This window comes from Bos javanicus, chromosome 15 (genome assembly GCF_032452875.1).
Source record: "Bos javanicus breed banteng chromosome 15, ARS-OSU_banteng_1.0, whole genome shotgun sequence".
Classification (NCBI taxonomy): domain Eukaryota; kingdom Metazoa; phylum Chordata; class Mammalia; order Artiodactyla; family Bovidae; genus Bos; species Bos javanicus.
In genome coordinates this window covers 46,247,573-46,529,852 of record NC_083882.1, presented here as the reverse complement: position 1 = coordinate 46,529,852, position 282,280 = coordinate 46,247,573, and the positions used below count along the sequence as shown (strand labels likewise).

Genomic DNA, 282,280 nt, shown 5'->3' with positions numbered 1-282,280 from the left:
GTCCCGTTCTCCGCATCCCCTCTCTGAGTCCCAGTCTCCTTCTCGTCCTGCTCTTCCATCTTCTTTCCCGCCCCCTATTCCGCCACCGTCCCCTCTTCTCCCTCACTGTTCTATTCTCCTCCCCTGCGAACCCTTTTCTCCCCGTTCCCCTCTCCCTTCTTCCCATCGTCTTCTTCTCGTTCCATCTCTCCGTTCTTTCCTCTCCAGACCCTTATCCTCCATCCCTTCTCCTGGATCCTCTCGCCTCACCTCTTCTCCGCACCAGTTCTCCCCATGTCCTTTGCCTGCCCTTCTCCTTTCCTGTCTCCCCACCTTTCCCCCCAACCGCTTCTCCTTCTCCCTTTCTCCGTGTTTCATCCCCACATCCCCTTACCTCCCAATTTCCTCTGTCATCTCTCTTTCCCCATCCTCTTCTTCCTAGTGAATCTCTCCATTCTCTCCGATCACTTCTGTTTATCCCATGCTCTTTATTCCTTTCCCCCTTTTCGTCGCCTACTTCTCCCTTCCTCGCTTCCTCTTTTATCCCAAAGTTGAGGCTCCAGATGGAAGGGACTGGAACGAAAAGATTTAGGGTGGGTGTTCTCACTCAGGGTATATACTTCTCAGAAAAGGAAAGCGAGATGGAAACTGGGCAGGGAGGTGGGAAGGGTCTTGAGGGGCCAACTGGGAGAGAAAATGAAAATAAGTCCATCAGATGGAGGTGTACAGTGTTATAAGAACTAGAAGAGTTTTGATCCCTCTTCTCTGTCTTTCCTTATGACTGAGTGTAGGCTGTTAGTCTAAAGGTATTCTGGACTTGAGACTTGTGCAAGTGGTATAAAGAAATCAGGAACTTCTGGAAAGAGAGATCAGTTTCGATGAAAGCAGAAGGGAGTGTGATTTTTTTCAAGAGCAATGAAGAAGACGCTGGAATCCTTGATAGCACCCAGGTTTCTGGCTTGGACAGCTGGGTTTGGTGGTGACATTCACTGCGTTGGACGAAAGGAGGAAGAGTACCTTGCAGAAGGCTGATTTAGGAAGATGATGACTTTTGATTTGGGCTGCTGACTTTGAAGTGCCTGTTGGCTAGGTGGGTCTGCAGCTTAGAACAGCGGTCTGGGATGGACATAAATATTTGGGAATCATCTGCAAATACCATATAAGCTTGAATATAGGGTGAGGTTTTTGCTGTTTTGTTTTTCCAAAATCATACCAAAGGAAAGAGGGAGTAACCTTATACTTGAGTCCTTACAAAGTCTCTCATATTACAGGGTTTGCTCTCATTTACTTTATTTTGAACAACAAACCACTGGATAGGGCAGTATGGTATGGTGACTAAGCTTGTGGACTCTGGAGCCAGACTGCCTGACTTGGGGTCCAGACCCTGCCATTTACAAGCTGTGTGGCTTTTAGAAATTCACTTAACCTGTCTTTGACTCAGTTTTCTCATCTACAAAGCAGGACTTAGGGTTAAATTATTTAATATATGTAAATATACTTGGCACATAGTAAGTGGTCCATAAACGCTATCTATTTTTACTGTTCGACCAAGAACAGTAACCTGAAATGTCCTCAATAATGGATGCCTGTATAGGTCACTTGCCACAGAATCGATAGTCCCAGCTTTGATAACTATTCCTGGTAATACAGCCTTACAACTGCATGTGTTGGGTGTTTCTAAGGATGTTTTATAAACAGTGCTTTAAAAAGCAATACTGTAGTATTTGTGAGGGATTCTAGACTGCTGGAAATGTTCTCTTTCTTGGCCTGATTGATGCTATATGGATGTTTTACTCTGTGACTATTCATTAAGCCAAACACTTATGGCTTAGATGATTTTCTATATGAATATTATACTTCAGTAAAAAAAAAAAATCTAAAAGGTTATTTTTAAAAGGCAAAAAAATTAAGTGGTTTTTAGAGGTCATGAATATACTCTTGCAGGATGCAAGCCAAACACTAACTGTCTTAGTGTGATGCAAATGGGACCTGTAACTTGGGATAAAGTTTCCAATGACTGCATTACATGTGGATTCAAATTGTGCTGTGTCCTCGCCCAAATTCTGCCCTCGGACTGAAGAGAAGGTCATCTGTTTTGGAAAATAGATAAGATGGCTGAAAAAGTGACCCTAATAATGAGGAAGATACTGCTTTGGCTAATTCATGTTAAAAGATGCATTAAATTATTTATTGAACTAGGAATATGGAAAGAAAGCCATATTTATGAATCAATGTATTATTCATAAATATTTATATTTCATGATGATCCTGTGCTGTGCTCAGTTTCTCAGTTGTGTCTGATTCTTTGTGACCCCATGGACTGTAGCCTGCCAGGTTCCTCTGCCCATGCAATTTTCCAGGCAAGAATACTGGAATGGGGTGCCATTTCTTACTCCAGGAGATCTTCCTTACCCAGGGATTGAACCTGCATCTCTTGTGTCTCCTGCATTGGCAGTATTCTGTACCATTAGCATCACCTGGGAAGCCCTTTGTGATGATATATGAGTTTAAATAATAAAGTCCATTAACTGATAGAAGTAGAATTTTGGCTGTTTCAGCCTCATCCATGAAGGTACATGTTTTCAGTTTGGTCAAAAAGCTTTCTGGGTTTTCTCACTGGGAAAATGAGAAATCATCTTAGGTTTGGGTTGACTTATAGGGGAAATGTGGTAAATGAAGCTAAGGGAGTGAGTAAGATTTCCCAGGGACAGAATGTACATTGGGAAGAGAAGGTGGCCTGAGACAGACCCTAAGAAGTTCTAAGGGTCTGTCTTTAAGTGTTGAGGAGAAGAATCACAGTCATCAAAGGAGAGTGAGAAGAAGTGGCCAGAGAAGGAGAAGAAAAGGAAGATGCAGTGCCAATGAAGCCAAGTGAAAGGCTGTGAAAGGAGTCACGAGGCAAGGAGTGCTGATCAGGGTTGATTGACACAGAGGAGGCCAGGGAGGCAAGGACTGAAAAGCATCCATTGGATTGGGCCAGAGGGACAGCACTGGTGACCTTGGGGACAACAGTGTAGGGGAGCGGTAAGGGTGGAAACTAGTCAGCACTCAGGAAAGGAGCTGGGTAAGGGATGAGGAACTGCAGACATGCTGTGCAGCCTGTTCTTTCAAAAGGCTAGACTACAGGGAGGAGCGAGATCTATTGCAGGGGCAAGGGACAGGTGTTTTAGGGGACCGGAGAGTTTTTCAAATAAGAGAACCTAAATTTGCTTACCTCTCTTTATTGAAGATACATATTAATGGCCACTATGTGCCAGCTTTATGCTTAGGATACATTGTTAGGATATGACTAAGGAGCATTCAAAAGCTGTGAAGACAGATCTGTACATTGGCACTGCGTAGTATAATGATAGAGGAAAGCATGGGATTGCAGGCATAGTTCAGCTCAGTTCAGTCGCTTAGCTGTGTCCGATTCTTTGTGCCCCATGGACTGCAACGTGCCAGGCCTCCCTGTCCATCACCAACTCCTGGAGATTACTCAAACTCATGTCCATTGAGGCAGTGATGCCATCCAACCATCTTATCCTCTGTCGTCCCCTTCTCCTCTCGCCTTCAATCTTTCCCAGCATCAGGGTCTTTTCAAATGAGTCAGCTCTTCGTATCAGGTGGCCAAAGTATTGGAGTTTCAGCTTCAGCATCAGTCCTTACAATGAAGACCCAGGACTGATCTCCTTTAGGATGGACTGGTTGGATCTCCTTTCAGTCCAAGGAACTCTCAAGAGTCTTCTCCAACACCAAAGTTCAAAAGCATCAATTCTTTGGTGCTTAGCTTTCTTCATAGTCCAACTCTCACATCCATACATGACTACTGGAAAAACCATTGCCTTGACTAGATGGACCTTTGTTGGCAAAGCCTGGCTTGTAGTGAGGATCTAAACTAAGTTAGTAGGATTAGAAAAGAAGAGTGAGAAATGAGAGAAGTTTTAGAGACTACAATTCTTTTTTAAAATTTTTAACCTTTTATTTTGTATAAAGATATACATATGTATAAAATATACACATATATAAAATCAGTATAGTCGATTAACAATGTTGTGATAGTTTCAGGTGAGCAACGAAGGGCCTCAGCTATACATATACGTGTATACATACTCCCCAAAACCCTCCTCCCATCCAAGCTGCCACATAACATTGAGCAGAGTTCCATGTGCTGTACAATAGGTCCTTGTTGTTTATTCATTTTAAATATAGTAGTGTACATGACTATCTCAGACTCCCTAACTGTTCCTTCCCCCTGTCAACCATAAATTAGCTTTCTAAGTCTGTGAGAAAATCTTTATTTACTTATTTGGCTGCACCCAGCCTTAGTTGTGGCGCCCAGGATCTTTGTTGCAGCATGTGGGATGTAGTTCTCTGACTAGGGGTCAAACCCAGGCACCCTGCATTGGGAGCTCGGAGTCTCAGCCACTTGACCACTAGTGAAGTCCCTAGGGACTACATTCTTGACGGCTAACTAGAAGTGAGGAGTGCTGGTGTAGGAAGAGTGTAAGATGACTTACATCTTCCTGGTCTGTACATTAGTGATGTTACTCACTATGTTTGGGAAGAAAAGGATGAGCATGTTTGAGAGGAGAGAGATATGATAATGAATTTGGTTTTGGACATGATGACTTTAATATGTATGTGAGATATCCCAATGAAGATGTGTAGGAGGTGGTTGAGTATAAAATTTGGAACTCAGGTAAGCTGAGGAAAGATATTTTGGAGACACCAGTCTGTCAGTCTATAGAGGTTAAGTGGAACCATGAGAATGGATGTGGTCACCTGCAGAGAATATATAGTGAAAGAGTGCCTGGGCAGCATTAGGGTGGATAACAAAAGAAGAGCCATGAAGGGGATTGGGAAGAAGTGGCCAACAGGATAAGAACTAAGCAAGAGAGTAGTTTCCAATGTGCTATCATAAAAGCCAAGGAAGGAAACAGCTTCTAGAATGAGAGTTGTCATCAGAGAAAAATTACCACACTTAGATGAGGTCTCACAGGTCTCCGTTAGACTTTGAAATTAAGATGTAGCTGATGATCTTAATGATTCAAAGACAGAGGAAGAACGAAGCCAGAGGCATCACACCTCCTGATTTCAAACTGTATTACACAGCTGTAATCAAAACAGTATATCTGCATAAAAGCAGACATATAGATCAATGGAACACGATAGACAACCCAGAAGTAAACTCATACATCTAATTAATTTCATGTGGAAACAACCTAAGTTTTCATTGATGGGCAAATTAATAAATAATATTCATTCATGCTGAATATGGGCTTCTTTGGTAGCTCAGCTGGTCAAGAATCCGCCTGCAATGTAGGAGACCCTGGTTCAATTCTTGGATAGGAAAGATCCCCTGGAGAAGAGATAGGCTACCCACTCCAGTATTCTTGGGTTTCCCTGGTGGCTCAGATGGTAAAGAATCTGACTGTAAGGCAAGAGACCTGGGTTTGATTCTTGGGTTGGAAAGATCTCCTGGAGGAGAGCATGGGAACCCATCCAGTATTCTTGCCTGGAGAATCCCCATGGAGAATCGCCATGTTGCCTGGTGTGCAACAGCCTATGGGGTCGCAAAGAGTCAGACAGGACTGAACAACTAAGCACAGTATATGCTTACTATAAGAAAGAATATAAAGATTCCTTCCATAATAAAGAAGGAATGCTAGTGAGACAGCAGGATAAAGAACTACTACTACTCAGTGAGTGAAGCAGGGAATGAACGACAAAGGATAGTAACATGAGGCTGAGAGGAGGAATGGGGAAAAGAAGGACTGAGGAACTGTTGCTGGGAAGTAAGCAGCAGGATCACATTTAACACCGCAGGTAAGAAGCTAATGGAGGGGCAATGGCTAGTGGAGAAAGGGCCCAAAGAAGAGAGGCAGGTGTGAGGAATTAACCATGGTTACTGGAAGGAACTGGTTTTTAACCTTGAGAGGTACTTCTTCCTTCAAGACTAAACGGGAAGATGGGTGAGGATGCAGATGAGTGCAGGTATGAGGTTATGATGGCAGTAGGGGTGGAGGGTTGACATGGGAATTTCAGGCCATTGTACCTGGTGATCCCATTCTCTCTGGAGAGGAGTTGGTGTTTGTGAAAAATGGAACATGAGGGAGGCAGAATGTTAGGGATTTTGAGGAAAGTGTTAAAGGAGGGGAGACACTGTTATGAGGATGATGGCTGTTGGCCTTATAGGCTCAAAGGACCATGGAGTTGAAGATGCTAGCAAGAGAACAAAAGATACAAGCACAGCTACACTTAAGTCTCTGATGAAGAAGAGAGGTCATTTCATGACAACACTGAGGAGGGTAGAGGTTTGAATAACAAAATGGTACGATTCTCAAGGACTGGGAGGAGGTATGAAGTGCTTGTGTGTGTTTGGGCCTTTGGAAGCTCCGAGAATGGAGACAACTTCCCTCTCCATAGACGTGTGGAAGAATGTGAAGAAATGTTGTACTTAAACAAAGCCAGCTCTCTTAGAGGAAGTGGAGGCACAGAGGTATATAATGGGGCTGAGAATTTTGGGGTTTCAGAACGGAAAAGTTGGGAGAAGAGCCCAAGATAGAAAGGACTAACTCTGGGAAGCAGTGAAAGGGTAAATTAACCAGGGGCAAGGAAGGACAGATGAGTGTGAGGAAGACCACATGGGAAAGGAAAGGTGACCCCAAAGGCCTGCCTTGTAAACGATGATCCTGAATGACAGGATGGGAGACTATCAATTCTTGCTGGCTCTATTAATCATTTGTTTCTTCTTAGTGAGGGGCGAGGCACTGGGTAGCATCAGTGTTTAGTTGTAGACTGCTCTGAGACTAAGCCCCTGCTCAAATGCTCATGAGAAAGCCACAATTATTAGTGCTCTTCAGTAGAGCCCAGCCCTGGAGAAAGTGAGCAAGAGTATTAAAAAATGGCCGGAGTCCAGCACTGCTTGAGTTGGGCTCTTCCAAGAGTAAGTATGTTTTTCAGGCTCTGAAGGATTTCAGTTCCCTGTAGAGACTCTAGGGAAGAAAAAGGGAGACTCTTGATTCTCTCCCACAGAGCAGGAGCCAGAGAAGGCAGAACCAGATGGAATCTAGAACACAGGTGGAGGGATTAAATGTGGAGAAGAAGAAGGACTCCTGTCCTCTGGGATAGGAAGTAAGGAGAGCCAGTTCTCTAAATTTCAGTTCACAGAGTGATCAATTTGCTGAAATTCATCAATTTTGCCAATTTACCAAAATTTTGTTTAATTATGTGTAAAGTTTACAACCATTTGCATGGCTGTATGGATTTTAACTAGTTTTGAAGATTACAAATTGTCAGTTGGCTAATCTGAAGTGTAGTTTAGCTCAGTTTTAGTTTTAATTTATTTGCAGCTGTTTCACTGAAGTCATTTTTGCCAGGGCTGGCCTGGCAAAAGTTCAGTGTAGTCTAAAGTTTTCCTTAGTTTGAATCCACCACTTTTGAGAATGAGAATTTCTTGTGTATTTTGTTCTGTAACTATTGTAAAATGACTCAAATGTCAAATATAAACAATCTTTTTTTGGGGGGGGGGGAGTTTCTGTTTTTCAACATTTTCAAACTAATAATTTGTTTTTTTTTTTAATACTTTTTTGTACATTTATAATTTTAATAGGTATATAGATATGGGCTGAAATATGGCCATATAATATTTCCTTCAGTTCAGTTCAGTTCAGTCACTCAGTTGTGTCCAACTCTTTGCGACCCCATGAATCACAGCACGCCAGGCCTCCCTGTCCATCACCAACTCCCGGAGTTCACTCAGATTCATGTCCATCGAGTCAGTGATGCCATCCAGCCATCTCATCCTCTGTCATCCCCTTCTCCTCCTGCCCCCAATCCCTCCTAGCATCAGAGTCTTTTCCAATGAGTCACCTCTTCGAGTGAGGTGGCCAAAGTACTGGAGTTTCAGCTTTAGCATCATTCCTTCCAAAGAAATCCCAGGGCTGATCTCCTTCAGAATGGACTGGTTGGATCTCCTTGCAGTCCAAGGGACTCTCAAGAGTCTTCTCCAACACCACAGTTCAAAAGCATCAATTCTTCGGTGCTCAGCTTTCTTCACAGTCCAACTCTCACATCCATACATGACCATTGGAAAAACCATAGCCTTGACTAGATGGACCTTTGTTGGCAAAGTAATGTCTCTGCTTTTGAATATGCTATCTAGGTTGGTCATAACTTTTCTTCCAAGGAGTAAGCGTCTTTTAATTTCATGGCTGCAATCACCATCTACCATGATTTGGGGGCCCCCCAAAATAAAATATGCCACTGTTTCCACTGTTTCCACATCTATTTGCCATGAAGTGATGGGACCAGATGCCATGATCTCCATTTTCTGAATGTTGAGTTTTAAGCCAACTTTTTCACTCTCCTCTTTCACCTTCATCAAGAGGCTTTTTAGTTCCTCTTCACTTTATGCTATGCTATGCTAAGTCACTTCAGTCGTGTCTGACTCTGTGTGACCCCATAGACGGCAGCCCACCAGGCTCCCCTGTTCCTGGGATTCTCCAGGCAAGAACACTGGAGTGGGTTGCCATTTCCTTCTCCAATGCATGAAAGTGAAAAGGGAAAGTGAAGTCACTCAGTCGTGTCCGACTCTTAGCGACCCCATGGATTGCAGCCTAACAGGCTCCTCCATCCATGGGATTTTCCAGGCAAAGAGTACTGGAGTGGGGTGCCATTGCCTTCTCCCCTCTTCACTTTACTTATTGGTAAATGGTATTAATAATTACTACAGTGATAAAATTAATTATATAAATTTATTAGCTCAAGATAATTATTCTAGGATCTCATGATGACCATTAATAAATGGGCCTCCTGCCATAGTGACACTGAAGAAACATTTGTAGAATTTCTGCTGGTCCCATTTTTGTCACTATAGGAAGACTGTACTTTAGGAATATCTCTGCTGATCCTTATCCTTGATTATGTAGTTGCTACTAACTTCTAAATAAAGTTTTTACTCTGATTTTATTTTTTATTTAAGTAACAGTTTTATTGGGACGCAATTTCATAAAGTTTGTCCTTTTAAAGTGTACAGTTTGTAGTCGCTTTTAGTATATTCAGAGTTGTGTATCCATCAACCACAAATTCCAGAATGTTTTGTTCCAAAAGAAACCCCATATCCACTAGCAATCACTCCCCATTTCCTTCTCCCTTCAGCCCCTGGCAATGAATAATTACTTTCTGTTGCTGGAGATTTGCTTTTTGGATATTTCATTTAAATGGAATCATATAGTAAGTAGCTTTTGTGTCTGGCTTCTTTCACTTAGCTTATTTTTGAAGTTCATATGTGTTGTAGCATGCATCAGTATTTCATTCTCTTTTATGGCAGAATAGTATTCCATCCTATTAATATATCACATTCTGATTATTCATTCATTAGTTGATGGACATTTGGATTTTTTGCCCTTTTGGCTGTTATGAGTAATGCTGTTGTGAACATCTGCATACAAGTTTTTGTGCAGACACACTCTTTCAGTTCCCTTCTGGTATAATATATTGTTAACTGCATATTGTAAACTATGTTTACCATTTTGAGGAAATATTTGAGGAAATGGGCCAAATTTTTCTATAGCAACTTCAACATTTTACCTTTCTTCCAGGAATGTATGCCTGCTCCAATATATCTGCATCCTTGCCAACACACTTATTGTTCATCTTTTGTATTGTAATCATCTTAGTGGGTATGAAGTGGTATCTCAAAGGTTTTGATTTGCACTTCCCTAGTGACTAATGTACAGGAACATCCTAATGACTAATGTACAGACATGCGCTGCATCATAGAAAAGCAAGAGAGTTCCAGAAAAACATCTACTTCTGCTTCATTGATTATGCCAAAGTGTTTGACTGTGTAGATCACAATAAACTGTGGAAAACTCTGAAAGAGATGGGAATACCAGACCACCTTACCTGCCTCCTGAGAAATCTGTATGCAGGTCAGGAAGCAACAGTTAGAACTGGACATGGAACAACAAACTTGGGAAAGGAGTGTGTCAAGGCTGTATACTGTCACCCTGATTATTTAACTTCTATGCAGAGTACATCATGAGAAACGCTGGGCTGGAAGAAGCACAAGCTTGAATCAAGATTGCTGGGAGAAATATCAACAACCTCAGATACGCAAATGACACCACCCTTATGGCAGAAAGTGAAGAGGAACTGAAGACCCCCTTGATGAAAGTGAAAGAGGAGAGTGGAAAAGTTGGCAAATAGATGGGGAAACAATGGAAACAGTGAAAGACTTTATTTTTCTGGGCTCCAAAATCACTGCAGATGGTGACTGTGGCCATGAAATTAAAAGACACTTGCTCCTTGGAAGAAAAATTATGACCAACCTAGAAAGTGAAAGTGAAGTCACTCAGTTGTGTCTGACTCTTTGCAACCCCATGGACTATAGCCTACCAGGTTCCTCCGTCCATGGGATTTTCCAGGCAAGAATACTGGAGCGGGCTGCCATGTCCTTCTCCAGAGCAAGACCAAGTAGCTGAACACGGGAATCTGTAAGTACTTTTGTCTGGCCAAGATGCTGGGGGTAGGACAGGGGCAGGTGACTCTGCTCCATGCTGTCCGGATGTCCCAAATCTCCCACCGGCCTGGCTCCCCTGCCAGAGGAGAAGGGTTCCCTTGCTGCCCGTGTGGGTTCAGGGAAGCTCTGCTGGCTGGCAAGCCAGAGCAGTGTTTCTGGTCTTCTGACACCTTGGGTGAGATTCTGCACATGACCTTGACTAGATGCCAGTGCTTCCTCTCACTAGGGAGCAGGAGCCCCTGAGATAGGGCCTGAGTGCAGGGCTGACATATGGAGTGGTCCTGATGTTAACTCTATGGCCGTTCTGGCTCCATCCTATGTATCCATCCTCTGGGCTTATGCAGGGAAAAGGCTTAGAAAAGGCTGGAATGCTTTTTTAGCTGGAGAGGATGGGATGGATGGAACAGAAGGGGGCTGGACAGAGTAGTAGACCAACCTAGACAGCATATTAAAAAGCAGAGACATTACTTTGCCAACAAAGGTCTGTCTAGTCAAAGCTATGGTTTTTCCAGTAGTCATGTATGGATGTGAGAGTTGGACTATAAAGAAAGCTGAGTTCCAAAGAATTGATGCTTTTGAACTGTGGTGTTGGAGAAGACTCATGAGAGTCCCTTGGGCTGCAAGGAGATCAAACCAGTCATTCCTAAAGGAAATCAATCCTGAATATTCATTGGAAGGACTGATGCTAAAGCTGAAACTCCAATACTAACTGACTCATTGGAAAAGTCCCTGATGCTGGGAAAGATTGAAGCAGGAGGAGGAGGGGATGACAGAGGGTGAGATGGTTGGATGGCATCACTGACTCAATGGACATTAGTTTGAGCAAGCTCTGGGAGTTGGTGATGGACAGAGAAGCCTGGTGTGCTGCAGTCCACGGGGTCACAAAGAGTTGGATACAACTGAGTGCTGAACTGAACTGAATGACTAATGATGTTCAGCCTCTTTTAATATGTTTATTGGCCATTGAATATTTTCTTCTCTGATTTATTTCAGGATTTTTTATGTCTTTGATTTCCTGTGGTTTGAATATTCTGTAGTTTAAATATTCTGCAGTCTTGTACACCTAGTTTTTTCAGTGTCCATTTTGATGTTTTCTGAACCTTCTGGATATGTGGTTTGGTGTCATCCATTAATTTCAGAGAATTCTCAAGGATTATTACTTCAAATATTTCTTCTGTTTCTCTTTTTCCGTATTCCCATTACATATATTGTTATTGTCCCACAGTTCTTGTCTTCCACAGTTCACAGTTCTTGGATATTCTGTTCCTTAAATAATTATCTAATTTTCCTTTTTAAAAAACTTTAATTGAATGAGTCTTTAAATTCTGTAGTGCTTTACAGTTTTCAGTTTCACACATGATTTCATATAATCACATTATATAACCCTTTTGTTCCCCACCCCTATGTTGCCCCTTCTCCCTCTTATTTTCCTTTTCTTGTTTGTGTTTTTGGCATCCTATCTAAGACATCATCATCTAATCCAAGGTCAAGATTTACTATTTTTAAAAAGCTTTATAATTTTAGCTTTTACATTTAGGTCTACAATCCATTTGAATTAATTTTTGTATGTGGGTGAGGTAGTGGCAACTTTTTACATGTAGATAGCTAGTTCTATCATTATTTGTTGAAAAGACTTGTTTTGGATTTTCTTGTCATCCTTGTTAAGAGAAAATTGACTATAAATGTGAGGGTTTATTTCTGGCCTCTCAATTCTAGTCTCATCTACACGTCTATCCTTATGCCAGTACCACATAGTCTTGCTTACTTTGTATAAGTTTTAAAATGAAGAAGTATGAGTCCTCCCATTTTGTTCTTTTTCAAGAATATTTTGTATGGCTGTTCTGAGTCCCTTGAATTTCCATATGAATTTTAGTATCTCTGCAAATAAAAAAGGCAGCATAACTTTCATAGGGATGGTGTTGAATCTCTAAATCAATTTGGGGAGGATATGCATCTTAACAATATTAAGTCTTTGCATCCATGAACATGTGTTTTCTTTACATTATTTAGGCATTTTACATTTTATCTCAATAATCTTTTGTAGTTTTCAGTGTGTAAACTTTTGTTAAATTTATCCCTAAGCATTTTATTCTTTTTGCTATTATTATTTGTTTTATAATGAAATTGTTTTATTTTTTGGATTGCTCCTTGCTAGTGTGTAGAAATACAATTGGTTTTTATTTACTGATTGATTTCAGAATGGTTAACTGTCCTTGTATTTCTACAGTAAAACTGACTTGGTTCTGGTTTATAATTCTTTATGTTGTTGGATACAGTTTGCTAGTATTCTGTTGAAAGAGTTCGCATCTATGTTCATAAGGGATATTGATATTTTCTTGCAATGTCTTTTTCTGGATTTAGTTCATGGTACTAATGGCTTCACAGAATGAGTTAGAAAGTGCTATTTTTAACTTTTTTTTAATTCCTAGATTTTTTTTTTTTTTATCAGCTTGATCAAATAAGCATTGCTTATTTGTTTTGGGTATTTGAATCCTAAGTTTCTGATGTGAGTATCACACACAATAGTGACATTCAATACAATTTGATTGAAATGTGGTACACAATAGATCTAAAGAGACGACTTTGGTAAAACTAAACTAAGTCAACCTGAAATTAATTGAAAACTAAAAAGAAGAAAAAAAAAAGTGAACCTACAAAGTTATTAAACCTTTCCATGCAACACAATTTCCATAAATTTTATAAACTATTGATAGAAACAAATTTTTGGTGACTTGGTAACTTTATCAGATTAGATTTTGGTGCTCAAAACCAATTTTTAAACTTGATTAACTTTGGAAAACTTGATGAATTGAGCCTTTGGGAGCTTGGTCAATGGGTGACCTGTCTTCAGTAAATAGATTTTCAGCTAATTGCCTAATTCCTGGATGTAGATAAAGATCAGGAGGGTAGAGAATTGAGAAGACCATGCTTATAGCCTCTCTCTCTCTTTTTTTTTTTTTTTTTGAGAAGTAGGAGGTGAGGTTAAGTGCTTATAACAAGACATGAAGGCCTGGTAAACAGAACAGGCTGGAGAGATGGGCTTCAGGAGGAGAGAACAATAAAGAACTATGGAGCCAGCACCTTGAATGGACCATCCCAGGTTGGGATGGTAAGACTCTATGCCTAAGACTTGAATGAATGTGTGAATGATCAGAAGCTGTCTTCTCCAACCTTCATCCGCAATTGGCTTGTGCAATGAATGGCCCAGTCAGTTATAAAAAAAGATGGATGTGGAGAAGTGGTTCTTAGTATTATAAAACCCCTTCAGAGTTTGGACTATCCTGTACTTGCTCCTATCTCTGCTAGCTCCATGTTTTCTCAGTCATGTTTGGAATTCCTGGTATTTTGTCTGTCCTCTCTAGCCCATCCTGATAAATCTGATCCATTTTGTGACTAGCTCTGGGCTACACACTGCATGCTTTCTCCTCAAAGGCAGACATGTTCAACGTGCAGGCTTGCCAACTGACCTCCTGTGCACTGGGCCAGCAGGTGCTTTAGGCATCCACTAGCAGTTAAGGCCGAGAACATCAGGAGGAGGTGGTACAACCCATGTTTTGAGTTCTCAAGAAAAGAGGCTTTACATAAAGGTGGTGGAAGCCAGAGTAGGGAATGAGAAAGATCTCCTCCAGCCCCTTTGCCCTCAACAAAAGATTTTACACTTTTCCCTTAAATTCGTCTAAATCCTTAAGTGTCTATCTCCATAACTAAGGCCTGGCAAAAGTACCCATTATAAAATTGTCTTAGTCTATTTGGGCTATTATTACAAAAATACCACAAACTGGGTTATTTATAAACAATAGGAATTTATTTCTCACCGTTTTGAAGGATGGGAAATCCAAGATCAAGGTACTGGCATGGCTGAATTCTAGTGAGGACCCTTGTCCAGGTTCATAGCCAGCATCTTCTCACTGCGCCCTCTTTATAAGAACAATATTCCCATTTGTGAGGCTTCTGCCCTCAGGATCTAAGCACCTTCCAAAGGCTCCACCTCCCAATATCATCCAATTGGGCTTAGGAGTTCTTTCTTAAAATTTTTTTTACTTATTTGCACTGGTCTTAGTTGTGACATTCAGGGCCTTCGATCTTCATGCAGGATCTTTAGTTGGGACATCTTTTTTGTTGTGGCATGAGGGCTCTTAGTTGCAGCATGTGAGATCTAGTTCCCTGACCAGTGATCAAACCTGAGCCCCCCTACACTGGGAATGTGGAATCTTAGCCACTGGACCACCAGGGAAGTCCCTGAGCATTAAGATTTCAACATATGAATTTCGGGGGTGGGGCACACAAATATTCAAGCCGTAGCAAAAAATGAATTCACTACTCTTCAGAATTTACTGTTTAAATCTCCTTTACCCTCAAGTTGCTGCTGTATCTCTGTTCTATCTCCCCCTACCCCTTTTCGTAAGTCTTTACTGAATGTTACAATACTGCGTGTTTTATGTTTTGGTTTTTGACTGTAAGGCATGTGGGATCTTAGCTCTATGACTAGGGATTGAAACTGCACTCCCCTCCCACCCGCCCCTGGCACTGGAAGGCAGTCTTAACCATGGGACTGCCAGGGAAGTCCCTGTCCTCCCTTTTCACTGTCACTACACTTTTGTAGTTGTTTTTATGGTTTCTGCTTTTGCCCCTCTCAAGAGACTGCTCCATTAGCGGTAACAGTGAATATCCTAATTTTCAAGCCAGATGGCCAAAGATACTCATTATAATAACTACTATTTGGAGCCTGGCCAACATCAGGTTCCAAGAATACACAAATCATCTAGTGTCTGTCCCCAGAAGCTCAGAATCGGAAGATGCTTCTGACCCCACGTCCCTTGGATTTTGAGACACCAGTGTTCTAGCTGTAGTTCTTTTCACCCTCCTCAGAGGGCTTCTTTTTCTCTGTCTGGCCTTTGAATGTTGACTCTATCCTTTTCCTTTTACTCTATATTTTTTGTCTGGGAAATCTCATCCAGTCCAGTTGCTTCAGTTTCCACATATGTGTGTGATTCTCACATGTGTTTTGCTATCTTATATATTCTCTCAATTCCAGAACAACTCTTCACAAGGCAGCTCTGTAACATGAATATGTTTACAGCAAAGCTCATCTCAGATCTGCTTCTCCTCTGCTGTCTTCATTCTCTGTGAATGGAATTATTTCACTCAACTGTCCAAGCAGGAATGTGGTATTGTGCTTGACTCTTAACTTCTTACTCTACCTCATGAAGCACACGTGATATCTAGTCTATTCTGTGTCCTTTATACCTGTTTGATCTGTTGGCTTCTCTCCATTCCCTCTGCTTCTGTCCTAGTCTAATCTTCCCTCAACTCCCCTTGGATTCTTTAACTAGCCTCTTATTCGATTTCCTTGCTTCAAGTCTTGTCCCCTAACCCATCTTCCGGTCTGATGCAAGAATGATCGTTCTGAATTGTAAATCTGATCGCTTTTCTCTTCATTTAAAAATCCTTCAGTGGCTTCCCCTAGTCTTCAGGATAAAATCCAAGCACTTTATCATGTCTTACAGGGCCCTTTGTAACCTGATCTTGCCTGGCTTTCTCGCTTCATTTCCTCCACTTCATCCTCAAAACTAAATCCCAGATGTACCAAATTACTTACTTGGAATTTCTCAACCACTCCATTCTGTTTCATAATTCAGCACACTTCTACCTGCAGATCTTGCTGCCTGGAGTGCCCTCCCAGGGGACCTTGCTACCCAACGCTTGATGAATGCCTACTCATTCAAGATTCAGCCCTAGCATTGTTTCCTCTGAAAAGTTCCTTACTGATCTCCTCCTTTCTTAGTACTCCAGTATGCCTTGTGCACACCACTTTATTAGCTATCCATCTTACTATCTTGTGCTTATTCATGATTGGTCCCTCCAAATGGCCTGTTGGGCCCTGGAGGAGTCATCCCTGTATTCTCTATACTAGCACTGTGCTTTGCATGAAGAAGGACTATGTTTGCTAAATTCATTTGGTAATTAATTTTTGAGTCTCTCCTATGTACAAGGAAGACACTGTACTGGGTACTGTGATGAATTTTGCAGGTTCTCTTTCCTCTCTGAAAGGCAATTTCTCAGTCTCCTTCATATTCTGTATCCTGTCTGTCCCCTAATGTCTGACCTCAGTCTCCTTTCCCTCTACATATATACCCTGAGTCATCCCATCCATTTCCTTAGCTTTAACTGCCAAGAACTCTCAAATCTCTTTTCCCAGGGAAGAACTCTTTCCTAAAAACTCCACATGCTCCCAGGCATCTCAAACTCAGCACATACAAAACTGAACTATTTTTCTTTTCCTTTGTTCCATGTGAGATAAAAGGAAAAGGTTAATTGTGTAGGAAACCTTCTGAGACCAGTTTTAAGAAAAGCAGTTAGCAATTAAGTCTGGACAATGGGATTGAGTTTTCAGTTACATCTCTAGGTACAGCTTTCACATGTTCATCTTCTTGAAGTGAAAAGCAGTAAAACTGCTTTGGCTTTTCATGCTGGGCCACACAGTGGTGTGCCAAAGTATACGTGAAGCCACAGTGTAAACAAAGTTCATCTTCCTACAGCATGAATTTTGATAGAATTTGTTATGTGTGTGTTCAATGTACAATACTTAACTTGTAAGAACTAAAACCATTATTTTTATATTAAACATATACATTGTGGAACAGAATGCAAAATGTCACAAAAGTTGAAACTCCTTTCCTCAAAATAAAAACACAGACCATTTAGGAATCAAACCTAGATCTCCCACATTGCAGGCAGATTCTTTACCATCTGAGCCACCAGGGAAACCCTTTTTATTATTAGGACAGCTTAAATTTAACTACCGAATTCATGTCTCTGAGTCAGAGCTACAATATGCCCCCACATTTAAGGGCACAGAGGAAAACTTCATGGGTACGGACATTATCCAGTAGTGAACAATGGGGAATCAGCATCGCAGGAAGTTCATTTTCAGATGAAGTAAGAGGAAACTGGGGAAGGGAGGAGTTAGGAAACTTAAAATGCAGAACTTGGCTGAAGAACTTAGTACAATATGTTGACTCAGTTGAGACATTTATAGATGCCTATTTTTCCCATGTTCTCTACTGGGTGGCCCAAGAGTTGATTAGGCATCTCCCCTATCCTCTAGGAATTCATCAGCTAGTGATGGGTGTTGAACAATGTAACTGTGCCATTGCTAAAATGAAGGGTGTACTGTGAGAAACTGGACCACTGGAAAAGTCACTAACTTAGCTTGCGGAATTCAGTGAATACTTCTTAGAGGAGGCAACAGATCAGCTTCTGGCTACATCTTGGAAAATGTACAGGTATTTTCTGTCTGTAGGTAGGTTAGAAATATTTCAGGAAATTGAAATATGAAATGTGTGGGAAATCAGTTAGACACAAGTTTACATTCTTGATTGTCATTATGAACACCTAAGTCCCTGGAGTGGAAGGAGCCCGTTTCTTCAGCTTTGGTATATTCAGCAGTGTAGTTCAGAGCTGAGCCACAGAGCTGATTATGACAAAGATAACATGTAGTGACCCCTCCTCATCTTAAAAACATATATTGAATTCAGGTTCAATTGTAGGAACAGAGTTATCCAGAAGGGTGAATCCCAGTTCCTGGCTTTGGGTGCTCAGTTGAGTGAAGGAGTCAATCAAGCAGACAGGCAACTATAGTAGTGTGAGAATGCTTTGACAGCCATACCTCAGGACTCTTACTGCACTCAAGAATGGACCTATTCCCATATGGAAGGCGATGTGAAGTTGGCCTCAAAAAACTGACTTTGAGTAGAGATTTGAATGACATGTAGGAGGTAACCTGAAAGAGGGCAAGCACTACACTAGAGGCACCATCATGCAGAAAGGTATGATACATTTGGAGAATAACAAGTTAACTATAGGATTAAGGTAGGAGACAAGTCTGAGAGGTGACTGAGGCCAGGTCATAGAAGGCCTTTGTGCCAGGATACAAGCTTGGATTTTAACCAGGAAAGCTAATACTGAATCACTATAATGCTGGCTTAGATCAGGTTTTTCAGAGCTAGGTTGTAAAACATTACTGAGTTGTAAAATCAACTTGGTGAGTTGGGACCCTCATTTTAAAAAAGTAAACTAGAAGAGAGTAGACAATATCAATGCACATGATGTTTATAAATAACATTTTGTGATGCTTTTGTTTCAACAATATATATATATACATATATATATATGTATATATATATACATACACACACATCAATATTGTGTTCTGACGTAAATGTATTTTGATCTATGGGTCATAGTAAAAAAAATTTGGAGAAACACTAAAGATTCAACACTACAAAACAATATATCAGATTACTTTTGGTAGCAATTCATAGAAAAAACTCAGGCACAAATGGGAATAATCACTAAAGATTCTCATTATAAAGTATCTTTTAGTTGTTCTGACCTACCATTCTCAGTATCATCTTCAGCCTTGAGCCAGTTGCCTGTTTATCAGAATATGTGATCTTAGTCTTACAGAGCCTGGATTCTCACTGCCTCAAATTATTTAAGACCTCTCTATCTCTGAACCCATCAATAGCGAGGGGGTGGATGTACCACTGACTGCCTTTAGACTAATCTGGGGCATTTGTTTGGGAATCAACCCACTGCAAGGAACTGTAATGCAATGTGGTAAATTCAGTGCATTATGAAAACACTGTAGTGGCACCTAGGGTCACTAAGAAGATGGTCAGAGCAGTCACCCAAGAGATACCAAAAGTGTGTACAAGTCAGGTAGGTAAAAGGGAGCGAGTTCTCTGGGTGGTAGATGAACAAAATGTACTAAGGAAAGCCATGCACAGGGAAGTGCTAAGTGTGTCCGACTCTTTGTGATCCTATGGACGGCAGCCCGCCAGGCTCCTCTGTCCATGGGGATTCTCCAGGCAAGAATACTGGAGTGGGTTGCCATGCCCTTCTTCAGGGAATCTTCCTGACCCAGGGATCCAACCTGTGTCTCTTATGTCTCCTGCACTGGCAGGCAGGTTCTTTACCACTAGCACCACCTGGGAAGCCCATGTATAGGGAAACCTCCAAGACTCTGGAACATAAAATTAGAGACAAGAGAAGTTGGAGCAATGAGCAGATGCCTACTCACTGAGGAGAATCACAGTAAGGAATATGGACTCCTTCCCTATTGGAAAAAAAGAGCAGAGAATTAAGACAGCATATCCCTATCACTATGGCTGCAGTGTAGAGGGAAGTAAATCAGGGGGCTGTGGGAGTAATCCAGGATACAGAGGTCTTGGATTTTAGACTAGGGAGGCGTGTTTACAGATTTGAGATATGGAAATAAATTTCACATGACGTGCTAATTTTACTGCAGAAAATGAGTGTGACATTAAGTCTCTGACTTTTGTAGTAGTTTCCTTTGGATACTGAGCTTACACTGCCATTGATCTATTGAGACTAAATTTGTTACGTTTTGAGGAGAATGGGCATACCTTGTGAAGTTGGAGCCTGAACAGAGAATCTTTACAAGTAGGAGGGAATTTTTAGTATATATAGGCCTCTCTTGGGAGTTTAGAATTTATTAAATAGGTGCTAGCGTGGATTTGGGGGCATATTCCACCTATTTAGGTGAAGACTTGCCATTTATAGGCCTGATTAGTGAAATTGCCGGAGACGGCAATGGCACCCCACCCCAGTACTCTTGCCTAGAAAATCCCATGGACGGAGGAGCTTGGTGGGCTGCACTGCATGGGGTCACTAAGAGTCAGACACGACTGAGTGACATCACTTTCACTTTTCACTTTCATGTATTGGAGAAGGAAATGGCAACCCATTCCAGTATTCTTGCCTGGAGAATCCCAGGGACAGAGGAGCCTAGTGGGCTGCTGTCTATGGGGTTGCACAGAGTCAGACACGACTGAAGTGACTTAGCAGCAGTGAAACTGCTACACTGTTATTTCCCTGGTGTTATCCCAGTGTTTATGTTCAGTCCAGTCCAACTCTGCAACCTGGTGGACTGCAGCCCATCAGACTGTCCATGGAATTTTCCAGGCAAGAATACTGGAGAGGGTTACCATGTCCTACTCCAGAGGACTTTACCAACCCAGGGATTGAACTCGTCTCTTGCATTGGCAGGGGAGTTCTTTACCACTGCACAATCCCTGAGCCTTTAGTAAATGCTTTAGGATTCACATACTCTATCTACTATACAGACTAAAACATTAAAGGGGATGCAGTGTCTCTTGAGACCACTGTGGCACTGGACATGGCCCATCAGGCTGTGAGCTCCTTGATGGCAAAGGTTGTTTCTTCTCAATTCTATATCCTAGTATATAGCCCAGGGCCCGACATATGGCCAACACTTGTTAACTAGTATATCCCTAGTGCGTAAAATGATGCTGGGTACTAGCAGATGCTGAATAAAACACTTGGGGAACTACTGAAAGCCCCAAAGGAAGGTATATTTCTGGGGCCTAAGAGGAAAAGATACAAAAGTCCAGTCATAACCCACCTGTTACCAATACTTAAAGATGTGGTTTTAATTTTAAGGAAAGTGCTTTTTCTAGGAGTCAAGGCTGACTCCAAGATATCTGGCTAAGGGAAATGAGTTAGTGCCAAAAAAGACAGAAAGGGGACAAATTCTTTTGGAGAAGCATTCAGAGTTCAATGTTTAGTCAATAAATGTTCTAAGTGTCTACTATATGTTACTCAAAATATAATGTCAGAAAGAGCTTTTTTGTAATAGTGAAGACCAACTGGAGTACAGTAAAAGAGATGAGACCTGTGTTGGGAGCAGATCAGTTTCTCAGACTTGGGCAGGTGTCCTGAAACAGGACCAGAGTAGCTGTCACCAAGGCTAGTATCTGTCTGCTAGACTGGTGAGCCCTCCACCCGCAACCTTATTATCTCAAACAGTGTATGGGTTTGGTGGGCCAAATACCCTCTGAAGGTCTGCCCTAAGATAAAAATCTCTTTTTCCCACTGTACTAGCAATCTGGGATCTGCTAGGCCCTATCCCGTATTCATGCAGGGATGACAGCTCTAAGACTTCCCATGACTATCACCAAGTGAAGCCTCTGAGTGTGAGGGATGGGCAGGCTGGCTGGGCCCAGTCTGGCTTCACAGTTCCTAGTGCACATAAAGGAACTTCCTACTTCTCACATCCCCTGACCATTCTGAAGCCGGATTTCCCTCTTCCGAGTTCCCAGAGAGGCCCAGATTTGACAACAATGAAAACTTCCAGGAAATTCCCACGGATTTAACTTCCTAATCTTTCTTCCACTTCTAGCCTCTCCTTCACCCCTCCATTCCCACCCCAAAAGGAAGGAGCTTATCCTGCAGTCAACATCCTCTGCTAAATGCTTCCACTCTCCTGGCCAGGTTGATGGTCCTCTCCTCTGAAGTCCATTCAGGATTTGAGGGGAGCACTTGAGGGTAACATGTGATCCTGTCCAGAAACAGAGGAATGGAACCTTGAAGGTTCCTAGGGTACCAGATTATTACAGAAAGTTCACTTCTAGATGTTCACCCTCCTACCCTTGTCAGGAAGTAATCTTTAAGAAATCCCAGGGGCTCAGTCTCTATGCTAGATAACAAAACTCAATCACCTATGGGGGCTAGTTTGGAATTACAGAATACATCCCCCATATAATCAGGCATGAAGAAAAACAAAACTGTGTTAATTCAACACAACCCAGATTAAGAGCCAGAAACATGCCATGAATTTACTATCTCAGTTCTCATTCTCCAGAAATCCAAAGGGGGGAAAACAATCAGTTTACATACATACAATGAATTTTTACCTATTGTGCAAAGAAAAGGGTATCTGGCTCTCAGAAAGTTCTGGGCTCCAGACTCCAATCAGACAGTCCATTTTACAACTCAAGCTCCAGTTCTTAGAGCTTAATAGAGCTCCCAAGGCCTGTGATCATGGGCACTGATGGGGGCCACATGCCCTTTGGCTTCAGTTAAACTTCTGGTGTTTGAGCTGGGTGGGAGCTGCGGGTGCTTGCTTCCTGGTCCTGCCGCAGCCCCCGAAGCAGCTGGTTTAGGAGTGTAAGGTCGCTGTCTCTGCGTGGCAGGGGCAGGGGTGGGAGACAGTTCCCTTTGTACTCAATCACTGCCATTTTGGCCCGATCCTGCTGATTCCGATTTGGGATCTGCAGCATTCTCGTGTAGCCCCCATTCTGACCTTGGTACCGAGGGGCCAGTACTTGAAACAGCTTTGGGATCAAGTCTTTCTCCTAGAGGGGGAGAGTTTTCCAGGAGACAGCAGAGTCAGGCACCATCATTGAGACATTAACTTTCAGCATCCCCAAAGGTAGGGTCCAAACACACACCCCCCTACATCCCTTCCCTCACCCTCTGACGTGGTATTATAAAGTGATCAATTACAGACAATTGTGTAGACTGAGATTCACGTTGAACTCAACGTAGGACATATATCTCTAACTTAGTTCACATTTGTCCGTAAGTGCCTACCTTAATTCTGCCCAGTTCCCTTTCCTCTAACAACTCCCTTCCACTTAGGGACCAAAGGATAAGATCTGGGAAGTGGACAGGATGCACTCACCGTGAGCCAGAAGTCCGCCATGCGCATGGCTCGTTCGTTGGTGTCTCCCAGCTTCCCGTAGTCAATAAGCTGTGAGGACACAACATCACTGACCAAAATCCGAGCAAGAAAGGAGGCGTCAATCTTAATCCTCTAATGCCAAACTACAACCTATTCATTCCAGACACTAGCAAAGCATGTCGCTAATTCAGGGTACCTCTAACCACGCAGTCCTAATCAGGTCTCCATTTGAGGGGCCACAGGAGTAGGTTCAGCTCACGGTAAGAAGGAAAGAGACTTCCGGCACTGTTTACCAGGGCGGTCCCAATTCTTCCCCAACTCCAGCCGGATCCCGCCCCCTCAGGCCAGACCTAGGAGAGGAACAAGAGGGTCACGCCCCTTACCTTCTCGGCGTAGCCCCTCAGCTCGTCCACGCGTGCCCATGACGCCTCGATGCGTTCGTGTCGCACCAGTCCCGTAAGCAAGTTCTGCAACAGGTGAATGCGGGACTCCGGACCAAGGCCTAGGCGGCGGTATACGCGGCCGTGGGAGATCGCGGCGGCGAACGACAACCGCATGTTCCCAGCTTCTCCCCGCCCCTGTGAGGCCGGAACTGGAAACTCAGAGACGCGGCCGAGAGGCGGAGCTTAGAGGACTCACGCGCCCTACGTAGCTGCGTGGTGGACGTGTTTGCGCATGTGTATCGGAGCCTGCCTCGTTGGCAGCCTTGGGGAGGGCGGGGACGGGGCGTTGACCTCGTCTGGAGGAGGAGAGACGGGCGGAGTTTGGTCTAGCGAGCGCTGCTGCTTTGCCCGGGAACCAGGCGCCCCCTAGTGTGGAGTGAGCAGGCTGACGGTTTCTCTGGTGCTGCAACAGTGGTCATAGGACCCCGCGCTGGGAAGCTCTGCCAGGAGCTGGTTGGGAGAGTGAGTACCTAAGGGGAAAGTGCCTGGCGGTGTTCCAGTCTTCAGGCCGGCGGACCTGCTCTTTCTGAGGCGCGGGGCATGTGACACGCTTAGCGTGTCATTTTGAAAAGAAAATTGTTTTCAGTAGTAATGGCGAAATGAATGAATAACAATAATAGGAAAGAAACGGAGATGGTGAAAATTTTCTTTCCTTGAAGTTGTTGACTGGAAAAAAAAAAGCACAACGTGAAAGTTGAGAGTTGTTTTATCTAGCAGACAAAACTGAGGACTTGATCCCACGATACAGTAGCTAAGGTAACTTCTAGAGGCTATGGTGGCAGAGGGGGTTGTAGAAGGGGTTTAGGGTGGGTGGGGGGCAGAAAATATAAGAGATTTTGCAGGGAAGACAGGGTAGTTGGAGCATCAAAAGATTACTCTTAAAGAAAGCCAGATATCTCAAGGAATTTAGTGCTTTTCTATGTATGAGAAGATATAAGAGTCTAGGCTCACTGAGATCATTGTTTTGATATGCACCTCAGCTATTGGGGGCTAGTGTCCTGTTTTTTCATCCGGTCTCCTCAGGTTGCTCTATTCATTCAGTGAGTGGCTGCAGTGTCTGATGATTCACTGAGGAGGGTTATGTTTCTGTCCTGATTTTACTTGGGGTTGACTGTGGTGGAGAGGAGGTGCCTGTAGCGGCTGATGACTGCAACATAGTTTGTTTACTGATGTGGCAGGGGACATTTTTAATTCTCAAAGCACATAGAACCATCCTAGTTCAAGAAAAATCACTGTGCTTAAAGGAAAAGCAATGATTTAATATTTTTAAATTACATCACTGTGTTTTTTATTTTAAAAGGGGAAAACATACATATGCATTTATGTGTTAAAGAAATGAACAATAACATTATAGTTTCTGGTTTTAAGCCTTTGTGTCAGCTGATTTGCCATGAGAGATCAGTCGCTCAGTCGTGTCCGACTCTTTGCGGCCCTGTGAATCACAGCTCGCCAGGTCTCCGTGTCCATCACCAACTCCTGGAGTTCACTCAGACTCATGTCCATCGAGTCAGTGATGCCATCCAGCCATCTCATCCTCTGTCGTCCCCTTCTCCTCTTGCCCCCAATCCCTCCCAGCATCAGAGTCTTTTCCAATGAGTCAGCTCTTCGCATGAAGTGGCCAAAGTACTGGAGTTTCAGCTTTAGCATCATTCCTTCCAAAGAAATCCCAGGCCTGATCTCCTTTGCCATGACTTAGTGAAAATTGTTCCTTGTTGAGAAGGCAGTGGCAACCCACTCCATACTCTTGCCTGGAAAATCCCATGGTCGGAGGAGAAGGAAATGGCAACCCACTCCAGTATTCTTGCCTGGAGAATCCCAGGGACGGGAGAGCCTGGTAGGCTGCTGTCTGTGGGGTTGCACAGAGCTGGACATGACTGAAGCAACTTAGCAGCATGTACTCAGATGTGTCCCCCCACAAAAAATATATGCTAAGTCCTATCCCACTCCCATACCTCCTGTATCTCCTTCAGCCAGTACCTCAGGGTGTGACTTTCTTTGAAAATAGAGTCCTTGCAGATGTAATTGGTTAAGATGAGGTCATACTGCACTAGTTCAGTTCAGTTCAGTTGCTCAGTTCAATCGTGTCTCACTCTTTGCGACCCCATGGACTGCAGCTGGACTAGGGTGGATGCCTAATCCAAAATGGCTGGTGTCCTTATAAAAAGAACACTTGTGAAGAGACAGAGACACACAAGGGCAATGCCATGTCACCAGGAAGGCAGAGATCAGAGTTGTCTAATGCAAGACAAGGCTTTCTGGCAAACATGAGAAACTTAAGAGCAAGTGAAACTGTCAAGTGTCCTTTTGGGAGGCTCTGAAGAGTTGTGGTCCTTTATGTCTCAGTGCAGAAAGAATTCAGCGAGAGGCAAAGTGATAGATAAGAACTGATTTATTAGAATAGGACGCTTGTGAGACTTACAAGCAGGCAGACGAGAGGTTGCTGCACCCCAAGAACTTACTGGGCTACAGTTTTATAATCAAAAAGTGAGGAGGAGGAGAAGAAGACTTCTTCGTAATTCTTGAGTAGAGGTCATGCTTCCATCACTTGTTCCTCCTCCAGGCTGGGCAGGGGAGTTTTCTTGTCCCTACGTGGTCAAGCTAGGTCCACAAATTATTGTTTTTTATGTGTGCACAGAGCATGTCCTAACTTACTGAGTTCATTGGTCAGGATGTGGGGCTCATGCTACCATTGTTTTCTTGTTTGGGGCATGTCTCTTGCTTCTGTTACATGGTTTTGTTGCTAAGCAAGCCTGCTTGGTTTTGTGGTTAAGCAAACCTGCTTTCTTGAGTAATCATTAACTTACAGGGGTCTCCCATATATTTTTCTACTTGCAATCCTTTAGTGGGGTTAACTATTTAATCACCTCCTTCTTTCCTTTACTCTGTCCCTGTCACAAGATGTGGAACAGATTCTTCCCTAGATCCTTCAGAGAATGCTTGACCTAGCTGACAAGTTGATTTTGGACTTCTGAACTATAAGATAGTAAATTTCTGCCCAGTTTGTGACATTTTGTTACGGAAGCCCTAGACACATACCCGTGTTTGTTAGAAAGCATATTTATATTTGTCATTCTGTTTTCCTCTTAGATAACCAGAGAACACTTCTTGTTAATTTTAGTTTTGAAAAATTTCCTTAGTCTGAAGCAACAATTATGCAAATAAGAAAAGTCTTAAACATATGGATATGTTGGCAGAAAATTATACAAACCACAGTTCACAATAAATTTCAGAAATTGCAGTATTCTCTGTGTCTCATTTATTTGGGATTAATTTTTGCAGCTTTCAGTTATCTCCGCATTTCAGTATAACATCATCATCAGAAAATTCATCCTAAATTTCTACTGGTAAAAGTTGGTTAGATTTTCTTTGCAAAATTCAGGGAAATTGAATATTGACACGTGTTATTTGATCCATTGCTTTAAAAAAGAAATATCCACATGGTGAAAATGTACAGCATCAAACATTGTCTTTATTCATTTAGGTTAGTGCAAATGTAAATGTAATTGTGGTTTTGGATCACAAATTTTAAATCATTATAACTAAGCTCAAACACATCTTTATTAATTAAAATATGAACCAATACAATCAACACGTTTTTGCCAATGAGGCATAAGTTTGTTTATTCCTGTAGTGTAAAAATCTGTGCTTCGAGATTGGTCAAACTGCTGGAAAGCATTTTCTGCCTCCTGCTGGTTGTGGAAGCGTTTTTCCTCCAAACAGTTTTCGAGATGGTTGAAGAAGTGATAGTTGGTTGACGAGAGGTCAGGTGAATATGATGGATGAGGCAAAACATCACAGTCCAATTCATTCAACTTCTGAAGCATTGGTTGTGCAACATGTGGTCAGGTGTTGTCGTGGAGAAGAATTGGGCTCTTTCTGTTGACCAATGCCAGCTGCATGCATTGCAGTTTTTGGTGCAACTCATCTATTTCCTGGAAGGACTGATGCTGAAGCTCCAATACTTTGGCCACCTGATGCAAAGAGCCAATTCATTAGAAAAGACCCTGGTGTCGGGAAAGATTGATGGCAAGAGGAGAAGGGGACGACAGAGGACGAGATGGTTGGATGGCATCACTGACTCTATGGACATGAATTTACGCAAGCTCTGGGAGATGGTGAAGGACAGGGAAACCTGGCGTGTTGCAGTCCATGGGGTCTCAAAGAGTCAAACATGACTGAGCAACTGAACAACAAATCAATTTGCTGAGCATACTTCTCAGATGTAATGGTTTCACTGGGATTCAGAAAGCTGTAGTGGATTAGACTGACAGTAGACCACCAAACAGTGACCATGGCCTTTCCTTGGTACAAGTTTGGCTCTGGGAAGTGCTTTGGACTTCTTCTTGGTCCAAGTACTGAGCTGGTCATTGTCAGTTGTCATATAAAATCCATTTTTCATCGCATATCACAATCTGATTGAGAAATGGTTTGTTGTTATTGCATAGAATAAGAGAAGATGACACTTCAAAACATCGATTTTTTTACTTTCCAGTTAGCTCATGAGGCACCCACTTATCGACTTTTTTCACCTTTCCAATTTGCTTCAAATGCCAAATGACTGTAGAATGGTCAACTTGAGTTCTTCGGCAACTTCTTGTGTAGTTGTAAGAAGACCAGCTTTGATGATGGCTCTCAATTGGTCGTTGTCAGCCGCTGATGACTGGGCCATACACTCCTCATCTTCCATGCTTTCATCTCCGTTGCAAAACTTCTTAAACCACCACTGCTCTGTACATTAGTTAGCAGTTACTGGGCCAAATGTGTTGTTAATGTTGCGAGTTGTCTCCTCTGCTTTATGACCCATTTTGAATTCGAATAAGAAAATCAATCGTATTTGCTTTTTGTCTAAAATCTTTTCTGTAGTCTAAAATAAATATAAAATAGACAGCAAGTAATGTCATTAGCAAAAAACCATAAAGCAAGAAGTGCACATTAAAATGATACCTAACATAACCATATATATTTAAGAATGTATTCCAGTATCAAATGGTAAAGTTCAACAATGCAAACCCACAGTTATTTTTGCACCAACTTAATATTTTTTGGCTGTATGAGACTGTCATCTCATCTGTTCTGGCAGTACTCATGTTTTGATTCTTTTTGTCTATGTCACTTTCCTTACATTTTGTTGGTGCATAGTTAATGGCTTTCTATACAATTTTGTGGACTGATGTTCAAGGAACAGTTTTAAACCTTGGTGTCTATTCTGGCTGTTTGCAGATACTTTTGTGTCTGATTGACCTCATTTGAAACTTCATCTCAAAACAAAAAATAACTCAGGAGAGAAAAATCTTATATGAGTAGGGTTATTTTATTTTTATTTTTTTTTAATTTTATTTTATTTTTAAACTTTACAATATTGTATTAGTTTTGCCATATATCGAAATGAATCCACCACAGGTATACCTGTGTTCCCCATCCTGAACCCTCCTCCCTCCTTCCTCCCCATACCCTCCCTCTGGGTCGTCCCAGTGCACCAGCCCCAAGCATCCAGTATCGTGCATCAAACCTGGACTGGTGACTCGTTTCATACATGATATTATACATGTTTCACTGCTATTCTCCCAAATCTCCCCACCCTCTCCCTCTCCCACAGAGTCCATAAGACTGATCTATACATCAGTGTCTCTTTTGCTGTCTCGTACACAGGGTTATTGTTACCATCTTTCTAAATTCCATATATATGCGTTAGTATACTGTATTGGTGTTTTTCTTTCTGGCTTACTTCACTCTGTATAATAGATTCCAGTTTCATCCATCTCATTAGAACTGATTCAAATGTATTCTTTTTAATGGCTGAGTAATACTCCATTGTGTATATGTACCACAGCTTTCTTATCCATTCATCTGCTGATGGGCATCTAGGTTGCTTCCATGTCCTGGCTATTATAAACAGTGCTGTGATGAACATTGGTGTACACGTGTCTCTTTCCCTTCTGGTTTCCTCAGTGTGTATGCCCAGCAGTGGGATTGCTGGATCATAAGGCAGTTCTATTTCCAGTTTTTTAAGGAATCTCCACACTGTTCTCCATAGTGGCTGTACTAGTTTGCATTCCCACCAACAGTGTAAGAGAGTTCCCTTTTCTCCACACCCTCACCAGCATTTATTGCTTGTAGACTTATGGATTGCAGCCATTCTGGCTGGCGTGAAATGGTACCTCATAGTGGTTTTGATTTGCATTTTTCTGATAATGAGTGATGGGTTATTTTAAATATATAGTTTTAGAAGCAGGGCTATGTTCTACCACAAGGATGGGAGGCACAAAATGTGCCTGATGTGAACTTGAAAGTTTACAAATTGTTATGAGTTTATCAGTACTGTGAAAAGTAATATATATGGCCTAATCTGACTATGTAACTGATAATTTTTCAAATTATTTTGTGGAATAAAATGTTTTAGTGGATTAGTTTGTAAAAAGTGATAGTTTGAAGTTTACATGTGTTTTATTATAATATGATATCAATTGTAATCGTATCATGCAAAATGCTGGGCTGGATGAATCACAAGCTGGAATCAAGATTTCTGGGAGAAATGTCAACAACCTCAGGTATACAGATGATACCACTCTAATGACAGAAAGTGAAGAGGAACCAAAGAGCCTCTTGATGAGGGTGAAAATGGAGAGTGAAAAAGCTGGATTGAAATTCAACATTAAAAAAGCTAAGATCATGGCATCTGATCCCATCACCTCATGGCAGAGAGATGGGAAAAAAGTGGAAGCAGTGACATATTTTATTTTCTTGGACTCCAAAATCACTGCAGATGGTTACTACAGCTGTGAAATTAAAAGACGCTTGCTCTTTGGAAAGAAAGCTATGACACAGCTAGATAGCATGCTAAAAGGCAGAGACATCACTTTGCTGACAAAGGTCAGGATAGTCAAAGCTGTGGTTTTTCCAGTAGTCATGAATGGATGTGAGAGTTGGACTGTAAAGAAAGCTGAGCGCTGAAGAATTGATGCTTTTGAACTGTGGTGTTGGAGAAGACACTTGAGGGTCCTTGGACTACAAGGAGATCCAACCAGTCCATCCTAAAGGATATCAGTCCTGAATATTCATTGGAATGATTGTTGCTGAAGCTCCAGTACTTTGGCCACTTGATGCAAAGAGCTGACTCATTGGAAAAGACCCTGATGCTGGGGAAGATTGAAGGCAAAAGGAAAAGCGGGTGTCAAAGGATGAGATGGTTAGACAGCACCACCAACTCAATAGACTTGAGTTTGAGCAAACTCAAAACTTTGAGCCAAACTCACATTTTTGGCTATGAGAGTCTGTCCTCTCTTGTTTGTTCTCCCAGAAGTATTCATGCTTTGATTCTTTTTGTGTATGTCAGTTTCCTTACATTTTGTTGGTGCATCAGTAATGGCTTTCTTTACAATTTTGTGGATTGATGTTCAAGGAACAATTTTAAATCTTGGTGTCTTACTGGTGTTCAAGGAATATTCTGGCTGTTTGCAGATACTTTTGTGTCTGATTGATCTCATTTGAAACTTCATCTCAAAGCAAAAGATAACTCAGGAAAGAAAAATCTTACATGACTAGGGTTATTTTAAATTTATAGTTTTAGAAGCAGAGCTATGTTCTACCACAAGGATTGGAGGCACAAAATGTGCCTAATGTGTGCTCTGGGAGATAGTTGAGGACAGAGGAGCCTGGGTGCTGCAATGCATGGGGTTGCAAAGAGTAGGACATGACTTAGCAATTGAACAACAACAACGATCCATTGTTTAGCACTTAGAGAAACAAAAGATTTTTCTTTGAGAGTTATTGTATCACTAACATTGTTTAGCATAGTCATGCAATGTGATGAAAATCAGATTAACTTTCTTTCAGTTTTATTACTATTTTAAAATTCTTTACAGACAATTCACCTTCTTATGCTTACACTGGGCCAGGCTATGTCTACCTCCCAACCCTTGCTACTCACTGTCTGAGAGATTTTAAGAATAGAATTGCTCTGGTGTCAGAAGCCTCTACTCTGAATGACTGCATCCTCTTCTGCTGATGCCTTCATGAAGCAATGTCCTGCAGCCTGTACAGGGATCAAGTGTTCAATAGGGAATTTAGTGATGATGGTGAAAAGGAATTGTCGATTGGATTCCAAGCCAACTTTTGATTCTATCCCTAGAATCCTGAATGTTGTGAAGTATCATAGGGACTACCTCCTTCTGGATTTTCTTTTTCCTCTTAGGTCAGGGTCTTCACACCTTTCTGGATCAGTCCAGCGTTCTAGGAAGGATTGGACAAAGACAGAGCTCGTCTCTGTTGTCAGATGGAATTGTGATCGTATTGGGCTTAGTGAAAATGAGTTTCCCAAATTTGAATCATTGAAATATTGAAGAATATAATTAATCAAACCATCCCAAATGAAAACAAGAAATCTTGTAAGCAGTTGAATTTAGGAAAATAAATCACAAATCTATATGCAACTAAAGTTGAAGTGGTCCAGGGCTAGAGAGGGACATGGAGTTTGGATAGAAATCAGCATAACCCTCTGTGGTGACACTTCCCTCTGGAAATGATGACTATTGATAATTCCAGCTTGGCTTATTCTCCTCACGTGTGTTCTTTCCCCTCTCTACTTCATTTCCTTGTATTATTTGTGAGATGAACTGCCTGCTGATGAAATTATAAGGTCCTTTAAGGTCAGAGAAGGACTGTGATTCATGTATCCTATCTCCTCTCCCTGCCTACCTCCAACCTAGTTCTGTGCTGCTCTCAATAACCCCCTGCAAAGTCTTTCAATAAAAGTTTGTAAAAAAGAAAACTTGGATTTTTGTTTCTTTGTGTCCCTTGATGATTTCACTTTTACTTATATCAATTGTTTATCTTCCACTTTCTCTTTCATCTGATAAATATTTGCTGAGAATTTACTATATGGCTAGGTACATTGCTTGTTAGCTACCTTTCATTATAGTTCAGTCGCTCAGTCGTGTCCGACTCTTTGCAATCCCATAGACTTCAGCATGCAAGGCTTCCCTGTCCATCACCAACTCTGGAGCCTACTCAAACTCATGTCCATTGAGTCGGTGATGCCATCCAACCATCTTATCCTCTGTCGTCCCCTTCTCCTCCCACCTTCAATCTTTCCTAGCATCAGGGTCTTTTCCAATGAGTTGGTTCTTCGCACCAGGTGGCCAAAGTATTGGAGTTTCAGCTTCAGCATCAGTCCTTCCAATGAATTTTCAGGACTGATTTCCTTTAGGATTGACTGGTTTGATCTCCCTGCAGTCCAAGGGACTCTCAAGAGTCTTCTCCAACATCACAGTTTGAAAGCATCAATTCTTTAGCACTGAGCTTTCTTTATAGTCCAACTCTCATTTCATCACACTTCAACACCAAACATCTCACTAATTGTACCTCTCACAGTACATCCCTTTCTCTGTGATCTTTTGCTATTGAGTTTAAATTATTAAAAAGTTTTCTCTAGCACATTTCTTCTTATGAATCTGAACTCACACATGACACTGACTGTATGTAGTATTTGCAGTGTATCTGACTTGCTTTTGCTTTGGGTCTGTCTCTTACCATAGCTGACATATTTCTTCATCGCTGGGAGTTGGAACTTTCATTTAGCCCATGGAATTCTCTAGGCCAGAATACAGAGTGGATATTTCCCTTCTCCAGGGGATCTTCCCAACCCAGAGGTTGAACCTAGGTCTCCTGCATAGTAGGTGGATTCTTTACCACCTGACCTACAAGGGAAGCCCAAGAATACTGGAGTGGGTAGCCTATCCCTTCTCCAGGAGATCTTCCTGACCCAGGAATCAAACCAGGGTCTCCGGCATTGCAGTGGGATTCTTTACCAACTGAGATGTGAGAGAAGCTCACCCTTTTATTCCCTGCCCACTGTCTTAGAAACCCTAAAGCCATTTAAAAGTTGGACAGTAGACCCATCAGAGTAGATAATAGCTATAAACTTCATCCATTTGAAAGAAACCTTGCTGATTATCCAGCCTACCTGTTCTTAACCTTTTTTGTGCCTTTTGACCAAGACTGATGAATTCTGTTCTTCTGAAAAATAGTTTTATAATGTAAAATGAATTTAAAAATATTATAAAGGAACCAATTATTAATATATTGAAACACCTCATAATATTTATAAAACTCTCCAAATTGCTTTACAACCCATTTTGAATTCGAGTAAAAAAATTGCTAGAATTTGCTTTTTGTCTTATAGTCTAAAATAAATATAAAATACACAATAATATCATTAGCAACATAACATAAAATGAGAAATGAGCTTTAAAATGATGTGCAATATAACCACATTTATTTAAGAATGTATTCCAATATCTAAAAACAGCAAAGTTGAGCAATGCAAAACCACAATTATTAATAGCTTCTCTTTCTTTACTGATTTCATTTATTTTATCTCTCTTTTTCTTCCTTGATGTGTTTTGCTAGAAGTTTATCAATTTTATCTCATCAAAGAACTAGCTTAGTTTCATTGATCTTTTCACTTGTTTTTCAGTCTCTTTTTCAATTATTTTTTCTCCAAGCTTATTATTTTTCTTTTATGAGCTTCAGGTTTTGTTTGTACTTTTTATTCTCATTCCTCTAGGTATAAGGTTAGTTTGTTTATTTGAGACTTTTTTGTTTCTTTGTTTTCTTTAGGTAGGCCTATATTACTATGTACCTCCCTGTTAGAGCTTCGTTTGTTCTACCTCATAGGTTTTGGAGCATTGTGTTTTCATTTTCAGTTGTCTTGAGATTGGTTTTTAAATTTTATCTTTGATTTCCTCAAGGAACCATTTGTTGTTTAGTAGCATATTGTTTAGACCACAAGTTTATGGTTTTTCTAGTTTTTTTTTTAAGTTATATTCTTGTTTTATCCTGTTGTGGTCAGACAAGATAGTTGATATAATTTTAGTTTTCTTATATATACTAAGACTTGTTTTATGGAGTTGCATATGATTTATTGTTGAGAATGTTCCTTGGGCACTTGAATATGTATTCTGTTTTATTTGAATGATATTTTTTGTGTATCTAATAAGTCAACCTGATCAAATGCATTGTTTAAGGCCCATATTTCTTTATTGATTTTCTGCCTGTATCATCTGTTCAGGGATGTAAGTGGGCTTTTAAATTCCTGTAAGTGAAAAGTGAAAGTGAAGTCACTCAGTCGTGTCCGACTGTTAGCGACCCCATGGACTACAGCCCACCAGGCCCTCCGTCCATGGGATTTTCCAGGCAAGAGTACTGGAGTTGGGTGCCATCGCCTTCTCTGTTAACAGTGGCTAGGCATATTATATTTACTTGGAGCTGGTATACTTGGTGACAGCCTTAGTGCCCTCGGACACTGCGTGCTTAAATTCCTGTACTTTTATTGTATTACTGTTCATTTCTCCCTTTATGCCTGTTAATATTTGCTTTATGTGCTTAGGGGGCACCTCTATAGGGTGAATTGATAGTTACAAGTTTGGAAATAATAGCTGAATCCATAAGAAATCAATTGACATTCAAATTTCAATTTTATGTACTTTTTTTTTGGTAGAGAAGTCATTATGCAACACATATATCTGATAAAGTGCCTACATGGAAAGAACTATAAAATCACCACAAAATGAATATGGATGAGAGACTTGAGCAGGCACTTTATAAAAGTGAATATTCAGATAGTCACAAGGAATGAAGGAAGTCCCATCTCAGTAGTAATCAGGGAAATGCAAACTATAGTGAGTTACTAGTACTACATAGTTCAGAGTGACTAAAATTTAAAAGAGTGATAATAGTGTTAATAAACATGAGAAGCAATGGAAACACTCATATATTGCTGCTGCTACGCCACTTCAGTCGTGTCCGACTCTGTGTGACCCCATAGATGGCAGCCCACCAGGCTCCCCTGTCCCTGGGATTCTCCAGGCGAGAACAGTGGAGTGGGTTGCCATTTCCTTCTCTAATGCATGAAAGTGAAAAGTGAAAGTGAAGTTGCTCAGTCGTGTCTGACCCTCATTGACCCCATGGACTGCAGCCTTCCAGGCTCCAGGTTATAAATTTGTACAGCTACTTTATTTTATTTTCTTTTTTTCCCTTTTTTTTTGATTATGTGTTGTTTTTATTTTTTATTATTATTATTATTTTTTACTTTACAGTATTATATTGGTTTTGCCATAGATCAATATAGAACAGTCTTTTGTACAGCTACTTTAAAAATTGACTGTTATTCTCTCCTAAAGTTGAAGAGACATCTAGATATGTAGATAAACTATGACCCAGAAATTATTCTCCTGGTATATACCTAATGGAAATGTGTGAGTAAACGCTACAAAAGACATGTGCAAGAATTCTTAGAGCAGCAGTATTTAAATAAACACAAGCTGAAGAAAATTCAAGTGTTTGTCAGTAGTATAATGGATAAATGAATTGTGATATATAGTGGAATATTATACAATGATGAAAAACCCAACTGTAGTTCCATTTAGTAACAGATAAATTTCCCAAACACTATTGAGTGAATGGAAGTCAGACATGAAACAATTACACTGAATCATTCAATTTGCCTGTTCAAAAACAGAACTCATCTATGGTGTTGAACCTCTGGAATAGAGAGAGGGTATAGTTACTGGAAGAGGACATGTGAGGGAGGTGATTCTAGGAGGTTGGTGATGTTCTGTAACTTTTCCTCCATGGTGGTTAAATTGATGTGTGTGTTATGGAATAATTCCATGAGCTATACATGTGTAATTTGTGTTGTTGGTTTTTTTTTTTTTTGGTAGTATAACTCTTGTATTCAGTTAAAAATAGGTTTAAAAAAATTACAGGTTTTATAGCCTCCTGACTCTCCAAGAGTTATTTCTCTTTCATTCTATGAGTCGGTGTGATATAATGAATAAAGGAACTCCCCCCCCCCCCGCAAAAAAAAAGATATCTATTTTCTAATCCCCAGAAGCTGTGAATATATTGCTTTACATGGCAAAAAGAACTTTTCAGATGTGACTAAAGATATTTAGTCACAAGATTGGGAGATTATTATGGGGGTTGTGACGAATGTAATCAGAAGGGTCCTTATGAGAGGGAGGTGTTGGAGGTCAGAGATAGAGTGATGTTGCATGCGGACAACTTGACTGGTCACTGACAGCTTTGAAGATGGATGGAGATTGTGAGCCTAGGAAGGAGGGCAGCCTCTAGAAGCTGGAAAAGGCAAGAGAGCAGACTTTGCTTTAGAGCCTCCAAAAGGAATGCAGCTTTGCCAATAATTTGTGTTTAGCCCCATAAGACCTAATTTTGGACATATCACCTCTAGAACTATAAGAGAATTAACCTGTTGTTTTAAGTCACCAAATCCGTGGTAATTTGTTACAGTAGCAATAGGAAACTAATAGTGGTAGTTCATGGGCGGTGTACTCTGACAGGTACAATGTCAGAGTACACTGTCCATAATAGGTGTTCTGCAATTGTGCTGAATGTATGATCAAGCTTCAAAAGTGTCATTCCTCAGTATGGTAAAGGGATTTTTGAAATAAATAAGGATGTTGAGAATTCAACCAGTATGATGTGATGTGACCAGGCAGTTTGTACCAGTCTCTTTCCCTCTAATCTTCAAACTTCCATAAACATGAAAGGCTTAGAGTCTGGAGGTGGAGGAAAAGAGCATAGGGTTTGTAGTTATCAGGCACAACAAAATTGGAGATGAGGATGCAGATGAAGATGGTATGATTAGGACTTTCCCTTGTCTGTAAAAGGCTTTGGTATCAAGAGGGTGGTTACAATATTTTACAAAAGAAATAAGACGGAGGTAATAATTCTCTTGATATCCCAAATGGACTTAGTTGTTGTAGTTCAACCACTCAGTCTGTCCCACTCTTTGCAATCCCATGGACTGCAGCACGTCAGACTTCCCTGTCCTTCACCATCTCCCAGAGCTTGGTCAAACTCATGTCCATTGAGTTGATGATGCCATCCAACCATCTTGTCCTCTGCTGTCCCATTCTCCTCCTGCCAACAGTCTTTCCCAGGATCACAGTCTTTTCCAATGAGTCCATTCTTCGCATCAGGTGGCCAAAGAATTGGAGCTTCAACATCAGTCCTTCCAGTGAATATTCAGGATTGATTTCCTTTAGGATCGACTGGTTGGATCTCCTTGCAGTCCTAGGGACTCTCAAGAGTCTTCTCCAACACCACAGTTCGAAAGCATCAATTCTTCAGCACTCAGCTTTCTTTATCATCCAACTCTCACATCCGTACATGACTATTGGAAAAACCATAGTTGTGACTATAGGACCTTTGTTGGGAAAGTAGTGTCTCTGCTTTTTAATATGCTGTTTAGGTTTGTCATAACTTTTCTTCCAAGGAGCAAGCATCTTTTAATTTCTTGGCTGCAGTCACCATACACAGTGATTTTGGAGCTCAAGAAAAAAAGTCTGTCACCATTTCCATTGTTTCCTCATCTATTTGCCATGAAGTGGTGGGACTGAATGCCATGATCTTCGTTTTTTGAATGTTGAATTTTAAGCCAGCTTTTTCATTCCTCTTTTACCTTCATCAAGAGGCTCTTTAGTTCCTCTTCACTTTATGCCATAAGGGTGGTGTCATCTCCTTTTCTGATGTTATTGATATTTCTCCCTTGAATCTTGATACCAGCTTGTGCTTCATACAGCCCAGCATTTTGCATGATGTACCATGCATATAAGTTAAATAAGCAGGGTGACCATATACAGCTTTGACCTACTCCTTCCCAATTTTGAACCAGTCCATTGCTTCATGTCCCGTTCTAACTGTTGCTTCTTGACCTGCCTACAGGTTTCTCAGGAGGCAGGTAAGGTGGTCTGGTATTCCCATCTCTTGAAGTATTTTCCACAGTTTGTTGTGATCCACAGATTTAAAGGCTTTAGCATAGTCAATGAAGCAGAAGTAGATATTTTTCTGGAATTCCCTTGCTTTTTCTATGATCTAGCGGGTGTTGGCAATTTTATCTCTGGTTCCTCTGGCTTTTCTAAATCCATCTTGAACATCTGGAAGTTGTCAGTTCATGTACTGTTGAAGCTGAGCGTGGAGAATTTTGAGCATTTCTTTGCTAGCAAGGGAGATGAGTTCTATTGTGCGGTAGTTTGAGCATTCTTTGGCATTGCCTTTCTTTGGGATTGGAATGAAAACTGACCTTTTCCAGTCCTGTGGCCACTGCTGAGTTTTCCACATTTGCTGGCACATTGAGTGCAGCATTTTAACTGCATCATCTTTTAGGGTTTGAAATAGTTCAGCTGAAATTCAGTCACCTCCACTAGCTGTGTTCTAAGGTCTACTTGACTTAGCACTCCAGGATGCATTCTAGGTGAGTGATCACACCATCGTGGTTATCTGGGTCATTAAGATCTTTTATGTCTAGTACTTCTGTGTATTCTTGCCACCTCTTCTTAATATCTTCTGCTTCTGTTAGGTCTATACCATTTCTGTCCTTTATTGTGCCCATCTTTGCATGAAATGTTCCCTTGGTATCTCTAATTTTCTTAAAGAGATCTCTAGTCTTTCCCATTCTATTGTTTTCCTCTATTTCTTTGCACTGATCACTTAGGAAGCCTTTCTCATCTCTCCTTGCTATTCTTTGGAACTCTGCATTCAGATGGATGTATCTTTCCATTTGTTCTTTGTCTGTAGCTGCTCTTCTTTTCTCAGCTATTTGTAAGGCCTCCTCAGGCAACAGTTTTACCTTTTTGCATTTCTTTTTCTTGAGGATGGTCTTGATCCCTGCCTCCTGTACAGTGTTACAAACCTCCATCCATACTTCTTCAGGCACTCTGTCTATCAGATCTAATCCCTTGCATCTATTTGTCACTTCCACTGTATAATCGTAAGGGATTTGATTTAGGTCATGCCTGAATTGCTTAGTGGTCTTCCCTGCTTTCTTCAATTTAAGTCTAGTTATAATTTCTACGGAGAAGGCAATGGCACCCCACTCCAGTACTCTTGCCTGGAAAATCCCATGGACGGAGGATCCTGGTGGGCTGTAGTCCATGGGGTCGCTAAGAGTTGGACACAACTGAGCGACTTCACTTTCACTTTTCACTTTCATGCATTGGAGAAGGAAATAGCAACCCACTCCAGTGTTCTTGCCTGGAGAATCCCAGGGACGGGGGACCCTGGGGGGCTGCCATCTATGGGGTTGCACAGAGTCAGACATGACTGAAGCGACTTAGCAGCAGCAGCAGCATAATTACTAAGATCTGTTCCCAACCATAGAACACTTCTGACACTAAAAATGTGGGTTTTCCCTACCAAACAGTTCTCTAATTCTGTGCAGATACCAACTGGGTGTCCTACAATTTAATTCAATTCTGACACTAACTACCTGGAGTTGGTTCAGACCTCCCTTGTTAAGGGCTCAGCCCCACCAGACTGCCCTCCTACTTCAGATAGCAATTGCAAATTTTGGGTACCTAGTTTTCCACAAGTTGTCTGACTTGTCTTAAAATTTGGGATTCCCATGACCCTCTTTTCTAGTTTGATAATTTGCTATGACAGCACGTGGAAATCAGGGACTTTTCTTATTTATAGCTAAATATATATGGGAGATATATATTTATATATCCTTATAAAGGATGTTGCTGCCGCTGCTGCTAAGTCGCTTCAGTCGTGTCCAACTCTGTGCGACCCCATGGACTGCAGCCTACCAGGCTTCTCCATCCATGGGATTTTCTAGGCAAAAGTACTGGAGTGGGGTGCCATTGCCTTCTCTGATAAAGGATGTTAGAAAATATATAAATGAAGAACCTGATTAAGAGGCAAATAATATGAGGTACGAAGTGTCCTGAATACAAGGGCTTCTGTGACTGTGGAGGTTGGGGTACACCACCTTTCTGCGTGTGAGGGTGTTCACCACTCTAGAAGCTCTGCAAACCCTTTCCTTTTCAGTTTTATGGAGGTCCCATGACATAAGCATGATTAAATCATTGGCAACTCTGGATTAACTCAGTCTCTATCCTCCTGGAGGTGTGAGGGGATTTGGAGCTGAAAGTTCCAACCCTCTAATCACATGGTTTCTTTGGCAAGCAACCTCCATCCTGAAATTATCTAGGGGGCTCATACAGAGTCACCTTATTAACATAAACTCAAGTATTCTCGACAGGGATTTTTTAGGAGTAACAAAAGAGGCTCCTCTCATCCCTGTAACTCACGAAGTTCCAAGAATTCTAGGAGCTCTGCTCCAGGAACCTGGACAAAGACTTGATGTATCTTTATTATTATATCACAATATTGTACTAGTTAATAATGAGAAGTAATTGAAAACATCTCCTGGAAGCAGCCCCTTCCTTTTCCAGAAGAGACTCATCTGTGTTGCCAGTTTATTTCTCCTCTTGCCCCTCTTCCTCATTTTTCTTCATCTGTGTGTAACCTGTTCATTGAATGAGCAGGACTCAGTGGTGTATAATTGGAATATTCCTTTATTTATCTCTACTCTCTGCTTGCCACCATGTTATTTTGGTTCTCCCCTCCCCCATTCCTGGTAATATTCTTGGGAAATTTCTAGTCACTTTTGGTATTAGAATATCTAAAGTCTTAGGCATTAAAAAGTTTAGTCCTATCTACTATCGAAACTTCCATCTCTCATTAAATCCTAAGCTGGCTCCTTGACCACCTTTCACCACCTCCATCAAGTTCAGGCCTGATTTACAATTCCTGTTTTTTTTTCTCATTTCTTTACTTCCTTTCCTCCTCCTATTCTCATTATTTGGTTTGAGGGATGAGAGCTGAAGGGTAGCTGGTGCTATTTGTGGTTTTTCTTTTAGTTGTTGAATATACAATAGGGGCTTATTGTGGTTGTGCTTTTGTGGAGTCTTCAGAATGCGCCCATACACTTAATGACCTGATAGTGTAAGCTACCAGCACAACACATTGATGGATTTGTGGATAACGACCCATCCTAGCATCCTGGGATGAATCCTACTTGATCACTGTATATGAGCCTTTTAATGTATTTTTGAATTTGGTTTGCTAATATTTTTTTTTTTGAGAATTTTTGCTTCTGTGTTCATTAGAAGCTTCTGTGTTCAGAAAAACACATTTTGCTTCTGTGTTCATTCACTGCCCTAATGTCTTCAACTGTTTGCTGACCTGTTTTGCTGACATCCCAGGGTAACCTGTTTGACTTTCCCCTCATTCCTGCTTCTGGCAGTATATTTCCAGTTGTCTCTGCTAAAGTGGGCAGTGGGAGGGGTGGGGCGTGGGAGGGGTCAGGGGTGGGCGGGGTGAGAAAACTGTTGGGCAGAGGACCCCATCTGTATCCCATGGACCTTGGAGAAATTCAGCATCTTGTTCAGGAGTCGAGGACACTAGTGACCATGAGCAGGCAGCCCCAGCCTCCATGTTAACTACCATTATTGCCGTTTCTGAAGGTTGCTCAAACTCAGTGATGCTATCTAAACATCTCATCCTCTGCTGTCCTCTTCTCCTTTTGCCTTCAATCTTGATATCTCCTCCAAATTAAAAGACATATAAGTCTATCTTAAATCCCTATGGATTTCAGGATGACAGAAATATTTAGTCTGTAACAGTCCATAATACATTTCATTTACTTAGAGACCTAAGTGAAAATCTTCTTAGTGCAAATTTCCATCTTTTTTAAAGCATGTGCTGGTGCTCAGTCATGTCCAACTCTTTGCAGCCTCATGGACTGTGGCCCAACAGTCTCCTCTGTCTATGGAATTTTCCAGGCAAGAATACTGGAGTGGGTTGCCATTTCCTTCTCCAGGGGATCTTCCCAGCCTAGGGGTTGAACTTCACCATCTCTTTTATCTCCTGCATCGGCGAGTGAGTTCTTCACCATTGGTGCCACCTGAGAAGCAACTCACATTGTATTTGTGTTATTTATCTTGTCCTAGAATCCATCAGTCTCCTAGCCCCATTCCTGCAGGACTTGTCCTCTCTTGCTTAAATTACTCTGGAAATTCCCTACGTCTATTGATGTGGTGACCCCTAATTCCTTTGTTTCCATGATCCACATTTTCAGTGACTCTGAGAGACTGTACTGATCATGTGAACCTTACCTCCAGTGACCTTACAACTCTGGCCATCTCTAATCCCTGTGACCTACACTGGGCCCAGCATCTCCCACTTTTCATGACTATAGGATTCTCATCCCTATGAACTCTGTCACTCTACTCCAGTGTTCCTAATATCTCTCTTACTGACCTTAGCCCATTGACACTTTGATCCTGACCCCACCTTGATGGCACTTTATTCTCCACGACTATCACAGAAAACCATATTCATATGTTTCCATCTACCCTCATTCCCAACTTATGTCTAGCCATTTTGTAGGGAACTCTTGACACTGTCTCTGAATTGCATTTAGTAATCACTCTACTTAAATGCCTGAGGAATTGATAAAAAATTATTTGTTTATACACAAGAATTTTGCCTGAAAATCAGAGTTAATTATAATACTTCTTAGTTAAAAGTTTTAATGGACTTATTGAACAAATATGAAAAGCATTGAACAAATGTTAACATTGCACGGTTATCAAGGATGCAGTGATGTCAGAGACAGGTGCTATATTGTGCGTGGGTTCTGTTTTTATCACTATTTCAACTTTATTCTATTTGGAGGCTCCTCCAACTCTCAGTGAGACTATTAAAGAACAAAAGGAAAATCCATCTATTCAAACAACTGCTTTCTATACAGCTTTTCTGTTTCATGATTTCTTCTGGAGACATGGTCACTTGACCTGAAACTGAAGAGTATGCTTGGGGCACAGAGATACCAGAGTGAGTGCTCCTATCACCCCACTCTGAAGATCCAAGTCCTTTGATTGTTCTTCTTTGCACTGTATGTTTTCATACAGACTGTGGAGGGGTAGAGAGTGTACCCTTAAATAGAAGCCAATGAATGGCTCTATGTCAGACATGAGTAACTTTTTCCTTTGCATCAGGAGTCCTTCAGATCATCAGCTTTGAGAACCTAGCATAAGTCATTGTTTCAGAAGGTATAGGTTTGCAGAATGGAGATTTCCTCCCTTCTCAGGTCCTTGGTTGGCTTCAGCATGTTCTCCGTTTTTATTTCTGATCATGACTCTATGGCTCAAATAGTGTGAAAAGACACAAAGGTGCTTGATTGGAGATAAGCATTTTCTAACATTTTAATATTCAGAAACATTTCTTATTGAATTATCACTATGGTTTAGTCACTAAGATGTGTCTGACTCTTGTGACCCCATGGACTGTAGCTAGCCAGGCTCCGCTGCCTATGGGATTCTCCAGGCAAGAATACTGGAGTGGGTTGCTATTTTCTTCTCCAGGGAGTCTTCCTGACCCTGGAATCGAACCCAGGTCTCCTGCATTGCAGGCAGACTCTTTACCGATTGAGCTATGAGGGAAGCCCCGATCTGGTCCACAGCCTTAATTAAAATGGCCCTTTTTCCCTGGTCATAAATCTTGTTCCATAAACGGGTCCTTCTCAGACTTGTACAGAGCTCTAGGCTCTGAATACCTAAACTCCAGTGAATTTTTTCTTTACCTTAAAAAAAAAAACATGCACAGGCAAGTGCCAAAGTGCCCAGGAAGAAGAGAAAAATGGTTAAATTACAAAAAGTTATTTAACTTCTATTTTTCATATTTGTTTAATATTGTTTCCTGAATTGATGCAGGCTCTATCTTGGCCAAGTTTCTGTTTTTTTTTTTTTTTTTTAATTCCTATAATAAAATAGCTCTAAATGGCATTATATTTGAGAATTGGAAATCTTGAATTTCCTATGATTGTTTTTGCATTCAAGCATTAATAACTCTTCCTCACAATTTCATAGAGTGAAAAAAAATACACTTAGAAATGAAAAGAATTTGTAACTTCCAGTGAATAACTGTATGTTGATAAAATATTCATATAGTTATTCTATAGATTTTGTAGCAGTCTGCAATGATTTTAATTTCCCTCTATAAAAATGAATTTCTTAAAGCTTTATATGTTACGTATTTAAAAATAAAAACATTCAGAATAATATAAAATATGCAGTTATATTAAATGGACTATTCAATTTTATCATGTACTCATATGTATCAGTTATCTGTTTTTAAAGAAGAAGGAATTGAGGCAAAGAAAATGTTCTTACTCCAGAAATCTTCAACTCTTGCTATGATTGATTTAGTTTTAGATGTTTCATTTGAAAAAAAAAATTGATATGAGGAAGGTTTTCATTTTGAGTGGCTGGTATTTTAGGCTTGTTCTGGTAATGTGCCTTCTTGGTTTAGATACTGGAACTCTTATCTGGTCATTGAGTATTAATTTTTTTTCAAGTCATCAAGCACATCCTGCTTTGTGATTTTGTTCCAGGCATCAGGAATTTCACCTTTATTGATAAATCTTTTGTGATGTTTTTCTTCTAGCTTTGATCTGAAGTGACAGACAAACCATTTCCAGTATGGCTGGGTGGATGTGTCTGGGGTGATGCTCCATGTGGCATATTCCCCTCCTGCTTGTCGATAGGTCTTATATGGGATCCTCCTGCCATCATTCAAAACAAAATCACAGTCACTTGCTACCAGACTAGTACAGTGTTCAATGACAAAATGGTCTGTTTGATACCACCCCCATCCACTGAGAGCCTTTGGACGGTGGAAGGGAACACTGTGGTCTCCTTCATGGGTAGGGATTGTGTTTGTACAAATTGCTTTACAGAAGGGACACTGTTTCCAGCAGCCACAGAGATGTTCAAAGAGCATTTTCTGGATTTCAGGAATCATTTCTTCTACAAGTCTAGACAAACAGTTCTGTTCTTCACTGTTCATTGCAGAATCCAAAGCTTTACTCATGGCCTCTTTGATAAACTCGATATCTTTTATCTCCTGGTGTTCAATGCTTATCAGGTCTTTTCGTGGGAAGATCAAGGTACTCCCCAGGTGATCACAGAACAAATCTAACCACCCAGACACTGTGCTGCTTTTATCTTTAGCTATTGCTGTAGATGCATGTATAGCTGAGAGGATGGCAATCTTGATGTCATCTAAACTCATTTGTAGAAAAGTCTTTATTTTTTCACTTTCTGTGTCAGACAAATATCTTTTAACATGGTTTTCAATGTAATTCTTAAAAAATGATTCTGGATTATGAAGGTACTGGCAGTAGTTATCAAAATTTTCCTCTTCTGCCAGAGAGATGAGAATGTGTTTCTCCAGGTTAGCTCTGTTTTCATTGAATGCCCGGCAGGTGGTTCGAATGTCCCCAGCAATTTTGAGGGCCATGTTTTTCCTTATGGTGCTGGAGACAGCAGGTGTGAGTTTCTTCCACAGAAAATCAACAAACGTTTTAATTGAAGTTGCTCCTTGACAAGAGATCTTAAAGCTCATGAAGAAATCATCTTTCTTGCATTGCAGATAGTGTACAGGATCATTTGCCCTCTTGAATGCCTTGTGCATCTCCTTAAACTTCACTGAAGCTCTTTGGAATAAACACAATGATAAGTCTATTTCATATTTTTTTGTAAATGTGTATCTTTTCTGAGTGGGTGCAGACTTCACCTCCTCTTCTATTATTCTCAGGATTTCATGGAAATAAGTTAGATTGTAATCATGCTTTTGCTGAGATATTTTGTTAACAGTTTCATTAACTTTTGAAATAAGGTCGTCAGTAGTCGTATTTATGGAGTGTATATCCTGGTTCTCTATTGTCATTGTAGAGAGTTCCCCAGATTTCCTGTTCATCTTAACATGGTTATCATAGTTGATTTCAAACTTTTCTCCAGAATAGTTCTTCAGTATGCTTACTATGTCTTTTTCCTTTTTGAAATATTCCAAAAGGATGTTTTCAGAATCCACTTTAATTTCAGGGTCTGTGGCTGGAGGGAGACTTGAGGACACATCATAGACCCATTTTTTCCAAACTGAGTTGAATTTCTCATGGAGCTCTTCCTCGCTCAATTCGGTGCCATTTAGTGATAAAGCCAAATTACGGCTCTTTTCCAATAATTCCTTTTCATAACCTGACTTTTTGTTATCCAGTTTTTCTTGATTTTTTTTTAAACTAATAAGTTCTTTGGCTTTTCTTTGGCCATCTAAAATTAGTTCCTCTTTAAGGGTTATTAGTTTATTTTCAAAATTTCTTTTCCACTGAACCAGCACTTCACTATCTGGGTCTTCATAAAAATATTTTTCAAGTTTTTGCTTGATGGCTTCATATATCTCTCTAACAGGAGCCTCCAGGGTATCTGTTTTGAGTGTCTGGATTTTTCCATTCTGAATCTGGTTGATCAGCTGGTCCTGTAATCTCTGCACATGACTCCTCAGCTCCCATGTCCAGGAGTTATACATGGTTTCCAGTTTGCTCATGGCCATGACTTCTTGAGTGTTCCTGAAACTGAAAATAAAGTTCTCATTCAGTAGGGCTCTCCACAGATCTTGAACTCGGAATTTTACATCTGATATCTTCATGATGCTTCCCCTCGATTCCTGTTGGGCAGTCACAAGAATTCTGCTTTTTAGTTCCTGAACATTGTGGCTGTAGTGAGGATTGGGTGGGGCCATTGGGGGATTGCCATCCCAGAGGTGAGCAAAGTAGTAGACGTGGGTATTGACATCAAACTTAATGACATCACTAAAGCAGCTTACATTGGAGCACTGCTCTTCCTCAGCTGCTATTGCTGCCATTTTGTCCAATGTCTGCTTTAGCCGCCTTCTTCCTTCCATATTTTGGTCTTTAGCTGTAACTTCCCCCACATTCTGATGGACAAAGAAGCAAGTGGGAGAGATTTTTACTTGTTTCATCCTCAGAAAAGCTTGGACAACTATTTGTAGAATATCTTGCATTTCTGATGGATTTTCCCCCAAAATATTGATCAAAGTCAAGTTTCCAATTCCAATGACAAAGGTTGCCAACTCATTGTCATGATTCTGGGACTTGTTGCTGAGTTCTGGGGCTCGAAGTCCCTCTGTGTCCACAACAAGCACAAAGTCAAAGCCAAGTTCAGCTGCGAATGTCTCCTCCACTTTCAGAAGCTGCATGTAGGCCCCCCGGGTACACCTCCCAGCACTGACAGTGAACTGCAGCCCAAAAAGGGCATTCAGCAGGGTGGACTTCCCTGAACTCTGCAGGCCAAGGACAGAGAGAACAAAGAGCCGCTTGTTTCCAAGTTTCTCAGAGAGCTTGTCAAAAACAGCTGCCACCCACCTCAGGGGCACATATGAAACATCCCCATCTAGCAGCTCAATGGGAACACCAGATATCATCAGATCTGCAGCAATGTGGGGAAGGGAGAGAAATAGGGTATCTTTCATGGGTGAAGCTTCTTCCAGAGCTTCGTAGATCTGGCTAGCTTCTCTGAGAATGTGCTCAGTTCCCAAGGTACAGTCATTAATCTCTCTGGAAATAGCTTCTATGTCATTTTGCCAGTCTTTCAGAGAGCTACTCTTTGGGGCCTCTTGGTTTTCTTTTTGAACCAATGCCTTTTTCTTCTCATTTAGATTTTCCAAGTGTCCTGCAGTCAGGTTGTCCAAAGCTACATTCAGCCATTGGAGGAAGTAGAGTTTGGTGTGAGTTTCTGAATGATTTTGGAGAATTTCAAGGACAGAACGCATTAAAGCATTGAGAGGAAAGGCTTTTCTGAACTGTTCATGTCTTAACATTTGTTTTTCTGTCTCAGTCTCACTTTTGTGTTGTTCAATGCTGCGATTCCCCTTTTCTCTCAGATGATAGAGTTCTTTGTCCTTTTTACACCAAAGTTGCCACAGTTTTCCCTGAAGAGGTAGTAAGTTTTCCTTGACCTGAGGTATTTCCATTTCTCTCAATAGGGTAATTATAGCCTCTGCCTTTTCTTTGGCTTCCTTGCAATGTCTCTGGTTTGCATCAATAAGCATTCCTTGCTTGTGAGCAACCTGGGCACAGTTTTCCAAGCTGAGTGCAGTGTTAGAGAGCTCCAGCAAACGTCTGATTGTAGTTGTGAGCTCCCCTATTAATTCTGCCTCATTTCTGTTCCTGATCCCAATTCTCACTCTTGGGCCAGAGTCATTGACTGTGATTTTCCCTTTATCATCAAGCAAGAAGATTAAAGGTTTTGATGACTGACACATGTCACGGACTATTTTTTGGTTTCCTTTATTATCCTCAGAAGTTGACATGAGGACCACAATTATGGAAGAGACCTCCTGCAAAAAGGCCAGTTGCTTCTCATATTCCTTTGCGTCTCCATGAAGATTGGTAAAGGTCAAGCAGTTGTCAAATCTATCCTGCTCTTCCACCCCAGGACAGAACCAGGCGACTTCCACCACTCCTCCCATCAAGAGATAGTCTCTGCTGCTGCCTTTGCAGTGTCGGTGAAAAAAGACATCATGTTTGCGTTCACTGAGAAGACAGTTCATGATCTGAGATTTGGAGGCAGAGAAGCCAGTTCCAGCTCTAATAAAGGACACAATGGGGGCAGAAACACGACACATCTGTTGATTCGTGTAATTGTCCTTCTCCCCTTTTATTGATTTCCCTACTTGCTGCCAGCTCCTTCGAATTTGACTGAGAGACCAGAGAGAGAATTCAATTTGAGCATTGCAAGGATTAGGTATGAGAAGGGGGAGGGCAAACTGACAAATGGAAAGTTTGTCCAAAATATGTTGTCTGGCAAAATCATCTGCACAGTGAAGAATTGCCATCTGAATGTCCATAGGGTGAACATAGGGTCTGGCATTAGTGGCTGCTGAAGGCTCAGTAGGATGAGCACTTTCTTCAGGTAGATCTTCATATGGATCAAAAGCCTCCTTTTCTTGATTTGAGGTGCTTGAATAGACTTGGTTCTCTGTGTATTCTTCATGTTTGATGATCAGGTATCTCAGCCCATAATCCAGCATCAATAGCTTCTGTAGGAAATAGAAGGGAAGTTCTCTTTCAGAGCAGGGCTGGGTGTTGTACACAGAAGTCTTGTGGATTAGTTGGAAGTTAGCTCTGCTCATTTTTCTTGGGTAGTAATGTTCTAGGCCTAGACGCTGGAGTAAATCTTGGAAGGCTCCATTTTCTATGACTTCCTCCTTTTTCTTTTCATTATCATGTGGTTCATGGGGCTCTTTCTTTTCATGGAAGACACTTTGCAATTCTTTTATCACCTCCTCCACTTGCAATGAAGAGACAGCAGCCTCATATTTCCCATCAATGAGCAGTCTTAAGTCTTTTTCTAGGTTTTCCCAATCATGATCTCTGCGATTGGTGAGGACATATACAACTTCTTTAGTCAAAGATCGTCCCATGTATTGTTTGATCAATGCCAAGTGTTGTGTTTTCTCCTCTGGAGAAATAGCTTTGATACCTACTGTTGCTGTCAGACCTGTGAGCACCAGAAATGCCTGAGCCCTGTAGTTGCAAATATTTTTGAGCTCTTGGTATTTATTTTGCGCAGTTTGCATTTTATCCAATAGGAAGTCTAACTCATCATGCCCCAGGGGATACTGAAATTTATTGTCACCCACATGATATCCTGCACCAGATGCTATCAAAAGTAGCAAGATGCGTGTGTCTGGCTTCCCCATTTCTTGGAGGTTTTTCAAGAAGGAGCCAAGAGACAAGCTGACCTTGTAAGTCAGCTTTCTTTGAGCTTCCTCCACCAACTTTGTGGATCCAGAGTTTGCCATTACTTCCCTAAGGTCATTCTTTTTTTTTTTTTAATATTTCAATTAACTCGGAAAATTGGGTGATATGGACATTGTCTTCCTTTGGTTCTGACTGAAATATCCATTGCATAATGGAATGAGCCTGAGGAAAGTTTTTTACTTTATGGATGTGAGGATCCAAAAGACTGCTCACCTGAGATTTAATATACTTCGTTCCACAATTGGAAGATTTTTTGCAAAAGTTGACAGTGTTTACCAGAGATTTCTTCAGACCCAAGTTTTTGAGACGTGTATTAGTCCAAATGGTATTACTTTCAGTTTTTTGACTCAATCTTTGCATGCAATTTCTCAGCCTTCCAGGCTGTTCTTCAAGATTAAAAACTTTGCAGGATTTCACATCCTCTAGGACAATCCTAGCCTCCTTCTTAATATTCAGTAATTCTTCTCTCTCCTGGATCTGGGCAGTGAGTTCAGTCAGATCAGTATAGCTGTCTTTCAGGCAGTTAGCTACTTTAAAAGGATCCTTAAAATCACTTCTGTGGCCAGAGAGGACAATGTCCCAAACAGGTACCAGCTGAAGTCCACGGTCAATGACACACCAGGTTTGATTATTGGCAACTAGACCTTCTTTCCAGTCAGAAAGGCCATTTGCTTCTGGTGGGCCACCTGTCTGAGCCACAGATAATTTGACTTTGGTATGGAGATTTTGGAAGCTTGTTCTCTGAGAGGCTTTTTTCAAATGACAGTCTGACATATCCAGACCTGTACCAATGTTCACTCCAAAGCCACTGGAACTGCCCCTTATGTAACTATCCAGGGCCTCTGCTGCTTGCTGTTTCACTTCTGCCAGCTGCTCTTTTTGGAAACCCTCTGAAATGGCTTTCCACCAGTAGATTCCTCCCAGGTGCAGAGGGCCCTGGTTAGCATGAGAACCAAACCTCTGGAAGAAGGCTTCAACCCTATGCCTCAGCAAGCGTAGTTTGTCTGGGTCTTCTGACTTACCCAAAAGGTCTTCAATGCATTTTAATTCCTGGAGAGCAGCATTGGAAAGTTGGAGCTGGTCAATGGGAAAGTGGAAGGAGGCCAGTGGGATATAGCTGAACTTGGTTGAGCAGAAATAAGAGTGTGTAGAATGTGACTGTTGTATTTTCTTGGATTCTGAATGCATGCTATGATCCATACCAGCTTCCAGGCTAATTCCCCAACCTCCACCCTTTGCTAAGGCAGTTACACTGAAGCCCAGCTTCTCTACAGTCTGAGTGAACATGGATTCTTCTTGAGAAGATGTAAATTCCTTCATTTCTGTCCATGTACCCTGAGTAGGGCCAAGGAGTACAAACTCCGTGGGGATGCAGAGTAGCTCCTCTTTCTTCCCTATAAGACACCTTTGGTCACTGGTTTTGTAAATTCCCTGTAGGGCTAGTCCTCCAGAAGCATGTCTCACCAGTTCTCTATCTGAAAGATTTTTCCTGTGAGAAAGTGCCCCCTTCATGACCTTGAGTTGTCTCTGCATATCTTCCATGACTTCTCCTGGGGGGTTTTCAGGTGATGGCCAGAATTCTTTGGGGATCTCCATTGTTTGCCTCAGCACTGCTTCCTTTTTCCTCACTGCCTCTTCCTGTTGTTGCCTCTGTTCTGCCAGCATTTCTCTTTGTTCCTGCAGTGCCTGTTCTGCCTCCATCTTCCTTTTCTTTAATGATTCCACCCAAGACTCCTGTAACTCTGAAAGAGTATTTGAGCATGACAGGTTAAGCAGTTTCTCCAGGGCCCTTTTCTCCCAGGAATGTTGCACCTGGCATTTCAGTTTCTGGAGGTCTTTTTCTTCTAGTGTTGTAAGGCATGGGCAGAAGTCACACCCAGGTGTTCCTGCAGCTTTGACAACTAGTATTCAACTGCCAGTCCTACTTCTCTGAGCATCTCTTGGAGATCTTGCCTATTTTTGCCTCTAAACAGGGGTTCATTGGGCCTAGACTCTGCTGTGTCCATGGCTATGGGAAGAAAAGACACTCAGTTAGCCTGTTGCATGTTAATATGCAGAATTCTGTGACTAATTTGCAGAAATCAGTTGCTTTTCTATACACTAATAATGAATTATCAGAAAAAAATTTCAGGGAACAGTCCCATTTATGATCATACTGAAAAGAATAAAATACCAGGGAATAAACTTAACCAAGAAGGTGAAAGACCTATATTCTGAAAACTATAAACACTGATAAAAGAATTTGAAAATGATAAAAAGGAATGGAAAGATATCCTGTGTTCCTTGATTAGAAGGGTTAATGTTGTTAAAAATGTCCATACTATCCAAAGCAATCTATAGATTTAATACAGTCACTATCAGAATACCCAGGATACTTTCACAAAAGTAGGACAAATTAATTCTAAAAATTGTTTTGGAACCACAGAAGACTCAATTGCAAGCTGACTGGAGGAAAAAAATAGCTGGATGTGTCACGTTCCCTATGCAGACTATACTACAAAGCTACATTAATAAAAAGAGCATGACATTGACATAAAAGCAAACATATAGATCAATGGAATAGAATAGAGAGCCCAGAAATAAACCTACACACTTATGGTCAATAATCTATGACAAAAGAGGTGAGAAAACAATGGAAAAAAATTCCAATAAATGATGCTGGGAAAATTGGATAGCTACATTAAAAGAATATTAGGAAAAAGTAGGCAAAGAATAAATAGATGTTTCTCCAAAGAAGACATACAGATGACCAACAGGCACATGAAAAGTCACTCAACGTTGTTAATTGTCAGGGAAATGCAAATCAAAATGATAATGAGGTATCACCTCAAGCCAATCATAATGGCCATCATATATTCTACAGATAATAAATGCTAGAGAGGGTGTAGAAAAAGGGAACCCTTGTATACTGTTGCTGAGAATTTAAGTTGGTTTAGCCACTATGGAAAAGATTATAGTTTCCTCAAAAGTGAAAAATAGGATCACAATATTACCCAGCAATTCCAGTCCTGGATATATATGCAAAGGAAGTGAAGACAGGATATTGAAGAGATATATGCACCTCCATGTTTACTGAAACATTATTAACAATAGCCAAGATATGGAAACAGCCTAAGTGTCAGCCCATGGCTTAATGGATAAAGCATATGTGATACAGCATGCACAGACACAGACACACAGTGGAATATTATACAGTCACAAGAAAGAGGGAAGTCCTGCCATTTGTGTGTGACAACATGGATGGACCTTGAGTGCATTACGCTAAATGAGATAAGTCAGACCAAGAAAGAGAAATTCTGTATCATATCACTTACATGTGGAATCTAAAAAAGCCAAACTTGTAAAACCAGAGTAGTATGGTGGTTACCAGGATTGGAAGGTGTAGGAATTAGGGAGATACTGTTTAAAGGTACAAATGTGCCATCAGTAGATAAATAAGTCCTAGACATCTAGGCTTCCCTGGTGGCTCAGATGGTAAAGAATCCGCCTGCAATGCAGGAGACCTGGGTTTGATCCCTAGGTTGGGAAGATCTCCTGGAAGAGGGCATGGCAACCCACTCCAGCATTTTTGCCTGGAGAATCCTTATGGACACAGGAGCCTGGCGGGCTACAGTCCATGGGGTTGCAAAGAGTTGGATACAACTGAGCGACTAAGCAGAGCACATAGCACACATAGTGATTATAAATAATGGTATGCTATGCTATGCTAAGTCACTTCAGTTGTGTCCGACTCTGTGTGACCCCATAAACGGCAGCCCACCAGGCTCCCCTGTCCCTGGAATTCTCCAGGCAAGAACACTGGAGTGGGTTGCCATTTCCTTCTCCAATGCATGAAAGTGAAAAGTGAAAGTGAAGTCGCTCAGTTGTGTCCAACTCTTAGCGACCCCATGGACTGCAGCCTACCAGGCTCCTCAGTCCATGGGATTTTCCAGGCAAGAATACTAGAGTGGGGTGCCATTGCCTTCCCCAATTATAAACAATATACTGTATTATAAACGATAAAGTTGCCAAGGGACTTAATCTTATTTGTTCTCACCACAATAAAGAAATGCTACTGTGATGAGATAGAGGTGTTAGCTAACTCTATCTTGGTCCTTTGGTGATATAAAAATGTATCGTATCAGAACATTGTATACCTTAGACTTATGCAAGGTTATATGTTAATTTATCTCAATAAATAAAATGCACTTCTTAGCTGATTTATACTTGTCACCCTCTTCTCACTCTTCCTCTGACACTAGTTAATACCATTATATATATCTATTTTATATTATAAACTATATATGTATAATCAAATTCTCTTTATCTACTGATTCCATCTTAATGTGTGTATGTAGAACCAAATACTCTTATATGCAGTGTTGTCTCAATGTTATGTTTTTAACCACCTTGTCTTTGACACATTATATGAGATGAGATTTCACACATTTCAACTTCACACATAATTCAGGTTTCCTCTCTTATTGTATTTCCTGTCCTACTGAATGTCACTATTATAATCCTATGCATCCTCTTCCTCCTAATGTGAATGTAGTTTCATGTCCTTTCAAATTATCCTTTTCAATCTCTCCTAAATCTCAATTCTTTTTAATCCCCTACCACCTCTCCCTTAGATTTTTCCTTCATTTTTGTCTTTACTGAATCACTCTAATTGTCATGTCATCTTACAGTCATTTTGATTTTGTGCTTTCCATCTTCACCAATGTCACTAAAATTTGAATCTAAATTTAATGGCAGACTCAGTAATTCAAAAAACAGCTTTTTTGGGCTTCTCTGGTGGACAGTGGTTAGGAATCCACCTTGCAATGTAGGGAACACTGGTTTGATCCCTGGTCCAGGAAGATCCCACATGCCACAGAGCAACTAAGCCTGTGACCACAACACCTGCGCCTGTGCTTAGAGCCCATGTGCTGCAACTACTAAAACCCATGTGCCCTACGGGCTGTGCTCCACAATAAAAGAAGCCATAACAATGAGAAGCCCTGGGTATATATGCAAAGGAAGTGAAGACAGGATGTGGATGAGATATATGCAGTGTGCATATGCACACTGCAACTAGAGTAGCCCCCACTTACTGCAAATAGAGAAAGCCTGCACACAGCAATAAGGACCCAGTGCAGCCAAAACATAATTAGAAGAGAGAACAACTTTTCCAACTGAGTTATCTAAAATATCTAAATTTTTAAGACAAATTCTTTGAAGTCTCAAGGAATTAACTTATATGCAGAGTACATCATGAGAAATGCTGGACTGGAAGAAACACAAGCTGGAATCAAGATTGCCGGGAGAAATGTCAATAACCTCAGATATGCAGATGACACCACCCTTATGGCAGAAAGTGAAGAAGAACTAAAAAGCCTCTTGATGAAGGTGAAAGAGGAGAATGAAAAAATTGGCTTAAAACTCAACATTCAGAAAATGAAGATCATGGCATCTGGTCCCATCACTTCATGGGAAATAGATGGGGAAACAGTGTCAGACTTTATTTTGGGGGGCTCCAAAATTACTGCAGATGGTGGCTGCAGCCTTGAAATTAAAAGATGCTTACTCCTTGGAAGGAAAGTTATGACCAACCTAGATAGCATATTGAAAAGCAGAGACATTACTTTGCCAACAAAGATTCGTCTAGTCAAGGCTATGGTTTTTCCAGTGGTCATGTATGGATGTGAGAGTTGGACTGTGAAGAAGGCTGAACGCCGAAGAATTGATGCTTTTGAACTGTGGTGTTGGAGAAGACTCTTGAGAGTCCCTTGGACTGCAAGGAGATCCAACCAGTCCATTCTGAAGGAGATCAGCCCTGGGATTTCTTTGGAAGGACTGATGCTAAAGCTGAAACTCCAGTATTTTGGCTACCTCATGGGAAGAGTTGACTCATTGGAAAAGACTCTGATGCTGGGAGGGATTGGGGGCAAGAGGAAAAGGGGATGAGAGAGGATGAGATGGCTGGATGGCATCACTGACTCGATGGACGTGAGTCTGAGTGAACTCTGGGAGTTGGTGATGGACAGGGAGGCCTGGCATGCTGTGATTCATGGGGTCGCAGAGTCAGACACGACTGAGCAACTGAACTGAACTGAACTGAATAGTAAGTGATGTTGAGCATGTTTTCATGTGTTTATTAGCCATGTGTATGTCTTCTTTGCAGAAATGTCATTTTAGGTCTTTTGCCCACTTTTTGATATGATTGTTCATTTTTCTGGTATTGAGCTACATGAGCTGCTTGTATATTTTGGAGACTAATTCTTTGTAGGTTTTTTCATTTGGTATTACTTTCTCCCATTCTGAGGACTGTCTAAGGTAAGTGGATTTTATCTTCAAATAATAATTAGAGACAGCAATGACCTCAACAGCACTGATGGAAGCCAGAAGGCAGTAGGATGGAAGGTTAAACCTACTGAAAGAAAACATCTGATAAAGTAGGATTCTATACAGAGTTTAAAATATCCTTAAAGAATTATGGTGAAAGAAAAACATAATTGAAAACAGCACAGTAACAAAATTTGCTACCTAGAAATGCACATTGAAGGAACTACTAAGGCATGTTTTTTCAGGAGAAGGAAAATATCACCAATGAATAGTCAGAGATGCAGGAAAAGATGGTGAGGAACAAAGGAATAAATATATGGGAAAATCTAAATAAATGCATAAAACAGTGGGGTTTAAAATACATGATGGCAATTGCATTTAGGCTGGAGTCTGCAACCAAATGGATTGAAAAGACCCTCAGTTCCTTGGGGTATTTGAGAGGAAGGTCAAAGATTCTATTGATTTTTTAGAATATATGTTGCAATTTCTAGAACAATGTCAAATATAAGAGTCAAGAATATATAACTGTAAAACTAACACAGGAAAATAAAATAAGAAACATTTTATTGTACAACTTACCAAATTTGTGGGCTACAGTGAAAGGGCGTGCTTAGAGGGAAATTTACATTGAATGCATACATAACAAAAGAATAGTTATATGAAAACAATAATCTAAGTTTCCATCTGAGGAAATGAAGAGAAAATTGAATCCAAATAAGCAAGAGAAAAGAAATAAGAACTAAAAAACCAATAAAATTGAAAACAGGAAATCAATAGAAAAAAAATCAGTAAAAGTACAACATGATTCTTTGGAAATACCAACAAAACTAATAATTCAGACTGTGAAAAGAGGGAAGACAAATTACTAATATCAGAAGTAAAATATGGGTTATGGATATGAATTCTGTAGACTTTGAGGGATGAAAAAAAGAGTACTATGAAAAACTGTTTGCTCTTTTTTTTTTTTCTTTTAGAAGACAGGAGGCCTTTTATTTATTTATTTATTTTTACATTTTAATTATTATATCTTTTTTCTTTTTTTTTAAATTTAATTTAATTTTATTTTTTTTGTTTGTTTTTTTTTTACATTTTTATCCAATTTATTTTTTTTAATTTTATTTTAATTTTTAAACTTTACACAATTGTATTAGTTTTGCCAAACATCAAAATGAATCCATCACATTATTTTTAAACTTTACAATATTGTATTAATTTTGCCAAATATCAAAATGAATCTGCCACAGGTATACCTGTGTTCCCCATCTTGAACCCTCCTCCCTCCTCCCTCCCCATACCCTCCCTCTGAGTCGTCCCAGTGCACCATCCCCAAGCATCCAGTATCGTGCATCGAACCTGGACTGGCGACTTGTTTCATACATGATATTATACATGTTTCACTGCTATTCTCCCAAATGTCCCCACCCTCTCCCTCTCCCACAGAGTCCATAAGACTGATCTATACATCAGTGTCTCTTTTGCTGTCTCATACACAGGGTTATTGTTACCATCTTTCTAAGTTCCATATATATGCGTTAGTATACTGTATTGGTGTTTTTCTTTCTGGCTTACTTCACTCTGTATAATAGGTTCCAGTTTCATCCATCTCATTAGAACTGATTCAAATGTATTCTTTTTAATGGCTGAGTAATACTCCATTGTGTATATGTACCACAGCTTTCTTATCCATTCATCTGCTGATGGGCATCTAGGTTGCTTCCATGTCCTGGCTATTATAAACAGTGCTGCGATGAACATTGGGGTACACGTGTCTCTTTCCCTTCTGGTTTCCTCAGTGTGTATGCCCAGCAGTGAGATTGCTAGATCATAAGGCAGTTCTATTTCCAGTTTTTTAAGGAATCTCCACACTGTTCTCCATAGTGGCTGTACTAGTTTGCATTCCCACCAACAGTGTAAGAGAGTTCCCTTTTCTCCACACCCTCGCCAGCATTTATTGCTTGTAGACTTATGGATTGCAGCCATTCTGACTGGTGTGAAATGGTACCTCATAGCGGTTTTGATTTGCATTTCTCTGATAATGAGTGATGTTGAGCATCTTTTCATGTGTTTGTTAGCCATCTGTATGTCTTCTTTGGAGAAATGTCTATTTAGTTCTTTGGCCCATTTTTTGATTGGGTCATTTATTTTTCTGGAGTTGAGCTGTAGGAGTTGCTTGTATATTTTTGAGATTAGGGTCATAGGGGTCCCAGAAGAAGAAGACAAAAAGAAAGACCATGAGAAAATACTTGAGGAGATAATAGTTGAAAACTTCCCTAAAATGGGGAAGGAAATAATCACCCAAGTCCAAGAAACCCAGAGAGTCCCAAACAGGATAAACCCAAGGCGAAACACCCCAAGACACATATTAATCAAATTAACAAAGATCAAACACAAAGAACAAATATTAAAAGCAGCAAGGGAAAAACAACAAATAACACACAAGGGAATTCCCATAAGGATAACAGCTGATCTTTCAATAGAAACTCTTCAAGCCAGGAAGGAATGGCAAGACATAAAGTGATGAAAGAAAATAACCTACAGCCCAGATTATTGTACCCAGCAAGGATCTCATTCAAATATGAAGGAGAAATCAAAAGCTTTTCAGACAAGCAAAAGCTGAGAGAATTCAGCACCACCAAACCAGCTCTCCAACAAATACTAAAGGATATTCTCTAGACAGGAAACACAAAAACGGTGTATAAACTCAAACCCAAAACAATAAAGTAAATGGCAACGGGATCATACTTATCAGTAATTACCTTAAATGTAAATGGGTTGAATGCCCCAACCAAAAGACAAAGACTGGCTGAATGGATACAAAAACAAGACCCCTACATATGTTGTCTACAAGAGACCCACCTCAAAACAGGGGACACATACAGACTGAAAGTGAAGGGCTGGAAAAAGATTTTCCATGCAAATAGGGACCAAAAGAAAGCAGGAGTAGCAATACTTATATCAGATAAAATAGACTTTAAAACAAAGGCTGTGAAAAGAGACAAAGATGGTCACTACATAATGATCAAAGGATCAATCCAAGAAGAAGATATAACAATTATAAATATATATGCACCCAACACGGGAGCGCCGCAATATGTAAGACAAATGCTAACAAGTATGAAAGGAGAAATTAACAATAACACAATAATAGTGGGAGACTTTAATACCCCACTCACACCTATGGATAGATCAACTAAACAGAAAATTAACAAGGAAACACAAACGTTAAACGATACAATAGACCAGTTAGACCTAATTGATATCTATAGGACATTTCATCCCAAAACAATGAATTTCACCTTTTTCTCAAGCGCACATGGAACCTTCTCCAGGATAGATCACATCCTGGGCCATAAGTCTAGCCTTGGTAAATTAAAAAAAATAGAAATCATTCCAAGCATCTTTACTGTTTGCTCTTTCGTTTGATAGCCTGGATAAAAGGTATCAATTCCTTGGTAGACCAACTATTAAGCTTACATGAGAGGAAATAAATAATCTAAATAGGCCTGTGTCTGTTAAAAAAATTGAATCAATATTTAACAACCATCCAAAACAGAAATCACTAGTCCCAGTGGAATTCACTGGTGAATTCTACCAAGCATTTAGGGAAGAAACTACCAAATATCTACAATCTCTTTCAGAGGACAGAAGCAGAAGAAGTACTTCCTAATTTAGTTCATGAGGTCAGTGTTACCCTGATACCAAAACCATTTAAGGACATTATAAGAAAGAAAACTGAAAACCTATATCTCTTATGAAAAAAAATTAACAAATTAAATCTAATAATGTAAAAAGGAGTTATATACCACAACCATGTGGGATTTACCTCAGGTAAGCAAAGTGAATTCAACGTTCAGAATCAATTCATGTAATATACTACAATGAACTGAAAAGAAAAACCACATGGAGAGAACCCATTTGACAAAATCCAATACTTATTCATTATTAAAACTTCCAGCAAGCTAAGAATAGAGGGGAACTTACTGAACTAGATAAAAGACATTAACAAAAGCCCTACTATTAACATTACACTTAATGCTAAGAACCTAGAAACTGTCCTCTTAAAGAAAAATAGGTTAAGGATATCCCGTCTCATCTCTCCTATCACACATTCTATTGGAAGAGTTAGTTAATAAGATAAGGAAATAAAAATATACTGATTTGGGAAGAAATAAATAGAACATGTCTTTGTTTGTAGATGACAGTATGTAAAAAATGCCAAAGAATCAACAAAATATCTCCTGGAACTGATTACTGAATACAACAAGGTAGTAGAATATAAGGGTTAGAATACAAAACTATTGTTTTTTAATATGCTAGCAATAAGCCATTGGAATTTGAGGTTAAAAACACAATACCATTTAAACTAGTACCCTTGCATAATAAATACTTAGATATAAACCTAATAAAATATATGCAAGATCTATATAAGGAAAACTACAAAACTCTAATGAAAGAAATAAAGGAATATCTATATAAATGGAGAGGTATTTATGTTTAATATTGTTAAGGCATCAGTTCTTCCCAACGTAATTTATAGAGACAGTGTCTTCTTCAGCACCACAATTTGAAAGCATCAGTTCTTCAGCACTGAGCTTTCTTTATGGTCCAAGTCTCACATCTGTACATAACTGCTAGAAAACCTATAGGTTTGACTATATGGACCTGTGTTGACAAAGTGATGTCTCTGCTTTTTAATATGCCATCTAGGTTATTATTACTGTTTAGAAAAAAAAAAAAGAATTGATCTATAAAGCTGTGAAAGACAAAGAAGACTCTTAAATCACATTGCTGTGTGAAAGAGAATAGTCTGATAATGCTACATACTTTATTATTCCAACTATATGAAATAGTTGAAGTCAAAACTATGGAGACTATAAAATAGATCAGTGGTTGCCAGGGGTTGTAGAGAGAAAAAAAAATTGGTGCCTGTAGGCTTGCTTAATGCAGGGTTGCCACAAGACTTCAGTTTGTAAAAAACAGAATATCCACAAAGCACAATAAAATGAGATATGACTGTATACCTATTCAGTTCAGTTCAGTCGCTCTGTGTCCGACTCTTTGTGACCCCATGGACTGCAGCACACCAGGCCTGCCGGTCCATCACCAACTCTCAGAGTTTACCCACTCATGTCCCTTGAGTTGGTGATGCCATGCAACCATCTCATCCTCTGTCGTCCCCTTCTCCTCCCGCCTTCAACCTTTCCCAGCATCAGGGTCTTTTCCAATGAGTCAGTTCTTTGCTTCAGGTGGCCAAAGTATTGGAGTTTCAGCTTCAACATCAGTCCTTCCAACAAACACTCAGGACTGATCTCTTTTAGGATGGACTGGTTGGATCTCCTTGCAGTCCAAGGGACTCTCAAGAGTCTTCTCCAACACGCAGTTCAGAAGCATCAATTTTTTGGTGCTCAGCTTTCTTTATAATCCAACTCTCACATCCATACATGACTACTGGAAAAACCATAGCTTTGATAGATGTACCTTTGTTGGCAAAGTAATGTCTCTGCTTTTTAATGTGGTGTTTGCTGCTGCTGCTGCTGCTAAATCACTTCAGTCGTGTCCTACTCTGTGTGACCCCATAGACAGCAGCCCACCAGTCTCCCCCATCCCTGGGATTCTTCAGGCAAGAACAGTGGAGTCGGTTAATATGGTGTTTAGGTTGGTCATAACTTTCCTTCCAAGGAGTAAGCGTCTTTTAATTTCATGGCTGCAGTCACCATCTGCAGTGATTTTGGAGCCCCCCAAAATAAAGTCTGCCACTGTTTCCCCATCTATTTGCCATGAAGTCATGGGACCAGATGCTGTGATCTTCGTTTTCTGAATGCTGGCTTAAAAGCCAACTTTTTCACTCTCCTCTTTCACTTTCATCAAGAGGCTCTTTAGTTCTTCTTCACTTTCTGCCATAAGGGTGGTGTCATCTGCTTTTCTGAGGTTATTGATATTTCTCCCGGCAATCTTGATTCCAGTTTGTGCTTCATCCAGCCTGGCATTTTGCATGACGTACTTTGCATATAAGTTAAATAAGCAGGGTGACAGTATACATCCTTGACATACTCCTTTCCCGATTTGGAACCAGTCTGTTGTTCCATGTCCGGTTCTAACTGTTGCTTCTTGACCTGCATACAGATTTCTCAGGAGGCAGATAAGGTGGTCTGGTATTCCCATCTCTTTAAGTATTTTCCAAAGTTTTTCCAATTCACACAAAGGCTTTAGTGTAGTCAACGAAGCAGAAGTAGCTATTTTTCTGGAATTTTCTTGCATTTTCTATGATCCAAAGGATGTAGACAATTTGATCTCTGGTTCCTTTGCCTTTTCTGAATCTAACTTGAACATCTGAAAGTTCACGGTTCATGTAGTATAGAATCCTGGGTTGGAGAGTTTTGAGCATTACTTTGCTAGCGTGTGAATTGAGTGCAATTGTGCAGTCCTTTGAATATTCTTTACCATTTCCCTTCTTTGGGATTGGAATTAAAACTGACCTTTTCCAGTCCTGTGGCCACTGCTGAGTTTTCCAAATTTCCTGGCATATTGGGTGAAGTACTTTCACAGCATCATCTTTTAGGATTTGTAATAGCTTAACTGGAATTCCATCACTTCCTTTAGCTTTGTTCATAGTGATGAACAAAGGTCCACTTGACTTTGTATACCAAGATGTCTGGCTCTATGGTTATCTGGGTCATGAAGATCTTTTTTGTATAATTCTTCTGTGTATTCTTACCACCTCTTCTTAATATCTTCTGCTTCTGTTAGGTCCATACCATTTCTTTCCTTTATTTTGCCCATCTTTACATGAAATGTTCCCTTGGTATCTTTAATTTTCTTAAAGAGATCTCTAGTCTTTCCCATTCTATTGTTTTCCTCTATTTCTTTGTATTGATCACTGAGGAAGGCTTTCTTATCTCTCCTTGCTATTTGGAACTCTACATTCCCATGGGTATATCTTTCCTTTTTTCCTTTGCTTTCAGCTTCTTTTCTTTCCTCAGCTATTTGTAAGGCCTCCTCAGAAAGCCATTTTGCATTTCTTTTTCTTGGGGGTGGTCTTGATCACTGTCTCCTGTACAGTGTCACGAACATCTGTCCATAGTTCTTCAGACACTCTATCAGATCTAATCCCTTGAATCTATTTGTCACTTCCACTATATAATCATAAGGGATTTGATTTAGGTCATACCTGAATGGTCTAGTGGTTTTCCCTACTTTCTTCAATTTAAATCTGAATTTGGCAATAAGGAGTTCATGATCTGAGCCACAGTCAGCTCTGGGTCTTGTTTTGCTGACTGTATAGAGCCCTCCATCTTTGGCTGCAAAGAATATAATCAACCTGATATCGTTATTGACCATCTGGTGATGTTCATGTGTAGTCTTCTCTTTTATTGTTGGAAGAGGGTGTGTGCTATGACCAGTGCTTATTCTTGGAAAAACACTGTTAGTCTTTGGCCTGCTTCATTTTATACTCCAAGGCCAAATTTGCCTGTTACTCCAGATGTTTCTTTACTTCCTACTTTTGCATTCCAGTCCCCTAAAGTGAAAAGGACATCTTTTTTGGGTGTTAGTTCTAGAAGGTCTTGTGGGTCATCATAGAACTGTTCAATTTCAGCTTCTTCAGCATTACTGGTGGGGGCATAGACTTGGATTACTGTTATATCGAATGGTTTGCCTTGGAAGTAAACAGATCATTCTGGTTTTTTTTTCCCCTAAGTACTGCATTTTTGAGTCTTGTTGACTATGAGGGCTACTCCATTTCTTCTATGGGAATCTTGCCCACAGTAGTAGATGCAATGGTCATCTGAATTAAATATGCACATTCCAGTCCATTTTAGTTCACTGATTCCTAAAATGTTGATGTTCACTCTTGCCATCTCCTGGTTGACCACTTCCATTTTGCCTTGATTCATGGACCTGACATTCCAGGTTCCTATGCAATATTGCTGTTTACAGCATCGGACTTTACTTCCGTCACCAGTCACATCCACAACTGGGCTTTGTTTTTGCTTTGGCTCTGTCTCTTCATTCTTTCTGTAGTTATTTTTTCATTCTTCTCCAGTAGCCTATTGGGCAACTACCGACCTGGGGAGTTCATCTTTCAGTGTCATACCTTTTGCCTTTTCATACTGTTCATGGGGTTCTCAAAGCAAGAATACTGAAGTGGTTTGCCATTCCCTTCTCCAGAGAATGCATAAGGTTTATCCACCATCTTTGAGCTTTGTTCTCTCATTTATCCTTATTTCATTCGTTGCATGTCCTTATCCCCTGATTGTTTCATATTAGCCCCCAGACATGCTCAGGCATTCCTATTCTAGATAAATACAGGTTGGTGTTTGTCTCCTCTTTAAGTTCTCAGCCTGTTTATTCCTTTCACTATAATATTTCCAAAAACTTGAAACATTATCTTAGTATGACTATATGTGCTGTGCTGTGCTTAGTTGCTCAGTCGTGTCTGACTCTTTACAACCCCATGGACTATAGTCCCCCAGTGTCCTCTGTTCATGGAATTCTCTAGGCAGTTCTACAGTAGGTAATTATTTCCTTCTCCAGGGGATCTTCCCAACCCAGGGGTCAAATCTGGGTTTCCTACACTGCAGGCGGATTCTTTACTCTCTGAGTCATCAAATATGAATGTGCTTAGTTGCTCCTGACTCTTTGTGACCCCATGGACTGTAGCCCACCAGGCTCCTTTGTCCATGGGGATTCTCTAGGCAAGAATACTGGAGGAGGGTTGCCCTGCCCTCCTCCAAAGGATCTTCCCAACCGAGGGATTGAACCCAAGTCTCCCACACTGTAGGCGGATTCTTTATCATCTGAGCCACCAGGGAAGCCCTCAAATATGAATATATTATGGCTAAATAAGCTAATGAACATTCTGTTTACTATTTTTCGTAAGTTTAGGTTGTGCCATATGACTTTTAATACCACAATCCTGTCCTTCAGTCTCTGATTGCTAAGTTAAATAACATATTTTTGTACTCTGTCTTCATCTTACTGATTGTTAAGACCAATGAAACTGTTTTCTTCTTTCTTGTGTTTATCTAAGCTAGTTTAATACAAAAATAAACCAAGGTTGTGCTGTGCTGTGCTTAGTCACTCAGTCGTGTTCAACTCTTTGTGACCCCGTGGACTGTAGCCTGTCAGACTCCTGTCCATGGGGATTCTCCAGGCAAAGAATACTGGAGTGGATTGCCATGCCCTCCTCCAGGGGATCTTCCCAACCCAGGGATTGAACCCTGGTCTCCCACATTGCAGGCAGATTCTTTACCATCTGAACCACCAGGGAAGCCCAAACCAAGGATGCCCCACATTTATTTCAGTGTTTACAAATACTGGTCATTTGCCAGTAATGTTCTAGGTTCTATAGATTGCTCACTGAAGAAGACAGAGACGTCCTTGCTCACCCAGGGTGAGGAGACAGATAATTCATACATAAATTGATATAATAAATAATAATATTATAATATTATTATAATGTTATAATAAATATAATATTATTATAAGAAGAGGACTACTGATTATAAAGTGGATTATCTTGTGTGTGTCTGTGTGTGAGTGCCCCTGGGTGGAACATCACACATATAAGCCATATTCATCACCCAGCTGTCAAAGTGAGCCCCTCCTTTGCTTCTACCCACTGCTGTGGAAATGCTTTCAGTTTTATTTCTCTTTCTCTCATTTTCCAGAAACAATAGTTTTTCTTCTTTTTTTTAAATTTAGCAATGTCTTGGCAAGGATAGAAAACTTTTCCACATAAGGAAATATTGTCATGTACTATAGACTCTGTCTCAACTTCATTCTTGCAACAGAAGTTTAGTTTAGAAATAAACATTTCAGTACTGTTTTTATATCCTATGACCCTAGTTATAACCATAATGTTTAAAATAATAACACAGCCTATGAAATTTTGGTTCATACATTTTCCTCTACAAAGGCTTGATTTAGAATATTACCTGACATTTATCTTATGATACTGCAATATTTTATTACTTTGCATGCTGAAAGGGGCCTAAAATCTTCAGCAGTTCTGATAACTGAGAGCTAGAGCGGGTAAGGGTCTATGTTGTGAGAAACTCTCATTGAGATTAGAAGTGTGGTATGTGTAGGGGACAAGAATAAGTGATAAAATGGTTAGAAAAGCATACAAGAGTATTTTCAGGGAGGAATAAAATCTCAGTCATAGGCCTTCAATTCTTACTGATTTGGGAAACTTTTCTTATAGATTCCCTCTTAGTGCCCTCTCAGAAACCTCTGTAAACATCTGTTATGCCTTCAGTGACCATATTTCATGGTATCCTGGAACCAGCCTGTACTGTCTCATGAGAAAATTGTTAAATGTTCAGGATTTTGTAAGACAGCTATTAAGCACAACCATTATGAAAAGTAAATTACATGGGAGCACATCTGCAAATATGAAGGGATAAGTAACTCCAGGGGTCCATCCTTCTACTGAAACAATAAATGAGGAAAAAACATCAGAATCTACTCTGTTGAAAATCTGGAAAACAATTAAAGGTTTATGTGTGCTAATCAAGAAAAAGGTCTACAAGCAATAAATGCTGGAGAGGGTGTGGAGAAAAGGGAATCCTCTTACACTGTTGGTGGGAATGCAAACTAGTACAGCCACTATGGAGAACAGTGTGAAGATTCCTTAAAAAACTAGAAATAGAACTCCCTTATGACCCAGAAATCCCACTGCTGGGCATACACACCGAGGAAACCAGAATTGAAAGAGACACGTGTACCTCAGTGTTCATCACAGCACTGTTTACAATAGCCAAGACATGGAAGCAACCTAGATGTCCATCAGCAGATGAATGGATAAGAAAGCTGGGGTACATATACACAATGGAGTATAACTCAGCCATTAAAAAGAATACATTTGAATCAGCTCTAATCAGGTGGATGAAACTGGAGCCTATTATACAGAGTGAAGTAAGCCAGAAAGAAAAACACCAATACAGTATACTAACGCATATATATGGAATTTAGAAAGATGGTAATGATAACCCGGTATGCGAGACAGCAAAAGAGACACAGAAGTATAAAACAGTCTTTTGGACTCTGTGGGAGAGGGAGAGGGTGGGATGAGTTGGGAGAATGACATTGAAACATGTATAATATCATATAAGAAATGAATCGCCAGTCCAGGTTTGATGCAGGATATAGGAAGCTTGGGGCTGGTGTACTGGGATGACCCAGAGGGATGGTACGGGGAGGGAGGTGGGAGGGGGAATCAGGATGGGGAACATGTGTACACCCATGGAGGATTCATATGATGTATGGCAAAACCAATACAATATTGTAAAGTAATTAGCCTCCAATTAAAATAAATAAATTTAAATTAAAAAAAAAAGGGAGGGGAGTGTTGTGGCATTTTTACTTGCCTTTGGGCCACCTTCCTCCCTTGCTTGAGAGAGTCATGAAGTTATAGGCCACGTTCCCATTCTGAGACCTTTGTCCCTGCTTTCAAAGGGAAAGGAGCAGACCCTGATCTCAAAGATTGTGTTTGTCTAATTGGAGCCCTCTGGGGATTATCTGAAAGACTGAAGAAAGGCAGTTGGTTTTTGTTTTGGGCAGCACACAGCTCCATCAGAATGCAGCCAAATGGAGGGCATTCCTTGCAGACAAGAAAGGTAAATAGACAACCCCTCCTCTCTGGGGGAAGATGTTAAGGTTGAGGTAAACAATAGACATGCTGAAAACTTGGCAAGAAAGACTGAGAAGAGACATTTTGTGGGGAAGTGGAACAGTAAAAAGTTCCCTGTGTAGGATTTATACCTCTAATGATCTTTAGGTTCAAGAGAAGCAGAAACTAAAGGCTAAGGCAGAATTGTAAAGGCCCTGGTTAATTTTTGAAGGATTTAGAAAAGGCAGAAGAAGCAGAAATCAAATTGCCAAGATCTGTTGGATCATGAAAAAGCAAGAGAATTCCAGAAAAATAGCTACTTCTGCTTCACTGACTACACTAAATCCTTTGTGTGAATTGCAACAAACTATGGAAAACTCTTAAAGAGAGGGGAATACCAGATAATCTTACCTGTCTCCTGAGAAACTTGTATGCAAGTCAAGAAGCAACAGTTAGAACTGGTCATGGGACAATGGACTGGTTCCAGATTGGGAAAGGAGTATGTCAAGGCTGTATATTGTCACCTTGCTTATTTAATGTATATGCAGAGTACATCATGCCACATGCCAGGCTGGATGAAGCACAAGCTGGAATCAAGATAGGCACAATAAAGGACATAAATGGTATGGACCTAACAAAAGCAGAAGATATTAAGAAGAGGTGTCAAGAATACACAGAAGAACTATGCAAAAAAGATCATCACGGCCCAGATAATCAACGATGGTGTGATCACTTACCTAGAGCCAGATAACCTGGAATGCAAAGTTAAGTGGGCCTTAGGAAGCATCACTATGAACAAAGTGGAGGTGATGGAATTCCAGTTGAGCTATTTGAAATCATAAAAGATGATGCTATGAAAGTGCTGCATTCAATATGCCAGCAAATTTGGAAAACTCAGCAGCGGCCATAGGACTGGAAAAGGTCAGTTTTCATTCCAATCCCAAAGAAAGGTAATGTCAAAGAATGGATGTGAGAGTTGGACCATAAAGAAGGATGAACTCCAAAGAATTGATGCTTTTGAACTGTGGTGTTGGAGAAGACTCTTGAGAGTGCCTTGGACTGTAAGGAGATCCAACCAGTCCATCCTAAAGGAAATCAGGCCTGAACATTCATTAGAAGGACTGATACTGAAGCTGAAGCTCCAATACTTGGGCCACCTGATGCGAAGAGCCGACTCATTAGAAAAGACCCTGATTCTGGGAAGGATTGAAGGCAGAAGGAGAAGGGGACAACAGAGGATGAGATGGTTGGATGGCATCACCAACTCAATGGACATGAGTTTGAGCAAGCTCTGGGAGATGGTGAAGGACAGGAAAGCCTGGTGTCCTGCCGTCCATGGGGTCGCAAAGAGTTGGACATGACTGAGTGACTGAACAACAAAGCATTCAAGGCATGCTAAACACTGAGCCAGTATGCAAAGAGGTGTTTTTTTTTTCTTGCTGTTGTTGCTTTGGGTATGTTTTTTCTTGCTGTTGTTGCTTTGGGTATGTTTTTGTTTTTTCCAGGGAAAAAAAACTTAAAACAATGCATAAACTTACCATAAGATAAAGGACACATTCCTAAGAGCACATACCACTAATATTTTTAGAGGAAAAGGTAGAAAAGTGCTAGACATATAACCAAAACCCACAGGAACCAACCAAAGCAAGCCCTGAGCACGAGAAAGTTTATGATTTCAAGAGTTATCTTATTATAAAATACAAAACGTTCAGCTTTCCACAAAAAATTTAAAAAACTTGCAAAGAAACAAGAACATATAACCCATTCATAGAAAAATTAATAGAAACTATGAGGAATCAAGTCATAGAAGTTACTCAGCAAGGCCTTTAATTCAAGTGGCTTAAATATGCTTAAAATAGTAAAGGAAATCATGCACAAAAATTGTATAACTCCAGGGGAATGATATTCCTGAAAGAGTGTACACCTCTAAAGAGATGCAGGTTATAAAAAGGGACCAAACTAATTCTAGGTTAAAAATTACAATACCGGAAATGAATTCACTAAGAATTTCAACATCAGATTTGAGCAGTCAGAGTTGAAAATCAGAGAACTTGAAAAGAAGTCATTTAAAAATTATCCAGTCATATCCCTAAAGACAAGGGAATGAACAAAAATGAAGAGAGCCTATGAGATCTGTGAGACACTATCAACAATAGAACATCAAATAATGGAAGTTTCATAAGGAGAGAACAGAGAGAAAGGGATGCAAAAGAATTTTGAAGAAACTATGACCAGCAAGTCATACTTTGATTAAATACATGAATCTACACATTCAAGAAGCTCAATGAACTTTAGGAAGGAAAAACACAAGAGATCCACCCTGAGACATGTTCTAATAAAACTTTTAAAAGTCAGAGACAAAGGAGGAACCTTGAAGCAGCAGAAGAGAACTGAATGTCCTCTTTAAGGGAGACTCATTAAGAAAAAGACTGGACATCTTAGCAGAAAACATGGAGGCCAGAAGGCAGTGCGATGACATATTTAAAGCACCTAAAGAAAGAAAAAGCCCATAACTCTATACCTGGCAAAACTATCATTCAAAAATAAAGGAGACGGTAAGACATTCCCAGATTAACAAATGCTGAGGGGATTCATCACTAGTAGATGTGTCCTGTTTGTTCAGTCGCTGAGTTGTGTCCCAGTCTTTGTGACCCTGTGGACTGTGGCCTGTCAGGCTTCCGTGTCCTTCACTATTTCCTGGAGTTTGCTCAAATGCATGTTCATTGAGTTGGTAATGCTGGATGTGTCCTATAGGAAATGCTAAAAAGAGACCTTCAGGTGGAAATGGAAGGACACTAGACAGTAAACTTGAAGCCACAGGAAGAAATAACACAGGGAAAGGAATACATAAGCCAGTGTTAGTGTATTTTCCATTTGTGACTCCTTTTCCTTTCCCAGTTTGATCAAAAAGACAAATCATAAAATGGGAATGATAAGCCTATGTTAAATGGGCACACAAAGTAGAAAGATGTAATTTGTGACACAGTAACATAAAGGGGGGAGGGATGGAGAAATGTAGGAACAGAATTTTTACATACCTATGGAAGTTAATATGATATTTCAAAATAGATATTTACATGTTTGTGAGGTTGATTGTAAGCTCCAGCACAACCAATGATATAATAACTTTTAAATATACAGAAAAATAAATTAGAAAGGAATCAAAATCATACACTACAAAAATGCCAAACACAAAAGAAGGCAGTTAATGGTGACATTGAGGAACAAACAAGATATGAAACATATGAAAGACAAAGCAAAATTGCAGAAATAAATGTTTCATTATCAGTAATAATAAGTGGATTAAACTCTTCTATTAGAAGGTAAATATTCTCAAAATGGATTAAAAAGCAAAATGCTATACATGCTATCTAGAAAAGACTCATTTTATATCCAAAACAAATAGGTCAAAAGTAAAAGAAAGGAAAAGGACATTCCAGGCAAATAGTTACTAAAAGAGAACTGAGATATCAGTGCTATGATCAGATAAAATAGACTCAGCTGAAAATTGTTACAAGCGGCAAGGAGGAACACTAAATATTGATTAAAATGTGAACCTATGAGGAAGATATAAACCTAGGAACCTAACAACAGAACTCTAAAACATAGGAAGCAAAAATTGAGAAGTGAAAGCAGAAATATACAGTTCTAAAATAATAGTTGGAGATTTCAATGCTGTACTTTCCATATGGATAAACAGTTAGAATATCAGTAGCAAATAGAGGAGTTGAACAATACTCTAAACCAGCTATATCTGACAGACATAAACAGACACTCTCTCCAACATCAGCTTAGTAGTGTTTCTGCTGAACAGGTTTTCTCAAGAGCTTTGTGGATCTTCTGTAAATGTCAGTGGGATTCACTCCTCTAGGCAAAAACCACATTTATAGCTCTTTTCCAGACAAACCCTTCTAAGCCTTGCCCTCCTGATGAAATAGTAGGAAACAATACCCTTAAGCTTCCTAGAGGACTTCTAGTTTGGTTGATATCTGTAAGGCAAACCCTTATCCTCTTTTTTGGGGAGGGTGTGTTTAAAATAATTTTTATTATTATTTTTAATTGGAGGATAATTGCTTTACAGTATTGTGTTGGTTTCTGCCATACATGAACATGAATCAGCCAAGTATACATATGTCTCCTCCCTCTTGAACCTCCCTCCAACTTACCATCCCACCCTTCTAGGTTGTCACAGAGCACTGGGTTGAGCTCTATGCATCATATAGCAAATTCCCACTGGCTATCTATTTTACATATGGTAATGTGTGTTTCCATGTTACTCTCTGAATGCATCTCAACCTTTCCTTCCCCTACTGTGTCCACAGATCTGTTCTCTGTGTCTGTGTTTCCATTCAGTTCAGTACAGTTTCTCAGATGTGTCTGACTCTGCAACCCCATGGACTGCAACACGCCAGGCCTCCCTGTCCATCACCAACTCCCGGAGCTTACTCAAACTCATGTCAATTGAGTTGGTGATGCCACCCAACCATCTCATCCTCTGTCATCCCCTTCTCCTTCCACCTTCAATCTTTCCCAGCATCAAGGTCTTTCCCAATGAATCAGTTCTTCGCATCAGGTGGCCAAAGTATTGGAGTTTCAGCTTCAGCATCAGTCCTTCTAATGAATATTCAGGACTGATTTCCTTTAGGATGGACTGGCTGGATCTCCTTGCAGTCCAAGGGACTTTCAAGAGTCTTCTCTAACACCACAGCTCAAAACATCAAGTCTTCAGTGCTCAGCTTTCTTGATAATCCAACTCTCACATCTATACATGACTACTGGAAAAACCATAGCTATGACTAGATGGACCTTTGTTGTCAAAGTAATGTCTCTGCTTTTTAATATGCTGTCTAGGTTGGTCATGACTTTTCTTCCAAGGAATAAGCGTCTTTTTATTTCATGGCTGCAGTCACCATCTGCAGTGATTTTGGAGCCCCCCAAATAAAAGTCTGTCACTGTTTCCTCATATATTTTCTATGAAGTGATAAGACCAGATGCCGTGATGTTAGCTTTCTGAATGTTGAGTTTTAAACCAACTTTTTCACTCTCCTCAACTTTTTCACTTTCCTCAAGATGCTCTTTAGTTCTTCTTCGCTTTCTGCCATAAGGGTGGTGTCATATGCATATCTGAGATTATGATATTTCTCCCAGCAGTCTTGATTCCAGCTTGTGCTTCATCCAGCCTGGCATTTTGCATGATGTACTCTGCATATAAGTTAAATAAGCAGGGTGACAGTATACAGCCTTAATGTATTCCTTTGCCGATTTTGAACCAGTTTATTGTCAATGTCCGGTTCTAACTGTTGCTTCCTGACCTGCATACAGGTTTCTCAGGAGGCAGGTCAGGTAGTCTGGTAGTCCCATCTCTTTCAGAATTTTCCAGTTTGTTGTCATCCACACAGTCAAAGGCTTTGGCATAGTCCATAAAGCAGAAGTAGATGTTTTTCTGGAACTCTCTTGCTGTTATTAATGATCCATCGGCTGTTGGCAATTTGATCTCTGGTCCCTCTGCCTTTTCTAAAACCAACTTGAACATCTGGAAGTTGACAGTTCATGTATTGTTGAAGCCTAGCTTGGAGAATTTTGAGCATTACTTTGGTAGCATGTGAGATGAGTGCAATTGTGTGGTAGTTTGGGCATTCTTTGGCACTACCTTTCTTTGGGATTGGGATGAACACTGACCTTTTCCAGTCCTGTGGCCACTGCAGAGTTTTCCAGATTTGCTGGCCTATTGAATGCAGCACTTTCACAGCATCATCTTTTAGGATTGTTTCCATTGCTGCCCTGTAAATAGGTTCATCAATACTATCTTTCTAGATTCCATATATATATGTGTTAATACACCATATTTGTTTTTATCTTTCTGACTTACTTCACTCTGTATAATAGGCTCTAAGTTCATCCACCTCATTAGAACTGACTCAAATGTATTCTTTTTTATGGCTGAGTAATATTCTGTTGTACATATATACCACAGCTTCTCTATCCATTTGTCTGTAAATTCCTCAGTCCAGTATTTGACGTATACTAAGAGCTCAATAAATGTAACACCTCCTATCTTTAGATTTTTCTAAAGTCTCTGATGGAACCACAGTCTCAGTGCCCAGAGGGATGTGGGACTCAATGAGGTAAATTCCACTGCAGGGGTGGAGGATCTAAAGGAGTTTGCCACCACCTAGCCAAAGGAGAATCAGATACTCTTACTTATAAGTGCATGCTTCACAGTTTAGGAAAATCTGGAGAAAGGAACTGTTAGTGGAGACTTGAAGACCTAAACCAGAGAACTTGGAAGGAATACATATGCAGATTAGGTTTCAGGGAATTTTTCAGTGTATCAGGGTATAGTATAGAAAGGAATTAAGAGAGAAGCATAGCCCAGGGAGTGTATGCCATCCAAACAAGTAAGATGTCTATTATATGGAGATACATATAACCTTCAAGATATCCTTTTAGTTGACCAAAGGGACTTGGAGTTTAGGTGGTTTAGGATTATAACTGAGCAATAGCTCTGTACATGGAATTCATTTGGTGCCTATACCTATTCCAGGCGGTAGAGGCAAATTTTAAGAGATGATATTCAGTTAAGATTGGCCTGTGAACTAAAGTAACCTGAAAAGTGGCAAGTGTAACAGGGAAAACATCATGAAAAGAGACAAAGGCTGTTTGAATGGGATGAATAAATTCCAAGGACTGGAGCATCTTATGGGACCAAGAATTGAAATGTACGAAAAAGAGAAGCTCCCCAAGGTAGAAGCAGGTTCCAATTTCTAGGAGACCATGAAAACTGAAAGTAGAATGTCAGACCCACCACTCCAGGGAGAATAAATATAGGGTTTAACGGTAATATGTCAAGTCCAATAAAGATTGGGAACCTTACATACATAGGAGAATGAAAGGAAAGATCAAGTCTTAAGGGTCTAAATTAAGGCCAAGGTTTGTTTTTTGTTTGTTTGTTTGATTTTTACTTTAACTAGAAACTACATACCATAACTGCAGTCAGTAATGCCTATCCTGTAGGTTTTCTTTCAGAAGTGACTTCCCATCTCCTGAAGCTTCTGCCATGAGATAATAGGAAATAGCAATTTGGAAATTTCCAATTTCCAATTAGGAGATAATAGGAAATAGCAATATGGAAATTGCTGCAACATGGAAAATAACTTTCAACATTTTGGTATAGACTGAAAGTTAATGGAGATGCTGTTTGTCTTTTCTGCTAATGTTTTAGCAATTCTCTTATTTTCTTGTTGTCTCAAAATGGGGAGATGCTTTCCTTTAGGAGATGTGGGAGATTGTAACCTGAAGAAGGCCTCTTCAGCATTTGAAATCTTTGACCTCCATATAGATTCAGTTCAGTTCAGTTCAGTTCAGTCACTCAGTTGTGTCTGACTCTTTGTGACCCCATGAATTGCAGCACACCAGGCCTCCCTGTCCATCACTAACTCCAGGAGTTTGTAACCAGGATATGGAAACAACCTAAATGTCCATCAACAGAGCAACGGATAAAGAAGATGTGGTACATATATACAATGGAATATTGCTCAGTCATAAAAAGGAACGAAATTGGGTCATTTGTAGAGATGTGGATGGACCTAGAGACTTTTATACAGAGTGAATTAAGTCAAAAAAAGAAAATCAAGTATCATATATTAATGTATATATGTGGAATTTGAAAGAATTGCCATAGATGATTTATTTATAAAGCAGAAATAGTGACACAGATGTAGAGAACAAATACATAGATAGGTATCAAGAGGGAAAGGAGGATGGGATGAATGGGAAGTTGGGACTGGCATATACATACTATGTATAAAATAGGTAACAAATGAGAGCCTACTGTATAGCTCAGGAAACTGTACTCAGTGCTCTGTGGTAACCTAAATGGGAAGGAAATCCAAAGAAGAGAGGATATATGTATTTGTATAGCTGACTCACTTTCCTGTACAGTAGCAACTAATACAATATTATGAAGCAACTATACTTCAATAAAAACTTTAAAAATTCCAATTAGCTCAATACTGGATGAGGTGGTATAGGTGAGGATACTGTGTGTGTGTGTGTGTGTGTGTGTGTGGTGGTAATGATAGTGAAAATGTACCAAGGTGGTAAAAATTTATTTTTGAATGTGACAGATAAGAATGAAAGTTAGTAATGACATAAAAGGGTGATTCCTTTCTCTCTCTGTGTGTGCATGCTCAGTCAGGTCCAACATTTGTGACCACATGGAATGTAGTCCCCCAGGCTTCTCTGTCCATCATCCTAACTAATGAAATAATAAAATGAAATAAAGAAATCTCAGTTGGTATCACAAAAGTAGACAAGAAAAAAATTCAAAGGAAGAAATTATGGGTACATACAAATAAGTGACAGGAATAAGTCAAGTTTTTCATCCTTATGTATATGGCAGTAGAACTGTGTGTGAACACACATCAAGACATATCCACCAGAATGTTCATAGCACCACTATGAATAAAAGTAAAAAATTGGAAAGAATCCTGATGTCCTTTCACAGTCACATGGTAAATAAAAGGTGATATATTCATACAATAATAAAAACAATATCATGGTGAACACAACAATATGGGTAAAATCTCACAATTTTAAATTTTGAAACAAGCCAAATACAAAAGAATACAAATAATATGATTCCATATACAGAAAGATAAATATCTGCCAAAATGAATTTATAATATCACAAGTCTGAGTACTGACTAGTGCAAAGTGTTAGGAAGTAGAGAGATTAATGATAAGTAGCTAAGAGTATGAGAGATTGTTCTGGAATATGGGCAGTGTTCTAATACTCCATCTGGGCATGCTTATGTGGTCAATTTGGGATACTTCATTAAACTGTAGATACTGGTAGACTCTAATCTCATGGCATGATCTTCTCTATGGTTTGAGAAGTCATTGGTCAGTATAGGAAGGATCAAAGAGACCAGGAGCAAAGACCAAAGCAGTCTTTGTTCCATCCCAGGAGGACTGTAAAGTTAGTCTGTGTTGTTCCTAATCAGGGTAAAGTCACAGGCACATGTTTTATGGTTATTGGGCTCAAATCTTTCATAGTCACATAAAAAGAAAGCTGATAATCTCAGACCTTATATGGAAAACCCACTGAGAATCTGTTTGTTTATTTCCTGAGCTAAAAAGCCTGAACATGGTCCGTCTGAGACAGATTTGAGGGTACAGTTGGACAGAACTAGAGAAAGACTTATAGTTCTTTAGGGTAAAAGTCAGGCCACTGGGAAATGGTGATTTTCAGAGACTATCAGGTAAATTTAGGGTTATTATTAAACGACTTGTCCCCTGTAAAAAAGGAGAGCCTAATCTTTGTTTAATTTCCCGTTGTCTAAGAAAAACCCAGATAAAGTTGTGTGGACATCTATGTGACAGAAAAATAACATCAGGTAACTTGTATTCAGAGATCTTCTCTGACATCCCCTAACTCAATGTTTATTTTTGACTCTTTTGTCCTAAGTAAATTGCACATGTATATGTGGTTTGGTTATGTATGTAAAAAAGAAAGAGGTCATTGCATTGTCTCATTTTAAGACTTACATACAGCCACCAAGAACAAGATGGTATTGATGACAGATATAAGTCCATGGAAATGGAAGAGTACAGAGGATCTAGAAATACACTCATACATATATGCTACACCGATTTGCAAAGAGGAGTGGAAAATCTATTTAACAAATGGTGCTGGGACAATTGGATATCCATGTGGAAAAAAGCTGATCATTGACCCTGCTTTATACCACACCCAAAATACCTCATCACACCACACCCAAAATAACTCAAAATAGACCAAAACTTAAATGTAAAAATTAACCTATTAAACTTCTGGATGAAAGAAGAGTGAAAAATATTAATATTCATGGCCTTGCAGTGGGCAAAACTTTCTTCAGTTCAGTTCAGTCGCTCAGTCGTGTCTGACTTTTTGCAACCCCATGAATCGCAGCACGCCAGGCCTCCCTGTCCATCACCAACTCCCAGAGTTCACTCAAACTCACGTCCATGGAGTTGGTGATGCCATCCAGCCATCTCATCCTCTGTCGTCCCCTTTTCCTCCTGCCCCCAATCCCTCCCAGCATCAGAGTCTTTTCCAATGAGTCAACTCTTCGCATGAGGTGGCTAAAGTATTGGAGTTTCAGCTTTAGCATCAATTCTTCCAAAGAACACCCAGGGTTGATCTCCTTTAGAATGGACTGGTTGGATCTCCTTGTAGTCCAAGGGACTCTCAAGAGTCTTCTCCAACACCACAGTTCAAAAGCATCAATTCTTCGGCGCTCAGCTTTCTTCACAGTCCAACTCTCACATCCATTCATGACCACAGGAAAAACCATAGCCTTGACTATGTTGGCAAAGTAATGTCTCTGCTTTTCAATATGCTATCATGAGCCATAAAAAACTGATCAATTAGACAATCAAAATGAAAAATTTGGCTCTCTGAAAATTACATTAGGACAATTAAAGTTCAAAATAAGAATGGAAGAAAATATTTTCAATGAATATATCTGACAAAAAACTGATATCCAAATTATATAAAGACTCTTACAGTTCAATAACATGTAAGAGAATGTAGTAAGAACAGGGCAAAGTGTTTGAATAGCTGATTTCATAAAAGAAGGTATTGAGTGGTCAGTAAGTGCATGAAAAGATGGTCAATGTCATTAGTCATTAGGGAAATTCAAATTAAAACTTCAATGAGAAAACAGAACAAACTCATTAGAAAGACTAAAATTAAGAAGACTGACAATATCAAGTGTCAGAGAGGATGTAGAGCAGCTAGACCATGGCTCACTATTGGTAGTAACCATTTGAGAAACTTGTTAGGCATTTGTGAAACATGCACACACCATACGACACAGACATTTCACTTCTAGATATCTATCCAAGAGAATTAAAAATTTTTGTCCACACAATGATTCATGTATAGATGTTCATAGTAGATTTTTGCATAATAGCTAAAGACTGGAAATACTCAAAATATCCATAAATATATAGATACTGGGTTGGCCAAAAAGTTCTTTTGGGTTTTTGTGTAACATCCCCTGAATGAACTTTCTGGCCAATCCAATAGTTAAACAAAATATGCTATACAATGAAATACTGCTTAATAATAGAAATGGATAACTACTCATACAAGCAACAACATGGTTGAATTTAAAATTTATTATGCTGTGTGAAAGAAGGCATCAATGAAGGAATACTTATTATATTATTCCATTTATATAAAGTGCAAACTAATTTATAGTAACCCAAAGCACATCTGGTTGCCTGGGACTGGAGCAGAGAGAGGAATAGACTGCAGAGGGGCACTGTAAATTTTGGGGGATCATGAAAATATTTTATGTCTTGATCATGGGAATGGTTTCAAGGGTTTAGTGGTTTCAGCTTGTCAAAATTCATCAATATGTGTACCTTAAATGGATGCATTTTTTTGTGCATAGGTTATTTCTCAATAAAATTGACGTAAAAATAAGAAAATAATTTTAAACTAGGATAGAGTAAGTCACATGATTCCATCTTCTGTGGGACCTTTCAAATGCAAAAACATAGGGCCCATTTATGCGGGAGTGTATGCTTACACTTAGACATGACTTCCTTGAGACCATTTTATTCCCATATTCTAATTTGCTTTTAGCCTAGTGAGGCTTCTGGGAGCATTCTAAAACCACATAGCAAGAGAAGATCTTTTCCCTTTCCTTGGTTTTTGCATTTTTGTCTTCATGTACCTAGTGATTAGTAGCAAATGCCTTAGGTACAGTTGAAACATGAGGCATTGTCTTGAGGACAGAAAGAAACTGAACTTGGACCTGAACCAGGAGCAGCCAAATGTTTAGAGGATGTTTTGGGATAACTGAGGAGACTGAAGAAAAAAAGTTGAATCCCTGGGGGCCCAAGGGAATGTGAAACCAGCATGGGAACAGCCTAGGACAGAGTTGTACTTCTTACCAGCAGGTGAGACCCTTGAGGTGGAATATACGTGTATCCCAGCTTGCACCCAGTAACTTGTTTAAACCTCTCTCTGCCTTTTGTTTTCTCAACGCATCCATTCTATTGCCATCTTCCCAGTGTCTCAGGACCCCAAAAAGTCTAGTTTGATTCTTCTTCATTCTCTTCACTTCCTACAATCAAATGACTCATCTTCATAATTTTACATATAATTTACACTTACTGGTCTAGTCCTAAGTGCCAGTCACTTTGGGGCTAGAGAGATAAATTCGAAAAAGGCCGAGTAGGTCCTTTGAACCGATAGTCCAGAAGCATTGAGAGGGGTCTATGAATGCAGGAAAGATTACATCAAAGAGAGCATTAGTTGAGGCTCCTCTCACATTTGGTGACGTCTCTTTCCATTTCTACAGAGTGTAGAAGCTATGTGGTCAGACCTTCCTCATCTTTAAAGATTGTCACCTTCAAATTAAGAGTTTATTATCCATTCTTGTGTTCTTCCCTCTGGTCCCTAAGGAAGAGGCATCCCTAACCTCTTTCCAGGGAGAAGGCATTGGCACCCCACTCCAGTACTGTTGCCTGGAAAATCCCATGGATGGAAGAGCCTAGTAGGCTGCAGTCCATGGGGTTGCTAAGAGTCGGACACGACTGAGCGACTTCACTTTCACTTTCCACTTTCATGCATTGGAGAAGGAAATGGCAACCCACTCCAGTGTTCCTGCCAGGAGAATCCCATGGACAGAGAAGCCTGGTAGGCTGCAATCCATGGGGGTGGCACAGAGTCGGACACGACTGAAGTGACTTAGCAGCAGCAGCAGCAGCAACCTCTTTGCAATACTAACTCTGTTCTCTAAATCCTGCTGCTACTCACCTCCCGTTGGGCTTTTTTTTTTTTTTTTTCCTCTTTATCTTGGGTCTAAAATATCTTGAGTATTTTACTTTGTGGTTGCTTCACTTTGGATAAGAAAACACACATCTTCCCATTTTATATAGAGTGGATCTTGCCTCCTCCGTAAGCTTTTCTTTATATTTCTTTTATTGCCAGATTTCTCAAAAAGGAATTTCAAATTTAGCACTTCTGGCTCAGTAAATGTTTGTTGATGAAATAAATTGCTGAATGCATCCTATCCACTTATTATTATTTAGTTTCACTTCTGCCCTCACGTTTTTCTAGAAAAAGTTCTCTAGAAGCCTGATATTCACATTCTAATTATCCAGTCCAGGGAGCCTTTCCAGCTTTCTGTCCTGTTAAATCTGGGAGCTTCTCTTTCTTGACCAGCTCTCCTCCCTTGTACCCATCATGATACTGTGCCTTTGAGTGAATGAGATCATACAAGTACTGCTGATTGGAAGTTTGGTAAAGATTTTTTAAACATCAGCATTTACTTCACACATATTTATTGAGGGCTTGCAGCATGCTGGGAAATTCTTTAGGTACTGTGTGTTGACCAATGAATAAAGCAGGTTAGCTCCCCGCCTCTAGTGTTTACCTCTACTGAGGGAGGCAGACCATAAGCTTCAAAATATTTGAAGGAAAATAATTTCAGGTTAAGTGTTAGCAAAGAAGCAATCAAACGATTGGATGGAGAGTAACCTGAGACTGCTTTTGATCATGTAGTTAGAGAATATGTGTTCAAGGACTCTGCTGCTAATCGTGAGCTGCTTTAGGCTCTTTATGCAATGCCTAGCCTTTTCCAGTTTCTATCAAATATCATGATCCACCAGTGACACCACTGGGTATTTATCTAAAGGAAAAGAAAATACTAATTTGAAAAGATCCTCCCCTTCCCTGACCATGTTCATTCCAGCATTATTTATAATAACCAAAGTTGAAAGCAACATAAATGTCCATTGATGGATGGGTGGATAAAGAAAGTGTGGTACATTTCTAATGGAATATTATTCAGCAAAAAAAAAAAAAAAAAGAAGAAGAAGAAATCCTGCCATTTGTGACAACAAGGTTTGACCTTGAGGGCATTATGTTAAGTAAAATGTCAGATAAAGATAAATACCATATGATCTCACTTACATATGGAATCTAAAACAAAACATAACATAACCAAAAACGAGCTAAATGATACAGAGAACAGATGGGTGGTTGCCAGAGGGTGGGGGAGAAGGACGGAAAATGGGTGAAGGAGGTACAAAGGCTGAAATTTCCAGTTATAAAAGGAATGTGTCCTGGGAATGTTATGTGCAGCATGATGACTATAGTTGATAATACACAATTGTGATTTGAAAGTTGCTAAGAAGACCTTAGCATTTTTCATCATAAGGAAAATAAAGTATAACCGTGTGGTGATGGTTGTTTACTAGGCTTGCTGTGGGTTATCATTTGGCAATATATACACATATGGAATCATGTCACACAGTTTAACTAATATTATATGTGAATTATATTCAATAAAAAAGAAAAAAGTAACAAAATGTTAGCTTGCCTCTTAAACTCTACCTCCTACTGTAGATTTTACTATTTCTGTAGGTCCTCTTTGGACTTGGATTTATGGTGTTGGATGGCTTATCCAGTTAGAAACTTATTTTGAATTCCTAACTCTGGCCTTTTGCGGGTATTATTCCATTTTGATGGGCAAATGGTGATGTGGGCACCTTTTATTTCTTGGAAGCCATTTTTTCCTATTTTTTCACCTAAACTATGTCCCTCTTAGTAACCTACTAAGTGCTGGGCATTAGTTTGCGCTATTTGACTGCTCTGTATAATAAGCTCTCGAATCTGTATCTCTGTCCTTGTATGGCCCACCTTTCACAGTGCATCCTGAAACTCATAGGTAAGTCATTAACTTGTTTACAAAACTCTAAAAATCCTTATTGGTTTATGGTATAATCAAATTACTTGGCCCTAGCATTCAATCCCCCTCATAATCTGGCAACAATCAACCCAGTCCCCCCTTTTTTTCTTTGAAGTGAAGTGAAGTGAAGTCGCTCAGTTGTGTCTGACTCTTTGTGACTCCATGGACTGTAGCCTACCAGGCTCCTCTGTCCATGGGATTATCCAGGCAAGAATACTGGAGTGGGTTGCCATTTCCTTCTCCAGATCTTCCCGACCCAGGGACTGAAAACAGGCTCCAGCATTGTAGGCAGACACTTTACCATCTGAGCCTTCTGTTATGATATTACTTCTCTCTTATGGTTTGGTTTCCTGGTGGCAAGGCAGGTGGCATCTTAGCTCCCCCACTGGGGATCAAACCTCAAAAAGCAAAGTCTTAACCACTGGACTGCCAGGGAAGTCCCAACCCAATTCTTTTTACAACCACTCTCTTTCCTTTTCTGAACTTCTAGTTCAGTTTCTTCCCTTAAAAGCTGTACTCTGTCATCTTTCCTCAATCTCATAGTTTTTTTAACCCTGTATGTTGAGGTGGAGCAGAATATGCCATCTCCAAATCTGCCACTTTGACATGTGGATTGTTCTGAGCAGAAGGCAATTAAGACCCAGGAGACTCAGGAAAAGCTTTTTTACCTCTCCTTGAACTGCCTAAAAGAATGATATAGAGGGCCTGTACCCGAAAGTCTTGGAGAAGGAAATGGCAACCCATTTCAGTATTCTTGCCTGGAGAACTCCATGGACAGAGGAGCCTGGTGGGCTACAGTCTGTGGGGTAGCAAAGAGTTGGAGTGACTGAGTGACTAACACTGTACCAGAAAGAGCTATTACCAGACACAGCTTTTTTATCAGAAAGACATCTCCATGGCATCACAAACATTTGCTTACCAATCATTTGCTCTTCCCATCTTCTGAATTGTCTCCCTCCTCTTTGAAGCCCCAGATCCCTACTGCCTTCTCCTTAGCTTGAGATGGTATATATGCCTCAGTTGCCAGACCATCTTTGAGTCTTGGTGGGGATTCTGTAAGTATGTAATTAAACTTAACTTTGTCCTGTTAATCTGTTTGATATCAATTCAAATATTAGATCAGCAAAATATTATATTAGATGAGCATTTCCCAGGACACTATACTCCTAACCCAATTCTCCTTATTTGTGAAGCCTTCCTTTATTCTTCCAGGTCCAGTTAGTTCCCCTCTTCTCTGTATTTACAATAGCACCTCTTACTTACATGAGTCATAATAAACTTTTCATGAGTCCTTTGCTCTTGGAAAGCAGTGATGGTTAAAAGAACTCCATGCAACCTTTTGTGCTCTGAGAATTAAATTACTGCAAAGAGCCACCTTTTTGCATATGACTTAGGTAAGACTCGTTGGTGTGTTCCCCTATTACTTATAAGGAGGCCAGACACAGAGCCCCTTTTTAAAAATAAACTGCTTTTCTCTCTCTCTTTCTTTATTGCTATACAGTAGATCTTTCTTGGTACTTATTTTAAATATACCATCAGACAAAGACCCTTTAAATTCCATTCTTTGCCTCATGAAGCTTTCACTGAGCTGTTTGTCCCCTTGATCAGTTGGAGTGTTTGAAACTAAACATTAACTAAACTTCTCTTCTTTTTAGCCCCCTTCATGTTGACCCATCCTCTTTCTGATCCAGCCTACAAACCCTCCTTAATGATCCCTCCTAAGAATAAAAATATTTCCTTTTATACACACCCTCTACTCTGTGTTCTTTCTAGCCTGTTGACCCTTCCCTACAAAAGAAAATTCCTTTCTGCCTGTCCTTTGAGATGCTTGCAGTTCTGTTTGAATTGTTTTCTCTATTACAATAGTCTCTTTCCCTTTATTGCAATAATCCTTTCAAATGAAGTCTCTTTTTATGTCAGTGTAGATTTATTTTTATTTGACGATAGAAGTCACCAAATTCTTTGTCTCTTTTGATAATGTACTCCCTTTCCCTCAGATTTGGAGCTGTTTATTGGAACAATGAGAATGTTAGATTCATATTTGTGTTCTCATCATGCCTTAATCTGCCTTGATCTCTGACTGCCCCTATTCCCGTTTCCATCAATTTCTGTTTTTATTTTAGTCTCTGAGTATGTTGTTGTATCTCTCTGTCTACCCATTACTCTCCTTTTCCTTCACTTACCTGTCTCCTGGAGGCCAAGCTCCTGTCTTCAGTTTGCTCCAGAGAGATGAGTGAGAAAGCAGAGCAGGTTCCTTTCCTGAGTCTGGCAGTTTGCTTATTGAAATCTCCAGCCTAGACCTCAGCTCCTTCTGTGGTAAAAGGGCAAGCAGGAAGTGAAAAACTGGTTTCACTTTTGTGTTTTTTCCCCATCTTTTAAAAGATCAGCTGATTTTAAGGAATCCTACTCATTTATTTATTTATTCTTTCATTCATTTGTTTATAATTGTGATTTATATTTATTTATATAATTGTGATTAGATAATTGTGATTTGTAATTGTGTTTACACTGTGATTCCTGGGTGTTAACGTTATTGCAAATGGAAGAGTAATGTGTGTGTGCATGTTTCTTTATGGTGGCCTGGGGTGAGCACCAGATAAAGAACATGGGAGAAGCAGGATAGGGAAAGAATTTCAGAAAAGAGACAAGGGCACGTTAGAATGTCTTCCTCAGGGAACTTGCTTTAACTGCTTTACTGTTCTCGCTGTGTGATTGATTCGAAAATTAACAAAGTTTCAAAAGTGTATTAGCTGATGTGGATGATTCAACACTAACATGAGCTAAATTCTTAAAAGCATACTGTGTTTTTATAGTGAGAAAGAGAATTTTACTGTTCTCTAATTTTGTATTAGAGCTTTTGTAGTAGTTTAGTTGCTAAGTCGTGTCTGACTTTTGCAACCCCATGGACTGTAGCCTGCCAGTCTCCTCTGTCCATGGGATTCTCTAGGACAGAATACTGGAGTGGGTTGCCATTTCCTTCTCCAGGGCATCTTCCCAACCAAGGAACTGAACCCAGGTCTCCTGCATTGCAGATGGATTCTTTGACTGAGCTACAAGGGAAGCAGAGCTTTTGAGTAATGTTAAAAATCTGTTTTCCCTTACACATCTCATGTAAAGCATTTTGTTTCATTAATTATTATCTTACCCCATGATTTAATTCATTATAATTTTGCTTGTAAACAGTACTGCCTGCTCTGTTGTTCCTCTGTTTCAAGCTGTGTATGTCTGCACGTCTTCTTGGAGGAGAACCTCATGCTCAGTTTTCCCAGGACCTCTAGGAATGCTACCCACGTCATCTCATATTTCCCCTTTCCACTCCCAGTGCACCTGTCCGTCTCCCCTACACGGGCCTGTACTGAGCTGTCTGTGCTGCTCTCAGAGCACTGATTCCACCTGCGATGCTCCCGTCACAGTGTGCTGCTCTATAACTGCTGCTTGTCTCCCTCATTTCTCCCATCCGCCAACCTCAAACATCCCACCTCCCTTTGTTCCTCCCAGTTGTGAAGGATCTGTCTTATTCAGCTTTGTATCCCATGCATAGTGCATGAACCATAGAGATGAGCAGAATGTCATGATTGAATAAGAAAATGATTGGTCTGTCTGAGCCTGTTTCTTCAGTTTTATGTGAGAATATTAACAGCTATTTCAGTGAGTGACGTGAGACATGAGGAAGTTATAAGAAGGGCTTGAATGGTACCCTTCCAATAAGACTTCCCTTTTCCTACTTTTAGAATAGGAATGGAAGTGTTTTCTAGTAGGCCAGAGTTTAAATGTCAGGCATTAGTTTGAGTCCAGGATCCAGCAGTTCCTAGCTATATTTGCTTATGTGTGTGGAGAGGGTGACCTAAGTAATGAGGAGCAGTTGAGGAGTGGAATGAATTTGTTTCAGTAATACCATCCACTCGCAGAATATTAATGAGGATAAAATGAGGTAGGTTAATCTCACCCAGTGCTTGGCCTGAAGTAGACGTTCACGTATGAATTCTTTTCCCCAGCACACAATTTGTTGATGATCAAATCTGTCAGAACAAGAACTATCAAGGGACGTGTGTTTAGCGGCGGGGTTCCCTCCACTGCTCAATCTGCACCTCTGAGTGTTTCTGTGTACGTGCGTGTCCTTGCGTCCTTGTGCTGGGCTTTGTGTCAGTGCCGGTGTCTTCTCTATTGCTATGCTTTGGTCTAGAGATCATAGAGTCTGATGCACCTCAGATTCTCTCACAGAGTGAGTAAACTTTCTGTACATGGTAAGATTTCAGTAAATGTATAAATTAGTGGACTAAAAGCAATCCCTTAGAATAAAATCGGATTTGAAACCAAGTTTATTTCACCACACATTTACCTCCCATTACTCCATGTCAACGCCCAATACAGGAAACAGACTTTCGCTTTCTTTTTCACTTTTCTCTCAATTCCAGGAAATGTTTGTTTTTAACATGAACTTTGGTTCAATGACTAGTGAGTGTTTTTTGAAAGATGTTTTCTCTGGGCTTTTTTGTTTCTTTTTTTATTGCCAGATTTTAACTTAAGTTCTCTTTGAAAAATTATAGCCTTATTTTGAATAAACTGAGGAAAAAGGAAATCACCCAGTCCTCCACAGTGATACTAGAGAGAGCCGAGCACCCAGGGCTGGAACTAGGGTGAGGCAAGAGAAGAGTTTAGGGTGTAAGGGAAATTTTTGTAAATTTTGTAGTCTGGGTGCCTCACTTGCTTCACCCTAATTTCAGCCTTCTTTTAGCTTCAACTAAAAATCCTGGCATGAACCAATCCATGTCTAACCCCTTGATTACAGAGAAAAGGGCAGCTGAGATCACTGGGTCTCTCTTGTCTGACATTTCCCCCTGATTCTTTCCTTCTAACTGGCTCTTTGACTAAGAGAATATGTCTGTTAAGGGACTCTGTTGGCCTCTTCTGAAATCAGGTGGGTGATACTTGAGAACAAAAAAAGGGGTGGTGGTATTTTTCTTTTTCCCCTTTTATTTCTTTTGGCTAGTCAAATAATTAAAATGACATAAGACATTCACAGTAGAAAATAAGTTTAATATATATGTTTGGAGAATTAACATAGGCATGAGAAATTTGAAAGATAGTAAGGCAAGGTGAGGTACATTTATAAATCATATTGGACTAAGGAGAAAGAGGTAGGAGTCTGGGACTTCAAAGGGAAGTAAAGTAATTCACAGGAAAACATAGAGATTTAATGTTTGTTAAACAAATGTTCGCTGGTCAATCTAGAGAGAATAGGACACAGAGAGGACTCCGATCAAACTGGCCTTGCTAAGTTCCTCCGTGTTTAGCACACCTAGTTCATAGTATACTATAGTTATGTATAGTGTTGTATAGTTCTCTTTAGTGGTATCTCCCTCCTGGAACAGGCTCTATATTCTGTTCTCTTAGGCAGTTAGGTAGAAGTTCAAAGTTTCTTTCTGAGTCTTTTGGAACTTCCTTACCTTCAGGTTGAAATAATCTACACACCCAAGTGGCACATGTTGGGTCACCTACACTGTATCCCATCAAAAGAGAGGAAGAAGAGGAGGATAAAAAGCAGACAACCTAGGTGTTTTAGAAAAAAAACAACAACAGTTTTCCTTTGTTTCAACACCACATGTGTGTGGGGCTTTCCCCACAACAAGCAATTCTGCAGCACTAGCTGGTGTCCTACATTTAACTTGATTCTGACACTATGTATCTTTCTGAATGTACTGTCAGGTCCCACAGGTTAAGGGCTCAGTCCCAGAAGACTGCCACTGGCTTCACATGTCAAATTCAGGCAGTAGATCTTCAGATTACCCTCAACTTCTGTATGACTTGGCTATAAATCAGAAGTTCCCGAAAGCTGCCTCTTCAGGTTTGATGTACTTGCTAGAGCAACTTCTAAAACTCACGGAAGACTTATGTTTACTAGTTGAGTAAAGAATGTGATAAAGGATACAGATGAACAGACAGATAAAGAGATACATAGGTTGAGGTCTGGTGGGTTCTGTCCCAGTGGAGTAGGGGGTCCATCCCTCTCTTGGTATATGTGGATATGTTCACAAAACTGAAAGCTCTTCAAACCTCATGCTATTGGGATTTTATGTAGGCTTTCTCACATAGGATTAATCTATTTTTAAGTTAATTTCCAGCCCCTCTCTGGAAAATGGGAAGTGGAGGCCTGAAAATATGAAACTTCTAATCATGGCTTTGTCTTTCTGGTGACCATCTCCCATCCAGGGGCACAACTACAGTTGCCTCATTAGAACAAAAGTTCTACCATTCTTACTACTTAGGAATTTATAAGCATTTCAAGAACCTGTTTTATGAACTGGGACAAAGATTACTTATATACTTCTTGTTATAAATAAATAACAATATTACAGAGGGAAAGACACAGAGGCATCAGATCCTGCCTTCAGTGGACTTCTCCCCCTACCTCTCAGGGCAGTGGCCAGCTGCAACCAGTAGGGCTTTGCTAGCCCTAGGTAGAGGTAGAAAGGCAGAGTGTATTCTTCTTTGAACCCTGAGATTTTCCTGCTTCTGCTGTCTGACCCTACTTCCAGTCTACTCCCTTTAGGAAACATGAATTTCTAAGCAAATATTTAGGTGGCATTATCCTTGCAGATGACAGGGATGTAAAAATTTGGACAGATTTGTCAAGTTTAGGAATGGCTATCAGTACTAGTCTTCTTAAAGGTATGTATTTTCATGGAAAGTGGACCCAAACTCCATTGTTGTTACTTTCTAACTATGCAAACTTTCAGTTCAGTTGAGTTGCTCAGTCGTGTCTGACTCTTTGCGACCCCATGAACCTCAGGGAGGCCTGGTGTGCTCCATCACCAACTCCCAGAGTTCACTCAAACTCACGTCCATCAAGTCGGTGATGCCATCCAGCCATCTCATTCTCTGTTGTCCCCTTTTTCTCCTGTCCCCAATCCCTCCCAGCATCAGGGACTTTGCCAATGAGTCAACGCTTCACATGAGGTTGCCAAAGTATTGGAGTTTCAACTTTAGCATCATTCCTTCCAAAGAACACCCAGGACTGATCTCCTTTAGAATGGACTGGTTGGATCTCCTTGCAGTCCAAGGGACTCTCAAGAGTCTTCTCCATCACCACAGTTCAAAAGCATCAAGTCTTTGGTGCTCAGCTTTCTTCACAGTCCAACTGTCAAATCCATACACGACTACTGGAAAAGCCATAGCCTTGACTAGACGGACTTTTGTTGGCAAAGTAATGTCTCTGGTTTTTAATATGCTACCCAGGTTGGTCATAACTTTCCTTCCAAGAAGTTTGGTGACACATTTAATCTTTCTCAGTTTTCCAGTAACTAAGTTGGACCCTATAGGGCTTTCCCCAAACCAAACTGCCCACCCTCCCATGTGCTCCATCTGCCTCTTTGTAGAAAAGCTTTAGTCTCCCAGGTCACTCCTGAGTCACAAAAGGCTGGCTCAAGACTTGATTTAAAGACTGTGAATTTGTAGTAACAAAAAATAGCAGCTGGGCCAGGAGAACTGGTAACAATTTAAACAACAGATCAGCCATATAGCAGTCACAGGACCTTTAGTTTCTTTTTGAAGTACATAGATAATGGTGTCTGATACAACTTCCTGAGTTGTTTTGCAAATACTAGAAAACCTCCACCAGATGTAAGAGTTAACTGCATTATGACTATGAGAACATGGCCCCCAGACTTATTGGAGTCTGAGGATTGATGGTATTAACCCCTATGACACCAACTTGTTATATCACCATCAACCAGAGAATTATACACAAGCTTATCACATACCTGTAATTTTCTCACTCACTTTGCCTTAAAAAAAAAAAAAAGAAAAAAAAGGAAGACTTTTCTGAAATCTACTGGGGAATCTGGACCTTTTGAGCCCATATGACTCCTTGTATGTCTCTGTAATAAATGCAGCATGTTTTGTAGCTCAGCTGGTGAAGAATCCACCTGCAGTGTGGGATACCCCGGTTTGATACCTGAGTAGGGAAGATTCCCCAGGAGAAGGGATAGGCTACCCACTCCAGTATTCTTTGGCTTCCCTGGTGGCTCATCTAGTAAAGAATCAGCCTGCATGTGGGAGACCTGGGTTCGATCCTTGGGTTGGGAAGATCCCTTGGAGAAATGAACAGCCATGTACTCCAGTATTTTGGCCTAGAGAATTCCATGGACCATATAGTCCATGGGTACAGTCTGCAAAGAGTTGGATAGGACTGAGTGACTTTCACTTTCACTTTCCTTCACCAAACCTTGGTGTCAGTAGATTGGCATTACATGTGCTAATGGACGCAAGTTTATAAAAGTTCAGTAACATTTCTTCTTGTGACTTTTCATTGTGTTGATGAAATGAGAATTCCAGGGCTTAACCTGAGATAGGGGCTCAGAATATTAGTTCTTTCCATCTCTTCTTCCCATTTAAGTTCTGCTTAAAGGAATCTCTGGTGTAAACTCTATCTCAGTCCCAGACGGGGATACTGAAACCGATTATGCAAAACTGAAAGTGTCTCAGACAGTAAAGAATCCACTTGCAGTGCAGGAGTCCTGGGTTCGATCCCTGGGTCAGGAAGATCCCTGGAGAAGGGAATGGCTACCTACTCCAGTATTCTTGCCTGAAGAATTCCATGGACAAAGGAGCCTGGCAGGCTACAGGCCATGGGGTTGCAAAGAGCTGGACATGACTGAGCGACTAACTTTGACTTTCACACACTGTGAAACAGAAGATGGAATTCAAGGACGCTTCCATCACCAAGCCAAGTGGAGAACTTAGTATGCCTTTCTTGACATTATGATAGGTTTTATAATTGATGATATTGAATACATTAGAATCCAAGGTAAATATCCATCAATATGAGTCTAGAAGAGCAAATGTAGAAAATTTACAGTTGTTGGGGATATAGGGTGGCCTCCATTTCAGAAGAACCTGAGGGATTTTCAGAATAGCCAGGAAGAATGCAAAGGGAAATTAAGTCAGAAGCTTAATTTGGAGTGTCCACCATGGAAGTGGTAAGAATGAACTTAGGGAAGAGCTCCCAGTAATATGGGAGCAGTCGTGGATTTTGCTGGCTCTGAAAGGGATTTGGTTGCATTCTGGTACCACTCATGAATATTGAAAACTTTAGAAGAGATTACTAATTACTAAAGGTATCCCTCAGGTTTGGGGTCAGATATGAGGGGGAAGCAGATCCAGGATTTCTGCTAATTTGGTCAAATAGAGACTTAGAGTTGACGTAATTTGGGACACCATTTTAGGGGAATATTTTTGAACCCTCAATCAGATTATCATAGACATGTTGGGAGGTCTGAGATATTAATTCAATTCAACAAATCTTATTGGTTCTACTGTCAAAATATATGCTGGATTAGGCCACAGGCCATGGGTAGCACTAAGCACTACCCTAATACAGGCTGTTATCATCTCTTTCCTGAGTTGTTGCAATAGTCTTCTAACTTACTCCCGAGTTGTCATTGTCATTGTACTTTACCTCATTTTCTCTGTCTATTCACACAGTATGAACATTTTAATAAGAGAATGACCCTTTTAAATAAAAAGTAAGATGTCACTCCTCTCCTTAGAAATCTCCAAGAGCTTTCCATCTCTCTCTTAACAAAAATAGCAAGTCCTACAATGTCCCACAAGGCCTTATATCAGTTTCCTTTGTCACCACTCTCCCTTGTTTTTTTTTTTTTTTTGTGTTACAACTATACTGGCTTCCTTGTTAGACCTTACCTGCTTCCATCTTTGGAGTCTTTGCTCTTGCTCTGTCTGAAAAAAATTTTTGTTTCCATCACTTTCTTCAGAATTATGCTCACATTTCACTGTACCTGGAAAAATATTTCCTGATGACCCTATATTAAATAGCAGTCTTGTATGCCCAGCACTCATTACTTTATTTATTTTGCTATATTTTTTTCTTAGCATTTGTCATCATCTAACATATGATTTATGACCTAAATCAGATCCCTTACAAGTATACAGTGGAAGTGACAAATAGATTCAAAGGATTAGATCTGATAGAGTGCCTGAGAACTATGGACAGAGGTTTGTGACATTGTACAGAAGGCAGTGATCAAGACCATCCCCAAGAAAGAGAAATGTAAAAAGGCAAAATGGTTATCTGAGAAGGCCTTACAAATAGCTGAAAAAAGAAGAGAAGCCAAAGGTAAAGGAGAAAAGGAAAGATATACCCATCTGAATGCAGAGTTCCAAAGAATAGCAAGGAGAGATGAGAAAGCTTCCTAAGTGATCAATGCAAAGAAATAGAGGAAAACAATAGAATGGGAGAGACTAGAGATCTCTTTGGAGAAGGCAATGGCACCTCACTCCAGTACTCTTGCCTGGAAAATCCATGGACAGAGGAGCCTAGTAGGCTGCAGTCCATGGGGTCACTAAGAGTCGGACATGACTGAGCGACTTTATTTTCACTTTTTACTTTCATGCATTGGAGAAGGAAATGGCAACCCACTGCAGTATTCTTGCCTGGAGAATCCCAGGGACGGGGGAGCCTGGTGGGCTGCCGTCTATGGGGTTGCACAGAGTCGGACATGACTTATGTGAATTAGCAGCAGCAGCAGAGATCTCTTCAAGACAATTAGAGATACCAAGGGAAAACATTATGCAAAGATGGGCACAATAAAGGACAGAAACAGTATGGACCAAACAAGCTGAAGATATTAAGAAGAGGTGGCAAGAATAACCCAGAAGAACCATACAAAAAAGATCTTCATGACCCTGATAAACCATGATGTTGTGATCACTCACCTAGAGTCAGACACTTGGAGTATGAAGTCAGGTAGGCCTTAGGAAGCATCACTACAAACACAACTACTGGAGGTGATGAAATTCCAATTGAGCTATTTCAAATCCTAAAAGATGATGGTGTGAAAGTGCTGCACTCAATGTGCCAGCAAATTTGGAAAACTCAGCAGTGGCCATAGGACTGGAAAAAGTCAGTTTTCATTTCAATCCCAAAGAAAGGCAATGCCAAAGAATGTTCAAACTACTGCACAATTGCACTGTATCTCACACACTAGCAAAGTAATGCTCAAAATTCTCCAAGCCAGGCTTCAACAGTATGTGAACCAAGAAATTCCAGATGTTCAAGCTGGATTTAGAAAAGGCAGAGGAACCAGAGATCAAATTGCCAACATCTGTTGGATCATCAAAAAAGCAAGAGAGTTCCAGAAAAATATCTACTTCTGCTTTATTGATTATGCCAAAGCTTTGACTGTGTAGATCACAACAAACTGTGGAAAATTATTTAAGTGATAGGAATACTAGACTACCTTACCTGCCTCCTGAGAAGTCTGTATGCAGGTCAAGAAGCATCAGCTAGAACCAGACGTGGAACAACAAACTGTTTCCAAACTGCAAAAGTAGTATCTATCTCAAGGCTGTATATTGTAACCCTGCTTATTTAACTTCTATGCAGAGTACATCATGTGAAATGCTAGCCTGGATGAAGCACAAGCTGGAATCAAGATTGCCAGGAGAAGAAATATCAATAACCTCAGATATGCAGATGACACCACCTTTATGGCAGAAAACAAAGAGGAACTAAAGTGCCCCTTGATGAAAGTGAAAGAGGTGAGTGAAAAAGTTGGCTTAAAACTCAACATTCAAAAAACTAAATCATGGCATCCGGTCCCATCACTTCATGACAAATAGATGGGGAAAAATGGAAACAGTGGCTGACTTTATTTTCTTTCCTCCAAAATCACTGCAGATGGTGACTCAGCCACAACATTAAAAGATGCTTACTCCTTGGAAGAAAACTTATGACCAAACCAACAGCACATTAAAAATCAGAGACATTACTTTGCCAACAAAAGTTCATCTAGTCTAAAGTATGGTTTTTCCAGTAGTCATGTGTGGATGTGAGAGTTGGACTCAAGCTCAGCCTAAGAAAGCTGAGTACTGAAGAATTGATGCTTTTGAACTGTGCTGTTGGCGAAGACTCTTGAGAGTCCCTTGGACTGCAGGGAGATCAAACCAGTCAATCCTAAAGGAAATCAGTCCTGAATATTCATTGGAAGGACTGATGCTGAAGCTGAAGCTTCAATACTTTGGCCACCTGATGTGAAGAACTGACTCCTAGGAAAAGACCCTGCTGCTGGGAAAGATTGAAAACAGGAGGAAAAGGGGACGACAGGATGAGATGGTTGGATGGCATCACTGACTTGATTGACATGGATTTGAGCAAGGTCTGGGAGTTGGTGCTGGATGGACAGGGAAGCCTGGCATGCTGCCGTCCATGGGGTCACAAAGAGTCAGACACGACTGAGCAACTGAACTGAACTGAACATTCTATTTATATCCTTGTTTATTTATTGTCTCTTTCCATTAGAAAATTTATAAAAACGTTTATAAAAAAACTTTCTTTAACTCTTGCTCACTACCTTTTATAATAGTAGCTAGAACACAGAATGTGCCTCAATGATTATTGACCATATGTAATAGTCATCGTTTAACAAAATTGGATCACATTGTACACAGCTATTTGTACCTTGCTATGTTTATTTAATGTGTTCATATTTTTCTAATAGATGTACAAGGATTGTCTCATTTTTCTTAATTTCTGTATTAAATCCTATTGAAGACATAGATTGTTTTCCTGCTTAGCATCTTCAAAATAATGGACTTTTAAACCATTTTCACATTTTTTTTAATGTACGTTTCTATGACCAGTACTTTTCCATAGTTAGCTTGTATATGTTTATATATTTACTTAGAATAAATTCCTACAAGTGAAATTGCTAGGGCATGTCCTTTATTAAGGCTTTTGATACACATCATGAAATTGCCTTCCAGTGTACTACTTTATATTTCTATTAGCAGTACAGGTGCTGGTTAAAAGTGACATGATTGTTCATTTTAATGTTTGTTAAGTTTTAATTTTATTCAGTTTAAAATTATCTTGATATTAATGATATTTAAGATTTATTTATATATTTATGATTTTTATTTCAGTTTCTTGGATATGCATTTTAAATTATCATTTTCCTTTTGATGTGTTTATTTTTTCATGTTTACTTATTTTAAATAAACTTTATACATTAAAGATGGCAAATTTTTGTCTTTATTATATATTGCAGTTATTTTTTTCTTTTTGTTGTATCTTTAAATGTAATTGTTTTTGTTTTGCTTTATTTTTGCTATGTTGATCAGTCACTCAGTCGTGTCCAACTCTTTGTGACCCCATGGACTGCAGCACGTCAGGCCTCCCTGTCCTTCACCATCTACCAGAGCCTGCTCAAACTCATGTCCATTTTTGCTATATAAAAATTTTAAAGTTTAAATGAAAGTGTTAGTCGCTTAGTTGTGTCCAACTCTTTGGGACCCTATGGACTGTAGCCTGCCAGGCTCCTCTGTCCATTGAATTCTCCAGGCAAGAATACTGCAGTGGGTAGCCTTCCCTTCTCCAGGGGATCTTCCTGACCCAGGAAATGAACCCAGGTCTCCTGTATTGCAGGCAGACTCTTTACCATCTGAGCCACCAGGGAAGCAGATAAAAGTTTTAAATTGATATGAAGTCAGATCTGTTAATATTTTCCTTAATATTGCCTGCTTTTGGTTTATTAAAAGGTCTTTCTCACTGAAATAGGGTAAGTTACTCAAAATATTTGTCACTTCTATGGGGATTTTTGTACATTTGGATTTTTATTTTATGTAAAGTATGTGTAATTATCCAACAGATATTTTCCTAAATGATATGCTGTGTTTTTCTAGTCACATTTGTCAAACCCACTCCATTCTGTGTTTTATCCCTGGATCAGAAAGAATCCATCAGCAATAAAAGGAGACCCAGGTTTTATTCCTGAGTTGGGAAGATCCCCTGGAGAAGAAAATGGCAACCCACTCCAGTATTCTTGCCTGGGAAATCCCATGGACAGAGGAGCCTGGAGGGCTGGTTAATGGGGTTACAAAGAGTCGGACACAACTGAGCAACTAACACTTTCACTTTACAGTACCCTTGGGAGTGTTAAAAACAAAACTCAACTGAGTGAATTTTAAAGATCTCTTTGGCTTTATTCAATGAATCATGTACTAGTCAGAGTCCAATCTAGTAGACAGAAGGGATCTCTGAAGAGCTATACAGTGAAGTAATTTCATAGACAGAGGGGAAAAGGAACAAGGAAGCTGAACTAGGCAAAAAGCAGATCGGTTACTAAAAGCTTAATTTCCTTATAGGGAATGGGTAGAATTTATCAGGCAGATTACCTAATCCATGCTGATCAGGATATTCCTGATTGCGTGGTGTTAAGACTATTTTTTGGGAAAGCCAAAACTATAATCATCTCAGTTTGCTGTATAGGATTAGCATGAATAATTCAATTTAGGGCCTGTTGTCTTTTTTTTTTTTTTTCTAATGGAAATCAGTCCTGAATATTCATTGAAAGGACTGATGTTGAAGCTGAAACTCCAATACTTAGGCCACCTGATGCAAAGAACTGACTCATTTGAAAAGACCAGGATTCCAGGAAAGATTGAAAGCAGGACAAGAAGGGGATGAGAGAGGATGAGATGGTTGGATGGCATCACTGACTCAATGGACATGAGTTTGAGTAAGCTCTGGGAGTTGGTGATGGACAGGGAAGCCTGCAGTCCATGGGGTCACAACGAGTCGGACACGACTGAGTGATTGACCTGAACTAAACTGATCTGTCTTGTTTTTAACAGAGCCTGTGACAATCTTCCTGCTTCTTGAAAACACCACAGACTTTCAAGACAGAGCACTTTTCTAGTTTCCCTCCTTTGCAAACCTGGATGCACTTCCCCTCTGTTGGCTTTGCAGGCTCTTCAAAACTTATACAGACATGCATATGATAATTCATTATGGCACTGTTGTACAATGTTCCTCATCTACATTGTTCTCTCATTCTACATGACCCCTTGGCTTCACTGGTCAGTTCAGTTCAGTTCAGTCGCTCAGTTGTGTCTCACTCTTTGTGACCCTATGAACCGCAGAATACCAGGCCTCCCTGTCCATCACCAACTCCTGGAGTCCACCCAAACCCATGTCCATTGAGTTGGTGATGCCATCCAACCATCTTATACTCTCTCGTCCCCTTCTCCTCCTGCCCTCAATCTTTCCCAGCATCAGGGTCTTTTCAAATGAGTCAGCTCTTCATATCAGGTGACCAAAGTATTGGAGTTTCAGCTTCAAAATCAGTCCTACCAATGAACACCCAGGACTGATCTCCTTTAGGATGGACTGGTTGGATCTCCTTGCAGTCCAAGGGACTCTCAAGGGTCTTCTCCAACACCACAGTTCAAAAGCCTCAATTCTTTGGCTCTCAGCTTTCTTTATAGTCTAACTCTCACATCCATACCCAACCACTGGAAAAACCATAGCCTTGACTAGACGGACCTTTGTTGGCAAAGTAATGTCTCTGCTTTTGAATATGCTGTCTAGGTTGGTCATAACTTTCCTTCCTAGGAGTAAGCATCTTTTAATTTCGTGGCTGCAATCACCATCTGCAGTGATTTTGGAGCCCAGAAAAATAAAGTCAGCCACTGTTTCCACTGTTTCCCCATCTATTTTCCATGAAGTGTTGGGACAGGATGCCATGATCTTCGTTTTCTGAATGTTGAGCTTTAAGCCAATTTCTTCACTCACCTCTTTCACTTTCATCAAGAGGCTCTTTACTTCTTCTTCACTTTCTCCCATCAGGGTGGTATCATCTGCATATCTGAGGTTATTGATATTTCTCCTGGAAATCTTGATTCCAGCTTGTGCTTCCTCCAGCCCAGAGTTTCTCATGATGTACTCTGCATATAAGGTAAATAAGCAAGGTGACAATATACAGCCTTGACATACTCCTTTTCCTATTTGGAACCAGTCTGTTGTTCCATGTCCAGTTCTAACTGTTGCTTCCTGACCTGCATACACGTTTCTCAAGAGGCAGATCAGGTGGTCTGGTATTCCCATCTCTTTCAGAATTTTCCACAGTTTATTGTGATCCACACAGTCAAAGGCTTTGGCATAGTCAATAAAGCAGAAATAGATGTTTTTCTGGAACTCTCTTGCTTTTTCCATGATCCAGCAGATGTGGCAATTTGATCTCTGGTTCCTTTGCCTTTTCTAAAACCAGCTTGACTATCTGGATGTTCATGGTTCACGTATTGCTGAAGCCTGGCTTGGAGAATTTTGAGCATTACTTTACTAGCATGTGAGATGAGTGCAATTGTGTGGTAGTTTGAGCATTCTTTGGCATTGCCTTTCTTTGGGATTGGAATGAAAACTGACCTTTTCCAGTCCTGTGGCCACTGCTGAGTTTTCCAAACTTTCTGGCATATTGAATGCAGCACTTTCACAGCATCATCTTTCAGGATTTGAAATAGCTCAACTGGAATTCCATCACCTCCATTAGCTTTGTTCGTAGTGATGCTTCCTAAGGCCCACTTGACTTCACATTCCAGGATGTCTGGCTTTAGGTGAATGATAACACCATGGTGATTATCTTGGTCGTGAAGATCTTTTTTGTACAGTTCCTCTGTGTATTCTTGCCACCTCTTCTTAATATCTTCTGCTTCTGTTAGGTCCCTACCATTTCTGTCCTTCATCGAGCCCATCTTTTCTAGGTTCCTACCATTTCTGTCCTTCGTTGAGTCCATCTTTCCATGACCACTAGACCATGGGGGCAGGAGGAAAAGGGGATGACAGAGGATGAGATGGCTGGATGGCATCAGCCACTCAATGGATGTGTGTTTGAGTAATCTCTGGGAGTTGGTGATGGACATGAGACCTGGCGTGCTGCAATTCATGGGGTCACAAGAAGTCGGACATGACTGAGCAACTGAACTGAACTGAACTGAAGGCTAGTGTAAGTGAAAGTGTTAGTTGCTCAGTTGTGTCTGACTCTTTCTAATCCCATTAACTAGCCCGCCAGGCTCTTCTGTTCATGGGATTTCCCAGGCAAGAATACTGGACTGGGTCTGTATACGGCTTTAAGCTTTGTCTTCAGGACTTTCCTGGTGGTCCAGTGGTTAAGAATCTGCCTGATAGTGCAGGGTACATGGATTTGATCCCTGGTCTGAAAAGATGCCGCATGCCTCAGGACAACTACACCCACATGCACAACTGAGCCCACGTAGTGCAACTGCTGAAAATCATGTGCCTAGAGCTTATGCTCTGCAAGAGAAACCACTGCAATGAGAAGCTCAGGCACCAAAAGGAAAAGTAGCTTCCACTTGCCACAACTAGAGAAAGATAAAGCCCTTACATAGCAATTAAGACTCAGCACAGCCAAAAATTAAAAACAACAAAACAAAACTAAAAACTTTGGCTTCTTTCCTTAAATCAGTATATGGGCTTAGTGTATCTACTAATGGCCTTAATGTATTGGGGGCACCATAATTTCTGGAGTTTATCTTGTCATTGTTCAGTCACTAAGTCATGTCTGACTCTTTGCAACCCCATGGGCTACAGCATGCCAGGCTTTCCTGTCCTTCATCATCTCCCAGAGTTTGGTCAAACTCATGTCCACTGAGTCAGTGATGACTGAGATGACAGAGGATCATCTCATCCTCTGTCACTGTCTTCTCCTCCTGCCCTCAGTCTTTTCCAGCATCAGGGTCTTTTCCAGTGAGTCGGCTCTTTACACCAGGTTGCCAAAGTATTGGAGCTTCAGTTTCAACATCCAGCTCTAAATGACTGTTCATAACAGAGATGGATGATTGGAAATTCCTGAGTTCAGTGGATCTTTCCTTCACTGAACAGGATTGTCCTCTCTCTTTAGAAAGTTCTCTTTGATGATATTCCATCATTGTCAGGAATATAGGAGAAATTTAAACAGGAATTGAAAGTCACATAGGATAGCACAGATTCGTGGCTGAATGCTAAAAAGTTTATCTCAAATGACTGCTTTATGTTTATACTGATTATTTGAGAAATATGTACACACAGAGACTTGGGGAAAAATACAAATACAAGAAGAGGAAACCAGATCAAGAACAGACTAATGTAAGTTGAACTATGGTCTGATGTAGAAAACAGCTGAATCTGTGTCCTGGGTGTGGAATTAACACAATCAGGAAAATATCCAAAAAGCGACCTATTCAATAGTATGATTTGGAGACATGTTTGAAATAAGAGGATGTCTTTGAATGTCTTTGAATGTGTTGAGAAATAGCCACTTTAAATTGTTATAAATATCATTTCTATACCTTGGGAAGTATACATTATTGAAATGATAAATATGATAAACGTTTATTAGTTAGAAACAGTGTTCTTGCAGACTAGATCATGGAGACTAGGAGTGGTCAGGTGATCTGGGAGTGGTCAGGTTTACCAAGTATGTCAGGAAAATCTTTCTGCCCTCCTGCCTTCAATGCTTTCACCTGTGTAGGTGAAGGCAATGGCACCCCACTCCAGTACTCTTGCCTGGAGAATCCCATGGACGGAGGAGCCTGGTAGGCTTCAGTTCAAGGGGTCGCGAAGAGTCGGACACGACTGAGCGACTTCAGTTTAACTTTTCACTTTCATGCATTGGAGAAGGAAATGGCAACCCACTCCAGTGTTCTTGCCTGGAGAATCCCAGGGATGGTGGTGCCTGGTGGACTGCCGTCTATGGGGTCGCACAGAATCGGACACGACTGAAGCGACTTAGCAGCAGCAGCAGCAGGTGGAGAAGGAGCCCCAGAACTCTGTGTTTATCTTGGAAAGATCCCTTTACTTCTCAGTATATCCCCAAACTCACAACTTTGCTGTCAGTATCTGCCTTGAGCCTTGATGGTTAAGCCCAGTTTAATGGGTTGAATTGTGTCCCCTAAAAGATATGTTAATAAATTTTCACTCCCTGTTGCTCAGAATATGACCTTATTTGGAAATAGGGTGATTCCAGATGTAATTAGGTGAGGTGTGGTCATCTCTGAGCAGGGGGGCCCTTAATCCAATATAACCGGTATCCTTGTAAGAAGAGGAGAAAGAGACCCACAGTGGGAAATACCACGTGATGATGCAGGCAGAGACTGAGTTGCTGTAACTGCAAGTTCAGGAATGCCAAAATTTGTCAACAAATCACCAAAAAAATTGAAGAGGCAAATGAAGATTCTTTTTTTTTTTAAATTTTTTAAAATTTTATTTTTAAACTTTACATAATTGTATTAGTTTTGCCAAATATCAAAATGAATCCGCCACAGGTATACATGTGTTCCCCATCCTGAACCTTCCTCCCTCCTCCATCCCCATACCATCCCTCTGGGTTGTCCCAGTGCACTAGCCCCAAGCATCCACTATCGTGCATCGAACCTGGTGAAGATTCTTCTTTACAGGTTTCAGAAGAAGGATGGCTCTCCTAACACCTTGATTTTGAACTTCTAGCCTCCAAGAACTTGAGGCAATGAATTTCTGTTATTTTAAGCAAAAGAGTATGTGGTACCTTGTTAATGAAACCCTAGGCAACTAATGTGCACAGTATATCCTTACACCCTTTATCTTTATTTGTGCTTGTTACAAGAAATCCATGACATACAGTATAGCACATACCTCTGCATGTTAATTCTCATACAGTTTAAACAGCCTTCATTTGACTGTATCGTATGTCCTTCACTCAGAGGTTAAAGCGTCTGCCTCTAGTGCGGGAGACCTGGGTTCGATCCCTGGGTCGGGAAGATCCCCTGGAGAAGGAAATGGCAACCCACTCCAGTATTCTTGCCTGGAGATTCCCATGGACGGAGGAGCCTGGTGGGCTACAGTCCACGGGGTTGCAAAGAGTCGGACACGACCGAGCGACTTAACTTTTAACTTTATGTCCTTCAAATCCTTTTCTTGTGTCCTGTGGAACATGAGGTCAGACAGCAAAATGAAACAAGGCTTTCTTGAAAAGTCAAAGCTTCCTGTACTAACATCTCAAACACATCTGCTGCATTCCCTTCTAAGGAATTTTAAACTTGCTGTTAGCTTTGTTCAGAATGCTTTTTCCTCAGATAACTGAATTACTCCCTCTTTCAATTCCTTTAGGCCTTTAATTCAAAATAACTTTGTTAGAAAGACCTTTTATTTTTTGTTAAGATAGTTTTGTTGATTTATTTGTTTTTGGCTGTGCTGGGTCTTTGTTGCTGTGTGGGCTTTTTCTCTAGCTGCAGCAAACAGGGGCTACTCTCCAGTTGCAGTGCACAGGTTTCTCATTGACGTGGCTTCTCTTGCTGCAGAGCACTGGCTCTAGGGCGCTTGGGCTTCAGTAATTGCAGCTCCTTTGCTCTAGGGCACTGACTCAGTAGTTGTGGTGCATGGGCTTAGTTGCTCTAGGCATGTGGGATCTTCCCATGTGTCCTGCGCTGGCCTTCTTATCTATCACTAAGCCACCAGGGAAGCCCTGGAAAGGCCTTTCTAATCACTTTATGTGAAGTTGACATCCTATGTTTGCTATTCCCCTTTCTACTACCCTTCCCTGATACGTTTTTTTAATGTATAGCTGATTTACAATATCATATTAGTTTCAGGTGTGCAATATAGTGATTCAATATCTTTATAGGTTATTTAAACTTATTATAAAATAGTAGCCATTTCCCCCTGTGCTGTATGGAGTATCCATTTTGCTTATTTATTTTATACATAGTAGTTTGTATCTCTTAATCCCTTACCCTTTTCATCCCTGATGTTTTTTTACCTTATATTTTTCACCATAAAATATGATTTCACTATGAAATATAACTTGTAATTTATTTATTCTGCTTGGAAGGAAAATTCAATAAGGTATAAAATTGATATAAACACCTAATAATAATGTAAATGGATTGTTAAATGGTCCTGAAACAAATAGACAGCAAGACATTTCTCTAGCAAGTATGGGTTAACTCATGATCAGCAAAGAACTACAACCTGGGGGCTGCCAACTTGGCAAGCCACATGCAAGTCCCCACTCACACAGCAAGGGAAGGAGAATGCTTGTATAGAAGGAAGAAGGACATTGCAAAGGTCACAGTGAAAAAAGGAATCCATGGCTTTTCATGTCTGAGTCCTGACAGGAACAGGAGTATTTCTTCTTCCTGTTGGACTCTGCTACTGTCCCAGAGTGTTTGTGAGCTTCCTCTCTGGTCTGTTGACTCTATTTAATTAAGGTTTCTATTTATTATTTTTTTACATTCCCCCACCCCTTATTATCAGGATTTTTCTCAGGAAGCATTGCTGATCAAGAGTTGGGTTTTCTGAATTCGGTGTTCTTTTGGTCCATCAGTGCCAGGAAGGACCTCTCTTCCTGTAAGTGTAGCGTGAACATAGTATCTCACGTTGGAGGGAAGGTGCAGATTGGACACCTGTTGGAGTCACATTTGAGTAACGAGGGGTAGGATGGAGAATGTTCAGGAACTTTTTATCTGAAGTCCATATGTTATCAAGATCATGGACATTGGGGGTCATCTGAAGCTTTATATCATCATCAAAGTTTTATGTCACAAAACTTGATGTGACAAACTCCCAACAAACCTTATCTGGATATCTTGGGAAAACTGTCTCATCCAATGTCTCCTGCTTCAGTTCTGGGGAATTTTTACTATCAGGTCACCAGAGGATGTGCAGTCTGGTCAGGATTTGGTGCTTTCTTTAGATATGTTATGTGAATCCAGAGTCTGTCTATTCCTTGGAGTTTGCTGGCACAAGTGTTGGTTAGCAGTGCCTGAAACAGGCCTTTCCACCTAGGTTGAGGAGACCTCTGCTGGAGGTATCTTTCCAGTAGTGAAATCTCCAGGTTGCAAGCTGTCATGCTTAAGGTCTTCATCTCTTGAAAGTGCACTGTGAAACGATTGATCTACCAAAATATGGTTACTTTTAATAGAAATAATTAGGTCTTTGCAGTATTAGAATCTCTCTCCTTTTATCAGTTTTGAGTCAAAAGAAGCAGGACCCAAGTGCACTGAACATCCTATCACTATCTGAAAATGTGAGAGCTTCTAAGTTCCGAAAAAGGTGGATCCAAGATATAGAAGAACTAATGGCAATAATATTTGCCAATGCGTTTGGAGACCCTGTACAAATTTTGCAAATTAAACCTTAAGAATCCTGTTAGTATGTTTGACTAAACCAGAGGCATGAGGGTGGTAAGCACAGTGGATGTATTGTAAAACCAGCATAGCTGTTGAAGTATCTGGCCAGTAAAATGGATTTCTTGATCATTATTGAGATTGAGAGGAGTTTTATAGGTATGGATTATCTTCTCCAGAGGACTTTGGCCACAGAACAGGCCTCTTGCAATGGGAGGCTTCAGTTCAGTGTGAAACCATACAGATCATGATTAACATATATTTATATTTATTAGATAGATGAAATTTTATGAAACATATTGGCCAGATTCCAAAGGCCAGTTTAAATTGTTAAGAAACAGTACAAACAGGCTTGTTTCTGTTGTGCTTTGGACAAGTGGAACAAGTGAGGTAAGCACTCTTTGCAACCTTGTTAATGCTTTCCCACCAATATTGATTCATTAAGGCTATCTTTGTGTCAGCAGACCAACAGTGTCTCCAACAGTGTTGAGGCATAGGAATTTAGGGTCTCCAGGAGGACTGGTGATACTGAGACAAACTTGGGTCTGCTTGTTCATGCACAGTAAAGTCAATATGCTGACCTCTAACTGTGGTGAAGAGAAGTGCAGCATTTATTGCAAGGTCAAGCATGGAGTATGGGCTGCTAATGCTGAAAAGACCAGAACTCCCTGGTGGATTTGATGGAAGTGTTTTTAAAGACACTTTCTCATATGAGTGAGAGGGTTGTAGGGTGCCTGATCAACTTGTGCACATTCTGATTGGTTGGTGGTGAGGTATATAATTGAGAGTCAATATTATTAACCTTAGTGCCAACAGTTCTGGGGTCTGTGTGCTTGTGGTCAGCATGCAGTTAACTTCTTCTATCTGATGGGGCTTTCAATATCTGCAAGACAGCTCAAGGATATGGCTCAGAATATTAGATGTACCCTTTGAGAGGAACTGAAGTCCTTCAATTTGTTGTATGACTAAACTATTATTATTTTGTCTTACTTAACTGTTTCCCTTTGTTTCTGTATTTTCTCACTTCTCTGATTAAATTTGCTCTTTTGAACTTGGGCGAGGCCTAGGAGGCTAAAATTTTTCTATAAACAAGAGTCAGAGGTCATGGCAGGCGCCTGCTCAGTTACACTAAGTTGTTATTTCGTCCTAAGTGGAACTTCCTCTTGTTATCTAGTCAACAGTTGTTGAATTTCCATCTTCTTTTTCCTTTTCTGAGACCAATTGCTAGGCTTCTTTATCTCTAAATGATAATTTAGAGAAATATCCCTTTGGACTATGACATAGATTTAACTGTTACTTTTCCTTTTCAAGGCAGCATTCTTTGTGGAAATGTTAACAAGATGATTTCTCTTAGCTTCCATAGAGTCAAGTTTAGAATGACTCAATATTAATAAAAGGTAAAATAGCCAGTAAAGGTATTACATCCAAGAATTCTAGACCATTGTGACTACTTTAAATCTCATTTCTGCTAGGAGTAAGGATGCCACTTTGCTTCCACAACATTCAAAAGATATGTCTATTATAAATATAAATGTTGGCAGATTTGTCCTTGGCTAAAGGATAAGCCCATGTAAAAGCATATGATTTAGCCTTTTGGGCTGAAAGAACACAGATAAAAATTCTACCTCAACAATATCAAAAGGTATGCAACAGCATATCCAGCATAATTAACAACCATCAGTGAACCATAAGTTGTCATGGTTACCCAGAGGAATTTCCTATAGGTCATCACAAGGAGTTAGGAGATGATCCGTTAGCCTTAAGCCATTGTGAGAGTTTTTTTGGTGATATAGGGGAGAAGAACAGCAAGATTAAGGTTATTAAAAAATAAAAGAGTTATGTGAGGAGCAATTAACAAAAGGACTTTGCAAGAGGTGAGACTGCTGGCAGAAATGTTGAGTTCAGTGAGAATTCAGGAGAGTTTCCACTGCATGAGGTACAGTAATTAAAGAGATTCCCACAGTAATTTTCTTGGTGGCCTCAACTAAAAGAGTAGAAATAGTAATGGCTCTAAGGCAAAAGGGTTATTCGCATGCCACAGGGTCCAATTGTTGACTATATTCTATGGGTCATTGGTGAGCCCCATGTTTTGGGTGAGTATCTCAAGGGCATTCCACCCTTTTCATACACAAAAAGAAAAAAAAGAATCTGATAATTAGAATGCTCATTCTAATGACAGGTGGGTTTCTCAAACTCTCCTGCAAGGTCTTAAAATATGTGTCATCTGATTTTTCCCATAAAATTGGGTCAGAATTGTTACTGTTGAGTAAAACATACAAAGGTTTGGCCAGAAGAAAGAAATTTGAAATCCTGTTCTGTCAATAGCCAACTAGCCTGAGAAAACCTCACAGATAGTTTTTAGCTTCGGGTCTGGGGAAACTTTAGGATACCATGAAGTTTATCTAGGTATGGCCCTTCTTCTGATATCAGAAGCCCTAGATGTAAACCCTGGGTTTGGGAGAACTATAATTTTTCATTGGTGACCTTATATCCCTTCAAAGCTAAAAGCTGTAGGAGGTAAGTTCCGTTCAGTTCAGTTCAGTTCAGTCGCTCAGTCATGTCTGACTCTTTGCGACCCCATGAACTGCAGCACGCCAGGCCTCCCTGTCCATCACCAACTCCCGGACTTCACTCAGACTCATGTCCATCGAGTCAGTGATGCCATCCAGCCACCTCATCCTCTGTCATCCCCTTCTCCTCCTGCCCCCAATCCCTCCCAGCATCAGAGTCTTTTCCAATGAGTCAACTCTTCGCATGAGGTGGCCAAAGTACTGGAGTTTCAGCTTTAGCATCATTTTTGTGAGGAGGCATCAGAAGGAGGGCAGAGTAGCAGCAAATAATCCACTTATTGCAACAAAATGGAACCTCTAAGGAACTTTATATCATCTAGATCAGTCTTCAGAATTTGTGAGAAATAAGAAGGACTCATATACATACTCCAGGAGTTGGTGATGGACAGGGAGGCCTGGCGTGCTGCGATTCATGGGGTCGCAAAGAGTCGGACACGACTGAGAGACTGATCTGATCTGATCTGATCTGATATACATACTCCAAGTATGTAACCTTGAGGCAGTACTGTCAAGGTGAATTCTTTTTTTTCCAAGTGAAGGCCAAAAGGTATTGACCAGCTTCATCAACTGTATTATTAAAGAATGCACTATATAAATCAGTTACAGTGAAGAATGTGCTTCTCATGGGGATGGATGTTAGTGATGTATGAAGACCAGAATGAGACAGGAAGGAGACAGAGGCACAACCTTTAAAAGAATGATATAGCCCTTGAAGACACGACATATACTAGTTAGAACCAGCTAGGATGAATGGACTTCCACTAGACCTTGAACCTCGTTATGCATTCATTGTAGTTTATCAGCATGCTAAATGACACAGCTGCTATGACCGTTCTGAGGCCAACTGGAAAAGGTAAAAAAGTAGGCAGTGGTCCAACTCCTGAAATTCCTAGGCTTTTCCCCAAAATAGTTGGAATAATCATCCCCCTCACTAGCCTGTTAAATTATCCAACCTATGTTTTGGGGCCTTTCATCTTCTGGGATGGCCCCACTCTGCCTATGGAGTGTGTTTTTCCCATGGCCTCCTGCCTTCTTGAGTTGGCCCAAAATCTGTTTATGCAGTATGTTTATCTCCCTGAATAAGCCTTCTTTCACTTTACTATGGCTCACTCTTGAATTCCTTCCAGCGTAAAGCCAGGGACAAATACTTGGCAGCTGTGCCAGGAAATTGTCTGAATCCTGGGACGTGACCATCCTCTTGTGCCCCATTTTCTTTTCTGCAACAAGAGGAACTAAGAGGAAAAGGGTGTGGTGGATCTCTTGAAGGGCCTAAACAGAAGAAAATAGGTTTAGAGACAGGAAGGAACCTCTTGAAGTTAATTAGAGATCCCATTATATGAACTGTTAGTATTCCAAGGCAGGGAGTGCTTTACAGTAGTGGAACTCAGCATGGAGACATTGCTCCAGTGTCATTTAGAACTGGAAAGGATTCATCCCCAATTTGGAGAAATGTTTCTCCGAGCCGATTAAGAGAGGGTATTTGGAGGAGTCCTTGATTTCCTATCATTGAGAATTGGGTGGATGTTGGAAAAACATGTATTTCTGCTTTATTGACTATGCCAAAGCCTTTGACTGTGGCATAGTCACAATAAACTGTGGAAAATTCTGAAAGAGATGGGAATACCAGACCACCTGACCTGCCTCTTGAGAAACCTGTATGCGGGTCAGGAAGCAACAGTTAGAACTGGACATGGAACAACAGACTGGTTCCAAATAGGAAAAGGAGTACGTCAAGGCTGTATATTGTCACCCTGATTATTTACCTTATATGCAGAGTACATCATGAGAAACGCTGGGCTGGAGGAAGCACAAGCTGGAATCAAGATTGCCGGGAGAAACATCAATAACCTCAGATATGCAGATGACACCACCCTTATGGCAGAAAGTGAAGAAGAACTAAAGAGCCTCTTGATGAAAGTTAAAGAGGAGAGTGAAAAAGTTGGCTTAAAGCTCAACTTTCAGAAAACGAAGATCATGGCATCTGGTCCCATCACTTCATGGGAAATAGATGGGGAAACAGTGGAAACAGTGAGAGACTTTATTTTTGGGGGGGGGGGGGGTCAAAATCACTGCAGATGGTGATTGCAGCCAAGAAATTAAAAGACACTTACTCCTTGGAAGGAAAGTTATGACCAACCTAGATAGCATATTCAAAAGCAGAGACATTACTTTGCCAACAAAGGTCCATCTAGTTAAGGCTATGGTTTTTCCAGTAGTCATGTATGGATGTGAAAGTTGGATTATAAAGAAAGCTGAGCGCTGAAGAATTGATGCTTTTGAACTGTGGTGTTGAAGAAGACTCTTGAGAGTTCCTTGGACTGCAAGGAGATCCAACCAGTCCATTCTAAAGGAGATCAGTCCTGGGTGTTCATTGGAAGGAGTGATGTTGAAGCTGAAACTCCAATACTTTGGCCACCTGATGCGAAGAACTGAATCATTTGAAAAGACCTTGATGCTGGGAAAGATTGAGGGCAGGAGGAGAAGGGGTCGACAGAGGATGAGATGGTAGGATGGCATCACTGACTCAATTGACATGAGTTTTGGGTAGGCTCCGGGAGTTGGTGATGGACAGGGAGGCCTGGCGTGCTGCAGCTCTAGGGATCGCAAAGAGTCGAGCAAAACTGAGTGACTGAACTGAACTGAACTGGAAATACTAGTTAGAGGGCAAAAGGTGCCTAAAGTGCTTAAATTTGTAACTCTTTTCCAGTGCCTTGGCTCTTTGCAATAGTAGAAACCAGAAAGGTTCTGGTTTCCTTTAGCAGGATTCATTTGCTAGAGTTGACGATTAAGAATTTTGGTGATCTTCTTTTTAGGTGATTCAGGCACAGTGCAGGAGGGCTTGTTTGCCAGATTAACTAAATCTGGACTATACATAGTTTTCAATTCCATTACATTCTGTTTGTTTTGTTTTCATTAGAAGTGAAAGATCTTGGTTTAGCCCATTAAAAGCACAGAGTTGTTAATAAAAGTTACCCAGGTGGATTTAACATCTGAAAGAAAATCAGAATTTTCTTTAAAAGTAGTCTGAAGTCGATTAGATTAGTCATGAACAGGTTTGTTAGATTTTGTTTGCAAGCCTGAGTTTTGTTCCAATTTATAGATTTTGGAAAAGCCCCAGGAAATTGCTTGATGAAGTTACCTAGTGATTACCCAAACTTGACCATATAATCAGTTGGTGGACTGGTTTCTAGATATAATTCTAGAGATATTTCAGGATTTTCCCAGTTAGTGGTTTTCATCCAATACTGGATCTGGTCTTACTGACAAGCATATGAGTCTGCTGGTATAAGTTGATATATTTGAATGTCTATATTAAACTCATTTGGTCAATGCAAATAAGTGAGAATCTTTGGTTACTTTGAGAAAATCTTTGACTATTTGGACTTCCCTGGTGGGTCAGACAGTAAAGCATCTGCCTGAAGTGTGGGAGACCAGGGTTCAATCCCTGGGTCAGGAAGATCCTCTGGAGAAGGAGATGGCAGCCCACTCCAGTACTCTTGCCTGGAAAATCCCATGGACGGAGGAGCCTGGTAGGCTGCAGTCCATGGGGTCTCAAAGAGTTGGACATGACTCAGCGACTAAACTAAACTGTGGCATGTAGTTCAGCTTTAGTCCAGGAATACAAGAAGTTAAATGTTTAGCCTCTGGATACCCAGAGAATGTTTAATTTTAAAGGGTCAGACAAGTGCAGAGGAAAAGGAAGTGGAAGAATTTCAGAGAAAAAAGGAAGTTGCTAGGAGAATTAGAATGGGGGAAGACAGGGTATAGAGGATACATAGGCAGAATAGAAGGGACAGAGGAAGATGGCACAAGAGGCAGAGGCTGACCAGGAGGAGCCACGGTAGAGATATAAATGGTGCTGGAGGCAGAGACTGAGACAAAGAAGCCAAAGAGAAAGAGCCTGAGGATTCAAGAACTATTTTATGTTCCTTTATTCACTTGTTTGCCTCAGTTAATCTTAAAACCTGATAACATTGGGAAACCTTAACGTTTGGGAAAATCAAAATAGGCATTCCTTTCAGCTCTGGAAATTTTAAAGCTATTGTAATCTAGTTAAACTTAAAAAAAAAATTTGGATTTCAAAAGTTCCCTATGATGGCATAGATATTCTAAACTGTCTTTGGTCAGGTTGGTCCATTTAGCTAGAAATACACCTGGTGGCTCAGATGGTAAAGCGTCTGTCTACAATGCGGGAGACCTGGGTTTGAGCCCTGGGTTGGGAAGATCTCCTGGAGAAGGAAATGGCAATCCACTCCAGTACTATTGCCTGGAAAATCCCATGGACAGAGGAGCCTGGTAGGCTACAGTCTATGGGGTCGCAAAGAGTCGGACATGACTGAGCGACTTCACTCTCTCACTGTCACACATGAAGTAGGACTTTTAACATAAAATCAGTCAGAGTCCCTATAGGGGGGAACACATAGAAAATATTTAGATGAGTGGATCCTATTCCTCAGAGGTTTTTCTCTAGAAAAAAAAAGCAATTTTCAAACAATTCAAAGGGCTTATAGCGCAAACAACTTAATTCAAACAGCTTGCAATTCAGCCTGCAAGATAATTCCAGCCAGTTTTAAGGAAGCAGTTAGGTCCTGGAGGGGTGGAGCCATTTCAGCCAGTTTCCAGAGAACAGCCCCTAATCCAGGCCAATGTCTGACAAACAGGCACAGCTTTAGTGAAGCAGCCCCTGTTCCTGAAGAAATGGGCCCATGGCTTTTCGGTCAGCTTCAGTTGAAACTGTCTAATCTCAAATCAGAACACAGTACCGAATGAGTACTTGTATAGTGAATAAAGCCTTAACCAGAAAGGTTAAACCTTAACATAAATCCCAAATGCAAAGAGAGCTTCAAGTGCAAAGAGGGCATGAGCTTATGCGCAGGAGAAAGAAATACCTTTAAACTCCAGGGTTAGCGGGAAAAGCAGTGAGCATATGGGCTCAAGTGTGGTTATGGCACCTGTTTACTCAGTATCCCCACAGCCTTCAGGGAGTCTTCTCTAGTTCTTATATGGGTCACCAAAATGTGGATCTAAAATAAATTGACTGCCAGATGTTTCTCCAGCAAAGATGGGCTTATTCACAGTGAGCTGAGAACTGCAATTTGAGATCTGCAACCATGGCAAGCCATGTGCATGTCCCCACACAGCAACGGAAGGAGAATGCTTTCACAGAGGGAAGAAAGACGCTGGGAGAGCTACAGCAAACAGAGTCCACGGCTTTTCATTGTACAAGTCCTTGTCAGGAGTGAGAATTGATTAGCTTGTTGAACTGTTATCATCTTAAGACATAAGAGTGTCCCCTTCTGGTCTGTTTAATTGAGGTTTCTATTTATTATTTTGTTAGATAAGTAATGATTTCTGGTATTAGAAAGAATTTTCTAGAAAATAGTGCTTACAAAATGATTTCATACGTTTTGTTTTCCTGATATGGTTAGATTAGATAAGTGAAAATGGATATGTATAGACAAATAACTTGTTTTAATTAAAGAATTGACTCTCTTATGTTTAGTGGGAGGTGGTAGAAATGTGGTATTAATGATGGTGTGGCTAGAAGGTAGCTGGTAGATGAAACCAATTATTATTGACTGATGGACAGATGTTGATTTGGATGCAGATATTTGATTACTTACCATATTATTTTGTCCTTGATATCACCCTCCATACTGTTTCTGCTGCTGCTGCTGCTGCTGCTAAGTCACTTCAGTTGTGTCCGACTCTGTGCAGCCCTATGGACAGCAGCCCACTAGGCTCCTCTGTCCACGGGATTCTCTAGGCAAGAATACTGGAGTGGTTGCCATTTCCTTCTCCACCATACTGTTTCTACTTATATGTAAATATAATAAAGATGGATGTTAACATATTTGGTAGATGTCATAAGTCTAGGACAGCAAAAGACTTGGATCACAAAGTAAAACCTAAAGTAGAAATTTCTTTACTGTAATGATGAGTGATGGTCAAAATTATAAATTTAGTCATAGGTTATTACAATCTCAATTATACATCATAAAATCAACTTTTATGGTATGGTAGCATCTGTTTGTCAATGTCTAGAGATTTATAAGAACTATAAAATAGACATTGGTCCTTAGTAGTAAATATGGGGAGAGAGAAGGGCTTCAGAATGTATTTTATAGGTAAAAGAAGAACATAGAAAGGATGATAAAAAATGACTAAGAAATTAATCAACAAAGAGTAAGTCCCATTGTAGGAAAGTGTTTCAGATTAGGTGCTGGTGATCAGGATTTGTTGTGAGAGAGCCAGATTTAGAGCAGCTCTCAGTATTACTTGTGGAGTTTGAGGGCACTGGTGATTTTTATTCTTACTTCTTTTAAAAATCTGATATCATCTACTCTACCAAGTGCCAATGCTGAAAAATGGAGACACTACATCCCAAAATGGTGAGGCTGAGGGAGTTTGTTTTAGAAGAGAATGCAATGCCTGGAGGCTATAGAAATAGTGAACTTAAGCAATTGGCAGTACTGATGGCAGAGCAATAAAGGTGGGTAAAGTGCAGTTACTTAGTCATTAGACACATATTTGGGGACGAGAAAGAAAGATTCCAAATGAGTTTTAAATATATGTATCAGAAATGTGGGAGTGAAAAGACTATGTATTTTTTAAAAAGAATTATTGAGCTTTTATTATTTATCAGATACAAAAATAAATTTATGAACAAAGCAGACTTCTTTCTGCTTTTATGAAGATTATTCTAATGGAAAAAACTGCAAAAAAACAAAACAAAACAAAAACACACACATGGAGGCTAAACAATATGCTACTACAGAAAACTTGATATACCTTTAGCCAGATTCATCAAGAAAAAAAAGCAAGAGACCCCAAATCAGTCAAATCACAAAAGAAAAGTAGACATTACCACCAACACCACAGAAATACTAAGGACTAGAAGAGACCACTATGAGCAACTGTATGCCAATAAAAAGTACAACCTAGAAGCAATGGGCATATTCTTTGAAAGATACAATCTCCCAAGACTGAATCAGAAAGAAATTTAAAAAATATGAACATACCAATTATCAGTATTAAAGTTGAATCAGTAATTTAAAACCTCCCAACACACAGAAGTCCAGGACCATGTGACTTCACAGGTGAATTCTATCAAACATTTAGAGAATAGTTAACACCTATCTTTCTGAAACTACTCCAAAAAATTGCAGAGGAATGAACACGTTTGAACCTATTCTATGAGGCTACCATCACCCTATACCAAAACTAGACAAAAGTATTGCAAAAGAATAAAATTACAGGCCAATTACACTGTTGACCATAGGAGCCAAAATCCTCAGCAAAATACTAGCAAACCAATTCTAGCAATCCATTAAAAGGATCATACACCATGATCAAGTGGGATTTATCCTAGGGCTTTCAATATCCACAAATCAATCAGTGTGATATACCACATTAACAAATTGAAGAATACAAATCATATGATCATCTCAGTAGATGCAGAAAAAGCTTTTGATAAAATTCAAGATCCATTTATATAGAAATTCTCCAGAAAGTAGGCATAGAGGGCACATATTTCGACATAAAAAAGGCCATCTATGACAAACACACAGCTAGCATCATATTCAATGGTGAAAAGCTGAAAGCATTTCCTCTAAGATCTGGAACAAGACAAGGATGCCCACTCTCATCATTTTTATTCAACATTTTTTTGTTAAGAGCTAGTCATAACAGAGAAGAAAAAGGAAAGGAATCCAAATTGGAAAAACAGAAGTAAAACTGTCCCTGTTTGCAAATGACATGACACTGTACATAGAAAATCCTAAAGATGCTAGCAGAAAGCTACTAGAGGTCATCAATGATTTCTGTAAATTTTCAGGATACAAAATTAATACACAGATTTCTCCTGTGTTTGTATACACTAACAACAAATATCATAAAGAGAAATTAAGGAAATAATCCCATTTACCATTACACCAAAAATAATAAAACATCTAGGAATAAACCTACCAGGACTTCCCTGGTTGCTTAGATGGTAAAGAATCTGCCCACAATGTGCGAGACCCAGGTTCGTTCCCTGGGTCAGGAATAGCCCCTGGAGTAGGAAATGGCAGCCCCCTCCAGTATGCTTTTCTAGAGAATTTTGTGGACAGAGGAGCCTGGCAGGCTGCAGTCCATAGTGTCACAAAGAGTCAGACACGAGTGAGCAACTAATACACACACAAACCTACCTAAGAAGGAAAAAGACCTGTACTCCAGAAACTATAAGATTCTAATGAAAGAAATCAAGGTTAACATGAACAGATGGAAGGATATACTGTGTTCGTAGACTGGAAGAATAAATATTGTCTAAATGACTATACTACCCAAGACAATCTACAGATTCAATGCAATACCTATCAAATTACCAATGGCATTTTTTAAAACTGGAACTAGAACAAAAAAAATTTTTTTTAATTTGATATAGAGACACAAAAGACTCTGAATAGCCAAAATAATCTTTAGAAAGCAAAATGGAGCTGGAGGAATTAGACTCCTTGATTTCAGACTATTCTATAAAACTATAGTAATCAAAACAGTATTATATTGGCACAAAAACAGACACAGACCAATGTTCTGTGTATAGACCAATGTACAGAATGGAAAGCCCAGAAATAAACCCATACACTTATGGTCAATTAGTCTATGACAAGGGAGGGAAGACAATGGAGAAAAGACAGTCTTTTCAATAAGTGGTGCTGGGGAAACTGGACAACTACATGTACAAGAATGAAATTAGAACATTCTCTAACAGTATACACAAAAATAAACTCACAGTGAGTTAAAGAACTGAATGTAAGAATGTATACTGAAAACTAGAGTAAAACATAGGCAGAACACTCTCTAACATAAATTGCAGCAATATTTTTTGGCTCCATCTCCTAACGTTATGGAAATAAAAAGAAACAAGTGGGACCTAATTAAACTTAAAAGCTTTTGCACAGAAAAGGAAACAATAAACAAAACAAAAAGACAACCTACAGGATGGAATAAAATATTTGTGAACAATGCAACTGGTAAGGGATTAATTTCCAAATTACAGAAACAGCTCAGACAACTTAATATCTATGCTATGCTATGCTAAGTCACTTCAGTCGTGTCCAACTCTGTGCGACCCCATAGACGGCAGCCCACCAGGCTCCCCAGTCCCTGGGATTCTCCAGACAAGAACACTGGAGTGGGTTGCCATTTCCTCCTCCAGTGCATGAAAGTGAAAAGTGAAAGTGAAGTCACTCAGTCGTGTCCCACTCCTAGCAACCCCATGGACTGCAGCCTAACAGGCTCCTCCATCCATGGGATTTTCCAGGCAAGAGTACTGGAGTGGGGTGCCATTGCCTTCTCCGAACTTAATATCTAAAGAACAAATAATCCAATCAAAACATGGGCAGAAGACCTAAATAGACCTTTCTCCAAAAATGATATGTAAGTGGCCAATAGGCACAGGTGAAAATGTTCAACATTACTAATTATTAGAGAAAAACAATTAGTAAATGCAGGAAAGGATGTGGGGGAAAAGGAACTCTCCTACACTGTTAGTGTGAATGTAAATTGGTGCAGCCACTATGCAAAACAGTATGAAGGTTCCTTAAAAAAAGTAAAAATAGAGTTACCATATGATCCAGCAATTCTACTCGTGGATATATATCTGGAGAAAATGCTAATTTGAGAAGATACATGTATCTCATTGTTCATAGCAGCACTATTTACAATAGCCAAATCTTGGAAGCCACCTAAATGTCCATCAGCAGATGAGTGGATAAAGATGTGTATGTAAACACAATGGAATACTACTTAACCATAAAATAGAATGAAATAATGCCATTTACAGCAACACGGATGGACCTAGAGATCATAATAAGTGAAGTTGGTCAAAAAGAGAAAGATGAATACCATATATCACTTATATGTGGAATCTAAAATATGACACAAAAGAACCTACCTACAACACAGAAACAGACTCACAGACATAGAGCAGAGACTTGTGGTTGACAAAGTGAGGGGAATGCTTGGGAGTTTGGGATTAGCAGATGCAAGCTATTAATATATAGAATAGATAAACAAAGGGACCTTACTGCATAGCACAGGGAACCATATTCAGTATCTTGTAATGAGCCACATATACGATGGAATATTACTCAGCCATTAAAAAGAATGAAATAATGTCATTTCTAGCATCATAGATGCACCTGAGATTATCATGCTAAGTGTAGTAAGTCAGACAGAAAAAGACAAATATCATATGATACCATTTATATGTGAAATCTAAAAAAAATCAAAACTGAGACTAATGAACTTATTTACAAAACAGAAACAGCCTTACAGATTTAAAGAACAAACTTACAGTTACCAGGGGAAAATGGTGGATGGAAGGGATAGATTGGGAGTTTGGTACTGACATGTACACACTGCTATTTTTAAAATAGTTAGCCAACAAGGACCTACTGTGTAGCACAGGGAACTCTGCTAAATATTCTATAATAACCTTAATGGAAAAATAATTTGAAAAAGAATAGGTACATGTATTATGTATAACTGAATCACTTTGCTGTGTACCTGAAATGAAGACAAAATTGCTAATCAGCTATACTCCAATATAAAATAAAAATTTTAAAAACGCAAAAAGGCAAATAATATAAAAAGTATATATATATATATATATATATATATATATATATATATATATCTGAATCACTTTGCTACCCACCTGAAACCAACACAACATTGTAAATCAACTATACTTCAATAAAAAGATAAATTTAAAAAAAGCAGTTGGTAATATATTGGGTGGAATGCATGAGTCAAAATAAAGGAATCATTTACAAGGTTTGGGGGCTAATCTCGGCATAAAATAATGGTCTTTGGACTAGGGCATGAGAAATGGAAATGGGAGTAATGGATATATTAAAGGATATTTAGGAGGGAAAATAATCAGACTTGATAATATTTGGATATTGGGGATGGGATGAAAAAGAGGGAGTCAGGAGTCCACCAGACTAGGTGATATTCACTGAGCTACCTACTGACCTCCACACCCATAGCTACTAAACAGCTACACTTGGATGTCTCTCAAATACCTGAAATGCACCACATCCAAAACAAGACCCCAGTCCAAGCCTGTTCCTCCTTCTGTTCCTGACACCCTGCACTATCATTATGTCTGTTTCTACAGGCTTAGCTCTTTTGGCCTCCCACTTTCTCCTCTAAACACCAGCCATACTTTAAGATTTTTATGTTTGCCATGCTCTTTCACCTTTGAAAGTTTTACCTGTTCATTCTATCTGATTCTGTTTTAATTCTTCTTCTAACTTTTCCTACTATTTATTTACAAGTTTGGATGACATCTTCTCCAAAAAGACTTTCCTGATTCTCTAAAATGTCAATTAGCTGGTCCTAATTTGTGTGCTGATAGGCCTCTGAACTTCTCCCCAATAGGGCTCTGATTACCTTAAATGATAATTACTTCTTTGTTAATCTGTCTCTGTCAGTCATTCCATGACTTCAACTTACCTCTGGAAACCTGAACTGAGTGATGACATGAGGTAACCTTTCAAGCTATGTTATTTCCAGTGCTCTTACCTGGGACTGGAACAGGTGGTAGAGGTTTGACGAAATGGTCTCCTTTGGAGACAACAGGGCAGAACTGCCAGAGATATTAAAGCCTGGCATGGGTTCAACCCATTATTTAACACTCTTATTTCTTCACCTTTTTCACCATGCCCAGTGGTGTTCTAAGAACTAGCACCAAATGAAATAGTTAGATTCCATGCTCTAGGAGTTTAAAGTCTCAAAGTGAAATGAGATGCTGACACAGAACCCTGTAGAACGTAACAGTTAACGCAAGAAAATTGCAGGTTTAAGGAAGATCAGAGATGAAGAGATGGGAGGGAGAGTGAGAGAGACAGAGAGTGAGGATGGGAGAAGAGAAGGAGGAAAAGATGAGGGAGACGAGGAGGAGGGAGAGGAGAGGCAGAGAGGTGTGGGGGAGGAGGGAGGGAAGGACGTTTGGATGGTGACTAAGAAAAGCTTCACAAAATGTAGTCTTGAAGATTTGCCCCAAGCAGAGTTAGTTGGTTAGTTGCTACTTTATCTACTCTGGCAGCCTATATAATTTCCCATTTATGAATGCATTCAACAAATATTTTTCAGTATCAACAATATGTGTTAAATTATTCTTTGTGCTAGAGATACAGCAATGGGTAGGATGGACTACCCAGAATCCATACCATTTCTTATCATACTGTAAAGATAATTTAGAAATGGTAAAGTATTTCATATATTTAAAAAATACTATAATAAAGTGTACACTATATGTATTTAAGAAATTTAACAATTTGCTGTTTCTTTTATGGATTTTTATAGAAATAAGCATTACAGATACTATAATAATCCTTTTGTATAACCTCAGAGTTCCTTTCATCTTTTCTTAATATCCTTTGTTATGAAGTTTGTATGTGTCTTTTCTGTCCAAGTTTATATAATTTTCTTACATACTTAGTTGCATTACTTTTATGTTTCAAAATCTACACACTATATCCATACTTCTGCAGCTTGCCTTTGGAACATTATTGAGATTTTTCTGTGTTTATATACACAGATCTAATTTATGCATTTTTCAGGAAATTGAAATATGAAATGTGTGGGAAATCAGAGTTAGACACAAGTTTACAGTCTTGATTTTTATTATGAACACCTAAGTTCCTGGAGAGGAAGGAGCCTGTTTCTTCAGCTTTGTTATCTTCAGCAGTGTAGCTCAGCACTGTCCCTGCATACAGTACCACATTTATGGTTTTGTAAAGCTAAGCCAGAGAGCTGACTATGACAAAGACAACATGTAGCTGACGACTCCTCATTTAAAAAACATATACTGAATTCAGGTTCAACTGTAGGAACAGAGTTATCCAGAAGGGTGAATCCCAGTTCCTGGCTTTGGGTGCTCAGTTGAGTGAAGGAGTCAGTCAAGCAGACAGGCAACTATAGTAGTGTGAGAATGCTTTGACAGCCATACCTCAGGACTCTTACTGTACCCAAGAATGGACCTATTCCCATATGGAAGGTGATGTGAAGTTGGCCTCAAAAAACTGACTTTGAGATTTGAATGACACGTAGGAGGTAACCTGAAAGAGGGCAAGCACTACACTAGAGGCACCATCATGCAGAAAGGTATGATAAATTTGGAGAATAACAAGTTAACTATAGGATTAAGGTAGGAGACAAGTCTGAGAGGTGACTGAGGCCAGGTCATAGAAGGCCTTTGTGCCAGGATACAAGCTTGGATTTTATCCAGCAAAGCTAATGCTGAATCACTATAATGCTGGCTTAGATCAGATTAGGTTGTAAAACATTACTGAGTTGTAAAATCAACTTGCTGAGTTGGGATCCTCATTTAAAAAAGTAAACTAGAAGAAAGTAGACAATATCAGTGGACATGATATTTATAAATAATGTTTTGTGATGCTTTTGTTTCAACTGTATATATATATACACATCAATATTGTATTCTGATGTAAATGTATTTTGATCTGTGGGTCACAGTAAAAAAAAAAATTGGAGAAACACTAAAGATTCAACACTATAAAACAATATATCAGATTACTTTTGGTAGCAATTCATAGAAAAAATTCAGGCACAAATGGGAATAATCACTAAAGATTCTTATTATATAGTATCTTTTAGTTGTTCTGACCTACATTCTCAGTATCATCTTCAGCCTTGAGCCAGTTCCCTGTATCAGAATAATATGTGATCTTAGTCTTACAGAACCTGGATTCTCACTGCCTCAAATTATTTAAGACCTCTCTATCTCTGAACCCATCAATAGCCAATAGAGTGGAAGTACCATGACTGCTTTTAGACTAATCTGGGGCGTTTGTTTGGGAATCAACCCACTGCAAGGAACTGTAACGCAATGTGGTAAATTCAGTGCATTATGGAAATACCATAGTGGCACCTAGGGTCACTAAGTAATAAACTTAAGTTTGGAGATGGTCAGAGCAGTCACCCAAGAGATGCCAAAAGTGTGTGTACAAGTCAGGTAGGTAAAAGCCAGCGAGTTCTCTGGGTGGTAGATGAACAAAATGTTCTAAGGAAAGCCATGCACAGGGAAGTGCTAAGTGTGTCCGACTCTTTGTGATCCTATGGATGGTAGCCCGCCAGGCTCCTCTGTCCATGAAGATTCTCCAGGCAAGAATATGGGAGTTGGTTGCCATGCCCTCCTCCAGGGAATCTTCCCAACCCGGTGTCTCTTATGTCTTATTGGCAGGCAGGTTCTTTATTTACCACTAGCGCCACCTGGGAAACCCATGTATAGGGAAACGGTCAAAATAAGGCCTTCCACGACTCTGGAACATAAAATTAGAGACAAGAGAAGAAGTTGGAGCAATGAGCAGATGCCTACTCACTGAGGAGAGTCACAGTAAGGAAGCTGGACTCCTTCCCTATTGGAAAAGAAGAGCAGAGAATTAAGAGAGCAGATTCCTATCACTATGGCTGCAGCGTGCAGGGAAGTACATTAGGAACTACTGAATAATCCAGAATAGAGAGGTCTTGGATTTCAGACTAGGGAGGCATGTTTACAGATTTGAGAAACACTATGGAAATAAATTTCACATGATGTGCTAATTTTACTGCAGAAAATCAGTGTAACGTAACAGTCTCTGACTTGTAGTAGTTTCCTTTGGATACTGGGCTTACACTGCCATTGATCTACTGAGACTAAACTTGTTACATTTTAAGAATGGGCATAACTTGTGAAGCTGGAGCCTGAACAGAGAAACTTTGCAAGTAGGAGGGAATTTTTAGTATATATGGGCCTCTCTTGGGAGTTTGGAATTTATTAAATAGGTGCCAGGATGGATTTGGGGGCATATTCCATCTATTTAGGTGAAGACTTACCATTTCTAGGCCTGATTAGTGAAACTGCTATACTCTTATTTCCCTGGTGTTATCCCAGTGTTTATGTTCAGTCCAGTCCAACTCTGCAACCTGGTGGACTGCAGCCCATGAGACTCTCTGTCCATGGAATTTTCCAGGCAAGAATACTGGAGAGGGTTACCATTTCCTACTCCAGAGGACTTTACCAACCCAGGGACTGAACTCGTCTCTTGCATTGGCAGGGGAGTTCTTTACCACTGCACCAATCCCTGAGCCTTTAGTAAATGCTTTGGGATTCACATACTCTATCTATTATATAGGCTAAAACATTAAAGGGGAAGCAGTGTCTCTTGAGACCACTGTGGCACTGGACATGGCCCATCAGGCTGTGAGCTCCTTGATGGCAAAGGTCGTTTCTTCTCAATTCTATAGCCTAATGTGTAGCCCAGGGCCTGATATATGGCCAACACTTGTTAACTAGTATATCTCTAGTGCCTAAAATGATGCTAGCAGATGCTAAATAAAACACTTGGGGAACTACTGAAAGTCCCACTGGAAGGTATATTTCTGAGGCCTAAGAGGAAAAGATAGGAGTTCAGTCATAACCCACCTGTTACCAATACTTAAAGATGTGGTTTTAATTGTAAGGAAAGTGCTTTTTCTAGGAGTCAAGGCTGACTTCAAGATATCTGGCTAAGGGGAATGAGTTAGTGCCAAAAAGACAGAAAGGGGACAAATTTGTTTGGAGGAGCATTCAGAGTTAAATGTTAGTCAATAAATGTTCTAAGTGTTTACTATATGTCACTCATAATATCAGAAAGAGCTTTCTTGTAATAGTGTAGAAGACCAACTGGAGTAGAGTTAAAGAGATGAGACCTGTGTTGGGAGCAGATCAGTTTCTCAGACTTGGGCAGGTGTCCTGAAACAGGACCAGAGTAGCTGTCACCAAGGCTAGTATCTGTCTGCTAGACTGGTGAGCCCTCCACCCGCAACCTTATTATCTCAAACAGTGTATGGGTTTGGTGGGCCAAATACCCTCTGAAGGTCTGCCCTAAGATAAAAATCTCTTTTTCCCACTGTACTAGCAATCTGGGATCTGCTAGGCCCTATCCCGTGTTCATGCAGGGATGATAGCTCTAAGACTTCCCATGACTATCACCAAGTGAAGCCTCTGAGTGTGAGGGATGGGCAGCCTGGCTGGGCCCAGTCTGGCTTCACAGTTCCTAGTGCACATAAAGGAACTTCCTACTTCTCACATCCCCTGACCATTCTGAAGCCGGATTTCCCTCTTCCGAGTTCCCAGAGAGGCCCAGATTTGACAACAATGAAAACTTCCAGGAAATTCCCACGGATTTAACTTCCTAATCTTTCTTCCACTTCTACCCTCTCCTTCACCCCTCCATTCCCACCCCAAAAAGAAGGAGCTTATCCTGCAGTCAACATCCTCTGCTAAATGCTTCCACTCTCCTGGCCAGGTTGATGGTCCTCTCCTCTGAAGTCCATTCAGGGTTTGAGGGGAGCACTTGAGGGTAACATGTGATCCTGTCCAGAAACAGAGGAATGGAACCTTGAAGGTTCCTAGGGTACCAGATTATTACAGAAAGTTCACTTCTAGATGTTCATCCTCCTACCCTTGTCAGGAAGTAATCTTTAAGAAATCCCAGGGGCTCAGTCTCTATGCTAGATAACAAAACTCAATCACCTATGGGGGCTAGTTTGGAATTACAGAATACATGCCCCATATAATCAGTCATGAAGAAAAACCAAACTGTGTTAATTCAACACAACCCAGATTAAGAGCCGGAAACATGCCATGAATTTACTACCTCATACAGACCGATGTTCTCATTCTCCAGAAATCCAAAGGGGGGAAAACAATCAGTTTACATACATACAATGGATTTTTACCTATTGTGCAAAGAAAAGGGTATCTGGCTCTCAGAAAGTTCTGGGCTCCAGACTCCAATCAGACAGTCCATTTTACAACTCAAGCTCCAGTTCTAAGAGCTTAATAGAGCTCCCAAGGCCTGTGATCATGGGCACTGATGGGGGCCACATGCCCTTTGGCTTCAGTTAAACCTCTGGTGTTTGAGCTGGGTGGGAGCTGCGGGTGCTTGCTTCCTGGTTCTGCCCAGCCCCTGAAGCAGCTGGTTTAGGAGTGTAAGGTTGCTGTCTCTTCGTGCAATGGGCAGGAGACAGTTCACTTTGTACTCAATCACTGCCATTTTGGCCCGATCCTGCTGATTCGGATTTGGGATCTGCAGCATTCTCGTGTAACCGCCATTCTGACCTTGGTACCGAGGGGCCAGTACTTGAAACAGCTTTGGGATCAAGTCTTTCTCCTAGAGGGGGAGAGTTTTCCAGGAGAGAGCAGAGTCAGGCACCATCACTGAGACATTAACTTTCAGCATCCCCAAAGGTAGGGTCCAAACACACACCCTCCCACATCCCTTCCCTCACCCTCTGACGTGGTATTATAAAGTGATCAATTACAGACAATTGCGTAGACTGAGATTCACGTTGAACTCAACGTAGGACATACATCACATTTGTCCGTAAGTGCCTGCCTTAATTCTGCCCGGTTCCCTTTCCTCTAACAACTCCGTTCCACTTAGGGACCAAAGGATAAGATCTGGGAAGTGGACAGGATGCACTCACCGTGAGCCAGAAGTCCGCCATACGCATTGCTCGTTCGTTGGTGTCTCCCAGCTTCCCACAGTCGATGAGCTGTGAGGACACAACATCACTGACCAAAATCCGAGCAAGAAAGGAGGCGTCAATCTTAATCCTCTAATGCCAAACTGCAACGTATTCATTCCATACGCTAGCAAAGCATGTCACTAATTCAGGCTACCTCTAACCACGCAGTCCTAATCAGGTCTCCATTTGAGGGGCCACAAGAGTAGGTTCAGCTCACGGTAAGAAGGAAAGAGACTTCCGGCACTGTTTACCAGGGCGGTCCCAATTCTTCCCCAACTCCAGTCGGATCCCGCCCCCTCAGGCCAGACCTAGGAGAGGAACAAGAGGGTCACGCCCCTTACCTTCTCGGTGTAGCACCTCAGCTAGTCCACGCGTGCCCATGACGCCTCGATGCGTTCATGTCGCACCAGTCCCGTAAGCAAGTTCTGCAACAGGTGAATGCGGGACCCAGGACCTAGGCCTAGGCGGCGGTATACGCGGCAGTGGGAGATCGCGGGGGCGAACGACAGCCACATGTTACCGGCTGCTCCCCGCCCCTGTGAGGCCGGAACTGGAAATTCAGAGACGCGGCCGAGAAGCGGAGCTTAGAGGACTCACGCGCCTTACGTAGCTGCGTGGTGGACGTGTTTGCGCATGTGTATCGGAGCCTGCCTCGTTGGCAGCCTTGGGGAGGGCGGGGACGGGACCTCGTCCGGAGGAGGAGAGACGGGCGGAGTTTGGTCTAGCGAGCGCTCCAGGTTTGCCTGGGAACCAGGCGCCCCCTAGTGTGGAGTGAGCAGGCTGACGGTTTCTCTGTTGCTGCGACAGTCGTCATATGACCCCGCGCTTGAAGCTCCGCCCGGAGCTGGCTGGTAGAGTGAGTACCTGAAGAGGAAAGTGCCTGGCGGTGTTCCAGTCCTTCAGGCCGTCGGACCTGCTCTTTCTGGGCGGGCGGGGGGGGGGGGGGGGGGGGGGGGGTGGGGGGGGGGGGTGGGGGGGGGGGTGCGTCTGACACGCTGAGCGTGTCATTTTGAAAAGAAAATTATTTTCAGTAGTAATGGCCAAATGAATGGAATAGCAATGATAGGAAAGAAATAGAGGTGGTGAAAATTTTCTTTCCTTGAAGTTGTTGACTGGAAAAGAAAAAGCACAATGTAAAAGTTGAGAGTTGTGTCTAGCAGACAAAACTGAGGACTTGATCCCACGACACAGTAGCTAAGATAACTCCGAGAGGCTATGGTGGCAGAGGGGGTTGTAGAAGGGGTTTGGAGTGGGTGGGGGGCAGAAAATAGAAGAGATTTTGCAGGGAGGACAGGGTAGTTGGAGCATCAATAGATTACTCTTAAAGAAAGCCAGATATCTCAAGGGATTTAGTGCTTTTCTATGTATGAGAAGATGCAAGAGTCTAGGCTCACTGAGTTCATTGTTTTGAAATGCACCCCAGCTATTTGGGGCTGCTGCTAAGTCACTTCAGTCGTTTCCGACTCTGTGTAATCCCATAGACGGCAGCCCACCAGGCTCCCCCATTCCTGGGATTCTCCAGGCAAGAACACTGAAATGGGTTGCCATTGCCTTCTCCAATGCATGAAAGTGAAAAGTGAAAGTGAAGTCGCTTAGTCGTGCTCGTGCAGGACTCTTAGCAACCCCATGGACTGCAGCCTACCAGGCTCCTCCGTCCATGGGATTTTCCAGGCAAGAGGACTGGAGTGGAGTGCCATTGCCTTCTCTTTCATTTGGGGATAGTATGAGTCAACTCCTCTCACATGCTAGCAAAGTAATGCTCAAAATTCTCGAAGCCAGGCTTCAGCAATATGTGAACCATGAACTTTGTGATGTTCAAGCTGGTTTTAGAAAAGGCAGAGGAACCAGAGATCAAATTGCCAACATCCGCTGGATCATGGAAAAAGCAAGAGAGTTCCAGAAAAACATCTATTTCTGTTTTATTGACTATGCCAAAGCGTTTGATTGTGTGATCACAATAAACTGTGGAAAATTCTGAAAGAGATGGGACTACCAGACCACCTGACCTGCTTCTTGAGAAATGTGTATGCAGGTCAGGAAGCAACAGTTAGAACTGGACATGGAACAACAGACTGGTTCCAAATAGGAAAAGGAGTACGTCAAGGCTGTATACTGTCACCCTGCTTATTTAACTTCTATGCAGAGTACATCATGAGAAATGCTGGACTGGAAGAAACACAAGCTGGAATCAAGATTGCCAGGAGAAATATCAATAACCTCAGATATGCAGATGACACCACCCTTATGGCAGAAAGTGAAGAGGAACTCAAAAGCCTCTTGATGAAAGTGAAAGTGGAGAGTGAAAAAGTTGGCTTAAAGCTCAACATTCAGAAAATGAATGGCATCCAGTCCGATCACTTCATGGGAAATAGATGGGGAAACAGTGGAAACAGTGTCACACTTTATTTTTCTGGGCTCCAAAGTCACTGCAGATGGTGACTGCAGCCATGAAATTAAAAGACGCTTACTCCTTGGAAGAAAAGTTATGACCAACCTAGATAGCATGTTCAAAAGCAGAGACATTACTTTGCCAACAAAGGTTGGTCTAGTCAAGGCTTTGGTTTTTCCGGTGGTCATGTATGGATGTGAGAGTTGGACTGTGAAGAAGGCTGAGCACCGAAGAATTGATGCTTTTGAACTGTGGTGTTGGAGAAGAGTCTTGAGAGTCCCTTGGACTGCAAGGAGATCCAACCAGTCCATTCTGAAGGAGATCAGCTCTGGGATTTCTTTGAAAGGAATGATGCTAAAGCTGAAACTCCAATACTTTGGCCACCTCATGCGAAGAGTTGACTCATTGGAAAAGACTCTGATGCTGGGAGGGACTGGGGGCAAGAGGAGAAGAGGACGACAGAGGATGAGATGGTTGGATGGCATCACTGACTCAATAGACATGAGTCTGGGTGAACTCCGGGAGTAGGTGATGGACAGGGAGGCCTGGCGTGCTGCGATTCATGAGGTCGCAAAGAGTCGGACATGACTGAGCGACTGATCTGATCTGATCTGATGAGTGAACTTGGGGAGTTGGTGATGGACAGGGAGGCCTGGTGTGCTGCAATTCATGGGGTCTCAAAGAGTCAGACACGACTGAGCGACTGAACTGACTGACTGACTGATCCTGTTTTCTCATCCCGAGTCTCCTCAGGTTGCTCCATTCAGTGAGTGGCTGCAGTGTCTGATGATTCACTGCGGAGGGTTATGTTTCTGTCCTGAGTTTCCTTGGGATTTACTGTGATGGAGAGGAGGTGCCTGCCCTGGCTGATGGCTGCAACATCGTTTGTTTACTGATGTGGCAGGCGACATTTTTAATTCACAAAGTGCATATAACCATCCTAGTTGAAGAAAAAGTACTGTGCTCAAAGAAAAAGTAATGATTTAATATTTTAAAAATCAGTTCAGTTCAGTTCACTTGTTTAGTGGTGTTCTTTGCGACCCCATGGACCACAGCACACCAGGCTTCCCTGTCCGTCACCAACTACCAGAGTTTACCCAAATTCATGTCCATCGAGTCGGTGATGCCATCCAACCATCTCATCCTCTGTGGTCCCCTTCTCCTTCTGCCCTCAATCTTTCCCAGCATCAGGGTCTTTTCAAATTAGTCAGCTCTTTGCATCATTTTTTTTTTTAATTACATCACTGTGTTTTTTATTTTAAAGGGGAAAACATACATATGCATTTATGTGTTAAAGAAATGAACAATAACATAATTTCTGGTTTTGAGCATTTGTGTCAGCTGATTTGCAATGACTTAGTCAAAATTGTTCCTTGTTATGTATTCAGATGTATCCCCCCGCAAAAAAATATATGCTAAGTTCTACCCACCCCCACACCTCTGTATCTCCTTCACCCAATACCTCAGGATGTGACTTTCTTTGGAAATAGAGTCCTTGCAGATGTAATTGGTTAAGATGAGGTCATACTGGTCTAGTTCACTTCAGTTGCTCAGTTCAGTCATGTCTCACTCTTTGCAACCGCATGGACTGCAGCTGGACTAGGATGGATGCCTAATCAAAAATGGCTGGTGTCCTTATAAAAAGAACACTTGTGAAGAGACAGAGACATACAAGGACAATGCCATGTCACCAGGAAGGCAGAGATCAGAGTTGTCTAATGCAAGACAAGGCTTTCTGGCAAACATGAGAAACTTAAGAGCAAGTGAAACTGTCAAGTGTCCTTTTGGGAGGCTCTGAAGAGTTGTGGTCCTTTATGTCTCAGTGCAGAAAGAATTCAGCGAGAGGCAAAGTGATAGATAAGAACTGATTTATTAGAATAGGACGCTTGTGAGACTTACAGGCAGGCAGACGAGAGGTTGCTGCACCCTAAGAACTTACTGGGCTACAGTTTTATAATCAAACAGTGAGGAGGAGGAGAAAAAGACTTCTTCATCATTCTTGAGTAGAGGTCATGCTTCCATCATTTGTTTCTCCTCCAGGCTGGGCAGGGGAGTTTTCTTGTCCCTACGTGGTCAAGCTAGGTTCACAAATTATTGTTTTTTATGTGTGCACAGAGCATGTCCTAACTTACTGAGTTCATTGGTCAGGATGTGGGGCTCATGCTACCATTGTTTTCTTGTTTGGGGCATGTCTCTTGCTTCTGTTCATGGTTTTGTTGCTAAGCAAGCCTGCTTGGTTTTGTGGTTAAGCAAACCTGCTTTCTTGAATAATCATTAACTTACAGGGGTCTCCCATATATTTTTCTATTTGCAATCCCCTAGTGGGATTAACTATTTAATCATCTACTTCTCTCCTTTACTCTGTCCCTGTCACAAGATGTGGAACAGATTCTTCCCTAGATCCTTCAGAGAATGCTTGGCTTAGCGGGCAAGTTGATTTTGGACTTCTGAACTATAAGATAGTAAATTTCTGCCCAGTTTGTGACATTTTTGTTACAGAAGCCCTAGATACATATTCATGTTTGTTAGAAAGCATGTTTATATTTGTCATTCTGTTTTCCTCTTAGATAAACAGAGAACACTTCTTGTTAATTTTAGTTTTGAAAAATTTCCGTAGTCTGAAGCAACAATTATGCAAATAGGAAAAGTCTTTTTTTTTAGGAAAAGTCTTAAAGATATGGATATGTTGGCAGAAAATTATACAAACCACAGTTCACAATAAATTCCAGAAATTGCAATATTCTCTCTGTCTCATTTATTTGGGATTACTTCTTACAGCTTTCAAGTATCTCCACATTTTACTATAATATCATCATCAGAAAATTCATCCTAAATTTCTACTGGTAAAAATTGGGTAGATTTTCTTCTTTGCAAAATTCAGGGAAATTGAATATTGACACTAGTGTTATTTGATCCATTGCTTTAAAAAAGGAATATCCACATGGTGAAAATGTACAGCATCAAACATTGTCCTTATTTGTATAGGTTGGTGCAAATGTAAATGTAATAGTGGTTTCGGATCACAAATTTTAAATCATTGTTCAGTTCAGTTCAGTCGCTCAGTTGTGTCTGACTCTTGGTGACCCTATGAATCACAGCGTGCCAGGCCTCAATGTCCATCACCAACTCCTGGAGTTCACTGAGACTCACGTCCATCGAGTCAGTAATGCCATCCAGCCATCTCATCCTCTGTCGTCCCCTTCTCCTCCTGCCCCCAATCCCTCCCAGCATCAGAGTCTTTTCCAATGAGTCAACTCTTTGCATGAGGTGGCCAAAGTACTGGAGTTTCAGCGTCAGCATCATTCCCTCCAAAGAAATCCCAGGGCTGATCTCCTTAAGAATGGACTGGTTGGATCTCCTTGCAGTCCTAGAGACTCTCAAGAGTCTTCTCCAACACCACAGTTCAAAAGCATCAATTCTTTGGTGCTCAGCCTTCTTCACAGTCCAACTCTCACATCCATACATGACCACAGGAAAAACCATAGCCTTGACTAGACGGACCTTTGTTGGCAAAGTAATGTCTCTGCTTTTGAATATGCTATCTATGTTGGTCATAACTTTCCTTCCAAGGAGTAAGCATCTTTTAATTTCATGGCTGCAGTCACCATCTGCAGTGATTTTGGAGCCCAGAAAAATGAAGTCTGACACTGTTTCCACTGTTTCCACTGTTTCCCCATCTATTTCCCATGAAGTGATGGGACCGGATGCCATGATCTTCATTTTCTGAATGTTGAGCTTTAAGCCAACTTTTTCACTCTCCACTTTCACTTTCATCAAGAGGCTTTTGAGTTCCTCTTCACTTTCTGCCATAAGGGTGGTGTCATCTGCATATCTGAGGTTATTGAGATTTCTCCCGGCAATCTTGATTCCAGCTGTGTTTCTTCCAGTCCAGCGTTTCTCATGATGTACTCTGCATAGAAGTTAAATAAGCAGGGTGACAATATACAGCCTTGATGTACTCCTTTTCCTATTTGGAACCAGTCTGTTGTTCCATGTCCAGTTCTAACTGTTGCTTCCTGACCTGCATACAGATTTCTCAAGAGGCAGGTCAGGTGGTCTGGTATTCCCATCTCTTTCAGAAGGCTGAACCACATCTTTATTAATCAAAATATGAACCAATTCTTATGAATCTGAACTCACACATGTCACTGACTGTAGTATTTGCAGTGTATCTGACTTGCTTTTGCTTTGGGTCTGTCTCTTGCCCTAGCTGACATATGTCTTCATCACTGGGAGTTGGAACTTTCTTTTATAGTCCATGGAATTCTCTAGGCCAGAATACTGGAGTTGGTAGCCTTTCCCTTCTCCAGGGGATCTTCCCAACCCAGAGATTTAACCCAGGTCTCCCACATAGCATGTGGATTCTTTACCAACTGAGCCACAAGGGAAGCCCACTACAGGACTGGGTAGCCTATCCCTTCTCCATGGGATCTTCCCGACCCAGGAATCAAACCAGGGTCTCCTGCATTGCAGAAGGCTTCTTTACTAACTGAGCTGTCAGGGAAGCTCATCCTTTTATTCCCTACCCACTATCTTAGAAACCCTTAAGCCAGATAAAAGTTGGACAGTAGACCCATTGGAGGAGATAATAGCTATAAACTTCATCCATTTGAAAGAAACCTTGCTGATTATCCAGCCCACGTATTCTTAACATTTTCTGTGCCTTTTGACCAAGACTGATGAATTCTGTTCTTCTGAAAAATAGTTTTATAATGTAAAATGAATTAAAAAATAGTATAAAGGAACCAATTATTAATATATTGAAACACCTCAAAATATTTATAAAACTCTCCAAATTGCTTTACAACCCATTTTGAATTCGAATAAGAAAATTGCTAGAATTTACTTTTTGTCTAATATAATTTCCATAGTCTAAAATAAATACACAGAAAGTAATGTCATTAGCAAAATAACATAAAGTAAGAAATGTGCTTTAAAATGATGTGCAATATAACCACATTTATTTAAGAGTGTATTCCAGTATCTAAAAACAGTAAAGTTGAGCAATACAAAACCACGTTTATTAGTAGCTTCTCTTTCTTTACTGATTTCATTTATTTTGTCTCTCTTTTTCTTCCTTGATGTGTTTCACTAGAGGTTTATCAATTTTATCTCATCAAAGAACTGGCTTAGTTTCATTGAACTTTTCACTTATTTTGCAGTATCTAATTCAATTATTTCTTCTCCAAGCTTATTATTTTTCTTATACGAACTTCAGGTTTTGTTTGTACTTTTTATTCTCATTCCTCTAGGGATAAGGTTAGTTTGTTTACTTGAGACTTTTTTGTTTGTTTGTTTTCTTTAGGTAGGTCTATATTACTATATACCTCCCTGTTAGAGCTTCTTTTGTTCTGCCTCATAGGTTTTGGAGCATTGTGTTTTCATTTTCAATTGTCTTGAGGTTGTTTTTTAGATTTTATCTTTGATTTCTTCAAGAAACCATTTGTTGTTAGTAGCATGTTGTTTAGATCACAAGTTTATGGTTTTTCTAGTTTTCTTTGGTTATATTCTTGTTTTATCCTGTTGTGGTCAGACAAGATACTTGATATAATTTTAGTTTTCTTAAATATACTAAGACTTGTTTTTTGGAGTTGCATATGATTTATTGTTGAGAATGTTCCTTGGGCACTTGAAAAGAATATGTATTGTGTTTTATTTGAATGAAATATTTTTTGTGTATCTAATAAGTCAACCTGATCAAGTGCATTGTTTAAGGCCCATATTTCTTTATTAATTTTCTGCCTGGATCATCTGTCCAGCAATGTAAGTGAGCTTTTATATACCTGTTAATTTTTGCTTTATGTGCTTAGGGGGCACCTGTATTGGGTAAATTGATAGTTACAAGTTTGGAAATAAGAGCTGGGTCCATAAGAAATCAATTGACATTCAAATTTCAATTTTATGTACTTTTTTTTTTTTTTTTGGTAGAGAAGTCTTTATGCAACACGTATATCTGATAAAGTGCCTACATGCAGAATATGGAAAGAACTATAAAATAACCACGAAATGAATATGGATGACAGACTTGAGCAGGCAATTTATAAAAGTGAATATTCAAATAGTCACAAGGAGTAAAGGATGTCCAATCTCAGTAGTAATCAGGGAAATGTAAACTACAGTGAGTTATTAGTACTACATAGTCCAGAGTGGCTAAAATTTAAAAGAGTGATAATAGTGTTAATAAACATGAGAAACAGCTGAAACACTCATATATTGCTAGTAATGTTATAAATTGGTACAGCTACTTTAAAAATTGGCTGGTATTCTCTCCTAAAGTTGAAGAGATATCTAGGTATGTAGATAAACTATGACCCCAAAATTATTCACCTGGTATATACCTAATGGAAATGTGTGAATAAATGCAACAAAAGACATGTGTAAGAATTCTTAAAGTGAAAGTAAAGTCACTCAGTCATGTCCGACTTTTTGCGACCCTGTGGACTGTAGCCCACCAGGCTCCTCCGTCCATGGGATTCTCCAGGTAAGAGTACTGGAGTGGGTTGCCATTTCCTTCTCCAAGGGGTCTTCTGGACCCAGGGATCAAACCCAGGCCTCCTGCATTGCAGGCAGAGGCTTTAACCTCTGAGCCAACAGGGCAATAATTCTTAGAGCAGCAGTATTTAAATAAACATGAACTGAAGAAAATTCAAATGTTTTTCAGTAGTATAATGGATAAATGAATTGTGATATATAATGGAATAGTATACAATGATGAAAAACCCAACTGTAGCTCCATTTAGTAACAGATAAATTTCCTGAACATTGTTGAGTGAGTGGAAGTCAGACACAAAACAATTACACCGGATCATTCAGTTTGCCTGTTCAAAAACAGAACTCATCTATGGTGTTGAACCTCTGGATTAGAGAGGGTATAGTTGTTAGAAGAGGACATGTTGTGAGCGAGATGATTCTAGGAAGTTGGTGATGTTCTGTAAGTTTTCCTCCATAGTGTTTAAATTGATGTGTTTGTTATGGAATAATTCCATGAGCTGTACACGTGTAATTTGTGTTGTTTTTTGTTTCTTTTGGTAGTATAACTCTTGTATTTCAGTTAAAAATAGGTTTAAAAAAATCACAGGTTTTATAGCCTCCTGACTCTCCAAGAGTTATTTCTCTTTCATTCTATGAGTAGGTGTGATATAATGAATAAAGGACTACCCCCCCAAAAGATATCTATTTTCAAATCCCCAGGACCTGTGAATATATTGCTTTGCATGGCAAAAAGAATTTTTCAGATGTGACTAAGATATTGAGATTGAGAGATTATTATGGGTTATCCAGTTGTGACGAATGTTATCAGAAGGGTCCTTATGAGAGGAAGGTGTGGGAGTCAGAGGTAGAGTGATGTTGCATGGGGGCAACTTGACTGGTCACTGACAGCTTTGAAGATGGAAGGAGATTGTGAGCTTAGGAAGGAGGGCAGCCTATAGATGCTGGAAAAGGCAAGAAAACAGACTTTCCTTTAGAGCCTCCAAAAGGAATGCAGCTTTGCCAATAATTTGTGTTTAGCCCCATAAGACCCAATTTTGGACATATCACCTCTAGAACTATAAGAGAATTAACCTGTTGTTTTAAGTCACCAAATCTGTGGTAATTTGTTACAGTAGCAATAGGAAACTAATAGTGGTAGTTCATGGGCGGTGTACTCTGACAGGTACAATGTCAGAGTACACTGTCCATAATAGGTGTTCTGCAATTGTGCTGAATGTATGATCAAGCTTCAAAAGTGTCATTCCTCAGTATGGTAAAGGGATTTTTGAAATAAATAAGGATGTTGAGAATTCAAGACCAGTATGATGTGTTGTGACCAGGCAGTTTCTACCAGTCTGTTTCCCTTTAATCTTCAGACTTCCTTAAACGTGAAAGGCTTAGAGTCTAGAGGTGAAGGAAAAGAGCACAGGGTTTGTAGCTATCAGGCACAACAAAATTGGAGATGAGGATGCAGATGAAGATGGCATGATTAGCACTTTCCCTTAGTCTGTGAAAGTCTTTCATTGTCAAGAGGGAGATTAGAATATTTTACAAAAGAAATGTATAAAGAAATAAGATGGAGGTTATAATGCTCTTGACATCCCAAATGGATTTTGTTGTTGTAGTTCAACCACTCAGTTGTGTCCGACTCTGCAATCTCATGGACTGCAGCACATCAGACTTCCCTGTCCTTCACCATCTCCCAGAGCTTGCTAAAACTCATGTCTATTGAGTCGATGATGCCATCCAACCATCTTGTCCTCTGTCGTTGCCTTCTTCTCCTGCCGTCAGTCTTTCCCAGCATCATGGTCTTTTCCAATGAGTCTGTTCTTCTCAATAGGTGGTCAAAGAATTGGAGCTTCAGCATCAGTCCTTCCAATGAATGTTGAGAATTGATTTCCTTCAGGGGTGGCGGCTTAAAGTGCCAGGCTGCGATGGTGCAGAAGTGGCTGAGGGGAGCTACCCCACATCCAAGGCCAGGGGCGGCGGCCAAGAGGAGCTACTTCACGTCCAAGGAGTGGTGGCTGCATGGGCGCAGGAGAGCCGAGAGGAGCTACTCCATGTTCAAGGTCAGGAGGGGCGGCGGTGAGGCAATACCCCTTGTCCAAGGTAAGGAGTAGCGGCTGCGCTTTGCTCGAGCAGCTGTAAAGAGATACCACACGTCCAAGGTAAGAGAAACCCAAGTAAGACGGTAGGTGTTGCAAGAGGGCATCAGAGGGCAGACACACTGAAACCATACTCACAGAAAACTAGTCAATCTAATCACACAGACCACAGCCTTGTCTGACTCAATGAAACTAAGCCATGCCCTGTGGGGCCACCCAAGACGGGCGGGTCATGGTGGAGAGATCTGACAGAATGTGGTCCACTGGAGAAGGGAATGGCAAACCACTTCAGTATTCTTGCCTTGAGAACCCCATGAACAGTATGAAAAGGCAAAATGATAGGATACTGAAAGAGGAACTCCCCAGGTCAGTAGGTACCCAATATGCTACTGGAGATCAGTGGAGAAATAACTCCAGAAAGAATGAAGGCATGGAACAAAGCAAAAACAATACCCAGTTGTGGATGTGACTGGTGATAGAAGCAAAGTCCGATGCTGTGAAGAGCGATATTGCACAGGAACCTGGAATGTTAGGTCCATGAATCAAGGCAAGTTGGAAGTGGTCAAACAGGAGATGGCAAGAGTGAATGTCGACATTCTGGGAATCAGTGAACTAAAATGGACTCGAATGGGTGAATTTAATTCAGATGACCATTATATCTACTACTGTGGGCAGGAATCCCTTAGAAGAAATGGAGTAGCCATCATGGTCAACAAAAGAGTCCGAAATGAAAAAAAAAAAAGAGTCCGAAATGCCGTACTTGGATGCAATCTCAAAAACAACAGAATGATCTCTGTTCGTTTCCAAGGCAAACCATTCAATATCACAGCAATCCAAGTCTATGCCCCAACCAGTGACTCTGAAGAAGCTGAAGTTGAACAGTTCTATGAAGACCTACAAGACCTTTTAGAACTAACACCTCAAAAAGATGTCCTTTTCATTATAGGGGACTGGAATGCAAAAATAGGAAGTCAAAAAACACCTGGGGTAACAGGCAAATTTGGCCTTGGAATACAGAATGAAGAAGAGCAGAGGCTAATAGAGTTTTGCCAAGAAAATGCACTGGTCATAGCAAACACCCTCTTCCAACAACACAAGAGAGGACTCTACATATGGAAATCACCAGATGGTCAACACCGGAATCAGATTGATTATATTCTTTGCAGCCAAAGATGGAGAAGCTCTATACAGTCAGCAAAAAAACAAGACTGGGAGCTGACTATGGCTCAGATCATGAACTCCTTATTGCCAAATTCAGACTTATATTGAAGAAAGTGGGGAAAAACACTAGATCATTCAGATGTGATCAAAATCAAATCCCTTATGATTATCAGTGAAAGTGAGAAATAGATTTAAGGACTAGGTCTGATAGAGTGCCTGATGAACTATGGATGGAGGTTCGTGACATTATACAGGAGACAGGGATCAAGACCATCCTCATGGAAAAGAAATGCAAAAGAGCAAAATGGCTGAGGAGGCCTTACAAATAGCTGTGAAAAGAAGAGAAGCAAAAAGCAATGGATAAAAGGAAAGATATAAGCATATGAATGCAGAGTTCCAAAGAATAGCAAGAAGAGATAAGAAAGCCTTCCTTAGCAATCAATACAAAGAAATAGAGGAAAACAACAGAATGGGAAAGACTAGAGATCCCTTCAAGAAAATTAGAGATACCAAGGGAACATTTCATGCAAAGATGGGCTTTATAAAGGACAGAAATGGTATGGACCTAACAGAAGCAGAAGATATTAAGAAGAGGTGGCAAGAATACCCAGAAGAACTGTACAAAAAATATCTTCATGACCCGTATAATCACGATGGTGAGATCACTTAGCTACAGTCAGACATCCTGGAATGTGAAGTCAAGTGGGCCTTAGAAAGCATCACTACAAACAAAGCTAATGGAGGTGATGGAATTCCAGTGGAGCTATTTCAAATCCTGAAAGATGATGCTGTGAAAGTGCTGCACTCAATATGCCAGCAAATTTGGAAAACTCAGCAGTGGCCACAGGATTGGAAAAGGTCTGTTTTCATTCCAATCCCAAAGAAAGGCAATGCCAAAGAATGCTCAAACTACCGCACAGTTGCACTCATATCACATGCTAGTAAAATAATCTCAAAATTCTCCAAGCCAGGCTTCAGCAATATGTGAACCGTGAACTTCCTAATGTTCAAGCTGGTTTTAGAAAAGGCAGAGGAACCAGAGATCAAATTGCCAACATCCGCTGGATCATGGCAAAAGCAAGAGAGTTCCAGAAAAAACATCTATTTCTGCTTTATTGACTATGCCAAAACCTTTGATTGTGTGGATCACAATAAACTGTGGAAAATTCTGAAAGAGATGGGAGTACCAGCCCACCTGACCTGCCTGTTGAGAAACCTATATGCAGGTCAGGAAGCAACAGTTAGAATTGGACATGGAACAACAGAATGGTTCCAAATAGGAAAAGGAGTACGTCAAGGCTGTATATTGTCACCCTGCTTATTTAAGTTCTATGCAGAGTACATCATGAGAAACGCTGGGCTGGAAGAAGCACAAGCTGGAATCAAGATTGCCGGGAGAAATCTCAATAACCTCAGATATGCAGATGACACCACCCTTATGGCAGAAAGTGAAGAGGAACTCAAAAGCCTCTTGATGAAAGTGAAAGTGGACAGTGAAAGAGTTGGCTTAAAGCTCAACATTCAGAAAATGAAGATCATGGCATCGGTCCCATCACTTCATGGGAAATAGATGGGGAAACAATGGAAACAGTGTCAGACTTTATTTTGGGGGGCTCCAAAATCACTGCAGATGGTGACTGCAGCCATGAAATTAAAAGACGCTTCCTCCTTGGAAGGAAAGTTTTGACCAACCTAGATAGCATATTCAAAAGCAGAACATTACTTTGCCAACAAAGGTCTGTCTAGTCAAGGCTACAGTTTTTCAGTAGTCATGTATGGATGTGAGAGTTGGACTGTGAAGAAAGCTGAGCGCCGAAGAATTTATGCTTTTGAACTGTGGTGTTGGAAAAGACTCTTGACACTCCCTTGGATTGCCAGGAGGTCCAACCAGTCCATTCTAAAGATCAGTCCTGGGATTTCTTTGGAAGGACTGATGCTGACGCTGAAACTCCAGTACTTTGGCCACCTCATGCGAAGAGTTGACTCATTGGAAAAGACTCTGATGCTGGGAGGGATTGAGGGCAGGAGGTGAAGGGGACAACAGAGGATGAGATGGCTGGATGACATCACTGACTCGATGGACATGAGTTTGAGTGAACTCCCAGAGTTGGTGATGACCAGGGAGGCGTGGTGTGCTGCAGTTCATGGGGTCGCAAAGAATTGGACACGACTGAGTGAATGAACTGAACTGAACTGAGGATTGACTGGTTTGATCTCCTTGCAGTGCAAGGGACTCTCAAGTGTATTCTCCAACACCACAGTTCAAAAGCATCAATTCTTCAGTGCTCAGCCTTCTTTATGGTTCAGGTCTCACATCCATAAATACTGGGCTTCCCTGGTGGTTCAGAGGTTAAAGCGTCTGCCTGCAATGCGAGAGACCTGGGTTCATTCCCTGGGTAAGGAATACCCCCTGGAGAAGGAAATGCCAACCCATTCAAGTACTCTTGCCTGGATAATCCCATGGACAGAGAAGCCTGGTGGGCTACAGTCCACGGAATGGCAAAGAGTCAGACACGACTCAACGACTTCACTTTCACTTCTTCACTTTCTCACATCCATTTATGTCTACTGGAAAAAGAGTAGCTTTGACTATAGGACCTTTGTTGCCAAAGTAGTGTCTTTGCTTTATTTTATGCTGTTTAGGTTTGTCATAACTTTTCTTCCAAGGAGCCAGCATGTTTTAATTTCATGGCTGCAGTCACCATCCACAGTGATTTCGGAGCCCAGGAAAATAAAGTCTGTCCCTGTTTCCATTGTTTCCACATCTATTTGCCATGAAGTGCTGGGGCCAAATGCCATGATCTTCCTTTTTTTGAATGTTGAGTTTTAAGCCAACTTTTTCACTCTCCTCTTTCACTTTCATCAAGAGGCTTTTGAGTTCCTCTTCACTTTCTGCCATGAGGGTGGTGTCATCTGCTTCTCTGAGGTTATTGATATTGCTCCCAGCAATCTTGATTCCAGCTTGTGCTTCATCCAGCCCAGCATTTTGCATGATATACCCTGCATATAAATGAAATAAGCAGGGTGACAATATACAGCCTTGACATACTCCTTTCCCAATTTTGAACAAGTCCATTGTTCCATGTCCCGTTCTAACTGTTGCTTCCTGACCTGCATATAGGTTTCTTGGGAGGCAGGTCAGGTGGTTTGTTTTTCCCACCTCTTTCAGAATTTTCCACAGTTTGTTGTGATCCACAGAGTTAAAGCTTTTAGCATAGTCGATGAAGAAGAAGTAGATGTTTTTCTAGAATCCCCTTACTTTTTCTATGATCCAGCAGATGTTGGCAATTTGGTCTATGGTTCCTCTGTCTTTTCTATCCATCTTGAACATCTGGGAGTTGTTGGTTCATGTACTGTTGAAGCCTAGCTTGGAGAATTTTGAGCATTTCTTTGCTAGCAAGGGAGATGAGTCCTATTGTGCAGTTAGTTTGAGCATTCTTTGGCATTGCCTTTCTTTGTGATTGGAATGAAAACTGACCTTTTCCAGTCCTGTGGCCACTGCTGAGTTTTCCACATTTGCTGGCACAATGAGTGCAGCACTTTAACAGCATCATCTTTTAGGGTTTGAAATAGCTCAGCTGAAATTCCATCACCTCTGCTAGCTTTGTTCTAAGGTCTACTTGACTTAGCACTCCAGGATGTCTGGTTCTAAGTGCGTGATCACACCATTGTGGTTATCTGGGTCATTAAGATCTCTTATGTCTAGTACTTCTGTGTATTTTTGCCACCTCTTCTTAATATCTTCTGCTTCTGTTAGGTCTATACCCTTTCTGTCCTTTGTTGTGCCCATCTTTGCACGAAATGTTCCCTTGGTGTCTCTAATTTTCTTAAAGAGATCTCTAGTTTTTCCCATTCTATTGTTTTCCTCTATTTTTTGCACTGATAACTTAGGAAGGCTTTCTCATCTCTTCCTGCTATTCTCTGGAACTCTGCATTCAAATGGATGTATCTTTCTTTTTCTCCTTTGCCTTTACCTGCTGTTCTTTTCTCAGCTATTTGAAAGGCCTCCTCAGATAACCGTTTTGCTTTTTTGCATTTCTTTTTCTTGGGGCTGTTCTTGATCACTGTCTTGTGTACAATGTCAGAAACCTCCATCCATAGTTCTTGAGGCACTGTATTTATCAGATCTAATCCCTTGAATCTATTTGCCACTTCCACTGTATAATTGTAAGGGGTTTGATTTAGGTCTTACCTGAATTGCTTAGTGGTTTTCCTTACTTTCTTCAATGTAAGTCTAGTTATAATTACTAAGATTTATTCCCAACCATAGAACAGTTCTGACACTAAAAATGCGGGTTTTCCCTACCAAACAGTTCTCTAACTAGGTGCAGATACCAACTGGGTGTCCTACAATTTAATTCAGTTCTGACATTAATTACCTGGAGTTAGTTCAGACGTCACTGGTTAAGGGCTCAGCCCCACAAGACTGCCCTCCCACTTCAGATAGCAATTGCAAATATTGGGTCCCTAGTTACCCACAATTTATCTGACTTGTCTTAAAATTTGGGATTCCCATGATCCTCTCTTCTAGTTTGATAATTTGCTATGACAACACATGGAAATCAGGGACTTTTCTTATTTACAGCTAAGTATATAATATTGAGAGTCCCTTGGCCTGCAAGGAGATCCAACCAGTCCATTCTCAAGGAGATCTGTCCTGGGTGCTCTTTGGAAGGACTGATGCTGAAGCGGAAACTCCAATACTTTGGCCACCTCATGAGAAGAGTTGACTCATTGGAAAAGACTCTGATGCTGGGAGGGATTGAGGGCAGGAGGAGAAGGAGATGATAGAGGATGAGATGGCTGGATGGCATCACTGACTTGATGGACATGAGTTTGGGTGAACTCCGGGAGTTGGTGATGGACAGGGAGGCCTGGAATGCTGCAATTCATGGGGTCACAAAAAATTGGACATGACTGAGCAACTGAACTGAATTGATCTGATGTATAGGATATATAGTTATGTATCCTTATAAAGGATGTTAGAAAATATATAAATGAAGAAGCTGATTAAGAGGCAAATAATATGAGGTATGGAGGTGTCCTAAATACAAGGGCTTCTGTGACTGTGGAGGTTGTGGTATACCATCTTTCTGCATGTGGGTGTGTGCACCACCCTACAAGCTCTCCAAACCCTTTACGGTTTTATGGAGGTCCCATGACATAAACATAATTAAATCATTGGCAATTCTGGATTAACTCAGTCTATCCTATTTACCTCCTGGAGGTGTGAGGGGATTTGGAGCTGAAAGTTCCAACCCTCTAATCACATGGTTTCTTTGGCAAGCAAAGTCCATCCTGAAACTGTCCAGGAGGCTCATGCAGAGTCAGCTCATTAACAAAAACTCAAGTATTCTTGACGGGGACTTTTTAGAAGTAACAAAAGAGGCTCCTCTCATCCCTATAACTCATGAAGTTCCAAGAATTCTGGGAGCTCTGCTCCAGCAACCTGGACAAAAACTGGATATATCTATTATTATCAGTATTGTACTAGTTAATAATGAGAAGTAATTGAAAACATCTCCTGGAAGCAGCCCCTTCCTTTTCCAGAAGAGACTCATCTGTGTTGCCAGTTTATTTCTCCTCTTGCCCCTCTTCCTCATTTTTCCTCATCTGTGTGTAACCTGTTCATTGAATGAGTAGGACTCAGTGGTGTATAATTGGAATATTCCTTTATTTATCTCTGCCTTTGCTTGCCACCATGTTATTTTGGTTCTCCCCTCCCCCATTCCTGGTAATATTCTTGGAAAAGTGACTTTTGTAGTCACTTTTGATATTAGAATATCTAAAGTCTTAGGCATTAAAAAGTTTAAGTCCTATCTACTATCAAAACTTCCATCTCTCATTAAATCCTAAGCTGGCTCTTTGACCACCTTTCACCACCTCCATCAAGTTCAGGCCTGATTTACAATTTCATAGAATAGGAGGGAGTAAACTGAACTGAAGTGTGTCATGGCCTGTTTTCTTTTTCTCATTTCTTTACTTCCTTTCCTCCTCCTACTCTCATTTGGTTTGAGGGATGAGAGCTGAAGTGTAGCTGTGTTGCTATCTGTGATTTTTCTTTTAGTTGTTGAATATACAATAGCTGCTTTTGTGGAGTCTTCAGAATGCCCCCATATACTTAATGACCTGATAGTGTGCTGTTTGCTGACCTGTTTTGCTGACATCCCAGGATAACCTGTTTGACTTTCCCCTCATTCCTGCTTCTGGCAGTATATTTCCAGTTGTCTCTGCTGAAGTGGGTGGTGGGAGGGGTGGGGTGTGGGAGGGGGTTGTGTGGGTAGGGTGTGGGAGGAGTGGAGGGTCTGGGTGGGCAGGGTGTGGGAGGGGTGGAGGGTGTGTGTGGGGGGTGAGGGGGTTGTGGGAGGGGTGGGCAGGGTGGGGTGTGGGAGGGGTGAGGAGATTCTGTTGGGCAGAGGATCCAATCTGTATCCCATGGACCTTGAAGAAATTCAGCATCTTATTCAGGAGTAGAGGACACTAGTGGTCATGAGCAGGTAGCCCCAGCCTCCATGTTAACTACCATTATTGCTGTTTCCGGGAGGTTGCTCAAACTCAGTGATGCTATCTAACCATCTCATCCTCTGCTGTCCTCTTCTCCTTTTGCCTTCAATCTTGATATCTCCTCCAAATGAAAAGATATATAAGTCTGTCTTACATTTGTATGGATTTAGGGATGACAGAAATAATTAGTCTGTAATAGTCAATAATTCACTTCATTCACTTAGAGACCTAGGTGAAAATCTTAGTGCAAATTTCCATCTTTTTAAAAGCATGTGCTGTTGCTCAGTCATGTCCAACTTTTTGCAGCCTCATGGACTGTGGCCCATCAGGCTCCTCTGTCTATGGAATTTTTCAGGTAAGAATACTGGAGTGGGTTGCCATTTCCTTCTCCAGGGTATCTTCCCAACCGATGGATTGAACTTGGCCGTCTCTTTTATCTCCTGCATTGGTAAGTGAATTCTTCACCATTGGTGCCACCTGAGAAGCAACTCATCGTATTTTTGTTCTCAATCTTGTCCTAGAATCCATCACTCTCCTAGCCCCATTCCTGCAGGATTTGTCCTCTCTTGCTTAAATCACTCTGGAAATTCCCTACGTCTATTGACGTGGTGACCCCCAATACCTTTGTTTCCGTGATCCACATTTTCAGTGACTCTGAGAGACTTCCTACTGATCATGTGAACCTTACCTCCAGTGACCTTACAACGCTGGCCATCTCTTATCCCTGTGACCTACACTGGGCCCAGGATCTCCTGCTTTTCATGACTATATGATTCTCATCCCTATGAACTCTATCACCCTACTCCAGTGTTCCTAAGATCTTCGTCACTGACCTCAACTCATTGACACTTTGATCCTGACCCCACCTTGATGGCACTTTACTCTCCACTGCTGCTGCTGCTGCTACGTTGCTTCAGTTGTGTCCGACTCTGTCCGACCCCATAGACGGCAGCCCACCAGGCTCCCCCATCCCTGGGATTCTCCAGGCAAGAACACTGGAGTGGGTTGCCATTTCCTTCTCCAAGGCATGAAAGTGAAAAGTGAAAGTGAAGTCGCTCAGTCGTGTCTGACTCTTAGTGACCCCATGGACTGCAGCCTGCCAGGCTCCTCCATCCATGGGATTTTCCAGGCAAGAGTACTGGAGTGGGGTGCCATTACCTTCTCTGTTACTCTCCACTACTATCATAGAAAACCACATTCATATGTTTCCATCTACCCTCGGTCCCAACTTACGTCTAGCCATTTGTTAGGGAACTCTTAACACCGTCTCTGAATTACATTTAGTAATCACTCTCCTTAAATGCCTGAGGAACTGATAAAAAATTATTTGTTTATACACAAGAATTTTGCCTGAAAATCAAAGTTAATTATAATGCTTCATAGTTAAAAGTTTTAATGGACTTATTGAACAAATATGAAAAGCATTGAACAAATGTTAACATTGCACAGTTATAAAGGATGCAGTGATGTCAGAGACAGGTGCTATATTGTGCATGGGTTCTGTTTTTATCACTATTTCCACGTTATTCTATTTGGAGGCTCCTCCAACTCTCAGTCGGAGAAGGCAATGGCACCCCACTCCAGTACTCTTGCCTGGAAAATCCTATGGATGGAGGAGCCTGGTGGGCTACAGTCCATGGGGTCTCAAAGAGTCGGACATGACTAAGCGACATCACTTTCACTTTTCACTTTCATGCATTGGAGAAGGAAATGGCAACCCACTCCAGTGTTCTTGCCTGGAGAAGCCCAGGGACGGGGAGCCTGGTGGGCTGTCATCTCTGGGGTCACACAGAGTCGGACATGACTGAAGTGACTTAGCAGCAGCAGCAGCAGCAGCAAGGCAAGGTGAGGTATATTTATAAATCACACTGGACTAAGGAGAAAGAGGTAGGAGTCTGGGACTTCAAAGGGAAGTAAAGTAATTCACAGGAAAACATAGAGATTTAATGTTTGTTAAACAAATGTTCGCTGGTCAATCTAGAGAGAATAGGATACAGAGAGGACTGCGATCAAACTGGCCTTGCTAAGTTCCTCCCTGTTTAGCACACCTAGTTCATAGTTTACTAGAGTTACATATAGTGTTGTATAGTTATCTTTAGTGGTATCTCCCTCCTGGAACAGGCTCTATATTCTGTTCTCTTAGGCAGTTAGGTAGAAGTTCAAAGTTTCTTTCTGAGTCTTTTGGAACTTCTTTACCTTCAGGTTGAAATAATCTACACACCCAAGTGACACATGTTGGGTCACCTGCACTGTATCCCATCAAAAGAGAGGAAGAAAAAAATCAGACAACCTCTGTATTTTAGAAAAAAAAAAAACAAAACAGTTTTCCTTTGTTTCAACACCAGATGTGTGTGGAGCTTTCCCTACAACAAGCAGGTCTGGAGAACTATCATCCGCTGGGTCATGGAAAAAGCAAGAGAGTTCCAGAAAACATCTATTTCTGCTTTATTGACTACGCCAAAGCCTTTGACTGTGTGGATCACAATAAACTGTGGAAAATTCTGAAAGAGATGGGAATACCAGACCACCTGATCTGCCTCTTGAGAAATTTGTATGCAGATCAGGAAGCAACAGTTAGAACTGGACATGGAACAACAGACTGGTTCCAAATAGGAAAAAGAGTACGTCAAGGCTGTATATTGTCACCCTGCTTGTTTAACTTATATGCAGAGTACATCATGAGAAACGCTGGACTGGAAGAAACACAAGCTGGAATCAAGATTGCCGGGAGAAATCTCAATAACCTCAGATATGCAGATGACACCACCCTGATGGCAGAAAGTGAAGAGGAACTCAAAAGCCCCTTGATGAAGTGAAAGTGGAGAGTGAAAAAGTTGGCTTAAAGCTCAACATTCAGAAAACGAAGATCATGGCATCCAGTCCCATCACGTCATGGGAAATAGATGGGGGAACAGTGGAAACAGTGTCACACTTTATTTTTCTGGGCTCCAAAATCACTGCAGATGGTGACTGCAGCCATGAAATTAAAAGACACTTACTCCTTGGAAGGAAAGTTATGACCAACCTAGATAGCATACTCAAAAGCAGAGACATTACTTTGCCAACAAAGGTTCATCTTGTCAAGGCTCTGGTTTTTCCTGTGGTCATGTATGGATGTGAGAGTTGGACTGTGAAGAAGGCTGAGCGATGAACAATTGATGCTTTTGAACTGTGGTGTTGGAGAAGACTCTTGAGAGTCCCTTGGACTGCAAGGAGATCCAACCAGTCCATTTTGAAGGAGATCAGCCCTGGGATTTCTTTGGAGGGAATGATGCTGACGCTGAAACTCCAGTACTTTGGCCACCTCATGTGAAGAGTTGACTCATTGGAAAAGACTCTGATGCTGGGAGGGATTGGGGGCAGGAGGAGAAGGGGACAGCAGAGGATGAGATGGCTGGATGGCATCACTGCCTCGATGGATGTGAGTCTGAGTGAACTCTGGGAGTTGGTGATGGACAGGGAGGCCTGGAGTGCTGCGATTCATGGGGTTGCAAAGAGTCGGACACGACTGAGCGACTGAACTGAACCGAACTGAGCCAGTGTCTTACAATTTAACTTGATTCTGACACTATGTACCTTTCTGAATATACTGTCAGGTTCCACACTTTAAGGGCTCAGTCCCAGGAGACTGCCACTGTCTTCACATGTCAATTTCAGGCAGTAGATCCCCAGATTACCCTCAATTTATGTATGATGCTGCTGCTCCTGCTGCTGCTAGGTCGCTTCAGTCGTGTCTGACTCTGTGTGACCCCAGAGACGGCAGCCACCAGGCTTCCCAGTCCCTGGGATTCTCCAGGCAAGAACACTGGAGTGGGTTGCCATTTCCTTCTCCAATGCATGAAACTGAAAAGTGAAAGTGAAGTCACTCAGTCATGTCTGACTCCTAGTGACCCCATGGACTGCAGCCTACCAGGCTCCTGTGTCCAAGGGATTTTCCAGGCAAGAGTGTTGGAGTGGGGTGCCATTGCCTTCTCCGAACTTCTGTATGACTTGGCTATAAACCAAAAGTCCCCAAAAGCTGCCTCTTCAGGTTTGGTGTACTTGCTAGAGCATCTTCTAAAACTCAGGGAAGACTTATGTTTACTAGTTGAGTAAAGAATGTGATAAAGGATATAGATGAACAGACAGATGAAGAGATACATAAGTTGAGGTCTGGTGGGTTCTGTCCCTGTGGAGTAGGGGTCCATCCCTCTCTTGGTATATGTGGATGTGTTCACCAAACTGAAAGCCCTTCAAATCCCATGCTATTGGGATTTTATGTAGGCTTTCTCATATAGGATTCATCTATCTTTAAGTTAATTTCCAGCCCCTCTCTGGAGAATGGGAAGTGGAGGCCTGAAAATATGAAACTTCTAATCATGGCTTTGTCTTTCTGGTGACCATCTCCCATCCAGGGGCACAACCAGAGTTGCCTCATTGAAACAAAAGTGCTTCTACCATTCTTACTACTTAGGAATTTATAAGCATTTCAAGAACCTGTTTTGTGAACTGGGACAAAGATTACTTATATATTTCTCATTATAAATAACAATATTACAGAGGGAAAGACACAGAGGCATCAGATCCTGCCTTCAGTGGACTTCTCCCCCTACCTCTCAGGGCAGGGCCCAGCTGCAACCAGTAGGGCTTTGCTAGCCCTAGGTAGAGGTAGAAAGGAAGAGCATCTTCTTCTGTGAACCCTGAGACTTTATTGCTTCTGCTGTCTGACCCTACTTCCAGTCTACTCCCTTTAGAAAACATGAATTTCTAAGCAAATATTTAGGTGGCATTATCCTTGCAGATGACAGGGATATAAAAATTTGGGCTGATTTGTCAAGTTTAGGGATGGCTGCAGTCCATGGGGTCGCTAAGAGTCAGACACGACTGAGCAACTTCACTTTCACTTTCCACTTTCATGCATTGGAGAAGGAAATGGCAACCCACTCCAGTGTTCTTGCCTGGAGAATCCCATGGATGGAGAAGCCTGGTAGGCTGCAGTCCATGGGGTCGCATAGAGTTCGACACGACTAAAGCGACTTAGCAGCAGCATCAGTACTAGTCTCCTTAAAGGTATGTATTTACTTGGAAAGTGGACCTGAACTCCATTGTTGTTACTTTCTAATTATGCAAACTTTAGTCACACATTTAATCTTTCTCAGTTTTTCAGTAACTAAGTTGGACCCTATAGGGCTTTCCCAAAACCAAACTGCCCACCCTCCCATGTGCTCCATCTGCCTCTTTGTAGAAAAGCTTTAGTCTCCCAGGTCTCTCCTGAATCACAAAAGGCTGGCTCAAGACTTAATTTAAAGACTGTGAATTTGTAGTAACAAAAAATAGCAGCTGGGCCAGGGGAACTGGTAACAATTTAAACAACAGATCAGCCACATAGCAGTCACAGGATCTTTAGTTTCTTCCTGAAGTACATAGATAATGGTGTCTGATACAACTTCTTGAGTTGTTTTGTAAATACTATAAAGCCTCCACCAGATGCAAGAAGTTAACTGCATCATGACTATAAGAACATGGCCCCCAGACTGATTAGAGTCTGAGGATTGATGGTATTCACCCCTATAACACCAACTTGTTATTTAACCATCAGCCAATCAGAGAATTATGCACTAGCTGATCCCACACCTGTGATTCTCTTCCTCACTTTGCCTTTAAAAAAAGGGGGGGAGGGGCCTTTTCTGAAATCTTCTGGGGAATCTGGACCTTTTGAGCCCATATGACTCCTTGTATGGCTCGCTAATAAATGCAGCATGTTTCGTAGCTCAGCTGGTGAAGAATCAGCCTGCAGTGTGGGAGACCCAGGTTTGATTCCTAGGTAGGGAAGATGACCAGGAGAAGGGATAGACTACCCAATCCAGTATTCTTGGGCCTCCCTGGTGGCTCATCTAGTAAAGAATCAGCCTGCAATGTGGGAGACCTGGGTTCGATCCCTGGGTTGGGAAGATCCCCTGGAGAAGTAAACAGCTATCCACTCCAGTATTCTGGCCTAGAAAATTCCATGGACTGTATAGTCCATGGGTATAGTCTGCAAAGAGTCAGCAAGGACTTTCCCTTTCACTTTCCTTCACCAAAACTTGGTGTCAGTAGATTGGCTTTTCATGTGCTAATGGACTCAAGTTTGTAAACGTTCAGTAACATTTCTTCTTGCGACTTTTCATGTTGATGAAATGAGAATTTCAGGGCTTAACCTGAGGTAGGGGCTCAAAATATTAGTTCTTTCCATCTCTTCTTCCCATTTAAGTTCTGCTTAAAGGAATTTCCAGTGTAAACTGCATCTCAGTTTCAGATGGGGATATTGAAACTGATTGTGCAAAACTGATGATGTCTCAGACAGTGAAGAATCCACTTGCAGTGCAGGAGTCCTGGGTTCGATCCTTGGTTCAGGACGATCCCTGGAGAAGGGAATGGCTACCTATTCCAGTATTCTTGCCTAGAAAATTCCATGGATAAAGGAGCCTGGTAGGCTACAATCCATAGGGTTGCAAAGAGCTGGACATGACTGAGTGACTAACTTTCATTTTCACACTGTGTGAAACAGAAGATGGAATTCAAGGATGCTTCCATCACCAAGCCAAGTGGAGAACATACTATGCCTTTCTAGACATTAGGATAGGTTTTATAATTGGTGATATTGAATACTTTAGAATCCAGGGTAAATATCTGTCAATATGAATCTAGAAGAGCAAATGTAGTAAATTTACAGTGGTTGGGATATAGAGTGGCCCCCATTTCAGAAGAACCTGAGGGATTTTCAGAATAGCCAGGAAGCATGCAAAGGGAAATTAAGTCAGAAGCTTAATTTAGAGTGTCCACCATGGAAGTGGTAAGAATGAACTTAGGGAAGAGCTCCCAGTAATATGGGAGCAGTTGTGGATTTTGCTGGCTCTGAAAGGGATTTGGTTGCATTCTGGTACCACTCATGAATATTGAAAACTTTAGAAGAGATTACTAATTACTAAAGGTATCCCTCGGGTTTGGGGTCAGATATGAGAGGGAAGCAGATCCAGGATTTTTGCTAATTTGGTCAAATAGAGACTTAGAGTTGACGTAATTTGGGACAGCATTTTAGGGGAATATTTTTGAACCCTCAATCTGATTATCGCAGACATGTTAGAATATATGCTTTATTGAACCCTAAAACATGTGCTGCTTCAGTTCGTCCAGGATCTAGTAGTTACTACCTATATTTAGGTGTGGGGGGCTACCTAAGTAAGAAACAGTCCAGTGGTGGAATGATTTTCCAGCAGCACTAGCTACCTCACATAACATTAATGAGGATAAATGAGAAAGGTCAGTCCCACCCAGTGCTTGACCTGAAGCAGGTATTCAACTATGAATTGTTTTCTCCCCCAGCACGTAATTTGTTTGAAGGTCAAAAGTGTCCAAACAAGAGATTTCAAATAGAGTGTCTTCAGCTGCAGTGTTCCTTCAGTGTTTACTTTGAACCTGAGTATTTCTATATGAGTGGAGGTTTTTTTTTTTTTTTTTTTTTTGTATCAGTGCCTGTGTCTTCTCTATTGCTCTGCTGTGGAGAGATCATAGAGTCTTTGTCTGATGTACCTTAGGTTCTCACAACGTGAGCACATTTTCTATATGTGATAAGATTTCAGGAAACGATAAATTAACTAGGGGGTAAAGCAGTCCCATGAACTCAAAATCAGATTCACAAACAAGTTTATTTCACCGCATAGCTGCTGCTTTTTCTCAGGTCCACTCCCAATGCTGAGAACAGACTTTTGGTTTCATTTCTCAGTCTCATGTCAAAGTCCCAGAAAGGTTTTTTTTTTTTTTTTTCTGGCCCGCCCCCAAATCCACAAATTCTCGCGAGATGCCGATGGGCCACAGGCTCCAGCTGGGGCGGGCCGTCGACCGGGAAGCACCGCCCCTGAATGCTTATGTTGGTGGGAGGGGCCCCAGAAATGTTTTTAACATAAATGTTTGTTAAGTGATTAGTAAAGGATTTGAGGAGCCCTGTGTCAGGAATGAGAATGAATATACATTTCTTATTATAAATCACAATATCACACCAGGGAAAGACACAGAGGCATCAGACCCCTCCTTCAGTGGCCTTCTCTCCCTCTCAGGGCAGTGCCCAGCTGCAAACAGTAGGGCTTTGCTTGCTGGAGGAGGTAGAAAGGAAGAGCATCCTCTTCTTCTCCTGTAAACCCTGAATTTTTCCTATTTCTACTGTCTGATCATACCTCCATCCTACTCACTTCAGAAAACATGGAGTTCTGAGGAAATTATCAGGTGGCATTATGCTTGCATATGACAGGGACTTGAAAATTTGGGGTTATTTGTCCGGTTAAGAGATAGCTATTATCATTAGTCCCCACTCTTTTCTCACTACTTTCTAACTCTGTAATCTTGGATTTCATCTTTCAGTTTTTCTCTCCTCTTACCACTTTAAATTGGGTTAATCAAATGAGATAATTTCAGTGCTTTACCTGAAGTAGTGATTCAAAAATTTAATTCTTTCCATCCCTTCTTCCCATTTAAATCTTGCTTAAAGCACCCTCCAGTGTAAATTCCATCTCAGCCTCCTGTGGGGATGTAAAACAGAAGATGGAATTCAAGGAAGCTTCCTCCACCAAGCCAAGGGGAAAACCTCTTATAGATTTCCAGACATCGTGCTGTGCTGTGCTGAGTTGTGTCCAACTCTGCTACCCCATGAACTGTAGCCCACCAGGCTCCTCTGTCCATGGGGATTCTCCAAGCAAGAATACTGGAGTGGGTTGCCATTTCCTTCTCCAAGGGATCTTCCCAACCCAGTGATCGAACCCAGGTCTCCCACATTGCCTGCAGATTCTTTACCATCTGATCCACCAGGGAAGCCTATAATTTCCTATAATAGTTGGTATTGAGCACTCTAGGATCCAGGATAAATACTCACCAATACGGATCTGGACGTGTCACTGTAGAGAACTTGCAGTGAATGGGGATTTAGGATGGCCCCCATTGTAGAGGATCCTGAGGAGTTTTCAGAATGGCTGGGTAAAGGACAAAGGGCAACTGAGTCAGAAGACTAACTCAAAGAGTAGCCACCAGGGTAGTGGTAGGGATGGACTTAGGGGAGCGCTTCCAGTAATATGGCAGCAACTGTGGACTTTGCTGACTCTGCAGGGGTTCACTTACATTCTGGTAACGCCAGTGAATATTGAGAGCATTAAAGAGATTGTTAATCACTACAGGTACTCCTGGGGCTTGGGGTCATATTTGAGGGCGAAACAGACCCAAGATTTTGTTAGTTTAGTCAAATAGAGATTTGGATTTGATGTGATTTGAGATACAATTTTAGGGGATCATTTTTGAACCTGGTTGATTGTTTACATATCCAATTCAAGCAATTATTCGATCTACCATGAAATGTATTCTGGGAGAGATCAAGATGGCAGAGTAGAAGGATGTGGAGCTCACTGTTCCCAATGAACACATCAGAAATTCATCTACATGTGGAATAATTCTCACTAAAACATAACGTGAAACTGGCTGAAGGAATCTTATATAATCAAGGCTCTTAGAAAGATCTCATGTTATCACGTAGGTTGGGAAGAAAAGTGATTGGGTTGGGACCTGTGCCCTTAGAATGGAACTCAGAGGAAAAGGGAGAGCCCACAGGTGGGCATCCACTCTGGGTCATGAGGAGGTTGAGTCACAGACTTGCCATCCTAGTCTTGAGGTCCTATGCATAGGGGACAAGCCCCATTGGCTGATTGGAGAACTTTGAAGAACAGATAAAAAGGCTCCAGAAACCTCAGTTCCACTCATGAACAATTCCTTTCTCAGGGTGGAGAGACATCTGCCCTAGCAGCTGCCTCAGCATACTCCTCAGCCCCAGTTGGAGTGAACACCCTGGCCCCGGTGCATTTTACTTCACAGAGTGGCACCGAACCTAGGGCTCCCAGGACCAGGGAAAATACTCAGCCTTGCAATGCAGAGGCCATCCATTCCCAGGGCAGAGCACCAGTGGGTGGGCGTCAGCCATTGCTGGCCCTTACTCAGGCAGTGCCCCACAAGGAGCCCAGACTTCTGATTGCAGTGCAGCTGCCAGGATGCTCATGACTGTCTCACTGTGCATCCCAGTTCCAACGAAGCAAACGCTCCATCCACTTACTCCACAGTTTACACACGGTGTTAGATCTTGGGTAGCTATGACAGGGGAAAATGTAACTATGGGCTGTATCTGCATGGATACACAGATGCCTACAAAGGCAGAGCATAAGACCTCAGTAGGTGCATAAACCCCACTTACTTCCTCATTCCCTTCCTTTGTGGCAAAGGTTCTGGAACAGGGAGAAAGAAAACATAACTTTAAGGGGACAGAGCAAACACAAGACTGGCCCTAAAGTCTTCCACATCAGCAAGTTGGGATCAGACCCCACCACTGAGTACAGAGAAGTCCCACAATCAGAGAGGAAGTTCTTATAGTCTGCAGAAAGACTGCAGGCTGTAGCTCCACCATATCTAGTCCCACCTCTATCAAGGTGATAGCTGCCAGTTACACGCTGAGGAAAGGCAGCTGATGTCCATGTCAAATTCAGGTTCTCACCAAAGGCACTGGACACATTAATATGTATAGATGTTCTTCCACAAAAGAATACCCCTTCAGGACCACAGTAACTATTTCACCTAAATTGACAGAAGCAGAGAATGTTAAACAAAAATAAAAATGCAGAAGAACTACTCTCAAATGAAAGAGGAAGAGACAACTCCAGGAAAACAAAAACAAAAACAAAAACAAAATGAATAAACAATTTACCAGATAAAGATTTCAGAAATTGGTAATAAAAATGTTAACTGAATAAGGGAAGATGATTGATCTAAATAGTGATCATTTCAATAAGGAACTAAATTATATAAAAAGACCCAATCAAAAATAGATAATTCAATATCTGAGGTTAAAAAAAAAACACTAGAAGGAATGAATAGCAGACTAAGTGGTTCAGAAGAACACATATATGATCTGGAAGATAGAGTAGTGGAAATCACCTAATCAGAAGAGCAGAAAAAAATTCAAATTAAGAAAAAATGTTAGAAATCTATGAAATCTCTGGGAAACCATTAAATGTGCCAACATTCACATTATAGATGTTTCAGAAGAAGAAAGAGAGAGAAGAAAATGGAAAGTGTATGTGAAGAAATTATGCCTGAAAACAACCCAAACCTGAAAAAGAAAACAGATTTTCAGGTATAGGAAGCACAGAGGGTCCCAAACAAGATAAACCCAAACAGACCCACACCAAGATACATCATAATTATAATGGCAGTAGTTAAAGAGAATTCTAAAGGCAGCAAGAGAAAAAGTTATATACAAGGGAACCTCTCTAAAGCTACCATCTGATTTCTTTTTTTTTTAATTTTATTTTATTTTTAAACTTTACATAATTGTATTAGTTTTGCCAAATATCAAAATGAATCTGCCACAGGTATACATGTGTTCCCCATCCTGAACCCTCCTCCCTCCTCCCTCCCCATACCATCCCTCTGGGTTGTCCCAGTGCACCAGCCCCAAGCATCCAGTATTGTGCATCGAACCTGGACTGGCATCTCGTTTCATACATGATATTTTACATGTTTCAATGCCATTCTCCCAAATCTTCCCACCCTCTCCCTCTCCCACAGAGTCCATAAGACTGTTCTATACATCAGTGTCTCTTTTGCTGTCTCGTACACAGGGTTATTGTTACCATCTTTCTAAATTCCATATATATGCGTTAGTATACTGTATTGGTGTTTTTCCTTCTGGCTTACTTCACTCTGTATAATAGGCTCCAGTTTCATCCACCTCATTAGAACTGATTCAAATGTATTCTTTTTAATGGCTGAGTAATACTCCATTGTGTATATGTACCACAGCTTTCTTATCCATTCATCTGCTGATGGACATCTAGGTTGCTTCCATGTCCTGGCTATTATAAACAGTGCTGCGATGAACATTGGGGTACACGTGTCTCTTTCCCTTCTGGTTTCCTCAGTGTGTATGCCCAGCAGTGGGATTGCTGGATCATAAGGCAGTTCTATTTCCAGTTTTTTAAGGAATCTCCACACTGTTCTCCATAGTGGCTGTACTAGTTTGCATTCCCACCAACAGTGTAAGAGGGTTGCCTTTTCTCCACACCCTCTCCAGCATTTATTAGTTGTAGACTTTTGGATTGCAGCCATTCTGACTGGTGTGAAATGGTACCTCACAGTCGTTTTGATTTGCATTTCTCTGATAATAAGTGATGTTGAGCATACCATCTGATTTCTGTGCAGAAACTTTGCAGGCCAGAAGCAAATGGCATAATATATTCAAAGTGGTGTAAGGGAAAACCCTGCAACCCAGGGTACTCTATCCAGTAAGACTGTCATTTAGAATAGAAGGAGAGTTAAAGAACTTAGACAAGCAAAACTAATTCCACAATAATAGACCTACCCTGAAACAAATGCTGAAGGGTCTTCTCTCAATGGGAAAGAAGTAAGAGTCATAGGAAAAGAAAAACCCCAACAGGAAAGACAACTATATAGTAAGGATTGAAGATCACTTCAACAAGCAGGTACACAGATTAAAAAACAAAAAATTGGCCAAGTAGTGTTCCATTTTATATAGGTACCACACCTTCTGCAGTAAGTTCAAAAGAGAAAAGCAAGTATAGTAACACACATATACATGTAATTTAGGAAAACTCTCCTGATGGACCTATTTGCAGGATAGAAATAAAGATGCAGATGTAGAGAATGGACTTGTGGACACATTCGGGGAAGGACAGGGAGAGATAAATTAAGAGAGTAGCACTGATACATGTACATCACCATGTGTAAAACAGAAGCTGCTGTATAACACAGGAAGCTCAACCCAGTGCTCTCTGATGACATAGAGGCGTGGGATGTGATTAAATGACAAAATGAATTTTACAAACTCAGTGCCATCAACGGCCAAAGCAATATGTCTGGCTTTTTTCTAAGGAAAAAAGTAAAATCTGTCATAACAAAACCTCGGAATTCTTCAAAAGGCATTATGCTTACCAGTTATCCATTGTGGTCATATTTACACAAGGGAAAAAATATATATAAAATAAAATTTTAGGGAATATAAATAACTTTAGGAAACTCTCCAATATTATGGGCTTCCCTGGTGGCTCAGATTGTAAAGGATTTGTCTGCAATGCAGGAGATGTGGGTGGGAGCCACAGGAAAAAATATATATGTAAAATAAATTCTTAGGGAATATAAAGTCTTTTAGGAAACTCTCCAGTATTATTAGGTTGGTGCAACATAATTGTGGTTTCAGATTGTGAATTTTAAAGCATTGTAACTAGGCTCAAACATCTTTATTAATCAAAATAGGACCCATTATAATCAACACATTTTTCCCAATGGAAAATAAGTTTATTTATTCCTGTGGCATAAAACTGCGTGCTTCGAGTTTTGAAAAACTCTTGGAAAGATTTTTCTGTCTCTTCTGGTTGTGGAAGTCTTTTCTCTGCAACCAGTTGTTGAGATGCTTGAAGAAGTGGCAGTCAGTTGGCAAGAGTTCAGGTGAATACTGGGCTTCCTAGCTGGCGCAGTGCTAAAGAATCTGCCTGCCAACACAAGAGACGCAGGTTCAATTCCTGGGTTGGGAAGATCCCCTGGAGTAGGAAATGGCAACTCACTTCAGTATTTTTGCATGGAAAATCATAAGGACAGCCCACTGGTGGGCTACAGTCCATGGGGTTACAAAGAGTTGAACATGACTGAGCACATATGGAGGATGAGGCAAAACTTTGTAGTCCAATTCATTCACCAGTTGAAGTGTTGGCTGTGCGACATGCGGTTGGGCATTGTCTGGAGAAGAACTGGGCCCTTTCTATTGGCCAATGCTGGCTGCAGGCATTGAGGTTTTCAGTTTTCGGTGCATCTCATCAATTTGCTGAGCATACTTCTCGGATTTACTAATGGTTTCGCTAGGATTCAGAAAGCTGTCAGGGATCAGACCAGCAGCAGACCACCAAACAGTGACCATGACCTTTTTTTTTGTGCAGGTTTGGCTTTGGGAAGTGCTTTGGAGCTTCTTCTCAGTCTGACCACTGAGCTGGTCATCACTGGTTGTTGTATAAAATCCACTTTTCATTGCACATCAAAATCTGAGAAATGGTTTGTTGTTATTGCTTAGAATAAGAGAAGCTGACACTTCACAACAATGATTTTTTAAGATTTTGGTCAGCTTACGAGGCACCCACTTATTGAGCTTTTTCACCTTTCCAATTTGCTTCAATTGCCAGTCAACCATAGAATGGTCGATATTGAGTTCTTTAGCAACTTCTTGCATAGTTGTAAGAGGATCAGCTTTGATGATAGCTCTCAGTTGGTCATTGTCAACTTCCAATGGCCAGCCACTACTCTCCTCACCTTCAAGGCTCTTGTCTCCTTTGGAAAACTTTTTGAAATACTGCTGCACTATACATTTGTTAGCAGTTCCTGGGCCAAATGTGTTAATGTTGCAAGTTGTCTCTGCTGCTTTACAACCCATTTTGAATTTGAACAAGAAAATTGCTAGAATTTGCTTTTTGTCTAATATAATTTCCATAGTCTACAATAAATATAAAATACATAGAAAGTAAGGTCATTAGCAAAATAACAGAAAGTGAGAAATGAGCTTTAAAATGATGTACAATATAACCACATTTATTTAAGAATGTATTCCAATATCTAAAAACAGCAAAGTTGAGCAATGCAAAACCACAATTATTAATAGCTTCTCTTTCTTTATTGATTTCATTTATTTTGTCTCTCTTTTTCCTCTTTGATGTGTTTCGCTAGAGATTTTTCAATTTTGTCTCATCAAAGAACTAGCTTAGTTTCATTGATCTTTTCACTTGTTTTTCAGTCTCTATTTCAATTATTTCTTCTCCAAGCCTATTATTTTTCTTTTATGATCTTCAGGTTTTGTTTGTACTTTTTATTCTCATTCCTCTAGGGATAAGGTTAGTTTGTTTATTTGAGACTTTTTTGTTTGTTTGTCTTCTGTATGTAGGCCTATATTACTATGCACCTCCCTGTTAGAGCTTCTTTTGTTCTGCCTCATAGGTTTTGGAGCATTGTGTTTTCATTTTCAGTTGTCTTGAGATTGGTTTTTAAATTTTATCTTTGATTTCTTCAAGGAACCATTTGTTGTTTAGTAGCATATTGTTTAGACCACAAGTTTATGGTTTTTCTAGTTTTCTTTTGTTATATTCTTATTTTATCCTGTTGTGGTCAGAGAAGATACTTGATATCATTTTAGTTTTCTTAATTATACTAAGACTTGTTTTTTGGAGTTGCATATGATTTATTGTTGAAAATGTTCCTTGGGCACTTGAAAAGAATATGTATTGTGTTTTATTTGAATGAAATATTTTTTTGTGTATCTAATAAGTCAACCTGATCAAATGCATTGTTTAAGGCCCATATTTCTTTATTGATTTTCTGCCTGGATCATCTGGCCAAGGATGTAAGTGGGCTTTTAAATTCCTGTACTTTTATTGTATTACTGTTCATTTCTCCCTTTATGCCTGTTAATATTTGCTTCATGTACATAGGGGGCACCTGTATTGGGTGAATTGATAGTTACAAGTTTGGAAATAAGAGCTGGGTCCATAAGAAATCAATTGACATTCAAATTTCAATTTTATGTACTTTTTTTGGTAGAGAAGTCATTATGCAACACATATATCTGATAAAGTGCCTACATGCAGAATATGGAAAGAACTATAAAATCACCATGAAATGAATATGGATGAAAGACTTGAGCAGGAAGTTTATAAAAATGAATATTCAAATAGTCACAAGGAATGAAGTCCAGTCTCAGCACTAATCAGGGGAATGCAAACTATGGTGAGTTATTAGTACTACATAGTCCAGAGTGGCTAAAATTTAAAAGAGCGATAATAGTGTTAATAAACATGAGAAGCAATAGAAACACTCATATATTGCTAGTAATGTTATAAATTTGTACAGCTACTTTAAAAATTGGCTGGTATTCTCTCCTAAAGTTGAAGAGATATCCAGGTATGTAGATAAACTATGACCCCAAAATTATTCTCCTGGTATATACCTAATGGAAATGGGTGAGTAAATGCAACAAAAGACATGTGCAAGAATTCTTAGAGCAGCAGTATTTAAATAAACACAAGCTGAAGAAAATTCAAATGTTTGCAGTAGTATAATGGATAAATGAATTGTGATATATAATGGAATATTATATAATGACAAAAAACCCAACTGTAGCTCCATTTAGTAACAGATAAATTTCCCCAAAATTGTTGAGTGAATGGAAATCAGACACAAAACAATTACACTGAATCATTCAATTTGCCTGTTCAAAAACAGAGCTCATCTATGGTGTTGAACCTCTGGATTAGAGAGGGTATAGTTATTAGAAGAGGACATGTTGTGAGGGAGGTGATTCTAGGAGGCTGGTATGTTCTGTAACTTTTCCTCCATGGTGGTGAAATTGATGGGTTTGTTATGGAATAATTCCATGAACTGTACACGTGTAATTTGTGTTGTTGTTGTTGTGTTTTTTCTTTTGGTAGTATAACTCTTGTATTTCAGTTAAAAATAGGTTTAAAAAAATCACGTCTTTTATAGCCTCCTGACTCTCCAAGAGTTATTTCTCTTTCATTCTATGAGTAGGTGTGATATAATGAATAAAGGACCCCCCCCCCAAAAAAAATCCATTTTCTAATCCCCAGAACCTGTGAATATATGGCTTTACATGGCAAAAAGAATTTTTCAGATGTGACTAAGATATTGAGATTGGGAGACTATTATGGGTTATCCAGTTGTGACAAATGTAATCAGAAGGGTCCTTATGAGAGGGAGGTGTGGGAGTCAGAGGTAGAGTGATGTTACATGGGGACAACTTGACTGGTCACTGACAGCTTTGAAAATGGAAGGAGATTGTGAACCTAGGAAGGAGGGCAGCCTCCAGATGCTGGAAAAGGCAAGAAAACAGACTTTCCTTTAGAGCCTCCAAAAGGAATGCAGCTTTGCCAATAATTTGTGTTTAGCCCCATAAGACCCAATTTTGGACATATCACCTCTAGAACTATAAGAGAATTAACCTGTTGTTTTAAGTCACCAAATCCATGGTAATCTGTTACAGTAGCAATAGGAAACTAATAGTGGTAGTTCATGGGCGGTGTACTCTGACAGGTACAATGTCAGAGTACACTGTCCATAATAGGTGTTCTGCAATTGTGCTGAATGTATGATCAAGCTTCAAAAGTGTCATTCCTCAGTATGGTAAGGGGATTTTTGAAATAAATAAGGATGTTGAGAATTCAAGACCAGTATGATGTGTTGTGACCAGGCAGTTTCTACCAGTCTGTTTCCCTCTAATCTTCAGACTTCCTTAAACGTGAAAGGCTTAGAGTCTAGAGGTGAAGGAAAAGAGCACAGGGTTTGTAGCTATCAGGCACAACAAAATTGGAGATGAGGATGCAGATGAAGATGGCATGATTAGCACTTTCCCTTAGTCTGTGAAAGTCTTTCATTGTCAAGAGGGAGATTAGAATATTTTACAAAAGAAATGTGCAAAGAAATAAGATGGAGGTAATAATGCTCTTGACATCCCAAATGGATTTTGTTGTTGTAGTTCAACCACTCAGTTGTGTCCGACTCTGCAATCTCATGGACTGCAGCACACCAGACTTCGCTGTCCTTCACCATCTCCCAGAGCTTGCTCAAACTCATGTCCATTGAGTTGATGATGCCATCCAGCCATCTTGTCCTCTGTCGTTGCCTTCTCCTCCTGCCATCAATCTTTCCCAGAATCATGGTCTTTTCCAATGAGTCCATTCTTCATAACAGGTGGCCAAAGAATGGAGCTTCAGCATCAGTCCTTCCAATGAATATTGAGGATTGATTTCCTTTAGGATTGACTGGTTTGATCTCCTTGCAGTCTAAGGGACTCTCAAGAGTCTTCTCCAACACCACAGTCAAAAGCATCAATTCTTCGGCGCTTAGCCTTCTTTATGGTTCAGCATTTACATTCATAAAACTAGGCTTCCCTGGTGGCTCAGAGGGTAAAGCGTCTGACTGCAATGCGGGAGACCTGGGTTTGATCCCAGGGTCAGGAAGACCCCATGGAGAAGGAAATGGCAACCCACTCCAGTACTCTTGCCTGGAAAATCCCATGGACAGAGAAGCCTGGTGAGCTACAGTCCGTGGGATCACAAAGAGTCCGACACGACTGAGCAACTTCATTTTCTCAAACCATAGCTTTGACTACAGGATCTTTGTTGCCAAAGTAGTGTCTCTGCCTTTTTTTTTTTTTATGCTGATTAGGTTTGTCATAACTTTTCTTCCAAGCAGCCAGCATGTTTTAATTTCATGTAGTCACCATCCACAGTGATTTCGGAGCCCAGGAAAATAAAGTCTGTCACCGTTTCCATTGTTTCCACATCTATTTGCCATGAAGTGCTGGGGCCAAATGCCATGATCTTCCTTTTTTTGAATGTTGAGTTTTAAGCCAACTTGTTCACTCTCCTCTTTCACTTTCATCAAGAGCATCTTTAGTTCCTCTTCACTTTCTGCCATGAAGGTGGTGTCATCTGCTTTTCTGAGGTTATTGATATTGCTCCCAGCAATCTTGATTCCAGCTTGTGCTTCATCCAGCCCAGCATATCACATGATGTACTCTGCATAAAAGTTAAATAAGCAGGGTGACAGTATACAGCCTTGCCATAATCCTTTCCCAATTTTGAACCAGTCCATTGTTCCATGTCCTGTTCTAACTGTTCCTTCCTGACCTGCATACAGGTTTCTCAGGAGGCAGGTAAGGTGGTTTGGTTTTCCCATCTCTTTAAGAATTTTCCACAGTTTGTTGTGATCCACAAAGTTAAAGACTTTAACATAGTCAATGAAGCAGAAGTAAACGTTTTTCTTGAATTCCCTTGCTTTTTCTATGATCCAGCGGATGTTGGCAATGTGATCTCTGGTTCCTCTGTCTTTTCTAAATCCTTCTTGAACATCTGGAAGTTGTTGGTTCACATACTGTTGAAGCCTAACTTGGAGAATTTTGAGTATTTCTTTGCTAGTGAAGGAGATGAGTCCTATTGTGCAGTAGTTGGAGCATTCTTTGGTATTGCTTTTCTTTGGGATTGGAGTGAAAACTGACCTTTTCCAGTCCTGTGGCCACTGCTGAGTTTTCAACGTTTGCTGGCACAATGAGTGCAGCAATTTAACAACATCATCTTTTAGGGTTTGAAATAGCTCAGCTGAAATTAGTCACCTCCACTAGCTTTGTTCTAAGGTCTACTTGACTTAGCACCCCAGGATGTCTGGTTCTAGGTGTGTGATCACACCATCATGGTTATCTGGGTCATGAGGATCTTTTAAGTATAGTACTTCTGGGTATTCTTGCTACCTCTTCTTAATATCTTCTGCTTCTGTTAGGTCTATACAATTTCTGTCCTTTATTGTGCCCATCTTGGCATGAAATATTCCCTTGGTGTCTCTAGTTTTCTTAAAGAGATCTCTAGTCTTTCCCATTCTATTGTTTTCCTCTATTTCTTTGCACTGATCACTTAGGAAGGCTTTCTCATCTCTCCTTGCTATTCTTTGGAACTCTGCCTTCAGAGGGATGTATCTTTCCTTTTCTCCTTTGCCTTTAGCTGCTCTTCTTTTCTCAGCTATTTGAAAGGCCTCCTTAGATGACCATTTTGCTTTTTTGCATTTCTTTTTCTTGGCTCTGATCTTGATCACTGCCTCCTGTACAATGTTACAAACCTCCATCCATAGTTCTTGAGGCACTCTGTGTATCAAATCTAATCCCTTGAATCTATTTGTCACTTCACTGTAAAATTGTAAGGAATTGGTTTAGGTCATACCTGAATTGCTTAGTGATTTTCCCTACTTTCTTCAATGTAAGTCTAGTTATAATTACTAAGATCTATTCAAAACCATAGAACACTTCTGACACTAAAAATGTGGGTTTTCCCTACCAAACAGTTCTCTAACTCTGTGCAGATACCAACTGGGTGTCCTACAATTTGATTCAGTTCTGACACTAACTACCTGGAGTTAGTTCAGACGTCACTGGTTAAGGGCTCAGCCCCACAAGACTGCCCTCCCACTTCAGATAGCAATTGCAAATATTGGGTCCCTAGTTACCCACAATTTATGTGACTTGTCTTAAAACTTGGGATCCCCATGACACACTCTTCTAGTCTGAAAATTTGCTGTGACTGCACATGGAAATCAAGAACTTTTCTTATTTACAGCTAAATATATATAGGATATATAGTTATGTATCCTTATAAAGGATGTTAGAAAATATATACATGAAGAACCTGATTAAGAGGCAAATAATATGAGGTGTGGAAGTGTCCTGAACACAAGGCTTCTGTGACTGTGGAGGTTGGGGTACACCACCTTTCTGCATGTGGGGATGTTCACCACCCTAGAAGCTCTGCAAACCCTTTCCCTTATGGTTTTATGGGGGTCCTATGACATAAGCATGATTAAATCATCGGCAACTCCAGATTATCTCAGTCTCTATCCAGTTTTCCTCCTGGAGGTGTGAGGGGATTTGGAGCTGAAAGTTCCAATCCTCTTATCACATGGTTTCTTTGGAAGGTAACCTCCATCCTGAAACTATCTAGGGGGCTCATACAGAGTCACCTTATTAACATAAACTCAAGTATTCTTGACAAGGACTTTTTAGGAGTAACAAAAGAGGCTCCTCTCATCCATGTAACTCACGAAGTTCCAAGAATTCTAGGAGCTCTTCTCCAGAAACCTGGACAAAGACTGCATATATCTTTATTATTATATCACAATATTGTACTAGTTAATAGTGAGAAGTAATTGAAAACATCTCCTGGAAGCAGTCCCTTCCTTTTCCAGGAGAGACTCATCTGTGTTGCCAGTTTATTTCTCCTCTTGCCCCTCTTCCTCATTTTTCTTCATCTGTGTGTAAACTGTTCATTGAATGAGCTGGACTCAGTGGTGTATAATTGGAATATTCCTTTATTTATCTCTGCCCTTGCTTGCCACCATATTATTTTTGTTCTCCCCACCCCCATTCCTGGTAATATTCCTGGGAAAGTGATTTTTCTAGTCACTTTTGGTATTAGAATATCTAAAATCTTAGGCATCAAAAAGTTTAGTCCTATCTACTATCAAAACTTTCATCTCTCATTAAATCCTAAGCTGGCTCCTTGACCACATTTCACCACCTCCATCAAGTTCAGGCCTGATGTACAATTTCATAGAACTGGAGGGAGTGTGTCATGACCTGTTTTCTTTTTCTCATTTCTTTACTTTCTTTCCTCCTCCTACTCTCATTATTTGGTTTGAGGGATGAGAGCTGAAGGGTAGCTGGTGCTATTTGTGATTTGTCTTTTCGTTGTTGAATATACAATAGGGGCTTGTTGTGGTTATGCTTTTGTGGAGTCTTCAGAATGCCCCCATACACTTAATGATCTGATAGTGTACTGTTTGCTGACCTGTTTTGCTGACATCCCAGGGTAAGCTCTTTGACTTTCCCCTCATTCCTGCTTCTGGCAGTATATTTCCAGTTGTCTCTGCTGAAGTGGGTGGTGGGAGGGGTGGGGCGTGGGAGGGGTGAGGAAACTCTGTTGGGCAGAGGATCCAATCTGTATCCCATGGACCTTGGGGAAATTTAGCGTCTTATTCAGGAGTAGAGGACACTAGTGATCATGAGCAGATAGCCCCAGCCTCCATGTTAACTACTGTTACTGCTGTTTCCTGGAGGTTGCTCAAACTCAGTGATGTATCTAAACATCTCATCCTCTGCTGCCTTCTTCTCCTTTTGCCTTCAATGTTGATACTTCCTCCAAATGAAAAGACATATAAGTCTGTCTTAAATCCCTATGGATTTAGGGATGACAGAAATAATTAGTCCGTAATAGTCTGTAGTACACTTCATTCACTTAGAGACCTAAGTGAAAATCTTCTTAGTGCAAATTTCCCTCTTTTTTAAAGCACGTGCTGGTGCTCAGTCCTGCCCAACTCTTTGCGGCCTCATTGACTGTGGCCCATCGGGCTCCTCTGTGTATGGAATTTTCCAGGCAAGAATACTGAAATGGGTTGCCATTTCCTTCTCCAGGGGATCTTTTCGACACTGAAATCAAGCCCGGGTCTCCTGCATTGCAGGTAGACTATTTACTGACTGAGCTACAAGGGAAGCCCCTACCTGTCCCACAGCCTTGATTAAAATGGCCATTTTTCCCTGGTCATAAATCTTGTTCCATAAACGGATCTGTCTCAGATTTGTACAGAGCTCTAGGCTTTGAATACCTAAACTCCTGTGAATTTTTTCTTTACCTTTTTGTAGAAAACATGCACAGGCAAGGGCCAAAGTGCCCAGGAAGAAGAGAAAAATGGTTAAATTACAAAAAGTTATTTAACTTCTATTTTTCATATTTGTTTAATATTGTTTCCTGAATTGATGCAGGCTCTATCCTGGCCAAGTTTCTGATTTTTTATTTTTTATTCCTGTAATAAAATAGCTCTAAATGGCATTATATTTGAGAATTGGATATCTTGAATTTCCTATGAATGTTTTTGCAGTCAAGCATTAAAAACTCTTCCTCACAATTTCATAGTGAAAAAAATACACTTAGAAATGAAAAGAATTTGTAACTTCCAGTGAATAACCGTATATTGATAAAAATATTCATATACTTATTCTATAGATTTTGTAGCAGCCTGCAATGATTTTAATTTCCCTCTGTGAAAATGACTTTCTTGAAGCTTTATATAACATTCAGTTCAGTTCAGTTCAGTCGCTCAGTCGTGTCCGACTCTTTGTGACCCCATGAATTGCAGCACGCCAGGCCTCTCTGTCCATCACCAACTCCTGGAGTTCACTCAAATTCATATCCATCAAGTCGGTGATGCCATCTAGCCATCTCATCCTCTGTGGTCCCCTTCTCCTCCTGCCCCCAATCCCTCCCAGCATCAGAGTCTTTTCCAATGAGTCAACTCTTCACATGAGGTGGCCAAGGTATTGGAGTTTCAGCTTTAGCATCATTCCTTCCAAAGAACACCAACATTACATATTTTAAAATAAAAACATTCAGAATAATAATATAAAATATGCAGTTGGTATATTAAATGGACTTTATTTGATTTCATCATGTACTCATATATATGTTATCTGTTTTTAAAGAAGAAGGAATTGAGGCAAAGAAAAATAAGGTTCTTACTCAAGAAATCTTTAACTTTTGTTATGATTGATTTAGTTTTAGATGTTTCATTTGAAAAAAAATTGATACAAGGATGGTTTCATTCTGAGTGGGTGGTATTTTAGGCTTGTTCTGGTAATGTGCCTTTTTTGTTTAGATACTGGAACTCTTATCTGGTCATTGAGTATTAATTTTTTTTCAAGTCATCAAGCACATCCTGCTTTGTGATTTTGTTCCAGGCATCAGGAATTTCACCTTTATTGATAAATCTTTTGTGATGTTTTTCTTCTAGCTTTGATCTGAAGTGACAGACAAACCATTTCCAGTATGGCTGGGTGGATGTGTCTGGGGTGATGCTCCATGTGGCATATTCCCCTCCTGCTTGTCGATAGGTCTTATATGGGATCCTCCTGCCATCATTCAAAACAAAATCACAGTCACTTGCTACCAGACTAGTACAGTGTTCAATGACAAAATGGTCTGTTTGATACCACCCCCATCCACTGAGAGCCTTTGGACGGTGGAAGGGAACACTGTGGTCTCCTTCATGGGTAGGGATTGTGTTTGTACAAATTGCTTTACAGAAGGGACACTGTTTCCAGCAGCCACAGAGATGTTCAAAGAGCATTTTCTGGATTTCAGGAATGATTTCTTCTACAAGTTTAGACAAACAGTTCTGTTCTACCTTCTTCATTTCAGGATCCAAAGCTTTACTCATGGCCTCTTTGATAAACTCAATATCTTTTATCTCCTGGTGTTCAATGCTTATCAAGTCTTTTCGTGGAAAAGTCAAGGTACTCCCCAGGTGATCACAGAACAAATCTAACCACCCAGACACTGTGCTGCTTTTATCTTTAGCTATTGCTGTAGATGCATGTATAGCTGAGAGGGTGGCATTTTTGATGTCATGTAAACTCATTTGTAGAAAAGTCTTTATTTTTTTACTTCCTGTGTCAGACAAATATCTTTTAACATGGTTTTCAATGTAATTCTTAAAAAATGATTCTGGATTATGAAGGTACTGGCAGTAGTTATCAAAATTTTCCTCTTCTGCCAGAGAGATGAGAATGTGTTTCTCCAGGTTAGCTCTGTTTTCATTGAATGCCCGGCAGGTGGTTCGAATGTCCCCAGCAATTTTGAGGGCCGTGTTTTTCCTTATGGTGCTGGAGACAGCAGGTGTGAGTTTCTTCCACAGAAAATCAACAAATGTTTTAATTGAAGTTGCTCCTTGACAAGAGATCTTAAAGCTCATGAAGAAATCATCTTTCTTGCTTTGCAGATAGTGTACAGGATCATTTGCCCTCTTGAATGCCTTGTGCATCTCCTTAAACTTCACTGAAGCTCTTTGGAATAAACACAATGATAAGTCTATTTCATATTTTTTTGTAAATGTGTATCTTTTCTGAGTGGGTGCAGACTTCATCTTCTCATGTATTATTCTCAGGATTTCATGGAAATAAGTTAGATTGTAATCATGCTTTTGCTGAGATATTTTGTTAACAGTTTCATTAACTTTTGAAATAATGCAGTCAGTAGTCATATTTATGGAGTGTATATCCTGGGTCTCTATTGTCATTGTAGTGAGTCCCCAAAAATTCCTGTTCATCTTAACATGTTTGTCATAGTTGATTTCAAACTTTTCTCCAGAATAGTTCTTCAGTATGCTTACTATGTCTTTTTCCTTTTTGAAATAATCCAAAAGGATATTTTCATAATCCACTTCAATTTCAGGCTCTACAGCTAGAGGGAGACTTGAGGACACATCATAGACCCATTTTTCCCAAAGTGGGTTGAATTCCTCATGGAGCTCTTCCTCACTCAATTCGGTGCCACTCAGCGATAAAGCCAACTTCCGGCTTTTTTCCAATAATTCCTTTTCATAACCTGACTTTTTGTTACCCGGTTTTTCCTGATTTTTTTTAAAACTAATCAGTTCTTTGGCTTTTCTCTGGCCATCTAAAATTAGTGCCTGTTTAAGGGTTATTAGTTTATTTTCAAAATTTCCTTTCCACTGAACCAGCACTTCACTATCTGGGTCTTCATTAAAATATTTTTCAAGTTTTTGCTTGATGGCTTCATATATCTCTGTAACTGGAGCCTCCAGGGTATATGTTTCAAGTGTCTGGATTTTTCCGTTCTGAATCTGGCTAATCAGCTCGTCCTGTAATCTCTGCACATCACTCCTCAGCTCCCATGTCCAGGAGTTATACATGGTTTCCAGTTTGCTCATGACCATGACTTCTTGAGTGTTCCTGAAACTGAAAATAAAGTTCTCATTCCGTAGGGCTCTCCACAAATCTTGAACTCGGGATTTTACATCTGATATCTTCATGATGCTTCCCCTAGATTCCTGTTGGGCAGTCACAAGAATTCTACTTTTTAGTTCCTGAACATTGTGGCTGTAGCGAGGATTGGGAGGGGCCATTGGGGGATTGCCATCCCAGAGGTGAGCAAAGTAGTAGATGTGGGTATTGACGTCAAACTTAATCACATCACTAAAGCAGGTTACATTGGAGCACTGCTCTTCTGCAGCTGCTATTGCTGCTAGTTCATCCAATCTCTCCTCAAGCTGCCTTCTTCCTTCCATAGTTTGGTCTTTAGCTGTAACTTCCCTCACATTCTGATGGACAAAGAGGCAACTGGGAGAGATTTTCACTTGTTTCATTCTCAGAAAAGCTTGGATAACTATTTGTCGAATATCTTGCATTTCTGATGGATTTCCCCCCATAATATTGATCAGAGTCAAGTTTCCAAGTCCGATGACAAAGGTTGCCAACTCATTGTCATGATTCTGGGACTTGTTGCTGAGTTCTGGGGCTCGAAGTCCCTCTGTGTCCACAACAAGCACAAAGTCAAAGCCAAGTTCAGCTGTGAATGTCTCCTCCACTTTCAGAAGCTGCATGTAGGCCCCCCGGGTACACCTCCCGGCACTGAGTGTGAACTGCAGCCCAAAAAGGGCATTCAGCAGGGTGGACTTCCCTGAACTCTGCAGGCCAAGGACAGAGAGAACAAAGAGCCGCTTGTTTCCAAGTTTCTCAGAGAGCTTGTCAAAAACAGCTGCCACCCACTTCAGGGGCACATATGAAACATCCCCATCCATTAGCTCAATGGGAACACCAGATATCATCAGATCTGCAGCAATGTGGGGAAGGGAGAGAAATAGGGTATCTTTCATGGGTGAAGCTTCTTCCAGAGCTTCATAGATCTGGCCAGCTTCTCTGAGAATGTGCTCAATTCCCAAGGTACAGTCATTAATCTCTCTGGAAATAGCTTCTATCTCATTTTGCCAGTCTTTCAGAGAGCTACTCTTTGGGGCCTCTTGCTTTTCTTTTTGAACCAATGCCTTTTTCTTCTCATTTAGATTTTCCAAGTGTCTTGCAGTCAGGTTGTCCAAAGCTACATTCAGCCATTGGAGGAAGTAAAGTTTGGTGTGAGTTTCTGAATGATTTTGGAGAATTTCAAGGACAGAACACATTAAAGCATTGAGAGGAAAGGCTTTTCTCAACTGTTCAAGTCTTATCATTTGTTTTTCTGTCTCAGTCTCACTTTTGTGTTGTTCAATGCTGCGATTCCCCTTTTCTCTCAGATGATAGAGTTCTTTGTCCTTTTTACACCAAAGTTGCCACAGTTTTCCCTGAAGAGGTAGTAAGTTTTCCTTGACCTGAGATATTTCCATTTCTCTCAATAGGGTCATAAGAGCCTCTGCCTTTTCTTTGGCTTCCTTGCAATCTCTCTGGTCTTCATCAATAAGCATTCCTTGCTTGCGAGCAACTTGGGCACAGTTCTCCAAGCTGAGTGCAGTGTTAGAGAGCTCCAGCAAACGTCTGATTGTAGTTGTGAGCTCCCCTATTAGTTCTGCCTCATTTCTGTTCCTGATCCCAATTCTCACTCTTGGGCCAGAGTCATTGACTGTGATTTTCCCTTTATCATCAAGCAAGAAGATTAAAGGTTTTGATGACTGACACATGTCACGGACTATTTTTCGGTTTCCTTTATTGTCATCAGAAGTTGACATGAGGACCACAATTATGGAAGAGACTTCCTTCAAAAAGGCGAGTTGCTTCTCATATTCCTTTGCTTCTCCGTGAAGATTCGTAAAGGTCAAGCAGTTGTCAAATCTGTCCTGCTCTTCCCCCCCAGGACAGAACCAGGCGACTTCCACCACTCCTCCCATCAAGAGACAGTCTCTGCTGCTGCCGTTGCAGTGTCGGTGAAAAAAGACATCATGTTTGCGTTCACTGAGAAGACAGTTCATGATCTGTGATTTGGAAGCAGAGAAGCCAGTTCCAACTCTAATAAAGGACACAATGGGGGCAGAAACACGACACATCTGTTGATTCGTGTAATTGTCCTTCTCCTCTTTTATTGATTTCCCTACTTGCTGCCAGCTCCTTCGAATTTGTCTGAGAGACCAAAGAGAGAATTCAATTTGAGCATTGCAAGGATTAGGTATGAGAAGGGGGAGGGCAAACTGACAAATGGAAAGTTTGTCCAAAATATATTGTCTGGCAAAATCATCTGCACAGTGAAGAATTGCCATCTGAACATCCATAGGGTGAACATAGGGTCTGGCATTAGTGGCTGCTGAAGGCTCAGTAGGATGAGCACTTTCTTCAGGTAGATCTTCATATGGATCAAAAGCCTCCTTTTCTTGATTTGAGGTGCTTGAATAGACTTGGTTCTCTGTGTAGTCTTCATGTTTGATGATCAGGTATCTCAGCCCATAATCCAGCATCAATAGCTTCTGTAGGAAATAGAAGGGAAGTTCTCTTTCAGAGCAGGGCTGGGTGTTGTACACAGAAGTCTTGTGGATCAGTTGGAAGTTAGCTCTGCTCATTTTTCTTGGGTAGTAGTGTTCTAGGCCTAGACGCTGGAGTAAATCTTGGAAGGCTCCATTTTCTATGACTTCCTTCTTTTTCTTTTCATTATCATGTGGTTCGTAGGGCTCTTTCTTTTCATGGAAGACACTTTGCAATTCTTTTATCACCTCCTCCACTTGCAATGAAGAGACAGCATCCTCATATTTCCCATCAATGAGCAGTCTCAAGTCTTTGTCTAGGTTTTGCCAATCATGATCTCCATGGTTGGTGAGGACATGTACAACTTCTTTAGTCAAAGATTGTCCCATGTGATGTTTGATCAATGCCAAGCGTTGTGTTTTCTCCTCCTGAGAAACAGCTTTGATACCCGCTGTTGCTGTCAGACCTGTGAGCACCAGGAATGCCTGAGCCCTGTAGTTGCAAATATTTTTGAGCTCTTGGTATTTATTTGGTGCAGTTTGCGTTTTCTCCAATAGGAAGTCTAACTCATCATGCCCCAGGAGATACTGAAATATATTGTCAACCACATGATATCCTGCACCAGATGCTATCAAAAGTAGCAAAATGTGTGTGTCTGGCTTCCCTGTTTCTCGGAGGTATTTCAAGAAACAACCTAGAGACAAGCTGACCTCATAAGTCAGCTTCCTTTGAGCTTCCTCTACTAACTCTGTAGATTCAGAGTTCGCCTTTACTTCCCTAAGACCCTTCTGTGCTTTTTTAAATATTTCAATTAACTCAGAAAATTGCGTGATCTGGACATTGTCTTCCTTTGGTTCTGACTGAAATATCCACTCCATAATGGAATGAGCCTGAGGAAAGTTTGTTACTATATAGATGTGAGGATCCAAAAGATGGCTCAACTGGAATTTAATAAATGTAGTTCCATAAATGGAAGATTTTTTGCAAAAGTTTACCATGTTTACTAGAAAATTCTGCAGACCCCTGTCTTTTAGGCATATATTAGTCCAAGTGGTATAACTTCCAGTTTTTTGACTCAATCTTTGCATGAAATTTATCAGCCTTTTAAGCTGTTCTTCAGGATCAAAAACTTTCCAGGATTTCACATCCTCTAGGAAAATCCTAGCCTCCTTCTCAATGCTCAGTAATTCTCTCTCCTGGATCTGGGCAGTGAGTTCATTCAGAACAGTATAGTGGGCTTTCAGGCAGTTAGCTAATTTATGAGGATCCTTAAAATCACTTCTGTGGCTAGACAGAACAATGTCCCAAACAGGTACCAGCTGAAGACCACGGTCAATGACACACCAGGTTTGATTATTGGCAACTAGACCAGCTTTCCAGTCAAAAAAGCCATTTGCTTCTGGTGGGCCACCTGTCTGGGCCACAGATAACTGAACTTCGGTTTGGAGATTTTGGAAGGTTGTTTTCTGAGAGGCTTTTTTCAGATGTGAGTCTGACATATCCAGACCTGTACCAATGTTCACTCCAAAGCCACTGTAACCGCCCTTTATGTAAATATTCAGGGCCTCTGCTGCTTGCTGTTTCACTTCTGCCAGCTGCTCTTTTTGGAAACCCTCTGAAATGGCTTTCCACCAGTAGATTCCTCCCAGGTGCAGAGGGCCCTGGTTAGCATGAGACCCATACCTCTGGAAGAAGGCTTCAGTCCTATGCCTCAGCAAGCATAGTTCGTCTGAGTCTTCTGACTGACTCAGAAGGTTTTCAATGTATTTTAATTCCTCGAGAGCAGCATTGGAAAGTTGGAGCTGGTCAACCGGAAAGTAGAAGGAGGCCAGTGGGATATAGATGAACTTGATTGAGCAGAAATAAGAGTGTGTAGAATGTGACTGTTGTGTTTTCTTGGATTCTGAATGCATGCTCTGATCCATACCAGCTTTCAGGCTAATTCCCCAACCTCCACACTTTGCTAAGGCTGATACACTGAAGCCCAGCTTCTCTACAATCTGAGTGAACTTGGATTCTTCTTGAGAAGATGTAAATTCCTTCATTTCCATCCGTGTACCCTGCTCAGGGCCACGGAGTACAAAGTCCTTGGGGACACAGAGTAGCTCCTCTTTCTTCTTTATAAGAGACCTTTGGTCACTGGTTTTGTAAATTCCCTCTAGGGCTAGTCCTCCAGATGCATGTCTCACCAGTTCTCTATCTGTGAGACTTTTCCTGTGAGACAGTTCCCCCTTTATGTTGAGTTGTCTCTCCGTGTCTTCCATGACTTCTCTTAGGGCTTTTCAGGAACTGGACAAAACTCTTTCGGGATCTCCATTGTCTGCCTCAGCTCCACTTCCTTTTTCCTTTCTGCCTCATCTTGTCACTGCCTTCCTTCTGAAAGCATCTCTCTTAATTTCTTCAGTGTCCATTCTGCCTTCTGCCTTTTCTTTACTGATTCCACATGAGGCTCCTATAACTCTGAAAGAGTATTTGAGTATGACTGGTTAAGCAGTTTCTCCAGGGCCCTTTTCTCCCAGGAATGTGGCACCTGGCATTTCAGTTTCTGGAGGTCTTTTTCTTCTAGGTGTTGTAAGGCATGGGTAGAAGTCACATCCAGGTGTTCCTGCAGCTTTGACAACTAGTATTTAACTGCCAGTCCTACTTCCCTGAGCAACTTTTGGAGATCTTGCCCATTTTTGCCTCTGAGTAGGGGTTCATTGGGCATAGACTGTGCTACGTACATGGCTGTGTGAAGATAAGACACTCAGTTAGCCTGTGGCATGTTAATATGCAGAATTCTGTGCTTAATTTGCAGAAACCTGTTGCTTTTTACACTAATAAAATTCATACACTAATAATGAACTATCAGAAAAAGAAATTCAGGGAACAATCCCATTTATGATCAGACTAAAAAGGATAAAATACCAGGGAATAAACTTAACCAAGAAGGTGAAAGACCTATACTCTGAAGGAATTTGAAAATGATAAAAAGGAATGGAAAGACATCCTGTGTTCCTTAATTAGAAGGATTAATGTTGTTTAAAATGTCCATACTATCCAAAGCAATCTATAGATTTAATGCAATCACTATCAAAATACCCAGGACACTTTCACAAAAGTACAACAAAATGATTCTAAAAAATTTTTGGAACCACAAAAGACTTAATTGCCAAAACTGACTGGAGACAAAAAATAGCTGGATGTATCACATTCCCTATTCAGACTATACTATAAAGCTATGTTAATCAAAACAGCATGATATTGGCATAAAAGCAAACACAGATCAATGGAACAGAATAGAGAGCTCAGAAATAAACCAACACACTAATGGTCAATAATCTATGACAAACCAGGTTTGAAAACAATGGGAAAAAGATAATTCCAATAAGTGGTGTTGGAAAAACTGGATAGCTACATTAAAAGAATATTAGGAAAAAATAGACAAAGAATAAATGGATGTTTCTCCAAAGAAGACATACAGATGACCAACAGGCACATGAAAAGTAACTCAACATTGTTAATGTTAGGGAAATGCAAATTAAAACAATAATGAGGTATTACCTCAAACCAATCATAATGGCCATCATCATATAGTCTACAAATAATAAATGCTAGGAGGGTGTGGAAAAAAGGGAACCCTTGTGTACTGTTGGCTGAAAATTTAAGTTGGTTTAGCCACTATGGAAAGGGTTGTAGAGTTTCCTCAAAAATGAAAAGTAGGATCACAATATTACTCAGCAATTCCACTCCTGGGTATATATGCAAAGGATGTGAAGACAGGATATTGAAGAGATATATATACCCCCATGTTTTCTGCATCATTATTCACAATAGCCAATATATGGAAACAGCCTAAGTGTCAGTCTATGGCTTAATGGATAAACGATATGTGATACAGCATGCACACGTATGCACAGGTAGACACAGAATGGAATTTTATATAGTCATGAGAAAGAGGGAAATCATGCCATTTGTGCATGACAACACAGATGGACCTTGAGTGCATTAAGCTAAGTGAGATAAGTCAGACCAAGAAAGAGAAATTCTGTTAATATCATTTACATGTGGAATCTAAAAAAGCCAAAGTTGTAACAACAGAGTAGTATGGTGGTTACCAGGGTTGGAAGGTGTAGGAATTGGGGAGATACTGTTTAAAGGTACAAATGTGCCATCAGTAGATAAATAAGTCCTAGACATCTAGGCTTACCTGGTGGCTCAGATGGTAAAGAATCCACCCGCAATGCAGGAGGACCTGGGTTTGATCCCTAGGTTGGGAAGATCCGCTGGTATTTTCCCAGATAGGGAGAATCCTCGTGGACATAGGAGCCTGGTGGGCTACAGTCCATGGTGTCACAAAGAGTCAAACATGCCTGAGTGACTAAGCACAGCGCATAGCACACATAGTGATTATAAAGAATATACTGTATTATAAACGTCAAAGTTGCCAAGGGACTTTATCTTAATTGTTCTCACCACAATAAAGAAATGATACTGTGATGTGATAGAGGTGTTAGCTAACTCTATTTGGTCATATGGCAATATAAAAATGTATCATATCAGCACCTTGTATACCTTAGACTTATGCAAGGTATGTTAATTATATCTCAATAAATAAAATGTACTTCTTAGCTGGTTTATACTTGTCACCCTCTTCTCACTCTTCATCTGACACTAGTTAACATTATTATATTATATATATATGTTATATTGTAAGCTATATATATGTATAGTCAAATTCTCTTTATCTACTGATGCCATCTTAATGTGTGTATGTAGAACCAAATACTCTCATATTCAATGTTTTCTCATTATATTTTTAACCCCACTATCTTTGAGACATATTATATGAGATGAGATTTCACGTTTCAACTTCACACATAATTCAGGTTTCCTCTCTTATTGTATTTCCTGTCCTACTGAATGTCACTGTTATAATCCTACACATCCTCCTTCCTCCTAATGTGAATGTAGTTTCATGTCCTTTCAAATTATCCTTTTCAATCACTCCTAAATCTCAATTCTTTTTTTTTTTTCATAGTTTCCTTTGTTGTGCAGAAGCCTTTAATTTTAATTAGGTCCCATTTGTTTATTTTTGCTTTTGTTTTCAATATTTTGGGAGGTGGGTCATAAAGGATCCTGCTGTGATTTATGTCGGAGAGTGTTTTGCCTATGTTCTCCTCTAGGAGTTTTATAGTTTCTGGTCTTATGTTTAGATCTTTAATCCATTTTGAGTTTATTTTTGTGTATGGTGTTAGAAAGTGTTCTAGTTTCATTCTTTTACAAGTGGTTGACCAGTTTTCCCAGCACCATTTGTTAAAGAGATTGTCTCTTCTCCATTGTATATTCTTGCCTCCTTTGTCAAAGATAAGGTGTCCATAAGTGTGTGGATTTATTTCTGGGCTTTCTATTTTGTTCCATTGATCTATATTTCTGTCTTTGTGCCAGTACCATACTGTCTTGATGACTGTGGCTTTGTAGTAGGGCCTGAAGTCAGGCAGGTTGATTCCTCCAGTTCCATTCTTCTTTCTCAAGATGGCTGTGGCTATTTGAAGTTGTTTGTATTTCCATACAAATTGTGAAATTATTTTTTCTAGCTCTGTGAAAAATAATGTTGGTAGCTTGATAGGGATTGCATTGAATTTATAGGTTGCTTTGGGTAGTATACTCATTTTCACTACATTGATTCTTCCGATCCATGAACACGGTATATTTCTCCATCTATTAGTGTCCTCTTTGATTTCTTTCACCAGTGTTTTATAGTTTTCTTTTTTTTTATGGTGTATGATCTTTTTAATGTGTTGTTGGATTCTGATTGCTAGAATTTTGTTAAGGATTTTTGCATCTATGTTCATCAGTGATATTGGCCTGTAGTTTTCTTTTTTTGTGGGATCTTTGTCAGGTTTTGGTATTAGGGTGATGGTGGCCTCATAGAATGAGTTTGGAAGTTTACCTTCCTCTGCAATTTTTTGGACGAGTTTGAGCAGGATAGGTGTTAGCTGTTCTCTAAATTTTTTGGTAGAATTCAGCTGTGAAGCCGTCTGGACCTGGGCTTTTGTTTGCTGGAAGATTCTTGATTACAGTTTCAATTTCCGTGCTTGTGATGGGTCTGTTAAGATTTTCTATTTCTTCCTGGTCCAGTTTTGGGAAGTTGTACTTTTCTAAGAATTTGTCCATTTCTTCCAAGTTGTCCATTTTATTGGCATATAATTGTTGATAGTAGTCTCTTATGATCCTTTGTATTTCTGTGTTGTCTGTTGTGATCTCTCCATTTTCATTTCTAATTTTATTGATTTGATTTTTCTCCCTTTGTTTCTTGATGAGTCTGGCTAATGGTTTGTCAATTTTATTTATCCTTTCAAAGAACCAGCTTTTGGTTTTGTTGATTTTTGCTATGGTCTCTTTTGTTTCTTTTGCATTTATTTCTGCTCTAATTTTTAAGATTTCTTTCCTTCTACTAACCCTGGGGTTCTTAATTTCTTCCTTTTCTAGTTGCTTTAGGTGTAGAGTTAGGTTATTTATTTGACTTTTTTCTTGTTTCTTGAGGTGTGCCTGTATTGCTATGAACTTTCCCCTTAGGACTGCTTTTACCGTGTCCCACAGGTTTTGGGTTGTTATGTTTTCATTTTCATTCGTTTCTATGCAAATTTTGATTTCTTTTTTGATTTCTTCTGTGATTTGTTGGTTATTCAGTAGCGTGTTGTTCAGCCTCCATATGTTGGAATTTTTAATAGTTTTTCTCCTGTAATTGAGATCTAATCTTACTGCATTGTGGTCAGAAAAGATGCTTGGAATGATTTCTATTTTTTTGAATTTACTAAGACTAGCTTTATGGCCCAGGATGTGATCTATCCTGGAGAAGGTTCCACGTGCGCTTGAGAAAAAGGTGAAATTCATTGTTTTGGGATGAAATGTCCTATAGCTATCAATTAGGTCTAACTGGTCTATTGTATCATTTAAAGTTTGTGTTTCCTTGTTAATTTTCTGTTTAGTTGATCTATCCATAGGTGTGAGTGGGGTATTAAAGTCTCCCACTATTATTGTGTTATTGTTAATTTCTCCTTTCATACTTGTTAGCATTTGTCTTACATACTGCGGTGCTCCCATGTTGGGTGCATATATATTTATAATTGTTATATCTTCTTCTTGGATTGATCCTTTGATCACTATGTAGTGACCTTCTTTGTCTCTTTTCACAGCCTTTGTTTTAAAGTCTAATTTATCTGATACGAGTATTGTGACTCCTGCTTTCTTTTGGTCCCTATTTGCATGGAAAATCTTTTTCCAGCCCTTCACTTTCAGTCTGTATGTGTCCCCTGTTTTGAGGTGGGTCTCTTGTAGACAACATATGTAGGGGTCTTGTTTTTGTATCCATTCAGCCAGTCTTTGTCTTTTGGTTGGGGCATTCAACCCATTTACGTTTAAGGTAATTACTGATAAGTATGATCCCGTTGCCATTTACTTTATTGTTTTGGGTTCGAGTTTATACACCATTTTTGTGTTTCCTGTCTAGAGAATATCCTTTAGTATTTGTTGGAGAGCTGGTTTGGTGGTGCAGAATTCTCTCAGCTTTTGCTTGTCTGAAAAGCTTTTGATTTCTCCTTCATACTTAAATGAGATCCTTGCTGGGTACAATAATCTGGGCTGTAGGTTATTTTCTTTCATCATTTTAAGTATGTCTTGCCATTCCCTCCTGGCTTGAAGAGTTTCTATTGAAAGATCAGCTGTTATCCTTATGGGAATTCCCTTGTGTGTTATTTGTTGTTTTTCCCTTGCTGCTTTTAATATTTGTTCTTTGTGTTTGATCTTTGTTAATTTGATTAATATGTGTCTTGGGGTGTTTCTCCTTGGGTTTATCCTGTTTGGGACTCTCTGGGTTTCTTGGACTTGGGTGATTATTTCCTTCCCCATTTTAGGGAAGTTTTCAACTATTATCTCCTCAAGTATTTTCTCATGGTCTTTCCTTTTGTCTTCTTCTTCTGGAACCCCTATGATTCGAATGTTGTAGCGTTTAATATTGTCCTGGAGGTCTCTGAGATTGTCCTCATTTCTTTTAATTCGTTTTTCTTTTATCCTCTCTGATTCATTTATTTCTACCATTCTATCTTCTAATTCACTAATCCTATCTTCTACCTCTGTTTTTCTACTATTTGTTGCCTCCAGAGTGTTTTTAATTTCATTTATTGCATTATTCATTATATATTGACTCTTTTTTATTTCTTCTAGGTCCTTGTTAAACCTTTCTTGCATCTTCTCAATCCTTGTCTCCAGGCTATTTATCTGTGATTCCATTTTAATTTCAAGATTTTGGATCAATTTCACTATCATTATTTGGATTTCTTTATCAGGTAGATTCCCTATCTCTTCCTCTTTTGTTTGGTTTGGTGGGCATTTATCCTGTTCCTTTATCTGCTGGGTATTCCTCTGTCTCTTCATGTTGTTTAAATTGCTGAGTTTGGGAGTCCTTTCTGTATTCTGGCAGTTTGTGGAGTTCTCTTTATTGTGGCGTTTCCTCGCTGTGTGTGGGTTTGTACAGGTGGCTTGTCAAGGTTTCCTGGTTAGGGAAGCTTGTGTTGGTGTTCTGGTGGGTGGAGCTGTGTTTCTTCTCTTTGTTCAGTTGCCCTGTGGGGAGGGAGGGAGGGATGCTGCAAACAAATGACACTGGCGTGCGCCCGCAGTGCCTCAGCCACACTGGGTCTGCCCCCGCTCACGGCGCGTGTAGCCTCCCTGCCCACACTGCTCGGGCTCTAGGTTGTTCCGCCGGGAACAATCCGAGGCTGGCCCTGGGTTGCATGCACCTCCCAGGTCCAAGCCGCTCAGGTTCAGGCACTCAGGTAGTCCTCAGAGGCGCAGACTCAGTTGGGCCTGCGTTTTGTGCTCTTCCCAGGTCCGAGCAGCTCAGGTGATGAGGTGTTTGGCGAGCGCCAATGCTGCGACTTATTGCCTCCCCGCCACTCGGTTATCTGGGTGTAAAACCGGCGCACCTTCTCAGGCAGATGTTGACCGTCCAGACCCCCAATAAATTTTAGTTAGCAAAGAAGCCAGTTTTATAGATAATGTCTCTCTGGGGCTGCGATTGCCCCCCTCCAGCTCTGGCTGCCTGTCACTGGAGGGGGAAGGTCCGCAGCCGGCTATCTCTGTTCAGTTCTTTGCTCCGTGCGCGGGCTGGCGGTGTCCTAGGTTAGGGCCGGCTTTTCGCATGGTAGATATCCCACAGTCTGGTTTGCTAGCCCAAATTATTTCGCTCAGATAGTGCTCAGGGTATTCAGGCCAGACTCCCACTCTCAGCGATGCAGCCCGCGCCGCCCCTCCCTGCCCAGCCTCCGCTTGCTAATGGCGGATGCAGGCGTCTGCGCTGCTTCTCCGCTGGGGGAGTTACTGTAGGGCTCGCAATCTGCGAGTTTTAATTGTTTATTTATTTTTTCTCCCTGTTATGTTACCCTCTGTGCTTCCAAAGCTCGGCAATTCTTTTTAATCCCCTACCAGCTCTGCCTTAGATTTTTCCTTCATTTTTTCTTTATTGGATCACTATAGTTGTCATCTCATCTTACAGTCATTTTGATTTTGTGCTTTTCATCTTCCCCAGTTTCACTAAAATTTGAATCTAAATTTAATGGCAGACTCAGTAATTAAAAAAACAACTTTTCTGGGCTTTTCTGGTGGACAGTGGTTAGAAATCCGCCTTGCAATGCAGGGAACACTGGTTCAATCCCTGGTCCAGGAAGATCCCATATGCCACAGAGCAACTAAGATCGAGCACCACAACATCTGTGCCTGTGCTTAGAGCCCACAAGCCACAACTACTGAGCCCATGTGCTGCAACTACTAAAACCCATGTGCCCTACGGGCTGTGCTCCACAATAAAAGAAGCCACCACAATGAGAAGGCCTGAGTATATATCAAAGGAAGTGAAGACAGGATATGGATGAGATATATGCAGTGTGCATATGCGCACTGCAACTAGAGTAGCCCCCACTTACTGCAACTAGAGAAAGCCTGCGCACAGCAGTAAGGACCCAGTGCAGCCAAAACATAAATTAATTAAAAAAGAGAACTTTTCCAACTGAGTTATCTAAAATATCTAGATAAAATTTTTAAACAAATTCTTTGAATTCTCCAGGAATTTAGTAGATAGTGAAATAATATCTGATGGAAGAGGTAAATAAATTTGAAGCAAGTGAAACTTTTGCATTACAAATTAAAGACAACATTCAGGATACCTTGGCATACACCTAGGAAGACAAATAAAAGAAATTCATAATCAAACATATCATAATGAAACTGCAGAAAATACAACAGGAAAAGCAAAGTATTTAGAGAAAAGCAGATTTTAAAAAATTAATTTAATTGGAGAATAATTACTTTACATATTGTAATGGCTTCCCATACATCAACATGAATCAACCACAGGTATACAGGTGTCCCCCGCAATCCTGAACCCCCCTCCCACCTTCCTCCCCACCCTGTCCTGGGTTGTCCCAGAGCACCTACTTTGGATGCTCTGCTTCATGCATTGAACTTGCACTGGTCGTTTGATTTACATATGATAATATACATGTTTCAGTGGTATTCTCTGAAATTACCCCATTCTTGCCTTCTCCTACTGAGTTCAAAAGTCTGTTTTTTACATCTATGTCTCTCTTGTTTTCCTGCATGTAGGATAGTCAGTACCATCTTTCTAAATTCCCTATATATGTGTTATACAGTATTTATCTTTCTCTTTCTGACTTCCTTCACTCTGTATAAGTTCCAAGTCCATCCACCTCATTAGAACTGACTCACATGCATTCCTTTTTAATAATTGAGTAATATTTCATTGTGTATATGTACTACAACTTCCTTATCCATTCATCTGTCAATGGACATCTAGGTTGCTTCCATGTCCCAGCTATTGTAAATGTCCCAGCTATTGCTGCACTGAACTCTGTTGTACATATGTCTCTTTTAATTCTGGTTTGCTTGGAGTGTTTGTCCAGCAGTGGGATTACTGAGTGGTATGGCCGTTCTATTCCAAGTTTTTTAGGAATCTCCACACTGTTCTCCATAGTGGCTGTACTAGTTTGCATTCCTACCAACAGTGTAAGAGCATTCCCTTTTCTTCACACCTTCTCCAGCATTTAGTTATAGACTTGGTGATGGCCATTCTGACCAATGTGAGATGATACCTCACTGTGGTTTTGATTTGCCTTTATCTAATAATAAGTGATATTGAGCATCTTTTCATGTGTTTATTAGCCATGTGTATGTCTTCTTTGGAGAAATGTCTTTTTACGTCTTTTGCCCACTTTTTGATTGGATTGTTCATTTTTCTGGTATTGAGCTACATGAGCTGCTTGTATATTTTGGAGACTAATTCTTTGTCAGTTTTTTCATTTGCTATTACCTTCTTCCATTCTGAGGACTGTCTGAGGTAAGTGGATTTTATCTTCAAATAATAATTAGAGAGAATGATGACCTCAACAGCACTGATGGAAACCAGAAGGCAGTAGGATGGAGGGTTAAACCTATGGAAAGAAAATAGCTGATAAAGTAGGATTCTATAGAGTTGAAAATATTCTTAAAGAATTATGGTGGAAGAAAAACATTGAAAACAGCACAGTAACAGAATTTGTTACCTGGAAATGCACTTTGAAGGAACTACTAAGGCGTGTTTTATCAGGAGAAGGAAAATATCACCAATGATCAGTGAGAGATGCAGGAAAAGATGGTGAGCAACAAAGGAATAAATATATGGAAAAATCTAAATAAATGCATAAAACAGTGGGGTTTAAAATATGTGATAACAAATGCATTTAGGCTGGCGTTTTTGCCAAATAGATTTAAAGGACCCTCAGTTCCTTGGGGTATTTGAGAGGAAGGTCAAATATTCTGTTGATTTTGTAGAGTGTATGTTGCAATTTCTAGAACAATCTCAAATATAAGAGTCAAGAATATATAACTGTCAAACTAACACAGGATAATAAAATAAGAAACATTTCATTATACAACTTATCAAAATATGTGGGCTATAGTGAAAGCTGTGCTTAGAGGGAAATTTACATTGAATGCATACATAACAAAAGAATAATTATATGAAAACAATAATCTAAGTCTCCATCTGAGGAAATGGAATCAAATTCCATTTGATTCCAGCCAAATCAGCAAGAGAAAAGAAATAAGAACTAAAAAGCCAATAAAATTTAAAACAGGAAATCAATAGAAAAAAATCAGTAAAAGTATAACATGATTCTTTGGAAATACCAACAAAACTAATAACTCAGACTGTGAAAAAAGGGAAGACACAAATTACTAATATCAGAAATAAAATAGAGGTTATGGATATGAATTCTGTGATATCCATATTCTATGGATATGAATTCATTGAGGATGAAAAAAAGAGTACTATGAAAAACTGTTTGCTCTCACATTTGATAGCCTAGATAAAATGTATCAATTCCTTGGAAGACAATAAACTATTATAGCTTATGTGAGAGGAAAGAAATACTCTGAATAGGGCTGTTTCTATTTAAAAAATTGAATCAATAATTAACAACCATCCAAAACAGAAAGCACCAGTCCCAGTGGGATCACTGGTGAATTCTACCAAATATTTAAGGAAGAAACTGTACCAAATATCTACAATCTCTTTCAGAGGACAGAAGCAGAAGGAATACTTCCTAATTTAGTTCATGAGGTCAGTGTTACCCTAATACCAAAACTAGTTAAGGACATTACAAGAAAGAAAACTAAAAACCTATATCTCTTATGAAAAAAATTAACAAAATAAATCTAATAATGTAAAAAGGAGTTATATACCACAACCATGTAGGATTTACCTCAGGTAAGCAAAGTAGATTCAACATTCAGAGTCAGTTCATGTAGTATACTACAATGAACTAAGAAGAAAAGCCACATGGAGAGAACCCATTTGACAAAATCCAATACTTACTGATTATTAAAATTTCCAGCAAGCTAAGAATAGAGGGGAACTTACTAAACTTGATAAAAGACATTAAAAAACCCCTACAGTTAACATTACACTTAATGGTAAGAACCTAGAAGCTTTCCTCTTAAAGAAAAATAGGTTAAGGGTATCCCCTCTCATCCCTCCTCTCACACATCCTATTGGAAGAGTTAGTTAATAAGATAAGGAAATAAAAATATACTGATTGGGAAGAAATAAATAAAACATGTCTTTGTTTGTAGATGACACTATGTTAAAAATGCTAAAGAATCAACAAAAAGTCTCCTGGAACTGATAAGTGAATACAGCAAGGTTGTAACATATAAGGGTTAGCATACAAAAACTATTGTTCTTTTAATATGCTAGCAATAAGCCATTGGAATTTGAGATTAAAAATGCAATACCATTTAAACTAGCACCCTCACAAAATATATACTTATATATAAATCTGATAATATATGTGCAAGATCTATATAAGGAAAACTACAAAACTCTGATGAAAGAAATCAAGGAATATCTACATAAATGGAGAGATATTTCATGTCTAATATTGTTAAGGCATGAGTTCTTCCCAACTTAATTTATAGAGACAATGTCTTCTCCAGCACCACAATATGAAAGCATCGGTTCTTCACCATTCAGCTTTTTTAATGGTCCAACTCTCACATCTATTCATAACTACTAGAAAACTTATAGCTTTGACTATATGGGCCTGTGTTGACCAAGTGATGTCTCTGCTTTCTCTAGGTTATTATTACTGTTTAGCAAAAAAAGAAAGAAAGAAAGAAAGAAAGAATTGAGCTATAAAGCTATGAAAGACCCAGAAGAATCTTAAATCACATTGCTGTGTGAAAAAGACCAGTCAGATAATGCTACATACTTTATGATTCCAACTATATGAAATAGTGGAAGTCAAAACTATGGAGACTGTAAAAAAGATCAATGGTTGCCAGGAGTTTTGGAGAGAAAAAAAAAAAAAATTGGTGCCAATAGACTTGCTTAATGCAAGGTTGCCCCCAAACTTCAATCTGGGAAAAACACAATATCCATAAAGCACAATAAAATGAGATATGCCTGTGTACCTATTAGAATGGCTAAAATTCAGATCACTAACAGCACTGATTGCTAACAAAGGTGTGGTGTGAAAGCTTATTCATTGCTTCTGGGAATGCAAATGGCATAGCTATTTTGAGAGATTGTTTCATTCTTACACAGCTAAACATTTTTTTCCCATATGACTAGCAATCATGCTCCTTGGTATCTATACCTAAATTATGCCTCACAAAAACTAGTACAAAGATATCTATAGAAACTTTATAATTTCAAAAACTTGGAGACAACCAAGACATCCTTCAGTAGGTGAGTGGATAAATAAACTGTGATACTTCTAGACAATGAAATATTATTCAATTCTAAAAAAAAAATGAAAAGAATGAAATGAAATGAGAAGCAGTCTTTTGGACTCTGTGGGAGAGGGAGAAGGTGGGATGATTTTGAGAGAATGGCCTTAAAACATGTATAATATCATATGTGAAATGAATCACCAGTCCAGATTTGATGCATGATACAAGATGCTTGGGGCTGGTGCACTGGGATGACCCAGAGGGATGGTACAGGGAGGAAGGTGGGAGGGGGGTTCAGGATGGGGAACACATGTACACTCTTGGCGGATTCATGTTGATGTATGGCAAAACCAATACAATGTTGTAAAGTAATTAGCCTCCAATTAAAATAAATAAATTTATATTAAAAATAACAAAAAAATATGAGAAGACACGGAGGAAATGTAAATGTCTATTGCTAAATGTAAAAAGCCAGATCAAAAAGGCCGTGATTCCAATTGTAATATATTCTGGAAAAAACAAAATTATAGTGAAAGTGTGAAGATGAGTGGTTACAAGTAAAGGATGAGAAGGAGGAGCACAGGGGATTTTGGGGGCAATGAATCTATTCTGTTTATTTAAAAGTTTGTTACACTTCATTAGACATTTTTTCAAAACCCATAGAATATGCAAGGCATATATAAACTATGTGCTCTGGGTGATATTGACATTTCAGTGTGGGTTCATCACTGTAACAAATGTGTCACTTTGTTGGGGGATATTGATAATGCAGGAGATCACGTATTTGTGGGGCCGAGAGGTATACGGGAAATCTCTGTAACTTCTGCTCGTTTTTGTTTAAACCTGAAACTGCTCTAAAAAATAAATTCAATAAAAATAAAGCAAAGTTTACAGACTTGCTGAAATTGAATCTACAACTACTTTAGGAAGGATTTAGTATTACCATATATTTTGTACCTGATAAAACAAACTAAGAAAAAATCAGTAAATACAAAGAGCACTCAAACAATATGATTAACAAATCAACCTAATGTCCTCATTTAAAACTGCTCACAACATGTTTGCATTGTGTCTGTAATGACTTTTGGGAAATTTCTAGGCTCAGCACAAACAAACTGCTTATCTGGACAGAGGACAGACACATATTTGGGTATTGTTTGTGGACAGTTGAAAGGAGAGAAGACAGTTGAATACCTGGGCTGAGGGCATGAAGATATGTATTTGGAGAGCCGATCTAGAGATCTGCCTAAGACAGAGATGTGGTCTTCAGCAGACAGGACTCCCCATGAAGGTGGATCAAAAAATGATGTCCCTATTTTCACTAATTGCCAGATTTCCAAACCTCTTCCTCTGTTTGTTTTCCCATCACATTCATCCCACTCTAATTTTTCCAGTGTCTCAGGTTCCAAATAGTTCCCTTTGACTTCTGTGTCTCTTTAGCTCACTACAATCAGACATCATATTCTCAAATTTTTCCATCCTGTTCAAACTCATGTATATACCATAGACTATGTATCAGGTGTTCTGATTGAAAATGGGGTTATAGGTATGAATACGACATGGTCAGAAAAGGTTCTGCATCAGTTGGAGGGAAGAAAATCATGAGTAGTCTAGGAGGAGGGAGAAACAAAACTTTAACTGGAGCTCCTCTAATCCTCTCTAGATTGCCTTTAGTACTTGATTCTTGAGAGAATGCATAAGGTTCATCTACCTTCTTTGAGCCTTGCTCTCTCAGTTCAGTTCAGTTCAGTCACTCAGTCATGTCTGACTCTTTGCGACCCCATGGACTGCAGCATGCCAGGCTTTCCTGTCCATCACCATCTCCCAGAGCTTGCTCAAACTAATATCCATTGAGTTGGTGATGCCAACCAACCATCTCATCCTCTGTTGACCCCTTCTCCTCCTGCCTTTGGTCTTTCCCAGAAGCAGGGTCTTTTCTAATGAGTCAGCTCTTCATATCAGATGGCCAAAGTATTGGAGTTTCAGCTTCAGCATCAGTCCATCTAATGAATATTCAGGACTGATTTCCTTTAGGATTGACTGGTTGGATCTCCTTGCAGTCCAAGGACTCTCAAGAGTCTTCTCCAACACCACAGTTCAAAAGAATCAATTCTTTGGCTCTCAGCTTTCTTTATAGTCCCAATTCTCACATCCATACATGACTACTGGAAAAACCATAGCTCTGACTAGACGGACCTTTGTCGGCAAAGTAATGTCTCTGCTTTTTAGTATGCTGTCTAGGTTGGTTATAACTTTTCTTCCAAGAAGCAAGCATCTTTTAATTTCATAGATTCAGTCACCATCTGCAGTGACTTTGGAGCCCAGGAAAATAAATTCTCGCACTGTTTCCATTGTTTCCCCATCTATTTGCCATAGATGTGGGGCCAAATGCCATGGTCTTCATTTTTTGAATGTTTAGTTTTAAACCAGCTTTTTCACTGTCCTCCTTCACTTTCATCAAGGGGCTCTTCAGTTCCTCTTCACTTTCTGCCATAAGAGTGGTGTCATCTGCATGTCTGAGGTTATTGATATTTCTCCCAGCAATCTTGATTCCAGCTTGTGCTTCATCCAGTCTGGCATTTCACATGATGTACTCTGCATAAAAGTTAAAAAAGCAGGATGACAATATACAGCCTTGACATACTCCTTTCCTGATTTTGAACCAGTATGTTGTTACATGTCTTGTTCTAACTGTTGCTTCTTGACCTGCACAAAGATTTCTCAGGAGGCAGGTAAGGAGGTCTGGTATTCCCATCTCTTGAAGAATGTTCCACAGTTTGTTGTGATCTACACAGTTAGAGGCTTTGGAATAATCAATGAAGAAGAAGTAGCTGTTTTTCTGGAATTCTCTTGCTTTTTCTATGATTGAACAGATTTTGCAATTCGATCTCTGGTTCCTCTGCCTTTTCTGAATCTATCTTGAACATCTGGAAGTTCATGGTTCATATACTGTTGAAGCCTGGCTTGGAGAATTTTGAGCATTACTTTGCTAGTGTGTGAGGTGAGCTTGAACATTCTTTGGCATTGCCATTCTTTGGGATTGGAATGAAAACTTACCTTTTCCAGTCCTGTGGCCAGTGCTGAGTTTTCCAAATTTGTTGGCGTATTGAGTGCAGCACTTTCACAGCATCATCTTTTCGGATTTGAAAAAAGCTCAACTGGAATTCCATCACCTCCTCTAGCTTTGTTTGTAGTGATTCTTCCTAAGGGCCATTTGACTTTGTATTCCAAGATATCTGGCTCTAGGTGAGTGATCACACCATGATGGTTATCTGGGTCATGAAGATCTTTTTAGTATAGTTCTTCTGTGTATTCTTGCTACCCCTTCTGAATATCTTCTTCTTCTGTTAGATCCATACCATTTCTGTCTTTTATTGTACCCATCTTTTCATGAAATGTTCCCTTTGTATCTCTTTTTGAAGATCTCTAGTCTTTGCCATTCTATTGTTTTCCTCTATTTCTTTGTATTGATCACTGAGGAAGGCTTTCTTATCTCTCCTTGCTATTTGGAACTCTGCATTCCAATGGGTATATCTTTCCTTTTCTCCTTTACCTTTAGCTTCTCTTCTTGCCTCAGCTATTTGGAAGGCCTCCTCTGACAACAATTTTGCTTTTTTGGCATTTTTTTGGGGGGGAATGGTCTTGATCCCTGTCTCCTGTAAAATGTCATGAACCTCCGTCCATAGTTCTTCAGATACTCTATCAGTTTTAATCGCTTGAATCTATTTGTCACTTCCACTGAGTTGACTTAGGTTATACCTGAATGGTCTAGTAGTTTTCCCTGCTTTCTTCAATTTAAGTCTGAATTTGGCAATTAGGAGTTCATGGTGTGTGCCACAGTCAGGTCCCAGTTTTGTTTTTGCTGACTGTATAGAGTTTCTCCGTCTTTGGCTTCAAGGAATATAATCAACCTGATTTGGTATTGACCATCTGGTAATGTTGATGTGTAGAGTCTTCTCTTGTATTGTTGGGAGAGGGTGTTTGCTATGACCAGTGTATTTTCTTGGCAAAACTCTATTTGCCTTTGGCCTGCTTCATTTTGTTCTCCAAGGCCAAATTTGTCTGTTACTCCAGGTATCTCTTGACTTCCTACTTTTGTATTCCAGTCCCCTAACATGAAAAAGACATCTTTTTTTGGATGTTAGTTCTAGAAGGTCTTGTAGGTCTTCATAGAACTGTTCAGTTTCAGCTTCTTCAGCATTACTGGCTGGGGCATAGACTTGGATTACTGTGATATTGAATAGTTTGCCTTGGAAAAGAACAGAGATCATTCTGTCATTTTTGAGATTTCCCCCAAGTACCTGCATTTCGGACTCTTGTTGACTATGAGAGCTACTCCATTTATTCTAAGGCATTCTTGCCCACAATAGTAGAAGAATGGTCATCTGAATTAAATTTATGAATTCCATTCCATTTTAGTTCACTAATTCCTAAAATGTTGATGTTCACTCTTGCCATCTCCTGCTTGACCACTTCTAATTTACCTTGATTCATGGACCTAAGATTCCAGGTTCCTATGCAATATTGCTCTTTACAGCATCGGACTTTACTTCCATTACCAGTCACATCCATGAATGGGAGTTGTTTTCGCTTTGGATCCATCTCTTCAGTCTTTCTGTAGTTAGTTCTCCATTCTTCTCCAATAGCCTATTGGGCACCTACTGACATGAGGAGTTCGTCTTTCAGTGTCATATCTTTTGTTTATTCTTACTGTTCATGGGGTTCTCAAAGCAAGAATACTGAGGTGGTTTGCCATTCCCTTTTCCAGAGAATGCATAAGGTTCATCCACCTTCTTTGAGCCTTGCCCTCTCACTTATCCTTTATTTCTTACTTTGCATCTGTCTTGTTCCCCTGATTATTTCATATTAGCTCCCAGACATGCTCAGGCATTCCTATTCTAAATAAATACAAATTGGAGTTTGTCTCCTCTTTAAGTTCTCAGTCTCTTTATTCCTTTCACTATAATATTTCCAAAAACTTGAAACATTATCTTAGTAAGTATGCCTGTGCTGTAAGTACCTTAGTAAGTATGTGTGCTGTGCTTAGTCACTTATTCATGTCTGACTCTCTGTGACCCCATGAATTATAGTCCCCCAGGCTCCTCTGTCCATGAAATTCTCCAGGCAGTTCTCCAGTAGGTAGCCATTTCCTATCCAGGGGATCTTCCCAACTGAGGGATCGAATCTGAGTTTCCTACACTGTACGCTATTCTTTACTCTTTGAATCATCAAATATGAATGGGCTTAGTCACTCCCAACTCTTTGTGAAGCCATGGACTGTAGCCCACCAGGCTCCTTTGTCCATGGGGATTCTCTAGGCAAGAATACTGGAGGAGGGTTACCATGCCCTCCTCCAGGAAATCTTCCCAATCCAGCAATTGAACCCTGGTCTCCCACATTGCAGGCAGATTCTTTACCATCTGAACCAGCAGGGAAGCCCAAACTAAGGATGCCCTACATTTATTTCAGTGTCTACCAATACTGGTCTTTTGCCAGTAATGTTCTAGTTTCTATAGATTGCTCACTGAAGAAGACAGAAATGCCCTTGCTCACCCAGAGTGAGGAGACAGATAATTCATACATAAATTGATATAATATAATAAATATATAACTATAATATTAATTATAATATTATTAAAATGTTATAATAAATATAGTATTATAATATGAAGAGGACTACTGATTATAAGGTGGCTTATCTTGTGTGTGTCTGTGTGTGAGTGCCCCTGGGTGGAACATCACACATATGAGCCCTATTCATTACCCAGCTGTCAAGGTGAGCCCCTCCTTTGCTTCTACCTACTGTTGTACAAATGCTTTCAATTTTATTTCTCTTTCTCTCATTTTCCAGAAACAATAGTTTTTCTTTTCTTTTCTTTTAATTCAACAGTGCCTTGGCAAGGATAGAAAATTTTTCCACATAAGGAAATATTGCCATGTAGTATAGATTCTGTCTCAACTTCATTCTTGCAACAGAAGTTTAGTTTAGAAATCAATATTTCAGTACTGTTTTTGTATCCTATGACCCTAGTTATAACTATAATGTTTAAAATAATAACACAGCCTATGAAATTTTGGTTCATACATTTTGTTCTACAAAGGGTTGATTTAGAATATTATCTGACATTTATCTTATGATACTGCAATATTTTATTACTTTGCCTGCTGAAAGGAGCCTAAAATCTTCAGCTGTTCTGACAACTGAGAGCTAGAGCAGGTAAGGGTCTATGTTGTGAGAAACTCTCATTGAGATTAGAAGTGTGGTATGTGTAAGGGACAAGAATAAGTGATAAAATGGTTAGAAAATCATACAAGAGCATTTTCAGGGAGGAATAAAATCTCAGTCATAGGCCTTCAGTTCTTGACTGATTTGGGAAACTTTTCTTATAGATTCTCTCTTAGTGCCTTATCAGAAACCTCTGTAAACATCTGTTATGCCTTCAGTGACCATATTTCATTGTATCCTGGAACCAGCCTATACTGTCTCATGAGAAAATTGTTAAATGTTCAAGATTTTGTAAGACAGTTATTAAGCACAACCATTATGAAAAGTAAATTACATGGGAGCACATCTTCAAATATGAAGGGATAAGTAACTCCAGGGGTCCATCCTTCTACTGAAACAATAAATGAGGAAAAATGATAAGAATCTACTTTGTTGAAAATCTGGGAAACAATTGAAGGTTTATGTGTGCTGATCAAGAAAAAGGCAACTTAAAAACGGGAGGGGAGTGTTGTGGCACTTTTACTTGCCTTGGGCCACCCTCCTCCCCTGCTTGAGAAAGTCCTGAAGATACAGGACACATTCTCATTGTGAGACATTTCTCCCTGCTTTCAAAGAGAGAAGAGCAGACCGTGATCTCAAAGATTGTGTTTGTCTACTTGGAGCATTCTGGGGGTTAGCTGAAAGACTGAAGAAAGGCAGTTTGGCTTTTCTTTTGTGCAGCACAGAGCTCCATCAGAATGCAACCAAGTGGAGGGCATTCCTTGCAAACAAGAAAGGTAAATAGACAACTCCTCCTATCTGGGGGAAGACGTTAAGGTTGAGGTAAACAATAGACATGTTGAAAACTTGATAAGAAAGACTGAGAAGAGACATTCTGTGGGGAAGTGGAACAGTAAAAAGTTCCCTGTGTGTAGGATTTATACCTCTAAATGATCTTTAGATTCAAGAGAAGCAGAAACTAAAGGCTAAGGCAGAAGTATAAAGGCCCTGTTTAAGCATTGAAGGATTTAGAAAAGGCACAGGAAGCAGAGACGAAATTGCCAAGATCCGTTGGATCATAGAAAAAGCAAGAGAATTCCAGAAAAACAGCTACTTCTGCTTCACTGACTACTAAATCCTTTGTGTGAATTGCAACAAACTGTGGAAAACTCTTAAAGTGATGGGAATACCAGACCATCTTACCTGTCTCCTGAGAAACTTATATGCAGGTCAAGAAGCAACAGTTAGCACTGGTCATGAAATAATGGACTGGTTCCAAATTGGAAAAGGAATATGTCAAGGCTGTATATTGTCACCTTACTTATTTAACTTCTATGCAGAGTACATCATACAAAATGCTGGGCTGGATGAAGCACAAGCTGGAGTCAAGATGGGCCCAATAAAGGACAGAAATGGTATGGACCTAACAGAAGGAGAAGATATTAAGAAGAGGTGGCAAGAATACACAGAAGAACTGTACAAAAAGATCTTCAGGACCCAAATAATCATAATGGTGTGATCACTCCCCTAGTGCCAGACATCCTGGAATATGAAGTCAAGTCGCCCTTAGAAAGCATCACTACGAACAAAGCTAGAGGAGGTGATGGAATTCCAGTTGAGCTATTTCAAATCCTGAAAGATGATATTGTGAAAGTGCTGCACTCTATGTGTCTGCAAATTTGGAAAACTCAGCAGTGGCCACAGGACTGGAAAAAGTCAGTTTTCATTCAAATCCCAAGAAAGGTAATGCCAAAGAATGGATGTGAGTGTCGGACCATAAAGTAGGATGGAATCCAAAGAATGAATGCTTTTGAACTGTGGTGTTGGAGAAGACTCTTGAGAGTCCCTTGGACTGCAAGGAGATCGAACCAGCCAATCCTACAGGAAATCAGTCCTGAACATTTATTAGAAGGACTGATGCTGAAGCTGAAGCTCCAATACTTGAGCCATCTGATGCAAAGAGCCGACTCATTAGAAAGGACCCTGATTCTGGGAAAGATTGAAGGCAGGAAGAGAAGGGGATGACAGAGGGTGAGATGGTTGGATGGCATCACTGACTCAATGGACATAAGGTTAGGCAAGCTCTGGGGGATGGTGATGGACAGGAAAGCCTGGCGTGCTGCAGTCCATGGGGTCGCAAAGAGTTGGACATGACTGAGTGACTGAACAACAAAGCAGAAGGCATGCTAAACACTGAGCTAGTATGCAAAGAGAGATGTTTTTTTTCTTGCTGTGGATTGTTTGGGTATGTTTTTGTTTTGTCTCCAGGCAAAAAAATCTCAAACAGTGCATAAACTGGTATAAGATAAAGGACACATTTCTGAGAGTGCATACCATTAACATTGTTACAGAAAAAGGTAGAAAAGTGCTAGACACATAACCAAACCCATAGGAACCAACCAAAACAAGCCCTGAGCATGAGAAGGGTTAGGATTTCAAGAGTTATCTTATTATAAAATTCAAAGTGTCCAGTTTTCCACAAAAAATTAAAACTTGCAAAGAAACAAGAAAATATGGCCCATTCACAGAAAAACTAATAGAAGCTATCTATGAGGAATCAAGTCATAGAAGTTATTCAGCAAGGCCTTTAATTCAACTGCCTTAAATATACTCAAAATACTAAAGGAAATGATGGACAAAATTATATAACTCCAGGAGAATGATATTCCTCAAACAGTGTACATTTCTAAAGAGATGCAGATTATAAAAAGGGACCAAACTAATTCTAAGTTAAAAATTACAATATCAGAAATGAATTCACTAAGAATTTCAACATCAGCTTTGAAAAGTCAGAGTTGAAAATCAGAAAACTTGAAAACAAGTCATTTAAAATTACCCGGTCTGAGGAACATAAAGACAAGGGAATGAGCAAAAATGAAGAGAGCCTATGAGATTTGTGAGACACCATCAACAATAGAACATACAAATAATGGAAGTTCCATAAGGAGAGAATAGAGAGAAAGGGATGTAAAAGAATTTTGAAGAAACTATGACCAACAAGTCATACTTTGATTAAATACATGAATCTACACATTCAAGAAGCTCAGTGAACTTTAGAAAGGGAAAACGCAAGAGATCCACCCTGAGACATGTTCTAATACAACTTTTAAAGGTCAGAGACAAAGGAAGAACCTTGAAAGCAGCAAAAGAGAAATGACTGTCCTAAATAAGGGAGACTCATTAAGAGAAAGACTGGACATCTTAGCAGAAACCATGGAGGCCAGAAGGCAGTGAGATGACGTATTTAAAGCACCTAAAGAAAGAGAAAGCCCATAACTCTATACCTGGCAAAACTATCATTCAAAAATAAAGGAGACGGTAAGACATTCCCAGATTAATAAGTGCTGAGGGAATTCATCACTAGTACATGTGTCCTGTTTGTTCAGTCGCTGAGTTGTGTCCACCTGTTTGTGATCCTGTGGACTGTGGCCTGTCAGGCTTCCATGTCCTTCACTATTTCCTGGAGTTTGCTCAAACGCATGTCCATTGAGTTGGTGATGCTAGATGTGTCCTATAGGAAATGCTAAAAAGAGACCTTCAGGTGGAAATGGAAGGACACTAGACAGTAAACTTGAAGCCACAGGAAGAAATAACACGGGTAAAGGAATATATAAACCAGTATTAGTGTATTTTCCATTTGTGACTCCTTTTTCTTTCCCAGTTTGATCAAAAAGACAAATCATAAAATGATAATGATAAGCCTATGTTAAATGGGCACACAAAGTAGAAAGATGTAATTTGTGACACAGTAACATAAAGGGGGGAGGGATGGAGAAATGTAGGAACAGAATTTTTACATACCTATGGAAATTCATATGATATTAATTCAAAATAGATTGTCACATGTTTGTGAGGTTAATTGTAAGCTCTAGCACAACCAATGCTAAAATACATTTAAATATACAGAAAAATAAATTAGAAAGGAATCAAAATCATACACTACAAAAATACAAACACAAAATACTGCAGTTAATGGTGACAATGAGGAACAAACAAGATATGAAACATATGAAAGACAAAGAAAAATTGAAGAATTAAATGTTTAATTTCAGTATTTATAAATGGATTAAACTCTTCTATTAGAAGGTAAATATTCTCAAAATAGATTAAAAAGCAAATGCTATTATATGCTGTCTAGAAAAGACTCATTTCATATCCAAGACAAATAGGTCAAAAGTAAAAGAATGGAAAAGGACATTCCAGGCAAATAGTTATTAAAAGAGAACTGAGATATCAGTGCTAAGATCAGATAAGATAGACTCAGTCGAAAATTGTTACAAGAGGCAAAGAGGAACACTAAATATTGATTAAAATGTGAACCCATCAGGAAGATATAAACCTAGGAACCTAAAAACAGAACTCTAACACATAGGAGGCAAAAACTGAGAAGAGAAACCAGAAATATACAGTTCTAAAATAATAGTTGGAGATTTCAATGCTATACTTTGCATATGGAGAAACAGTTAGAAGACCAGTAGCAAACAGGGGAATTGAACAATACTCTAAACCAGCTATATCTGACAGACATAAACAGACACTCTCTCCAACATCAGCTTAGTAGTGTTTCTGCTGAACAGATTTTCTCAAGAACTTTGTGGATCTTCTGTAAATGTCAGTGGGATTCACTCCCCTAGGCAAAAGCCACATTTATAGATCTTTTCCAGACAAACCCTCTAAGCCTTGCCCTCCTGCTGAAATAGTAGGAAACAGTACCGTACCTTAAGCTCCCTAGAGGACTTCTAGTTTGGTTGATATCAGTGAGGCAAACCCTTATCCTCCTTTTTGGGGAGGGTGTGGTTAAAATGATTTCTATTTAATTATTATTATTATTAATTGGAGGTTAATTGCTTTACAGTATTGTGTTGGTTTCTGCCATATATCAACATGAATCAGCCAAGTATACATATGTCTCCTCCCTCTTGAACCTCCCTCCAACCTACCATCCCACCCCTCTAGGTTGTCAGAGCAGTGGGTTGAGCACCCTGCATCATATAGCAAATTCCCACTGGCTATATATTTTACATATGGTAATGTGTATTTTCCTGTTACTCTTTGAATTGATCTCAACGTCTCCTTCCCCTACTGTGTCCACAAATCTGTTCTCTGTGTCAGTGTTTCCATTCAGTTCAGGACAGTTGTTCAGATGTGTCCGACTCTGCAACCCCATGGACTGCAGCATGCCAGGCCTCTCTGTCCATTACTAACTCCTGGAGTCCACTGAAACTCATGTCCATCAAGTCGATGATGCCATCCAGCCATCTCATCCTCTGTTGTCCCCTTCTCTTCCTGACCCCAATCGATCCCAGCATCAGAGTCTTTTCCAATGAGTCAACTCTTCACATGAGGTGGCCAAAGTACTGGAGTTTCAGCCTCAGAATCATTCCTTCCAAAGAAATCCTAGGGCTGATCTCCTTCAGAATGGACTGGTTGGATCTCCTTGCAGTCCAAGGGACTCTCAAGAGTCTTCTTCAACATCACAGTTCAAAGGCATCAATCCTTCGGCGCTCAGCCTTCTTCACAGTCCAACTCTCACATCCATACATGACCACAGGAAAAACCATAGCCTTGACTAGACGAACCTTTGTTGGCAAAGTAATGTCTCTGCTTTTGAATATGCTGTCTAGGTTGGTAATAACTTTCCTTCCAAGGAGTAAGCATCTTTTAATTTCATGGCTGCAGTCACCATCTGTAGTGATTTTGGAGCCCAGAAAAACAAAGTCTGACACTGTTTCCACTGTTTCCCCATCTATTTCCCATGAAGTGGTGGGACCGGATGCCATGATCTTCGTTTTCTGAAAGTTGAGCTTTAAGCCAACTTTTTCACTCTCCACTTTCACTTTCATCGAGAGGCTTTTGAGTTCCTCTTCACTTTCTGTCCAGCGTTTCTCATGATGTACTCTGCATAGAAGTTCAACAAACAGGGTGACAATATACAGCCTTGACGAACTCCTTTTCCTATTTGGAACCAGTCTGTTGTTCCATGTCCAGTTCTAAGTGTTGCTTCCTGACTTGCATACAAATTCCATGTCCTAGCCATTATAAATAGTGGTGCAGTGAACATAGGGGTATGGGTGTCTCTTTCAATTACAGTTTTCTCAGGGTATATATAGCCCTCTAGTAGGATTGTTGGGTCATATGGTAGTTTTATTTCTAGTTTTATAAGAAACCTTTATCCTTAAAACGATTGGAAGACCTATTTTTGTGCCTGATTCCTTCACCTTTTAATCTTTCTGAAGTTTTAGGGAAAAGTTGTACAGTCATACTTAACAGAGATTAAGACTGTGAATCTCTTTAATTCTTACAGATGGTGAGAAATTTCAAAATGGTAAGGTCTTGATTTCATTTTGTTTAACAGTTTTTTCCTCAATTTATCATTCTCCTCTCACATATTATCATAAATAGAAAAAAGAATTCAAGAGTCATTTTAACACTTTACTTGGAAGTCTCCCTAAGTATAAAACCAGCTTTTAAGTATTTTCTTGAGCATAACTCCAGGATATAATTTTGCTAAGTTTTTTTTTTATCACTTTGTGACAAGAATCTTCCTCCTTCTGTTTCTAATAACATGTTCCTCAATTTCTTCTGACTCTCACTGTGGCATACTTAAAGATTAGATTTCTACCAACAGTGTGTTGAAAACATATAGGCTTTCTCTCAAAGTTCTTCTCATCTCTGCTCACTTGACTGATTTCAAAGCTATTTCCAAGTTTTTAGGTACCATTTCTAGGCATCAAAATCTGTTTTATTTTTATATTGTTTTATAATGGATTACCACAAACTTAGCATCTCAAAACACAGATATATCCCAGTTTCTGTCAGGAGTCTGGCATGACTTAGCTGGGTGCTGTATTCGCGGTTTTATAAGGCAGCACTCCAGGTGTTGACTGAGCTGTATTTTCATCTAGAATTTCAACTAGAAAAGCTGCTCTTAGCTTATACATGTTAACAGAATTAATTTTCTTGCGATTTTAGGACTGTTCACAGTTCCTGGCTACATTATCTTTTCCAAAGGCCTTTCTTTAACATGATAGCTTACTTTTGTAAGTCAGCAGGAGGGGAAATTATCTCTAAAGAAGGGCTGAGTCTCTCTTTAAGGCCTTTTGCTTGATTAAGTTGAGCCTATCCAAGATAATCTTCCTTTTGGTTAAAGCAAAATCAATTGATTTGGATCCTTAATTTTATCTGAAAATTCCCTCATCTATGCTACATTCTATTGTTTAGCAGCAAAGGGAGGTCATTAGGTAGGCCTTGAATCATGGAGCTACCCTCATCTACGTGCCAAGAAGTAAAGTATGTGAAGTCCTCAGTCCAGTGTTTGACATATACTAAGAGCTCAATAAATGTTAACACCTCCCATCTTTCGATTTTTCTAAAGTCTCTCTTGGAACCACAGTCTCAGTGCCCAGAGGTATGTGAGACTCAATGAGGTAAATCCCACTGAAGGGGGTGAGGCTTTAAAGGAGTTTGCCACCACCTAGCCAAAGGAGAATCAGATTCTCTGACTTATAAGAGCATGCTTCACAGTTTAGGAAAATCTGGAGAGAGGAACTGTTAGTGGAGACTTTAAGACTTAAACCAGAGAACCTGGAAGGAATACATATGCAGATTAGGTTTCAGGGAATTTTTCAGTGCATCAAGGTAGAGTATAGAAAGGAATTAAGAGAGTAGCATAGCCTGGGGAGTGTATGCCATCCAAACAAGTAAGATGGCTGTTATATGGAGATACATATAACCTTCAAGATATCCTTTTAGTTGACCAAAGGGACTTGGAGTTTAGGTGGTTTAGGATTATTTGAGCTATTCTGTACATGGAATTCATTTGCTGCCTATACCTATTCCAGGTGGTAGAGACAAATTTTAAGAGTTGATATTCAGTTAAGATTGGCCTCTGAACTAAAGTAACCTGAAAAGTGGTAAGAGTATCAGGGAAAGCCTCATGAAAAGAGAAAAGGCTGTTTGAATGGGATGAATAAATTCTAAGGACTAGAGGATCCTATGGGACCAAGAATGGAAATGTAGGAAAAAGAGAATCTCCCCAAGGTAGAAGCAGGTTCCAATCTCCTGGAGACTATGAAGACTGAAAGTAGAATGTCAGACCCACCACTCCAGGGAGAATAAATATAAGGTTTAATGATAATATGTCAAGTCCAATAAAGATTGGGAAGCTTACATACATAGGAGAATGAAAGGAAAGATCAAGACTGAAGGGTCTAAATTAAGGCAAAGATTCTTTTTTGTTTGTTTGATTTTTACTTTAACTAGAAACTACATACCACAACTGTAGTCAAGAACGTTGATCCTGTAGGTTTTCTTTCAGAAGTGACTTTCTGTCTCCTGAAGCTTCTGCCATGAGATGATAGGCAATATTAGGAAATAGCAATTTGGAAATTTCCAATTTCCAATTAGGAAATAATAGGAAATAGCTATATGGAAATTGCTGCAACATGGAAAATAACTTTTAACATTTTGGTATAGACTGAAAGTTAATGGAGATGCTGTTTGTCTTTTCTGCTAATGTTTTAGCAATTCTATTATTTTCTTGTTGTCTCAAAATGGGGAGATGCTTTCCTTTAGGAGATGTGGGAGATTGTAACCCAAAGAAGGCCTCTTCAGCATTTGAAATGCCATAGTCATTGACCTCCATATAGGTTAGGAAAGAACAAAAAATGTAGGACAGTAGCTCTTGCTGCTTTTTTCTTCTAAGTCTTTAAGACTAAGCCTACTGACCGAGAATTCTCAGAGCTGTCAGTTCGAGAGCACAGACAAAGACACATAGGGAGGAGTGTAGACTTCTCAATGATTGTCTCCACTGGACGATCTGGTTCAGATTTGGACAGATATTGTTGTGACACTGGAAAGCTGGGAAGTCTGTCCTGTTGCACTTTCAGGCTCCTGTCATTCTTCATTCTGCATGAGTAACTGTGCTGAGTGTTAGGTAGGAGTTGAATGTGTCAGAAGATATTTTTCAAGATTACCTTCCCTGAAGGGAACTGGCACACTATGGATATATTCCCACATTAGGAGATGATCTGCCTGTGATTTGAGAACATTGGTTTATACCCCAATGGACACAACCTTTGACCACCAAGCAGCATGGTAAAAGTAAGATTTTATATTGACTACAGAAAGAGTAATGTGGAAATCAATCAATATATTTAATTCTTGCTAAAGACTGAATCCTTGGTATCTACTGTAACCTAATAAAATGATATCTGCTGAAGATGAATGCAGAGGCCTTTACTAGGTGTATGTAGGTCCAGAAAACACTAGTATTTTCCTCAGGAGTAAATCAGTTTTACAGTTAAGTTGTATACCAGGATCCCTCCTTTCCACCTCCAACTAGAGTGTTTGGGAAGAAATCCTTTGAAGTCACATAAAACTCAAGTTTGTCAGTTCTAGCAAGGATCTAGTAATAGCAATAGTCATAGGACTACATCATTGTTGAAGATCCTGTTTTGCCTTTCACTGACTTATTCTCTAAGAAAAATACATATAAAATAGTGTGTATATTCGAGCACTTGTGTATAAGGCACTTGTTCTGATAGTCTAATGTCAATGAGTCATTCTTTGTAGCTTTATGTGCCTCAGAGCTGACACTGGTGTTGTGTCAATAAAAGAGAAGTAGAGATATGTGTAATAGGAAGGATGAGGAGAAGAAAAGATTCTTTTAGTTCTTGTCTGCTTTGCTTTTGCCTACAGTTCAGGACTTTTGGGCTAGAGGTAGATTATTTACCCATTCTTCATGGTGCTGGAAAGATTTTATCAATGGTTTCTCTACCTTGCTTATCACATGAAAATGAAATGAAATGTTAATCTCTTAGTTTTGTCCTACTCTTAGTGACGCTATAGGCTGTAGCCTGCCAGGCTCCTCTGTCCATGGAATTCTCCAGGCAAGAATACTAGAGTGGGTTGCTGTTCCCTTCTCCAGGGAGTCTTCCAAACCCAGGGATCAAACCCAGGTCTCCTGCATTTCAGGCAGTTTCTTTACCGTTTGAGTCACCAGGGAAGTGTATAGTTTTGGTCTATTTGCATGCCAAATTATAGAGATAGATTTAAAGAAGGCAGGAATCTATTCAAAAAAGGCAGAAATTGCAGTAAATTAATGCAGGTGTTAAGGATTGTAATGGCCTCACTCTTCAGACGTGGAGAAGGCAATGGCAACCCACTCCAGTACTTTTGCCTGGAGAATCCGTGGATGGAAGAGCTTGATAGGCTGCAGTCCATGGGGTCGCTGAGAGTTGGATGTGACTCTGCGACTTCACTTTCACTTTTCACTCTCATGCATTGGAGAAGGAAATGGCAACCCACTCCAGTGTTCTTGCCTGGAGAATCCCAGGGACGGGGAGCCTGGTGGGCTGCTGTCTCTGGAGTCGCACAGAGTCGGACACGACTAAAGCGACCTAGCAGCAGCAGCAGCAGCACTCTTCTGACTGATTGAATTTGACTTGGTTTTAAACTAATGTAAAGTTTAAAACATGAATTAATCTTTCAAAGTAGTTGTCCTCAGACTTTATATTGCATAACGATTACCTGAGGACAACTTAAAAATGTGGATTCCCAGCCCCACTCACAGAGAATCTGACATGGAGGGTCTACGTTACTGCTGAGGAACTATGGTTTTTAAAAACACCTCAACTTTCATTTTACAAATGCTGCCAAGTGGTAAATCACATTAAAAAAAAACAAAAAAACTCTCTTCTAGGAAAACAGTTTTTAGTGGAGAAAAGTTGGGAGTGTAAAAAATAAATTTGCCATTTCTGTTGGCCTGAACGTGATGATGTATCATTTGACTCTCTTTACTTCTTAGTTTCCAGTTGAAGTACTCTTTCTTTCTCACTATTTGAGTGAATACACATGAAAATTCAACTGCTGTGCTAGAATGTTCAAGTGAGTTAAATTTTTTAAGACTTTAACTTCAAAGGATAAAGAAATGGAAAGGCCTGTGCAGAGGTATAAAGCTTTTTAAGGAGACAGGTAGGCTAGATCCAAAATGCCGCTGACATGTGACTAATATGGTCAGAAAAATTACATGAAATTTCTGATAATTTCAGAAATTATCAAAGAAAAAAAATAGACTATTTCCCAGAGCTGTAGTAGGCCTGATTGTCCATAATGAAAATTTAGATCAAATTATGTATGAAGTTAACAACAACAGAAACAACTCTGTTTACTAGATCCTGGAAATACTCTCCTATTTGTAGAATAGATAGTAAGGAGTTTGAATATTAAGCAAATGAACAATCTTGATTATATACAGATATGTTATTAATAAAAGCAGATGGATGTCAGAGTTCCCAGTAGTAGCATGGTATTGCTACATGATATTATAGCACTATTTTCAATATTCTTAAGGTATATGATTTGGATCCTAAGATTATCTGTCAACCAAATTAGTAAAGGAAAAATTAAAGCTACTAGTGTAAATGATTTTTACTGTATAAGACAAAAATTAAAAACAGTTATAATGAAAATTCTAGCTAGTTCATATAAGCAATGAATGCTTGAGAGGGTATGGAGAAAAGGGAACCCCCTTGCACTGTTGGTGGGATTGTAAATTGATACAGCCATAAGGAGAACAGTATGCTGCTGCTGCTGCTGCTGCTAAGTCGCTTCAGTCATGTCCGACTCTGTGTGACTCCAGAGACGGCAGCCCATCAGGCTCCACCATCCCTGGGATTCTCCAGGCAAGAACACTGGAATGGGTTGCCATTTCCTTCTCCAATGCATGAAAGTGAAAAGTGAAAGTGAAGTCTCTCAGTTTTGTCCTACTTAGTGACCCCACGGACTGCAGCCTACCAGGTTCCTCCGTCCATGGGATTTTCCAGGCAAGAGTACTGGAGTAGGGTGCCATTGCCTTCTCTGGGAGAACAGTATAAATATTCCTTAAAAAACTAAAAATAGAACTAAAATGTGACCCAGCAATCCCACTACTGGGCAATTACTGCAAAGAAAACCATATTTCAAAAAGACATACGCACCCCTGTGATCATTGCAGTACCATTTACAATAACCAGCATATGGAAACAACCTAAATGTCCATCAACAGAGAAATGGATAAAGAAGAAGTGGTACATATATACAATGGAATATTATTCAGTCATATAAAGGAATGAAATTGGGTCATTTGTAGAGATGTGGATGGACCAAGAGACTTTTATACAAAGTGAATTAAGTCAAAAAAAGAAAAATATCATATATTAATGTATATATGTGGAATTAGAAAGAATTGCCATAGATGATTTATTTATAAAGCAGAAATAGTGACACAGATGTAGAGAACAAATACATAGATAGGTATCAAGGGGGAAAGGAGGATGGGATGAATGGGAAGTTGGGACTGGCATATACATACTATGTATAAAATAGGTAACAAATGAGAGCCTACTGTATAGCTCAGGAAACTGTACTCAGTGCTCTGTGGTAACCTAAATGGGAAGGAAATCCAAAAAAGAGAGGATATATGTATTTGTATAGCTGATTCACTTTGCTATACAGTAGCAACTAATACAATATTATGAAGCAACTATACTTCAATAAAAACTTTAAAAATTCCAGTTAGCTCAATACTGGATGAGGTGGTATAGGTGAGGATACTGTGTGTGTGTGTGTGTGTGTGTGTCTGTGTGTGTGTGTTTGTGTGTCTGTGTGTGTTTGGTGGTAATGAGAGTGAAAATGTACCAAACTGGTAAAAATTTATTTTTGAATGTGACATATAAAAATGAAAGTTAGTAATGACATAAAAGGGTGATTCCTTTCTCTGTGTGTGTGTGTGCATGCTCAGTCATGTCCAACTTTTTGTGACCACATGGAATGTAGTCCCCCAGGCTTCTCTGTCCATCATCCTAACTAATGAAATGATAAAATGAAATAAAGAAATCTCAATTGGTATCACAAAAGTAGACAAGAAAAAAATTCTAAAGAAGAAATTATGGGTACATATAAATAAGTGACAGGAATAAGTCAAGTTTTTCATCCTTATGTGTATGCCAGTAGAACTCTGTTTAAACACACATCAAGACACATCCACCAGAATGTTCATAGCACCACTATTCATAAAAGTAAAAATTTAGAAAATACTACAGAGAAAGAGACATGGTTCTGATTCCTAAGGAACTTAAATTCTACTGATGAGTTATGGCAAGCACACAAATAGCCATAATACAAGAAGATATGAGAGCTATTAAAAGAAACTAAGATTTGTCACGAGGAACACCCTCTTCCAACAACACAAGAGAAGACTCTATACATGGACATCACCAGATGGTCAACACCGAAATCAGATTGATTATATTCTTTGCAGCCAAAGATGGAGAAGCTCTATACAGTCAGCAAAAACAAGACCAGGAGCTGACTGTGGCTCAGATCATGAACTCCTTATTGCCAAATTCAGACTGAAATTGAAGAAAGTAGGGGAAACCACTAGACCATTCAGGTATGACCTAAATCAAATCCCTTATGATTATACAGTGGAAGTGAGAAATAGATTTAAGGGCCTAGATCTGATAGATAGAGTGCCTGAAGAACTATGGATGGAGGTTCGTGACATTGTACAGGAGACAGGGATTGAGACCATCCCCATAGAAAAGAAATGCAAAAAAGCAAAATGGCTGTCTGAGGAGGCCTTACAAATAGCTGTGAAAAGAAGAGAAGTGAAAAGCAAAGGAGAAAAGGAAAGATATAAACATTTGAATGCAGAGTTCCAAAGAATAGCAAGAAGAGATAAGAAAGCCTTCTTCAGCAATCAATGCAAAGAAATAGAGGAAAACAACAGAATGGGAAAGACTAGGGATCTCTTCAAGAAAATCAGAGATACCAAAGGAACATTTCATGCAAAGATGAGCTCGATAAAGGACAGAAATGGTATGGACCTAACAGAAGCAGAAGATATTAAGAAGAGATGGCAAGAATACACAGAAGAACTGTACAAAAAAGATCTTCATGACCCAGATAATCACGATGGTGTGATCACTGACCTAGAGCCAGACATCCTGGAATGTGAAGTCAAGTGGGCCTTAGACGGCATCACTATGAACAAAGCTAGTGGAGGTGATGGAATTCCAGTTGAGCTCTTTCAAATCCTGAAAGATGATGCTGTGAAAGTGCTGCACTCAATATGCCAGCAAGTTTGGAAAACTCAGCAGTGGCCACAGGACTGGAAAAGGTCAGTTTTCATTCCAATCCCAAAGAAAGGCAATGCCAAAGAATGCTCAATATACCACACAATTGCACTCATCTCACACACTAGTAAAGTAATGCTCAAAATTCTCCAAGCCAGACTTCAGCAATATGTGAACCGTGAAATTCCAGATGTTCAAGCTGGTTTTAGAAAAGGCAGAGGAACGAGAGATCAAATTGCCAACATCCGCTGGATCATAGAAAAAGCAAGAGAGTTCCAGAAAAACATCTATTTCTGCTTTATTGACTATGCCAAAGCCTTTGACTGTGTGGATCACAATAAACTGTGGAAAATTCTGAAAGACATGGGAATACCAGACCACCTGATCTGCCTCTTGAGAAATCTGTATGCAGGTCAGGAAGCAACAGTTAGAACTGGAATGGAAAAAAAAAAAATAAAAAGACCCTATTTTTTTTTTTTTCCAGCAAACTTCATATTACTTTGCAAAAAAAAAAAAAAAAAAGAACTGGACATGGAACAACAGATGGTTCCGAATAGGAAAAACAGTACGTCAAGGCTGTATATTGTCACCTTGTTTATTTAACTTATATGCAGAGTACATCATGAGAAACGCTGGACTGGAAGAAACACAAACTGGAATCAAGATTGCCGGGGGAAATATCAATAACCTCAGATATGCAGATGACACCACCCTTATGGCAGAAAGTGAAGAGGAACTCAAAAGCCTCTTGATGAAAGTGAAAGTGGAGAGTGAAAAAGTTGGCTTAAAGCTCAACATTCAGAAAACGAAGATCATGGCATCCGGTCCCACCACTTCATGGGAAATAGATGGGGAAACAGTAGAAACAGTGTCAGACTTTGTTTTTCTGGGCTCCAAAATCACTATAGATGGTGACTGCAGCCATGAAATTAAAAGATGCTTACTCCTTGAAAGGAAAGTTATGACCAACCTAGATAGCATATTCAAAAGCAGAGACATTACTTTGCCAACAAAGGTTCGTCTAGTCAAGGCTATGGCTTTTCCTGTGGTCATGTATGGATGTGAGAGTTGGACTGTGAAAGGCTGAGTGCCGAAGAATTGATGCTTTTGAACTGTGGTGTTGGAGAAGACTCTTGAGAGTCCCTTGGACTTCGAGGAGATCCAACCAGTCCATTCTGAAGGAGATCAGCTCTGGGATTTCTTTGGAAGGAATGATGCTGAGGCTGCAACTCCAGTACTTTGGCCACCTCATGCAGGGAGTTGACTCATTGGAAAAGACTCTGATGCTGGGAGGGATTGGGGGCAGGAGGAGAAGGGGATGACAGAGGATGAGATGGCTGGATGGCATCATTGACTCGATGGACGTGAGTCTCAGTGAACTCTGGGAGTTGGTGATGGACAGGGAGGCCTGGCATGCTGCGATTCATGGGGTCACAAAGAGTCGGACATGACTGAGCGACTGATCTGATCTGATCTGATTTGAAGCATTACCTCCTTCGTGATGGAAGTCTCATGTTCCCATATATGGCTGCTGCTGCTAAGTCGCTTCAGTCGTGTCCAACTCTGTGACCCCATAGATGGCAGCCTACCAGGCTCCGCCATCCCTGGGATTCTCCAGGCAAGAACACTGGAGTGGGTTGCCATTTCCTTCTCCAATGCATGAAAGTGAAAAGTGAAAGTGAAGTTGCTCAGTCGTGTCTGACTCTTAGCAACCCCACGGACTGCAGCCCACCAGGCTCCTGCATCCATGGGATTCTCCAGGCAAGAGTACTAGAGTGGGTTGCCGTTGCCTTCTCCCCCATATATGGAAGTTCCCATATAATTTCAGCTCTTGACCCACTGGTGGGATGTCATTCAAACTGATCACTATCCTGTGGTCAAGGTGTAGAGAAGAAATCTTCCTTCCTTGGAATATTTCACATTAAAATTGAGAGTATCTGTTTCTTTCTAAGAGTGTACATTTTAAGAGCAAAAGTTCCAAGGAGCTGTAGGCAGCATGTTTCTTGACATGTGGGGAAAAATGGGCTGCAGGGAGAATGGAGCCTACATGAATATAAAGGATTTTTAGATCAGTGAAGACAGTCTATATGATGTTATAATGATGGATACAGGTCATTATACATTTGTCTAAATCCATGGAAAATACACCACTAAGAACCCTAATGCAATCTATGGACTGTGAGTGATTATGATATTTCAGTGTGGGCTCATCAAGCTGTAACAAATGTACCATTCTGATGGGTGATTTGATAATGGTGGAGGCTATGCATGTGTCGGGGCAGGAGATATATAGGAAATCTGTACTTTCCTCTTAATTTTGATGTGAACCTAAAACTACTCTTAAAAAAAAAAAGTCTTAAATAAGCTATGCTATCCATGCAATAGACTCTAAAGAACTCTTTAAAATAACACTACAGATGACAATTCTCAAGATATATTAAGTTTGAAAAAAAAAGTACAAAGATGTGCAATCAATATGATTCAAATTTAGTTCTTATCTATACTGTGGAAAATTCTGAAAGAGATGGGAATACCAGACCACCTGACCTGCCTCTTGAGAAATTTGTATGCAGGTCAGGAAGCAACAGTTAGAACTGGACATGGAACAACAGACTGGTTCCAAATAGGAAAAGGAGTACATCAAGGCTGTATATTGTCACCCTGTTTATTTAACTTATATGCAGAGTACATCATGAGAAAAGCTGAACTGGAAGAAACGCAAGCTGGAGTCAAGATTGCCGGGGGAAATATCAATAACCTCAGATATGCAGATGACACCACCCTTATGGCAGAAAGTGAAGAGGAACTCAAAAGCCTCTTGATGAAAGTGAAAGTGGAGAGTGAAGAAGTTGGCTTAAAGCTCAACATTCAGAAAACGAAGATCATGGCATCCGGTCCCACCACTTCATGGGAAATAGATGGGGAAACAGTAGAAACAGTGTCAGACTTTATTTTTTGGGGGCTCCAAACTCAATGCAGATGGTGACTGCAGCCATGAAATTAAAAGATGCTTACTCCTTGGAAGGAAAGTTATGACCAACCTAGATAGCATATTCAAAAGCAGAGACATTACTTTGCCAACAAAGGTTCATCTAGTCAAGGCTATGGTTTTTCCAGTGGTCATGTGTGGATGTGAGAGTTGGACTGTGAAGAAAGCTGAGTGCCGAAGAATTGATGCTTTTGAACTGTGGTGTTGGAGAAGACTCCTGAGAGTCCCTTGGACTGCAAGGAGATCCAACCAGTCCATTCTAAAGGAGATCAGCCCTGGGATTTCTTTGGAAGGAATGATGCTGAGGCTGCAACTCCAGCACTTTGGCCACCTCATGCGAAGAGTTGACTCATTGGAAAAGACTCTGATGCTGGGAGGGATTGGGGGCAGGAGGAGAAGGGGATGACAGAGCATGAGATGCCTGGATGGCATCACTGACTCAATGGGCATGAGTCTGAGTGAACTCCAGGAGTTGTTGATGGACAGGGAGGCCTGGCGTGCTGGGATTCATGGGGTCGCAAAGAGTCGGACATGACTGAGCAACTGATCTGATCTGATCTGATATTTTATTTTATGTATGCTTGGCTTGTCCAGGCCAATTGCCCTATTATTCTACCTGTAATCATCTCTGAGGAATAGAATACAGCTGATGATTTCTACCTTGTGCTTTTCATGATTTTTCAATTTAAAAAAAAAAATGAAAAAAAAGTAAAGAATTGGAAACAATCCTGATGTACTTTTACAGTCACATGGTAAATGAAAAGTGACATATTCATACAATATCATGGTGATACACAACAATATGGGTAAATCTCACAATTTTAAGTTTTGAAACAAGCCAAATACAAAAGAATACATATAATATGATTCCATATACAGAAAGATAAATACCTGCCAAAATGAATTTGTAATATCACAAGTCTGAGTAATGACTAGTGTAAACTGTTAGGAAGTAGAGAGATTAATGATAAGAAGTAGCTAAGAGTATGAGAGATTGTTCTGGAATATGGGCAGTGTTCTAATACTCCATCTGGGCATGCTTATGTGGTCAATTTGTGATACTTCATTAAACTGTAGATACTGGTAGACTCTAATTTCATGACATGATCTTCTCTATGGTTTGAGAAGTCCTTGGTCAGTGGAGGAAGGATCAAAGAGACCAGGAGCAAAGACCAAAGCAGTCTTTGTTCCACCCCAGGAGGACTGTCAAATTAATCTGTGTTGTTCCTAATCAGAGTAAAGTCACAGGCATATGTTTTATGGTTATTGGGTTCAAATCTTTCATAGTCACATAAACAGAAAGCAGAGAATCTCAGACCTTATATGGAAACCCCCCTGAGAACCTGTTTGTTATTTCCTGAGCTAAAAAGCCTGAACATGGTCTGTCTGAGACAGATTTGAGGGTACAGTTGGACAGGAGTAGAGGAAGACTTGTAGTTCTTTAGGATAAGAGTCAGGCCACTGGGAGATGAAGTTTTTCAGAGACTAGCAGGTAAACTTAGGCTTAGTATTAAATGACTGTTCCCTGTTAAAAAGGAGAGCATAATTCTTTAATTTCCTGTTGTCTAAGAAAAACACAGATAAAGTTGTGTGGACATCTATGTGACAGGAAAATAACATCAGATAACTTGTATTCAGAGATCTTCTCTGACATTCCCTAACTCAAAGTTTCCTTTCTATCACACCTCAGGTTCTAAAGAGGAAGATTGTAAAGAATAGGCCTCTCAGCCATATTTAGCAGAAATTCAGTAGAAGGGATATGGTTGATGATATAGATGTTATAAAAGTTCAGATATTTGTTCATTTTTCTAATCTATACTGATCTCTAGCTTGTTAAAGTTCATGAATACTATTACTTCCAACTTGCTGACATTGTCAAGAAGCTTTGAGCTATTCAAACTCAAGATGTCTTCACTCAGAAATAGGGATTTTTTTTGACTCTTTTGTCCTAAGTAAATTGCACATGTATATGTGGTTTGGTTATGTATGTAAAAAAGAAAGAGGTCATTACACTGTCTCATTTTAAGACTTGCATACAGCTACCAAGAACAAGATGGTATTAATGAAGACAGATATAAGTCCATGGAAATGGAAGAGTACAGAGGATCTAGAAATACACTCATACATATATGCTACACTGATTTGCAAAGACGAATGGAAAATCTATTCAACAAATGGTGCTAGGACAGTGGGACATCCATGTGGAAAAAACCTGATCATTGACCCTGCTTTATACCACACCCAAAATAGCTCATCACACCACACCCAAAATAACTCAAAATAGACCAAACCTTAAATGTAAAAATTAACCTATTAAACTTCTGAATGAAAGAAGAGTGAAAAGTATTAATATTCATGGCCTTTCAGTGGGCAAAACTTTCTTAGGACACTAAAATCATGAGCCATAAAATCATGAGCTGTATGCAAGTCTTAATTTAATACTAAGCCTAAGTTTACCTGCTAGTCTCTGAAAAACTCCATAAAAAAACTGATCAACTAGAGAATCAAAATGAAAAATTTGGCTCTCTCTGAAAATTACATTAAGACAATTAAAGTTCGAACTAAAGAATGGAAGAAGATATTTTCAATGAATATATCTGACAAAAAACTGGAAATTTACACATTTCTGCCCAGTTTGTGACATTTTGTTACAGAAGCCCTAGACACATACTCACGTTTGTTAGAAAGCATATTTATATTTGTCATTCTGTTTTCCTGTTAGATAACCAGAGAACACTTCTTGTTAATTTTAATTTTGAAAAATTTCCTTAGTCTGAAGCAACAATTATGCAAATAGGAAAAGTCTTAAAGATATGGATATGTTGGCAGAAAATTATACAAACCACAGTTCACAATAAATTTCAGAAATTGCAGTATTCTCTGTGTCTCATTTATTTGGGATTAATTTTTGCAGCTTTCAGTTATCTCCGCATTTCAGTATAACATCATCATCAGAAAATTCATCCTAAATTTCTACTGGTAAAAGTTGGTTAGATTTTCTTTGCAAAATTCAGGGAAATTGAATATTGACACGTGTTATTTGATCCATTGCTTTAAAAAAGAAATATCCACTTGGAGAAAATGTACAGCATCAAACATTGTCTTTATTCATTTAGGTTAGTGCAAATGTAAATGTAATTGTGGTTTTGGATCACAAATTTTAAATCATTATAACTAAGCTCAAACACATCTTTATTAATTAAAATATGAACCAATACAATCAACACGTTTTTGCCAATGAGGCATAAGTTTTATTCCTGTAGTGTAAAAATCTGTGCTTCGAGATTGGTCAAACTGCTGGAAAGCATTTTCTGCCTCTTGCTGGTTGTGGAAGCGTTTTCCCTCCAAACAGTTTTCGAGATGGTTGAAGAAGTGATAGTTGGCTGATGAGAGGTCAGGTGAATATGATGGATGAGGCAAAACATCACAGTCCAATTCATTCAACTTCTGAAGCATTGGTTGTGCAACATGTGGTCAGGTGTTGTCGTGGAGAAGAATTGGGCTCTTTCTGTTGACCGATGCCAGCTGCGTGTGTTGCAGTTTTTGGTGCAACTCATCTATTTCCTGGAAGGACTGATGCTGAAGCTCCAATACTTTGGCCACCTGATGTAAAGAGCCAACTCATTAGAAAAGACCCTGGTGTCGGGAAAGATTGATGGCAAGAGGAGAAGGGGACGACAGAGGACGAGATGATTGGATGGCATCACCGACTGTATGGACATGAGTTTGAGCAAGCTCTGGGAGATGGTGAAGGACAGGGAAACCTGGTGTGCTGCAGTCCATGGGGTCTCAAAGAGTCAAATGACTGAGCAACTGAACAACAAATAAATTTTCTGAGCATACTTCTCAGATGTAATGGTTTCACTGGGATTCAGAAAGCTGTAGTGGATCAGACTGACAGTAGACCACCAAACAGTCACCATGGCCTTTTCTTGGTACAAGTTTGGCTCTGGGAAGTGCTTTGAACTTCTTCTTGGTCCAAGTACTGAGCTGGTCATTGCCAGTTGTCATATAAAATCCATTTTTCATTGCATATCACAATCTGATCGAGAAATGGTTTGTTGTTATTGCATAGAATAAGAGAAGATGACACTTCAAAACATTGATTTTTTTAATTTTCCAGTTAGCTCATGAGGCACCGACTTATCGACTTTTTTCACCTTTCCAATTTGCTTCAAATGCCAAATGACTGTAGGATGGTTGATGTTGAGTTCTTTGGCAACTTCTTGTGTAGTTGTAAGAAGACCAGCTTTGATGATGGCTCTCAATTGGTCATTGTCAGCCTCTGATGACTGGGCAATACACTCATCTTCTGTGCTCTCATCTCCTTTGTAAAACTTCTTAAACCACCACTGCTCTGTACATTCATTAGCAGTTATTGGGCCAAATGCATTGTTGATGTTGTGAGTTGTCTCCTCTGCTTTATGACCCATTTTGAATTCAAATAAGAAAATCAATCGTATTTGCTTTTTGTCTAAAATCTTTTCTGTAGTCTAAAATAAATATAAAATAGATAGCAAGTAATGTCATTAGCAAAAAACCATAAAGCAAGAAATGCACATTAAATTGATACCTAACATAACCATATATATTTAAGAATGTATTTCAATATCAAATGGTAAAGTTCAACAATGCAAACCCACAGTTACTTTTGCACCAACTTAATATTTTTTGGCTGTATGAGACTGTCATCTCATTTGTTCTCCTGGCAGTACTCATGTTTTCATTCTTTTTGTCTGTCACTTTCCTTACATTTTGTTGGTGCATAGTTGGTGGCTTTCTATACAATTTTGTGGATTGATGTTCAAGGAACAATTTTAAACCTTGGTGTCTTAGTGGTGTCCAAGGCATATTCTGGCTGTTTGCAGATACTTTTGTGTCTGATTGACCTCATTTGAAACTTCATCTCAAAACAAAAAATAACTCAGGAGAGAAAAATCTTATATGAGTAGGGTTATTTTAAATTTATAGTTTTAGAAGCAGGGCTATGTTCTACCACAAGAATTGGAGGCATAAAATGTGCCTGATGTGAGCTTGAAAGTTTACAAATTGTTATGAGTTTATCAGTACTGTGAAAAGTAATATATGTGGCCAAATCTGACTATGTAACTGATAATTTTTCAAATTCATTTGCCTGTGGAATAAAATGTTTTAGTGGATTAGTTTGTAAAAAGTGATAGTTTGAAGTTTACATGTATTTTATTATAATACAATATCAATTGTAATCATATCATGCAAAATGTGGGCTGGATGAATCACAAGCTGGAATCAAGATTTCTGGGAGAAATGTCAACAACCTTAGATATACAGATGATACCACTCTAATGACAGAAAGTGAAGAGGAACCAAAGAGCCTCTTGATGAGGGTGAAAAATGGGAGTGAAAAAGCTGGATTGAAATTCAACATTAAAAAAGCTAAGACCATGGCATCTGATCCCATCACCTCATGGCAAAGATAAAGGAAAAAAGTGGAAGCAGTGACAGATTTTATTTTCTTGGCCTCCAAAATCACTGCAGATGGTGACTACAACTGTGAAATTAAAAGACGCTTGCTCTTTGGGAAGAAAGCTATGACAAAGCTAGACAGCATGCTAAAAGGCAGAGACATCACTTTGCTGACAAAGGTCAGGATAGTCAAAGCTGTGGTTTTTCTAGTAGTCATGAATGGATGTGAGAGTTGGACTATAAAGAAAGCTGAGCGCTGAAGAATTGATGCTTTTGAACTATGGTGTTGGAGAAGACACTTGAGGGTCCTTGGACTACAAGGAGATCTAACCAGTCCATCCTAAAGGATATCAGTCCTGAATATTCATTGGAAGGATCATTGCTGAAGCTCCAGTACTTTGGCCACCTGATGCAAAGATCTGACTCATTGGAAAAAGCCCTGATGCTGGGGAAGATTGAAGGCAAAAGGAAAAGCGGGTGTCAAAGGATGAGATGGTTAGACAGCACCACCAACTCAATAGACTTGAGTTTGAGCAAACTCAAAACTTTGAGCCAAACTCACAGTTTTGGCTATGAGAGTCTGTCCTCTCTTGTTTGTTCTCCCAGCAGTATTCATGCTTTGATTCTTTTTGTGTATGTCAGTTTCCTTACATTTTGTTGTGCATCAGTAATGGCTTTCTATACAATTTTGTAGATTGATGTTCAAGGAACAATTTTAAATCTTGGTGTCTTACTGGTATTCAAGGAATATTCTGGCTGTTTGCAGATACTTTTGTGTTTGATTGACCTCATTTGAAACTTCATCTCAAAACAAAAGATAACTCAGGAAAGAAAAATCTTACATGACTAGGGTTATTTTAAATTTATAGTTTTAGAAGCAGGGCTATGTTCTACCACAAGGATTGGAGGCACGAAATGTACCTGATGTGAGCTCTGGGAGATAGTTGAGGACAGAGGAGCCTGTGTTCTGCAATGCATGGGGTTGCAAAGAGTAGGACATGACTTAGCAATTGAACAACAAAACGATCATTTGTTTAGCACTTAGAGAAACAAAAGATTTTTCTTTGAGAGTTATTGTGTCACTAACATTGTTTAGCATAGTCATGCAATGTGATGAAAATCAGATTAACTTTCTTTCAGTTTTATTACTATTTTAAAATTCTTTACAGACAATTCACCTGCTTATGCTTACACTGGGCCAGGCTATGTCTACCTTCCAACCCTTGCTACTCACTGTCTGAGAGATTTTAAGAATAGAATTGCTCTGGTGTCAGAAGTGTTGTAAATAGAAAAACATGCCTCTTCCTCTACTCTGAATGACTACATCCTCTTCTGCTGATGCCTTCATGAAGCAATGTCCTGCAGCCTGTACAGGGATCAAGTGTTCAATAGGGAATTTAGTGATGATGGTGAAAAGGAATTGTTGATTGGATTCCAAGCCAACTTTTGATTCTATCCCTAGAATTCTGAATGTTGTGAAGTATCATAGGGACTACCTCCTTCTGGATTTGTTTTTCTTCTTAGGTCAGGGTCTTCACACCTTTCTGGATCAGTCCAGCGTTCTAGGAAGGATTGGACAAAGACAGAGCTCGTCTCTGTTGTCAGATGGAATTGTAATCATATTGGGCTTAGTGAAAATGAGTTTCTCAAATTTGAATCATTGAAATATTGAAGAATATAATTAATCAAACCGTCCCAAATGAAAACAAGAAATCTTGTAAGCAGTTGAATTTAGGAAAATAAATCACTAATCTATATGCAGCTAAAGTTGAAGTGGTCCAGGGCTAGAGAGGGACATGGAGTTTGGATAGAAATCAGCATAACCCTCTGTGGTGACACTTCCCTCTGGAAAAGATGACTATTGATAATTCCAGCTTGGCTTATTTTCCTCATGTGGATTCTTTCCCCTCTCTACTTCATTTCCTTGTATTGTGAGATGAACTGCCTGCTGCTGAAATTATAAGGTCCTTTAAGGTCAGAGAAGGACTGTGAATCATGTATCCTATCTCCTCTCTCCCGGCCTACCCCCAACCTAGTTCTGTGCTACTCTCACCAACCCCCTGCAAAGTCTTTCAATAAAAGTTTGTAAAAAAGAGAACTTGGATTTTTGTTTCTTTGTGTCCCTTGATGATTTCATTTTTACTTATATCAATTGTTTATCTTCCACTTTCTCTTTCATCTGATAAATATTTGCTAAGAATTTACCAAATGGCTAGGTACATTGCTTGTTAGCTACCTTTCATTATAGTTCAGTCGCTCAGTCGTGTCCGGCTCTTTGCAATCCCATAGACTTCAGCACACAAGGCTTCCCTGTCCATCACCAACTCCTGGAGCCTACTCAAACTCATGTCCATTGAGTCGGTGATGCCATCCAACCATCTCATCCTCTGTCGTCCACTTCTCCTCCCACCTTCAATCTTTCCCAGCCTCAGGGTCTTTTCCAATGAGTTGGTTCTTCGCATCAGGTGGCCAAAATATTGGAGTTTCAGCTTCAGCATCAGTCCTTCCAATGAATATTCAGGACTGATTTCCTTTAGGATTGACTGGTTTGATCTCCCTGCAGTCCAAGGGACTCTCAAGAGTCTTCTCCAACATCACAGTTCAAAAGCATCAATTCTTCAGCACTGAGCTTTCTTTATAGTCCAGCTCTCCTTTCATCACACTTCAACACCAAACATCTCACTAATTGTACCTCTCACAGTACATCCCTTTCTCTGTGATCTTTTGCTATTGAGTTTAAATTATTAAAAAGGTTTCCCTAGTGCATTTCTTCTTATGAATCTGAATTCACACATGACACTGACTGTATGTAGTATTTGCAGTGTATCTCACTTGCTTTTGCTTTGGGTCTGTCTCTTACCATAGCTGACATATTTCTTCATCACTGGGATTTGGAACTTCCTTTTAGTCCATGGAATTCTTTACACCAGAATATGGAGTGGGTAGCCTTTCCCTTCTCCAGAGGATCTTCCCAACCCAGAGGTTGAACCTAGGTCTCCTGCATAGTAGGTGGATTCTTTACCACCTGAGCCACAAGGGAAGCCCAAGAATACTGGAGTGGGTAGCCTATCCCTTCTCCAGGAGATCTTCCCGACCCAGAAATCAAACCAGGGTCTCCTGCATTGCAGTGGGATTCTTTACCAACTGAGCTGTCAGGGAAGCCCACCCTTTTATTCCCTACCCACTGTCTTAGAAACCCTAAAGCCATTTAAAAGTTGGACAGTAGACCCATCGGAGTAGATAATAGCTATAAACCATTTAAAAGAAAACTTGCGGATTATCCAGCCCACCTGTTCTTAACCTTTTCTGTGCCTTTTGACCAAGACTGATGAATTCTGTTCTTCTGAAATATAGTTTTTCAATGTAAAATGAATTTAAAAATATTATAAAGGAACCAATTATTAATATATTGAAACACCTCATTATAAAACTCTCCAAATTGCTTTACAACCCATTTTGAATTCGAGTAAGAAAATTGCTAGAATTTGTTTTTTGTCTAATTTCCATAGTCTAAAATAAATATAAAATACACAATAATGTCATTAGCAACATAACTAAAGTGCGAAATGAGCTTTAAAATGATGTGCAATATAACCACATTTATTTAAGAATGTATTCCAATATCTAAAAACAGCAAAGTTGAGCAATGCAAAACCATACTTATTAATAGCTTCTCTTTCTTTACTGATTTCATTTATTTTGTCTCTCTTTCTCTTCCTTTATGTGTTTCACTAGAGGTTTATCAATCTTATCAAAGAACTAGCTTAGTTTCATTGATCTTTTCACTTGTTTTTCAGTCTCTTTTTCAATTATTTTTTCTCCAAGCGTATTAATTTTCTTTTATGAGCTTCAGGTTTTGCTTGCACTTTTTATTCTCATTCCTCTAGGTATAAGGTTAGTTTGTTTATTTGAGACTTTTTTGTTTCTTTGTTTTCTTTAGGTAGACCTATATTACTATACACCTCCCTGTTAGAGCTTCATTTGTTCTGCCTCATTGGTTTTGGAGCATTGTGTTTTCATTTTCAATTATCTTGAGATTGTTTTTTTAAATTTTATCTTTGATTTCTTCAAGGAACCATTTGTTGTTTAGTAGCATGTTGTTTTGGAGAAGGCAATGGCACCCCACTCCAGTACTCTTGCCTGGAAAATCCCATGGATGGAGGAGCCTGGTAGGTTGCAGTCCACTGGGTCGCTAGGAGTCGGACACAACTGAGTGACTTCACTTTCACTTTTCACTTTCATGCATTGGAGAAGGAAATGGCAACCCACTCCAGTGTTCTTGCCTGGAGAATCCCAGGGACGGGGGAGCCTGGTGGGCTGCTGTCTATGGGGTAGCACAGAGTTGGACACGACTGAAGTGACTTAGCAGCAGCAGCAGCAGCAGCATGTTGTTTAGACCACAAGTTTATGGTTTTTCTAGTTTTTTTTAGTTATATTCTTGTTTTATCCTGCTATGGTCAGACAAGATAGTGATATAATTTTAGTTTTCTTATATATACTAAGACTTGTTTTATGGAGTTGCATATGATTTATTTTTGAGAATGTTCCTTGGGCACTTGAAAAGAATATATATTCTGTTTTATTTGAATGATATTTTTTGTGTATATAATAAGTCAACCTGATCAAATGCATTGTTTAAGGCCCATATTTCTTTATTGATTTTCTGCCTGGATCATCTGTCCAGGGATGTAAGTGGGCTTTTAAATTCCTGTACTTTTATTGTATTACTGTTCATTTCTCCCTTTATGCCAGTTAATATTTGCTTTATGTGCTTAGGGGGCACCTGTATTGGGTGAATTGATAGTTACAAGTTTGGAAATAATAGCTGAATCCATAAGAAATCAACTGACATTCAAATTTCAATTTTATGTACTTTTTTTTTGGGTAGAGAAGTCATTATGCAACACATATATCTGATAAAGTGCCCGCATGGAAAGAACTATAAAATCACCACAAAATGAATATGGATGAGAGACTTGAGCAGGCACTTTATAAAAGTGAATATTCAAATAGTCACAAGGAATGAAGGAAGTCCAGTCTCAGTAGTAATCAGGGAGATGCAAACTATAGTGAGTTATTAGTACTACATAGTTCAGAGTGACTAAAATTTAAAAGAGTGATAATAGTGTTAATAAACATGAAAAGCAACTGAAATACTCATATATTGCTAGTAAAGTTATAAATTTGTACAGCTACTTTAAAAATTGACTGTTATTCTCTCCTAACGTTGAAGAGACATTTAGATATGTAGATAAACTATGACCCAGAAATTATTCTCCTGGTATGTGCCTAATGGAAATGGTGAGAAAATGCAACAAAAGACATGTGCAAGAATTCTTAGAGTAGCAGTATTTAAATAAACACAAGCTGAAGAAAATTCAAATGTTTGTCAGTAGTATAATGGATAAATGAATTATGATATATGGTGGAATATCATACAATTATGAAAAACCCAACTGTAGCTCCATTTAGTAATAGATAAATTTCCCAAACATTGTTGAATGAATGGAAGTCAGACATGAAACAGTTACACTGAATCATTCAATTTGCCTCTTCAAAAACAGAACTCATCTATGGTGTTGAACCTCTGGAATAGAGAAGGTATAGTTATTAGAAGAGGACATGTTGTGAGGGAGGTGATTCTAGGAGGTTGGTGATGTTCTGTAACTTTTCCTCCATGGTGGTTAAATTGATGTGTGTGTTATGAAATAATTCCATGAGCTACACACGTGTAATTTGTGTTGTTGTTGTTGTTTTGGTAGTATAACTCCTGTATTTCAGTTAAAAATAGGTTTAAAAAAATCACAGGTTTTATAGCCTCATGACTCTCCGAGAGTTATTTCTCTTTCATTCTATGAGTCAGTGTGATATAATGAATAAAGGACCCCCCCCCCAAAAAGATATCCATTTTCTAATCCCCAGAAGCTGTGAATATATTGCTTTACATGCCAAAAAGAACTTTTCAGATGTGACTAAAGATATTTAGTCACAAGACTGGGAGATTATTATGGGGGTTGTGATGAATGTAATCAGAAGGGTCCTTATGAGAGGGAGGTGTGGAGGTCAGAGGTAGAGTGATGTTGCATGCGGACAACTTCACTGGTCACTGACAGCTTTGAAGATGGAAGGATATTGTGAGCCTAGGAAGGAGGGCAGCCTCTAGAAGCTGGAAAAGGCAAGAGAACAGACTTTGCTTTAGAGCCTCCAAAAGGAATGTAGCTTTGGAAATAATTTGTGTTTAGCCCCATAAGACCCAATTTTGGACATATCACCTCTAGAACTATAAGAGAATTAACCTGTTGTTTTAAGTCACCAAATCTGTGGTAATTGGTTACAGTAGCAATAGGAAACTAATAGTGGTAGCTCATGGGCGGTGTACTCTGACAGGTACAATGTCAGAGTACACTGTCCATAATAGGTGCTCTGCAAATTGTGCTAAATGTATGATCAAGCTTCAGAAGTGTCATTCCTAAGTACGGTAAGGGGATTTTTGAAATAAATAAGGATGTTGAGAATTCAAGACCACTATGATGTGATGTGACCAGGCAGTTTGTACCAGTCTCTTTCCCTCTAATCTTCAAACTTCCATAAACATGAAAGGCTTAGAGTCTGGAGGTGAAGGAAAAGAGCACAGGGTTTGTAGTTATCAGGCACAACAAAATTGTAGATGAGGATACAGATGAAGATGGCATGATTAGGACTTTCCCTTAGTCTGTTAAAGGCATTCATTATCAAGAGGGTGATTACAATATTTTACAAAAGAAATAAGACGGAGGTAATAATTCTCTTGATATCCCAAATGGACTTTGTTGTTGTAGTTCAACCACTCAATCATGTCCCACTCTTTGCAATCCCATGGACTGCAGCACGTCAGACTTCCCTGTCCTTCACCATCTCCCAGAGCTTGCTCAAACTCATGTCCATTGAGTTGATGATGCCATCCAATCGTCTTGTCCTCTGCCATCCCGTTCTCCTCCCGCCAACAGTCTTTCCCAGGATCACAGTGTTTTCCAGTGAGTCCATTCTTTGCATCAGGTGGCCAAAGAATTGGAGCTTCAACATCAGTCCTTCCAATGAATATTCAGGATTGATTTCCTTTAGGATTGCCTGGTTGGATCTCCTTGCAGTCCAAGGGACTCTCAAGAGTCTTCTCCAACACCACAGTTCAAAAGCATCAATTCTTTGGCACTCAGCCTTCTTTATCATCCAACTCTCACATCCATACATGACTATTGGAAAAACCATAGTTTTGACTATAGGACCTTTGTTGGCAAAGTAGTATCTCTGCTTTTTAATATGCTGTTTAAGTTTGTCATAACTTTTCTTCCAAGGAGCAAGCATCTTTTAATTTCTTGGCTGCAGTCACCATCCACAGTGATTTTGGAGCCCAAGAAAATAAAGTCTGTCACTGTTTCCATTGTTTCCTCATCTATTTGCCATAAAGTGGTGGACTGAATGCCATGATCTTTGTTTTTTTGAATGTTGAATTTTTTTTTAATTTTATTTTATTTTTAAACTTTACATAATTGTATTAGTTTTGCCAAATATCAAAATGAATCCGCCACAGGTATACATGTGCTCCCCATCCTGAACCCTCCTCCCTCCTCCCTCCCCATACCATCCCTCTGGGTCGTCCAAGTACACTAGCCCCAAGCATCCAGTATCATGCATCAAACCTGGACTGGCATCTCGTTTCATACATGATATTTTACATGTTTCAATGCCATTCTCCCAAATCTTCCCACCCTCTCCCTCTCCCACAGAGTCCATAAGCCTGTTCCATACATCAGTGTCTCTTTTGCTGTCTCGTACACAGGGTTTTGTTATCATCTTTCTAAATTCCATATATATGCGTTAGTATACTGTATTGGTGTTTTTTCTTCTGGCTTACTTCACTCTGTATAATAGGCTCCAGTTTCATCCACCTCATTAGAACTGATTCAAATGTATTCTTTTTAATGGCTGAGTAATACTCCATTGTGTATATGTACCATGGCTTTCTTATCCATTCATCTGCTGATGGACATCTAGGTTGCTTCCATGTCCTGGCTATTATAAACAGTGCTGCGATGAACATTGGGGTACACGTGTCTCTTTCCCTTCTGGTTTCCTCAGTGTGTATGCCCAGCAGTGGTATTGCTGGATCATAAGGCAGTTCTATTTCCAGTTTTTCAAGGAATCTCCACACTGTTCTCCATAGTAGCTGTACTAGTTTGCATTCCCACCAACAGTGTAAGAGGGTTCCCTTTTCTCCACACCCTCTCCAACATTTATTATTTGTAGACTTTTGGATCGCAGCCATTCTGACTGGTGTGAAATGGTACCTCATAGTGGTCTTGATTTGCATTTCTCTGATAATGAGTGATGTTGAGCATCTTTTCATGTGTTTGTTAGCCATCTGTATGTCTTCTTTGGAGAAATGTCTGTTTAGTTCTTTGGCCCATTTTTTGATTGGGTCATTTATTTTTCTGGAGTTGAGCTGTAGGAGTTGCTTGTATATTTTTGAGATTAGTTGTTTGTCCATTGCTTCATTTGCTATTATTTTCTCCCATTCTGAAGGCTGTCTTTTCACCTTGCTGATAGTTTCCTTTGATGTGCAGAAGCTTTTAAGGTTAATTAGGTCCCATTTGTTTATTTTTGCTTTTATTTCCAATATTCTGGGAGGTGGGTCATAGAGGATCCTGCTGTGATGTATGTCGGAGAGTGTTTTGCCTATGTTCTCCTCTAGGAGTTTTATAGTTTCTGGTCTTACGTTGAGATCTTTAATCCATTTTGAGTTTATTTTTGTGTATGGTGTTAGAAAGTGTTCTAGTTTCATTCTTTTACAAGTGGTTGACCAGTTTTCCCAGCACCACTTGTTAAAGAGATTGTCTTTAATCCATTGTATATTCTTGCCTCCTTTGTCAAAGATAAGGTGTCCATATGTGCGTGGATTTATCTCTGGGCTTTCTATTTTGTTCCATTGATCTATATTTCTGTCTTTGTGCCAGTACCATACTGTCTTCATAACTGTGGCTTTGTAGTAGAGCCTGAAGTCAGGTAGGTTGATTCCTCCAGTTCCATTCTTCTTTCTCAAGATCGCTTTGGCTATTCGAGGTTTTTTGTATTTCCATACAAATTGTGAAATTATTTGTTCTAGCTCTGTGAAGAATACTGTTGGTAGCTTGATAGGGATTGCATTGAATCTGTAAATTGCTTTGGGTAGTATACTCATTTTCACTATATTGATTCTTCCAATCCATGAACATGGTATATTTCTCCATCTATTAGTGTCCTCTTTGATTTCTTTCACTAGTGTTTTATAGTTTTCTATATATAGGTCTTTAGTTTCTTTAGGTAGATATATTCCTTAGTATTTTATTCTTTCCATTGCAATGGTGAATGGAATTGTTTCCTTAATTTCTCTTTCTGAATGTTGAATTTTAAGCCAGCCTTTTCATTCCTCTTTCACCTTCATCAAGAGGCTCTTTAGTTCCTCTTCACTTTATGCCATAAGGGTGGTGTCATCTCCTTTTCTGATGTTATTGATATTTCTCCCTTGAATCTTGATACCAGCTTGTGCTTCATCCAGCCCAGCATTTTGCATGATGTACCCTGCATATAAGTTAAATAAGCGGGGTGACAGTATGCAGCTTTGACCTACTCCTTTCCAATTTTGAACCAGTCCATTGTTCCATGTCCCGTTCTAACTGTTGCTTCTTGATCTGCCTACAGGTTTCTCAGGAGGCAGGTAAGGTGGTCTGGTATTCCCATCTATTGAAGTATTTTCCACAGTTTGTTGTGATCCATAGATTTAAAGGCTTTAGCATAGTCAATGAAGCAGAAGTAGATATTTTTCTAGAATTCCTTTTCTTTTTCTATGATCCAGTGGGTGTTGGAAATTTTATTTCTGGTTCCTCTGGCTTTTCTAAATCCATCTTGAACATCTAGAAGTTGTCAGTTCATGTACTGTTGAAGCCTAGCTTGGAGAATTTTGAGCATTTCTTTGCTAGCGAGGGAGATGAGTTCTATTGTGCGGTAGTTTGAGCATTCTTTGGCATTGCCTTTCTTTGGGATTGGAATGAAAACTGACCTTTTCCAGTCCTGAGGCCACTGCTGAGTTTTCCACATTTGCTGGCACAATGAGTGCAGCATCATCTTTTAGGGTTTGAAATAGTTCAGCTGAAATTCAGTCACCTCCACTAGCTGTGTTCTAAGGTCTACTTGACTTAGCACTCCAGGATGCATTCTAGGTGAGTGATCACACCATCGTGGTTATCTGGGTCATTAAGATCTTTTATGTCTAGTACTTCTGTGTATCCTTGCCACCTCTTCTTAGTATCTTCTGCTTCTGTTAAGTCTATACCGTTTCTGTCCTTTATTGTGCCCATCTTTGCATGAAATGTTCCTTTGGTATCTCTAATTTTCTTGAAGAGATCTCTAGTCTTTCCCATTCTATTGTTTTCCTCTATTTCTTTGCACTGATCACTTAGGAAGGCTTTCTCATCTCTCCTTGCTATTCTTTGGAACTCTGCATTCAGATGGATGTATCTTTCCATTTCTTCTTTGTCTGTAGCTGCTCTTCTTTTTTCAGCTATTTGTAAGGCCTCCTCAGACAACAGTTTTATCTTTTTGCATTTCTTTTTCTTGGGGATGGTCTTGATCCCTGCCTCCTGTACAGTGTTACAAACCTCCATCCATACTTCTTCAGGCACTCTGTCTATCAGATCTAATCCCTTGCATCTATTTGTCACTTCCACTGTATAATCGTAAGGGATTTGATTTAGGTCATACCTGAATTGCTTAGTGGTCTTCCCTGCTTTCTTCAATTTAAGTCTAGTTATAATTACTACGGAGAAGGCAATGGCACTCCACTCCAGTACTCTTGCCTGGAAAATCCCATGGATGGAGGAGCCTGGTGGGCTGCAGTCCATGGGGTCGCTAAGAGTCGGATACAACTGAGCGACTTCACTTTCACTTTTCACTTTCATGCATTGGAGAAGGAAATGGCAACCCACTCCAGTGTTCTTGCCTGGAAAATCCCAGGGACAGGGGAGCCTGGTGGGCTGCCGTCTATGGAGTCGCACAGAGTCAGACACAACTGAAGTGACTTAGCAGCAGCAGCAGCATAATTACTAAGATCTGTTCCCAAATATAGAACACTTCTGACACTAAAATGTGGGGTTTCCCTACCAAACAGTTCTCTAATTCTGTGCAGATACCAACTGGGTGTCCTACAATTTAATTCAATTCTGACACTAACTACCTGGAGTTGGTTCAGACCTCCCTTGTTAAGGGCTCAGCCCCACCAGACTGCCCTCCCACTTCAGATAGCAATTGCAAATTTTGGATACCTAGTTATCCACAAGTTGTCTGCCTTATCTTAAAATTTGGGATTCCCATGACCCTTTCTTCTAGTTTGATAATTTTCTATGACAGCACGTGGAAATCAGGGACTTTTCTTATTTATAGCTAAATATATATGGGAGATATGTATTTATATATCCTTATAAAGGATGTTGCTACTACTGCTGCTGCTGCTGCTGCTGCTAAGTCACTTTAGTCGTGTCCGACTCTGTGCGACCCCATGGACTGCAGCCTACCAGGTTCCTCCGTCCATGGGATTTTCTAGGCAAAAGTGCTGGAGTGGGGTGCCATTGCCTTCTCTGATAAAGGATGTTAGAAAATATATAAATGAAGAACCTGATTAAGAGGCAAATCATATGAGGTACGGAAGTGTCCTGAATAGAAGGGCTTCTGTGACTGTGGAGGTTGGGGTACACCACCTTTCTTCGTGTGGGGGTGTTCACCACCCTAGAAGCTCTGCAAACCCTTTCCTTTTCAGTTTTATGGGGGTCCCATGACATAAGCATGATTAAATCATTGGCAACTCTGGATTAACTCAGTCTCTATCCCGTTTCCCTCCTGGAGGTGTGAGGGGATTTGGAACTGAAAGTTCCAACCCTGTAATCACATGGTTTCTTTGGCAGGCAACCTCCATCCTGAAACTATCTAGGGGGCTCATACAGAGTCACCTCATTAACATAAACTCAAGTATTTTCTACAGAGATTTTTTAGGAGTAACAAAAGAGGCTCCTCTCATCCCTGTAACTCATGAAGTTCCAAGAATTCTAGGAGCTCTTCTCCAGGAACCTGGACAAACCTGGAACTGGATGTATCTTTATTATTATATCACAATATTGTACTAGTTAATAATGAGAAGTAATTGAATACATCTCCTGGAAGCAGCTCCTTCCTTTTCCAGAAGAGACTCATCTGTGTTGCCAGTTTATTTCTCCTCTTGCCCTCTTCCTCACTTTTCTTCATCTGTGTGTAACCTGTTCATTGAATGAGCTGAACTCAGTGGTGTATAATTGGAATATTCCTTTATTTATCTCTACTCTCTGCTTGCCACCATGTTATTTTGGTTCTCCCTGCCCCCATTCCTGGTAATATTCTTGGGAAAGTGACTTTTCTAGTCACTTTTGGTATTAGAATATCTAAAGTCTTAGGCATTAAAAAGTTTAGTCCTATCTACTATCAAAACTTCCATCTCTCATTAAACCCTAAGCTGGCTCTTTGACCACCTTTAACCACCTCCATCAAGTTCAGGCCTGATTTACAATTTCATAGGACAGTAGGGAGTAAGTATGTCATAGCCTGTTTTTTTTCTCATTTCTTTACTTCCTTTCTTCCTCCTATTCTTATTATTTGGTTTGAGGGATGAGAGCTGAAGGGTAGCTGGTGCTATTTGTGATTTGTCTTTTAGTTGTTGAATATACAATAGCTGCTTCTTGTGGTTGTGCTTTTGTGGAGTCTTCAGAATGCGCCCATACACTTAATGACCTGATAGTGTAAGCTACCAGCACAACACATTGATGGATTTGTGGATAACGACCCATCCTAGCATCCTGGGATGAATCCTACTTGATCACTGTATATGAGCCTTTTAATGTATTTTTGAATTTGGTTTGCTAATATTTTTTTTGAGGATTTTTGCTTCTATGTTCATTAGTGATATTGCCCTATTTGCTGGCCTGTTTTGCTGACATCCCAGGGCAACCTGTTTGACTTTCCCCTCATTCCTGCTTCTGGCAGTATATTTCCAGTTGTCTCTGCTAAAGTGGGCGGTGGGAGGGGTGGGGCGTGGCAGAGGTGACAGGTAGGTGGGGTGAAAAAACTGCTGGGCAGAGGATCCCATCTGTATTCCATGGACCTTGGAGAAATTCAGCATCTTATTCAGGAGTAGAGGACACTAGTGACCATGAGCAGGTTGCCCCAGCCTCCATGTTAGCTACCATTATTGCTATTTCCTGAAGGTTGCTCAAACTCAGTGATGCTGTCTAAATATCTCATCCTCTGCTGCCCTCTTCTCCTTTTGCCTTCAATCTTGATATCTCCTCCAAATTAAAAGACATAGAAGTCTATCTTAAATCCCTATGGATTTCGGGATGACAGAAATATTGAGTCTGTAACAGTCCATAATACACTTCATTTACTTACAGACCTAAGTGAAAATCTTTTTAGTGCAAATTTCCATCTTTTTTAAAGCATGTGCTGGTGCTCAGTCATGTCCAACTCTTTTCAGCCTCATAGACTGTGGCCCACCAGTCTCCTCTGTCTATGGAATTTTCCAGGCAAGAGTACTAGAGTGGGTTGCCATTTCCTTCCACAGGGGATCTTCCCAACTTAGGGATTGAACTTCGCTGTCTCTTTTATCTCCTGCATCGGCAAGTGAGTTCTTCACCATTGGTGCCACCTGAGAAGCAACTCACATCGTATTTGTGTTATTTATCTTGTCCTAGAATCCATCCAGAGAAGGCAATGGCACCCCACTCCAGTACTCTTGCCTGGAAAATCCCATGGACGGAGGAGCCTGGTAGGCTGCATTCCATGAGCTCGCTAAGAGTCGGACACGACTGAACAACTTCACTTTGACTTTTCACTTTCATGCATCGGAGAAGGAAATGGCAACCCACTCCAGTGTTCTTGCCTGGAGAATCCCAGGGATGGGGGAGCCTGGTGGGCTTCCGTCTATGGGGTCGCACAGAGCCAGACACGACTGAAGCAGCTTAGCAGCAGCAGCAGCAGCAGCAGCAGAATCCATCAGTCTCCTAGCCCCATTCCTGCAGGACTTGTCCTGTCTTGCTTAAATTACTCTGGAAATTCCCTATATCTATTGATGTCGTGACCCCCAATAACTTTGTTTCTGTGATCCACATTTTCAGTGAGTCTGAGAGACTTTTCGTACTGATCATGTGAACCTTACCTCCAGTGACCTTACAACTCTGGCCATCTCTAATCCCTGTCACCTACACTGGGCCCAGCATCTCCCACTTTTCATGACTATAGGATTCTCATCCCTGTGAACTCTATGACCCTACTCCAGTGTTCCTAATATCTCCCTCACTGACCTCAACCCATTGACACTTTGATCCTGACCCCACCTTGATGGCACTTTACTATCCACGACTATCACAGAAAACCATATTCATATGTTTCCATCTACCCTCATTCCCAACTTATGTCTAGCCATTTTGTAGGGAACTCTTGACACTGTCTCTGAATTGCATTTAGTAATCATTCTGCTTAAATGCCTGAGGAATTGATAAAAAATTATTTGTTTATACACAAGAATTTTGCCTGAAAATCAAAGTTAATTATAATGCTTCTTAGTTAAAAGTTTTAAGGGCTTATTGAGCAAATATGAAAAGCATTGAACAAATGTTAACATTGTACAGTTATCAAGGATGCAGTGATGTCAGAGACAGGTGCTATTGTGCATGGATTCTGTTTTTATCACTATTTCAACTTTATCCTATTCGGAGGCTCCTCCAACTCTCAGTGAGACTATTTTTAAAGAACAAAAGGAAAATCTATCTATTCAAGAACATCTGCTTTCTATATAGTTTTTCTGTTTGATGATTTCTTCTGGAGACATGGTCACTTGACCTTAAACTGAAGAGTATACTTGGGGCACAGAGATAGCAGAGTGAGCACTCCTATCCCCCAACTCTGAAGATCCAAGTCCTTTGATTGTTCTTCTTTCTACTGTATGTTTTAATACAGGCTGTGGAGGGGTAGAGAGTGTACCCTTAAATGGAAACCAATGAATGGCCCTATGTCAGTCATGAGTAACTTTTTTATTTGCATCAGGATTCCTTCAGATCATCAGCTTTGAGAACCTAGCATAAGTTATTGTTTCAGAAGGTAGAGGTTTGCAGAATGGAAATTTGCTCCCCTCTCAGGTCCTTGGTTGCCTTTAGCATGTTCTCCGTTTTTATTTCTTATCATGACTCTATGGCTCAAATAGTGTGAAAAGTCACAAAGGTGCTTGATTGGCGATAAGCATTTTCTTACATTTTAATATTCAGAAACATTTCGTACTGAATTATCACTATGGTTTAGTCACTAAGACGTGTCTGACTCTTGTGACCCCATGGACTGTAGCTAGCCAGGCTCCTCTGCCCATGGGATTCTCCAGGCAAGAATACTGGAGTGGGTTGCTATTTTCTTCTCCAGGGAATCTTCCTGACCCTGGAATCGAACCCAGGTCTCCTGCATTGCAGGCAGACTCTTTACTGATTGAGCTATGAGGGAAGCCCTGATCTGGTCCACAGTCTTGATTAAAATGGCCATTTTTCCCTGGTCATAAATCTTGTTCCATAAACGGGTCCTTCTCAGACGCGTACAGAGCTCTAGGCCTTGAATACCTAAACTCCTGTGAATTTTTTCTTTACCTTTTTAAAAAAACATGCACAGGCAAGTGCCAAAGTGCCCAGGAAGAAGAGAAAATGGTTAAATTAGAAAAAGTTATTTAACTTCTATTTTTCATATTTGTTTAATATTGTTTCCTGAATTGATGCAGGCTCTATCTTGGCCAAGTTTCTTTTTTTTTTTTTTTTAATACCTATAATAGAATAGCTCTAAATGGCATTATATTTGAGAATTGGAAATCTTGAATTTCCTATGATTATTTTTGCATTCAAGCATTAATAACTCTTCCTCACAATTTCATGGAGTGAAAAAAAATACACTTAGAAATGAAAAGAATTTGTAACTTCCAGTGAATAACTGTATATTGATAAAAATATTCATATAGTTATTCTATAGATTTTGTAGCAGTCTGCAATGATTTTAATTTCCCTCTATGAAAATGACTTTCTTGAAGCTTTATATAATATTAAATATTTAAATTGCACTCATCTCACATGCTAGTAAAGTAATGCTCAAAATTCTCCAAGCCAGGCTTCAGCAATACATGAACCGTGAACTTCCTGATGTTCAAGCTGGTTTTAGAAAAGGCAGAGGAACCAGAGATCAAATTGCCAACATCTGCTGGATCATCAAAAAAGCAAGAGAGTTCCAGAAAAACATCTATTTCTGCTTTATTGACTATGCCAAAGCCTTTGACTGTGTGGATCACAATAAACTGTGGAAAATTCTGAAAGAGATGGGCATACCAGACCACCTGACCTGCCTCTTGAGAAACCTATATGCAGGTCAGGAAGCAACAGTTAGAACTGGACATGAAACAACAGACTGCTTCCAAATAGAAAAAGGAGTACGTCAAGGCTGTATATCGTCACCCTGCTTATTTAACTTCTATGCAGAGTACATCATGAGCAACGCTGGGCTGGAAGAAGCACAAGCTGGAATCAAGATTGCCAGGAGAAATATCGATAACCTCAGATATGCAGATGACACCACCCTTATGGCAGAAAGTGAAGAGGAACTCAAAAACCTCTTGATGAAAGTGAAAGTGGAGAGTGAAAAAGTTGGCTTAAAGCTCAACATTCAGTAAACGAAGATCATGGCATCTGGTCCCATCACTTCATGGCAAATAGATGGGGAAACAGTGGAAACAGTGTCAGACGTTATTTTGGGGGGCTCCAAAATCACTGCAGATGGTGACTGCAGCCATGAAATTAAAACACGCTTACTCCTTGTAAGGAAAGTTATGACCAACCTAGATAGCATATTCAAAAGCAGAGACATTACTTTGCCAACAAAGGTCCATTTGTCAAGGCTATGGTTTTTCCTGTGGTCATGTATGGATATGAGAGTTGGACCGTGAAGAAAGCTGAGTGCCAAACAATTGATACTTCTGAACTGTGGTGTTGGAGAAGACTCTCGAGAGTCCTTTGGACTGCAAGTAGATCCAACCAGTCCATTCTGAAGGAGATCAGCCCTGGGATTTCTTTGGAAGGAATGATGCTAAAGCTGAAACTCCAGTACTTTGGCCATCTCATGTGAAGAGTTGACTCATTGGAAAAGACTCTGATGCTGGGAGGGATTGGGGCCAAGAGGAGAAGGGGATGACAGAGGATGAGATGGCTGGATGGCATCACTGACTCAATGGACATGAGTCTCAGTGAACTCCGGGTGTTGGTGATGGACAGGGAGGCCTGGTGTGCTGCGATTCATGGTGTCGCAAAGAGTCAGACATGACTGAGTGACTGAACTGAACTGAACGTATTTAAAAATAAAAACATTCAGAATAATAATATAAAATATGCAATTGGTATATTAAATGGACTTTATTCAATTTTATCATGTACTCATATATATCAGTTATCTGTTTTTAAAGAAGGAATTGAGGCAAAGAAAAATGATGTTCTTACTCAATAAATCTTCAACTCTTGTTATGATTGACTTAGTTTTAGATGTTTCATTTGAAAAAAGATTGATACGAGGAAGGTTTTCATTCTGAGTGGGTGGTATTTTAGGCTTGTTCTGGTAATGTGCCTTCTTTGTTTAGACGCTGGAACTCTTATCTTGTCATTGAGTATTAATTTTTTTTCAAGTCATCAAGCACATCCTGCTTTGTGATTTTGTTCCAGGCACCAGGAATTTCACCTTTATTGATAAATCTTTTGTGATGTTTTTCTTCTAGCTTTGATCTGAAGTGACAGACAAACCATTTCCAGTATGGCTGGGTGGATGTGTCTGGGGTGATGCTCCATGTGGCATATTCCCCTCCTGCTTGTCGATAGGTCTTATATGGGAAACTCCTGCCATCATTCAAAATAAAATTACAATCACTTGCTACCAGACTAGTACAGTATTCAATGACAAAATGGTCTGTTTGATCCCATCTCCATCCACTGAGAGCCTTTGGACGGTGGAAGGGAACACTGTGGTCTCCTTCATGGGTAGGGATTGTGTTTGTACAAATTGCTTTACAGAAGGGACACTGTTTCCAGCAGCCACAGAGATGTTCAGAGAGCATTTTCTGGATTTCAGGAATCATTTCGTCTACAAGTCTAGACAAAAAGTTCTGTTTTTCACTGTTCATTGCAGAATCCAAAGCTTTACTCATGGCCTTTTTGATAAACTCGATATCTTTTATCTCCTGGTGTTCAATGCTTATCAAGTCTTTTCGTGGAAAGATTAAGGTACTCCCCAGGTTATCACAGAACAAATCTAACCACCCAGACATTGTGCTGCTTTTATCTTTAGCTATTGCTGTAGATTCATGTATAGCTGAGAGGATGGCATTCTTGATGTCATGTAAACACATTTGTAGAAAATTCTTTATTTTCTCACTTCTTGTGTCAGACAAATATATTTTAACATGGTTTTTGATGTAATTATTAAAAAATGATTCTGGATTATGAAGGTACTGCCAGTAGTTATCAAAATTTTCCTCTTCTGCCAGAGAGATGAGAATGTGTTTCTCCAGGTTAGCTCTGTTTTCATTGAATGCCCGGCAGGTGGTTCGAATGTCCCCAGCAATTCTGAGGGCCATGTTTTTCCTTATGGTGCTGGAGACAGCAGGTGTGAGTTTGCTCCAGAGAAAATCAACAAATGTTTTAATTGAAGTTGCTCCTTGACAAGAGATCTTAAAGCTCATGAAGAAATCATCTTTCTTGCATTGCAGATAGTATACAGGATCATTTGCCCTCTTGAATGCCTTGTGCATCTCCTTAAACTTCACTGATGCTCTTTGGAATAAACACAATGATAAGTCTATTTCATATTTTCTTGTAAATGTGTATCTTTTCTGAGTGGGTGCAGACTTCACCTCCTCATGTATTATTCTCAGGATTTTATGGAAATAAGTTGGATTGTAATCATGCTTTTGCTGACATATTTTGTTAACAGTATCATTAACTTTTGAAATAAGGCAGTCAGTAGTCATATTTATGGAGTACATATCCTGGTTCTCTATTGTCATTGTAGAGAGTTCCCCAAATTTCCTGTTCATCTTAACATGGTTGTCATAGTTGATTTCAAACTTTTCTCCAGAATAGTTCATCAGTATGCTTGCTATGTCATTTTCCTTTTTGAAATAATCCAAAAGGATGTTTTCAGAATCCATTTTAATATCAGGGTCTGTGGCTGGAGGGAGACTTGAGGACACATCATAGACCCATTTTTCCCAAACTGAGTTGAATTTCTCATGGAGCTCTTCCTCGCTCAATTCGGTGCCATTTAGTGATAAAGCTAAATTCCGGCTTTTTCCCAATAATTCCTTTTCATAACCTGACTTTTTGTTATCCAGTTTTTCTTGATTTTTTTTAAAACTAATAAGTTCTTTGGCTTTTCTTTGGCCATCTAAAATTAGTACCTCTTTAAGAGTTATTAATTTATTTTCAAAATTTCCTTTCCACTGAACCAGCACTTCACTATCTGGGTCTTCATTAAAATACTTTTCAAGTTCTTGCTTGATGGCTTCATATATCTCTGTAACTGGAGCCTCCAGGGGATATGTTTCAAGTGTCTGGATTTTTCCATTCTGAATCTGGTTGATCAGCTGGTCCTGTAATCTCTGCACATGACTCCTCAGCTCCCATGTCCAGGAGTTATACATGATTTCCAGTTTGCGCATGGCCATGACTTCTTGAGTGTTCCTGAAACTGAAAATAAAGTTCTCATTCCGTAGGGCTCTCCACAAATCTTGAACTCGGGATTTTACATCTGATATCTTCATGATGCTTCCCCTAGATTCCTGTCGGGCAGTCACAAGAATTCTGCTTTTTAGTTCCTGAACATTGTGGCTGTAGCGAGGATTGGGAGGGGCCATTGGGGGATTTCCATCCCAGAGGTGAGCAAAGTAGTAGACGTGGGTATTGACATCAAAATTAATGACATCATTAAAGCAGGTTACGTCGGAGCACTGCTCTTCCTCAGCTGCTATTGCTGCCATTTTGTCCAATGTCTGCTTTAGCCGCCTTCTTCCTTCCATATTTTGGTCTTTAGCTGTAACTTCCTCCACATTCTGATGGACAAAGAGACAACAGGGAGAGATTTTTACTTGTTTCATCCTCAGAAAAGCTTGGACAACTATTTGTAGAATATCTTGCATTTCTGATGTATTTTCCCCAAAAATATTGATCAGAGTCAAGTTTCCAAGTCCGATGACAAAGGTTGCCAACTCATTGTCATGATTCTGGGACTTGTTGCTGAGTTCTAGGGCTCGAAGTCCCTCTGTGTCCACAACAAGCACAAAGTCAAAGCCAAGTTCAGCTGTGAATGTCTCCTCCACTTTCAGAAGCTGCATGTAGGCCCCCCGGGTACACCTCCCAGCACTGACAGTGAACTGCAGCCCAAAAAGGGCATTCAGCAGGGTGGACTTCCCTGAACTCTGCAGGCCAAGGACAGAGAGAACAAAGAGCCGCTTGTTTCCAAGTTTCTCAGAGAGCTTGTCAAAAACAGCTGCCACCCACCTCAGGGGCACATATGAAACATCCCCATCCATTAGCTCAATGGGAACACCAGATATCATCAGATCTGCAGCAATGTGGGGAAGGGAGAGAAATAGGGTATCTTTCATGGGTGAAGCTTCTTCCAGAGCTTCATAGATCTGGCCAGCTTCTCTGAGAATGTGCTCAATTCCCAAGGTACAGTCATTAATCTCTCTGGAAATAGCTTCTATGTCATTTTGCCAGTCTTTCAGAGAGCTACTCTTTGTGGTATCTTGGTTTTCTTTTTGAACCAATGCCTTTTTCTTTTCATTTAGATTTTCCAAGTGTCTTGCAGTCAGGTTGTCCAAAACTACATTCAGCCATTGGAGGAAGTAGAGTTTGGTGTGAGTTTCTGAATGATTTTGGAGAATTTCAAGGACAGAACGCATTAAAGCATTGAGAGGAAAGGCTTTTCTCAACTGTTCATGTCTTATCATTTGTTTTTCTGTCTCAGTCTCACTTTTGTGTTGTTCAATGCTGCGATTCCCCTTTTCTCTCAGATGATAGAGTTCTTTGTCCTTTGTACACCATCGTTGCCACAGTTTTCCCTGAAGAGGTAGTAAGTTTTCCTTGACCTGAGGTATTTCCATTTCTCTCAGTAGGGTCATTAGATTCTCTGCCTTTTCTTTGGCTTCCTTGCAATGTTTCTGGTCTTCATCAATAAGCATTCCTTGCTTGCGAGCAACTTGGGCACAGTTCTCCAAGCTGAGTGCAGTGTTAGAGAGCTCCAGCAAACGTTTGATTGTAGTTGTGAGCTCCCCTATTAATTCTGCCTCATTTCTGTTCTTGATCCCAATTCTCACTCTTGAGCCAGACTCATTGACTGGGACTTTTCCTTTATCATCAAGCAAAAAGATTAAAGGTTTTGATGACTGACACATATCACGGACTATTTTTTGGTTTCCTTTATTGTCATCAGAAGTTGACATGAGGACCACAATTATGGAAGAGACTTCCTTCAAAAAGGTGAGTTGCTTCTCATGTTCCTTTGCATCTCCATGAAGATTGGTAAAGGTCAAGCAGTTGTCAAATATGTCCTGCTGTTCCCCCCTGGGACAGAACCAGGCGACTTCCACCACTCCTCCCATCAAGAGACAGTCTCTGCTGCTGCCTTTGCAGTGTCGGTGAAAAAAGACATCATGTTTGCGTTCACTGAGAAGACAGTTCATGATCTGAGATTTGGAGGCAGAGAAGCCCGTTCCAACTCTAATAAAGGACACAATGGGGGCAGAAACACGACACATCTGTTGATTCGTGTAATTGTCCTTCTCCCCTTTTATTGATTTCCCTACTTGCTGCCAGCTCCTTCGAATTTGACTGAGAGACCAGAGAGAGAATTCAATTTGAGCATTGCAAGGATTAGGTATGAGAAGGGGGAGAGCAAACTGACAAATGGAAAGTTTGTCCAAAATATATTGTCTGGCAAAATCATCTGCACAGTGAAGAATTGCCATCTGAATATCCATAGGGTGAACATAGGGTCTGACATTAGTGGCTGCTGAAGGCTTAGTAAGGCTAACATTTTCTTCAGGTAGATCTTCATATGGATCAAAAGCCTCCTTTTCTTGATTTGAGGTGCTTAAATAGACTTGGTTCTCTGTGTAATCTTTATTTTTGATGATCAGGTATCTCAGCTCATAATCCAGCATCAATAACTTCTGTAGGAAGAAGAAGAGAAGTTCTCTTTCAGAGCAGGGCTGGGTGTTGTACACAGAAGTCTTGTGGATCAGTTGGAAGTTAGCTCTGCTCATTTTTCTTGGGTAGTAACGTTCTAGGCCTAGACGCTGGAGTAAGTCTTGGAAGGCTCCATTTTCTATGACTTCCTCCTTTTTCTTTTCATTATTGTGTGGTTCGTGGGGCTCTTTCTTTTCACGGGAAACACTTTGCAATTCTTTTATCACCTCCTCCACTTGCAATGAAGAGACAGGAGCTTCATAATTCCCATTAATGAGCAGTCTCAAGTCTTTTTCTAGGTTTTCCCAATCATGATCTCCATGGTTGGTGAGGACATATGCAACTTCTTTAGTCAAAGATTTTCCCATGTGATGTTTGATCAATGCCAAGCGTTGTGTTTTCTCCTCTGGAGAAACTGCTTTGATGTCCGCTGTTGCTGTCAGACCTGTGAGCACCAGGAATGCCTGAGCCCTGTAGTAGCGAATATTTTTGAGCTCTTGGTATTTATTTGGCGTAGTTTGCATTTTATCCAATAGGAAGTCTATCTCATCATGCCCCAGGAGATACTGAAATATATTGTCAACCACATGATATCCTGCACCAGATGCTATCAAAAGTAGCAAGATGTGTGTGTCTGGATTCCCCATTTCTTGGAGGTTTTTCAAGAAGGAGCCAAGAAACAAGCTGACCTCATAAGTCAGCTTTCTTTGAGCTTCCTCCACCAATTTTGTGGATCCAGAGTTTGCCTTTACTTCCCTAAGGTCATTCTTTTTTTTTTTTAACATTTCAATTAACTCAGAAAATTGGGTGATATGGACATTGTCTTCCTTTGGTTCTGACTGAAATATCCACTGCATAATGGAATGAGCCTGAGGAAAGTTTTTTACTTTATGGATGTGAGGATCCAAAAGACTGCTCAACTGAGATTTAATATACTTCGTTCCATTATTGGAAGATTTTTTGCAAAAGTTGACAGTTTTTACCAGGAAATTCTGCAGACCCCAGTGTTTGAGGCATATATTAGTCCAAATGGTATTGCTTTCAGTTTTTTGACTCAATCTTTGCATGAAATTTCTCAGGCTTTCAAGCTGTTCTTCAGGATTAAGAACTTTCCAGGATTTCACATCCTCTAGGAAAATCCCAGCCTCCTTCTTAATACTCAGTAATTCTTCTCCCTCCTGGATCTGGACAGTGAATTCATTCAGAGCAGTATAGCTGTCTTTCAGGCAGTTAGCTACTTCAAGAGGATCCTTAAAATCACTTCTGTGGCCAGAGAGGACAATGTCCCAAACAGGTACCAGCTGAAGTCCACGGTCAATGACACACCAGGTTTGATTATTGTCAACTAGACCTTCTTTCCAGTCAGAAAGTCCATTTGCTTCTGGTGGGCCACCTGTCTGGGCCACAGATAATTTGGCTTTGGTTTGGAGATTTTTGGAGCTTTTTCTCTGAGAGGCTTTTTTCGAATGAGAGTCTGACACACCCAGACCTGTACCAATGTTCACTCCAAAGCCACTGGAACTGCCCCTTATGTAACTATCCAGGGCCTCTGCTGCTTGCTGTTTCACTTCTGCCAGCTGCTCTTTTTGGAAACCCTCTGAAATGGCTTTCCACCAGTAGATTCCTCCCAGGTGCAGAGGGCCCTGGTTAGCATGAGACCCAAACCTTTGGAAGAAGGCTTCAGCCCTGTGCCTCAGCAAGAATAGTTTGTCTGGGTCTTCTGACTGACCTAAAAGGTCTTCAATGGATTTTAATTCCTGGAGAGCAGCATTGGAAAGTTGGAGCTGGTCAACCGGAAAGATGCAGGAGGCCAGTGGGATATAGATGAACTTGGTTGAGCAGAAATAAGAGTGTGTAGAATGTGACTCTTGTATTTTCTTGGATTCTGAATGCATGCTCTGATCCATACCAGCTTCCAGGCTAATTCCCCAACCTCCACCCTTTGCTAAGGCAGTTATACTGAAGCCCAGCTTCTCTAAAGTCTGAGTGAACATGGATTCTTCTTGAGAAGATGTAAATTCCTTCATTTCTACCCGTGTGCTCTGATTAGGGCCACGGAGTACAAACTCCTTGGGGACACAGAGTAGCTCTTCTTTCTTCTCTATAAGACACCTTTGGTCACTGGTTTTGTAAATTCCCTGTAGGGCTAGTCCTCCAGAAGCATGTCTCACCAGTTCTCTATCTGGAAGATTTTTCTTGTGAGAAAGTGCCCCCTCCATGACCTTGAGTTGTCTCTGCATATCTTCCATGACTTCTCCTGGGGGTTTTTCAGGAGATGGCCAGAGCTCTTTGGAGATCTCCATTGTTTGCCTGAGCACTGCTTCCTTTTTCCTCACTGCCTCTTCCTGTTGTTGCCTCTGTTCTGACAGCATTTCTCTTTGTTCCTGCAGTGCCTGTTCTGCCTCCTTCTGCCTTTTCTTTAATGATTCCACCCAAGACTCCTGTAACTCTGAAAGAGTATTTGAGCATGACAGGTTAAGCAATTTCTCCAGGGCCCTTTTCTCCCAGGAATGTTGCACCTGGCATTTCAGTTTCTGGAGGTCTTTTTCTTCTAGGTGTTGTAAGGCATGGGCAGAAGTCACACCCAGGTGTTCCTGCACCTTTGACAACTAGTACTCAACTGCCAGTGCTACTTCTCTGAGCATCTCTTGGAGATCTTGCCTATTTTTGCCTCTAAACAGGGGTTCATTGGGCCTAGACTCTGCTGTGTCCATGGCTGTGGGAAGAAAAGACACTCAGTTAGCCTGTGGCATGTTAATATGCAGAATTCTGTGACTAATTTGCAGAAATTGGTTGCTTTTCTATACACTAATAATGAATTATCAGAAAAAAATTTCAGGGAACAATCCCATTTATGATCATACTAAAAAGAATAAAATACCAGGGAATAAACTTAACCAAGAAGGTGAAAGACCTATATTCTGAAAACTATAAACACTGATGAAAGAATTTGAAAATGATATAAAGGAATGGAAAGATATCCTGTGTTCCTTGATTAGAAGGATTAATGTTGAAAATGTCCATACTATCCAAAGCAATCTATAGATTTAATGCAATCACTATCAGAATACCCAGGACACTTACACAAAAGTAGGACAAATTAATTCTAAAAATTGTTTTGGAACCACATAAGACCAATTGCAAGCTGATTGGAGGAAAAAAATAGGTGGATGTATCATGTTCCCTATTCAGACTATACTACAAAGCTATGTTAATCAAAAGAGCATGACATTGACATAAAAGCAAACACCTAGATCAATGGAACAGAATAGAGAGCCCAGAAATAAACCTACACACTTATGGTCAATAATCTATGACAAAAGAGATGAGAAAACAATGGAAAAAATTACAATAAGTGGTTTTGGGAAAATTGGATAGCTACATTAAAAGAATATTAGGAAAAAATAGGAAAAGAATTAATAGATGTTTCTCCAAAGAAAACATACAGATGACCAACAGGCACGTGAAAAGTCACTCAGCATTGTTAATTGTTAGGGAAATGCAAATCAAAGCCATAATGAGGTATCACCTCAAGCCAATCATAATGGCCATCATCATATAGTCTACAAATAATAAATGCTAGATAGGGTGTGGAGAAAAAGGAACCCTTGTGTACTGTTGCTCAGAGACATGACTGAGTGACTTCACTTTCACTTTCCATTTTCATGCATTGGAGAAGGAAATGGCAACCCACTCCAGTGTTCTTGCCTGGAGAATCCCATGGACGGAGAAGCCTGGTAGGCTGCAGTCACAGAGTCGGACACGACTGAAGTGACTTATCAGCAGCAGCAGCAACTATAGAAAAGATTGTAGAGTTTCCTCAAAAGTGAAAAGTAGGATCACAATAGTACCCAGAAATTCCAGTCCTGGATATATATGCAAAGGAAGTGAAGACAGGATATTGAAGAGATATATGTATGCCCATGTTTGCTGCTGCTGCTGCTATTGCTAAGTCACTTCAGTCGTGTCCGACTCTGTGTGACCCCATAGACGCCAGCCCACCAGTCTCCCCTGTCCCCGGGATTCTCCAGGCAAGAACACTGGAGTGGGTTGTCATTTCCTTCTCCTGCTGCTGCTAAGTCACTTCAGTCGTGTCCGACTCTGTGTGACCCCATAGACGGCAGCCCACCAGGCTCCCCTGTCCCTGGGATTCTCCAGGCAAGAACACTGGAGTGGGTTGCCATTTCCTTCTCCAATGCATGAAGGTGAAAAGTGAAAGTGAAGTATCTCAGTCCTGTCTGACTCTGAGCGACCCCATGGACTGCAACCTACTGGGCTCCTCCGTCCATAGGATTTTCCAGGCAAGAGTACTGGAGTGGGGTGCCATCACCTTCTACTGCATCATTATTAACAATAGCCAAGATATGGAAACAGCCTAAGTGTCAGCCCATGGCCTAATGGATAAAGGGTATGTGATACAGCATGCACACATGTGCACACATGTGCACACAGACACAGACACACAATGGAATATTATACAGTCACGAGAAAGAGGGAAGTCCTGCCATTTGTGTGTGAGAACATGGATGGACCTTGAGTGCATTATGCTAAGTGAGATAAGTCAGACCAAGAAAGAGAAATTTTGTATAATATCACTTACATGTGGAATCTAAAAAAGCCAAACTTGTAAAACCAGAATAGTATGGTGGTTACCAGGGTTTGGAAGGTGTAGGAATTAGGGAGATACTGTTTAAAGGTACAAATGTGCCATCACTAGATGAATAAGTCTAGACATCTAGGCTTCCCTGGTGGCTCAGATGGTAAAGAATCCACCTGCAATGCAGGAGACCTGGGTTTGATCCCTAGTTTGGGAAGATCTCGTGGAAGAGGGCATGGCAACCCACTCCAGTATTTTTGCCTGGAGAATACTTATGGACACAGGAGCCTGGCAGGCTACAGTTCATGGGGCTGCAAAGAGTTGGACACAACTGAGCAACTAAACATAGCACATAGCACACATAGTGATTATAAACAATATACTGTATTATAAACCTCAAAGTTGCCAAGGGACTTAATTGTTCTCACCACAATAAGGAAATGATACTGTGATGAGATAGAGGTGTTAGCTAACTCTATCTTGGTCATATGACAATATAAAAATGTATCATATCAGCACATTGTATACCTTAGACTTATGCAAGATTATATGTTAATTTATCTCAATAAAGAAAATGCACTTAGCTGATTTATACTTGTCACCCTCTTCTCACTCTTCCTCTGACACTAGTTAATATCATTATATTATATATATCTATTTTATAGTATAAACTATATGTATATAATAAAATTCTCTTTATCTACTGATGCCATCTTAATGTGTGTATGTAGAACCAAATACTCTTATATTCAGTGTTGTCTCAATGTTATGTTTTTAACCACCCTGTATTTGAGACATATTAGATGAGATTTCACACGTTTCAACTTCACACATAATTCAGGTTTCCTCTCTTGTTGTATTTCCTGTCCTACTGAATGTCACTATGATAATCCTACACATCCTCTTCCTCCTAATGTGAATGTAGTTTCATGTCCTTTCAAAGTATCCTTTTCAATCTCTCCTAAATCTCAATTCTTTTTAATCCCCTACCACCTCTCCCTTAATTTTTTCCTTCATTTTTTTCTTTACTGAATCACTCTAATTGTCATCTCATCTTACAGTCATTTTGATTTTGTGCTTTCCATCTTTCCCAATGTCACTAAAATTTGAATCTAATGGCAGACTCAGTAATTCAAAAAACAAGTTTTCTGGGCTTCTGTCATGGACAGTGGTTAGGAATCCACCTTGCAATGCAGGGAATACTGGTTTTATCCCTGGTCCAGGAAGATCCCACATTTCATGGAGCAACTAAGCCTGTGCACCACAACACCTGCGCCTGTGCTTAGAGCCCACAAGCCACAACTACTGAGCCCATGTGCTGCAACTACTAAAACCTGTGTACCCTGGAGGCTGTGCTCCACCATAAAAGAAGCCACAACAATGACAAGCCCTGGGTATATATGCAAAGGAAGTGAAGACAGGATGTGGATGAGATATATGCAGTGTGCATATGCGCACTGCAACTAGAGTAGCTCCTACTTACTGCAACTAGAGAAAGCCTGCGCACAGCAATAAGCACCCAGTGCGGCCAAAACATAATTAGAAAAACTTTTCCAACTGAGTTATCTAAAATATCTAAATTTTTAAGACAAATTCTTTGAAGTCTCAAGGAATTTAATAGATAGTGAAATAATATCTGATGGAAGAGGTAAATAAATTTGAAGCAAGTGAAACACTTTCATCACAAATCAAAGGCAACATTTAGGATACCTTGGCATACACCTTGGAAGACAAAAGAAATTCACAATCAGACATAGTGAACCTGCAGAAAATAAAATAGGAAAAGCAAAGCATTTAGAGAAAGTCAGATTTTTAAAAATTAATGTATTTTAATTGGAGAATAATTACTTTACAATATTGTGATGGTCTGCCGTACATCAACATGAATCAGCCATAGGTATATAGGTGTCCCCCACAATTCTGAACCCCTCTTCCCACCTTCCTCCCCACCCTATCCTGGATTGTCCCAGAGCACCTACTCTGGATGCTCTGCTTCATGCATCGAACTTGCACTGGTCATCTATTTTACATATGGTAATGTACATGTTTCAGTGGTATTCTCTCAAATCATCCCACCCTCACCTTCTTCTACTGAGTTCAAAAGTCTGTTTTTTATATTTATGTCTCCCTTGCTGGCCTGCATGTAGGATTGTTGGTATTGTCTTTCTAAATTCCATATATATATGTGTTATTATACAGTGTTTGTCTTTCTCTTTCTGACTTAATTCACTCTGTATAATAAGCTCCAGGCTCATCCACCTCATTAGAACGGACTCAAATGCATTCTTTTTAAAAGCTGAGTAATATTCCATTGTGCATATGTAGCACAACTTCCTTATCCATTCATCTGTCAATGGACATCTAGGTTGCTTCCATGTTCCGGCTATTGTAAATAGTGCTGAACTGAACACTGTGGTATATGTGTCTTTTAATTCTGGTTTCCTTGGAGTGTATGCCCAGCAGTGGGATTACTGGGTGGTATGGCAGTTCTATTCCCAGTTTTTTAAGGAATCTACACACTGTACTCCATAGTGGCTGTACCAATTTGCATTCCTACCAACAGTGTAAGAGCATTCCCTTTTCTTCACACCCTCTCCAGCATTTATTGTTATAGACTTTGATGATGACCATTCTGACCAATGTGAAATGATACCTCATTGTGGTTTTGATTTGCATTTATCTAATAGTGAGTGATGTTGAGCATGTTTTCATGTGTTTATTAGCCATGTGTATGTCTTCTTTGCAGAAATGTCATTTTAGGTCTTTTGCCCACTTTTTGATTGGATTGTTCATTTTTCTGGTATTGAGCTACATGAGCTGCTTGTATATTTTGGAGCCTAATTCTTTGTAGGTTTTTTCATTTGGTATTACTTTCTCCCATTCTTAGGACTGTCTAAGGTAAGTGGATTTTATCTTCAAATAATAATCAGAGAGAGCAATGACCTCAGCAGCACTGATGGAAGCCAGAAGGCAGTAGGATGAAAGGTTGAACCTACTGAAAGAAAATAGCTGATAATGTAGGATTCTATACAGAGTTTAAAATATCCTTAAAGAATTATGGTGGAAGAAAAACATAATTGAAAACAGCACAATAACAGAATTTGCTACTTAGAAATGCACATTGAAGGAACTACTAAGGCATGTTTTTTTCAGGAGAAGGAAAATATCACCAATGACTAGTCAGAGATGCAGGAAAAGATGGTGAGCAACAAAGGAATAAATATACAGAAAAATCTAAATAAATGCATAAAACAGTGGGGTTTAAAATACATGATGACAATTGCATTTAGGCAGGAGTCTGCAGCCAAATGGATTTAAAGGACCCTCAGTTCCTTGGGGTATTTGAGAGGAAGCTCAAAGATTCTATTGATTTTGTAGAATATATGTTGCAATTTCTAGAACAATATCAAATATAAGAGTCAAGAATGTATAATTGTGAAACTAATGCAGGAAAATAAAATAAACATTTGATTATACAACTTATCAAAATTTGTGGGCTACAGTGAAAGCCGTGCTTAGAGGGAAACTTGCATTGAATGCATACATAACAAAAGAATAGTTATATGAAAACAATAATCTAAGTTTCCATCTGAGGAAATGAAGAGAAAATTAAATCCAAATAAGCAAGAGAAAAGAAATCAGAACTAAAAAAACAATAAAATTGAAAACAGGAAATCAATAGAAAAAATCAGTAAAAGTACAACATGATTCTTTGCAAATACCAACAAAACTAATAATTCAGACTGTGAAAAGAGGGAAGATACAAATTACTAATATCAGAAGTAAAATACGGGTTATGGATATGAATTCTGTACACATTGAAGATGAAAAAAAGAGTACTATGAAAAACTGTTTGCTCTCACATTTGATAGCCTAGATAAAAGGTATCAATTCCTTGGTAGACCAACTATTAAGCTTTCATGAGAGGAAATAAATAATCTAAATAGGCCTGTGTCTGTTAAAAAAATTGAATCAATATTTAACAACCATCCAAAACAGAAAGCACCAGTCCCAGTGGGATTCACTGGTGAATTCTACCAAGCATTTAGGGAAGAAACTACCAAATATGTACAATCTTTTTCAGAGGACAGAAACAGAAGGAATACTTCCTAATTTAGTTCATGAGGTCAGTGTTACCCTAATACCAAAACCATTTAGGACATTATAAGAAAGAAAACTGAAAACCTATATCTCTTATGAAAAAAAGTAACAAATTAAATCTAATAATGTAAAAAGGAGTTATGTACCACAACCATGTGGGATTTACCTCAGGTAAGCAAAGTGGATTCAACGTTCAGAATCAATTCATGTGATATACTACAATGAACTAAGAAAAACCACATGGAGAGAACCCATTTGACAAAATCCAATACTTACTCATTTTTAAAACTTCCAGCAAGCTAAGAATAGAGGGGAACTTACTGAACTTGATAAAAGACATTAACAAAATCCCTACTATTAGCATTACACTTAATGCTGTTGCTGCTAAGTCGCTTCAGTCGTGTCCGACTGTGCGACCCCATAGACGGCAGCCCACCAGGTTCCCCCGTCCCTGGGATTCTCCAGGCAAGAACACTTAATGCTAAGAACCTAGAAACTATCCTCTTAAAGAAAAATAGGTTAAGGATATCCCCTCTCATCTCTCCTATCACACATTCTATTGGAAGAGTTAGTTAATAAGATAAGGAAATAAAAATATACTGATTGGGAAGAAATAAATAGAACATGTCTTTGTTTGTAGATGACACTATGTAAAAAAATGCCAAAGAATCAACAAAAAATCTCCTGGAACTCATAAGTGAATACAACAAGATAGTAGAATATAAGGGTTAGAATATAAAAACTATCATTTTTTAATATGCTAGCAATAAGCCACAGGAATTTGAGATTAAAGTCTTATGGACTCTATGGGAGAGGGAGAGGGTGGGGAGATTTGGGAGAATGGCATTGAAACATGTATAATATCATGTATGAAACGAGTCACCAGTCCAGGTTCGATGCACGATACTGGATGCTTGGGGCTGGTGCACTGGGACGACCCAGAGGGAGGGTATGGGGAGGGAGGAGGGAGAAGGGTTCAGGATGGGGAACACAGGTATACCTGTGGTGGATTCATTTCAATATTTGGCAAAGCTAATACAATATTGTAAAGTTTAAAAATAAAATAAAAAAAAACACAATACCATTTAAACTAGCACACTTGCATAATAAATAGTTAGATATAAACCTAATAAAATATATGCAAGATTGCTTTATTGACTCTGCCAAAGCCTTTGACTGTGTGGATCACAATAAACTGTGGAAAATTCTGAAAGAGATGGGAATACCAGACCACCTGATCTGCCTCTTGAGAAATTTGTATGCAGGTCAGGAAGCAACAGTTAGAACTGGACATGGAACAACAGACTGGTTCCAAATAGCAAAAGGAGTATGTCAAGGCTGTATATTGTCACCCTGTTTATTTAACTTATATGCAGAGTGCATCATGAGAAACGCTGGACTGGAAGAAACACAAGCTGGAATCAAGATTGCCGGGGGAAATATCAATAACCTCAGATATGCAGATGACACCACCCTTATGGCAGAAAGTGAAGAGGAACTCAAAAGCCTCTTAATGAAAGTGAAAGTGGAGAGTGAAAAAGTTGGCTTAAAGCTCAACATTCAGAAAATGAAGATCATGGCATCCGGTCCCACCACTTCATGGGAAATAGATGGGGAAACCGTGGAAACAGTGTCACACTTTATTTTTCTGGGCTCCAAAATCACTGCAGATGGTGACTGCAGCCATGAAATTAAAAGATGCTTACTCCTTGGAAGGAAAGTTATGACCAACCTAGATAGCATATTGAAAAGCAGGGACATTTCTTTGCCAACAAAGGTTCGTCTAGTCAAGGCTATGGTTTTTTGTGTGGTCATGTATGGATGTGAGAGTTGGACTGTGAAGAAGGCTGAGCGATGAACAATTGATGCTTTTGAACTGTGGTGTTGGAGAAGACTCTTGAGAGTCCCTTGGACTGCAAGGAGATCCAACCAGTCCATTCTGAAGGAGATCAGCCCTGGGATTTCTTTGGAAGGAATAATGCTGAGGCTTAAACTCCAGTACTTTGGCCACCTCATGCAAAGGGTTGACTCATTGGAAAAGACTCTGATGCTGGGAGGGATTGGGGGCAGGAGGAGAAGGGGATGACAGAGGATGAGATGGCTGGATGGCATCACTGACTCGATGGACGTGAGTGTCAGTGAACTCTGGGAGTTGTTGATGGACAGGGAGGCCTGGCGTGCTGTGATTCATGGGGTCGCAAAGAGTCGGACACGACTGAGCAACTGATCTGATCTGATATAAGGAAAACTACAAAACTCTAATGAAAGAAATCAAATGGAGAGATATTTATGTTTAATATTGTTAAGGCATCAGTTCTTCCCAACGTAATTTATAGAGACAATGTCTTCTTCAGCGCCACAATTTGAAAGCATCAGTTCTTCAGCACCACAATTTGAAAGCATCAGTTCTTCAGCACCACAATTTGAAAGCATCAGTTCTTCAGCATTGAGCTTTCTTTATGGTCCAAGTCTCACATCTGTACATAACTGCTAGAAAACCTATAGCTTTGACTATATGGACCTGTGTTGACAAAGTGATGTCTCTGCTTTTTAATATGCCATCTAGTTTATTATTACTGTTTAGCAAAAAAAAAAAAAAATTGAGCTATAAAGCTATGAAAGACAAAGAAGAATCTTAAATCACATTGCTGTGTGAAAGAGAACAGTCTGATAATGCTACATACTTTATGATTCAACTATATGAAATAGTGGAAGTCAAAACTATGGAGACTATAAAATAGATCAGTGGTTGCCAGGGGTTGTAGAGAGAAAAAAAAATTGGTACCTATAGGCTTGCTTAATGCAGGGTTGCCACAAAACTTAAGTTTGTAAAAAACACAATATCCCCACAGCAAAATAAAATGAGATATGCCTGTATACCTATTAAGTTCAGTTCAGTCGCTCTGTGTCCGACTCTTTGTGACCCCATGGACTGCAGCACACCAGGCCTGCCGGTCCATCACCAACTCCCAGAGTTTACCCAAACTCATGTCCCTTGAGTTGGTGATGCCAAGCAACCATCTCATCCTCTGTCATCCCCTTCTCCCACCTTCAACCTTTCCCAGCATCAGGGTCTTTTCAAATGAGTCAGTTCTTTGCTTCAGGTGGCCAAAGTATTGGAGTTTCAGCTTCAACATCAGTCCTTCCAATGAACACTCAGGACTGATCTCCTTTATTTTTATTTTTTTTATGATTGTATAACTTAATTTCTTTTTTAAATTTTATTTTATTTTTAAACTTTACATAATCGTATTAGCTTTGCCAAATATCAAAATGAATCCATCACAGGTATACATGTGCTCCCCATCCTGAACCCTCCTCCCTCCTCCCTCCCCATACCATCCCTCTGGGTCGTCCCAGTGCACTAGCCCCAAGCATCCAGTATCGTGCATTGAACCTGGAATGGCATCTCATTTCATACATGATATTTTACATGTTTCAATGCCATTCTCCCAAATCTTCCCACCCTCTCCCTCTCCCACAGAGTCCATAAGACTGTTCCATACATCAGTGTCTCTTTTGCTGTCTCGTACACAGGGTTATTGTTACCATCTTTCTAAATTCCCTATATATGTGTTAGTATACTGTATTGATCTCCTTTAGAATGGACTGGTTGGATCTCCTTGCAGTCCAAGGGACTCTCAAGAGTCTTCTCCAACACCACAGTTCAGAAACATCAATTCTTCGGTGCTCAGCTTTGGTATAGTCCAACTCTCACATCCATACATGACTACTGGAAAAACCATAGCTTTGATAGATGGACCTTTTTTGGCAAAGTAATGTCTCTGCTTTTTAATATGGTGTTTGCTGCTGCTGCTGCTAAGTCACTTCAGTCGTGTCCGACCCTGTGTGACCCCGTAGACGGCAGCCCACCAGGCTCCCCCGTCCCTGGGATTCTCCAGGCAAGAACACTGGAGTGGGTTAATATGGTGTTTAGGTTGGTCATAACTTTCCTTCCAAGTTATAAGAGTAAGCATCTTATACTTTCATGGCTGCAGTCACCATCTGCAGTGATTTTTGAGCCCCCCAAAATAAAGTCTGTCACTGTTTCCCCATCTATTTGCCATGAAGTGATGGGACCGGATGCCGTGATCTTCATTTTCTGAATGCTGAGCTTTAAGCCAACTTTTTCACTCTCCTCTTTCACTTTCATCAAGAGGCTCTTTAGTTCTTCTTCACTTTCTGCCATAAGGGTGGTGTCATCTGCTTTTCGGAGGTTACTGATACTTCTCCCGGCAATCTTGATTCCAGTTTGTGCTTCATCCAGCCTGGCATTTTGCATGATGTACTTTGCATATAAGTTAAATAAGCAGGGTGACATTATACAGCTTTGACATACTCCTTTCCCGATTTGGAACCAGTCTGTTGTTCCATGTCTGGTTCTAACTGTTGCTTCTTGACCTGCATACAGATTTCTAGGAGGCAGATAAGGTGGTCTGGTATTTCCATCTCTTTAAGTATTTTCCAAAGTTTTTCCAATTCACACAAAGGCTTTAGTGTAGTCAACGAAGCAGAAGTAGCTATTTTTCTGAAATTCTCTTGCATTTTCTATGATCCAAAGGATGTAGGCAATTTGATCTCTGGTTCCTTTGCCTTTTCTGAATCTAACTTGAACATCTGAAATTTCACGGTTCATGTAGTATAGAAACCTGGGTTGGAGAGTTTTGAGCATTACTTTGCTAGCGTGTGAGTTGAGTGCAATTGTGCAGTCCTTTGAATATTCTTTGTCATTTCCCTTCTTTGGGATTGGAATGAAAACTGACCTTTTCCAGTCCTGTGGCCACTGCTGAGTTTTCCAAATTCGCTGGCATATTGAGTGAAGCACTTCACAGCATCATCTTTTAGGATTTGTAATAGCTTAACTGGAATTCCATCACCTCCTTTAGCTTTGTTCATAGTGATGCTTCCTAAGGCCTACTTGAGTTTGTATTCCAAGATGTCTGGCTCTAGGTGAGTGATCATACCATCATGGTTATCTGGGTCATGAAGATCTTTTTTGTATAATTCTTCTGCATATTCTTACCACCTCTTCTTAATATCTTCTGTTTCTGTTAGGTCCGTACCATTTCTGTCCTTTATTTTGCCCATCTTTGCATGAAATATTCCCTTGGTATCTTTAATTTTCTTGAAGAGATCTCTAGTCTTTCCCATTCTATTGTTTTCCTCTATTTCTTTGTATTGATCACTGAGGAAGGCTTTCTTATCTCTCCTTGCTATTTGGAACTCTACATTCACATGGGTATATCCTTCCTTTTCTCCTTTGCCTTTAGCTTCTTTTCTTTCCTCAGCTATTTGTAAGGCCTCCTCAGAAAGCCATTTTGCCTTTTTGCATTTCTTTTTCTTGGGGATGGTCTTGATCCCTGTCTCCTGTACAGTGTCACGAACCTCCGTCCATATTTCTTCAGACACTCTGTCTATCATATCTAATTCCTTGAATCTATTTGTCACTTCCACTGTATAATCATAAGGGATTTAATTTAGGTCATATCTGAATGGTTAGTGGTTTTCCCTACTTTCTTCAATTTAAATCTGAATTTGGCAATAAGGAGTTCATGATCTGAGCCACAGTCAGCTCCTGGTCTTGTTTTGCTGACTGTATAGAGCTTCTCCATCTTTGGCTGCAAAGAATATAATCAACCTGATTTTGGTATTGACCATCTGGTGATGTTCATGTGTAGTCTTCTCTTGTATTGTTGGAAGAGGGTGTGTGCTATGACCAGTGCTTATTAGAAAAACTCTGTTAGTCTTTGGCCTGCTTCATTTTATACTCCAAGGCCAAATTTGCCTGTTACTCCAGGTGTTTCTTGACTTCCTACTTTTGCATTCCAGTCCCCTAAAGTGAAAAGGACATCTTTTTTTGGGTGTTACTTTCAGAAGGTCTTGTGGGTCTTCATAGAACTGTTCAACTTCAGCTTCTTCAGCATTACTGGTTGGGGCATAGACTTGGATTACTGTTATATTGAATGGTTTGCCTTGGAAATAAACAGATAATTCTGTCTGTTTTTGAGATTTCCCTTAAGTACTGCATTTTGGACTCTTGTTGACTATGAGGGCTACTCCATTTCTTCTATGGGAATCTTGCCCACAGTAGTAGATACAATGGTCATCTGAATTAAATATGCACATTCCAGTCCATTTTAGTTCACTGATTCCTAAAATGTTGATGTTCACTCTTGCCATCTCCTGGTTGACCACTTCTAATTTACCTTGATTCATGGACCTAACATTCCAGGTTCATACGCAATATTGCTCTTTACAGCATCGGACTTTACTTCTGTCACCAGTCACATCCACAACTGGCCTTTGTTTTTGCTTTGGCTTCGTCTCTTTCTGTAGTTTTTTCTTCATTCTTCTCCAGTAGCCTATTGGGTACCTACTGACCTGGAGAGTTCATCTTTCAGTGTCATATCTTTTGCCTTTTCATACTGTTCATGGGGTTCTCAAAGCAATACTGAAGTGGTTTGCCATTCCCTTCTCCAGAGAATGTATAAGGTTCATCCACCATCTTTGAGCTTTGCTCTCTCATTTATCCTTATTTCATTCGTTGCATCTGTCTTTATCCCCTGATTGTTTCATATTAGCCCCCAGACATGCTCAGGCATTACTATTCTAAATAAATACAGGTTGGAGTTTTTCTCCTCTTTAAGTTCTCAGCCTCTTTATTCCTTTCACTATAATATTTCCAAAAACTTTAAACATTTTCTTAGTAAGTATGACTATGTGCTGTGCTGTGCTTAGTTGCTCAGTCATGTCTGACTCTTTACAACCCCATGGACTATAGTCCCCCAGTGTCCTCTGTCCATGGAATTCTCTAGGCAGTTCTACAGTAGGTAGTTATTTCCTTCTCCAGGGGATCTTCCCAACCCAGGGATTGAATCTGGGTTTCCTACACTGCAGGCAGATTCTTTACTCTCTGAGTCATCAAATATGAATGTGCTTAGTTGCTCCTGACTCTTTGTGACCCTATGGACTGTAGCCCACCAAGCTCCTTTGTCCATAGGGATTCTCTAGGCAAGAATACTGGAGGAGGGTTGCCATGTGCTCCTCCAGAGGACCTTCCCAACCCAGGGATGGAACCCAAGTCTCCCACACTGCAGGCAGATTTTTTATCATCTGAGCCACCAGGGAAGCCCTCAAATATGAATATATGATGGCTAAATAAGCTAATGAACATTCTGTTTACTATTTTTCATAAGTTTAAGTTGTTTAAGTTCATAAGTTGTGCCATATGACTTTTAATAACACAATCCTGTCCTTCAGTCTCTGGTTGCTAAGTTAAATAACATATTTTTGTACTCTGTCTTCATCTTACTGATTGTTAAGACCAATGAAACCCTTTTCTTCTTTCTTGTGTTTATCTAAGCTAGTTTAATACAGTACATATTATAGACCAGAGTGAGCAAAAATAAACCAAGGTTGTGCTGTGCTGTGCTTAGTCACTCAGTCATGTTCAACTCTTTGTGACCCCATGGGACTGTAGCCTGTCAGACTCCTCTGTCCATGGGGATTCTCCAGGCAAAGAATACTGGAGTGGGTTTCCATGCCCTCCTCCAGGGGATCTTCCCAACCCAAGGATTGAACCCAGGTCTCCCACATTGCAGGCAGATTCTTTACCATCTGAACCATGAGGAAAGCCCAAACCAAGGATGCCCCACATTTACTTCAGTGTTTACCAATACTGTTTTTTTTGCCAGTAATGTTCTAGCTTCTATAGATTGCTCGCCGAAGAAGACAGAGATGTCCTTGCTCACCCAGGGTGAGGAGACAGATAATTCATACATAAATTGATATAATAAATAATAACAATATAATATTAATTATAATATTATTACAATGTTATAATATAATATTATTATAAGAAGAGGACTACTGATTATAAAGTGGATTATTTTGTATGTGTATGTGTGTGAGTGCCCCTGGGTGGAACATCACACATATAAGCCCTATTCATCACCCAGCTGTCAAGGTGAGCCCCTTCTTTGCTTCTACCCACTGCTGTGGAAATGCTTTCAGTTTTATTTCTCTTTCTCTCATTTTCCAGAAACAATAGTTTTTCTCCTTCTTTTTTAATTTAGCAATGCCTTGGCAAGGATAGAAAACTTTTCCACATAAGGAAATATTGTCATGTACTATAGACTCTGTCTCAACTTCATTCTTGCAACAGAAGTTTAGTTTAGAAATAAACATTTCAGTACTGTTTTTATATCCTATGACCCTAGTTATAACCATAATGTTTAAAATAATAACAGCCTATGAAATTTTGGTTTATACATTTTCCTCTACAAAGGCTTGATTTAGAATATTACCTGACATTTATCTTATGATACTACAATATTTTATTACTTTGCCTGCTGAAAGGGGCCTAAAATCTTCAGCAGTTCTGATAACTGAGAGCTAGAGCAGGTAAGGGTCTATGTTGTGAGAAACTCTCATTGAGATTAGAAGTGGGGTATGTGTAGGGGACAAGAATAAGTGATAAAATGGTTAGAAGAGTGTACAAGAACATTTTCAGGGAGGAATAAAATCTCAGCCATAGGCCTTTAATTCTTACTGATTTGGGAAACTTTTCTTATAGATTACCTCTTAGTGCCTTCTCAGAACCTCTGTAAACATCTGTTATGCCTTCAGTGACCATATTTCATGGTATCCTGGAACCAGCCTATTCTGTCTCATGAGAAAATTGTTAAATGTTCAGGATTTTGTAAGACAGTTATTAAGCACAACCATTATGAAAAGCAAATTACATGGGAGCACATTTGCAAATATGAAGGGATAAATAACTCCAGGGGTCCATCCTTCTACTGAAACAATAAATGAGGAAAAAACATCAGAATCTACTTTGTTGAAAATCTGGAAAACAATTAAAGGTCTATGTGTGCTAATCAAGAAAAAGGTCTACACGCTGGAGAGGGTGTGGAGAAAAGGGAACCCTCTTACACTGTTGGTGGGAATGCAAACTAGTACAGCCACTATGGAGAACAGTGTGGAGATTCCTTAAAAAACTGGAAACAGAACTCCCTTATGACCCAGCAATCCCACTGCTGGGCATACACACCGAGGAAACCAGAATGAAAGAGTACCCAAATTGCGATGTGCCCCAATGTTCATCACAGGACTGTTTATAATAGCCAGGACATGGAAGCAACCTAGATGTCCATCAGCAGATGAATGGATAAGAAAGCTGTGGTACTTATACACAATGGAATATTACTCAGCCATTAAAAAGAATACATTTGAATCAGTTCTAATGAGGTGGATGAAACTGGAGCCTATTATACAGAGTGAAATAAGCCAGAAAGAAAAATACCAATACAGTATATTAACGCATATATATGGAATTTAAAAAGATGGTAACGATAACCCTGTGTACGAGACAGCAAAAGAGACACGGATGTATAGAACAGTCTTTTGGACTCTGTGGGAGAGGGAGAGGGTGGTATGAATTGGGAGAATGGCATTGAAACATGTATAATATCATATAAGAAATGAATCGCCAGTCCAAGTTTGATGCAGAATACAGGATGCTTGGGGCTGGTGCACTGGGATGACCCAGAGGGATGGTATGGGGAGGGAGGTGGAAGGGGGTTCAGGATGGGGAACATGTGTACATCCGTGGCGGATTCATATGATGTATGGCAAAACCAATACAATATTGTAAAGTAATTAGCCTCAAATTAAAATAAATAAATTTAAATTTAAAAAAAATGGGAGGGGAGTGTTGTGGCACTTCTACGTGCCTTTGGGCCACCTTCCTCCCTTGCTTGAGAGAGTCATGAAGTTATAGGCCACGTTCCCATTCTGAGACCTTTGTCCCTGCTTTCAAAGAGATCAGCAGACCCTGATCTCAAAGATTGTGTTTCTCTACTTGGAGCCCTCTGGGGGTTATCTGAAAGACTGAAGAAAGGCAGTTTGGTTTTTATTTTGTGCAGCACAGAGCTCCATTAGAATTCAGCCAAGTGGAGGGCATTCCTTGCAAACAAGAAAGGTAGATAGACAACCCCTCCTATCTGGGGGAAGATGTTAAGGTTGAGGTAAACAATAAACATGCTGAAAACTTGGCAAGAAAGACTGAGAAGAGACATTTTGTGGGGAAGTGGAATAGTAAAAAGTTCCCTGTGTGTAGGATTTATGTCTCTAAATGATCTTTAGGTTCAAGAGAAGCAGAAACTAAAGGCTAAGGCAGAATTGTAAAGGCCCTGGTTAATTTTTGAAGGATTTAGAAAAGGCACAGGAAGCAGAAATCAAATTGCCAAGATCTGTTGGATCATGAAAAAGCAAGAGAATTCCAGAAAAATAGCTACTTCTGCTTCACTGACTACACTAAAGCCTTTGTGTGAATTGCAGCAAACTGTGGAAAACTCTTAAAGAGATGGGAATACCAGACCATCTTACCTGTCTCCTGAGAAACTTGTATGCAGGTCAAGAAGCAACAGTTAGAACTGGTCATGGAACAATGGACTGGTTCAAAATTGGGAAAGGAGTATGTCAAGGCTGTATATTGTCACCTTGCTTATTTAATGTATATGCAGAGTACATCATGCCACGTGCCAGGCTGGATGAAGCACAAGCTGAAGTCAAGCTGGGCACAATAAAGGACAGAAATGGTATGGACCTAACAGAAGCAGAAGATATTAAGAAGAGGTGGCAAGAATACACAGAAGAACTATACAAAAAAGATCATCATGGCCCAGATAATCACAATGGTGTGATTACTTACCTAGAGCCAGATAACCTGCAATGCGAAGTCAAGTGGGCCTTAGGAAGCATCACTACGAACAAAGCTAGTGGAGGTGATGGAATTCCAGTTGAGCTATTTGAAATCCTCAAAGATGATGCTGTGAAAGTGCTGCACACAAAATGCCAGCAAATTTGGAAAACTCAGCAGTGGCCACAGGACTGGAAAAGGTCAGTTTTCATTCCAATCCCAAAGAAAGGTAATGTCAAAGAATGGATGTGAGAATTGGACCATAAAGAAGGATGAACTCCAAAGAATTGATGCTGTTGAACTCTGGTGTTGGAGAAGACTCTTAAGAGTCCCTTGGACTGCAAGGAGATCCAACCAGTCCATCCTAAAGGAAATCAGGCCTGAACATTCATTAGAAGGACTGATGGTGAAGCTGAAGTTCCTATACTTGGGCCACCTGATGTGAAGAGCCGACTCAGTAGAAAAGACCCTGATTCTGGGAAGGATTGAAGGCAGAAGGAGAAGGGGATGACAGAGGACGAGATGATTGGATGGCACCACCAACTCAATGGACATGAGTTTGAGCAAGCTCTGGGAGATGGTGATGGACAGGGAAGTCTGGCATCCTTCCATCCTTGGGGTCGCAAAGAGTTGGACATGACTGAGTGACTGAACAACAAAGCATTCAAGGCATGCTAAACACTAAGCCAGTATGCAAAGAAAGATGTTTTTTTTCTTGCTGTGGATTGTTTGGGTATGTTTTTGTTTCGTCTCCAGGCAAAAAAAACTTAATGCATAAACTTACCATAAGATAAAGGACACATTCCTAAGAGCACATACCACTAATATTTTTAGAGAAAAAGGTAGAAAAGTGTTAGACATATAACCAAAACCCACAGGAACCAACCAAAACGAGCCCTAAGCATGAGAAAGTTTATGATTTCAAGAGTTATCTTATATAAAATACAAAATGTTCAGCTTTCCACAAAAAAATTTTAAAAACTTGTAAAGAAAGAAGAAAATATAACCCATTCACAGAAAAATTAATAGAAACTATGAGGGATCAAGTCATAGAAGTTACTCAGCAAGGCCTTTAATTCAAGTGGCTTAAATATGCTTAAAATAGTAAAGGAAATCATGGACAAAAATTGTATAACTCCAGGGGAATGATATTCCTGAAAGAGTGTACGCCTCTAAAGAGATGCAGATTATAAAAAGGGACCAAACTAAGTCTAGGTTAAAAATTACAATACTGGAAATGAATTCACTAAGAATTTCAACATCAGATTTGAGCAGTCAGAGTTGAAAATCAGAGAACTTGAAAAGAAGTCATTTACAAATTATCCAGTCTGAGGAACATAAAGACAAGGGAATGAACAAAAATGAAGAGAACCTATGAGATCTGTGAGACACCGTCAATAATAGAACATACAAATAATGGAAGTTTCGTAAGGATACAATAGAGAGAAAGGGATGTAAAAGAATTTTGAAGAAACTATGACCAACAAGTCATGCTTTGATTAAATACATGAATCTACACATTCAAGAAGCTCAGTGAACTTTAGAAAGGAAAAACACAAGACATCCACACCGAGACATGTTCTAATAAAACTTTTAAAGGTCAGAGACAAAGGAAGAACCTTGAAAGCAGCAAAAGAGAACTGAATGTCCTATTTAAGGGAGACTCATTAAGAAAAAGACTGGACATCTTAGCAGAAACCATGGAGGCCAGAAGGCAGTGCGATGACATATTTAAAGTACCTAAAGAAAGGGAAAGCCCATAACTCTATACCTGGCAAAACTATCATTCAGAAATAAAGGAGACGGTAAGACATTCCCAGATTAACAAATGCTGAGGAAATTCATCACTAGTAGATGTGTCCTGTTTGTTCAGTCGCTGAGTTGTGTCCTACTCTTTGTGACCATGTGGACTGTGGCCTGTCAGGCTTCCATGTCCTTCACTCTTTCCTGGAGTTTGCTCAAATGCATGTTCATTGAGTTGGTGATGCTAGATGTGTCCTATAGGAAATGCTAAAAAGGGACCTTCAGGTGGAAATGGAAGGACACTAGACAGTAAACTTGAAGCTACAGGAAGAAATAATATGGGTAAAGGAATATATTAGCCAGTATTAGTGTACTTTTCATTTGTGACTCCTTTTTCTTTCCCAGTTTGATCAAAAAGACAAATCATAAAATGATAATGATAAGCCTATGTTAAATGGGCACACAAAGTAGAAAGATGTAATTTGTGACACAATAACATAAAGGGCGGAGAAGGCAATGGCACCCCACTCCAGTACTTTTGCCTAGAAAATCCCATGGACGGAGGAGCCTGGTAGGCTGCAGTCCATGGGGTCACTAGAGTCGGACACGACTGAGCGACTTCACTTTCACTTTTCATTTTCCTCCATTGGAGAATGAGGTGGCAACCCACTCCAGTGTTCTTGCCTGGAGAATCCCAGGGACGGGGCAGCCTGGTGGGCTGCCATCTATGGGGTTGCACAGAGTCGGACATGACTGAAGCGACTTAGCAGCAGCAGCAGCAGCAGCAACATAAAGGGGGGAGGGATGGAGAAATGTATGATCAGAATTTTTACATACCTACGGAAGTTAATATGATATTAATTCAAAATAGATATTTACATGTTTGTGAGGTTGATTGTAAGCTCCAGCACAACCAATGATAAAATAACTTTTAAATATACAGAAAAATAAATTAGAAAGGAATCAAAATCATACACTGCAAAAATGCCAAACACAAAAGAAGGCAGTTAATGGTGACATTGAGGAACAAACAAGATATGAAACATATGAAAGACAAAGCAAAATTGCAGAAATACATGTTTCATTATCAGTAATAATAAGTGGATTAAACTCTTCTATTAGAAGGTAAATATTCTCAAAATAGATTAAAAAACAAAATGCTATACATGCTGTCTAGAAAAGACTCATTTTATATCCAAAACAAGTAGGTCAAAAGTAAAAGAAAGGAAAAGGACATTCCAGGCAAATAGTTACTAAAAGAGAACTGAGATATCAGTGCTAAGATCAGATAAAATAGACTCAGTTGAAAATTGTTACAAGAGGCAAGGAGGAACACTAAATATTGATTAAAATGTGAACCCATCAGGAAGATATAAACCTAGGAACCTAACAACAGAACTCTAAAACAGGAAGCAAAAATTGAGAAGTGAAAGCAGAAATATACAGTTCTAAAATAATGGTTGGAAATTTCAATGCTGTACTTTCCATATGGATAAACAATTAGAAGATCAGTAGCAAATAGGGGAGTTGAACAATACTCTAAACCAGCTATATCTGACAGACATAAACAGACACTCTCTCCAACATCAGCTTAGTAGTGTTTCTGCTGAACAGGTTTTCTCAAGAACTTGTGGTCTTCTGTAAATGTCAGTGGGATTCAATCCTCTAGGCAAAAACCACATTTATAGATCTTTTCCAGACAAACCCTTCTAAGCCTTGCCCTCCTGATGAAATAGTAGGAAACAGTACCCTTAAGCTTCCTAGAGGACTTCTAGTTTGATTGATTTCTGTGAGGCAAACCCTTATCCTCTTTTTGGGGGAGGGTGTGTTTAAAATAATTTTTATTTATTATTATTTTTAATTGGAGGACAATTTCTTTACAGTATTGTGTTGGTTTCTACCATACATGAACATGAATCAGCCAAGTATACATATGTCTCCTCCCTCTTGAACCTCCCTCCAACTTACCATCCCACCCTTCTAGGTTGTCACAGAGCAGTGGGTTGAGCTCCATGCATCATATAGCAAATTCCCACTGGCTATCTATTTTACATATGGTAATGTGTGTTTCCATGTTACTCTCTGAATGCACCTCAACCTTTCCTTCCCATACTGTGTCCACAGATCTGTTCTCTGTGTCTGTGTTTCCATTCAGTTCAGTACAGTTGCTCAGACGTGTCCGACTCTGCAACCCCATGGACTGCAACACGTCAGGCCTCCCTGTCCATCACCAACTCCCAGGGCTTACTCAAACTCATGTCAATTGAGTTGGTGATGCCACACAACCATCTCATCCTCTGTTGTCCCCTTCTCCTCCCACCTTCAATCTTTCCCAGCATCAAGGTCTTTTCCAGTGAATCAGTTTTTCGCATTAGGTGGCCAAAGTATTGGAGTTTCAGTTTCAGCATCAGTCCTTCTAATGAATATTCAGGACTAATTTCTTTAGGATGGACTGGCTGGATCTCCTTGCAGTCTAAGGGACTCTCAAGAGTCTTCTCTAACACCACAGCTCAAAACATCAATTCTTCACTGCTCAGCTTTCTTGATAATCCAACTCTCACATCTGTACTTGACTACTGGAAAAACCATAGCTCTGACTAGATGGACCTTTGTTGTCAAAGTAATGTCTCTGCTTTTTACTATGCTGTCTAGATTGGTCATGACTTTTCTTCCAAGGAATAAGCGTCTTTTTATTTCATGGCTGCAGTCATCATCTGCAGTGATTTTGGAGCCCCCCCCAAATAAAAGTCTGTCACTGTTTCCCCATTTATGTGCCATGAAGTGATAGGACCAGATGCCATGATGTTAGCTTTCTGAATGTTGAGTTTTAAGCCAACTTTTTCACTCTCCTCAACTTTTTCACTTTCCTCAAGATGCTCTTTAGTTCTTCTTTGCTTTCTGCCATAAGGGTGATGTCATATGCATATCTAAGCTGATGATATTTCTCCCAGTAATCTTGATTCCAGCTTGTGTTTCATCCAGCCTGGCATTTTGCATGATGTACTCTGCATATAAGTTAAATAAGCAGGGTGACAATATACAGCCTTGACGTATTCCTTTGCCGTTTTTGAACCAGTCCATTGTCAATGTCCAGTTCTAACTGTTGCTTCTTGACCTGCATACAGGTTTCTCAGGAAGCAGGTCATCTCTTTCAGAATTTTCCACAGTTTGTTGTCATCCACACAGTCAAAGGCTTTGGCGTAGTCAATAAAGCAGAAGTAGATGTTTTTCTGGAACTCTCTTGCTGTTATTGATGATCCAACGGCTGTTGGCAATTTGATCTCTGGTTCCTCTGCCTTTTCTAAAACCAGCTTGAACATCTGGAAGTTGACAGTTCATGTACTGTTGAAGCCTAGCTTGGAGAATTTTGAGCATTACTTTGGTAGCATGTGAGATGAGTGCAATTGTGTGGTAGTTTGGGCATTCTTTGGCACTACCTTTCTTTGGGATTGGAATGAAAACTGATGTTTTCCAGTCCTGTGGCCACTGCAGAATTTTCCAAATTTGCTGGCATATTGAGTGCAGCACTTTCACAGCATCATCTTTTAAGATTGTTTCCATTGCTGCACTGTAAATAGGTTCATTAATATTATATTTCTAGATTCCATATATATGTGCTAACATATCATATTTATTTTTATCTTTCTGACTTACTTCACTCTGTATAATAGGCTCCAAGTTCATCCACCTCATTAGAACTGGCTCAAATGTATTCTTTTTTATGGCTGAGTAATATTCTATTCATGGGGTTCTCAAGGCAAGAATACTGAAGTGGTTTGCCATTCCCTTCTCCAGTGGACCACATTCTGTCCATGACCCGCCCATCTTAGGTTGCCCCACGGGCATGGCTTAGTTTCATTGAATTGGACAAGGCTGTGGTCCTAGTGTGATTAGATTGACTAGTTTTCTTTGAGTATGGTTTCAGTGTGTTTTCCCTCTGATGCCCTCTTGCAACACCTACCATCTTACTTGGGTTTCTCTTACCTTGGGAGTGGGGTATCTCTTCACAGCTGCTCCAGCAAAGCGCAGTCATTGCTCCTTACCTTGGGCGAGGGGTATCTCCTCACTGCCGCCCTTCTTGACCTTCAACGTGGGATAGCTCCTATAGGCCCTCCTGCGCCCGCACAGCCACGGCTCCTTGGACGTGGGGTTGGTCCTCCCCGCCACCACCCCTGGCCTCGGGCATGGGGTTGCTCCTCCAGGCCCATGAGAACCCCATGAACAGTATGAAAAGACAAAATGATAGGATACTGAAAGAGAAACTCCCCGGGTCAGTAGGTGCCCAATATGCTACTGGAGATCAGTGGAGAAATAACTCCAGAAAGAATGAAGGGATGGAGCCAAAGCAAAAAGAATACCCAGCTGTAGATGTGACTGGTGATAGAAGCAAGGTCTGATGCTGTAAAGAGCAATATTGCATAGGAACCTGGGATGTCAGGTCCATGAATCAAGGCAAGTTGGAAGTGGTCAAACAAGAGATGGCAAGAGTGAATGTCGACATTCTAGGAATCAGCGAACTGAAATGGACTGGAATGGGTGAATTTAACTCAGATGACCATTACATCTACTACTGCGGGCAGGAATCCCTCAGAAGAAATGGAGTGGCCATCATGGTCAACAAAAGAGTCCGAAATGCAGTACTTGGATGCAATCTCAAAAACGACAGAATGACCTCTATTCGTTTCCAAGGCAAACCATTCAATATCACAGTAATCCAAGTCTATGCCCCAACCAGTAACGCTGAAGAAGCTGAAGTTGAATGGTTCTATGAAGACCTACAAGACCTTTTAGAATTAACACCCAAAACAGATGTCCTTTTCATTATAGGGGACTGGAATGCAAAAGTAGGAAGTCAAGAAACACCTGGAGTAACAGGCACATTTGGCCTTGGAATATGGAATGAAGCAGGGCAAAGACTAATAGAGTTTTGCCAAGAAAATGCACTGGTCATGACGAACACCCTCTTCCAACAACACAAGAGAAGACTCTATACATGGACATCACCAGATGGTCAACACCGAAATCAGATTGATTATATTCTTTGCAGCCAAAGATGGAGAAGCTCTATAAGGTCAGCAAAAACAAGACCAGGAGCTGACTGTGGCTCAGACCATGAACTCCTTATTGCCAAATTCAGACTTAAATGGAAGGAAGTAGGGAAAACCACTAGACCATTCAGGTATGACCTAAATCAAATCCCTTATGATTATACAGTGGAAGTGAGAAATAGATTTCAGGGCCTAGATCTGATAGATAGAGTGCCTGATGAACTATGGACTGAGGTTCGTGACATTGTACAGGAGACAGGGATCAAGACCATCCCCATGGAAAAGAAATGCAAAAAAGCAAAATGGCTGTGTGGGGAGGGCTTACAAATAGCTGTGAAAAAGAAGAGAAGTGAAAAGCAAAGGAGAAAAGGAAAGATATAAACATCTGAATGCAGAGTTCCAAAGAATAGCAAGAAGAGATAAGAAAGCCTTCTTCAGCGATCAATGCAAAGAAATAGAGGAAAACAACAGAATGGGAAAGACTAGGGATCTCTTCAAGAAAATCAGAGATACCAAGGGAACATTTCATGCAAAGATGGGCTTGATAAAGGACAGAAATGGTATGGACCTAACAGAAGCAGAAGATATTAAGAAGAGGTGGCAAGAATACACAGAAGAACTGTACAAAAAAGATCTTCATGACCCAGATAATCATGATGGTGTGATCACTGACCTAGAGCCAGACATCCTGGAATGTGAAGTCAAGTGGGCCTTAGAAAGCATCACAATGAATAAAGCTAGTGGAGGTGATAGAATTCCAGTTGAGCTATTCCAAATCCTGAAAGATGATGCTGTAAAAGTGCCTCAATATGCCAGCAAGTTTGGAAAACTCAGCAGTGGCCACAGGACTGGAAAAGGTCCGTTTTCATTCCAATCCCAAAGAAAGGCAATGCCAAAGAATGCTCAAACTACCGCACAATTGCACTCATCTCACACGCTAGTAAAGTAATGCTCAAAATTCTCCAAGCCAGGCTTCAGCAATATGTAAACCGTGAACTTCCAGATGTTCAAGCTGGTTTTAGAAAAGGCAGAGGAACCAGAGATCAAATTGCCACATCTGCTGGATCATGGAAAAAGCAAGAGAGTTCCAGAAAAGCATCTATTTCTGCTTTATTGACTATGCCAAAGCCTTTGACTGTGTGGATCACAATAAACTGGAAAATTCTGAAAGAGATGGGAATACCAGACCACCTGATCTGCCTCTTGAGAAATTTGTATGCAGGTCAGGAAGCAACAGTTAGAACTGGACATGGAACAACAGACTGGTTCCAAATAGGAAAAGGAGTACATCAAGGCTGTATATTGTCATCCTGTTTATTTAACTTCTATGCAGAGTACATCATGAGAAATGCTGGACTGGAAGAAACACAAGCTGGAATCAAGATTGCCGGGGGAAATATCAATAACCTCAGATATGCAGATGACACCACCCTTATGGCAGAAAGTGAAGAGGAACTCAAAAGCCTCTTAATGAAAGTGAAAGAGGAGAGTGAAAAAGTTGGCTTAAAGCTCAACATTCAGAAAATGAAGATCATGGCATCCGGTCCCATCACTTCATGGGAAATAGATGGGGAAACCGTGGAAACAGTGTCACACTTTATTTTTCTGGGCTCCAAAATCACTGCAGATGGTGACTGCAGCCATGAAATTAAAAGATGCTTACTCCTTGGAAGGAAAGTTATGACCAACCTAGATAGCATATTCAAAAGCAGAGACATTACTTTGCCAACAAAGGTTCGTCTAGTCAAGGCTATGGTTTTTTGTGTGGTCATGTATGGATGTGAGAGTTGGACTGTGAAGAAGGCTGAGCGCCGAAGAATTGATGCTTTTGAACTGTGGTGTTGGAGAAGACTCTTGAGAGTCTCTTGGACTGCAAGGAGATCCAACCAGTCCATTCTGAAGGAGATCAGGCATGGGATTTCTTTGGAAGGAATGATGCTAAAGCTGAAACTCCAGTACTTTGGCCTTCTCATGCAAAGAGTTGACTCATTGGAAAAGACTCTGATGCTGGGAGGGATTGGGGGCAGGAGGAGAAGGGGACGAAGGAGGATGAGATGGCTGGATGGCATCACCGACTTGATGGACTTGAGTGTCAGTGAACTCCGAGAGTTGGTGATGGACAGGAAGACCTGGCGTGCTGCATCATGGGGTCGCAAAGAGTCGGACACGACTGAGTGACTGATCTGATCTGATCTTATCTGAAGAGCTCAATAAATGTAACACCTCCTATATTTAGATTTTTCTAAAGTCTCTGTTGGAACCACAGTCTCAGTGCCGAGAGAGATGTGGGTCTCAATGAGGTAAATTCCACTGAAGGGGTGGAGGATCAAAAGGAGTTTGCCCCCACCTAGCCAAAGGAGAATCAGATACTCTTACTTAAAAGAGCATTCTTCACAGTTTAGGAAAATCTGGAGAAAGGAACTGTTAGTGGAGATTTGAAGACCTAAACCAGAGAACTTGGAAGGAATACATATGCAGATTAGTTTTCAGGGAATTTTTCAGTGCATCAAGGTAGAGTATAGAAAGGAATAAGAGAGAAGCATAGCCCAGGGATTGTATGCCATCCAAACAAGTAAGATGGCTGTTATATGGAGATACATATAACCTTCAAGATATCCTTTTAGTTGACCAAAGGGACTTGGAGTTTAGGTGGTTTAGGATTATAACTGAGCTATTCTGTACATGGAATTCATTTGGCACCTATACCTATTCCAGGTGGTAGAGGCAAATTTTAAGAGATGGTATTCAGTTAAGATTGGCCTATGAACTAAAGTAACCTGAAAAGTGGCAAGTGTAACAGGGAAAACATTATGAAAAGAGACAAAGGCTGTTTGAATGGGATGAATAAATTCCAAAGACTAGAGCATCTTATGGGACCAAGAATTGAAATGTACGAAAAAGAGAATCTCCCCAAGGTAGAAGCAGGTTCCAATCTCTAGGAGACCATGAAAACTGAAAGTAGAATGTCATACCCACCACTCCAGGGAGAATAAATATAGGGTTTAATGATAATATGTCAAGTCCAATAAAGACTGGGAAGCTTACATACATTTAGATTGAAAGGAAAGATCAAGACTTAAGGGTCTAAATTAAGGCCAAGGTTTGTTTTTTGTTTGTTTGATTTTTACTTTAACTAGAAACTACATACCACAACTGCAGTCAGGAACACCGATCCTGTAGGTTTTCTTTCAGAAGTGACTTCTCATCTCCTGAAGCTTCTGCCATGAGATAATAGGGAATGTTAGGAAATAGCAATTTGGAAATTTCCAATTTCCAATTAGGAAATAATAGGAAATAGCAATATGGAAATTGCTGCAACATGGAAAATAACTTTCAACATTTTAGTATAGACTTAAAGTTAATGGAGATGCTGCTTGTCTTTTCTGCTAATGTTTTAGAAATTCTATTATTTTCTTGTTGTCTCAAAATGGGGAGATGCTTTTCTTTAGGAGATGTGGGAGATTGTAACCCAAAGAAGGCCTCTTCAGCATTCAAATCCCATAATCTTTGACCTCCATATAGACTGAGTTCAGTTCAGTTCAGTTCAGTCACTCAGTTGTGTCCAACTCTTTGTGACCCCATGAATTGCAGCACACCAGGCCTCCCTGTCCATCACTAACTCCAGGAGTTTGTAACCAGGATATGGAAACAACCTAAATGTCCATCAACAGAGAAATGGATAAAGAAGATGTGGTACAGATATACAATGGAATATTACTCAGTCATAAAAAGGAACGAAATTGGGTCATTTGTAGAGATGTGGATGGACATAGAGACTTTTATACAGAGTTAATTAAGTCAAAAAAAGAAAAACAAATATCATATATTAATGTATATATGTGGAATTAGAAAGAATTGCCATAGATGATTTATTTATAAAGCAGAAATAGTGACACAGATGTAGAGAACAAACACATAGATAGGTATCAAGGGGGAAAGGAGGATGGGATGAATGGGAAGTTGGGACTGGCATATACATACTATGTATAAAATAGGTAACAAATGAGAGCCTACTATATAGCTCAGGAAACTGTACTCAGTGCTCTGTGGTAACCTAAGTGGGAAGGAAATCCAAAGAAGAGAGGATATATGTATTTGTATAGCTGATTCACTTTGCTGTACAGTAGCAACTAATACAATATTATGAAGCAACTATACTTCAATAAAAACTTTAAAAATTCCAGTCAGCTCAATACAGGATGAGGTGGTATAGGTGAGGATACTGTGTGTGTGTGTGTGTATGTGTGTGTGTGTGTTTGGTGGTAATGAGAGTGAAAATGTACCAAGGTGGTAATAATTTACTTTTGAATGTGACAGATAAGAATGAAAGTTAGTAATGACATAAAAGGGTGATTCCTTTCTCTCTATGTGTGTGCATGCTCAGTCATGTCCATCTTTTTGTGACCACATGGAATGTAGTCCCCCAGGCTTCTCTGTCCATCATCCTAACTAATGAAATAATAAAATGAAATAAAGAAATCTCAATTGGTATCACAAAAGTAGACAAAAAAAATTCAAAGGAAGAAATTATGGGTACATGTAAATAAGTGACAGGAATAAGTCAAGTTTTTCATCCTTATGTATATGCCAGTAGAACTGTGTGTAAACATACATCAAGACATATCCACCAGAATGTTCATATCACCACTATTCATAAAAGTATAAAAATTGGAAAGAATCCTGATGTCCTTTCACAGTGACATGGTAAATAAAAAGTGACATATTCATACAATAATAAAAACAACATCATGGTGATACACAACAATATGGGTAAAATCTCACAATTTTAAATTTTGAAACAAGCCAAATACAAATAATATGATTCCATATACAGAAAGATAAATACCTGCCAAAGTGAATTTATAATATCACAAGTCTGAGTACTGACTAGTGTAAACTTTTAGGAAGTAGAGAGATTAATGATAAGAAGTAGCTAAGAGAGATTGTTTTGGAATATGGGCAGTGTTCTAATACTCCATCTGGGCATGCTTATGTGGTCAATTTGTGATACTTCATTAAACTATAGATCCTGGTAGACTGTAATCTCATGGCATGATCTTCTCTATGGTTTGAGAAGTTGTTGGTCAGTGGAGGAAGGATCAAAGAGACCAGGAGCAAAGACCAAAGCAATCTTTGTTCCATCCCAGGAGGACTGTAAAGTTAGTCTGTGTTGTTCCTAATCAGGGTAAAATCACAGGCACATGTTTTATGGTTATTGGGCTCAAATCTTTGATAGTCACATAAAAAGAAAGCTGATAATCTCAGACCTTATATGGAAAACCCCCTGAGAATCTGTTTGTTAATTTCCTGAGCTAAAAAGCCTGACATAGTCCATCTGAGACAGATTTGAGGGTACAGTTGGACACAAATAGAGAAAGACTGGAGAAGGCAATGGCACCCCACTCCAGTACTCTTGCTTGGAAAATCCCATGGATGGAGGAGCCTGGTGGGCTGCAGTCCATGGGGTCGCTAAGAGTCAGACACAACTGAGCGACTTCACTTTCACTTTTCACTTTCATGCCTTGGAGAAGGAAATGGCAACCCACTCCAGTGTTCTTGCCTGGAGAATCCCAGGGACGGCAGAGCCTGGTCAGCTGCAGTCTATGGGGTCGCACAAAGTCGGACATGACTGAAGCAACTTAGCAGCAGCAGCAGCAGAGAAAGACTTATAGTTCTTTAGGGTAAAAGTCAGGCCACCGGGAAATGGTGATTTTCAGAGACTAGCAGGTAAATTTAGGCTTATTATTAAATGACTTGTCCCCTGTAAAAAAGGAGAGCCTAATCTTTGTTTAATTTCCTATTGTCTAATAAAAACTCAGATAAAGTTGTGTGGACATCTATGTGACAGAAAAATAACATCAGGTAACTTGTATTCAGAGATCTTCTCTGACATCCCCTAACTCAAAGTTTCCTTTCTGTCACACCTCAGGTTCTAAAGAGGAAGACTGTGGAGAATAGGCCTCTTAGCCATATTTAGCAGAAATTCAGTGGAAGGGATATAGTTGATGACATAGATATTATAAAAGTTCAGATATTTGTTCATTTTTCTAATCTATATTGATCTATAGCTTGTTAAACTTCATGAATATTATTAATTCCAACTTGCTGAAATTGTCAAGAAGCTTTGAGCTATTCAAACTCAAGATGTCTTCTCTCAGAAATAGGAAGTTTTTTGACTCTTTTGTCCTAAGTAAATTGCACATGTATATGTGGTTTGGTTATGTATGTAAAAAAGAAAGAGGTCATTGCATTGTCTCATTTTAAGACTTACATAGAGCCACCAAGAACAAGATGGTATTAATGAAGACAGATACAAGTCCATGGAAATGGAGGAGTACAGAGGATCTAGAAATACACTCATACATATATGCTACACCGATTTGCAAAGAGGAATGGAAAATCTATTCAACAAATGGTGCTTGGACAATTTGATATCCATGTGGAAAAAAGCTCATCATTGACCTTGCTTTATACCACACCCAAAATACCTCATCATACCACACCCAAAATAACTCAAAATAGACCAAAACTTAAATGTAAAAATTAACCTATTAAACTTCTGGATGAAAGAAGAGTGAAAAATATTAATATTCATGGCCTTGCAGCGAGCAAAACTTTCTTCAGTTCGGTTCAGTCGCTCATTCATGTCAGACTCTTTGCAACCCCATGAATTGCAGCACGCCAGGCCTCCCTGTCCATCACCAACCCCCAGAGTTCACTCAAACTTACATCTATAGAGTCGGTGATTCCATCCAGCCATCTCATCCTCTGTCATCCCCTTCTCCTCCTGCCCCCAATCCCTCCCAGCATCAGAGTCTTTTCTCATGAGTCAACTCTTCGCATGTGGTGGCCAAAGTACTGGAGTTTCAGCTTTAGCATCATTTCTTCCAAAGAACACCCAGGGCTGATCTCCTTTAGAATGGACTGGTTGGATCTCCTTGCAGTCCAAGGGACTCTCAAGAGTCTTCTCCAACACCACAGTTCAAAAGCATCAATTCTTTGGCGCTCAGCTTTCTTCACAGTCCAACTCTCACATCCATACATGACCACTGGAAAAACCATAGCCTTGACTAGATGGACTTTTGTTGGCAAAGTAATGTCTCTGCTTTTCAATATGCTATCATGAACCATAAAAAATACTGATCAATTAGACAATCAAAATGAAAAATTTGGCTCTCTGAAAATTACATTAAGACAAAGGTCGAACTAAAGAATGGAAGAAAATATTTTCAATGAATATATCTGACAAAAAACTGATATCCAAATTATATAAAGACTCTTACAGTTCAATAATATGTAAGAGAATGTAGTAAGAACAGGGCAAAATGTTTGAATAGCTGATTTCATAAAAGAAGATATTGAGTGGTCAATTAGTGCATGAAAAGATGGTCAACATCATTAGTCATTAGGGAAATTCAAATTAAAACTGCAATGAGAAAACAGAACAAACTCATTAGAAAGGCTAAAATTAAGAAGACTGACAATATCAAGTGTCAGAGAGGATGTAGAGCAGCTAGACCATGCCTCACTATTAGTAGTAACCATTAGAGAAACTTGTTAGGCACTTGTGAAACATGCACACACCATATGACGCAGACATTTCACTTCTAGATATCTATCCAAGAGAATTAAAAATTTTTGTCCACACAATGATTCATGTATAGATGTTCATAGTAGATTTTTGCATAATAGCTGAAGACTGGAAATACTCAAAATATCCATAAATATATAGATACTGGGTTGGCCAAAAAATTCTTTTGGGTTTTTGTGTAACATCCCCTGAATGAACTTTCTGGCCAATCCAATAGCTAAACAAAGTACGCTATACAATGAAATACTGCTTAATAATAGAAATGGATAACTACTCATACAAGCAACAACATGGTTGAATTTAAAATTTATTATGCTGTGTGAAAGAAGGCATCAACGAAGGAATACTTCTTGTATTATTCCATTTATATAAAATGCAAACTAATTTATAGTAACCCAAAGCATATCTGGTTGCCTGGGACTGGAGCAGAGAGAGGAATAGACTGCAAAGGGACACTGTAAATTTTGGGGGGTCATGAAAATATTTTGTGTCTTGATCGTGGAAATGGTTTCAAGGGTTTAGTGGTTTCAGCTTGTCAAAATTCATCAATATGTGTACCTTAAATGGATGCATTTTTTGGTGTATAGGTTATTTCTCAATGAAATTGACATAAAAATAAGAAAATAATTTTAAACTAGGATAGAGGAAGTCACATGATTCCATCTTCTGTGGGACCTTTCAAGTGCAAAAACATAGGGCCCATTTATGTGGGAGTGTATGCTTACACTTAGACATGACTTCCTTGAGACCATTTTATTCCCATATTCTAATTTGCTTTTAGCCTAGTGAGGCTTCTGGGAGCATTGTAAAACCCTATAGCAAGAGAAGATCTTTTCCCTTTCCTTGGTTTTGACATTTTTGTCTTTATGTACCTAGTGATTAGTAGCAAATGCCTTGGCTACAGTTGAAGCATAAGACATTGTCTTGAAGACGGAAAGAAACTGAACTGGGACCTGAACCAGGAGCAGCCAAGTGTTTAGAGGATGTTTTTGGATAACTGAGGTGACTATAGAAAAACGCTGCATCCCTGGGGGCCCAAGGAAATGTGAAACTAGCATGGGAACAGTCTAGGACAGAATTGTACTTCTTACCAGCAGGTGAGACCCTTGAGGTGGAATATATGTGCATCCCAGCTAGCACCCAGTAACTTGTTTAAACCTCTCTCTGCCTTTTGTTTTCTCAACGCATCCATTCTATTGCCATCTTCGAAGTGTCTCAGGCCCCCAAAAAGTCTAGTTGGATTCTTCTTCATTCTCTTCTTCACTTCCCACAACCAAACGACTCATCTTCATAATTTTACATATAATTTACACTTACTGGTCTAGTCCTAAGTGCCAGTCACTTTGGGGCTAGAGAGATAAATTCGAAAAAGGCTGAGTAGGTCCTTTGAACCGATAGTCCAGAAGCATTGAGAGGGGTCTATGAATGCAGGAAAGATTACATCAAAGAGCATTAGTTGAGTCTCCTCTCACATTTGGTGATGTCCTTTTGCATTTCTACAGAGTGTAGAAGCTATGTGGTCAGTCCTTCCTCATCTTCAAAGATTGTCACCTTGAAATTAAGACTCTATTATCCATTCTTGTGTTCTTTCCTCTGGTCCCTAAGGAAGAGGCATCCCTAACTTCTTTGCAGGCAGAAGGCAATGGCACCCCACTCCAGTACTGTTGCCTGGAAAATCCCATGGATGGAGGAGCCTGGTAGACAGCAGTCCATGGGGTCACTAAGAGTCGGACATGACTGAGCGACTTCACTTTCACTTTCCACTTTCATGCATTGGAGAAGGAAATGGCAACCCACTCCAGTGTTCTTGCCAGGAGAATCCCATGGACGGAGAAGCCTGGTAGGCTGCAGTCCATGGGGTTGCACAGAGTCGGATACGACTGAAGCGACTTAGCAGCAGCAGCAGCAACCTCTTTGCAATACTAACTGTTCTCTAAATCCTGCTGCTACTCACCTCCCGTTGGGCTTTTTTTTTTTTTTTTTTTTTCTTTATCTTGAGTCTAAAATATCTTGAGTATTTTACTTTTGTGGTTGCTTCACTTTGGATAAGAAAACACACATCTTCCCATTTTGTTTAAATATAGAGTGGATCTTGCCTTCTTCATGAGCTTTTCTTTATATTTCTTTTATTGCCAGATTTCTCTAAAAGGAATTTCAAATTTAGCACTTCTGGCTCAGTAAATGTTTGTTGATGAAATAAATTGCTGAATGCATCCTATCCACTTATTATTATTTAGTTTCACTTCTGCCCTCACCTTTATCTAGAAAAAGTTCTCTAGAAGCCTGATATTCACATTCTAATTATCCAGTCCAGGGAGCCTTTCCAGCTTTCTATCCTTTTGAATCTGGGAGCTCCTCTTTGTTGACCATCTCTCCTCTCTTGTACCCATCATGATAATGTGTCATTGAGTAAATGAGATTATACAAGTACTGCTGATTGGAAGTTTGGTAAAGATTTTTTTAAATGTCAGCATTTATTTCACACATATTTATTGAGGGCTTTCAGCGTGCTGGGAAATGCTTTAGGTACTGTGTGTTGACTAATAAATAAGGCAGGTTAGATCCCTGCCTTTAGAGTGTTTACCTCTACTGAGGGAAGCAGACCATAAACTTCAAAATATTTGAAGAAGGAAAATAGTTTCAGGTTAAGTGTTAGCAAAGAAACAATCAGATAATTGGATGGAGAGTAACCTGAGACTGCTTTTGATCATGTAGTTAGAGAATATGTGTTCAAGGACTCTGCTGCTAATTGTGAGCTGCTTTAGGCTCTTTATGCAGTGTCTAGCCTTTCCCAGTTTCTATCAAATATCATGGTGTCACTGGTGATCTAAAGGAAAAGAAAATAGTAATTTGAAAAGATCCTCCCCATGCCTGACCAGGTTCATTCCAGCATTATTTACGATAACCAAAGTTGAAAGCAACATAAATGTCCATTGATGGATGGATGGATAAGAAAGTGTGGTACATTTCTAATGGAATATTACTCAGCAAAAGAGAAAGAGAGAGAGAGAGAGAGAGAGAAAGAAATCCTGCCATTTGTGACAACATGGTTTGACCTTGAGGGCATTATGTTAAGGAAAATGTCAGACAAAGATAAAAACCATATGATCTCACTTACGTATGGAAGCTAAAACAAAACATAACATAACCAAAAGCAAGCTAAATGATACAGAGAACAGATGGGTGGTTGCCAGAGGTTGGGAGAGAAGGACAGAAAATGGGTGAAGGAGGTACAAAGGCTGAAATTTCCAGTAATAAAAGGAATGTGTCCTGGGAATGTTATGTGCAGCATGATGACTATAGTTGATAATACACAATTGTGATTTAAAAGTTTATAAGAAGACCTTAGCATTTTTCATCATAAGGAAAAATAAACTGTAACTGTGTGGTGATGGATATTTACTAGGCTTGCTGTGGGTTATCATTTGGCAATATATACACATATGGAATCATGTTGCACAGTTTAATATTATATGTGAATTATATCTCAATAAAAAAGAAAAAAGTAACAAAATGTTAGCTTGCCTCTTAATCTCTACCTCCTATTGTAGATTTTACTATTTCTGTAGCTCCTCTTTGGACTTGGATTTATGGTGTTGAATGGCCTATCCAGTTAGAAACTTATTTTGAATCCCTAACTCTGGCCCTTTGGGGGTATTATTCCATTTTGATGGGCAAATGGTGATGTGGGCACCTTTTATTTCTTGGAAGCCATTTTTTCCTACTTCACCTAAACTATGTCCCTGTTAGTTACCTACTAAATGCCGGGCATTAGTTTGCGCTATTTGACTGCTCTGTACAAGAAGCTCTCGAATCTGTATCTCTGTCCTTGTACGGTCCACCTTTCACAGTGCATCCTGAAACTCATACTTGTTTACAAAACTCGAAGAGTCCTCATTGGTTTATGATATGATCAAATTACTTGGTCTTAGCATTCAATCCCCCTCACAATCTGGCAACAATCAACCCAGTCACCATTTTTTTCTTTGAAGTGAAGTGAAGTGAAATGAAGTCGCTCAGTTGTGTTTGACTGTTTGTGACCCCTTGGACTGTAGCCTACCAGGCTCCTCTGTCCTTGGGATTATCCAGTCAAGAGTACTGGAATGGGTTGCCATTTCCCTCTCCAGAGGATCTTCCCGACCCAGGGATTGAACCCAGGTCTCCAGCATTGTAGGCAGACACTTTACCATCTGAAACTTCTGTTATATTACTTCTCTCCTATGGCTTGGTTTCCTGGCTGCAAAACAGGTGGCATCTTAGCTCCCTCACTGGGGATCAAACCTCAAAAAGCAAAGTCTTAACCTCGGGACTGCCAGGGAAGTCCCAACCCAATTCTTTTTACAACCAGTCTTTTTCCTTTTCTGAACTTCTAGTTCACTTTCTTCCCGTAAAAGCTATACTCTGTCATCTTTCCTCAATCTCATAGTTTTTTTAACCCTGTATGTTGAGGTGGAGCAGAATATGCCATCTCCAAATCTGCCACTTTGACATGTGGATTGTTCTGAGCAGAAGGCAATTAAGACCCAGGAGACTCAAGAAAAGCTTTTTTACCTCTCCTTGAACTGCCTAAAAGAATGATATAGAGGGCCTGTACCCGAAAGTCTTGGAGAAGGAAATGGCAACCCATTTCAGTATTCTTGCCTGGAGAACTCCATGGACAGAGGAGCCTGCTGGGCTACATTCTGTGGGGTAGCAAAGAGTTGGAGTGACTGAGCGACTAACACTGTACCAGAAAGAGCTATTACCAGAGACAGCTTTTTTTTATCAGAAAGACATATTTGCACAGCATCACAAACATTTGCTTACCAATCATTTACTCTTCCCATCTTCTGAATTGTCTCCCTCCTCTTTGAAGCCCCAGACCCCTACTGCCTTCTCCTTAGCTTGAGATGGTATATATACCTCAATTGCCAGACCATCTTTGAGTCTTGGTGGGGATTCTGTAAGTATGTAATCAAACTTAACTTTGTCCCCTTAATCTGTTTGATATCAATTCAAATATTAGATCAGCAAAATATTATATTAGATGAGCATTTCCCAGGACACTATACTCCTAACCCAATTCTCCTTATTTGTGAAGCCTTCCTTTATTCTTCCAGGTCCAGTTAGTTCCCCTCTTCTCTGTATTTACCATAGCACCTCTTACTTACATGAGTCATAATAAACTAAACTTTTCATGAGTCCTTTGCTCTTGGAAAGCAGTGATGGTTAAAAAACTCCATGCAACCTTTTGTGCTCTGAGAGTTAACTTACTGCAAAGAGCCCCCTTTTTGCATAAGACTTAGGTAAGACTCATTTGTGTGTTCCCCTATTACTTATAAGGAGGCCAGACACAGACCCCTTTTTAAAAAATAAACTGCTTTTCTTTCTCTCTTTCTTTATTGCTATACAGTAAATCTTTCTTGGTTACTTATTTTAAATATACCATCAGACACAGACCCTTAAAATTCCATTCTTTGCCTCATGAAACTTTCACTGAGCTGTTTATCTGCCTGATCAGTTGGAGTGTTTGAAACTAAACATTAATTAAACTTCTCTTCTTTTTAGACCCCTTAAGGTTGATCCATCCTCGTTCTGATCCAGCCTACAAACCCTCCTTAATGATCGCTCCTAAGAATAAAAATATTTCCTTTTATACACACCCTCTATTCTGTGTTTTTTCTAGCCTGTTGACCCTTCACTACAAAAGAAAATCCCTTTCTTCTTGTCCTTTGAGATGCTTGCAGTTCTGTTTGAATTGTTTTCTCTATTACAATAGTCTCTTTCCCTTTATTGCAATAATCCTTTCAAATGAAGTCTCTTTTTATGTCAGTGTAGATTTATTTTTATTTGACAATAGAAGTTATCAAATTATTTGTCTCTTTTGATAATGTACACCCTTTATCTCAGATTTGGAGCTGTTTATTGGAACAATGAGAATGTTAGATTCATATTTGTGTTCTCATCATTCTTAATCTGCCTTGATCTCTGACTGTCCCTATTCCCGTTTCCATCAATTTCTGTTTTTATTTTAGTCTCTGAGTATGTTGTATCTCTCTGTCTACCCATTACTCTCCTTTTCCTTCACTTACCTGTCTCCTGGAGGCCAAGCTCCTGTCTTCAGTTTGCTCTAGAGAGATGAGTGAGAAAGCAGAGCAGGTTCCTTCCCTGAGTCTGGCAGTTTGCTTATTGAAATCTCCAGCCTAGACCTCAGCTCCTTCTGTGGTAAAAGGGCAAGCAGGAAGTGAAAAACTGGTTTCACTTTTGTGTTTTTTTTCCCCTCTTTTAAAAGATCAGCTGATTTAAAGGAATCCTACTCATTCATTTATTCTTTCAATCATTTGTTTATAATTGTGATTTATATTTATTTATATAATTGTGATTAGATAATTGTGATTTGTAATTGTGTTCACATTGTGATTCCTGGGTGTTAAGGTTATTGTAAATAGAAGACTAATGTTGGGGGGAGTGGTGTGTGTGCATGTTTCTTTATGGTGGCCGGGGGTGAGCACCAGGTAAAGAACATGGGAGAAGCAGGATAGGGACCAAATTTCAGAAAAGAGACAAGGGCACGATAGAATGTCTTCCTCAGGGAACTTGCTTTAACTGCTTTACTTCTAGCTGTGTGATTGATTTGAAAATTAACAAAGTTTCACAATTGTATTAGCTGATGTGGATGATCAACACTAACATGAGCTAAATTCTTAAAAGCATACTGTGTGTTTATAGTGAGAAAGAGAATTTTACTGTTCTCTAATTTTGTATTAGAACTTTTGTAGTAGTTTAGTTGCTAAGTCATGTCAGACTTTTGCAACCCCATGGACTGTAGCCTGCCAGGCTTCTCTGTCCATGGGATTCTCCAGGCAAGAATACTGGAGTGGGTTGCCATTTCCTTCTCCAGGGAATCTTCCCAACCAAGGAATTGAGCCCAGGTCTCCTGCATTGCAGACGGATTCTTTGACTGAGCTACGAGGGAAGCAGAGCTTTTGAGTAATGTTAAAAATCTGTTTTCCCTTACACATCTCATGTAAAGCATTTTGTTTCATTGATTATTATCTTACCCCATGATTTAATTCATTATAATTTTGCTTGTAAATGGTACTGCCTGCTCCATTGTTCCTCTGTTTCAAGCTGTGTATGTCTGCACATGTCTTCTTGGAGGTGAACCTCATGCTCAGTTTTCCCAGGACCTCTAGAAATTCTACTGACATCATCTCATATTTCCCCTTTCCACACCCAGTGCACCTGTCCATCTCCCCTACACGGGCCTGTACTGAGCTGTCTGTGCTGCTCTCAGAGCACTGACTCCACCTGCCGATGCTCCCGTCACAGTGTGCTGCTCTGTAACTGCTGCTTGTCTCCCTCATTTCTCCCATCCCCCAAACCTCAAACATCCCACCTCCCTTTGTTCCTCCCAGTTGTGGGGGATCTGTCTTATTCATCTTTGTATCCCACACATAGTGCATGAACCATATAGATGAACAAAATGTCATGATTGAATAAGAAAATGATTGGTCTGTATGAGCCTGTTTCTTCAGTTTTATGTGAGAATATTAACAGCTATTTCAGTGAGTGACATGAGACACAAGGAAGGTATAAGAAGGGCTGGAATGGTACCCTTCCAATAAGACTTCCCTTTTCCTACTTTTAGAATAGGAATTAAAGTGTTTTCTAGTAGGCCAGAGTTTACATGTCAGGCATTAGTTTGAGTCCAGGATCCAGCAGTTCCTAGCTATATTTGCTTATGAGTGTGGAGAGGGTGACCTAAGTAATGAGGAGCAGTCGAGGAGTGGAATGAATTTGTGTCAGTAATACCATCCACTCGCAGAATATTAATGAGGATAAAATGAGGTAGGTTAATCTCACCCAGTGCTTGGCCTGAAGTAGACGTTCACGTATGCATTCTTTTCCCCAGCACACAATTTGTTGATGATCAAATCTGTCAGAACAAGAACTATCAAGGGACGTGTGTTTAGTAGCGGAGTTCCCTCCACTGCTCAGTCTGCACCTCTGAGTGTTTCTGTGTACGTGCGTGTTCTTGCGTTCTTGTGCTGGGCTTTGTGTCAGTGCCCGTGTCTTCTCTATTGCTATGCTTTGGTCTAGAGATCATAGAGTCTGATGCACCTCAGATTCTCTCACAGAGTGAGTAAACTTTCTGTACATGGTAAGATTTCAGTAAATGTATAAATTAGTGATGGAGTAAAAGCAATCCCTTAGAATAAAATCGGATTTGAAACCAAGTTTATTTCACCACACATTTACCTCCCATTACTCCATGTCAACGACCAATACAGGAAACAGACTTTCGCTTTCTTTTTCACTTTTCTCTCAATTCCAGGAAATGTTTGTTTTTAACATGAACTTCGGTTCAATGACTAGTGAGTGTTTTTTGAAAGATGTTTTCTCTGGGCTTTTTTGTTTCTTTTTTTATTGCCAGTTTTTAACTTAAGTTCTCTTTGAAAAATTCACCCCACTCCAGTACTCTTGCCTGGAAAATCCCATGGATGGAGGAGCCTGGTAGGCTGCAGTCCATGGGGTCGCTAAGGGTCAGACATGACTGAGCAGTTTTACTTTCACTTTTCACTGTCATGTGTTGGAGAAGGAAATGGCAACCCACTCCAGTGTTCTTGCCTGGAGAATCCCAGGGACGGGCGAGCCTGGTGGGCTGCTGTCTATGGGGTCGCACAGAGTCAGACACGACTGAAGCGACTTAGCAGCAGCAGCAGTAGCCTTATTTTGAATAAACTGAGGAAAAAGGAAATCACCCAGTTCTCCACAGTGATACTAGAGAGAACCAAGCACCCAGGGCTGGAACTCGGGTGAGGCAAGAGAAGAGTTTAGGCTGTAAGGGAACTTGAAAGTGAGAGAGACTTAAATTTTGTCGTCTGGTTGCCTCACTTGCTTCACCCTAATTTCAGCCCTTCTTTTAGCTTCAACTAAAAATCCTGGCATGAACCAATCCATCTCTAACCCATTGATTACAGAGAAAAGGGCAGCTGAGACCACTGGGTCTCTCTTGTCTGACATTTCCCCCTGATTCTTTCCTTCTAATTGGCTCTTCTTTGACTAAGAGAATATGTATGTTAAGGGACTCTGTTGGCCTCTTCTGAAATCAGGTGGGTGATACTTGACAACAAAAAAAGGGGTGGTGGTATTTTTCTTTTTCCCCTTTTATTTCTTTTGGCTAGTCAGATAATTAAAATGACATAAGACATTCACAGTACAAAACTAAATTTAATACATATGTTTGGAGAATTAACATAGGCATGAGAAATTTGAAAGATAGTAAGGCAAGGTGAGGTACATTTATAAATCATACTGGACTAAGGAGAAAGAGGTAGGAGTCTGGGACTTCAAAGGGAAGTAAAGTAATTCACAGGAAAACATAGAGATTTAATGTTTGTTAAACAAGTGTTCGCTGGTCAATCTAGAGAGAATAGGACACAGAGAGGACTTTGATCAAACTGGCCTTGCTAAGTTCCTCCCTGTTTAGCACACCTAGTTCATAGTATACTATAGTTATGTATAGTGTTGTATAGTTCTCTTTAGTGGTATCTCCCTCCTGGAACAGGCTCTATATTCTGTTCTCTTAGGCAGTTAGGTAGAAGTTCAAAGTTTCTTTCTGAGTCTTTTGGAACTTCCTTACCTTCAGGTTGAAATAATCTATACACCTAAGTGGCACATGTTGGGTCACCTGCACTGTATCCCATCAAAAGAGAGGAAGAAGAGGAGGAAAAAAATCAGGCAACCTAGGTGTTTCAGAAAAACAACAAACAAAAAACAGTTTTCCTTTGTTTCAACACCAGATGTGTGTGGGGCTTTCCCCACAACAAGCAATTCTGCAGCACTAGCTGGTGTCTTAAAATTTAACTTGATTCTGACACTATGTATCTTTCTGAATGTACTGTCAGGTCCCACAGTTTAAGGGCTCAGTCCCAGGAGACTGCCACTGGCTTCACATGTCAATTTCAGGCAGTAGATCCTCAGATTACCCTCAACTTCTGTATGACTTGGCTATAAATCAGAAGTTCCCGAAAGCTGCCTCTTCAGGTTTGATGTACTTGCTAGAGCAACTTCTAAAACTCAGGGAAGACTTATGTTTACTAGTTGAGTAAAGAACATGATAAAAGATACAAATGAACAGACAGATAAAGAGATACATAGGTTGAGGTCTGGTGGGTTCTGTCCCTGTGGAGTAGGGGGTCCATCCTGCTCCTGGTGTATGTGGATGTGTTCACCAAACTGAAAGCCTTTCAAACCTCATGCTATTGGGATTTTATGTAGGCTTTCTCACATAGGATTCATCTATCTTTAAGTTAATTTCCAGCCCCCCTCTGGAGAATGGGAAGTGGAGGCCTGAAAATATGAAACTTCTAATCATGGCTTTGTTTTTCTGGTGACCATTTCCCATCCAGGGACACAACCAGAGTTGCCTCATTGAAACAAAAGTGCTTCTACCATTCTTACTACTTAGGAATTTATAAGCATTTCAAGAACCTGTTTTGTGAACTGGGACAAAGATTACTTATATATTTCTCATTATAAATAACAATATTACAGAGGGAAAGACACAGAGGCATCAGATCCTGCCTTCAGTGGACTTCTCCCCCTACCTCTCAGGGCAGGGCCCAGCTGCAACCAGTAGGGCTTTGCTAGCCCTAGGTAGAGGTAGAAAGGAAGAGCATCTTCTTGTGTGAACCCTGAGATTTTCCTGCTTCTGCTGTCTGACCCTACTTCCAGTCTACTCCCTTTAGAAAACATGAATTTCTAAGCAAATATTTAGGTGGCATTATCCTTGCAGATGACAGGGATATAAAAATTTGGGCTGATTTGTCAAGTTTGGGGATGGCTATCAGTACTAGTCTTCTTAAAGGTATGTATTTACATGGAAAGTGGACCCAAACTCCACTGTTGTTACTTTCTAATTATGCAAACTTTCAGTTCAGTTCAGTCGTTCAATCGTGTCTGATTCTTTGCGACCCCATGAACCTCAGCATGCCAGGCCTCCCTGTCCATCACCAACTCCCAGAATTCACTCAAACTCACATCCATTGAGTCGGTGATGCCATCCAGCCATCTCATCCTCTGTTGTTCCCTTTTCCTCCTGTGCCCAATCCCTCCCAGCATCAGAATCTTTTCCAATGAGTCAACTCTTCACATGAGGTGGCCAAAGTATTGGAGTTTCAACTTTAGCATCATTCCTTCCAAAGAACACCCAGGACTGATCTCCTTTAGAATGGACTGGTTGGATCTCCTTGCAGTCCAAGGGACTCGCAAGTCTTCTCCAACACCACAGTTCAAGAGCATCAATTCTTCGGCACTCAGCTTTCTTCACAGTCCAACTTTCACATCCATACATGACTACTGGAAAAACCATAGCCTGGACTAGACGGACTTTTGTTGGCAAAGTAATGTTTCTGCTTTTTAATATGCTACCCAGGTTTGTCATAACTTTCCTTCCAAGGAGTTTGGTCACACATTTAATCTTTCTCAGTTTTTCAGTAACTAAGTTGGACCCTATAGGGCTTTCCCAAAACCAAACTGCCCACCCTCCCATGTGCTCCATCTGCCTCTTTGTAGAAAAGCTTTAGTCTCCCAGGTCTCTCCTGAATCACAAAAGGCTGGCTCAAGACTTGATTTAAAGACTGTGAATTTGTAGTAACAAAAAATAGCAGCTGGGCCAGGAGAACTGGTAACAATTCAAACAACAGATCAGCCACATAGCAGTCACAGGACCTTTAGTTTCTTCTTGAAGTACTTAGATAATGGTGTCTGATACAACTTCCTGAGTTGTTTTGCAAATACTAGAAAACCTCCACCAGATGTAAGAAGTTAACAGCATTATGACTATGAGAACATGGCCCCAGACTTATTGGAGTCTGAGGATTCATGGTATTAACCCCTATGACACCAACTTGTTACATCACCATCAACCAATCAGAGAAT

The 282,280-nt window shown here is 40.1% G+C and overlaps 3 protein-coding genes, 1 long non-coding RNA gene and 1 pseudogene across 4 annotated transcripts; 1 reads left to right on the top strand and 4 right to left on the bottom strand.

Annotated features, from left to right (window-relative positions):
- Nucleotides 1–22,123: 22,123 nt before the first annotated feature.
- Nucleotides 22,124–23,609, bottom strand: MRPL17 (mitochondrial ribosomal protein L17). The gene is made up of 3 exons (XM_061380570.1): nucleotides 23,381–23,609; nucleotides 22,998–23,066; nucleotides 22,124–22,668 (listed from the first exon to the last, which is right to left on the bottom strand). Exons 1-3 carry the CDS (start codon nucleotides 23,552–23,554, stop codon nucleotides 22,393–22,395), a joined length of 519 nt encoding a protein of 172 aa, XP_061236554.1. The 5' UTR covers nucleotides 23,555–23,609; the 3' UTR covers nucleotides 22,124–22,392.
- Nucleotides 23,610–42,817: 19,208 nt separating this feature from the next.
- On the bottom strand, nucleotides 42,818–84,927 carry LOC133226704 (interferon-induced very large GTPase 1-like). The gene is given in 5 exon segments (XM_061380563.1): nucleotides 42,818–49,999; nucleotides 50,001–51,775; nucleotides 51,778–51,936; nucleotides 83,518–83,651; nucleotides 84,782–84,927. Coding segments are annotated over 4 exon segments (7,293 nt in total). The 5' UTR covers nucleotides 83,525–83,651; nucleotides 84,782–84,927; the 3' UTR covers nucleotides 42,818–44,647.
- A 38,856-nt stretch (nucleotides 84,928–123,783) lies between these two features.
- LOC133226711 (large ribosomal subunit protein bL17m-like) lies at nucleotides 123,784–125,304 on the bottom strand (annotated as a pseudogene).
- A 17,886-nt stretch (nucleotides 125,305–143,190) lies between these two features.
- Nucleotides 143,191–151,284, top strand: LOC133226712 (uncharacterized). Its single transcript, XR_009729617.1, has 2 exons — nucleotides 143,191–143,768; nucleotides 145,523–151,284. It is a non-coding gene; the product is annotated as an uncharacterized LOC133226712 (long non-coding RNA).
- Nucleotides 151,285–156,603: 5,319 nt separating this feature from the next.
- LOC133226705 (interferon-induced very large GTPase 1-like) lies at nucleotides 156,604–276,578 on the bottom strand. The gene is made up of 4 exons (XM_061380564.1): nucleotides 276,427–276,578; nucleotides 199,950–200,019; nucleotides 175,396–175,566; nucleotides 156,604–173,933 (listed from the first exon to the last, which is right to left on the bottom strand). The coding sequence occupies exon 4, from the start codon at nucleotides 173,468–173,470 to the stop codon at nucleotides 166,655–166,657; it is 6,816 nt and encodes a 2,271-aa protein (XP_061236548.1). The 5' UTR covers nucleotides 173,471–173,933; nucleotides 175,396–175,566; nucleotides 199,950–200,019; nucleotides 276,427–276,578; the 3' UTR covers nucleotides 156,604–166,654.
- Nucleotides 276,579–282,280: the final 5,702 nt, after the last annotated feature.

Bases quoted from the DNA above. Each gene is read 5' to 3' on its own strand.
- MRPL17 (XM_061380570.1), bottom strand. From the start codon at position 23,554: ATGCGGTTGTCGTTCGCCGCCGCGATCTCCCACGGCCGCGTATACCGC. The intron at 23,067-23,380 runs GTAAGGGGCGTG...GTGTCCTCACAG, and splicing joins TGAGGGGCTACGCCGAGAAG to CTTATTGACTACGGGAAGCT. The intron at 22,669-22,997 runs GTGAGTGCATCC...CTCCCCCTCTAG, and splicing joins TGGCGGACTTCTGGCTCACG to GAGAAAGACTTGATCCCAAA.
- LOC133226705 (XM_061380564.1), bottom strand. From the start codon at position 173,470: ATGGAAGACACGGAGAGACAACTCAACATAAAGGGGGAACTGTCTCAC.